The sequence below is a fragment of the Sciurus carolinensis genome, chromosome 14 (assembly GCF_902686445.1).
Source record: "Sciurus carolinensis chromosome 14, mSciCar1.2, whole genome shotgun sequence".
Taxonomy (NCBI): Eukaryota; Metazoa; Chordata; class Mammalia; order Rodentia; family Sciuridae; genus Sciurus; species Sciurus carolinensis.
In genome coordinates, this window is record NC_062226.1 from 36,502,494 (window position 1) to 36,790,851 (window position 288,358).

General features: G+C 39.6%; 8 protein-coding genes, 1 non-coding gene and 3 pseudogenes across 10 annotated transcripts; 8 read left to right on the forward strand and 4 right to left on the reverse strand.

Moving 5' to 3' along the window:
• Nucleotides 1–26,882: 26,882 nt before the first annotated feature.
• LOC124964924 (high mobility group protein B1-like) lies at nucleotides 26,883–27,543 on the forward strand (annotated as a pseudogene).
• A 6,095-nt stretch (nucleotides 27,544–33,638) lies between these two features.
• Ccin (calicin) lies at nucleotides 33,639–35,405 on the reverse strand. Its single transcript, XM_047523647.1, has one exon. The coding sequence runs from the start codon at nucleotides 35,403–35,405 to the stop codon at nucleotides 33,639–33,641; it is 1,767 nt and encodes a 588-aa protein (XP_047379603.1).
• A 3,461-nt stretch (nucleotides 35,406–38,866) lies between these two features.
• On the reverse strand, nucleotides 38,867–59,406 carry Glipr2 (GLI pathogenesis related 2). Of its 2 annotated transcripts, XM_047524775.1 has the most exons (5): nucleotides 59,284–59,406; nucleotides 49,366–49,474; nucleotides 48,934–49,037; nucleotides 47,029–47,106; nucleotides 38,867–40,363 (listed from the first exon to the last, which is right to left on the reverse strand). In XM_047524775.1, exons 1-5 carry the CDS (start codon nucleotides 59,294–59,296, stop codon nucleotides 40,203–40,205), a joined length of 465 nt encoding a protein of 154 aa, XP_047380731.1. In that variant the 5' UTR covers nucleotides 59,297–59,406; the 3' UTR covers nucleotides 38,867–40,202. The 2 variants fall into 2 exon arrangements, with proteins under 2 accessions (XP_047380731.1, XP_047380732.1); XM_047524776.1 differs by lacking the exons at nucleotides 47,029–47,106; nucleotides 48,934–49,037 and having other exon boundaries at nucleotides 40,297–40,363.
• Nucleotides 55,105–55,175, forward strand: Trnav-uac (transfer RNA valine (anticodon UAC)). Its single transcript has one exon. It is a non-coding gene; the product is annotated as a tRNA-Val (tRNA).
• A 31,926-nt stretch (nucleotides 59,407–91,332) lies between the features above and the next one.
• Reck (reversion inducing cysteine rich protein with kazal motifs) lies at nucleotides 91,333–189,368 on the reverse strand. Its single transcript, XM_047523994.1, has 22 exons — nucleotides 189,272–189,368; nucleotides 174,457–174,687; nucleotides 159,841–159,899; nucleotides 153,543–153,617; nucleotides 152,801–152,837; nucleotides 149,965–150,050; nucleotides 148,191–148,238; nucleotides 134,276–134,309; nucleotides 131,861–132,058; nucleotides 129,621–129,888; nucleotides 126,433–126,612; nucleotides 119,730–119,942; nucleotides 118,027–118,163; nucleotides 115,520–115,657; nucleotides 106,214–106,402; nucleotides 103,656–103,778; nucleotides 101,607–101,778; nucleotides 97,266–97,458; nucleotides 95,841–96,051; nucleotides 95,077–95,150; nucleotides 94,126–94,281; nucleotides 91,333–92,942 (listed from the first exon to the last, which is right to left on the reverse strand). The coding sequence occupies exons 1-22, from the start codon at nucleotides 189,366–189,368 to the stop codon at nucleotides 92,715–92,717; spliced, it is 3,147 nt and encodes a 1,048-aa protein (XP_047379950.1). The 3' UTR covers nucleotides 91,333–92,714.
• Nucleotide 189,369: 1 nt separating this feature from the next.
• Nucleotides 189,370–190,464, forward strand: LOC124964076 (plasminogen activator inhibitor 1 RNA-binding protein-like; annotated as a pseudogene).
• Nucleotides 190,465–195,944: 5,480 nt separating this feature from the next.
• LOC124964567 (olfactory receptor 13C7-like) lies at nucleotides 195,945–196,904 on the reverse strand. The gene has a single exon (XM_047525023.1). It carries the CDS (start codon nucleotides 196,902–196,904, stop codon nucleotides 195,945–195,947), a length of 960 nt encoding a protein of 319 aa, XP_047380979.1.
• Nucleotides 196,905–209,093: 12,189 nt separating this feature from the next.
• LOC124964544 (olfactory receptor 13C7-like) lies at nucleotides 209,094–210,050 on the forward strand. The gene has a single exon (XM_047524977.1). The coding sequence runs from the start codon at nucleotides 209,094–209,096 to the stop codon at nucleotides 210,048–210,050; it is 957 nt and encodes a 318-aa protein (XP_047380933.1).
• An 8,499-nt stretch (nucleotides 210,051–218,549) lies between these two features.
• Nucleotides 218,550–219,506, forward strand: LOC124964542 (olfactory receptor 13C7-like). The gene has a single exon (XM_047524972.1). The coding sequence runs from the start codon at nucleotides 218,550–218,552 to the stop codon at nucleotides 219,504–219,506; it is 957 nt and encodes a 318-aa protein (XP_047380928.1).
• Nucleotides 219,507–229,902: 10,396 nt separating this feature from the next.
• LOC124964533 (olfactory receptor 13C7) lies at nucleotides 229,903–230,865 on the forward strand. Its single transcript, XM_047524951.1, has one exon. It carries the CDS (start codon nucleotides 229,903–229,905, stop codon nucleotides 230,863–230,865), a length of 963 nt encoding a protein of 320 aa, XP_047380907.1.
• A 9,276-nt stretch (nucleotides 230,866–240,141) lies between these two features.
• LOC124964620 (olfactory receptor 13C7-like) lies at nucleotides 240,142–241,101 on the forward strand. The gene has a single exon (XM_047525143.1). The coding sequence runs from the start codon at nucleotides 240,142–240,144 to the stop codon at nucleotides 241,099–241,101; it is 960 nt and encodes a 319-aa protein (XP_047381099.1).
• Nucleotides 241,102–244,308: 3,207 nt separating this feature from the next.
• Nucleotides 244,309–245,733, forward strand: LOC124964077 (cleavage stimulation factor subunit 1-like; annotated as a pseudogene).
• The last annotated feature ends 42,625 nt before the right edge of the window (nucleotides 245,734–288,358 follow it).

Here is a 288,358-nt window from a genome sequence, read left to right on the forward strand (position 1 = left end):
GTAGACTCCTTTCCCACCTAAGGACAGCAAGAAATTTCTTTAGATATAAAGTTTCTTCAATATTTTAAATCAGGGGCATATTGCTATCATACTAATAGAACTAGCAAAGGAATCTCACTTAATCATGCTCAAGTTGAAGGAGGGATGCTTAAACAGCGGACAACAGAAGGATCTTTCTCCTTCAAGGCCACTTCCCTAAAAAAGTAAAGAAAACCCTTGGGCATGGTGACTCACATGTAGTACCAGCTACTGGAGAGACTGAGGCAGGAGGATCTCTTGACCCCAGAAGTTTGGAAATCCGGGAAACAGTGAGATCACATCTTAAAAAACAAAAAAGATCAAAGATGCCTTGAGAGATAGCCAGAAAGAGCCATGAAAGTGTTTTGTTTTTTTAACATGTATCTTGATGACAAAAAAAATAAAGGTGGGCTGGGGAGATAGCTCAGTTGGTAGAGTGCTTGCCTCGCAAGCACAAGGCCCTGGGTTCAATCCCCAGCACTGCAAAAAAATATATATATAAATAAAAAAAATTAAGGTGATTATTTACTTAAACATTTTAGTCATTTTAAGTGTGGAACATAGGAAAACTTAGAAGAAAAACATTTTTTTTTTAAGAAAGTTAAGGCTAGGTGTGTGGTATGTGCTTGTAATCCCAGTGACTTGGGAGGCTGAGTCATGAGGATGACAAGTTTGAGGCCAGCCTCAGCAATTTAGTGAGGCCCTAAGCAACTTAGCAAAACCCTGTCTCAAAATTAAAAAATGAAAAGGTCTGGGAATGTTGCTCAATGATAGTGTGTCCCTGGGTTCTATCCTCAATGCCCCCCCCCCAAAAAGAGAGAAAAACAGAATCATAAAAAGCATAGGATGTGAGAATAAGTTTTGTTTTTTTGTTTTTTGTTTTTTTTGTGGTACTGGGGATGGAACTCAGGGCCTTGTGCTTGCGAGGCAAGCACTCTACCAGCTAAGCTATCTCCCCAGCCCGAGAATAAATTTTATATACTCTGCTTCCTAGAAGCAGAGGGGAGAGAAGATGGAACTGAGCAACGTTAAGAGAAAATGGCTAAGAATTCTAAAAATGAATGAAAGAAATTTAGTCACAGATCCAAGAGTCACCATAATCTCCAAGTAAGGTAAAAATAAATTAATGTTAACTGAAGACCCTGAAATAACTAAAAATTTCAATCAAAACTGTTATGCAGATTTTTATATCTTATTCTCCAAGATCTTCAATACTTTTAGAAACAGTCATCCATAGATTACCTCAAATGGAAGGTTCACTGACTTGGTATCACTGGAGAGAAAGAACAACTCAAAGCTCATGATTAAAATGAAGACTAATAATTTTTGCTTTACTTGTTTTTGGGCTCTGAGTAGAAACCATGATCTCCTTGTCATCTGTTATTTTCTCTAAAAAGTTGTGATTTTTCCAAAAAATTAAAAAATGAACTAATGTTTAGAGCTTTTACTAAAACTGCTAAAAAAAAAAAAAAAAGAAAATATTAAAAGTTAAGTAGGGGCTGGGGGTTGTAGCTCAGTGGTAGAGCGCTTGCCTGGCATGCCTGAGGCTCTGGGTTCAATTCTTGGCACCGCATATTAATAAATGAATAAAATAAAGACCTATCGACATCTAAAAAATTTTTTTATAAGTTAAGGGGAGAAATAGATATAACCTTTAAAAGAACAAATGAAATTTAAAAAAATAAAAAATAAAAATAAAAGAACAAATGAGACTGACAGCTGATTTTCTCAACTGAATAGTAGATAAAAAAAGATTGGCTGAACAAAATGATATATATGGTTGTTGTCTGTCGACTAATCGATAAATCTATGGGAGATAAAAACTCTAGAGGAATCTGGCTTTGGTGGCACATGCCTATACTGCTATCTACATGGAAAGCTAAAGCAGGAGAATCTCAAGGATGTCCATCCCGCCCTTCCCAGTACTGGGGATTGAACCCCAGGGGCACTGTATCACTTAGCTACCTCCCCAGATTATTTTTTGTTTTGAGACAGGATCTTGTTAATTGCTTAGGGCCTGGCTAAATTGCTTAGGCCGGCCTCTAACTTGCGATCCTCTTGCCTCAGCTCTCATTTCCTAAAAGGTTTTAAAATTTGCATGCCCCTTGTGTTTTTTTGCGGGGGCAGGAGGGTGCAATACTGGGGACTGAACCTAAGGCCTCATGCTTGCTATGCAAGCACTCTACCACTGAGCTACATCCCCAGCCCTTTTTATGATTTATTTATTGTTGCAGTATTTATTTTGGGGATTGAACCCAAGGGTACTTTACCCCTGAGCTACATCCCCAGCCCTTTTTATTTTGAGACAATCTCACTAAGTTGTGGTGGCCGACTTCAAACTTGGAATCCTCCTACTTTAGCTTCTCAATGGATGGGATTACAGGCATGCACCACTGTACTCTGCTCCCTTGTGCATTTTAATTCACATGTAAATTTCTTTGTAATAACTTAATTTGTTGTCAAGGATATAATTTCTACCACATTGTAAACATTGATATTTTCAAATAAAATTATTGCATTGCTATTTTAAATGTATCCCATGAAATCTAAACACCACAGCAGTTTGATACCCATGATCATCCATTTAAAAAGATATGAAAAAACTTGTCAACATAAGGAAATTCCATATTATCTGTGTTGTGCGCACACATACTGACATTGCACTTGTCCCCTAAATTGTATCTTCTTAGCTTTTTTGTGGGAGTGCTTGACTTTCGTTGATATTTCTTTGTAACAAAAATGTGTACTACAAATATAATAGATTTTTTTTTTATATGTTTTTTCATGACAAGACTTAAAAATTTGGTTCTGGGGGCTGGGGGTGTAGTTGAGTGGTAGAGAACTTATCTAGTGTGTACAAGGCCCTGGATTTGATCCCCAACATAGCAAAACAAATTTTTTGTTGTTGTTCTGAGTTTCATTATACTTATAGTGTACATTTAAACAAAGGGACAAAATATGCCAGAAAATTAATAACAAATAATTAGTAACTATAAAATTTTATAAGAAATTTGTCTTAAAGAGGTGAGTCGGCCTATATAATCTTTTGCTGTGTAATAAATTTTCTTAAAACTTAGCACCTTAAAATAACAAGTACTTATTATTTCACATTATTTCTAAGGGTCAGGAATCTGGAAGGATGTGGCAGGTGGTTCCAAATCAGTACCTCTCCTGATGTTGTAGTCAAGCCTTTGGCTAGAGCTGCAGCTGTTTAAAGCCTGACTGAGGCAGGACAAGCCACTCTCAAAGTCACATGGCTGTTGGCAGGCCTCTCCAGGAGGCTTACAACACAGAATTTGGCATCTCCCAGAGTGCGTAATCCAAGAAAAAATGACCGAGACAGAAACCATGGTGTCTTTTTAACAACTTTATTGAGAGATAATTCACTTAACCTTCCAATCATCATTTAAATATATTCATAGAGTTAAGTATCCATCAATGATCTTCAATCATGATAAATTTTAGAACATTTTTATCATCCGCAGAAGTTCATACCCGTTAGCAGTTACTTCTTCAAACCCCTCAGCCTTAGGAAATCAAGTCTACTTTCTGCCTCTATAGATCTGTCTATTCCAGACATTTCGTATAAATGAAATATGATATGCAGACCTGTGTGACTGGCTTCTTTCATTTAGCACAGTGTTTTCAAGGCTCATCCATGTTGTAGCATGTGTCAGTACTTCATTCTTTTATATGACTAAATATTCTGTTACATGTATGTATCATACTTTATCCATATTTCAGTTGATAGATATTTGGGTTGCTTCCACTTTTTGGCTGTTATGGATAATGCTACTAAAAACAATTTTATATGTCCCCCCACTTTGTGGTGCTGGAAATTGAACTTGGGGCCTTACACATGCTAGGCAAGCACCTTGCTACTGAGCCTCATCCACAACCTGTTTTTCGGTGGACATGTTTTCATTTCATTTGAATTTATATACCTAGTAATGAAATTACTGGGTCATATAGTAATTGTGTGTAACCATTTGAGAAATGGTCATACTATTTTTCAAAGTGATTACATCATTTTACATTCCCACCAACGTTGTATGATGGTTTCCACATTCTCACTAACATTTGTTACTTTAGTATAGCTATTATAATGCCATCTCATGGTTTTGATTTGTATTTCACTGAGGACTAATTATATCAAGTATCCTTTCATGTTCCTGTTAACCATTCATATATTTTTGGGGAAATGTCTACTCAGATCTTTTGCCCATCTTTTAATTGATTTGTTTGACTTTTTACTTTAAGAATTCTTTGTATATGCTTTTCAGGGGTGTGTGTGTGTTTGTGTGTGTTACTGGGAATTGAACCCAGGACCTCACATATACTAAGCAAGCACTCTCCCACTGAGCTACATCCCCAGCTGTGTTTTTATTTTGAGGCAGCATCTCTGAGTTACCCTGTCTGGCCTCAAACTTTCAGTCCTACTACCTGAGCTTTCTGATAGCTGGGATTACAGACATGTGCTACTGCACTCAGCTCTTTTTACTTTCTTGTCTTTTCACTTTTTTGATGCTGTTCTTTCTCTAGTTTCTCTTCCAGTTATTTTTGCTTTTGGAGTCATATCTAAAACACCATTGCCTATCCGAGTTCATGAAAATTTACATCTATGTGAGATTGATAAAGTTTTCTATGAAGTTAAAATTCAAGCATGAAAACGGGAGCATAACTGAATATTTTAAAGGCATTATAGGTCTCTACCTCTGGAGATTGCTCGCATTCTCCCTTGAGTGCGTGTTCCTTACTTTACCCCAAAGGGGGTCTCTTGAGATTGCTGCGTGCCTCCCCGTTTATCCTTGAATGTGTATCTACTTTCTTAAATAAACTTCTGTGCCTTTGGTGTGTGCTGAAATTTTTTTCCATCATGCTTGCCAAGAACACTGCTGGTTCTGATTCATATTCCCCCTTCTTTCTGGGAACTCCTCTGACCCTTCTCTGGAGACATCTCTTCTTCCATGACAACTCTTGGTGGCCCTTATGGGGATCTTCTGTGGCATTGCTTTTGGTGAAACTGGCCTGCTGGAGGTTGAAAACCAAAACTTGGAAACCAAAGCCAAGGAAATAAAAAGCCTAAGGAAAAAGCAGCCAGTGTTTTGGCCCTTGCCTTCTAAGGTCAGCCGAACCTGGAAATGATAGGACCCCTCTAAAAGCTCTACAACTCTGTATCTTCCAAATTACATTTCCGTGTTAAGGGAATGGCAGCGCAAGAATTCCAACCCAACCCCACAACCAAGACCAGTGTCTAGCTCCATTAGAACTGTCAGAATAAGACTTGATCCCTGACTAGGCTACCCGAAGCAGCCATAGAAGATGAACCCTTACCCCTCCCCAACCCTTAAGATCAAGGGATCAAATTCTGGAGAGGAGGAATGAGATAGGAATTTAGGATAAACAGAGAGAGGTACTGAATCTTTTTTTTTGGGGGGGGGGGTACTGGGGATCGAACCCAGGGCCTTGGGCTTACAAGGCTGAGCTATCTCCCCAACCCCGAGATACTGAATCTTAAAGGAAATGCCCACAAGCTACTAAGATGTAGAAAGCAACGGTTTAAATATTGCGCAATATGCCCTTGGTCCATGCCTTGTAAAACAAGGGAAATATGTATGCAAAGGAGAACTGGCGGGCTGGGGAGATAGATCAGTTGGTAAAGTGCTTGCCTTGCAAGCATAGGGCTCTGGGTTCGATCCCCAGTACCACAAAAAGAAAAAAAAAAAAAAAGAACTGGCATGAAATTGTAGCTTGGCCCTGCCTCCACCTCCAGTCCAGCCCCTAGGCCCAGCTGTCTGTAAATATTAACACCCTACAATAATGAATAATTGTCTCTCCCTCTGAAAATAGCCCACATTCTCCCTTGAGTTCATATTCCTTTCTTTACTCCAAAGGCATCTCTCTTGAGATTGCCCACCCAATCTTCCCTGAATGTGTATCTACTTTCCTAAATAAACCTCTATGTCCTAAGAAAAAGAAATAACACAAGGAGATATAGAACTGAATATTCCTATAACTAGTAAAAACAGTTTAATAAAAACCTTCCCACAAAGAATGCCATTTGGCTTTATTAGTAAAAATTCCAGCCCTTACAAATTCTTCAGAGAATTTTTTAAAAGAGCATAAATTTCTCAACTCATTTTAATACAAAACAGAGAAAGAAAAATTACAGACTCAGAATTGTTGGAAAAAACTTGAGAAAGGGGGGGGTAAGATGGCATAAACACACCGTTGGTCTGTTCTGCTGAATGCACCTATAAAACCAACACAGAATGCATGGAGATCTATTTGAGGATTCTGAAAAGTAACAGTGGCAGCAGAATTGGGGAAGAAGACCAAACTATGAAGCACTGAACTGGCAGTGAGTTTACCATTTTTTTAGATCTATTATCCTCCTGCCATTTGACCTGACCTGATCTGGGCATAACTGTGGATGTATATGGCAGGGTGACTTAAGTGAAGCTGTCTAGCTGGAGAACCAAAAAACCCCAGGGAAACAAATAGAGATGAGGGAGGAGGAGGAAATTGAGCGAGTGACCCCATAACTTTCTCTTTGTTTTGTATTGCTTACAAACTACTAGGCTTAATCCTGAGCTGTACCTAGGTGACTTCTAAATGGCGTTTTTAAAAAAAAAAAAAAAAATTGGGAGAGCTGAATTTACCACCATCCAGGTTTCAGACTGACCACTGGGTGGTGCACACATGGAACAGATCTCAAAGCTATTGCAAGGGTTTTGTTTTTGTTTTGTTTTGTTTTGCAGTGCTGGGGATCAAACCCAGGGCCTTGTGCTTGCAAGGCAAGCACTCTACCAAGTGAGCTATCTCCCCAGCCCAATCATAAGGTCTTTGAAATGTAATTTTAACCATAGACCACAAAAGGAAGGTTAGGTCTACCAGCCTGAACCTAACTAGGTCAATTGCATACTAATACAAAAATAACAACATTCATCATAGGATTTATTTTTAACTTTTGGTACAGGGGAATTGAACCCAGAGGCACTTTACCACTGAGCTACATTCACAGCCCTTTTTAATTATTTTTTTGAGGCAGGGTATCTCTAAGTTGCTGAGGCTAGTCTTGAGCTTGCAGTCCACCTGCCTCAGCCTCCTGAGTGACTATGGTTATAGGCATGTCATTACGCTCAGCCCCCCTTCATAGGATTTAAACAAGACCCTAGAGCTTCATAGCATAAACGTCTAAGATAAAATCCACAATTACTTGGTATATGAAGAACCAAGAAAATCTCAGCTCACAAGTATGACATATTACAGCTGAGTTGATTAATATATCATAGTTATCTGGAAAAGATATTAAAGTGACTATTATAAAAATGCACCAACTAATAGTTGCAAACACTTTTAGAACAAATGGAAACTACAAAGAACAAAAATGGCTGGATGTAGTAGTGCACCTCTATAATTCCAGCTACTCGGGAGGCTGAGGCAGCAGGACTGCAAGACCAGCCTGGGCAATTTAGGGAGACCCTGTATCAAAATAAAAGTAAAAGAAGGTTGGGAATGTAGATTAGTGATAAAGGGCTCCTGGGTTCAATCCCTAGTATCAAGGGAAAAAATGGCAGTGTTACAATGGAAATTTAAAAAAGAAAAAAAGGAATTCATGGATACTTAGGCAGAATAAATAGAGTCAACAGTCAATGAACATGAAGATAAATTAATAAATTTGAACAACAGCAAGGAAAATGAGAGAAACTGCGAAGCACCTCAGGGACCTTTGGAATAGGAAGTCCAGCATTTATTTCATTAGGCTTCAAAAGGAGTGGAAAAAGTGCAGAACTGAAAATATTTGAAGTAATAACTTCTGAAAACTTTGAAATCTATCTAAAGACTCAAAAAACTCAGTAGACTCTCCCTCTCTTCCTGCTATCATGAACTGAGCAACTTTCTTCTGCCGTGCCCTTCTGCCATGATGCTCTGCCTCACCTTGGGTCCAGAGTTATGGATTTGTCTGACCATGGACTAAAACTCTGAAACTTTTTATAGAAGATATGTAACTCCAATGCTATTAAAAGACTCTCAGGTATAGAAGACCAGAACTCAGCCCAACAAAGGAATTGAACTTGGAGTGACCACTTCTTGGAAATCTTAATTTTTCATTTGTCAAGTATAAACATTAATACAGTTTTTATGGGAATTACATTGAATGAAATACAGTGAAAAACTCTGGTAATACAGTAGGTCATATGATTCTGATTAGAAAGGGAAAAATGAAACTATAAGCAATAAAGCATGTATTTAGTATGTTCATTTTTTTAAAAAGTTCAATAAGCCACCAAAAGGATAAAAGGCAAAGAAATCTACACTCAGACACACAGTAAAAGTACCAAAAACTACAGAAAAGGAAAAAAAGTCTTCAACCAGAAAAACAAAAGCAATTACATACTACCATAGAAGAATAAGAACAATGACTTTGAGTGAATATTGAATTCTCATCAGGAACCACGAAAGCCAGAGGAGGTGGCACAACATTTTTGGCAACCAAGAATTTTGTATGCAGTGAAATTATCCCTCATCAGTGAAGATGAAGAAAAATGTTCTCTAGGAAGAACAAGAGAATCGATGTTCAGCTGACATGCTTTAAAAGAACTGCCAAAGGAAGCTTTTCAGAAAGGAAATGACACCAAAAGGAAGCATCAGGAATGAAAGAAGAGCAAAAGAAATGGTAAATACTTTGGTAATAGACTACTCTTCTTGAGTTATTTAAAATATGACTGATATCTGCTGAAAGATTTGTAAAATAAAGTTTTCTATATGCATAGCTATAGATATGTATATCTAAGTATTATGGTTTAGATGTGGTGTCCCCCAAAAGCTCATGTGTGAGACAATGCAGGCTTTGGAGGAAAAATTATTGGGTTATAGCCCTAACCTAATCAGTGAATTGATTCCTGATGGGATTAACTGAGTGGTCACTGGAAGCAGGTGGGATGTGGCTGGAGGAAGTGGTTCACTGGGAGTGTGGCTATGGAGTGAATATGGAGAGTGGACCCTCTCTTTCTGCTTTCTGATTACCTTGTGAGCTGCTTCCCTCTGCCACACCCTTCTGCCATGATGTGCTGCCTCACCTTGAGCCCCAAGGAATGGAGCTGGCCTTCTCTGGACTAAGACCTCTGAGACTGTGAGCCCTCAAATAACCTTTCCTCCTCTACAGTTGTTCTGGTTGGGTCCTTTTAGTCACAGCAGTGAAAAAGGTGGCTAAAACACTAAGATACATATATATATATATATATATATAGATAGATAGATAGATAGATAGATAGATAGATATAGATAGATAGATATAGATATATATTTTTTTCATATATTCTGAGGATGTAGATGTAATATATATAACAACTGTAATATAAAAAGGGGAGAGTAAAGTAACCTTATAGCAGTAAGTTTTTTTTATCTTCCATTTGAAGTAGTAAAAAATTAATTCTAAATAGACTGAAAAGTTTGGTATCTACATTATAATCCCTAGAGCAACCACCAAAAACTTTGTACAGAGATACAGTCAAAACAATAAATTTAAATGAAATACTGGGGCTGGGAGTGTGATTCAGTGGCAGAGCACTTGCCTAGCATGGGAGGGGTCCTGGGTTTGATCCCCCACCCTACAGAAGAAAAAAAAAGAATTACTAAAGAATATTTAAATAATCCAAATGAAGGTAGGAAAGAAGAAGAAAGGAAAAGAAGAAAAAAAAAAAAGGAAAACAATAGAATAATACTTAAATGTGAACATATCAATAATTACATTAAATTTAACTTTTAAACATACCAGGGAAAAAAATCAGACTGTTAGAATGCACGAGCCAACTCTATTTTTCTACAAAAACCATACTTAAATATAATTATATATACACATTTACATATGTTAAAAATAAAGGATGAAAAAAGATACAGCAAAGTAAATTCAAAGCAAGGAAAATTATAAGGATAAAGACAGACATTATGTAATAATAAATGGTTGACTGAATAAGAAGGCATTTCAGTCCTAAATGTGTATGGAAGTATCCACAATGAAGGGGGTGAAAGGCATACCAAATTGTCAATACTGGGGATCGAACTTAGGGTCTCACACATGTTAGGCAAGCACTCTATCACTGAGCTACATCCCTAGCTCAAGGTATCTAAGTTGGAAAGGAGAGAGTTAAATTGTCAGTTTTCAGACAACATAATCATACATAGAGAAAACTTTAAAGAATCCACTAAAAACCTGTTGGAATTAATAAATTTAGTAAAGTTGAAGGATACAAAGTCAACATACAGAAAGTTAGTTGCATTTCTATGTGCTAATAGCAAACTCTTAGAAAAAGAAATTTTAAAAAATCCTGTTTACAATAGCTACCAAAAAATCCAAGCAAAAATGTAATCAAACAGGTAAACCATGTCTACAGTGAGAACTATAAAATGGTGTTGCAAGAAACTGAAGAAAACCCAAAGAAATGGAAAGATAAATGAAAGTTTTCTAAAATCCTAAAATTCATATGAAACCACAAAAGACCCTGAAGAGCCAAAGCAATCTTGAGCAAAAAGAATAAAACTCTGCCACCACTATGGTGGTACACACCTGTAATTCCAACTTGGATGCTGAGGCAGGAAGATCACAAGTTCAAGGCCAGTCTCTCTGTCTCAGTGAGATCCTATCTCAAACAATAAAAAGGGCTGGAGATGTAGCTCACTGAAAGAGCACCCCTGGGTTCAATCCCAGGTACCACAAACAAAACAAAGCTGTAACATCACAATATCTAACTTCAAAATACATTTCAAAACTATAGTAACCAGAACAGCATAGTCCTGGGGTTAAAACAGACACAGAGAGACAATGGAACAGAATAGAGTCCAGTGCATGTATTTACAACCTACTGATTTTAAGCAAAGATATCAAGAATACACATTGGGGAAAGGACTGTTTTCAGTAAGTGGTTTTGGGAAAACTGGATAGCTACATGTACAAAAGTAAAATTAGACCCTTATCTCTCACCATATTAAAAAAAAATCAAAATGAATTAAAGACTTAAATGTAAAAAGAAGGAGGGTGCTGGGGATGTAGCTCAGTGGTAGAATCATGAGGCTCTGCACTGCTTAATATCCCAGCACTGCTAAATAAAAGACTTGAATGTCAGGCCTGAAACTATGAAACTGCCAGAAGGAAAAAGAGGAACCTCTTTGTGACATTTATCTGGTCCATGAGTTTTTTTTTTATTTGACCTCAAAAACAAAGGTAACAAAAATAGGCAAATGGAATTACATCAAACTAAAGAGCTTCTGCACAGCAAAGGACATAATAAAATAAAGACACAGGTACAGAATTGGAGAAAATATTTACAAACTATATATCTGATAAAGAGTTAGTATCCAAAACTTAGAAGGAACTCAACTCAAGAAAACAACCCTATTTTAAAAATGGACAAAAGACCTGAAGAGACAGTTCTCAAAAGAAAATGTGAACACTGGGGACAGTGGCACATGCCTACAATCTCAACCCAGGAGACTAAGGGAGGAGGATCACAAGTTCCAGGCCAGCCTACGCAATGTACCCAGACCCTATTTCAAAATAAAATTTAAGGAGTTGGGGATGTAGCTCAGTTGATAGAGTGCTTGCTTACATGTATGAGGCCCTGAGGTCCAATCCCTAGTACCACCATACACATACGAAAAGACATGGCCAATAGTTATGTGAGCAGTGGTTCAACATCACTAATCAAGAACCTGCAGGTTGGATGTGCACACCTATAATCGCAGCAACTCGGGAGGCAGAGAAGGAGTTCAATGTCAGCCTCAGCAACTTAGGCCATGAGCACTCAGCAAGACTCTGTCTCCAAATATTAAAAGGGTTGGGGATGTGGCTCAGTGGTAAGCAATCCTGTACCCCAGGGTTCAATCCCTATTACCAAAACAAACAAACAAACAAAAAGCCAATCCTGCAGATCAAAATCGCAATGAGTTATCACTTCATCCTTCTTTGACTGTTATCAAAAGAATAACAAGGGGGAGATCCAAGATGGCAGACTAGAGGGAGGCTGCATTCCTTGTCACTCCATAACTCAGGTTTCATACAGAGGATATCTGTTTCTTGGTGAGGCAGTTTTTGCTGCTTATTGATGCCCTGCTGTTTATCCCATTTGTCTACTGCAATCACCTGCAGTCAGCCAGCATAGCAACACCTTTTTGAGAGCAGATTGCTCACTGTCAGGCGCTATCATCCGCCATTTGCCTGCCTCTTGCCTGTCCATCAACCGCCTTTCACCTATCCATCATCCACCACCCGAGGTTCACCTCCCGATCGTCCAACAGCAACCAGCAAACTCACCACAGACCGCCCGTGTAGCGCCAGCTGACTGCTGTTGCTTGGAAGTTCATTGTCATAGTACCTGCAGGTTTGGTTACACATGGCTGTGGCCATTTTGAGACAACAGCCAGGCCCCATAGGACCCCTGGCTGGATTGATTGAGTCCTGTCTCCAGAATCCCTCCCTGACCGATCACTCCCTACCTCTGAGGCCCTCACATAGACTGACTGCTCCCCACCACCAGAACCCCCAGACCAACTGACTGCGCCCTACCACCCAGACTCCCCACCTCCAGAACCCCTGCCTGACCAACCACACCCCCTGCCTCCAGGACCTCCAGCCGACCACACCCACACCCTGAGCTGCAACTCCCCATTTGCCAACACATTTGGAAGCCAGAGCAGCCATCTTGGATAATCCTGAAAGCTGTACCTCCCATTTTAGGTGGGGCAAATTCATCCCAAGATGCCTGCTGGAGCCTGGAAGCTCATTGTCAGGCACCTCTCATGCATCAGGCTACTGAAGACTGGGAGATTTGAATACTATTATGACTGTTATTTTCTTTTATCTCCTTAAAATTAAAAAAAAATTGTTTTTATTTCTTTAGTTTTCTTGCTCTCTTTTCCTTTTGTTTACCTGTCCCTCAGAGTCTCTTTCTCCCTTTTTGCACGCTAACAACCAACTTCTTTTGATTACACTCTCACTCTTTCTATTATCTAGAACTTCTATATATTCTTTTCTTATCCCATTAACAGCTATGTTCTATACCCTTCCACATACTCTTTGTCCTCCATTAGAAACTGCAGACCTTATTGCAAATCAGTTTGTTATACTGAAGATAATACTTGAACTCATTCTGTTTATTATGACAATATTGTTAATGTCCTCATGGGGGCTATTTGGTCTAGGGTTGCATACTGTCTGAACTGAACCCTGCTAATATTGATCTCCCACTTAAAAAAAAAAAAAAAAAAAAAGGTTTGGAAACCTATAGGGCCACTATAAGCCTATAGGGGGGAAACTGCAATACCCCAGACCTGCACTGCTAGAGGGAAAGATACATGAACAACATGAAAAAACAAGGGAAGAAAATGATCCAAACAAATCTAGATTCTATATTAATAAAATCCAGTGACAGTATGGTAGAAGAAATGTCAGAAAAGGACTTCAGATGATACATGATTAAGATGATTCTTGAAGCAAAGGATGAGATAAGAGAGCATGCAGGCAATGAATGATAATACCAATAAGCAGTTGAAAGAGCAACTGCAGGAAGCAAAAGATCATTTCAACAAGGAGATAGAGATTCACCAAAAAAAAAAAAGTGGAAATCCTTGAATGAAGGAAACAATTAACCTCAGACAATGATGACAAAATATTTAATCTTGAAAATAAAGTTGTCCAAACAGAGAAGATGGTAAGAATTCATGAACAGAATCTCCAAGAACTATGGGACATCATGAAAAGACCAAATTTAAGAATTATCAGGATTGAGGAAGGCACAGAGATAAAAACCAAAGGAATGAACAACCTATTCAATGAAATAATATCAGAAAATTTCCCAAACCTCAAGAATGAAATGGAAAATCAAACACAAGAGGCTTACAGAACACCAAATGCACAAAATCACAACAGATCCACACCAAGGCACATTATAATGAAAATGCCTAACATACAAAATAAAGAGAGGATTTTGAAGGCTGAGAGAGAAAAGGATCAGATTACATATAGGGGAAAACCAATACAGATATCAGCAGATTTCTCAGTCCAGACTCTAAGAGCTAGAAGGGCCTGGAACAACATATTTCAAGCTCTGAAAGAAAATGGTTGCCTACCAAAAATCCTATACCCAGCAAAACTAACCTTCAGATTTGAAGATGAAATAAAATCCTTCCATGATAAACAAAGTTAGAAGAATTTACAAATAGAAAGCCTGTGCTACAGAAAAATCTCAACAAAATATTCCATGAGGAGGAAATGAAAAAAACAATGTAGGTCAGCAAAGGGAGGAACTACCTTAAAGAAAAATCCATTCAAAGGAGAAACCAAGCCAAGGTAAAAGCCAAAAGTAAGACCAAATGACTGGGAATACAAATCATATCTCAATAATAACCCTTAACATTAATGGCCTAAATTCATCAATCAAAAGACATAGACTGGCAGAATGGATTAAAAAGAAAGACCCAACAAAATGCTGCCTTCATGAGACTCATTTCATAGAAAAAGACATCCACAAACTAAAGGTGAAAGGATGGGAAAAAAAACCTACCACGCACATGAACTCAGTAAAAAAAGCGGGGTTTTCCATCCTTATTTCAGTTAAAGTGGATTTCAAGCCAAAGTTAGTCAGAAGGGATAAAGAAGGACATTTCATACTGCTTAAGGGAACCATAAATCAGGAAGACATAATGATCATAAATATTTATGCCCCAAACAATGGTGCATCCATGTACATCAAACAAAATCCATCTCAATTCCAGGAATCAAATACACCACAATAATTCTGGGTGACTTTAACATACTTTTGATACCACTGGATAGATATTCCAAACAAAAACTAAACAAAGAAAGCATAGAACTCAATAACACAATCAATAACCTAGACTCCTCTTTCACTTTCCCCTTTCCCCCGAGCGGACACGTTTTGTCCGCTTGAATAAAAGTTCCTCATGTGAGACCTGGATCTGCGGAGCGTCTTTTCTGGGAGTTATCGACGAACCAAAACTGCTCCCCTTTACATCTAACTAACATTTGGTGCCAAGAAACCCGGGATGGGTGTTTTTTTCCGCTAACTAAGCAAGCGGAACCCCATCAGATTTCTCCTGCGCCCGCAGATTCAGGCTCACCTTCCATTTACCTGGATGCCCAGTTTTCTGCATACAACACCGGACTCCAAAATTGGTGAGTTCCCCTTAGGCAGGCCCCTGACCATTTAAACACATCTCGGCTACCCTCACCTCCACCTGCAGTCCGCTGCAGCCCCCTCCTTATTATAAAGTGGCCAATCCCCAGCTCCTTCTGCCGGCTCGCAGCCTTTCGCTGCCCGCCCAGCGGCTTCATCTCTCACCGCCCTGCGGCTTCACCCCTCGTGGCTCCTGCCACTCAACCGCCGAGGTGTGGGGGTACCTCCTTGGTCCTCATAATTGGTCTTAGTTGTTGGGTGGAGGTCTGAGTTTTATGGTGCTGTGATTCTTTCTCAGGTTTGAAGTTTACTCACTTCTGCCACTGTTAGTCCCTCTCCCTGCTCTGCGGCTTTTCTCCCCCTCCTCTCGCGGCTCCCTCCCGAAACCCTGGCCAGGTCTTCAAACTCTCTCTCGGCTTTTTGCCCGGTTAAACAGTGATTTCGGGTGACGACCTAATCATTGTTTTTAACCTCTCGTTGCCTGGTACCATGGATTCTGGGACGCCAAATCCACTACCCATGTGGGTCTCAGCTTACCATAAAATTCAAAACATCCAACCCAGCAAACTCGCCCCTGAGATGTTTATTAAACCATCTCAAACCCCTTTACCTGTTCCCTGAATCAGAGCTAAATTGTCCTTTAGATAGTAAGTCAGAATGGTCTATTTATGACACCCTAAATTCTAGCTTTATACTAGGTAAAATTGTATGTCTAATTATGCTAGTTATAATTAAGTACATATATGGGCAACCTGGTGAATGGAAAGGAACTTTTCCCCTTCTTGTTTTTCCTTTCTTTCTTGCTAAACCTCTCTTGGCTTCTCCCCCACCTTTTAACCTTTCTTTCCCTTCCGAGTTCACCTCATTCTGTTCCACTCCTCCATTAAGCCCTCCAAGCTCCCCAACCATGCGGTCTTGTACACATTCTAACTCCTTTACTGGAGGAGGCTGACATGGAGGGAGTAAAACCTGAACACATTCTCTTGGCTAATTCCTTATTCTCAAATCTTTTCTTTCTTATCTTAGCTCTCCCTACAGACTCAAGAAATTAAAAGGTCCTAAGCATCTAGTCTCTGCTAGAACATATTAGACCCTTTCAAATTCAGATCTCAGTCAAGGGTTACATGAAATGTAAATGAAGAAAGGCTCAGTAGGAGACCAGCTTCAAACCCAAGGAAAAAAAGTGTCCATTTTAAATTTCTCCTGGGCTACAACTCAGAATTCTTTTCTCCCTTTTGCCTTTAATTTCCTTCTCATTTTCTCATGCTTTAATTAATAACCATTATCATTTTTCTTCCAGGACTTTGTTTTTCTTAAATGCTGTATTTTTGAGCTCACAATTTTGATCCTACAGACCTAGGTTAATGATTTTTGATCATTTCTTTTTATCCAACTCGAGTTATTCTTGAACATCTGCTACATTGCAATGGAGATAAATATTACAAGGCCTTTACTTTTGTGTTAAATATAAGCACGCATAAAAATTAAATTTTTAAAAATGGATCCAAATATTTTTAATTCACGTGATTTAATGAGGTTCAATTTAAATTGGGTATACTAATAAAGTAAAATGTCCTTAAAATTAACTCACAAGTCTCTAAGTGGTCAAACTAATAAAATATTAATGTTTATAAAATGTCTAACTTCAACTTTTCTAGGAATTTTCTTCAACAGAAAAGAAACAGCAAATACTATTGGTACACTTGTCTAATATCTTGGTTTTTCTACAATAAGATGAGAGAATTGGAGTCAACATGTATGGGATTATTCAAATGTGTTTGTTAGAGACATCTAATTAATTTATAAGGTTATTCCATGGAGTAACATACTTAAAAACATTATTCTTTGTATATTAAATGTGTTCATATTTTCCAGGTATGCAAGCCTTTTTCAAGCTGCTGTTCTCCAAATTAAACTTGTCTGTAATGGTAACCCTATCATTTAATATTCTGTTATAGGACCTGTCATCAATAGGGTATAAGTAAAATGACATTTAAGAAAGAGTGTAATATGCAATAGCAAAAATGGGACTCAGCCAAAATTCAAGATAGCTATTGCACAAACTGAATGTTTTACTGTTGGTAATTCTATTTTGTATTTTCCTTGTAAACTCTAATTGTTGCCTGATCAATATTTTTCAGAAGTACTGCTTCAAGAGTGAACACCGTAAATTAACTTGGAATAGTAAGCCATCACCTATAGAACAGATAATGTAAACTCCAATTAGATAAAAGGGGGTAAATAACTGTAAAGTTATAGACATTAAAGCTAAAGCCCAGTACTCTTACTCTATGACTGGTGAGACTGACTTGCTTGATGGTTAAGATCAAACTTAGAGATAGAAGTTAAATACAGAGGCCAAGAAAAACTCCATATTTGGGTCTTGCCCTCAAAGTCAGCCTGAACCCAGGAAACAAGAGGACTTCTCCAAAAAGCTTTGCAACTCTGGGTCACACAACCTCCTGAGCAAGGAGATTGATGAGACTTGTAGAGAAAAAGCGACTCAGTGCATCTGCTGCAGAGGAGGGTCACAGAAAAAGGGAGACATCCCTGGCACTTTCAAGGAAAGTCACGTCATTGAAAAGACCCTGCCTAACCAATTGCACTATGGAGCTAAGAAACTGCTCTTAAGTTCTCTATGAGTTACCCCTGTGGAAACTTAGCTGACTCTTTAACAGACAGGAACAGGTCACTTTGACCAGTTTGATCTTAAACACCTAGCAAATCAGTTACAACCAAAGTATAGCCATTCTTGGGCATTTAAAAAATAATAGTAACTATCAAGAGAAACTGCTAGAGTCAGAATTTCTGTTTTTAGTCAGTTTAAGGCCTACAGACACAAATAGGCTTAATCTATGTTGCTAGTACTAAATTTTGTGTTCACATTCCTGATGACCTAGACAATGTTAAAACTCCCAATTGAAGGCCTGTCCTCTCCAGGCTTTGCTAGGCCTTGTTATGGGAACAACTTCTCAGTTCTTCCACCCCCTGTCTTTTACTTCCATGTCAATTAATCAACTTGTATTGCAGAAATATCAGGATCTCACAAAAAATATCAGTATCTCACAAAAATTGGAGCCTGGCTGCAGGTGTGCCTCCAGGATTGGAGCCTGACTGCAAATGTGCCTCCAGAGAAACTATCAACTCTCCATTTCTTCCTGTCACAATGATACCAGCTCTACGTCCACACCCCAGCAGGAAGTAATTACAGAAGACTGACCTTCATCCATGTACTCCCCCAAATTTTTTTTTTTATAAAAAAGGAAATGGGGGAATGTTAGGAATTTCCGGCTTATGTCGCTGTAACCTTCCTGCCTCCCACATTACGTTCCAATATGTCATTGGTCCATCAGTCAGTCTGTAATAATTCTCCTCCGTGATTGGTTCCTCCCAGCCCACGAGATTCCAATACAAAGAACCGTGCGCCATCTTCTTCTCTCTTTCCCTTTCCCCTTTCCCCCGAGCAGACACATTTTGTCCGCTTGAATAAAAGTTCCTCGTGTGAGACCTGGAAAAAAAAAAAAAATAACCTAGACTCAACAGACATATATAGAATATTCCATCCATCAATGGACAAATTCACTTTCTTCTCAGCAGCACATGGAACCTTCTTGAAAATAGATCATACGTTATGCCACAAAGCAGCCCTTAGGAAATGCAAAAAAATAAGGATACTGCCTTTTGTTCTATCAGATCATAATGGAATGAAATTAGACATCAATGAAAAAATAAAAAACAGAAATTACTCCAACACCTGGAGACTAAATAATATGCTATTGAATGAAACATGGATAACAGAAAACATCAGGGAGGAGATAAAAAATTCTTAGAGGTAAATGAGAATGACGATACAACATATTAAAATCTCTGGCACACTATGAAAGCAGTACTAAGAGGAAAATTCATTGCATGGAGCACGTTCAAGAAAAGAATAAAAAGTCAACAACTAAATGACTTAACATTACAGCTCAAAGCCCTAGAAAAAGAACAGAATAACAGCAAAAGTAGCAGAAGACAGGAAATAATTAAAATCAGAGCTGAAATCAATTAAATTGAAACAAAAGAAAATTCAAAAATTGACAAAACAAAAAGTTGGTTCTTTGAGAAAGTAAACAAAATAGACAAACCCTTAGCCACACTAACAAGAGAAGGAGAGAGAAAACTCAAATTACTAAAATTTGTGATGAAAAAGGAAATATCACGACAGACACCACTGAGATACATAACATAATTAGAAGCTACTTTGAAAATCTGTATTCCAACAAAATAGAATCTACCAAAGACATTGACAAACTTCTAGGGACATATGCTCCTCCCAAACTGAACCAGGAGGACATACACAATTTAAACAGATCAATATCAAGCAATGAAATAGAAGACGCCATTAAAAAACTTCCATCCAAGAAAAACCCAGGACCAGACGGATTCTCAGCCGAGTTCTAAAAGACCTTCAAAGAAGATCTCATTCCAATACTTCTCAAAGTATTCCAGGAAATAGAAAAAGAGGGTACCCTACCAAACTCATTCTATGAAGCTAATATCACCCTCATAACCAAACCAGGAAAAGACACATCAAGGAAAGAAAATTTTAGACCGATATCCTTGATGAATATAGATGCAAAGATCTTTAACAAAATACTGGCAAACTGTATCCAAAAGCATATTAAGAAAACCGTGAACCACAATCAAGTGGGGTTCATCCCTGGAATGAAAGGATGGTTTAACATCCATAAATCAATAACCGTAATCCATCACGTCAATAGACTTAAGGATTAGAATCATATGGTTATTTCAATTGACGCAGAAAAAGCGTTCGACAAAATACAATACCCCTTCATGCTCAAAACACTAGAAAAAATAGGGATGGTAGGAACATACCTGAACATTGTGAAGGCTATTTATGCTAAGCCCATGGCCAACATCATTCTTAATGGAGAAAAACTGAAACCATTCCTTTTAAAAACGGGAACAAGACAGGGATGTCTCTTTCACCACTTCTATTCAACATGCCCTCGATACTCTAGCCAGAACCAAAGAAATCACCATTGATAATCACCATTCTAATTGGGGTGAGATGGAATCTTAGTGTAGATTATCAGAATTAGGCAGAAGCAAAGAAATTAAAGGGATACCAATAGGAAAAGAGGAACTTAAGCTGTCACTATTTGCTGATGACATGATTCTCTATTTAGAGGATCCAAAAAACTCCTCCAGAAAACTTCTAGACCTCGTCAATGAATTCAGCAAAATAGCAGGCTATAAAATCAACACGCATAAATTGAAAGCATTTTTATACACAAGCAATGAAACATCTGAAAGGGAAATGAGGAAAACAACTCCATTTGCAATAGCCTCAAAAAAAAAAAAAAATTGGGGCATCAATCTAACCAAAGAGGTAAAAGATCTCTACAATGAAAACTACAAAACATTGAAGAAAGAAATTGAGGAAGACCTTAGAAGAAAGAAAGATCTCCCATGTTCTTGGATAGGCAGAATTAATATTGTCAAAATGGCCATACTACCAAAAGTGCTATACAGATTCAATGCAATTCCAATTAAAATCCCAATGACGTACCATACAGAAATAGAGCAAGCAATCATGAAATTCATCTGGAAGAATAAGAAACCCAGAATAGCTAAAACCATCCTTAGCAGGAAGAATGAAGCAGGGGGTATCGCAATACCAGAACTTCAACTATACTACAAAGCAATAGTAACAAAAACAGCATGGTATTGGCACCAAAATAGACAGGAAGGTCAATGGTACAGAATAGAGGACATGGACACAAACCCAAATAAATACAATTTTCTCATACTAGACAAAGGGGCCAACAATATGCAATGGAGAAAAGATAGCCTGTTCAACAAATGGTGCTGGGAAAACTGGAAATCCATATGCAACAGAATGAAACTAAACCCCTATCTCTCACCCTGCTCAAAAATCAACTCACAATGGATCAAGGACCTCAAAATCAGACCAGAGACCCTGCATCTTACAGAAGAAAAAGTAGGTCCAAATCTTCAACTTGATGCCTTAGGATCAGACTTCCTTAACAGGACTCCCATAGCACAAGAAATAAAAGCAAGAATCAAGAACTGGGATAGATTCAAACTAAATAGCTTTCTCTCAGCAAAGGAAACTATCAGCAATGCGAAGAGAGAGCCTACAGAGTGGGAGAATATCTTTGCCACTCATACTTCAGATAGAGCACTAATTTCCAAATTATATAAAGAACTCAAAAAACTCTACACCAAGAATACAAACAACCCAATCAACAAATGGACTAAGGATATGAACAGACACTTCACAGAAGAAGATCTACAAGTAATCAACAAACATATGAAAAAATGTTCACCATCTTTAGTAATAAGAGAAATGCAAATCAAAACTACACTAAGATTCCATCTCACTCCAATTAGAATGGTGATTATCAAGAATACAAGCAACAACAGGTGTGGGTGAGGATGTGGGGAGAAAGGTACACTCATACATTGCTGTTGGGGCTGCAAATTAGTGCAGCCACTCTGGAAAGCAGTGTGGAGATTCCTTAGAAAACTTGGAATGGACCCACCATTTGACCCAGCTATCCCACTCCTTGGCCTATACCCAAAGGACTTAAAATCAGCATACTACAGAGATACAGCCACATCAATGTTCGCAGCTGCTCAATTCACAATAACCAGACTGTGGAACCAACCTAGATGTCCTTCAATTGATGAATGGATAAAGAAACTGTGGATTATATATATAATAGAATATTACTCAGCTATAAAGAATAATAAAATCATGGCATTTGCAGGCAAATGGATGAAATTGGAGAATATCATGCTAAGTGAGATAAGCCGATCTCAAAAATCCAAAAGGCGAATGATCTCACTGATAAGCGGATGATGACACATAATGGTGGGTGAGAGGGGGGCAAGAATGGAGGAAGGAGGGACTGTATAGAGGGAAAAGAGGGGTGGGAGGGGTGAGGGGGAAGGAAAAAATAACAGAATGAATCAAACATCATTACCCTGTGTAAATGTATGATTACACAAATGGTATGCTGTTACTCCATGTACGAACAGAAACAACATGTATCCCATTTGTTTACAATAAAAATAAATTAAAATTTAAAAAAAAGAATAAACTTGAGAATCAATCTAACCAAAGAGGTAAAAGATCTCTACAATGAAAACTACAAAACACTGAAGAAAGAAATTGAGGAAGACCTTAGAAGATGGAAAGATCTCCCATGTGGCCATACTTCCACAGGCGCTATACAGATTTAAGGCAATTCCAATTAAAATCCCTATGACATTTATCATAGAAAATATAAAAAGCAATAATGAAATTCATCCGGAAGAACAAAAGACCCAGAATAGCCAAAGCAATCCTGGGCAGGAAGAGTGATGCAGGAGGTATCATTATACCAGATCTTAAACTCTACAATATGGCAATAGTAACAAAAACTGCATGGTACTGGCACCAAGATAGATAGGTGGATCAATGGTACAGCATAGTAGACACGGAGACATACCCACATAAGTACTGTAACCTCATACTAGACAAGAGTGCCAAAAACTTACAATGGAAAAAAGATAGCCTCTTCAACAAATGGTGCTGGGAAAACTGGAAATCCATATGCAGTAGAATGAAACTAAACCCCCTATCTCTCACCCTGTACAAAACTCAATTCAAAATGGATCAATAATCTAGGAATTAGACCTGAGAACCTTCACCAAATAGAAGAAAAAGTAGGCCCGAGTCTCCATCATGTTGGCTTAGGACCAGACTTCCTTAACAAGACCCCCATAGCACAAGAAATAAAAGCAAGAATCAATAAATGGGATAGATTCAAACTAAAAAGTTTTTTTTCTCAGCACAGGAAACAATCAACAATGTGAAAAGAGAGCCTACAGAGTGGGAGAAAACCTTTTCCACACACACTTCAGATAGAGCAGTCATCTCCAAAGTTTACAAAAACTTAAAAAAACTTTACACCCAAAATACAAAGAATCCAATCAATAAATAGGCTAAGGAAATGGGCAGACACTTCACAGAAGAAGATATACAGGTGATCAACAAATACATGAAAAAGTGTTCATCATCCCTAGTAATTAGAGAAATGCAAATTAAAGCCACCCTAAGATTTCATCTAACTCCAATTAGAATGGCTACTATCAAGAACACAAGGGGCTGGGGAGATAGCTCAGCTGGTAGAGTGCTTGCCTTGCAAGCACAAGGCCCTGAGTTCGATCCCCAGTACCAAAAAAAAAAAAAAAAAAAAAAAAAAGAACACAAGCAATCATAAGTGTTGTCATGGATGCGGGGAAAAAGGCACACTGGTACATTGCTAGTGGAATTGCAAATTGGTACAGCCACTCTGGAAAGCAGTATGGAGCTTTCCATTTGATCCAGCTATCCCACTCCTTGGTTTATACCCAAAGGACTTAAAATCAGCATACTACAGTGATGTAGCCACATCAATGTTCATAGCAGCTCAATTCACAATAGCTAGATGTGGAACCAACCAAGATGCCCTTCAATTGACAAATGGATAAAGAAACTGTGGTATATATACACAATGGAATATTAATCAGCCAAAAAGAAGAATAAAATTATGGCATTTGCTGGTAAATGGATGAAGTTGGAAAATATCATGCTAAGTGAAATAGGCCCAGCCCAAAAAACCAAAGGCTGAATGTTTTCTCTGATAAGTGCATGACGATATATAACCATGTGGGGCGATGAGGGAAAGAGAAGAATGAAGGAACTTTGGATGATGTAGAGGAAAAAGGGGTGGGGATAGAAAAACAGTAGAATGAAACAGACAATATTACCCTATATATATGTATGATTACATGAATGGCGTGAATCTACACCTGTATAACAGGTACACAGATTGGTGTGAATCTACACCTGTATAACAGGTACACAGATTGGAAGGAAGAAATAAAATTGTTCCTATATGCAGATGATGTGTTGTTGTCTACATTGAAAATCTTAAGGAACTTACCAAAAGACTTCTAAAATTAATAGGTGAGTTTGTCAAAGTTGTAAGATATGTGGCCAACATAAATATTAATCACTTCTGTACACTAGTGTGTATTTAGAAACTGAAGTTTTAAAAATACTGTTTACATTAGCTCCAGCAAAAGAAATACTTAGGTAAGTTTAATAAAATGTATAGTATCCGTATGGAGAGAATAAAAATCTGATTTTACAATTCAGATTAAATAAATGAAGAGACATGATATGTTCATGGATTTGAAAATTTTTAGAGTTAAAATGTAACTAATTAACAAATTAATCTAACATTTAATTCAATCTTATCAATCAGAAGGATTTTTTTTAATTGATAACATACAAGCTGATTCTAAAATTTATATGGAAAGACAAAGTAGAATAGCTAACCAATTTTGAAACAGAATAATGAAGGGATTACACTGTCCCATTTTAAAATTTCCTATAATAATCAAGACACTGTGATATTGGTTAGGAACAGACACATAGATCAAAGAAACAGAATTGACAATCTAGAAATAGACCCACACAGATATAGTCAATTGATGCTTTTTTCAATACTGAGGATTGAACCCACGGGTGCTCTATCATTGAGCTACAACTCTACCCACTATTTACTGGTCTCCCTAAATTGCTGAGGCTGGACTTGAGATCCTCCAGCCTCACCCTCTTGAGTAGTTGGGTTACAGGTGTGTGCTACCAAACATTGCCTGGCCATTTTTTTTTTTTTTTTTTTCTTTTTTGGTACTTGGGATTGAACCCAGGGTCATTTTAACCCCTGAGTCAGCCCTTTTATTTTTTGTTTTGAGACAGTGTCTCGCGCTAAGTTGTATAGGGCCCTGCTAAATTGCTGAGGCCGGTTTTTTTATTTTCCTGCCTCAGCCTCCAGAACACCATGCCAGGCAGGCGCTCTACCACTGACCCACAACTCCAGTCCCCTTGTCAGTTAATTTTTTTTCAATATTTTTTAGATGTTGATAGACCTTTCTTTTATTCATTTATTTATATACGGTACTACAAATTGAACCTAGTGCCTCACACATGCTAGGCAAGCACTCTACCACTGAGCCACAACCCCAGCCCTGGCCTATGATTTTTAACCAAGGTGCAAAAGAAATTCTATGAAGAAAGGGTAGTCTCACAAATGTTGAAAAATTGTTTACCTGGGTGTGGTGGCATATGCCTGTAATTTCAGTGACTTGGGAGGCTAGGGCAGGAGGATTGAGATTTCAAGACCAGCCTCAACAAGTAAGTGAGACCCTCAGCAACTTAGCAAGAACCTGTCTCAAAATAAAAAATAAAAGGGTTGGGGATATAGTCCAACCGTAGAGCACCCCTGGGTTCAATCCCCAGTACAGTGTCAAACCAAACAAACAAACCCTCAACTAAATGCTATAAAAATTCAAAAGGATGCTAGGCTAAATTTAAAAACTACAGAATTTTTAGAAGAAAAGTTAGGGAAATATTTTCATGACCTGAGATGAGGAAAAGGGTTTTTAGATATGACACCACTTTAAGAAAACCAATAAATTATACTCCATTAAACTGTAAAGCTTTTTGCTCTGGGAAAGACACTATAGCTCAGTGATAGAACGCTTGCCTATCAAGTGTGAGGCACTGGGTTTGATCCTCAGCATCACATAAAGATAAATAAATAAAGGCATGCTGTCCACCTACAACTACAAAATAAATTAGTAAAAAATCATAGAACTATAAACAATATCAGTTTTACCATATGATTTTACAAATAATAATAATAACCTGAGTGAAAGCATAGCTAAGTGGAATCCAGTAATATACAAAAGAAATTATGTAATTACTAAATTTAGTAATTATATAAATACTGTATATAGTATTACATATGAAAATATATAATATTTCATGACAAAGTTAGGTTTACCATAGGAATGGAAGGATGGTTTTATGTTAGTAAATTAATAATAGTAACATGTCCTATTAAGGAATTAAAAGAAAAATGTATGCTCGTTTCAATAGATGCTGAAACATATTTGATTCAATATCTATTAAATTATAAACATATCATTTTCTCCTAAATGGATCGATAGATTCAACAAAACATAGCCAAAATCACAACGGGATTTTTTGCAGACATAGACAATGTAATTCTAAATTGCTGAGGCCAGCCTGGAACTTGGGATCCTCTTGCTCAGTCTCCTGAGTTTTGGGGATTACAGGCTTGCAACACTATGCCCAGCAACAGCCTAATTCTAAACTATATAGAATATGCTAAAGCTATTCTTAAGGAGATTGTGATGTTGGTATAAACAATTAATTAATTAGCAATCTGAAGAATGCAAATAAAAATCCCATTGAGATACTACTTCATTTCATTTTGGCTATAATTTAAAGTCTGACAATACCAAGTATTGGCAAGCGTGAAAACAACAGGAATTTTCATATACTATTGATAGCAGCACAAATTAGCACAATGCTTTGGAAAATAATTTGGCATTAACAAGAAGATAGTAATTCTACTCCTATGTATGTAACCTAGAAAAACTTGAGTACATTTCACTAAGATGCCTTCTCAAGAATAGCACTGTTGAGTACATTGAGCTCCATAGAGACAGCTCCGGGGCAAGTGAAAGCCGGACGGGCACTGGGCGACTTTGTGCCTCACTGAGGAAAAACAAATAAACATGGGCAAAGGAGATCCTAAGAAGCCGAGAGGCAAATTGTCATCATACGCATTCTTTGTGCAAACTTGCCGGGAGGAGCACAAGAAGAAGCACCCACATGCTTCAGTCAACTTTTCAGAGTTTTCTAAGAAGTGCTCAGAGAGGTGGAAGACCATGTCTGCTAAAGAGAAAGGAAAATTGAAGACATGGCAAAGGCGGACAAGGGACCATTATGAAAGAGAAATGAAAACCTATATCCCTCCTAAAGCGGAAACAAAAAGAAGTTCAAGGATCCCCAATGCACCCAAGAGGCCTCTGTCGGCCTTCTTCTTGTTTCTGTTCTGAATATCGCCCCAAAATCAAAGGAGAACATCCTGGCCTATCCATGGTGAGTTGCAAAGAAAACTGGGAGAGATGTGGAATAACACTGCTGCAGATGATAAGCCACCTTATGAAAAGCAAGGTGCTAAGCTGAAGGAAAAATATGAAAAGGATATTGCTGCCTACTGAGCTAAAGGAAACCTGATGCAGCAAAAAGGGAGGATTGTCAAGGCTGAAAAAAGCAAGAAAAAAAAGAAGGAAGAGGAGGAAGATGAGGAAGATGAAGAGGATGAGGAGGAAGAGGAAGATGAAGAAGATGAAGATGAAGAAGATGATGATGATGACGAATAAGTTGGTTCTAGCACAGTGTTTTCTTCTCGTCTATAAGCATTAACCCCCCTATACACAACTCACTCCTTTTAAAGAAAAAAATGAAATGTAAGCTGTGTAAGATTTGTTTTAAACTGTACAGTGTCTTTTTTTTGTATAGTTAACACACTACCGAATGTGTCTTTAGATAGCCCTGTCCTGGTGGTATTTTCAATAGCCACTAACCTTGCCTGGTACAGTATGGGGGTTGTAAATTGGCATGGAAATTTAAAGCAGGTTCTTGTTGGTGCACAGCACAAATTAGTTATATATGGGGATGGTAGTTTTTTCATCTTCAGTTGCTCTGATGCAGCTTATACGAAATAATTGTTGTTCTGTTAACTGAATACCACTCTGTAATTGCAAAAAAAAAAAAAAATTGCAGCTGTTTTGTTGACATTCTGAATGCTTCTAAGTAAATACAATTTTTTTATTAAAAAAAAAAAAAAGAATAGCACTGTTTGTAATGTCCCAAACTGGAAAAAACCCAACTATCCATTGGCAGGAGAATGAATAAATGAATGATATATTATTATGACAATATGATGTAGAAGTGGAATGGAAGGAACACCACTTACATGTGAGAACATGGATAGATTACTAAAACATAATTTTTGGTGAAAGAAACCAGACACAAAATAATCTTTACTATACAATTCTCTTATATGACCTTCAGAATGAGCCAAACTAAACTATATTGTTAGAAATGCCACTTAGAGGTACAATTGCATAGAAATCCAAGGAGCACATCACAAAGGTCAGATGGGAAATCAGTCGTTTTAATCAGAAAGAGGGGATTGGTGATGCTATATATTTAGAACTGAATAGTGGCTACATGAATATTTACAATAATTGTTAATTTGTACAATTATGTATCATGCACCTTTTCTACGTGTGTATTATATTAATAATTAAAAAGGTTTAGGACTGGGGTTGTAACTCAGTCTTACAGTGCTTGTCTAGCGTATGGGAGACCCTGGATTTGATAGCCAGCCTCCACATATTTATGGGGAAAACAAGGTTTAAATGTTTCTTGCACATCTGAATAAGCATACTGACATGTGAAGTATTTCCTTTTGTTCAAAGATGTAACACTAATCTTTTGCAAGTAATGTAGAATTGTTTTTAAAATATTTATTTAGTTGTCAATGGACTTTATTTATTTATATGCAGTGATTAGAATCAAACCCAGTACCTCACACACGCTAGGCAAGCGCTCTACACCTGATTCACAGCCCCAGCCCAATGTAGAACATTTTATGGCATCTTTTAAAGATGCAGAACATGCAACTAGCCATGAAAGAGTGGAAGCTCTTTCTCATGACTGAGAATGGTGAAAATGCAAAGAAGATATGCATGGTAGCAGATGTTTTCTAATACACTCTTTAAGGAATCTGGAAAATTTTAAGAGCGATCAACAGAAGGGAATGCATGGAGACTAGCCATGCTTCTGTGGTCTGAAATGCTGCACTGTGGCCTTCACTGAGCCTGAGGCATGCTGTCTTTGCTTTATACTTACAGAACTCTTCCCAAGGAGTAATGCTTTCTCTGATGATAGTTGAGCAGTAGAAGAGGCAATGTTATTAAATGACTGTCAACAAATAACCCATGAAAAGATACTCATCATTATTAGTCATCAGGGAAATGCAAATCAAAACCACAATGAGATGCCACTTCACATCGCTAGAGTGACTAGGCTCAGACAATTAAGAGATGGCAAGAATGTGGAGAGATTGGAGCCCTCATACATTGCTGATAGGAAAGTAAATGATGGAACTGCTTTGAAAACAAGACTATCAGTTAAAAAAAAATCATTAAAACCATCCAGAAATTTCACTCTAAGTATATATCCAATAGAAATGACATTCACATAAAAACTTATACATTAACATTTATAGTACGCCACCAGCAAAACTCCACATCATTAGAATGAGATCCTAATTAGAATAAGTCATACTCCATGTATAATATGTCAAAATACACTCTACTGTCATGTATACCTAAAAAGAAAAACTAAAGTCTAGAACAACGTTATTCACAATTGTCAAAAAAGAGGAAGTAACCCAAATGTCTATCAGCTATGGCATGGGTGAACAAACTATGACATATCCTTATAGTAGATGAACCTTAAAAACATGCTCAGTGGAAAAAGCCAGATAAAATGTCAGATTCCATTTCTATGAAATGCCCGAAATAGGCGAATGCATGGTGATGGAAAGTAAATGAGTAGTTGCACAGGACTAAGATGCGGTTAGAGGGTGACAGCCAGAGGGGTGTGGGATTTCTTTTTGGTAATGGCAGTGTTCTAAAATTAATTTTGATAATGACTGCACAGCTCTGTAAATGAATTTACTAAAAGTCATTGAGTTGCGTACTTTAAATGAGTGAATTGTATGGTATGTGAATTATTTCTTCATAAAGCTTTTAAAAATATGTCATCAATCCTTGGCATTATTGCATTTATGGTTGGGGTCTTTTTTTTTCCTTTCTTTTCTTTTTTGGAACTGGGGATCAAACCCAGGGCTTCAGTTCTATGGTGCAAGCACTTTACCACTGAGATACATCCCAGCCCAATTATTAATGCACTTCTGAACAATTCAGTTTGGATTAAAATATCCCAGTTTTTAACACCAGACTTCTCACCTTAACAAAAACGCTGTATAGGTGGTATAGGAAAAGACAGGGGACTCTTCTTTGGGTAACTGGCATCATGATGAAAGGAAGATTCACTGACACATTTCCACCCTTATGTGGCATCCTGGGCAATGTATCTTAGGAATATTTGGAAAGAGTAAAGCTCCCTCACTCACTTTGTGTGTGTGTGTGTGTGTGTGTGTGTGTGTATGTATAAAGTGAGAGAAAGATAATTTTGAAAGGAAAAGAACTAGAATAAACCTCAACTGTCGATGTATTTCAGGTAGATTGATTTTTAGAAAGAAGCTAAGACTCTCAAAACTGATTCCCTTAAAATTATGCATGTCTGACTTTCCTTTGGTTGAAGACCTGAGTTGTAATTCAAAGGTCTTATCCTTCAAAGTCATCCTTTCTGCCATGAATTGCCAAAGTCTTGCTAGCAGCAAAAGCCTAGATGTGATTCTAATTCTACATTCAGCCATGGCAGCTCCTCCAGGCAATAACGTCTGACTGCTTCAGCCTTGTGGGCTAATATTAGTGTGAGAGGGGCTCAGGAAGAAAGGATGGAGGTACCACACTGGTGACCATAGCAAATTATAATACCACCATGCCAAAGAGCTCTAATGATTCTGATGCAGGTGGGAGTGATCAGTGTCACGCAGCTCTTCAAGAAAAAGAAATGTAACCAAGAAAAAGACAAAGAGGTGAATTTTGGGAGCTGGGGTTGCAGCTCAGTGGTAGAGTACTTTCCTTGCACATTTGAGGCACTGGTTTCGATCCTCAGCACCACATAAACATACACATATACACATATATATGATGTCTATCTACAACTAAAATATTTTAAAAGTCATCCTTTAAAAAAAAGTGAATGTTAGGGACAGAAATCAGACTGAGTGAGCAGGGCTAGGGATTGATTTGGAGAAGAGATATGATATTTAGGAAATTCAACTGGGAAAAAGATGGATAGATAGCAAGATAACAAGGTGAACTTCAGAGTTGTGGAAGGTTTGTTTTCAGTGTAGGAGAAATTTGAGAATATTAATGGAACAAAGAGAAGAAGATAGGAAGAAGGTGTAGAGAGAGGGGAACTAAGGAGCCTGAGAAGTTGAGAAGTGACAGAACTGAGACAGGTGGAAGAATAAGCTTTGAATCAAGGAAGCACAGCTTCTTTGAGGTGCGAAGGAGCAGAAGCTCCCTTTTGGTGGGTGTGAGGTTGGTTTTAGAGCTCAGGTCATATGACTTCTGCTTCCCTGGAGAGCTAATGGCAGAGTCAGTGGTAAGTGACTGAAAGTGAGAAAAGGGGAAGAATGGGGATCCAGAACACCAGAGGGGGTTGGAGAATGAGCCGTGAGGAGTGGTACAGGGAATCAGCAAGAGATTCTTTGGACTTCCGTGCTGTTGGTTTAGTAAACCTGGGGAGTAAGGCAACTGAGCCTAGTCCATGAATCTGTAAGACTTCATTCTTCCAGTTGGGCAGTGAGATGAGAGAGGTGGTAACAGCCCAAGGTTTGAAGAAGTGCAAAATATGGGAGAAGTCCCGGGGAGGGGAGAGAAGGTCAGCTACGAAGTCTAGGGTCCTGTCCGGTAGGAGAAAGTAAGCCCTGACAGGGAATAGGATTTGAAGAGAGAGACCACCCAAGAGAGCTCGGTAAGGTAATGCTGAGTAGGTTATGCAAGATGGATTGAAAAAGAAAAATGGAAGTGAGCAGATTTGAACCCTGAGAATGTCTAAAGTGTCCTGCATGATCTAATAGAATAGCCACCAATCTCATAGGGCTATATAAATGTGGTTAGACTGAACTAAGCTGTGCTACAATGTAAAAATTCATGCTGGATTCCAAAGACATACTGTGAAAAAGAAAAAAAAGGTCGTTGAGTATCTCATTAAATTTTTATATTGACTACATCTGTAAATAATACTTTTAATATATTGAGTTAAATAAAATATGTATTAAAATTAATTTCACCAGCTTCTTTTCACCTTTTTAATGTGTCTACTAAGAAAACCTGAGTTACATATGTGGCTCACACTACATTCCTGCTGCATGGCACTGGTGTAGACACTCCCTTCCCTAGCACATGGATTGTCTGTGTCCCCAACATCTGGAACAGGGAGCCAGCGAACAAAGGGACCTCAGTGAATGGTGTGTGCGTGCATTTGAAATAAATGAAAGGATGAGTGAATAAATTCATGAATGAGTGAGTAGATGAGTGAGGATTATATATAGTTTTCAAGAAGTTAGTCAGTTTTCTATATCACTGAGGATTATGTGTGAATATACAAATGAATGAAAGAGAAACAGTTAAAATTGAGGAAAATTCATGAAAGCTTTGAAATAGGGAGTCTCACAGAGAATTTTATGGGAGACTTAATATAAGGGCCTGAGAATTTGAACCCTTGCCTCACCCACCCACCTTTTTATCTTTTAAAAAAGCACTTCTGTAGCACTGTAGTATATGCCAAGGCTTTCTTGGGCATTTGCTTGCATTAACTCTTAAACTTCATATTTACACTATGGGGTAGATATGCTTATTAACTCCCTTTTATAAAGAATGAAACGAAGGCTCAGAAAATGTTAAATAACTTGCCTAGGATCACTGAGGAAGTGATGACATTGGTATTTGAACCAGGCTACCTGGCCCCAGACTCTGTATCCCTATTATACCATCCTGCCTTTTTTTCCCTGTCATTTTGCTTCATTCCCAAACTCCTCTACACTAGAGATATAGGTTTCTTTCTTCTCCCTTTACTAGCTTCTCTTCCATCCTCAATCCCTCAGACCTCATATATTCCAGCAGAAAGTTCTCAATGAACCTTAATTCCTGGAAACAACTAAGTAATCCTCAACTTCCCCATAAATGACACAAAAACTACTGTAGATGCATGGTCAAACACAACAGCCAGTTAACCCTGCCTCTGCCTCCCCTTACTGCTGCCTCCTTTTCCTGTCCTTCCTATGCACATCACTTCCTGCAAGGTTTGAGTGGAGTGTTGGAGGATCCCAAGCTTCATGTCTCTGAGGAAAGGTTTACCTGTCAGTCTAGCAGATGCCTGAGAGGTGATCATGGAGTGCAGAACAGGGGGTTTTCTAGACATCACTTTGGCCAGTGCCTGGGAGGTGCCTCAGTCCCACCCATCAAGGATTCTTTTTTGGCCTCTGTTTGGATACTTGGTGACCAAATAACCCTGAATTTCCACCCAAGATAGCCCAGGAGATGTCTCAGTGCCCCCACCAGAGACTTCATTCCAACCTCTGTTGGAGACCTCCAGTGACACACCAGCCCTGGATTTCCACCCATTGGGAGCAACCTTAGCCCAGGAGCTCCTCCTTCAGGGCCAAGCACAGACTGGAACGCTAAGAAGGAACCAAAAGGCCACCTTCCTCTCTTTCTTTCTCATTAAATTGTGAATAATAATGCATTTACTTATTCTCCCACTTAAAAAGTTGTTTAAATCCTTTGAAGAATCTTGCAAGGTAGCTTGGCTAGACAGCAGGCGGGACAGTCCAGTGCCTCTGGTGGTGAGGCCAGGGTCTTCCACTCGCCTGTCTTTTGATCCAGCAAGTAGGCGTTTGGATTGATGGTGTAGTCCTTTGTCTGGACATCACTGGCTGTGGTGACACCCCCACATACAAACACCTTGCTGTCTCCAATGGAGCATATAGCATGGGACACATCCAAGGGACAGTTGTTGGGCAAGAGAGGCACTGAGGTGGTCGTCTTGTTGGCCTTTATCTTCTGCAGGTTGATTTCTACACTCTGCCGGTGGCTGTGCACACAAAGGATATTATCCTGATGGAAAGAGAGCAGAGGCCGGTGGTTGAACTCAATAGGAAAGGTAATACACTGGACCACATCCCCAGTGGTGGTGTCAAAGCAGTCCACTACCCCAACCCGGGAGATGTAGCCTTTCACCAAGCACCGCCCAGTGACAATGTATAGGTTCCGGTCACCCTTGGTAATCACAGCTGTGCCATCCATAGGGATGCTCATTTTCCCTGCCAGGCACCAACATTCCTTGCGATCATCATAACGATAGATGTTGGAGACATATCGCCTTGGGGCAATGCTCCCACCCACTGAGTATACTGTCCCCCCACAGGTCACCATGGTGTGAAAGACAAGCCCAATGGGCAGATCAGGCAACTTGGTCCAGGAGTTGTCATCCATGTCATACCGCCAGGCTGTCTTCAGCCCTGAAATCTGCTCAGTGGTGCCACCAGAGATGTAGATGTAGCGACCAGCAGAAGTGGCACTTAGTGCTGCTGCCCTGTAAGGCATCTCTGAGAGCTTCAACCACAGGTTCTCCTGGATGATATAGGCAAACACTCCATCGTTGAACTTGCCATGGGCCTTTTGGCCACCAAGGATGACCACAGAGTCAAGCAGGGCCCCTTTCCGCTGGTAGGTCAGCAGGCTGCATGGCCGCTCCTGCTTTCGGTCCATCAGGACACTCTCAATCAGGGTCACATGGGCTGAGCTGTTCTCCATGCCCATCAGCTTGTTGCTGGCAAACATCAGTGTCTTGTTGGAGACTGCATTGAGATTGATATAATTGAAGAACTTCTTGAAATATTTCTCCCGCTCCTCCTTCCGGAAGTAGACCCAATTGACAAGTGCACTGAGAGCCTGGTCCTCATTGAGCACATGAAGGTTTTCATCGCGGAGCAGGCGGCCGAAGATGACAGGTGGGCAGCGCATGAAGTTCATGGAGCCCTCAGGACTGGCCCAGTAGTGGAAGTTGTCACGAATGCCGGAGTAGGCCAAGTCTGATACCTCTTTCAGCTCAAACAACTCAGCTAAGAAGAGGTAGCGCAGACAATTGGCACGGCGGATAGATTTAATAAGGAAGTCATTGCAGTGGATCCGAAGGCGTGGTGTGTTGAAATACTGGGCTCCCCGAAGCAGCTCCTCCACGTTCTGTTCTGAGATCACCACCTTGCCACTGTAGAAGTAGTCCAGCAGCTGGTCCACGGTGCCTGGACTCAGGTAGTTGGGGTCAATGGTGATGAAGAGTTCATCAGTGGTTTTCATGTCGTTGCTGGAGATGAGGCTCTTCACCAGTGGAGAGACAGCTGCCAGCACGTTCCGATGTGCAAAGAAGACATGGTGGTCCACGGTGAGGGCCATGTCCCAGTACTCTTTGCGTTTCCTCTGTTTATTCAGGTTCTGTAGCACAAAGCTGTTGTAGTTTTTCTCTGTGAATTCCAATTTCATGGTGATTCTTGCTGACTGAGGCAGAAGATCAGCAGCAGGTACTGGAGAACAGACTTTCTCAGGCCTTTGGGATTCAGATTGATGGTTGTTTGCAGACCAGTTGAGCAGAGAGGAGTTGGGGGTGAAAGAGAGGATGATGTCACAGAGCAGATGAGGTCATCACAATGCAGGCCCCCTGCGGCCTTTCTCAGAGGCATAGGGCCTTTCTATCCTCTGATGGTTATAACTTGCCAAGGTTAGATAACCTACCGGGACCTAGAACCCAAGCCCAGAGCTCAGGAAGAAGCTCAGGAATGGGCTGCAATGCCTACCTGGGACTTTCAAACCTTAGTCCAAGGCTTCTTCTGGGATGTCAGAGCCAGTTTGAGTATGGCAGTATGTAGGGGAGATGGAGGAAGGGAAAAGATTATCAGATCATTTAGAAGAATTCTCCCATTTCACAGAAGGGAAAGTGAGACCCAGAGAAGAGAAAGTACTTAATTCAGGTAACAGAGTCAGCTGGAAATAGAACATGGCCTGGAACCCAAGCTGCCTGTAACTTAGAACTCTTTCCACCTTTTCAGGAAGTTCCTAACCATTCAGCTTTTCACAGTCTCTGATTCTCAGGATTCAGAGTCCCTTTCTCTGCCAAAGTCCAGAGCATCCGAGAAGAAAAACTCTATCCTTTGGCTTCTGACCTTTATGGCCATGAACACCATTCTTCAAAATGGAGAGGTGAGGACCACTCATTGAAGCAGGTGTGTAGGAGCTAGCCACGCCCCAGGGATGGGAGGTCCCATAGAGCCCTGATTATTTTTGCCACAAACTGGAACGTTCGCTCACATTTCCAAATGTCTAGTAAAATGTTGGGGACGGTAGGGGGTCAGCTCTCTCCATCAGGGGTGGACTTAGACAAGTGACACAGACCTCAGTTTCCTTATCTGTGCGATGGGAGTAACAGTACCTGCTTCAAAGATTAGTTTAGATAAGAAAATGACTAGAGTGGTGAGCGATCGCTCAATGCTAGCTGCCATCCCTTGCTAATATTACAGCAGTTCGCCGTGGTGGTGGTGATGGCTCTGGTTTCGTGATTGTCAGGGAGGCGATGATCCCCATAACGCTTCCTGAAACGACTTCCGGAGCCTTCTGCGGCCGCAAGGTGGGGCTGCAGGGTCACCCCCAGTCACCAGAGCACGCGGCCTCCGCGCCGGGGCGCCACCCAAACTCTAGAGACGGAAACCAGCAAACCGGTGCCTCTGTCCGCGGGGCTTTCACCCTCACGGTGCAGAAGCGACCCTGGAATTCTAACGGCAGGATCAGGGGCTCACGGTCTGGCAGATACACACGCGTCGCCACTTTACGGATAGGGGCACTGAGTCCCAGCGGGGGCCGTCTCGGAGTCACTGCGTCAACTCGGGAGGTGCCTGACCCCGCGGAACCTCCGGGTGGGGTTCCGCAGGGGAGCCGTGGGTCTCGCCGGCACTCTCCACCTCCCGGCCGGAGGGAGGAGAGGCTCTGTTAGTTCCTGGGGTTCGTCTGGGGGGCTATTGCCTGATTTAGGACAGGGTAATGGCCAGCCAAAGCCCCCGCGGTGGGGCAGAAGAGCTCGTTGGCCCCATCCCAACCAGGTTTTAGGGGCTTCTAGGAGGGCCCTCGACATCCAGGCCCTTGCACTTGGCTCTAGCATTGGCAAAAGGGTGTAGAGAGGACCTAACTCAGGTTCTGTCCCTGCTCTTCTCCATTCTGTGCCCCAAGTCCCACTCTGGAGTGTCCCTCTCAGGAAGATTTGGTGTCAGTCTTGAGGAACATGAGCCTCTCCAGCTCTTCCTTCCTGGCTTAGTCAGGGTCTCATTTTTGTTTATTGTCACCCTTCCTCCTTTCATTTCATTCCTTTTCCTTATTTTGGGATTTGGTAATTGAAATTGTTTTTTTCTTAAAACTTACTCTTTAGTACTCTGTTACCTTGACACCTGCATAGGACAGTCTTTTGGAGTAAGGTGACTGTACAAGGCTCAGAACTTCTGTCTGCCCCACTGGAAGAATTTTCTCTAAAGACTTCTCCAGCTCTGATCTGAGAAGCAGCTGCCACTTGGCTGCTGATGCTGACACCTTCAGGCTCCCACTGACCTCACTGCCCGGGGCATCTCTACCCCGAGCAGGTGGGGTGGGCCAGCCCTGTTGCTTAATAGGCTTTAACCCCACAGCCTTTAACCTTGAGGGCATTTCAGCGGAGGAGGAGGTGGCAGTGATCCTTTGCTATTGTTTTACATCCCAGAACACCAGAGCAGAAAGGAGCTCTCTCACAAGATGCTTCTAACCAGAGTGACCCTGGGGCCGTGGGTGTCATGGAGACCAGAGAGACCTCACTCCATGTGTCAGAACTCCTCCAGGTGGACAAACTGAGGCCCAGAGAGAGGAAGGGGCTTGCTCAACTCATGTCACAAGCTAGGGCTTGGACTCGGGGCTCTGTCACCTTCCTTTGCTCTCTGGTTACAGAGAATGGACTCTCTAGCTTGTGCTTGACTTTTGTTGGACTGTGGGGCTTGTCATCTTCAGGAAACCTATTAAGAGCTGTGCATGCAGTTGTGTGCCCGTTGTCCCACCTACTCAGGAGGCTGAGGCAGGTGAATCTCTTGAGTCCAGGACTACTGGGCTGACCTAGTAACATAGCAAGACCCTGTCTCAAAAGCAAAAACAAACAAAAGAGAAGAAAGGAAAAGAAAAAGAAATTCATTAAAGAAGTGACAGTGCCCGCCTCTTCTGCCAACTTTGCTGTCTGACTTTCCTTCAGTTCTGAAAAGCAGGTTTTCCTTAATCTCACCACCTGTGGAAAGAGACCCTGACTTACAGACTGATTGCATTCCAGCTTCTACCACCTGGCCATGTATGTATGTTTGGTGGTGTCCCTAGGAGTCACCAGGAAGTTCATTGACTGGCACTTTGCCAGATGTGACCGGGAAAGAACCTTGGCCAGATCTCTGTCCCACCCACCTTCAGCTTCCTGTCTAGTTCAGCATTTTCTGTTCATGTAGATTTCCTAGGGGAGGGTACCTTAATATTTGAATTTGGGGGGGGTCATCAGATGATATATCTGTTCATTGCAAATCCCTGAAGATAATGAGGGGCATGTTTCAAAGTTATACAAAATTGGCCTGGAACTGGAAAACTTAGGACCAGTATCCCCTCCTCTTATTCTCTTTCCCACTCCTAACTAGGTTGCCTATGGCTTTGGTTTGCCACGTCCTATTTTGAACCTAGCACATCCTTATTTTTTTAAATTCCATTGGTTAAGTCTCTTCATGTGTCTTAGATCAAATCCCTAGTCCACGGTCAGCTTAAGGATTGGTGCCCTTGCATCAGCTCTCTACTCTAGGTCCAACCAGCTATGCTAATGGGTCACATGGTTCAAAACTTGATCAGCTTAAAGCAGAGAGGAGCTCTTTCTCTTTAGAATCAGGCATGAATCATATTGGAAGAAAATATCACACAAAAGAGAAAAAAATTTATTATTAGTCAATATTCCTGGTTGGGACAAAGGGCACAGCATGAGACCATGTTCACAGTGCAACATAGGCCTTTAGGAAGCTGTTTCAAAGACTGGCCTGCTCAGACTTCTGTCTTTAGGCCAGCAACCCCTTCACTGGGCCCCAGCTCTCCTGACAGATGGAGATGACATGGTTTCAAGGACACTCAGCTAGGGCATCTGGGTTGGTCCCTCCATGTGGTCCTTGTAAAACTGCTATTCAGGGGAGCTTTCTATAGTTTGAGGCAAAACACAGCACTAAATTAGCGTTTCTAAGCCCCCTGCCTTGGACACCTCCCTGGAACATTTGGGCTTGTCACATTCCAGGAGGGAGCAGCAACACAGCTGCAGTCACAGCTGCCAGGAATAGGCCTGGGCTCCCACCCTGTCAGGGGCAGGGTACAAGCTGCTGGGCTTCCTCTAGGGGCCCTGAGTGAGCTAACTTTCACCCCCACACACTGACTTCATCCACCCACAGCCACTTGGCAAAGAGCCCAGGCAGTGTGAGAGGGGCTTTCTCCCAGAACAGGCTGGGGCCATCTAGCAGAAGTAGGGCAGGGGTACATTCTAGGCCTAACCTGCCTCCAGAGAAATCAGGGGTAATATATGGAACTCTGAATGCAGAAGAGTTCAAGAAAAAGGGTGGAGGGAGGACATAAGGGTTGGTGGCCGTGGTACTTTGCTATTTAAAGGTAGAAAAATGCAAGGAAGTAAAGCTTTTTCTCCATTTGTTCTTTGGCAATCCCATTAGAGAATCCCAGGAGGCATGCAGGATGACATCATGTCTTCCAACTGAAAAATCTCTGTGAAACAGAGCCCCCGGCTGCTCCATGTTTCCGATGCAAGCTGCTTTGTGTGTTTTGTCACATTTAAAGGAAGGTTTAATACTCAAATATCTGCCAAAGTAGATTACAATGCATGACAATCACATAAAGCGAACTTCACTTCTCAGAATCACAAATATTTGGAATATAAAACATCCAAGGAGGGATATTAGAAGTAAGAAATGTACAAAAGAAATTTGCTTAAAAAATAACAAAGTATTTTTAAAAATTGATGTCCGAATAGTTGTGGTCTGGGTAACCTTCCAGGTAAATGCTTCAGATCCTTATTCCTTTAATAAAATGAGCTCAGACAGAACTGTATATCCAAGTGTGTGTACAGGAGATGCTCACGGGCATCACACACACAAGTACATACATCCACAGGGAGAGACATACAGCTGAGTTCTTGTTGTCCTAGGCACTTCATATCCATGTTCTTAAGTCTCATGCCTTCCCATTACATTTGACAAGTTACTTCTTTGGAGGCAGGACATTTTCTTCAAAGAAGCCCTGGTTGACAACATTCCCCGCTGGGAAGTATCTGGCCACCACAAAGGAAGACCCATCACTTGCAGATGCCTTTCCCACGCCCATCTTCTTTGTATTCTTCCATACCATGGCTGTGAAGTGTCCTGTAGAGAACAGGCAGGGGGAGAGGGCAACAGGTGAGCATAGCCTTGAGGGGGATGTGGCAAGGGATTCTTGAACTCCTGCACTATCATGCTAGGCTTGGATCCCTTGATCTTTGCAGACAGCAATCAAAGGAGGAATGAAACACATCAACTGCCAGATTTTTAAAGCATATCCTTTCAATCAGTCACACAGCAACCTCAACACTTTCCAATGGTCTCCCAAAGATCATGACAATGCCCAGTGGATCCCACAGTTAGGATGCCACCCTACCTGGCACCTGCCTCCAACTCTATCCCCAAACTACACTCTTTGTGCAACAATTTTCATGTTAATCTCTAGGAGTCACGTTTGGTCATCTTACTTGGTATCTCAAGAAGTTTACTATAGCCACTCCCCCTTTGCCAAGCACCCACCCCTTTAGTTTCCGTGATGCCTCAAGCTGTGGGCATTTCTCCTATCTCACTGTCTCACTGTCTCCTCCTCCTCTTCTGTCTCCCTTGTAATGTTGGAGAGCCTGAATTTTCCAGGGCTCAATCCTGAGCTCTCTCTCTCTCTACACTTCATTTTTAATTTTTTTGGCAGGTACCAGATATTAAACCCAGGGTCACTCTACCATTGAGCTATATCTCCATCCCTTTTTACTTATTAATTTTGAGACAGGGTCTCACTAAATTGCCATTTGATGCCACCTTGGCCCCCTTCAAATCATTTTTCACTTAAGTAGCTGGAATTAATATTTTGAGCCATGAATCACATCCATTTAGTTTCCCTGCATAAATTCTTCAATCACTTCCATTACACCTGGAATAAAAACAAATGCTTTGGCCTGGTGGCCTTTCCATTCCTTGAACACACAAGTTATTTCCCACCAGAGATCCTTGCATGTATTGGCCACCATAAAATGCTCTTCTGATGATCAACAGCTTCTTGTCCCTTAGGTCCCAGGCTGTCACTTGTTCAAAGAAGTCTTTCACAATCACCCTTTTATTTACCAAACATCTCCCGAGATATTCTTACCATACCTTTTTTCCCTTCACAGCATTCTGACCATTTGCAGTGATAAATTTGATCATTTGATTATTGCGTGGCTCCTTTACCAGGTTATGAGCCTCACATGGGATGAAGAACAAGTTCTTTTGTTCACCAAAATATATCTAATATCTTGGCATAGCATAGCACTTGAAAAATGTGAAATACACTCTTGCTGAATGAATGAATGAATCAATGAATGAATGATGGAATAAATGAATAAAAGTCATATGGAAAAATCATCCTGGAATTTTGAGGTTCTACTTTCAATGGAAATGTAGGCATTCTATGTTTTGAACTAAGAGTTTGACAAGTTAGAGCCTCATCCAGTTCCTGTTCAGACTACCACTCCACCCTGCAGACACTTCTGGGGCTTGCTGAAGCTTCTTAGCAGCAGTCTCCCAATTCACAGTCTGCCTGCCTTTCACTCACGGAGTCTCTCAAGTTTCTCCCATAGCTTGGTTTTCTACTGTCCTTTGATGTCAAAGAGTTGATGCTGTAATGAATTTTTTCCCCAATGGTCCTACATGCTTCTCATCTTTGGGGGGCAGAGGACAGGTGATTGTCCCTCTCATCTTTAGTGTTTCCCACTCACAAAGATCAAGGGGAGGTTTACTTCCATGTTACAGAATAGCAATCATTTTCTAAAGCAACCCTGAAGAGATTACATTTCCTCCTAAATCTATGGCTTGCATTTCTGCAAGCTGTGTGGGAGGAGGCTGCACATCTGTTTGAGAAACTCCCATCTTCCCAAGGTTTGGCACTGGGCCAGGGATATAGTAGATATTCAATAACTGATGAACAAAGGAAGAGAGAGAGGGAGGGAGGGAAGAAGGAAGAAAAACATGAACAGAGCAGCTCAACTTTCCATGGGTTGTTAAGAAGGAAAGCAAGATGGACACGGTGGTGCACGCCTGTAATCTCAGCAGCTCAGGAGGCTGAGGCAGGAGGATTGCGAGTTCAAAGACAGCCTCAGTAAAAGCAAGGTGCTAAGCAACTCAGTGAGACTCTCTCTTAAAAAAAAAAATACAAAATAGAACTGGGATGTGGCTCAGTGGCTGAGTGCCCTGAGTTCAATCCCTGGTTCCCACCCCCCCCCAAAAAAAAAAGAAAAGAAAGAGGGAAACTACACCCATTAGGATGGTTATTATAAAAAACAAAGTCAGTACAGCAATTCCCTTGAAGTTAAACACAGATTTACCATAGGACTCGGTAATCTCACTTTGAAGTACACATCCCAAAGTACTGAAAGTGCGGATTCAGATATTTATACACTCATGTTCACAGCAAAGAGGTTTAACCATTGGCTCAAAGTCACACACCCAAGAGTTCACAGACAAATGAGTGGATAAATGAAATGTGGTACATTATTCAACTTTTAAAAGGAATTCTGAGTCAGGTGTGGTGGCACATGCCTGTAATCCCGGGAGAATTGCAAGTTCAAGGTCAGTCTCAGCAACTTAGAAAGGCCCTAAACAACTTAGCAAGACTCTGTCTTAAAATTAAAAAAAAAATTTTTTTTAAAGAGCTGGGGATGTGACTCAGTGGTTAAGTGGTCCTGGGTTCAAACCAGAAAACGAATTCTAATACTATAAAGTGGACGAACCCTGAGAACTATGCTAAGCAAAATAAATCAAACACAAAAAAGGGTCAACTATTGTATGATTCCATTTACATGAGCACCAGAGAAGTTAGATTTATAAAGACTGAAAGAATTTAGTGGGTACCAGGGGCAAGGGCTAGGAGGAGGGAAGGATGGAAGGTTATTGTTTAATAGATACAAAGTTTAAGTTTGTGAAAAGGCTCTGGAGATGGATGGTGGAGATGTTTACACAACTATGTGAGTGTACTTAATGTCACTGAACTGTACACTTAAAAATGGTTAAAATGGTAAATTTCATTTTATGATGTTTTGCTACAAAACTGAAAAAGAAGCAAGAGAGAATGAGACTGGTATTCATACTCTTCTAACCCTTCAGCATGAGACAAAGTTGGTGTCTCCCATTTCATCTTGTATATGGTAAGGACTGAAAACAACATTCATTGATTAAATTGTTCCCCCCCCCCCCCCCCGCACACACACACAGTCAAGCTCCATTTTTGTAATTTTTAATTTTAGGTGAGGTGTAATTGTGCCCAATGACTCAGGAAGCAAAGGCAGGAGAATTGCAAGTTCAAGGCCAGCCTCAGCAACTTAGTGAGGCCCTGTCTCAAAATAAAAAATAAAAAAGACTAGGGATGTGGCTCAGTGGTTAAGTGCCCCTGGGTTCAACCCCCAGTACCAAGAAAATAAAAATAAATAAATTTAGTATAATTTATTTTTTGTCTATATCCACAAAGGATTTGAGGTTACTAAATTCTTTTTATTGGAGGGGGGCTATCGGGGATTGAATTCAGGGGCACTTGGCCACTGAGTCACATCCCCAGCCCTCTTTTGTATTTCATTTAGAGACAGGGTCTCACTGAGTTGCTTAGTGCCTCACTTTTGCTGAGGCTGGCTTTGAACTTGGGATCCTCCTACCTCAGCCTCCTGAACCTCTGGGATTACAGGTCACTGCTCCCTGCACTAAATTCTTTATGAAAATAACCAAACATAAATAGTAATCCATATCATCAATATGATACAATTGAAGCAAGAATTAAAAGGAAATAAACCCTAACCACAATTACACATCTTTACTACTTATCCCCGTATTTGGATTGACTTCTGCTTAATAAACTCTGATTTTCCTCTCTGAATAGAGAAGAAACCCTTCTTGCCCATTCATTGTTGGGGCCTTACATTGCTGACCACAGCTCCAGGCATTCAGCAGCTTTGCCAAGAGTTACTGCTTCTATGAGCTGCCTCTGCCAGTGCTCAAGACCTTCCTCACACAAGCCTTCTTGAGAGAAGGTCACATGCTTCGGCCATTGGCCATAGCCTCACTCACCCCCTCTCCCAGAGAAAGAAGACACTGCCATTTATCCTCTGGTCTCCAAGAAAAGGATTAGACACAAAGCTCACATCAGCAGCATGAATGCCAGTGGCAGTTTTTTCCAAACAGATGACACTAAGCAATGTTTCCTCTTACTGAGGAAGTTCCTGTCTGTGCAGAGATAATTAAATTAGGGGCATTTAGAGATCAATTAAAGGACACAACTTCCTTAGCAACCATCAGATACACACTGGTTCCCAACTCTAACAACAGCTCCTTTTTCTTTGTGTCCCCCTCTACCCCTGAGCGAAAAAAGGATCACATCCTCTTCACTGTTGTGAATCAAAATTTCCTAGAATATGCCTTTGAAAAACACATTGAGTAAATTACAGTATGTTCTTGCAAAGGAATAAGGTGCAATGGTAAGAAAGAATGAGGAAGCTCTGTCTGTACTGATATGGAACAATCTCTAACAAGTGCAAAAGAAATCACATACTCCAACACCAGAGAAATAAAAAGGGAAAAAAGAGAATAAATATACACACATGCTGGCCTAAACTTGGAATAATTCCAAAACAATACACAAGAATTGGTATCACTTGATTGCCTCTTGGGAGGAAAGTGCTGAGGGTCAGGACTTATATAGATAATACAGCTTTCAAATTCTGTATCACCTAAAAGTATTACTCATTCAAAATATATAAGCCAATCTCATTTAGACAGAATATAACAAAATAATATAAGAAATGCTTCTCTCTATGCAGCACATAGTGTGGATCAGTGCCTTTCATTACAAGGTGTTGGCTGGGGCTGGGCTAAGGGTGGGGATTGATTATAGGGTATTTTGAAGGTCCTTCACCTATGACATGGACTCAGGTCAGGGAACCCTGAACAGTAAGTAGTGCAGCATTAGTCTGAGGCAGGATGGGCCTGAAGATCTTCGAGGGTCTTAGAAGCCCAGATTATATCACCCAAAGCCTTACTCTTGTCTTAGGCTCAGGCTCCGTCTGCCTCAGGCATTGTCCACTGATACCTGGGATGGCCCAGAGGCCAGTTTATTGGGATTTTCCTCTTTAGGGTGGGAGGTGTGGGGTGAAGGGTGGGCCAGATGGCCAGTGATCATGTGGGTTGGTGATCATGGGAGTTCAGCCCCATTCCCCGTTGTAACTCTTGTGAGATTTCCACCTTGGAACAGGGGCCATGAAAGAGGCATTAGGTCAAAGACAGAAAACATGAAAAAAGCCTCTTGCCCTTTGTAGGCCTCAGTTTCCTTCTCAAAATGGGCAGAATAAAATCCTAGTTTCAAATGGCACTGCAAGGAGTATGGCACAGTGTAGGAGGCACGTCATAACCATCAAGTGGTGTGCACCCACAGGAACAGCGCAAGAACTTGCTCTGACACATGTTTGATTGCTCAAGAATCTTGTTCATGGGAAAAGCAATTCCAGAAGCTATGAAATTGCAGAAGCGTCTCCACATGCTGATTTTTATTGAAAGAAGACAAAGTTTTGCTCACACATCCTTAATCACTGCTCTTTCCTATCACTCTGTGGTGACATCAATTCTCACTCAAGTCTGCAGAGTTAACTGGAAGGAGAAATGCCCCGGAGTACTACCCACACAGTTGCAAGAATGCCTGCCCAGAAAGGGTGAGCAGCAAGCCACAGGAAATGGTGACTGGCTCCAAAACATGTCACTTCCTCTTCTGAAGAAATCTTCCAGAGTGGGGGAAGTCAAAAGTGGTTCTGCCCTTGAGTGGGATTGGGTGGGGGAGGGGAGGACAGAGGGTCCCCTTTTCAGTTTCCCTAGTGCTTCCACCCAGAGAGGATCCTACCCCATCCTGGACCTAGCGAAAGACAAGAAGTCAAATGAGGTCAACAAAGGGGTGAGAGGAACCCCAGAGCAAAAGCAACTGTTCAGAACTTCAATAAGATAAATGTTAACCGCTTGCCCTGGAGGAGGCCTATGAGAAAGAAGATGTGCCCATGGAAGTCTCCTCCTGCATCTGAGTCACCATCTCTCAGTGTCCCTTGAGCCACCACCATCTCCTTTCCCCTTAGACAGGGAAGAAAAAGAACTGACCCAAGCTCACGCAACAAATAGAGCCAGAGCTAAGATAGAAGGAGCTTTCCTGCATCCCAAGGTCACTTGAGCTCACTAGAGCGGCAAGGTGAAGGAAAAGGCCAGGGAGGCCACTAGGCTTAGAGAACATGCAGGAGGGAGGTGGGGTGTGAAGGGAGGAGGAAGTTAAGAGCAGCCAGGCCTTTTTCCTGATGACACTAGGGAGCCACTGCAGTTCGATGAAGAGAACTGGGGCAGAGAGCATCTTAGAAATCTGGCTGCTGGAGAGTAGGATGGATTGGAGGGAGCAGGACTGGAAGCAAGGTGACCAGTTACAAGTGCTGAGGTACCAGCTCAGGAATGGAGCTCTCAGCAGCATCAGTCTCACTGTGACATATGGCAGGAATGTGGAGAACTTTGAGCTGGGAGCAGGAGTCAGCAGCTGGGTGCTCTCAGAAGGAGGGATGGTGTGTGGGATGTGGGGAGATAGTTTGGGGAGGTGTTGGGGAAAGGAGAATTTCAAACTCTGGACAAAGTCAAACCAGAGAATATGAAGGTAACACAGGAGGAAAGAATTGATCTTCTGAAGGTTAGTTCTTCTTCACAGATAGATACCCAACCTGCACCTGCCCAGGCCACTAGTGGGCCCTGCCACTTACCAGTCCCTGAGGTGAAGCCCGGCTGCTGGAAGTTGTAGTTCTTGATTTCACTGTACCATCTATCAGCCACCTCCTTTCCTGTATGCAAAAGGCACTGTTCTGAATTCATCAACAAAATTCACCCACTTCTATTCCCTCCATCTTCTTCCATAAACACTAAACCTCCATCCCATAACCAAACTTCTCATAAAGCAACAGTGAGCTGAAACATCTGGGGTGTTCCTGGAAGACTCCCAGGGACTCTTGCCTGTGGAGTGGGAGGAGCTCTGCCCTGGGACTAAGGGCTTTGGCCTGGGTGGCCTGTACTGATGTCGCTGCCCTGCCAGTGACTAGTTGTGTAATTCTGGGTGAGGCCTTCCCCTCTCTGGCCTCAAGAAAGTTGAACACAGTGCACACCAAGGGCCTTCTAGTGATGCTCTGAGTTTCTGGAAGACTGTCCTCACCCCACCCTGTGTCTGGCTTCTAAAATTACTACAGGAAGAAAGGCATCTAGTCTAGTAGGCCAGGAATCTTACTGTGGACAGGAGGACCCTCACCTGGAGTGTCCCCTGGCCCTACAGGTGGTAACAGGAGGAAGCGTTTCCCTGGGAGCTGATGATCTCAGGACCACAGCTAGAATCCTTGACCTCAGGGCAGTAAGTCTCAAGCTTTAGAGGGGGGTGAATCACCTGGGGAGCTTGTAAAATGCAGACTCTGGTTTCAGTAGGGTAGGGAGGGCCTATGAGTCTGCATTTTTAACAAGCAACCTGAAGCTGCTGCTGCTGATTCCAGGACCACGCATTAGCATTAGCGTCACCTGGGAATCACTTAAAAAAAGAGAGAACAAACAAGGCTTGGGTCCTTCTTCAGAAGATTGTATCAGTCTCTGAGAGATCCAGGCATGGGTATTTTTAAAAAGGTCTGCAAAAGATTCCAATGTGCAGCCAGGATGGGGAACCATTCATTGCTTTAGAGACCACCTACTCAACCCCCTCTCTATAGCTATGGGGAAACTGGGGCCAGAGAGGGTAGCATCTTGGTCAAGATGTCCCAGGGGTCCAGAACAAGGCCTTGAATAAACCACTCTCTTGACTGCCATAGGAGGCTCTTCCATCCTGCATCCTCCTCCCTGACTCACCAAGGTCACAGCCAGGGCCCAGAGGAGCCTGCAGGCTGAGGGTGAGGTCTCAGAGGGGTCCTGCCTTCCTCGTGCACAGCTCTGCTGGAGGGACCCTGGCTCAGGCTTGAGAGGACTCAGGGTGCTCCCCCTGGGAACTCCCAGGAATGTGAGACCAGGGAAGGAATGAGTCATCCTCCTGCTGGAGAAAGCTTCAGGGAGCGAAATCGCTGTGATATTTTCCCTAAAAACCCATTTCAGGGCTATAGGAGCCAGAAAGTTCAAGAATGTTTGGTCAGTGTGGTGGAATCATTCCAGACCTAAACGGATAAAGAAATTGTCTTTTCCATTATTTTTGTTTCCAAAATGGAAAAAGTTCTATTACCTTCCTTTGATTATAAAAGGAATACACTAGCATAATAAAAAGACACAAAATTTAGAAAAATGTGAAGAAAGTGAAACTTTTCAGTAGCTGAGGATGCTTTGGTGCTCATAAAAATCAGACTGAGACTTTGTCCAGAAGCCTCTGCCTCCCCCACTCCTGCTTCTCAGCCTGGGAGCTTCCAAAGGGAGGGCTGGTCAGTCTGACTCATCTCTGTGTCCCTGGCACCCAGCACTGGCTTGGCCCTGAGCCAGCCATCAGAGACCTTGTGGTGAACTGCAGTCAGCTGGAAGCTGTGATTCGGGGAGCTCTGGATTTCCTTTCCCTTTTTGGGCTGAGGGTGCTGGGGCCAGGAGGGGTCTGAAGAGACCCACCCAGTCTAGGCCCAGCTGGGACAGAGGGGAGCGGGGCTGAGAAAACCACCCACCTGTCTGATCGTAGGATGCCCAAGCAAGGTTCTCCCCACACTGGCCACGACTGGACTCTGGGCTGTGCTTGAGGATCCTCGTGCTGGCCAGGGCCTCAGAATACCTGCCGGAGTCCACGGTGCTTCCTCAGGTGGGTGCCACCCTGGGAAGCCCCAGCGTCTGAGCCCCAGGCTGGCGTGGCTGAGCTTCCTTCCCTGCCCAGGCTCTGGGAGGAGACTGGGAGCGTCACACCTGCATTGCTTCTGATCTCCCAATAGTCCCATTTTACAGAGGAAACCAAGGCTCGGCAGAGCAAAGGCATTTGCCTGATTAGTGGCAGAGAGGTATTCAAGCCTGGCTGTATTTGATCCCCAAACCCATGCCTCTCCAACCACCCTGTGACCCAGCAGCCCCATGAAAGACCAGAGCCCCCGCGGTGCTGGGGGACTCACTGTTGAGCCTCCTGGTTGAGCTTCTTGCAGAGCTTCAGCGGGGGGACGCCGTGCTTCTGTCGGTACTCATTGTGGGCCTTCAGGACCTCATTATTAAACTGTTTAGAAGCTGAAATTAGGGCAAAATGAAAGGCTCAATGCATAGCAAAGACTCACCCAAAGTATAAGGTGTACTTCAGGGCAATGCCCAGCTCAAGCCCAAGACCCCATGGACAGACTGCTGTCCCCTTCTGCTACCTGGCTCCCCAGCCAAATGGCCCCATTCGACACTTTTGCTTATCCTGTTTCCATCCCTGATATCACCCTCCACATCTCTGCACATGAACCCCGTGGATTTTGCAGGGTCTTTTGGACTGTGTTTGGATTTTGGTCTTTATTCAAGGAACAGGAAGCCACAGACTGATTTGATTTGTGTTTCTGAAAGATCCTGAGTAGGGGTAGACAGGAGGTCAGAGCAGATGCTGGGGGCTGGACAGTCAACAATAGGACTTCTGGAGGAAAATGTCTGAAGGAGATCGGATCCCTCAGACTGGACTGATGGTGAGTGGCGGGGGTGGGAAGCCTGGAGAGGACTAGAATTGGGAGCCTGGACAGAAATGGCCTGGCTGGGGTGGGGCACCCACTCTAGGCTGGTGAAAACAAGACAGAGGGATAAAGAGAAGAGGATGAGGGGAGATAGCATTGGAGAAGTGGATTAAGGGGAGAGTTGTGGTGGAGCCTGTGCCCAACTGGGTCATGAAGTCACAAGAGGCAAGGTCAAGGGAGTTGAAGTTAGGGAGAGAATTAAGTTGGTGAAGTCAAAGGCAGGCAAAGTCAATGATTGAAAGAAGCTAAGCCAATTTAGATCCGAAATGGAAACTCATATCCATCTAACATCTTCTGTCTACCAACTACCACCACCCAAATCATCCGTCAATCCCTCCATCCCTGCACCACCGACTAAACATCCATCCATCCACCCATCCATCCATCCATCCATCCATCCATCCTCCAGTCAGCATCATCCACTGCGTCATCATTTATTCAGCAGCAGCAGCAGCAGCAGCATCCACCGTCCATTTAACCCCAATCCATTTATCTGTTCTTTTGCTCTCTGAGCACCTACGCGCCAGGTCCCCCATCATGTGCTAGGGTCCAGAGACAGAGCAGCCATGTCCTATCCTCAAACAGCTCATGCACAGAAAGGAGACTGCTGTGTAAACAGACAACAGCGTATGGTAAATGCCACAATGCAAGTGACCACAGGTGTGAGAGGAACTTGGAGAAGAGCAATCTAAAAGGGTCTGGGGGATCAGGAAGGAGGAGACCTCTGATTTGAGGCCCCTAAGAAGTCTGGACAGGAGGTAGCCTGTTCAGACAGGAGGAAGGCACTCAGCACTGGCCCTAGGAACCTAGGGGTCCCTTCTGTGGAAATGGGGGTGAGTGGGGCGGGTGGTGAGTGAGAGCCACAGAGGGCCCTTACACTGGGTTGGTCTCATCTGGCCAGGAACTCTGTTCTTGAGGGCTGGCTGAGGGTGCTGGCAGGAAGGGTGTAAACCAGAGCATGAAGGAAGTGCCACACTCCTTCCCTGCCAGGTCACCTTTACCAGCGCTGCCTTTTCACCCAAGGCTGAGGAGGTGGCCTGGAGTGGGTTCTCCTTCCCTTCCCACAGTCATATCCCCTGTCTCCTGGACTTGGAGGCAAATCCCATGAGCCTCTGAGAGGACCCCAGGGGAAGACCCCAGGGTTTGCCTCAGGGAGATTGGGCTAGCTGGTCTGGTGGTGTCCAAGGGTTTTCTGATTAATTAAGGAGAAAGTGGACCCACTTCAAGAACTTTGGGACTCCCTAGGACACCCAGGGAGGTCCAGCCACACAGGGTTGGGCAGTGTTAGGGGAAGACTCTGAACCCCAGATCTGTGAGGTTTTAGTTGATAGGCAGAGATGGGGAGACACAGGAAGCATGAGGTGGTAAAGGTGAGAAGGCATAAGGTGGGGGCGGAGCTTCAAGCTGATGGCCTCAGGTCTTTGCCAAGGGTCAAGCTATGCCTTTGTTGGCAAAGATTTCAGGTCTTCGGAGGAAAAAGGGTGGGGGTGTTTAACGAGTATAGAGTTTCGGCTTTACAAGATAAAGTCTGGGAATCCAGGCATGGTGGCACCTGCCTGTAATCCCAGCTGCTTGGGAAGCTGAGGCAGAAGGATCACAAGTTCAAAGCCAGCCTCAGCAACTTAGCAAGGCCCTAAGCTGCATAGTGAGACCCAGTCTCTAAATAAAACATAAAAAGGGCTGGGGATGTGGCTCAGGGGTTAAGTGCCCCTGGGTTCAATTCCTGGTACAAAAAAAAAAAAAAAAAAAAGAAAGAAAGAAAGAAAAGAAAAAGTTTTGGAACTATTTCATAGTTATACATCTAAAAATGGTCAAGATTGTCCCTGTTTCAGGTTCGGCATGTTCTTGTGATATTTGGGATAAGGATCGAAAGTTTTCCAAAGACTATCTCATGGGGAAATGACAGGAGCCAGAGCAACTCATGGAAACTGGGTGGGGGTCTTGTTGACCATAGGCTAAGAAAAAGCCAGTAGGGTGGTGTGGTGCCAGCAACCCTGGGCTCTTGGGAGACGGGCTGTCCTCCCTAGCCCAGCGCCCGCCTGGTGCAAGAAGCAGCATCCATCTGAAATGTGTTCAGAGGCTGGAAATGGGTCTTGTGAGGAGCAGCTGCCAGTACTGGGCCGAGTTTGTCCTGGAGATCAGATTTTTGGAGGACTAGTGGGGGCCCCTAGTGAATTCTGAGACCTCAAAGGCAAAGCAAGGACCAGTGGGAGGAAAGGGCAGGATGACAGGTTTCAACTCAGCCAAGAAAACCTTTCTCCCAATCAAAGCTTCTGAAGCCTGCAAGGGCTACCTCCCAGGTGGTGAGCTACCACTGGGGGTGTGCAAACAAAGTGTGCCCCTCTCAGAGGGATTCCGACCCTGAATGGAGGCTCCGTGGGCAAGAGGAGACAAAATAAACAATTGAGTCAAGACTTTGAGGAGTTCCTGAGTATCTGTAAGGAAACAGACAGATCAAAACAAGTATTTGTGTACAGGCAAGAGCATGCCTGAGTGCACAGAGTCAAGGTGATGAAGGGTCCCCATCTGAGTGACAGGCTTGGCCCACCCTAAAACCTCTTCAGGAAGACCACAGTGGGTCTAGCGGGACAGCACGAGAGATGCCTGAGGCTCAGTGGCATGTGCAATGGTGACCACAGATGCATCAGGGAGGGCTCCCTGGAGGAGGTATTCTAGATCAGGAGGCATGAGATGAGAAGGCCAAGGGCACAGAGGGGCCAGGTGGAAGAGACCCAGGCATATCCTGCAGCTCTGGAGAGGAGGGGAGGTGGGGAAGTGGGTGCCGGGCTCAGGGGAAACCGGTTTAAAGCAGCTGAGTGCTGGGGTAGGTTGCACAGAACCCCCTAGTGCTCCTTGGCAGAGAGGGACATATAAGGCTGCTGAAAACTAGGTCACTGCACTCCTCGAATGAGGGAAGTTAAAGAAACAAGAGTGAAAGTTCATGTGCTAAAGCTCAATGCCCTGAAGCCAAAGTTAGACACAGTCCCCAGCTTCCAGGGCCAGGGTTCTCTGCAAAAGATCAGGTCTTTCCTGCAGTCAGTAGGGGAGCCCTCTCTCTCCTCCCCTGGCTGGGAGCATACCTCCCCCATACCACTCCAGAAGTTCCCTCTGACCACAGCCAGTCCTAGCCCAGGTGGCTCCTCTGGGCAGGGTGTGGTCCCAAGTTATCAGTGGCGACCACACCCAGCAAGAGACACACCCCACATTTGCAGAAAAACCTAAGAACAAAGATAAACATAAGGGAAAAAGTGAAAGAGGAAACCCACCCATCCCTGGGTTAGGCAGGGAGAGCGTCCAATGGCCCCACGATGGGGGAAGGGCAAGGATTATATCTTCAGTTTGCAGGAAGGTAAACTGAGGCTTAGAAAGCTCATAGCAGCTTTGGAGCTGTTTCACAGCTTAACACTACTGACTGTAAATCTAAAAATGGCCAAATTGGTACATTGTATGATTCATAGTTCAGGTTTGGCATGTCCACCTGGTGTATGGGATGAAGGGTCACAGAGGTTTCCAAAGACCATCCCATGGGGTAATGGCAGGAGCCAGAGCAACTCGTAGGAACTGAGAGGGGCCTTGTTGACCTTGGGCTAAGAAAACGCCAGTAGGATGGTGTGGTGGCCAGAAACCATGAACTCCTGGGAGATGGGCTGTTCCCTCCTAGCCCCCCAGCCTCTCCCTCCTGGGCCAGCACTCCAGGGGAAAAAGTAAAACAATAAAAAATCAAAACAAAACTCCCACCCATTCCTGGGTGGCCCATCTGTGCTGTACCTGACTTTCTCCTGCTTGCTGGCCTGCTGTTTTCGGGGGTTGGGCCTGAGTGTGACCCTCTTAAATTTCTTACCACCTTTGTGGGAGCTTCCCTTATCTTACTCATTTTTATGACTAGGAAACTGAGGCTTGAGAAGGGACATAATGTGCCCCAATTCCACAAGTCCAGGGGGTAGGGAGAGGTCTACCAGGAAGGAAACAGCATCTCATGCAAGGTCTGTCCTGGCCTCCCACCTCACAGCCGAAGAGTCACCAGACAAAGGGAATGACTGAGGGGTCACCTAGGAGACAGATCAGGCTTAGTGGGGACAGCTGAACGCAGTAGAAAAAAAACAGACCTCAGATTGGCAGCTGCCTTCTGATCCACGAAAGGAAAGAAGAGGAAGGAAAAGAGCTACGGTTTCTCAAGAACCCCCTGTGCCAAGGCCCTCAGAGCAGGACCTGCCCAAGGGGCCCTAGCAAGTCAGGGGCTATGGAGAAACGCCCAGGACTGCTGGAAGCTGCAGTGTCTCCCTGGGACTGAGGAAAGGGCAGGGTGGGTCATTTGCTGGGGTGCAGGGTATAGGCGTCCTAGATGGGGCTGGTTTGGGCCCTTTAAAATCCTTTTTGGGGTTTAGCCTCTGCTGCTGGTTGCCACGAGGTGGACTGTGCCTTAACCACACAGCCGGAAGCTTTCTCTTCACCCCTGAAGCCTCCTGGAGCCCATTGTGGCTCTTTCCTCTGCCCTCTCCAGACACCCCAAGACGGAGGTCATGACAATCAGGAGTCAGGGCAGGAATTGTGAACAGGCCCCTTCTGTCCTCTTGGCAGGAGGCTGGAAAACAATCTGATTCCACCTTTGGGGCAAAGATGGTTTTTCCTGTCTATCAGGAAGAAAGTAAAAAGTGGATTTTTTTAAAAGAAAAAGGTAGTTCCTGCTCTTGAAACCTGGGTACCTGGCAGTTCATGAGGTCAATTCCAGCTCTGCCTTTTCCTAGCTGTGTGACCTGGCCCATGCTGCTGACTCCTTCCGTATAGCATTCCCCACACATAAAATGGGGATGCTAGTAGCTGCCTCGCAAGGTTGTGAGAATAAGTGCATTTAGAACTGTTCTGGAACATAATGAACAGTTACTAAATACCAACTAGACTTGTTACTATTAGGTGAAATCCTTTCTCCTCAGGCCTTGGGAGAACCTGCCTCATTGATTCCCTTCCCTATATTAAAGAGAGCAGGGCTGCTAGTATTTCAATTGACTAAATTGACTTTTAAGTGGGCAAAGTGGTGACTGCTTGAGGTACTTGTGGTCTTAGCTACCAGGAGCCTGAGACCAGGAGTTTGAGACCAGCGTGGGCAACATAGTGAGACCCTAACTCAAAAATTGAAACAAGGGCTGGGGATATGGCTCATGGTTCAGTTGGTAGAGTGTTTGCCTTACAAGCACAAGGTCCTGGGTTCAAGTCCCAGCACTGCAAAAAACAAAAACAAGAAAACACCAGGGAAAAAAAAAAAAAAAAACAGGTGCTTTAGTGAATGTTCATAATCCCAGTGACTGGGGAGGCTGAGTTCAAAGCCAGCTTCAGCAATTTAGCAAGGCCCTAAGCAACTCAGTGAGACCCTGTCTCAAAATAAAAAACAGGGCTGGGGATGTGGCTCAGTGGTTAAGTGCCCCAGGGTTCAATCCTGGAACCAAAACAAACAAAACAAAACAAAAACCTTGTGGGCATCTTTCAGTACCTCCAAGCCCAGGTATTTGCTGAATGAGTGAGTGAATGAACAAATAAATAGGTTCTCACATCAGAATGTGAAGGAACTAGGACAGGATTTCTCTCCTTGTTACAAATGTGGAAATCAGAGTTTATGGCTGGCTGCCTCTTTTCTTAATGCAGGAATAAGTAATGAAGAGTTGCTCAGCTGCTTCTGGGAATAGGGAATCCATTTCCTGGAGCAATAGCCCCCTCCAGGCTACCTCTCTCCAATAGATGGCCAGGAGACACAGTTGTTGAAGGACAGAAGGAACCAGGGCAGAGGACAGCACTTGCTCAGGCTGTTCAAGCTGCAGCCCTGTCTGTACCACGAGGCTTGCCTAGAGCCAAAGTCCCAGTCCCCTGGGTCCTGGCTCCACAACTGTGTGCAAAGGAAGGATGACAGCTGTGGTTTTCAAAAAATGCCTTCAGAGCAGGGAAACCCTTTCTTTGAATGAAACTGACGTCAAACTGCTGGGGTTTACCTGGTCCATATAGCCTTTCCCTGCAAAGGCCTAGGGGCCCCACTCAGTAGAAAATTCCTAGACTAGGTTCCTAAGGACTTTCTGCTCTGATAGCTTCTGGTGCTAGGAGATGTGTGTCCAGGGATACCGAAATTCTTAGAGGGTGTGTGGAAGTCACTACCAGCCAGTCCAGTGGGGGAGGGGGTGGGGTTGGAGCATGTGGTCAGTGCTGTATGGAAGAAAGCTCACAGCTGAGACGTCAAGCTCTGCTTTCAAATCCAAGTGTGCTCACTTACTGGTCAAGGCATGAGCTTGGGCAAGGTACTCAAGCTCTGTAAGTCTGTAAAATGAGCTGATGGTAGCAGCCTTGGGTGCTGTTAAAAAGGTTGACAACACACAAAATACCTAGCTCCCAGTCTGGTATGTAGTAGGAGCTTAATGATTGGTAATTGCTATTGCTAGGGACAAGAGGCTTCCACTGAGCCCAAGGCCACTGCCTTCCTCTGTCCCAGAACACCTGCCATATACCAAGGCCCAGCAGGGAGACCAGGGCTGGGAGCAGGAGCAGGGGGTCTTCCAACAGTGGGCCCTGCAGTTTCTGGACTTGAGCTGGATCAGCCGTGGATGCCCATTACCCCAAGCAGTTCTGGGCTTATCTGAGGTTAAGGATGAAAGAGAGGTTGGGGGCTGGGGTTGTGGCTCAGTGGTAGAGCGTTTGCCTAACATGTGTGAGGCACTGGGTTCAATCCTTGGCACCACATAAAAATAAATAAAATAAAGGTATTGTGTCCATCTACAACTAAAAAAATGTTAAAGAAAAAAAAAGAGAGAGAGAGAGATTGAGGGAACTAGGGTTGGGCTAGGTTCTGGAAGGACCAGGATTCCTGGGTATATGGCAGGGGAGGGATGGCACTTGACTCAGCTGTAACCTGCCTTCTGCCACTGCCCCCCTCCTCTCAATGTGAAGTCATCCTCCTCTGAGACCTGCCTGCCCTTCATCTTCAGTTCTGGTGGCACCACTGCCATCTTGCACCAAACTCATGACTCTGATCCTTCCCAGCCCCCTCCTCCTCTCCAGTCCACTCCTGCCCTAGATGCCTGTGTCATTCTTGTCTGTAACTGCAGCAGTCTCCCCCATCCCCCACCTCCATTCTCCCCTTCTGATCCTCCCTCTGCCACATTCAAGGGCATAGCAGGTCCCATAAGAAAAAGCACAGGTTCCCAAGACCCTCTGGGATTGATTCACCTCCTCCAAAAGCTTTCAGTGAGCCCCATGCAGACAGAACTCCCACTCCCGAACTCCCACTCTCTTTACGTGCATGTCCTGTGGCTTGGATCACTTCCCACTTTTTTCTGGAGCACTGTGGTGCCTGCCTATCTCCCATCCAGCTTTATTGGTTCATTTCACAATTCAGATGAACACTTCTGCGGACAGGGCCCATCGCTAGACAGCACTGGGTCCACAAATTGGTACCCAGCTCACGGATGGTGAGAAGAAGAGAAGGGTGAGAGGAAGAGATTACAAAAAGAATGGGAACATAGCTGATTATCAGCAGTTCTGGAAAGCTGTTTTGGGGAAGAAGCCAGAAACAACTGTATAAAATATGGCTTTAGAGAATTTGTGGATTTTCTCCTAAATCTATAGAGAATTAAATTGATTTCCCAAGTAGAGATCTCAGAAAGCTCTCTCCCATCTGCCATAGTTGGCCCCATCACCACCTGTCATCCTGTTCTTTTAACTACATGACAATCTCTTCACTGTCCCACACATGAAGCACCTTGGGGATCATATTGTACAGCTGGGGAAACTGAAGCACAGGGGCCAAGAGCCTCGCTCAATATCATAGAGCACGTGGTTTTCAGGACCAGGACTGAAAACCAGACCTTCCACTACAGTTGGAGGAAAAGTGGGTTAGGACCAGTGCCAGAGAAAGCCACGTACTCCCCATGATGGCATCTCATGAGGGCAGACCCAAGAAGGGACAAAATCTTATTCATCTGAGGCTGACAACCTCAGTAAAGCAGGACTTCTGAGCTCTATCCATTAGCTGTTACTTAAGAACTTCCGATGGGTCTGTGCGTGGTGAGGCACAACTGTAATCCCAGCAGCTCAGGAGGCCGAGGCAGGAGGATCAAAAATTCAAAACCATCCTTAGCAACTTAGCAAGACCCTGTCTCAGAATAAAACATAAAAGGACTGGGGATGTGGCTCAGTAGTTAAGTCCCTCTGGATTCAATCCCTGGTACCAAAGGGAAAAAAAGAAAAGAAAAAAAAAAAAAAAAAAAAAAAAAAAAAAAGAAAGAAAAAAGAAAAGAAAAGAAAGAAAGAAAAGAAAAGAACTTCCTGTGGGGCAGGAACTGTGGTGAGATAAACAGAGACATCCCAGGCCACCAGAAGTGGGGAGTCAGTAGGAAGCAGGCCTATGGCTAAACACTCCTCCCAGACCCACACAGGAGGAGCTGCAAGGAAGAACACACAGGGTTAGTCTTCCCACTGTGGGGGTTCAGGGATGGGCTCCCAGTTCAGGAGTAGAGCTTAGAAGGATGGGAACAACTGTCAAGCTGAGAGACCAGAGCTGGGTAAGGGTCACCCAGAGTGCCAGGGAAAGGCACCAGTGTGCTAGCTTTAGGATGGCTGCAGTGCAGGGTGCAGGCAAGGGATGGTGGCAAGGCCCAGAGGGCCTGAGGCAGGGCCTGGAGAATGTGCTCTTTTAACCTGCAAAGGCGATGTTTGGGAGGACTGGGGGAGACCTGCATTTCAGAAAGGTCACCATGGCAGTCACAGTGGTGAGGACAGGCAGCAACAGGTCGGAGATAAAAGGGGAGTCAGACAGTGCCTGGCACCTGGCCGGGTACAGAGAGGCACTCAGAAGAAGAGGAGCCACGAAAGAATGAAAAGGATGCTCAGAGCTGTCCTTAGGAGGATTGGACAGAGCAGGGTGCTTTGCAGCGAGAGATGCTGTCAGTTAGTAGCTTTTTCCAACTGTAACTTTGTCCTTCTGAAACAAAGCAAAAGCCACGCCTTGGCCGGACGCAGAGCGCAAATCCCTTCAGCGCCTAGAAACCCTCCCTGACGCAATGTCTGGCAGCCAGGGGGACCCTTCATCGGTCTCGCCTTCCCTCCCTCTCTCCCGGTGGTCTCACCGCCACTTTGACTTTCTGGATGCCCCGGAAACTGTCCATGCCGCGCCTCTGGGCGCTTTGCCCCGCGCGCCCTGCATCCGGCACCCAGGGGTCCTGCATCGCAGCTGGAGCTGCATCTCTAGAACAGAGCCGCGGTTCTACTCCCGGAGACCAGGATGGCGGAGACCAGGCAGGGTGACAGCGAGAGTCCGGGAGCCCAGGACTCCGAAGTTATCCCCGCCCTGCGGCTCACCTGACTTGCCCATGGCCGGCTCTGCGAGCTCCTCGCTCCCGCCGCTGCTGCGCTGGCTGCACTTGGTGGCGGGCCCCAGCAGCTCAACCAGCCCAGGAGGGGGCCGGGCGGCCGCAGCCCCTCCCCCGGAGCCGCCCGGCCCCCGCCTTATAAGGCAATGACAGCTGCAGGCGGAGGCGCCTGGGGCCACCCGCGGGACTCCCCAAGAACTCCTCCAGCGAAGGGAATTCCGCCACTGCCCGGGGCTCTCCGAGTGCGGATCAGAGCTCGGGCCTCCCGGGTCGCGGTCCCTAGAGGTCCCTAATCTGGGCACGGATGAGGGCCGTGTAGGGAGCGCGCGCCTTCCACGTGGTTCCGGGTGGCTCCTCCGAGATTGACTCTGCGAGGACCGCGGTACACACTAGGAAGGCGCGAGGGACGGTTCCGGCCAGCGCCACCAGGGGCCAGTGGCGACCCCTACCTCAGCCTGTCCCAACAGGCCCGGATGTGCCCCTTCCTTCCCAAGTGACAGTGGGCTCCAAACCTCCTCTTCCCTCGACGGTCGGACCGTTGGAATTAGGTACTCCCTGACCCTCCAGAGTGAGCTGCCCCAGGGAGGGTCCTGCAGCCGGGTTCTGGCCTGCCCATTTGACCCTCATTGCCTATCAGATAAGACAAATTCCCCACCGCTGAAGTCTGGCTTCAGACCTATCTCCTCACCTCCCTAGCTTTGCACTATGCGCCCTTCAAACTTGGTTTCTGGATACTTCCCAAATATGTCCCTGGATTTCCCACATCCTTGCTGTTTCCTCAGGCCGTTTCCTCTGTGGAAGGGCTGCTGTCTGTCTCTACCCTTTCCAATTCAACCCATCCTTCAAGGTCTGCCAGTCTTTTCAACTTCCAGAGGCCCCTCACCTTTCCTGGTCTTAGTTGTAGTACACTCCCAGTATTGGGGAGACTTGGTCACTGTTGAGACCCTACCCTCATGTGAGAAGAGCACCCTTGTGAAGGATGCTAACTTGAAGACTTTTTTCAATAAATGGGCAATGATGTGAACTGACTGCTGATTATAAGAGCAGAATTTATAATACCAAGGGCTTACAAACATTCAGTAGGACAACAATAGGGCTGCCCCCTCTGTTTCTTCTATGCCAGGCAAATACCCTTACTGTACTTTCAAACTGTCAGCGAAGGTGAAACGGGTGCCCACTCTGAATCAAAAGTGTGATTCTGGTACTAGATGGGTTTCTAACCCCTCTGTTCAATTCCTTCTTCCATTTTACCAACAAATCCCCATTGAAATCATCAGAATGTCATTGGTCAGGGGCCCAAGGAGGTCCCTCCGAGGAGAATGGGACCTCAATTCAGCTTGGGCGGGTTCTTGACTTTCCTTGCTGAGAAGAATTCCAGAATGTGTCAAAAGCAAGGCACAATCAAAAGTTTATTTCAGGACAACCCAAAGGCAGAATGTGGGCATCCCCTGCCTCTCAGAGAAGAGAAGAGACACACAGGGTTGAACTCTCTGATTATATACATGATTTTTCCAGGAAGAAACACACAGGTTCCAAGGCAAGCTTTTTTGAAAATCAAATCCCATAATAACTGTGTTAGTCAGCTTTTTTGCTGCTGTGACCAAAAGACCTGACAAGAACAGTTAGAGGATGAAAAGTTTATTTGGGAGCTCAAGATTTCAGAGGTCTCAGTCCATAAAAGGCTAGCTCAATTCCTTGGGGCTCAGGATAAGGCAGAACATCATGGTGGAAGAGTGTAGTGGAGGAAAGTAGCCCAGGAAGCAGAGAGAGCTTAAGCTCAGATCACAAAATATATACCCCAAAGGCACACCTCCAATGACCCACCTCCTTCAGCCATACCCCACTTGCCTACAGTCACTACTGTTAATCCCTATCAGGGGATTTATGTACTGAATAGGTTAAACCTCTATAACTCAAACATTTCAGCTCTAAATTTTCTTTCATTGTCTCACACATGAGCTTTTGGGGAACACTGTAGATCTAAACCATAACAATAACCATTTGATATTTGGGGCTCAGAATGTTTCTTTTTGGTTAAGTGCTCTAGCCACAAATCATTTGTGGCAAATTGAGTAAGTCTTTGAAACTGGGTGACATTAAATTGATTGTTTTTGCTGATTATGTTTTTGTTAAATTGATTCTGTGTTACAAGCATAACTAGAGGTTTTGCTTACCTAACTCAGGGTCTCCATCTACTAAGAGTCTCTTTCTCTCTTCCTGAGAAATCACCTATGTCAAAATGAGCTCAGAAAGAATTTCATATGGCCTCTAGAATCTCTAGAAAGCTGTTTTGGTGTAACCCAAACTTCAAGGTTATGGGTAGAGACAGCTGAGACTAGAGGAGTCACGTCCTGCATGCAGAGGGAAGCCCATCTGGGACCAACAGGTCTCACTCATTACTATTCAGAGGTGAGTCCTAGAGGTGGGAGGGCAGGTTCAAATTCCTAACTCAGTGGCATCTCTGGAGTCTGGTGGGGTGGGATGCTGTGGGCTCTTTGAGTTGACCTTAGCAGCAGGCACAGTGCTAAATGAAGGGAGGGCATTGCCTAAGCTGTCTGCTTAGAGAGGGAGTCACTGAACAGGCAAGTAGACAGAGATAAGCAACAAACAATAACAAAGTCAGACACAAAGAGGAGTGAGTCACCCAATTTTTCAGTTTTTGTATTTATGTCTTATTTAAGAACTCCTAGCCCAGCATGGTGGCACAATCCCCAAATCCCAGCTACTCAGGAGGCTGAGGCAGGAGGATTGTTAAATTCAAGGCCAGCCTGGGCAACTTAGTGAGACCCTGTGTCAAATTTTTTAAAAAATTAAAAAGTCTGGGGATATAACCCAGTAGTAGAACACCCCTAGGTTCAATCCCCAGTAGAAACACTAACAGCAAAAGAAAGCAGAAGAAAACTTATGGCTGATACAGCTCAGTAATACAGCATATGTTAAGCCTAGGGAAAACCGTGTTCAATTCCTAGCACCCGAAACAAAAACAAGAAATGAACTCCTTACTTATTCCAAAATCATGAAAATTGGGCTGGGGTTATAGCTCAGTAGTAGAGAGTTTGGGTAGCATGTGAAAGGTCTTGGGTCCCATCTTCAGCACACACATGTGCATGGCGCACGCGCATACACACACACACACACACACACACACACAAATCATAAAAATTTTCCTGTTTTCTTCAAGAAGTTTGACAGTTATAGTTTTTACATTTAATTTGAGCTCTTATATTCTTATTTTATTATAGCGTATAGTGTGAATCTGGGTTGTGATTCTTTCTCCTCTTCTTTTTTTCATCTCATTTTGGCATTGACACTATTCTAGTGTCATTTCTTGAAAAGGTTTTTCTTTTCCAATCGGCTATCTATATGTGGGCTGTCTAATCTGTTCCATTGATCTACATATGTATTTTTATACCAAAACCACACTGTCTAGATTACTGTAGCTTTTTAACAAATTCTGAAATCAGATAGTGTATATCCTCTTACTTTTTTTTCTCCTTGAAGTTGTTTTATCCAATTTAAGTCCTTTGTAGTTCCATATACATTTTAGAGCCAGCTTGTCAATTACATATTTTTTTCTTTTGGAGTGCTGGGACTCAAACTCAAGGCCTTGCGAATGTTTGGCAAGTAAGTGCTCTACCGCTGAGCTACACCCCTAGTCTTCAATTACTGGAAAACAAAACAAAAGAAGGCCGCTGGGATTTTGATTTGGACTGCACTAAATGTGTATTTAAACTTGGGGAGAATTGACCTCAATGATGCTGAATTTTCTGATCTATCAGCATGGTATAATCTTTCTGTTCATTTTTTATCTTTAATTTCTCTTACCTATGTTTTATGGGATGTTGGTCTGTAGTTAGCTTTTTATTCGTTGTTGTTGTTACTGGGGATTGAACTCAGGGGTGCTCTACCACTGAGTCACCTCTCCAGCTCTTTTTACCTATTCATTTTTATTTCTGAGATGGGGTCTTGTCAAGTTGCCAGGGCTCGCCTTGAACTTGCAATCCTCTTGCCTCAGTCTCCTGAATCACTGGAATTACAGCTGCACCCATCACCATGCCTGAGTTTTTTCTTATAATTTTTTTTTTTTTTTTCAGATTTGGTGATCAGAGTGATGCTGGCATTACAAAATAAGTTGGAAAGGGTCTTCTATTTTCTGAAAGAGTTTGTACAGAATTTGTATTATTCTTAAATATTTGCTATAAATCAACCAAGAAGTCATGTATTCAAGGAGGTAATTGTTTTGTTGGGGGGATTTTTTTCATATTTTTTTTTAGTTATCAATGGACCTTAATTTTATTTATTTATATGTGGTGCTGAGGATCGAATCCAGCGCTTCACACATGTTAGGCAAGTGCTCTACCACTGAGCCACAACCACAGACCTAGGGGAGGATTTTGAACTACAAATTTGTTTCTTGTATCCAGGATTGAATTCAGGGGCACTCAACCACCTAGTCACACCCCCAGCCCTGTTTTGTATTTTATTTAGGGACAGGGTCTCACTTTTGCTGAGGCTGGCTTTGAACTTGCAATCCTCCTGCCTCAGTCTTTGGAGCCTCTGGGATTGCAGGTGTGCCTGCTTGAACTATTTAATGTTATGAATAGATATAGAACCATTCAGATTATGTATGTCTTGCATGAGCATTGGTAACTTATATTTTAAGGAATTTGCCCATTCTGCTCATGTAAGTAGTCAAATTTATAGGCATAAAGTTGTTCATAAAAGTTTCTTGAGGGGGCTGGAGAGATAGCTCAGTCGGTAGAGTGCTTGCCTTGTAAGCACAAGGCCCTGGGTTTGATCCCCAGCACCCAAAAAAAAAAAAAAGTTTCTTGAGTTTTTTATTCTTGTCTGTGTGATCTGTGATGTTGTCCTCTTATTATTTCTGATATTAGTAACATCAGAGTTTTACCAGTATTGTTGATCTTCATTATTTGCCAATTCAACTTTATGAATTTTCCCACTCACTAAGACTTATTTGGAACCCCCAAATGAATACATGTGGTGCTTTTGTGATCATTCACATCCCTGGGGGGAAGAGTGGTAAAAAAGTTGAGTTGCACAACATGTAAGTGACCGGCTGAGGTGAACAAGGTGAAGCTCGGCCTTCTTCTTATAGTCCGCTTAGTGTCATTTTTGTTGTTTTTGTTTTTTCTCTTTTTGTGTGTGTGCTCTTTCTTGGTGATTTTGTTGTTTAAAATAGCTCCCAAGCATAGTCTGGAAGTGCAATGTAGTATTTCAAAATGATTATGCCTCAGAGAGAAAATGTTTTAATGAGATAAACTTCATTCATGCATGAGGTATAGTGCTGTTGGCCATGAGTCCAATTTTAATGACTCAACAAGACATATTAAATATGGTGTCTTTTAAATAGAAACACAGAAAACAAAGTTATGTTTAGATTGGTTGAAGGAAAGTCATGACCAGATGCTCACAGGAAACTAGCAATGGTTTAGTACCAACTAATTCAGAGTTCCCAGCAATGTTTGGGAACTTCACTACCATGAACAACGAGAATGGGCTCCACTACTGGTCTTCTCAAAGAACTAGCTTTCTATTTCATTGATTTAGTCTATTTTTTTCTATTTCATTGATATTCTCTATTTTCTCATTTACTATTTCTCTTTTTATCTTTTATTTTCCCCTTCTACTTACCTTTGATTTAATGGGTCTTTTTCTGGTTTCATAAGGTGGAGCTCAGGTTATTGATTTTAGCCTTTCTTATTTTCTATTGTAAGTATTTAGTGCTATTAAATTACCCTGTAAGACCATCTTGAACTTCATGACGCCAAAATTGTTTTTATTTTCAATCCATTCAAAATAATTTCTAGTTTCCCTCATGATTTATTCTTTAAGAGTTATTTGAAAATGTTACTTAATTTCCAAATATTTGGTAAGTTTCCCAAATTTCTGTTGATTCCCACTTTAATCCTATTGAGGACAGAGAATATATGTTGTGTGACTTCAGTTCTTTTCCATTTACTGAGAATTGTTTTATGGTCCAGGATGTGGGTTATCTTGGTAAATATTCTCAGTACATTTGAAAAGATTATGTGCTTTGTTGTTATTGGGTAGAATGATCCATAAATGCCTGTTAGGTAAAGTTTATTCATAGTGTTATTCGATCTTTTATATCCTTAGTGATTTTCTGTCTGCTTGTTCTATCAAAAACAGAGAGATATTGAGATCTTCAGCTATACTTGTAGATCTGTCTACAATTGTATATCAAATTTGCTTCATATATTTTAAACTTTTTTATTTGGAATAAAAATATTTATGATTTTTATATAATCTTGGTAAATTGGCTGTTTTATTATTATGAAAGGATGCTACCTTTAGTAATATTCCTTCCTGTGAAATCTATTTTATCTGACATTAATATAACTATTTCTTCTTCCTTCCAGTTAGTATTTGTAGGTTAACCTAATTTCTATCCCTTAAAACTTTTTTTCATATTTCCACAAATTCAGAAGTCAACTGTTTTACACAGAAAAATAAAATTTTGCTTTTATGTTTTGTAGAATTAGAGCTTTATAGGCATAGAACTTTATTTTGATGTGTTTTGAGTAGGATTCAGTATATGAAAAGAAATTTGTATAATAGGCAAAAAACGTATGCTTTTTGTTTTATTGCAACATTGCTTACACTAAATCCCTTATAACTCAATGCTCTGTAAAATATAAATATTCAAACTCCATGTGACCAATGTATGAACTTGGACAAGTTATTTGACTTAGTTTCCTCCTCTGTAAAGGGGATAGTAAAGTATCTCTCCCATTGGGTGGTTGAGAGAATATGAATGAGCTAATATATGTAAAGTCCTTAGAACAGGAGTCCTAACACATAATTAGCTCTATAGATATGTTTACCCCCATTCCATACTTCAACTATTAACTTTTTTCTTTATCTTAACAATGGCAGCTTGTGTTGACAGGATGTATAGTCAGGCCTTTCTTTTTATCTAGTCTGACAATTTCTGCCTTTTAATTTGTGCTAAGACTGTTAAACTTGATAACTTTATTTTAAAATTTATATGGAACAAATACAGATGTAAAACAAGTATCGGGTCTGAATGTAAACCATAATGAACTCCCGAGTAGAGTAAATTCAGTCAAACTTACTGAATACTATGTAGTAAAAATAGAACTAAAACTTTATAACAAAACATTAACTGAAAAAGTTTAAATCATCTACAAAATTTTAAATACCTCCTAGAACACTGAAAAGCAAAATTAAAACAGATGCTTAGACATGAACAACTTGAATAGTTGGTCATGGTTAAGAGTTAAGGGCTCAAGTCCATTTTGACCAAGTTCAGGTTCTGGATCTGCTGCCCTGTGCCTCTCTAATCCAGGTGCTTGAGCTTCCCCATGTCCATTTCCTCTTTTGTAATATGAATATAGTAATACTCAGAAGATTTCTTAAGATTAAATGAGATGCAGTTGAAATTACTCTCAGCCAGGCACAGTGATGCATGCCTTTAATTCCAGCAATTTGGGAGGCTGAAGCAGGAGAATCACAAGTTTGAGACTAACCTCAGCAAATTAGCAAGGCCCTAAAGACTTAGTGAGACTCTGTTTCAAAACAGAACATAAGAAAAGACTCTTGGCTGGGCGTGGTGGCTAGAGAGGCTGAGGCAGGAGAATTACAAGTTTAATTCTGCTTCTGGTGGAAAACTTAAACTTACACTTTCAAAGAAACTCAGTCACAATACTTTAGTTTCTTTGGGATAAATATTCAAGCAACTTGGAATCTTTCCTTGTTCTTTTCCACAACTTTGATTAAGTTCTACCAGACAGGTTCTTGGGCAGGAGCATCTGTTTGACTGAGTCTTGGTCACTGCCCTCAGGCAAGCTTCCAGAAAGAAAATTGAGGAAATGCCTGTTCCCTGCCCCAGCACAGGATCTTTCATATTCAAATAATCTATGCCAAATGCTGAACAGCCCAAACCCAGCAAATATCTACCATGTCTTCCTTTTCAGAAAGGGACTTTTCTTTCTGTCTTTCATTATTTTCCCACAATATGTTGCAGCCCATTGACTCGGCCCCTTACATCATTATGAATTCTTTTCCAAAGAATTTATAATACAAACTATGCTTTAAGACTCCTCAGGATTTGGCTGTTTATCTACAGAGGTGTCCCCCCCCACCGCCCCCTGCTGTGGTGTGGTCAATAGAAATTCATGGTAATAGCCAATGGGTGGAAGGCAATGTCTACTAGGAAAATGGGGAAAAGAAAAATGTTGACAGAAAAATCTTATCTTATTCTGTTATGTTTTCTTTATTATTGCTGTTAGAAAATACATGGGATGTAGCCAAAGCTATACCTAGGATTGACTAGGATTGAATATATAGTATGATAAATATGAATATATGAGTTATATCTGGGTTCAAAATGTCTTTGCTTTGCTATTAACCACCTGTGTCAGCTTGGTGAACTGTGCTCCTGGAGGAAATATAGGTTTGGTGTTTTAGTCAGCTTTTTTTTTGCTGCTGCAACTAAAAGACCTGACCAGAACAATTGTAGAGGAGGAAAGACTTATTTGAGGGCTCACAATTTCAGAGGTCTCAGTCCATGAGCCGCAGGCTGCATTCCTTAGGGCTTGAGGTGAGGCAGAACACCATGGTGGAAGAGTGTGGCAGAGGGAAGCAGCTCGCATGAGGACTGGAAAGCAGAGAGACTCTATTCACCAAATACAAAATATACACCCCAAAGTCAGGCCCCCAACACCCATCTCCTCCAGCCACACCCTACCCACCTTCAGTTACTATTCAATCCCCATCAGGGGATTAATTCAGTGATTGGGTTAAAACCCTCATAACCCAATCATTTCTCCTCTCAACTTTCTTGCATTGTCTTGCACATGAACTTTTGGGGAATATCTCACATCCAAACCATAACAGTGGACATTCATGATAAAAATATTGAAGAAACTAGGGATAGAAGGAACTAATTTCAGTATCATAAAGACTATGTATGAAAAATCCAAAGCCAACCTTATAGTAAATGGAGAAAAACTGAAAGCATTTCCTTTAAATTATGGAACAAGACAAGGATGGTACACTCTTATCACTCCTATTTAATATTGTGCTAGAAATTCTAGCCAAAGCAATTGGGAAAGAGAAGGAAATAAATGGGATAAAAATGGGAAAGGAAGAAGTCAAATTATCACTGTTTGTAGATGACATAATGCTATACCTGGAAGTTTTTAAAAACTCAACCAAAAGACTGTTAGAGCTAATAAACAAATTTGGCAAAATATCAAGTTACAAAATCAACATACAAAAATCAATAACTTTCCTATATATCAAAAATGAATGTGCTGAGAAGGTAATCAGGAAAACAATTCCATTCACAATACCAAAAAAACAAAAAACAAAAAACTATAGGAATAAATCTAACCAAGGAGGCAAAAGGGCTTTACAATGAAAACTATAGAACACAGAAGAAAGAAAAACCTCCAAAGATGAAAAGACTTCCCATGTTCATGGATAGGCAGAATTAATATTGTTAAAATGGCCATATTACCAAAAGCAATATATAGATTTAATGCAATTACCCACCAAAATACCAGTGACATTCTTTACAGAACTAGAAAATACAGTCCTAAAATTCATTTGGAAAAATCAAAGACCCAGGATAGCCAAAGCAATTTTAAGCCAAAAAAAAAGATAAACATATCGTAATATCTGACTTCAAATTATACTACAGATCTATAGTAACAAAAACTGCATGGTACTACCATAAAAACAGACACATACATCAATGGAAAAGAATAGAAGACACAGAGATAAACCCACATACCTATAGTCATCTGATCCTTGACAAAAGTGGCAAAAATATACATTGGAAAAAAGACAACCTCTTTAACAAAAGGTGCTGGGAAAACTGATTAACCATATGTAGAAGATTGAAGCTAGATCCTTTTCCATCTCCCTGCACAAAAATCAGCTTACAACAGATCAAAGACCTAGGAATTAGAATAGAAACTATTCAAGTCCTAGATGTAGGGTCAACACTGCAGCATATAGACACAGCAATGACTTTCTCAGTAGGACCCCTACAGCTCAGGAAATGATGCCAAGAATTAATAAATGGGATGGCATCAAATTTAAAAGTTTCTACACAGCAAAAGAAACAAGAATGTGAAGAAAACCTACAGAATGGAAGAAAATCTTTGCTATCTATTCTTCTGATGGAGGAAACACAGGGTTGGGTTCCTCTGAACCCAACCTGAACTTTTCATCTAATTAGTACAGCAAAGGTTGAGCATCAATTGTAAATGGTGTTGATGATACCACTTGCTTCATAGAGAGGTTGTGAGAATTCCATAAGATAATTCATTTAAAGCACTTGGGACTATGCTTATATGACAAGTATCCCTGGACAATCTTGAGGAAGTGGACCAGGAACCTTTCTTGGTTATATTTGGTCACTTGTCATATGAAATTCTTGTAGTGGAAATTGTCAAAAGGAGCATGATGCATAAGGTTCAAGTTGTTTTAGTCTCAGGAGATAATATGTGAAAGGTCCAACAGAGCATAGAATATTTGCTAGATTTCACATTTTGCTGATGATTTATAATATAATGTTCCTGTAAATGCATAGATCAAATTCATTTCTATTGTTCCAAATGAGGAAGAAAAACTGCAGTTAGATGATTTTTCTGGCAATCTTGGATAAACAAGAGGAAAGTAGGAAGGTAGGAAAAAGAAATATAATAATGTAGAAAAACCTCTTATTCTGCCTTCTTCCTGAGACTCTTATCTGACTCTTCCCAGAGGATTAAAACCAGTAAGGAGAAAAGATTCACCATCAAGGGCTGAGAAAAAAAGTACAGAAAATGACTTATTATTATTGAATACTTCATTTGAAAATGAAGAAACATAATGAAAAATCCCTTTTTACTGATAGCTGTATTTTAGAATTCTGAACCCTATATTGATTTGTAACCTATTCTGTAATTTAGGGTTTGGAGGGAGAAGATTCTCTGAATTTTGGCAAAAATTCCTCTAACATGGCCTGAAACATGATAGATGATCAGTAAATTTTAAACACTACCATATTACTTGTTTAAAAAGAGAAAAATAAACAAATTAAGTGTTGAACTAAAGGAGCTAGACAAGTAATGAAAAAAATGAATGAAAGAACAGAAACAGACAAACATTAAATGAATGCTGAGGTGTTTAGGGGTAAAAATGTATTGATGTTTGCGACTTATTTGAAATGTATAAAAATAAAATCAATTATACTTACTATGAAATATAAAAAAATAAGCTTATATTGAAGGATAGGTGGGTCAATAAAAACAAATATTTGAAATTTTATTTGTAGAATCTAGGTGGATTTTCATTTTCAAATTTTTCATAGGTTTGAAAATTTCCATAATACATTTAAAAGATGACTAACTAAAAAATTGATAGAGATAAAAACAGAAAATTATACATTAGACAAGAGAAAAAGGGCAGAATTGTAACATATATCCTAGAATTGAAAGACATATCCAATAGATAAATCTCTACAAAATCAAATCAATAATTGGTAGCTCAGCATGGTAGCCTGAGCCTGTAATCCCAGCCACTCAAGAATCTGAGGCTGGGTGCCGTGGTGCACACCTATAATCCCAGGGTGCCCATGGGTTCAATTCCTAATACCCAAATCAATCAATCAATCAATAAAAACTGAGAGAAAACTCAGGTGTACCACTTTAGTAATAAGAAAGAGGATGCATCCAGGTATGGTAGCCTATGCCTATAATCCCAGCTACTTGGAAGGGAGAGGCAGAAGAATCACAAGTTTGCAATCTGCCACAGCAACTTAGTGAAACCCTGTCTCAAGATAAAAAATTAAAAGGTCTGGGGATGTAGCTCAGTGCACAAGGATTTAGGTTCGATCCCTAGTAGAGTAAAAGGAATACAAGGGGTGAGGTGATCTCTTTTAAGTGTTTAGAAAGATAATACTGACCACTGGAGATCCAAGATGGTGGACTAGAGGGAGGCTGTATTCCTTGTCGCTCCGTAACTCAGGTTTCATGCAGAGGATATCTGTTTCTTGGTGAGGCAGTTTTTGCTGCTTATTGATGCCCTGATGTTTACCCCATTTGTCTACTGCAATCACCTGCAGTCAGCAAGCGTATCGACACCTTTTTGAGTGCAGATTGCTCACTGTCAGGTGCCTATCATCCACCACTTGCCTGTCTCTTGCCTGTCCATCGCCTGCCTTTCACCTACCCACCGCCCGAGGTTCACCTCCCGATAGTCTGACAGCAGTCAGCAAACTGACTGCAGACCGCCAGTGGAGCGCCAGCTGACTGCTGTTGCCTGGAAGTTCACTGTCACAGTACCTGCAGGTTTGGTTACACGTGGCTGCTGCTATTTTGAGACAATAGCCAGGCCCCATAGATACCTGGCTGGACTGACTGAGCCCTGTCTCCAGAATCCCTCAGCCTGAATGATCACTCCCTGCCTCCAGGGCCCTCACATAGATGCTCCCTGCCACCAGGACCCCCAGACCAACTGACTGTGCACTATCACCAGGACCCCCAGACTGATTGATTGCACCCCACTTCCAGGACCCCTGCCTCACCAAACACACCCCGCCTCTAGGATCTGTAGCCCACCATGCCCACACTCCGAGCTGCAGCTCCCCATTTGTCAACACATTTGGAAGCCAGAGCAGCCATCTTGGATAATCCTGGAAGTTGTATCTCCCATCTTTAGTGGGGAAAATTCCATCCTGAGATGCCTGCTGGAGACTGGAAGCTCATTGTCAGGTACCTCTCATGCATCAGGCTACTGAAGACTGCGAGGTTTGAATACTATATGACTGTTAGAGTGTAGATTTTCTTTTTTCTCCATATTAAACAATTTAAAATTTTTATTTCTTTACTTTTCTTGCTCTCTTTTCCTTTTGTTTACCTGTTATCCCAGAGTCTCTTTCTCCCTTTTCGCATGCTAACAACCAACTTCTTTTGATTACACTCTCACATTTTCTCTTATCTAGAACTTCTACAATTCTTTTCTTATCCCATTAACAGCTACATCCTACCCCTCCACATCCTCTTTGTCCTCCATTAGAAACTGCAGACCTTATTGCAAATCTATTTGTTATGCTGAAGATAATACTTGAACTCATTCTGTTTATTATGACAAAATTGTTAATGTCCTCATAGGGGCTATTTGGTCTAGGATTGCATACTGTCTGAACTGGACACTGCTAATATTGACCCCCCCCCCCCTTAAAGAAAAAGTTTTGGAAACCTATAGGACCACTATAAGCCTATAGGGGGGAAACTGCAATACCCCAGATCTGCACTGCTAGAGGGAAAGATACATGAACAACATGAAAAAACAAGGGAAGAAAATGATCCAAACAAATATAGATTCTATATTAATAGAATCCAGTGACAGTATGGTAGAAGAAATGTCAGAAAAGGACTTTAGATTATACATGATTAAGATGATTCTTGCCACTCTGGAAAGCAGTATGGAGATTCCTCAGAAAGCTTGGAATGGAACCACCATTTGACCCAGCTATCCCACTCCTTGGCCTATACCCAAAGGACTTAAAATCAGCATACTACAGAGATACAGCCACATCAATGTTCATTGCTGCTCAATTCACCATAGCCAGATTGTGGAACCAACCTAGATGCCCTTCAGTTGATGAATGGATAAAGAAACTGTGGCATATATATACAATGGAATATTACTCCACTATGAAGAATGATAAAATTATGGCATTTGCAGGCAAATGGATGAAATTGGAGAATATCATGCTAAGTGAGAGAAGCCAATCTCAAAAAACTAAAGGACGAATGATCTCGCTGATAAGCAGATGAGGACATATAATGGGGGGTGGGAGGGGTTAGCGTTAGGGTTAGGGTTAGGTTTAGGGTTAGGGATAAGGAGGGTGGTAAGAATGGAGGAAGGAAGGACTGTATAGAGGGAAAAGAGGGGTGGGAGGGGTGAGGGAGAAGGGAAAAAAATAACAGAATGAATCAAACATCATTGCCCTATGTAAATTTATGATTACACAAATGGTATGCCTTGACTCCATGTACAAACAGAGAAACAACATGTATCCCATTTGTAAAAAAAAGAAATGTAAAAAAAAAAAAAAAAGAAAAAGATGATTCTTGAAGCAAAGGATGAGATAAGAGAGCAAATGCAGGCAATGACTGATAATTCCAATAAGCAGTTGAAAGAGAAACTTCAGGAAGCAAAAGATCATTTCAACAAAGAGATAGAGATTCTCAAAAAAGTCAAACAGAAATCCTTGAAATGAAGGAAACAATAAACCAAATAAAAAACTCAATGGAAAGCATCACCAAAAGACTAGACCACTTGGAATACAGAACCTCAGACAATGAAGACAAAATATTTAATTTGAAAAAAAACGTTGCCCAAACAGAGAATATGGTAAGAAATCATAAACAGAATCTCCAAGAACTATGGGATATCATGAAAAGACCAAATTTAAGAATTATCAGGATTGAGGAAGGCACAGAGATAAAAACCAAAGGAATGAACAACCTATTCAATGAAATAATATCAGAAAATTTCCCAAACCTCAAGAATGAAATGTAAAATCAAATTCAAGAGGCTTACAGAACACCAAATGCACAAAATCACAACAGATCCACACCAAGGCACATTATAATGAAAATGGCTAACATACAAAATAAAGACAGGATTTTGAAGGCTGAGAGAGAAAAGCATCAGATTACATATAAGGGAAAACCAACACAGATATCAGCAGATTTCTCAGCCCAGACTCTAAGAGCTAGAAGGGCCTGGAACAACATATTTCAAGCTCTGAAAGAAAATGGTTGCCAACCAAAAATTCTATACCCAGCAAAACTAACCTTCAGATTTGAAGATGAAATAAAATCCTCCCATGATAAACAAAAGTTAAAAGAATTTACAAATAGAAAGCCTGCACTACAGAACGTTCTCAACAAAATATTCCATGAGGAGGAAATGAAAAACAACAATATAGGTCAGCAAAGGGAGGAACTACCTTAAAGAAAAATCCATTCAAAGGAGAAACCAAGCCAAGGTAAAAGCCAAAAATAAGCCCAAATGACTGGGAATACAAATCATATCTCAATAATAACCCTTAACATTAATGGCCTAAACTCATCAATCAAAAGACATAGACTGGCAGAATGCATTAAAAAGAAAGACCCAACAATATGCTGCCTTCAAGAGACTCATCTCATAGAAAAATGTATCCACAGATTGAAGGTGAAAGGATGGGAAAAAACCTACCATGCACACGGACTCAGTAAAAAAGCGGGCTTTTCCATCCTTATTTCAGATAAAGTGGACTTCAAGTCAAAGTTAGTCAGAAGAGATAAAGAAGGACATTTCATACTGCTTAAGGGATCCATAAATCAGGAAGACATAACGATCATAATATTTAAGCCCCAAACAATGGTGCATCCATGTACATCAAACAAATCCTTCTCAATTCCAGGAATCAAATAGACCACAGTGCAATAATTCTGGGTGACTTTAACACACCGCTGACACCACTGGATAGATATTCCAAACAAAAACTAAACAAAGAAACCATAGAACTCAATAACACAATCAATAACCTAGACTTAACAGACATATAGAGAATATTCCATCCATCAATGAGCGAATTTACTTTCTCAACAGCACATGGAACCTTCTCAAAAATAGACCATATAGGGGCTGGGGAGATAGCTCAGTCAGTAGAGTGCTTGCCTTATAAGCACAAGGCCGTGGGTTTGATCCTCAGCCCCCAAAAAAACCAAAAAACAAAAAACATAGACCATATGTTATGCCACAAAGCAGCCCTTAGGAAATGTAAAAAAATAGAGATACTGCCTTGTGTTCTATCAGATCATAATGGAATGAAATTAGAAATCAATGAAAAAATAAAAAACAGAAAAACTCCAACACCTGGAGACTAAATAATATGCTATTGAATGAAACATGAATAACAGAAAACATCAGGGAGGAGATAAAAAAAATTCTTAGAGGTAAATGAGAACGACAATACAACATATTAAAATCTCTGGCACACTATGAAAGCAGTACTAAGATGAAAATTCATTGCATGGAGCACATTCAAGAAAAGAATAAAAAGTCAACATCTAAATGACCTAACATTACAGCTCAAAACCCTAGAAAAAGAAGAACAGAATAACAGCAAAAGTAGTAGAAGACAGGAAATCATTAAAATCAGAGCTGAAACCAATGAAATTGAAATAAAAGAAACAATTCAAAAAATTGACAAAACAAAAAGATGGTTCTTTGGAAAAATAAACAAAATAGACAAACCCTTAGCCACACTAACAAAGAGGAGAGAGAAAACTCAAATTACTAAAATTCATGATGAAAAAGGAAATATCACAACAGACACCATTGAAATACATAACATAATGAGAAGCTACTTTGAAAATCTATATTCCAACAAAATAGAAATGTACTGAAGACATTGACAAATTTCTAGAGACATTGCTCCTCCTAAATTGAACCAGCAGGACACACACAATTTAACCAGATCAATATCAAGCAATGAAATAGAAGAAGCCATCAAAAGCCTACCATCCAAGAAAAGCCCAGGACCAGATGGATTCTCAGCCAAGTTCTAAAAGACCTTCAAAGAAGAACTCATTCCAATACTTCTCAAAGTATTCCAGGAAATAGAAAAGGAGGGAACCCTACCAAGCTCATTCTATGAAGCTAATATCACCCTCATACCTGAGCCAGGCAAAGACACTCAAGGAAAGAAAATTTTAGACCAATATCCTTGATGAATATAGATGCAAAGATCCTTAACAAAATACTGGCAAACCATATCCAAAACATATTAAGAAAATCGTGCACCACGATCAAGTGGGGTTCATCCCTGGAATGCAAGGATGGTTTAACATCCATAAATCAATAAATGTGATCCATCATGTCAATAGACTTAAGGATAAGAATCATATGGTTATTTAAATTGATGCAGAAAAAATGTTTGACACAATACTGCACCCCTACATGCTCAAAACACTAGAAAAAATAAGAATAGTAGGAACATACCTGAACATTGTAAAGGCTATTTATGCTAAGCCCATGGCCAACAACATTCTTCATGGAGAAAAACTGAAAGCATTCCCTTTAAAAATGGGAACAAGACAGGGATGCCTTCTTTCACTACTTCTATTCAACATTGTCCTTGAAATACTTGCCAGAGCAATTAGACAGACTAAAGAAATTAAAGGGATACGAATAGGAAAAGAGGAACTCAAGCCATCACTATTTGCTGATGACATGATTCTCTATTTAGAGGATCCAAAAAACTCCTCCAGAAAACTTCTAGACCTCATAAATGAATTCAGCAAAATAGCAGGCTATAAAATCAACACGCATAAATTGAAAGCATTTTTATATGCAAGTGATGAAACATCTGAAAGGGAAATGAGGAAAACAACTCCATTCACCATAGCCTCAAAAAAAGTACTTGGGAATCAATCTAACCAAAGAGGTAAAAGATCTCTACAATGAAAACTACAAAACACTGAAGAAAGAAATTGAGGAAGACCTTAGAAGATGGAAAGATCTCCCATGTTCTTGGATAGGTAGAATTAATATTATCAAAATGGCCATATTTCCAAAAGCGCTATACAGATTTAATGCAATTCCAATTAAAATCCCTATGACATTTCTCATAGGAATCACAAAAAGCAATCATGAAATTCATCTGGAAGAATGAAAGACCCAGAATAGCCAAAGTAATCCTGGGCAGGAAGAGTGATGCAGGAGTTATCCCTATACCAGACCTTAAACTCTCACTACAGAGCAATAGTAACAAAAACGGCATGGTACTGGGACCAAAATAGACAGATAGAGCAATGGTACAGGATAGAAGACACAGAGACATACCACCTAAGTACAGTAATCTCATACTAGACAAGGGTGCCAAAAACTTACAATGGGGAAAAGATAGCCTCTTCAACAAATGGTACTGGCAAAACTGGAAATCCACATGCAGTAGAATGAAACTAAACCCCTATCTCTCACCCTGTACAAAACTCAATTCAAAATGGATCAATAATCTAGGAATTAGACCTGAGAACCTTCACCAAATAGAAGAAAAAGTAGGCCCAAATCTCCATCACGTTGGCTTAGGACCAGACTTCCTTAACAAGACCCCCATAGTGCAAGAAATAAAAGCAAGAATCAATAAATGGGATAGATTCAAACTAAAAAGTTTTTTCTCAGCACAGGAAATAATCAACAATGTGAAAAGAGAGCCTACAGAGTGGGAGAAAATCTTTTCCACACACACTTCAGATAGACCACTCATCTCCAAAGTTTATAAAGAACTTAAAAAACTTTACACCCAAAATACAAAGAACCCAATCAATAAATGGGCTAAGGAAATGGGCAGACATTTCACAGAAGATATACAGGTGATCAACAAATATATGAAGAAGTGTTCATCATCCCTAGTAATTAGAGAAAAGCAAATTAAAACCACTCTGTGAGTTCATCTAACTCTAATTAAAAAGGCTATTACCAAGAACACAAGCAATAAGTGTTGGTGTGGATGTGGGGGAAAAGGCACACTCGTACATTGCTGGTGGAGTTGCAAATTGGTACAGCCACTCTGGAAAGCAGTATGGAGACTTCTAATGGACCCACCATTTGACCCAGCTATATCCCACTCCTTGGTTTATACCCAAAGGACTTAAAATCAGCATACTACAGTGATGCAGCCACATCAATGTTCATAGCAGCTCAATTCACAATTGCTAGATTATGGAACCACCAAGATGCCCTTCAATTGACAAGTGGATAAAGAAACTGTGGTATATATACACAATGGAATATTGGCCAGTCATAAAGTAGAATAAAATTATGGCATTTGCTGGTAAATGGATGAAGTTGGAAAATAACATGCTAAGTGAAATAGGCCAAGCCCAAAAAACCAAAGGCGAATGTTTTCTCTGATAAGTGCATGACAATATATAACGATGGGGGGTGATGAGGGGAAGAGAAGAATGAAGGAACTTTGGATGGTGTAGAGGAAAAAGGGGTGGGGATGGAAAAACAGTAGAATGAAACAGACAGTATTACCCTATATATATATATGATTACATGAATGGCGTGAATATACATTGTGTACAACCATAGAAATGAAAAGTTGTAACCCATCTGTGTACAATGAACCAAAATGTATCTGTAAAAATAAAAAATATTTCAATAAAATAAAAAAATTTAAAAAACGATAATACCACTTTCCACTAGTAGTTTTTTTTTTTTAATTTATTTAGATTCATTGTAAACAAATGGGGTACAAACTTGTTTCTCTGGTGTACATGAAGTAGAGTCATACCACTTGTGTAATCATACATTTACATAGGGTAATGATGTTTGTCTCCTTCTGTTATTTTTCCTTCCCTGCAAGTAGTTTTTCTTTATTGGGTTCTTTTCTAGGAAAATAAAAATGACTAGTATTTAAGGGGAGAGAGACAAGAGAGCAAGAGGAACCTAAATGAATCAATACAGTATGGAGAAAAAAAGAAAAAGAAAAATATTATCACTTGCTCAGATATAGAGCTGGGGCCCAGAGGGTGGCAGACCGGTTCCATCAGACCTTTGAAAGTTTCTGGTGCTATAGTTTTCCCTACGTATCTGCAGGGTGTTGTTTCCTGGACACTTAATACCAAATCTGCAGATGCTCAAGTGCCTTATATAAAATGGCATAGTATTTGCATATAATCTAGGTCCATGCTCCTGTATACTTTAAATCATCTCTAGGTACTTATAAGACCTTATATAATGTAAGAGCTATGTAAATACTTGTTATACTGTATTGTTTAGGGAATAATGACAAGGAAAAATCTGTACATGTTGTTTGGATGCAGTTTTTTTTTTCTCAAATATTTTTGATCCAGTGTTGATTGAATCTGTGGATGGGGAACGTATGAAGACAGAGGGTCAACGGTATTAACATGTCCTAAAGCATGGAAACTCTACCTCATTCACTTAATGAAACTAGAATGATTCTGGCTGCAAAACCTGAACAATACAGCAAATTAAAAAATACTATCAACACCATTTATGAATGTCAACATCAAAATTCTAAATAAATATCAGCAAATTTGAATCATAGCAGTACATTGATAGAATAATGCAGTATGCCCAAATGAAACTTATTTCAAGGATATAAGGATGGTTTGATGTCAAGAAACACATCCAGGCTGGGCATGATGGTGTGCACCTGTAATCCCAGTGGCTTGGGAGGCTGAGGCAGGAGGATGAAGAGTTCAAAGTCAGCTTCAGCAACTTAGCAAGGCCTTAAGCAACTCAGTGAGACCCTGTCTCTAAAGAAAATATTAAAAAGGGTTGGGGATGTGGCTCAGTGGTTAAGTGCCCCTGCGTTCAATCTCTTCCGCTCCCTGCAAAAAAAAGAAGAGAAATATTAGCAAGCCAAAGGAAAATATAATGTAAATGGGTGCTGAAAATATACTTGACAAAATTCAGTATCTCTTACTAATTTAAGGAGAAACCTCTCGGGTCGGGGATGTTGCTCAGTGGTGCAGTGCTTGCCTAGCATGCTTGAGGCACTGAATTCAATCCCCAGTACAGAAAATAAATAAATAAATAAAACTCTTGAAACTGAGGATAAATAAAGATACTAATGGGTGACACATACTGCTTAAATCAACCGTGCCATGCGTAACAGCAAAACAGCAAAGGCATTCCCATCAAAATCCAGAACACAAAGTTTCTGGCTCTCCTCACTGTTATTCTACTGTTCTGGGACCTCTAATCAATACTAGGACAGCAAAGAGAGATAAGAGGTTTCTAATCTCTTTGGAAAAGGAAGAGCAACTTTTTTCTTAATGGTTTCTCCCTGGAAAAGTAGAAGAAAATCCATGAAACAAATGGAAAACAATTCAAATGACATCCGGGTCCATGAAAATTATTTTTAAACATCCAGAGTTTTTTTGCACCCCATCAGTAACCAGTTGGAGTGGACCATCGGGGAAACATGACCATAGCAACAACCAACTTTAAAACCACCCAGTATAGATCTCCTCCTTTACACACATGACCACATTCATTTTCTTACCAGGACTGTTCCTTCTTCACATGCCACCAGGCTGGGCTGTTGGAGGAAGGAGATGCCTACTCACTGTGACGGTGGCACTTGCTCTTGGCAGCTCCTTGCTGATGCAGAAGGCGAGCTGGATCTGAATCCAGAGCAACTACTTTCCCCCCACTCCTGTGGTCAAAGGCCAGACCTTCACTTTAAAACCAGTCAGAACTGGGCACAAGGAACTTTCTAGAACTGTCAGAGGGAGCATGATTCATCTTCCATCCTAAACTCACATGCCCTGGCTTTGGGAGCCAGTATTTGTGTGGCTCCGCAGGAGAGAGCCCGGACTCCTTTTTAGGTCGCAGAGGGCTGGGGAAGTCTGCAGACCTGAGCTGGGTGGAGCGATTGTTGGAACGTGTGGGCTGAAAGAAGGGCTCGGAGAGGAACCGAGTGCTCGGCCAGTCGGGAAGGAAGTAGTGTTCAGTGGCCGCTCCCCTCGAAGGTGGTGCCAGGAATGAGTAGCTGGACCAGGTCGCACCTCCTGGTCACCTCCTTGGCACTGCCCTCACTGGCTGTGTGGTGTATCTTCTTTTTGCTCCACTTCCTTCCCTAAATCAACTCAGCCCTCTTCTCTGTCCCCAAGCTGACCTGCGTAGCAACCCCATCAAGCCCCCTCGTCCTGGGTCACCTTCTCCACACAGCTCTGCTCTCTTTGGATTCTGCTAGCCTCCTGGCCCCCTGGGTGGGGCTCAGGGGAGTTCACAGCCCCACCGTCACAGCTCATGTGCTGCTCACCCCTGTGGTTTCTCCACACCTACCAGCCCACTCCTCTGTGAATCGTCCCTTTACCAAATCTTCCTCAAGTTAATCCCAACTTGGTTGGGCTTCCTGTTTTCCCGTGGGACCCTGACATACATAAATGCCTACCTGCTTATTTGTAAAGCAACTGCTCATGCCGGCCACAGAGTTCAGTGGGAGATTGGTTTGGGGGCGGGGGTGGGGGGGGTCCTCAGGATAAAAGAATGTCACCTGATTACCTGATGAGGTTCTGGTCAAGGTGGGGCTTCCATCTGTGAACCGTCGGGCAGGGAAGGACCCATCAGCAGACAACATCCCAAATATGAAACTAAGCTTCCCTGAATGTCCCTGAACTTCCCCTCTTAGGGCAGTGAGGTAGCCACCTCCTCATTGTGGACAGAGGAGGGACTCTCTCCTGATTACAGAAAGACCCCTGTACAGAGGTGGCTGAATGTTTGGTAGAGGCAGAGAGAGGAAGGCAGGTGTGAGTCTTTTTCCTTTGTTTATGTTTCCGGGTGTTTGGGGTGTTTTTGTGTATGTGCCATTACTGTAGAAAAATGATACAGTGAACTTTGGTTTGGAAAAATGGAAAGATGGGGAACACACGGGGAGCGCCTTCCTTCCACTCACCCTCAACAGCTTAACTGCCACAGCTCAGCTCCAGAATGTGACTCAACCTTGGGTCTGGCGTTTGCCATCTGTGTACATCAGGCACTGTGTAAACGGTCCTAGAAAACTGCTGGAAGGTTGTGGCAGGGCAGTTGCTTTTATGATTCCTGTTGCTCCTTGGGCATCTCTCCTAGACCCATCTCACCTGGGTGACCTGAGTTGACCTGCCTCCATTGCCACCTGGCACTGCCCTCTTGGCCTTGTCTTGTATGACTCCACCCCCAAGAAGGCCCAGGGAAGGCCCAGACCTGGCCTCCAGCTGTGACTTTGCCCTGCCTTGGCGTGTGACTTATGCTCCTGATCAGGGCCTATTTCTGTGTATATAGTGGAAATCCAGCCTCAGCCCTGATTTGGGGAAAGACTGTCCCTAGGAACTATTCCTCTGATCCCTCTGCCTTCCCTTCCTCTCAGCTGGCAAAGTACACAACAAGGGCCTCTTTGCAGCTGGGAGAGCGCAAGGGGAAGCCTCCTGGAGAAGGGTCTCCTGTCTCTTTGAGAAACAGAGCACTCTCCAGGAGATTGTGTGGAATTCACTCCACCAGCCCAGGGCTGGAGGAGAAAACTTAAATCAAATGAAGGAAAATAATACTGGATTTTGTGTCAAGACCATAGTGTCCTGGTGGGTTTAATTTTCTTCCCACGGTAGAGCTGAAACAGAGCAGGTTGAACCTTACAGGTAGGGACTGGCCCAGGGGGAAGCCTGGCCCCTGCCCTGGCTCAGTTAGTGTTTCCTTAACAGAACCCAGGATGCTCATGGGACAGAGGGAAAAGGTGTTAACTAACTAATACACAGACCAGGAGGTGAAGCTGATGTGCACAATCCTGTGCACAGGGTTATCCAGCTGGTCAGGGTAGCTGGAAGGGCAAGGGCATAGGCTTTGGGTGCTACTCTGATGTGGCATTTGAGCCCAGCACAGCTGGTCTGCCTTATACCTCCCTTCCCAACATGTCAGCTCTGCTGTCCTACTGGGACAAAACAGGACTCTCCAGTTTCCATACTTTTGCTCAAGCTCTTCCTCCTGCTTCCTGCCTTTGCTCACAGTCAGCTGGCTGAGCCTCCTGATCTCTACCAGGCCAAGCTCAAATCAAACTTTCTGTTAGAAGCCTGTCTTCTTGCTTGTTAGAGTCTCTCTTCACTTCCTCATATTTCCCATGGCATGTCGTGTGTACAGTTAGATCACCTACTCTAAGGTAAACCGTAACTAAGGAAACTTTCTTGGTTGACAATGTTCTTTCTAGAAACAAATGCCCCACAACTTATATTGAAAATGTCCTCATGAGGATTGTGGATATGCCTCAGTGGTAGGGTGCTCTCCTAGCATGTGCGAGAGGTCCTGGGTTCCATCCTAAGCACCACAAAACAAACAAAAACCCCAAAAGGCTTCATGACTGTCTATGACCAATGCCAACAGTGACATCATGCAAAGCTCACTGATTCATTGAGAGGTGAGGCTTGCCTCTGTTTGGGGCATGGAGGCCAAACCTCCCACCCTCTCCACCCTGAGCAATCACTCATCTAGCCTAGGCAAGGGGAGGCAGAAAGGGCTTTCACATTGAATATGGGATTGAAATTTTAAAATAACCTGGAGGGATATCTGAGAAATGAAGTGAGGTCACTTAATAACTGAAGGTAAGGAATAAAGTTATGAAATCCAAGAGAGGGTGTTGTTCTACTACCTGCTGAAAAATGGGCCCACATAGCATAGCCAGGGGTCAGTTACTAAAAAAAAAAGGAGTTGTTTTCATATTTATGCTCTAGCAAGTAAAGACTGCAGGAAGACTCACGTTGATGCAAAAGCTGTTGGTGACCAGTGCAACGGTTTTGCCTTACGAACTTATCCTTCTGAACCCTGCCTTGGTTTGGGCAGCATTGTATGCAGTCCTTGGACTAAGCCAGGCTGGCCATCCTATTCTCCTTGGCCAGTGACTGTTCTAGAGGTGGGAGTACACCTCAGTCCTGGCCACAGGGATACAAGGAATAAATGTGGATGAATTTCTGAGAATTATTTTTCTTACACATAAGATATACAAGTGGCAAAGAGAAGTCACTGTGGCTCTTGTTACCTTTCTTCTTGCTCAGAACACTGTGCTTGGAATTCTGTGGTCATAGTTTCATTACCCCTGTCTGTAGAAGACTGAATCACTAGAATTCACTTTTGTGCAGTGACCTCACCCTCTAAATTGTCTTCCTTCTGCAGAATTACTCTCCTGGACTCCTAGGCCTTCCCTTCTGCTAGTCCCTGTGACACTTACAGGGTACAGGTGTCCCATTTATTATCCCTGTAATTCCAGTCTCTCCCCTGGATCTCAAATCCTTTGGGGGACAGTCATCCAGTAGGGGCTCCACTTGATCTGGTGCTGGGAAGCCATTCATAGTCTTTCCCTGAGGCAGCCTGGTATCCATGGAAGCCAGCACTTGAAAAGCATTATCCCCTGACATGACCTGGGCTTCTTTCTCCTGTCACCATTTTTGGAGTTCTTATGATTGTGCTACCAGAGCAGGACCAACCTTTAGATCTTTCTCCTTCTTTAGATACCCCCTCCCACAAAACCCAAGGTCAAATCCCTTCTCAACTCCCATATTTCCTTTTAAGACCATGGAACTTCTATTGCTTTTCTAACAAAAAAATATCATCAGGTCTGGCTGTTGTCCCACCTGATAAAGACCTCTGTGGTAGACTGTATTACCCAAATACTTACTGCTCTTGCCCACAACACACACACTTTTCTTTTTTTTTTTTTTTTTTTTTGACCAGAAAAATTGTATTTTTTTTTTTTTTTTTTACGTTTACATAGGGTAATGATGTTTATTATATTTTTCCCCTCCCCCCCACCCCTCCCACCCCTCCCACCCCTCCCACCCCTCTTTTCCCTCTACACAGTCCTTCTTTCCTTCATTCTTACTGCTCTCCTTAGCCTAACTCTAAACCTAACCCTAAACCTAATGCTAGCCCGTCCCACCCCCCATTATATGTCCTCATCCGCTTATCAGCGAGATCATTCGTCCTTTAGTTTTTTGAGATTGGCTTATCTCACTTAGCATGATATTCTCCAATTTCGACCATTTGCCTACAAATGCCATAATTTTATCATTCTTCATTGCGGAGTAATATTCCATTGTATAAATATGCCACAGTTTCTTTATCCATTCATCAACCGAAGGACATCTAGGTTGGTTCCACAATCTGGCTATGGTGAATTGAGCAGCAATGAACATTGATGTGGCTGTATCTCTGTAGTATGCTGCTTTTAAGTCCTTTGGGTATAGGCCAAGGAGTGGGATAGCTGGGTCAAATGGTGTTTCCATTCCAAGCTTTCTGAGGAATCTCCACACTGCTTTCCAGAGTGGTTGCACTAATTTGCAACCCCACCAGCAATGTATGAGTGTTCCTTTTTCACCACATCCTCGCCAACACCTATTGTTGCTTGTATTCTTGATAATCGCCATTCTAATTGGGGTGAGATGAAATCTTAGGGTAGTTTTGATTTGCATTTCTCTTATTACTAGGGATGTTGAACATTTTTTCATATATCTGGTGATTACTTGTACATCTTCTTCTTTGAAGTGTCTGTTCATTTCCTTAGCCCATTTGTTGATTGGATTATTTGTATTCTTTGTGTAGAGTTTTTTGAGTTCTTTATAGATTCTGGAAATTAGCGCTCTATCTGAGGTATGGTTGGCAAAGATATTCTCCCACTCTGTAGGCTCTCTCTTCACATTTCTGATAGTTTCCTTTGCTGACAGAAAGCTTTTTAGTTTGAATCTATCCCAGTTGTTTATTCTTGCTTTTATTTCTTGTGCTATGGGAGTCCTGTTAATGAAATCTGATCCTGAGCCAACAAGTTGAAGATTTGGACCTACTTTTTCTTCTATAAGATGCAGGGTCTCTGGTCTGATTCCGAGGTCCTTGATCCATTTTGAGTTGAGTTTTGTGTAGGGTGAGAGATAGGGGTTTAGTTTCATTCTATTGCATATAGTTTTCCAGTTTTCCCAGCACCATTTGTTGAAGAGGCTATCTTTTCTCCATTGCATATTGTTGGAACCTTTGTCTAGTATGAGAAAATTGTATTTATTTGGGTTTGTGTCCATGTCCTCTATTCTGTACCATTGATCTACCTGTCTATTTTGGTACCAATACCATGCCGTTTTTGTTACTATTGCTTTGTAGTAGAGTTGAAGATCTGGTATTGCAATACCCCCTGCTTCGCTCTTGCTGAGGATTGCTTTAGCTATTCTAGGTTTTTTATTCTTCCAGATGAATTTCATAATTGCTTGCTCTATTTCTGCGAGGTACATCATTGGGATTTTAATTGGAATTGCATTGAATCTGTATAGAACTTTAGGTAGTATAGCCATTTTGACGATATTAATTCTGCCTATCCAGGAACATGGGAGATCTTTCCATCTTCTAAGGTTTTCTTGAATTTCTTTCTTTAGTGTTCTGTAGTTCTCATTGTAGAGGTCTTTCACCTCTTTTGTGAGATTGATTCCCAAGTATTTTATTTTCTTCGATGCTATTGTGAATGGGGTAGTTTTCCTAATTTCTCTTTCTGAAGATTCATCACTTATGTATAAAAATGCATTGGATTTATGAGCATTGATCTTGTAACCTGCTACTTTACTGAATTCACTTATGAGTTCTAAAAGTTTTCTGGTGGAATTTCCAGGTTCCTCTAAATATATAATCATGTCATCAGCGAACAGGGATAGTTTGAGTTCTTCTTTTCCTATTCGTATCCCTTTAATTTCTTTGGTTTGTCTGATTGCTCTGGCTAGAGTCTCAAGGACGATGTTGAATAGAAGCGGTGAAAGAGGGCATCCCTGCCTTGTTCCAGTTTTTAGGGGGAACGCTTTCAGTTTTTCACCATTTAGAATGATATTAGCCATGGGCTTAGCGTAGATGGCCTTTATAATGTTTAGGAATGTTCCCATTACCCCAATTTTTTCTAGTGTTTTGAGCATGAAGGGATGCTGTATTTTATCAAATGCTTTTTCTGCATCTATTGAAATAATCATGTGATTCTTAACTTTAAGTCTGTTGATATGGTGAATGACATTTATTGATTTCCGAATGTTGAACCAACCTTGCATCCCTGGGATAAAACCCACTTGATCGTGGTGCACTATCTTTTTAATATATATTTGTATGCGATTTGCTAAAATTTTGTTGAGAATTTTTGCATCGATGTTCATTAAGGATATTGGTCTGAAATTTTCTTTCCTTGATGTGTCTCTGTCTGGTTTAGGTATCAGGGTGATATTGGCTTCATAGAACGAGTTTGGGAGGGTTCCCTCCTCTTCTATTTCATGGAATAGTTTGAGGAGTATTGGAATGAGCTCTTCTTTAAAGGTTTTGTAGAACTCGGCTGAGAACCCATCTGGTCCTGGACTTTTCTTTGTTGGTAGGCTTTTGATGACCTCTTCTATTTCATTGCTTGAAATTGGTTTATTTAAGTTGTGTATGTCCTCCTCGTTCAGTTTAGGTAGTTCATATGTCTCTAGAAATTTGTTGATGTCTTCAAGGTTTTCTGTTTTGTTGGAGTATAGATTTTCGAAATAGCTTCTAATTATGTTTTGTATTTCACTCGTGTCTGTTGTGATGTTTCCTTGTTCATTCCGAATTTTAGTAATTTGAGTTTTCTCCCTCTTTCTCTTTGTTAGTGTGGCTAAGGGTTTATCAATTTTATTTATTTTTTCAAAGAACCAACTATTTATTTTATTAATTTTTCCGATTGTTTCTTTTGTTTCGATTTCGTTGATTTCGGCTCTGATTTTAACTATTTCCTGTCTTCTACTACTTTTGGTATTGGTCTGCTCTTCTTTTTCTAGTGCTTTGAGCTGTAGTGTTAACTCGTTTATTTGTTGATTTCTACTTCTTTTTTTGAATGCACCCCATGAAATAAATCTTCCTCTAAGTACTGCTTTCATAGTGTCCCAGAGATTTTGATATGATGTGTCTTTGTTCTCGTTTACTTCTAAGAATTTTTTATTTCCCTCCTGATGTCTTCTGTTATCCATTCATCATATAATAGTGTATTATTTAGTCTCCAGGTATTGGAGAAGTTTCTGTTTTTTATTCTGTCATTTATTTCTAATTTCAATCCATTATGATCTGATAGAGTACAAGGTAGTATCTCTATCTTCTTGTATTTACTAACAGTAGCTTTGTGGCATAAAATATGGTCTATTTTAGAGAAGGATCCATGTGCTGCTGAGAAGAAAGTGTATTCATTCTGTGTTGGATGGTATATTCTATATATGTCCGTTAAGTCTAAATTGCTGATTGTGTTATTGAGATCTATAGTTTCTTTATTCAATTTTTGTTTGGACGATCTATCCAGTGGTGAGAGAGGTGTGTTAAAATCGCCTAGTATTATTGTGTTGTGGTCTATTTGGTTTCTGGAATTGAGAAGGATTTGTTTGACGTACGTGGATGAGCCAATGTTCGGGGCATAGATATTTATGATTGTTATGTCTTGCTGATTTATGCTTCCCTTAAGCAGCATGTAATGTCCTTCTTTATCCCTTCTGACTAGTTTTGGTTTGAAGTCCACATTATCTGAGATGAGGATGGATACTCCAGCTTTTTTGCTGTGTCCGTGTGCATGGTATGTTTTTCCCCATCCTTTCACCTTTAGTCTATGGGTGTCTCTTTCTATGAGATGAGTCTCTTGCAGGCAGCATATTGTTGGATTTTTCTTTTTAATCCAATCTGCCAGTCTGTGTCTTTTGATTGATGAATTCAGGCCATTAACATTCAGGGTTATTATTGTGATATGATTTGTATTCCCAGTCAATTGACTCATATTTGTTTTTGACACGATTTGGTTTCTCCTTTATTTGGCTATTCCTTTAGGCTAGCGCCTCCTGTTGCTGATTTGCATCGTTGTTTTTCATCTCTTCCTCATGGAATATTTTGCTGAGAATGTTCTGTAATGCTGGCTTTCTTTTTGTAAATTCCTTTAGCTTTTGTTTATCATGGAAGGATCTTATTTCATCGTCAAATTTGAAGGTAAGTTTTGCTGGGTATAAGATTCTTGGTTGGCATCCATTTTCTTTCAGGGCTTGGTATATGTTGTTCCAGGCCCTTCTAGCTTTTAGGGTCTGGATTGAAAAATCTGCTGATATTCTTATTGGTTTCCCTCTGAATGTAATTTGATTCTTTTCTCTCGCGGCCTTTAAAATTCTGTCTTTATTTTGTATGTTAGGTATTTTCATAATAATGTGCCTTGGTGTGGGTCTGTTGTAATTTTGTATGTTTGGAGTTCTATAAGCCTCTTGTACTTGGTTTTCCATTTCGTTCTTCAGATTTGGGAAATTTTCTGTTATTATTTCATTGAATAGATTGTTCATTCCTTTGGTTTGTTTCTCTAAGCCTTCCTCAATCCCAATAATTCTCAAATTTGGCCTTTTCATGATATCCCATAGTTCTTGGAGATTCTGTTCATGATTTCTTACCATCTTCTCTGTTTGTTCCACTTTGTTTTCAAGGTTAAATATTTTGTCTTCAATGTCTGAGGTTCTGTCTTCCAGGTGTTCTATCCTATTGGTTATGCTTTCTATGGAGTTTTTAACTTGGTTTATTGTTTCCTTCATTTCAAGGATTTCAGTTTGGTTTTTTTTCAGTATCTCTAACTCTTTATTGAAATGATCTCTTGCTTCCCGTATTTGGTCTTTTAACTGTTGATTGGTGCGATCATTTAATGCCTGCATTTGCTCTTTCATCTCCTCCTTCAATGCCTGCATTTGCTCTTTCATCTCCTCATTAGCTTCCCTGATCGTTTTAATTACGTACATTCTGAACTCCCTTTCTGACATTTCTTCTGCTGTGCTGTCATTGGGTTTTATTGATGTAGTATCTAGGTTTGTTTGGGACATTTTCTTCCCTTGTTTTCTCATAATGGTCAGTTGTCAGTGGGACCCTGAGATATTGCAGTTTTCCACTATTGGCTTATAGTGTCCCAGTAGATTTCCAGTGTATCACCTCCCAGCCTTCAGTAGCCTGATGTCTTGGAGGAATCTGATAAAGCAGCTCATTCGAAGAATACTGCCCCTAGCCCCCTACTGGTTCCACTTTTTGGAACTGGCTCTGTGCGGAAATGCTCTCACTGTGGGCCTGCACCGTGCAGCTGGCCGTGTGGGAAGAGCCCACTGCCGGAGTGTGGAAGACTACCTTGGGAAGACTCAAGCTGCCCTGCCCGGCTCTGCTAAGCCACCTCTATCTGGGCCTGCCACCCGGGCTGAGCTTTACCCAGTGGGCAGACTCACCCGTGGCTCCACTTCAGTCCGAGTCTCTCAATGCCTCCCCTTCTTAACTCCTGGGTTGTGGAGCGACCGGGGGTGCAGTCTCCCTCTAGGCCGCCATCTTGGATCGCCCCGTGAAGAGAGCCCGCAGCCGGAGTGGGCAGAGCCGCCTGAAGAGGTCTCCGGCTGCCCTGCCCTTATCCCTGAGGCTGATTGCAGATCGAGGCTCTCCGCTGGTTCTTTGCAGGAGTACACTGCACTGCAGCGGCTCCGGGACTCGGAGCCTGCTCTGTTCAGACAGGCTCTCACTAGCGGGCCAGTTCCGTTCCGAGAACCTGGAGAAGCTGGCTGTGTGGGCGGGGCCCACCGCCGGAGTGCGCAGGACTGCCTGTGGATGACTCTAGCTGCCCTGCCCGGCTCCGATAAGCCACCTCTATCTGGGCCTGCCACCCGGGCTGAGCTTTACCCAGTGGGCAGACTCACCCGTGGCTCCACTTCAGTCCGAGTCTCTCAATGCCTCCCCTTCTTAACTCCTGGGTTCTGGAGCGACTGGGGGTGCAGTCTCCCTCTAGGCCGCCATCTTGGATCGCCCACACACACTTTTCTATGGGAAGATTTTACATTGCCATCCTTGGAGTTCAGAAGCAGCCCTGTGCCTTGCTTTAACCAGCAAAAGGTAGGCAGAAATGAAGGTGTCACTTCTGAGCAGACTTCAGAGTCAGCTTGTGTTCTGTGTCTCTTTTCCCCTTTTGTGAGAACACTGGAACAGGTGGGTCCTGGAGTGAAGGGCGTGTTGAGAAGAGCTGCAGCTGACCCAAAGTGGACAAGTGCTAGGAACAGCACAGAAGCCTCTGTGGTTGTAAGCTATTGAAGTTTTGGGGGACTTAGCCTCAGCTGATTGGTACCACCTCTCAGGTCCTTATCAGTGGCCCTCCATTTCCATATTACAGAGTCTTCTGCATCTCAGGATGTGCCCTGGAGCTGAACCATCAGGCCCAGGGAAGTTGGAAGTAGAACTGCCGCCTCCCTTCCAAGGTCTCAGAAGGTCTCAGGTCTCCATCCTGAGGCACCTGGCTCTGCTGCTGTCTGTCCTTGGGCCATGCCTGGGTCCATTTGTTCTAGCTGCTCTGCTCTCCCAGGGCCCTTGGATTAGGATAACATGCCATGGCTTCTTATTCCAGAGTAAAGACATAACTCATTCAAGGGTGATCAATAGTCTCATTTTGAATGGCCACATTACTTGGAAGTACACATAATCATATAAAATTATTTTTATTAAAATAGAAAGGCTTTCTAATATATTGCATTGGAGACATTTATACAGAAATAAGCAATTGCAACAAACATGCTACATCAGCATTGAGATATTCTGAAAGCTTTAAGTGCCCGCTTTTCAACAACATTTTGGTATAATAAGCATGTCCCTATATGTTTCAGAGGGTACATATAATACTGAAAAAATACTTCATGTAAAACCTAAGCTCAGGTGCATACAAACAAGAAGTATTACATTGAATAGCTTATTTCAAACTGTGAAACACATTCAAAGTATCCAATCTGAGACAACATGCAAACATTTTAATACTCAGCTTGACATTTTTAAATATATAAACCACAACTCTTTATACTTCTATATATCAAAAAAGGAAGTCAGACAGAATATTTATCTACATTGTGCACATCACAAAAAGCAAATGTGTCTTCCTGAACAGGAAGTACTGGGTTAACACACATGATTGTCATTTTACAAATATGGCTATTCACCTTCTTCATAATAAAATAGAAAAATCATGTATTATTTACAAGAATTACTAATTATTTCACTTTTTGGCAATCATATAAGTAGCAGCAATTGGTTTAAAGATTTATGCTTAAAAACTCTAAGTTTAATTCCATGAATATAGAAGAATATATATCTGGTTAATGTAAAAATTGTATGATGTGAGATGCTCTGATGTGATGTAACTTGTCTCTTTCACAAAAGTCAGGGGCACAAATCAGTGACTACTAAGACTGTCACTTATAACACCTAATTATACGAGTGTCATTTGGTTAACTTGCTTTTGCTTAGAACAATAGATAGGGTCCTGAATTAAATTTCTATAAATTAGCTTAAATATGCCCAATGATTTACATGATAATTTCGAAGCTCTGTATTTCATACTAATAACAGTGGTTCTTCACTGGGTTTCCTAGCTTTTAGAGTAGGTATTTGTAAACAATAACAAACACATTGGCAACCTTCATACTTAAAGGAACTCTGAAACGAAGTCTCTGAGATATGAACCTGACAGTGAAGTGAGTTCTCTTTCTAAAAACTGAGCATCTTATTTACCAGTGATGTTGAGTTTGCTTTGGAGTGGGGCCCATCTATTGAGCAAAATGTAAATCATGAGGCAGTGATCCACCAGAAAGAGCTTTCTCTTTCATTAGTATTTGGAAGAATGTATTTTAACATTTGCGAAAACAATACAAAAATCCTACTAATATTGGTAGATTAAAAAAAAATACTGTGTGGTGAAAAGAGGTGACATGTGCTTTTACTTGGCCACTATTCAACTACCGACCAGCAGTCCTGAATGTCTTTCACAAGGTAGGAAAGTTGGGTCAAGGAACCCTTTGCACCTTTTGTGGGCAGTCAGTGATGTGTCCAGAGCAAGTGCGAGGCAAGGCCCAGGCTGAGGAGGAGGAGGACGATGAAGGAGTGGCAGGGAGGCCTGGCCCTGATGCCAGCTGAGGGCAGGCTGCTGGAGACCTGCACCTGGGAGATGATGAGGGCAGAAAGAGGGACGTGGGATGCCAGAGTGGGGCTGTCAGAGTTGATAAGGGATTCGATCTTCTCTGCTTCCTTATTGCAGGCTTCAATCTGGGAGGGGAAAATAAAATCCTTTTAATATCAAACCACAGAACCTGTGCAAAAGTTGTCAGACAAATTCCACATAGTCCCCAAAGAAGTATGACCTCCAAGGGTGTCTGCTTTCTTTCTGCCCTTCTTTTCTTAGTCCAGGCAACATTTTATTGACTTATTATTTATTTATTTTTTTGGTGCAGTGGGGGGGTACTGGGGATTGAACTCAGGGGCACTCGACCACTGAGCCATATCTCCAGTTCTATTTGTATTTTATTTAGAGGCAGGGTCTCACTGAGTTACTTAGCACTTTGCTTTTGCTGAGGCTGGCTTTGAACTCATGATCCTCCTGCCTCAGCCTCCCAAGCTGCTGGGGTTACAGGCATGTGCCACCGTGCCTGGCTCAGGCAACATTTTATTTTAATCTTAATTTAGTACATAAATATAAGAGTATGAATGGAAATCAGAAAAGAAATGATCCATAATGCCACTGCCCTACTTAATGGTCTGTTTTGATTTTTCCACAATGATTGTCACTGATTTTACACATTGAGATCAGTTTAAATTGTTCATGTAGTCAAGGAAATGCACTTTTAACTCCTCTTTAAACATGAAACAATTCAACTCAATGACATTTCCAATGATGACGGTTCATAATCTGTGGCTCCCATCACTGCAGCCTTCATTACTTTGATGCTAAAACTTGAGCCTACACTAGTGAGGTTCCACATGCTTCTAGATTGTGTGGAAGAAAAACCAGGGTCCATAAGACCAAATCTACATGGATTGTCAACAGTGGAAGCACATCCCTCAGGAGACTGGAGTCCATTTTGGCTTTGTCACTTATGACCTGTACCAGCCCCTTCCTCCCTGGGCTGCAGTTGCCTTGGTGCAATGGGTGCATTGGAACTTATGACTTCACAGACTCCTACCATCTTTGCACACTCTGAGTCATGGTACCTTGACACCCGCCTCCCCACTTCCTTTGCTTTGCACTATCAAATGTGTGCTAGGCCTCAGTCACCTGGAAAACGTTCAGTGCTTCAGACGGTCTTGTTTTTCTCCTTCCTGCCCTTTTAAACTTCTCAAATGCCTCCATTTCCTCACCCCCAGTCGTTCCCTGATCCTGGTTTGTGTCCCCCTCTCAAGTCCACCAAATGTGGAAGTATGAGATGGCTGCACAACATGTGCGGAGCCCCACCTGCAAAGCTTTAGGATGATGATCAACAGGAATGATGAGGACCACAATCTCAGACTCGATGCTAAAGTATCCAAATACATCACACTGTGGGACAGACACATGCATGCGGATTTTCTGAAGTATTTCCAGAACCGTTATTGGCTTTTTGTTTGTTACCTAGAAAGATAAAACATTTCCATCACCTGAAAATAAGAATTCCCTAACACTGCCTGTGTTACTTGCTTTAGCTGCCAGCTGAGGAGGCTCTTTGACCAAGGAACCCCCAGGTATCAGGCCCTATAAGACTGCTGAACAAAATCTTAAATCTTCAGAGTCCATTACAATGGGGTTTTTGTGGCCAAGATAAACACTCACCAGAAGTGTTTCTTAAAAAAGTGACTGTTCTGAGTTAGAGCCTGCAGGAACATAAAATCTTCTTGTAAAGACATTATAACCAAAATGGGAAGAATTCTCTAGGTGGCAAGTGTTGGCTACTACATTCCCGGAGCTGTCTCCACAAAAGAGAACAAAAAAGGGATGGTGCGCCAAACAGAAAGGGCAGAAGTACCCATGGAAGGTGGTAGGTTTTGGAAGGTCCCCAAGGAGGAATGGTGGCTGGTGTGAGGGGAGGTGACCTTAAAAACCATCTGGTATCTGCCAGTCTTGGGCATCAGGCCTTGCCTGCAGTCCCTGACCATGCTCACTGTGCCAGCAGGGGACCTTTTCTAAGAAAGGCTCGGTTAACAAATGTGCACGGCTGGGGTGTGGTGGGATGGGGCGCAGGTCAGGAGGCAGCCAGAATGGGCATGAACCTGCTTTGTTCCAGTAATCATGAGCTGAACAGCCCTGGGCAAGTCTCTTTTTTGAGGATAGTTTCTTCATCTATAAATGGCACAATAATTTCCATTTTTCCAGGATTCTTGAGGTTTAGCAATAAGTTTGCAATAGTACCTGTTATCTAAAGCAATTTACCTTAGCAATAGTGTCCAGTTTTTCTTTGTCAAATAAAACTCTTAACATTCCAGCACATAATGGGCAACAAGCACCTGTAACAGAAACCATTTTGCATGTATTCAGAATTAAAATTTAAAATTAAAAAAAAAAATGGTTGGTGAAGTGACCAGCCCTTCATTCTGGGTTACAACTATCCTTCCTGATGACTGCTGTGTTCTCCAACCAACTTGGGGGTCTTTTAACCTATTTAAAAAATTTACTGCTTACAACAGTCGTATGAAACAAGACCTTTCTGATTATATGCAAGTAAACCAATTACATCAGATGCTAAGGTCCATCTAAGATAATAACTTTCTTCTGATTTCTCAATTTCAAATGTCTGATTTCTCAATTTCAAAACTGCTTAGATTATTCCTCCCTTACTTAAGAATTCCTTGTTCACTAACTTGATAAGTAAACACTATGCATTTAAACTAGTAACCTTAATTTTATAATGAAATACTACTCTGTTTATATTTTGGTTTTTGGCATAAGATTTCACTTGAGAAAGTTGCCTATTATTTTAAAATCACTGGACCAGATGATCTCTAAGGTAACCGTAACTTTTAAGGTTAACCCAGTGTGATATGTCTAATCAGCCTAAGAGTTTCTTCATAAATAAAAATTTTTTTGGGAAAAATTTAAATAAACAGTCAAATATCTTCTCAGTGGCTGAATCTCTCGAGGCAGATCAGTAAGTTTTCTCAATTGCACCCTGCCCACCCCAAACGTTGCCAGCCTACCGGGTGGGATGATGGGTTTGCACCCAGTCGCAGAGAGCGAAGGACACTTCACCGCAGCACACTCAGCGACAGAACTGTACTCTGAGAGGACCCCAACAGCCTGGCAGGGCCCATAGTAATCGACTGCCACACGATCTGAGTAGGCAGCACACATGCTACTATAGGTCTCACCGTTGTGCCCACAGATGGGCTCTGTGGCTCTGCAGAAGGGCTGAGGGCAAAGGAATCACATTTAGCCTGGAAACTTATGGTGCACTTCTCCTAACCAAGAGTACTGACCCTATTTTCAGGAAGAGACACAGGTATAAATTGTGGGGGCTCTCTTAAGCTCTTAAGTTGGGCTAAGTGGGGACTGGGAAGCAATAAGGTTGCCTCAAGATGTACTGAAAAGATCGTTTTTCTTAGCCTCTCTGGAACTTGTGTACTCATTCCACATGAACTAAGAGAAGATAAAAATTCACCTCTGTGACCTCTTTCCCTATACCCAGACTTTCTTAGTATCCAGGAAGATCTGTTTGAAGAAAACAAGATCAATCCTCATGCAAATGCACAGGCTTTATCATTCATGCTCACTACGAAGAAGAGAAGGAAGAGTGGAAGAGATCAGTGGGGCAGACAAAATCTGGACCCATCAGTTAGGTTTAGGAATGTATCAGAAAAATAAATCATAGTCAGGAGGAGTGGGCAAGTAGGAAGAGAAGACTGGGGATTAAGAGTAGATGCTTTTGATGCAAATGGAACACAAGCTTTGAGAGAAAACCAACCTAGTAGACAAGGTGAAGGGACTTTTTTAACCATGAGGACCAGGGACTGAGAAGCACTCATGTTGGGTGTTACTGGGTAGTGGGCAGGGCATGCTGGTCCCAAGATGGGAATCTCCAGGAGAGGAGCCAGCATAAAAACAGTGGTGCATGTAGGAAGCCTCAAAGGGCTTGTCCTAGGGGTTATTTATCTAACATGAGTGTAGACTCCACGGTCCTTACAGATTGAGAGATAAGCTAACATAAAATGTCTTAGTGAATTTTTCAATAACTTTTCAGTACCACAGGAGGTAGGACTGTGGTAGGAATAGTGAGAAAGCTCTTGTTAGTTGTTTCAACTCAACACTCCTCCCAATCTGTTTTCTAGTGGGAGACCCACAGAACCATGGAAGTGAAAATGATGTCAACCATGCCAGGGAATGAAACCTGAAGCTCTTTTCCTAGAAGCAGGCTGCAAGAAGCCATGCTCTACATTTGCTTATACACTAGTCAGTCTTCCAGAGTTAGAAGAAAGAGCTGGTCCTTTTTTAGTGGAGGACTGGGTTTTCTAGCTTCGACAGGATTTGCAGAAGACCCTCAGGTGGTCTTACTGTGGCTCATCTGTCAAAGATCATAAACCAATTCCACACCCAGTGCACTTTGGTTTGTCAGTCAAACAATGTACCTGGCACGGGCCTCTGTAAGAGAGGCTTTTTCCTCTTTGGTATAAAGTGCAAAGATTATTGTGTTCCATGTGGTCTGTGTCACAAACAGGATCACGGACTTGGTCACAGGCGAGCTGTCTTGGCACACATTCATACTGGCTACATCCAAATTTATCAAAAGTTGTCAGGCAGACTTGTGGTCTGGATACACATCTGAAAAACAAGAATGCAGCACCATGAGCCAGATGGAGGGAGGGATTGTGGTGGGGCCAGAAAAGCCCTGAACAAGGCACAGGGAGTTGAGGAGAAAGCTAGAGATAAATCAAAACAGTCCTGTCCCCAAAGGAGCTTATGCAGAGTGGGAGAGTCAAGCAAGCAGCAAGCAGAGAAAGTAGGCTATGAAGTGGAAAATGACACTAGTCAGGCACTGTGGCACGCACCTGTAATCCCAGTGACTTGGGAGGCTGAGGCAGCCTCAAAGCTAGCCTCAGCAGCTTAGTGAGGCTCTAAGCAACTTAGCAAGACCCAAACAGGGCTGGGGATATGGCTTAGTGGTTAAGCACTCCTGAGTTCAATGCCGAGTACCAATGGTACCAAAAACAAAGAAAAGAGAAAAAAAAAAAAAAAAAAAGAAAAGAAAAAGAAAAAGATACATGAACTTCTCATAGGAATGAGACACTGAGTGGAGAGCACGGGGAAAGCATCAGAGAGGGGGTGTTCTAGATGGAGCCAGGCAGGTAAGGAGGGCCACACAGTAAGCCAGGCAGAGAGAGCAGCCATGAGCACTGGGGAGACGCTTGAGGATGGAGTGCTAGAGAAGCAACAGATGACCCTAAGGTCAGGAGCCACAGATGTAAGCATGGGATAGAAGTGCTGTGATACGAGGTCAGCAGGTGGCTTGGAGTCTGATGCTGGAGGCCTCAGAGTCAGTTACAAATAACAGGTGCTTTGTCAGCTTGGCTAACGTAAAGTGAGTCTATCTTACAGAAAGGCTTCCCTCTGTCCTAAAAAATGTCAGGTTTCTGTGCCTACAAGACTGAGTAGTTGATACTGGTTAGTTGCAACCAGTGAGAGAATGTCACCAAAGCTGGTCCTTCCTGGTCATGTCTGGGTCTTCTTCATTCTCATTCCTGATTCCTCTAAAGGGGTTAGGATGACAGCTTATTCTTCTCTAGACTTGTTCTGCTTTCCTAATTTATGTAAGGGGTATGCATAATTTCTATAAGAAAAGATCCATGAACATGCTTACCTTTCACTAGATATTTGAAATAAAAAAATATGCAAATATTAGTAAAATAAAAGGAGAGGAACATAGTAGCAAGTGTTGTTTTAATCTCAAAGGAAATTTTTTACAGAAATCAGCAGCACCACCACATATGGTTGTCTTTTGAAATCAGAATGCACTTAGTTATGGTTTTATGGAAATTTAAGATTAAAAAAATTTTTTTTTGGTACTAGGGAATTAGCCCAGGGGTGCCTTACCACTGAGATATGTCACCAGTCCTTCTTATTTTTATTTTTTATTGTTTGGTGCCAGAGATTGAATCCAGGAGTGCTTAATCATGATAACATATTTCCAACCTTTCTTATATTTTATTTTGAGACAGGGTCTCACTGAGTTGCTTGCTAAATTGCTGAGGTGGACTTTGAACTTGTAATCCTCCTGCCTCAGCCTCCCCAGTCACTGGGATTTCAGGCATGCACCACTGTGCCTATGCCTTTTTATTTTTTATTTGGAAACATGTTCTCACTAAGTTGTTGAGGGCCTCACTAAATTGCTGAGGCTGCCCTCAAATGTGTGATCCTCCTGTCTCAGCCTCTAAATTTCTGGGATTACAGGTGTGCATCACCGTGCCTGGCTAAGATGTTTGAAAAGGAATAATGGAAGAGAATATTTGGAACTTCACTATCCATTAACAGGGAAGGTATGAGAACCAAGAGTATCAGGAGAAATTTGGTAATGTGGGTAAGAGAAACTTGAATAATATGGAAATAAGGATCACAGGAAAAGACTGGGGATCTGGGGAGCAATTGAAAGTAAAATGAACAGGGTGGGGATGGTCTATCTTGGTTGTTGTTTTGTCCTAATGTTTAAAAAAATAATGCCTGGTGCCTAAGTAGATGCTTTATGAGTGAATATAGTCTTTTGTTTTCTATTAAAATTTTTTTGAACAAAAAATACAAGTCCACAGTGAAATTAAAAAATACAAAATGATGCATAGTGAAAAATTAGTCTCCCTCTTATTCTTGTGACCCAGCCACCTAGATTCCATTCCCCGAGGCAACTCCTCTGACCCATTTCTTATGTATTCTTTGAGAGACAGTTTATGGAAGTATGAGCATTTACATTTGCTGATCCAAAGAATATGTGCATTTAAAACCAGGATTGGGCCAAATTGCTCTCCAGAGAAGATGTGGCAGTCCTCTCCCAATCCCCTCTTGTGTGAGAGGACTTGTTTCTATACATTATTATTGACCTTTTTGTCTTTGCCAACCTAATAAAAGGAAAATGGTACACATTTGTAGTTTAAATTTGTTTACATTTTTCTTAATATGAGGAAGGCTATGAAGCATTAATACACAGGCTAGATGTTCTTCAAATTCATTTAATTTTGGGGGGGCATAAATCTAGATTACATTTTCCAGTTGTCCCCTAGAAGTTGGTTGTGTTCAAGTGAGAGTTCTAGATAATGGAGTGTGGCTGGAAGTAGTGATAAGGTCACCTTTAGACCTGGTTCATAAAAGCTTCAAGAGCAACATCCACCATTTCCCTTCTCATATCTGCTGGCCAGATGCAGAGGATACAGAGGAGGACTATGGGGCTGTAGGAAACGGCAGAGTCACGGCATGGAAGGACCCTAAGTCTCTACAGGAATTACCAAATAAGCTACCTGCTGAACACAAGAATGGACTTTGAACTTCTACTATGTGAAAGTACTGATATTTGGGGATTTGTAAGAAATAACTAGAGTTACTTGCCCTAAAAACATTTTTTAAATTATTTAAGAATTACTTGTACTTTCTTTGTGTTTATGTCCTTGGCCATTTTCTATTAGGTTACCAATCTTTGCCTGTTTTTACATCAGGTTGATATTTTTCATATTGGTTTGTGGGGGCTCTTTACAAGGATGGCAGACCTTTCTTTGTGAGAGTCTTCTAGTTTGTCATTTGTCTGTTACCATGAAGAAAATTATGATTTTCATGTAGTTGAATTTTTCAGCCTTTTATATTGTTTTTTAAAATTATACCCAGCAAAGCCTTTCTACTTTAAGATTTTCTTTTTATTATTTTATTATAAAAGCAGGACAATCTTATTCCAAATGTTTAGCCAGCAGAGAAAAACAAACACACAACCAAACAACCCTTCATTCTACTTTCCAACACAACAAATATCCTTTTGGCTTATTTTTTAATCCCATCTTCTTTCAATAGAAATTTTCTTGGTTTTATTTTCACTATAAAAACTTTGGTAGATGGATGACCAATTCTTTGCCATTTCATTTAATGCATGTAAAAATCCTCCCTCTTTTCATACTACACAAGGTTTCTAGGATAAAAAAAAAAAAAATTGCTTATTTTCCACAAAATCTCTCATGAGAAAAGGACGTGGCACAGTATATGGACTATTCAGGTCTCAGAAAGAAGCAATTTACAAGTGAGCCAAACACTTGCCCTGGTGGCCACCACATGGAGAAGTCAATCAAGGCCAGGTTAACTGTCCTCTGGGCTCAGTGAAGAGACTGTAGAGAAGGGAGCCCCAAACCAAATAATTTCAAATAATACTTAAGTTACTGAGATTTATATGTCCAAACCCTAAAAGGAGGCATGTAAATAGAAGAAAGTTTCCCTTGATGATCAGGCATAAACAGCTGGCAACAAAGGTACACCTATTTCTCTTGTCTCCTCAGCTACTTTCCTCACTTTGCTCTTTCTGCATCAGTCTTCGAACTGCTAAAGCTCCCAGCAGACACCAAACTACCTCCTGGTCTCCAATAGCTACAACTTCTGCTCCTGTTGCTATCTGCCTTCACCCACACCAGCTTTCCTCTCCTGTAAACTGGCCTGCATTTTTCTGTTCACTTTCCCAGATTTGGCTGAGCAGCACATACTCCAGAGGCTTTCCCAGGCCCTTCCCTCCCAGATGCATTAACTTTCCACTTCTGGGCTCTAATCACACTGCCAACTAGCTTTACTCTCTTTGCTTCCACACTCCAAGCTCTGAGTCAGAGATCTCTTCTTAATTCACTTTTTGTATTTCAGTGTCTTGGTATTTTGTATTTCAGTACTTGGTAGATGCATTGTAAGTGCTGGTCTTTGGTTGGGAAAAAAAAAAAAAAAAAAAAAAAGGTCATTTGACTTACCTTTGGTTTTTTGGGCAGGGGTTAGAATTACATGGATTCTTTGAGATGCATGATCCAAACTCAAACTGATGGTCCTGGAGACCCACACAGCGAGCAATGCAGGCACTGGGATAAGTGCGTCCATTCTGCCCACACACAGGGACAAACTGATCTGCACAGTTACAGGGCAGACCTGAAGGAAGGAAACAGTCTCAGAAATGTGTTTTTTTTCCTCCTTCCCCTCATCTGTCCTTGTGAAGGCAAGCCATTAACAATCATGTGGAGGTCTCACGTTAAAACAGAATTGTAAATTAAATCAGGAACAAAACAAAACAAAAAAGCCAAAACTTCCCTGCAATTGCTGACAGGGTTTTAAAGGCAGCAAGGCTCTGAAAAAGTACAGGTAGGAAAGTAAAGTATGTTTCTCCTGATCTGGCATATAAAATTTGGAATTAGGATGTTTACTTAAAGTCTGGCTTGGGGGATTTCTTGAATGTTAAAGGGTAATTCCAAAAAATAAGACAGAGAGGGCTGTCAGCTTTGCCTGTAGGTTCCTTCCATTCATCTCCTTAGGAAGGAGGAAAAACAAGAAGGTAACTATGGAAATTATTGTAATTTTGAGGCAAATTGTTATGAATGTCTCTCTCTGAGTCATGTTTGGATTGGGTAACAGAGTCATAAGAAATGTGATATTTGGGGTCAACAAAATTCCTTTAGAATCTGCTAACTAAAGAGTCATTGGCGGGTTGGGGAGAAAGTTCAGTTGGTAGAGTGCTTGCCTCGCAAGCACAAGGCCCTGAGTTTGATCCCCAGTACCGCAAAAAAAAAAAAAAAAAAAAAAAAAGGAGTCATTGACTTGGGCTGGGGATGTGGCTCAGCGATACAGAGCTTGTCTGGCATGTGTAAGGCCCTGGGTTTGATTCCCAGTATTACATTAAAAAAAAAAAAAAGGGGTCATTAGCTTAATTTATCCCAGGACCATAAATATAAGAGAATAAAGATCTAATTAACTGTAAAATTAATTTAAGAAAGAAATTTAGATGTTAAAAATAAATGTGTGTATGGATGAATGAATAAAAAGTCATCCTTGGAAATATTTAGTTCATTTTTTATCTCTATCCCTCTATGGTTTCTCTAGACAGAATGAATTACCTCATCAGAGCATAGCAGACAGAGGATAACAGTAAAAGGTAATGAAAATAATAATAAAGCAGTGAAGGCTGGTACTTGTCAAGGTGAACAGAGAACGGGGTGGAGTCAGTTCTGCTTCTAATTCCCCATCAGTCTGCTGTTGACTTCTTAGCTGTGGTCTTCTTTTTATTTCTGATGGGCTGGAGGCACAGGTTGTAGATACTAATTCTGTTTTCCATTCACCCAAACCCACTTATCTCCAGGGAAAGAAGAATCATGTTGCCACTGCAGTGGCATAAAATGGGGATAAGGGCCACTAACTAGTACCTCTGTGCTCAGAACCGAAGGTATTTCAGATCTGGGAGAAAGGAGATCCCAAGAGATAACAGCAAATTGTGCTGCTGCTGTTGGCGAAGCAGCTTAACAGGAGAAAAGGATTCCACCTTTCCAGGTCCTGCAACTGCTGGAGCTGGCGTGAGCATAGTACCATGGCATAAAGCATGGTAAAATCAAGAAAGTAATATTCTGGGATGCTATTGTTGTTGGGAACCTAAATAAACCAGTAAACTAAGGCAGGTTACAAATAAATGTGGTGAGAAACAAACAGAAAATACATGGACATTTTAGACAAATGTGTAGGAGTAAATGGAATATTTTACCAGGTAGAAAAGTTCCATTTAACTGAAACCACCTTATTCATTGGCCCTGTTCTTTTTGACTCCTGGAATCCCGGAATTTTAGTGGACCCTAAGAAACCATTTAGTTTAATGCTTTCAATTCATTCAGGATGAAACTGAGACCCAGAGGGAAAGTATCTTACCTTCAGATTCTAGATTGATTTTACTCTTTTGCAGTTGAAGCAAGGCCAGAGAGGCTGCCTTGAAAATGGGTGTAAAGCAATGATGGTTTCCTGAATGTGCCATCTAGGTGACCAGTTACCTGTGAAGGTGCGACGGTCATCTTCTGAACTGTGCTCACTGAGGCAAAGGCGGGTGGAACACACCAAATTACCAGCAAAACAAGAACAGACATTGCAGTCAATACTAAAGGTAGTTCCATGACCTGAAAGAGAATGAAAACATCAAACTATATTACATGTTAAGAACTAGGGCGTAATTAAAATTTTAAAGTTAAAAAAATTTTAAATGGGAATTCTTGAAAGTTGATTTCCAAATATAAAAACTAGGGACTTAAGTCTGAGATGTTTGTATTTTCATGTTTATCTCCTACCATATTCCTTCAAGTCCCACCTGGCTCCTCCCTATTTTCTGAGAATGCTTTTGGCTGCCCCTCTGACTCATTGCTCTTCTGCTTTAGAACTTCATTCATCTCTCCAAAGTCAGACCTGATGCTGTCTTTAGATTGAAGACCCTCCTGATGCCCTGAAAGGACTGATTAACTCCTGGAAGAGCAATGCAACTTTCTGTTACTCAAATTCCCTTCCATCTTACCATGTAAAATAAAGCAAGATCTCTCCCCCGAGACCAGTTTTAGCTCCACATGGCACTAGTATGTTTTTTTGTACAGAACAGGTATTTAATCAATGAATGTTTACAGAAGGAATAAACTTGTCTCCAGATATTTCTTGTGATACAAGGTACCTACCTTCACATTTTAGTCAAGTAGAATATGGACTAAAAAGCAAATAACTGACTTGTTCCAGAACAGAAATTTTTAAGCTCTTTTTAGCCAAGAGCATTCGTCTTTCCAATAATATTTCCCACAGAAAAGTAAACCAAAAAACATATAAAAGCTGAACTACTCTGAAGGATAGGAGTAGGGGTGGGATAGCAAAGCGAGCAGGTAGGAAGGGAACGTATTTTCAAAAGTGGCATTTTTAAATTTTTTAATTTTTTTTGCAGTACCATGGATTAAACCCAGGGTGTTGAGCACACTAGGTAAGCACTCTACCACTGAGCTACACTCTCTGACCATTTTTCTATGGTTTTTCAAGTCATATATTGACATGAAACAGTTGTTAAGGCTATAAGTAAAAGGTAGTTAAGGAAGCAGTGGGAAAATAAGATCCTAAGATTTTTAGGGAAGGTGATCAAAAGGTGGCATTTTTTTTTGCTTGGTTATTTGGTACTGGGTTTAACCCAGGGGCGTTTAACCACTGAGCCATATCCCCAGTCCTTTTTTATTTATTATTTTAGAGATGAGGTCTTGATAAGTTGCTCAGGGCCTTGCTAAGTTGCTGAGGCTGGCCTGAACTTGCAATCCTTCTGTCTCAGCCTCCCAAGTAGCTGGGGTGACAGGCATGTGCCTCTAAGCCTGGCAAAATGGCACACTTTAATGTGTTTTGTTCTAAACCCCTAATCAACATTGATGTTGCTTCCCCATTTGCTTTCCATGATGTCAAAATGAGAATGTTACTTATGGTGAAGTGAGGATGAAGTGGGGGAATAGATAAGAAGGAGGAGGAAGGGTACCTGAGTCCTGGCCTGTGAGGGGCAATTCCTTTGTAGTCAAATAAGCCTGAAGTTGAATTCTGCTTTGTTCACTTACTAGCTCAGAGTCTTTGAGCATTGTTTTCCTTATCTATAAAGTAGCGATAACAAAAATAATTCCCACAGGAGAATTAAGTCAGATAGTGTAGGGCAAGACTTAGCATTAAGACTTAGCATCAGCCAGGCACAATGGTGCATGCCTGTATCCCAGAGGCTCAGGAGGCTGAGGCAGGAGGATCATGAGTTCAAAGACAGCCTCAGCAATATAGCAAGGCCCTAAGCAATTTGGCAAGACCCTGTCTCTAAATAAAATATTAAAAGGGGCTGGGATGTGGCTAAGTGGTTAAGCACCCCTGGATTCAATCCCTGGTACCAAAAAATAAAAAAAGAGACTTAGCATCAAGCTTTTAACATGATTAATCAAGCTTGTAACATGATTATAATTCACTTAAGTATTAATTATTATTAGCCATCAGCTCTGTGTGCATGTGTGTGCGTGTGTGTGTGTGTGCGCGCACACACGTGCACGCATGGTGCTGGGGATTGAACCCAGGACCTCATGCACACTAGGCAAGTACTCTGCCATTGAGTTACATTAGCCCTTTCCTGAAGGGCCTTCTAAGAGGCTTCCTTAGAAGTGTTAGGGCTCCATATTATTTTAAAAAATACTGCCCTGGAGTATCAGATGTGTAGACTTGACTCTGGTGAGAATCCATTCAACATTCTTCCTACAAAGATAAACTAAATCTAAAAATTATATCTAAAGATAACTAATCTCATATTAAAAACAACAAATATCTCTTGGGCACAGTGGCACACACCTGTAATTCCAGAGGCTTGGGAGGTTGAGGCAGGAGGATCACAAGTTCAAAGTCAGTCTCAGCAATTTAGTGAGACACTTAGCAACTCTGTGAGACCCTGTTTCTAATAAAATATTTAAAAAGGACTGGGGACATAGCTCAGTAGTTAAACACCCCTGGGTTCAATCCCCAGTACCAAAAAACAAAAAAAAAAACCCAAAAACAACAAATATCATTCAAGACTCACTTTTTCTTTTTCCTCCAACAATACAAGACTTCTGCAGGTCAATACAATGCATCTCCATACAGTTTTCTAAGAGTCCACTCTGTCCACATGAACAGATTTTATAACAACCAACCTCCCCTGCAGATGATGGCACCTGAATTAGTGTCCCTTGACGGACGATAAAATCAGAAGCTTCTCCCAATTTGCAACCTGTACCAAAAAAAAAAAAAAAAAAGGTAAAGGTAATGTTCTATTATGTTGCTTTATGACATTTATGACATTAGATATACTTGGCAGAAATCTTAAAGGTTCTGTGTAGCTATTAAAGATTATGTAGGCCTGGGGATGTAACTAAGGGATACAGTGTGTGTGTCTCCACCAAGTGTGGGGTTCTCCAGCACAGGAAATAAAAAAAAAAAAAGGAAAAGATTATGTAACAGAACTTTCACCTCATTAAGAAACTGTGCCCTCTCTACTTCATGGTTTCCATATCTTGGGCTGTTTTCCTCCACCATACTCTTCTGCCATGATGTTTTGCCTCACCTTGAGCACAGATCTATGGAGTCAGTCAACTATGAACTAAACCTCTGAAACTTCAGAACAGATGGCAAGGGAGATTCAAGATGATGGATTAGAGGAATGCTGCATTGCCAGTTGCTCCAGGGCTCAGGGCTCAGGGTTCAAGCAGCAGGAGTACTGCTTTTCAGTGAGTTGTTGCTATTTTTGTTTCTCCCTTTTCTGTAAGGTGCTGGGAATCAGTGGGGGCACTGCAAGTTCAAAGGGTAGAGATCACTTTGCTGAGCTAAACCCAGCCAAGAGACAGTGCACATTGCTCTACACAAATGAACCATACTCAAAACTTCAGCTATACTTTAATACAAAGAATAGAAGAGACAAAACCCCCAAAATAATGACCAGACCCTGAGTAGAATGACTGGGGCCTGGGGGCTCAAGCCCCACTTATGACATCCACTCCTACAGTAAAAACTGAGAGAATGAACACAAAGACTGTGGATATCACCTAGGAGTCTCAATCTAGATTACTCTAGGACATCTTGGCAAGAGAATGCTGTGCCCTAAAAAGACTCACACATAAGAGTGGTAGAGAAATCCACTCCAAAAGATGCATAAAAACCAACATAGAAATACAAAAAATGCGAAGTAGCACAACACCTCCTAAAGTTAATGACTCACTAGCAACAGACTCCAAAGATATTGAAGTGGATGAAATACCACATTAAGATTCAAAAATTCTAAAATTTTCAAAAAAGTATAAAAATTATCAATGAATTCCAAGAGAATACAGAAAAAAAATTAAATGAATTAAGGAGTCAGTACAGAGTATGAATGAGAAATTTAATAAGGAGATTGAGATACTGAAAAGGACCCCCCCAAAAAAATCTTGTAAATGAAAGACACAATAAAATGTTCAGTTGAAAGTGAAAGTCTCTCTAATAGAGTAGACTATGTTGAAGACAGAATCTCAGAGCTGGAAGACCAAGTGGTTGGCCTTGGACATTCAGACAGTATTAAAGAAAAAGGAAGTAACCGTGACCAGAATATATAAGAACTCTGGGACATTAAATGACAAGGTTAAGAATTATTGGAATTGAAGAAGCTTGTGAGATGAAGGCTAATGGAATGGATAACCTTCAGGGAAATAATTACAGAAAATATTCCAAACCTTGAGAATGAGATGGACATCCAGATACATAAGGCATTCAGAACCCCAAATAGACAAGATCAAAAAAGAACTTTGCCACAAAACACCATGATTAAAATGCTTAACATACAGAACAATGACAGAAATTTAAAAGCCTCAAAAGAAAAACATCAAGTCACGTTTAGAGATAAGCCAATGACAATTACTTAATTACAAACTTTAACATCCAGGAGGGCTTGAATGATGTGCTATAAGCTCTGAAAAAAAATAGCTGTCAACCAAGAGGCTATAGCCAGTAAAGCTATCCTTCAGAATTGAAAAGTAAAAACATTTCAATATAAGCAGAAAGTAAAAGAATTCATGATTATGAAGTGGGCACTACAGAAAATACTTAAAGAAATACTACATATAGAATAAATCAAAAACTCCAGAGTTTTCACATGGACATATGTCACTGAAGAGTAGCTAAGCAAATGAGAAACAGGACCAAATTAAACAACAGAAATAAATCAAAATGGCAGGAATCAATAAATATCTATAACAAGTGGTCTCAACTCTCTAATTTAAAAACACAGGCTGGCAGATGGATTTAAAAAAAAAAAAGATCCAACTATATGTTGTTTGCAAGAGACTCACCTTACAGAGACAGCCACAAGCTGAAAAATGAAAGAATGAATATTGATATACTACAAAATTAGAGCCCTCCCAAACAAGCAAGAGTAGTTACTCTCAATCTGGCAAAGCAGACTTCAAGTCAAAATTAAAAGAAGAGACAGAGAAGTTCACTTTATACTGGTAAATAGAAACAATCCAACAAGAAGATATGACAATAATAAATACTTACGCCCCAAATGTTGGCACACCTAATTATATAAAATCAAAACTACTCGAATTAAAGACTCAGATGGAAACCAGTATAATAATACTGAGTGATTTCAACACACCTCTCTCACCAATAGGTAGGTTATCCTATTGGTAGATATCAACTCAGACTCTTCAGACCTAAAAAATATTATAAATCAAACAGACTTAACAGACATCTATAGATTATTTCACCCAACAGTAGCCAAATATATTTTCTTCTCAGTGGCTCATTGGAACCCTCTCTTCAAAACAGATGATATGTTAGGCCATAAAACAACTCTTAACAAATTTTAAAAAATGATATAATTTCTTGCATCTTACCAGATCACAATGGAATAAAATTAGAAATCAACATCAAAACACCCCAAAAAATATATAAACAAATGTAGATTTAACAAAACACTTTCTTTTTAAAAACTATTTTTAGTTGTTGATGGATACAATATCTTTATTTTTTTATTTATTAATTTTTATGTGGTGCTGAGGATTGAACCCAGTGCTTCACACATCCTAGGCAAGTGGTCTACCACTGAGCTACAATCCCAGCAAAAAACAATACTTTCAAATGATGAATGGGTAATAGGCGAAATCATGGGAGAAATTAAAAAATTCTTAAGAATCAAATGAAAATAGTGTTAAACATACCAGAACCATTGGTACACTATGAAGGTAGTTCTATGAGGAAAGTTTATAGCTATGAGTGCCTATTTAAGACAATCAGAAAGAAACAAAATAACCTAATGGTACATCTCAAGGTCCTTGAAAACCAAGAACAAATCAATCCTAAAACCAGTAGAAGGAGAACTGGGTACCACAGTTGTGCACACCTATAATCCCAGCAGCTGAGGCAGGAGGATCATGAGTTCAAAGCCAGCCTCAGAAACAGTGAGGTGCTAAGCAACTCAGTGAGACCCTATCTCTCTATAAAATACAAAATAAGACTGGGGATGTGGCTCAGTGTTCAAGAACCCTTAAGTTGAATCCCCAGTACCAAAACCAAAACAAAAACAAAAACAAAAACAAACCAGTAGAAGGAAGGAAATAATTAAAATCAGAGACAAAATCAAAGAAATAGAGACTTAAAATAATACAAAGGATCAATGAAACAAAAAGTTGACTCTATAAAATGATAAACAGGATTGAAAAACCCTTAGCAAAACTTACCAAAAGAAAAAGAGAAGACCCAAATTGATAAAATTGGAGATAAAAAAGGAGGAATCACCACAGATATCACAGAAATCCAGAGGACCATTAGGGACTATTTTGAAAACTTGTACTCCAATAAACTACAAAACCTAAAAGAAATGGATACATTCCTAGACATATGACCTGTTAATATTAAATGAAGAGGACATAGAAAACCTAAATAGACCAATAACCACCAATGAGATATAAGCAGAAATAAAGTCTTTCAACAAAGAAAATCCCAGGACCAGATGGATTCTCAGCTGAATGCCACCAGACCTTTAAAGAACTACTGTCAATCCTTCTCAAATTATTCCATGTAATAGAAAGGGATGGAACACTTCTAAATTCATTCTATGAAGCCAGTATCACCCTTATATCAAAACCATATAAGGCTACATCAAGGAAATAAAACTACAGATCAATATTCCTGATGAACTTGGATGCAAAAATCCTTAAATAAAATATTAGCAAATTTTATTCAATAACATGTTAAGAAGATTGTACATTATTACCAAGTTGTTATTATCACAGGGTTGCAAAGATGATTTAACATATGCAAATCAATAAAATTCACTACATTGGGGTTGGGCCTGTGAGGCATGTGAGGCACTGGGTTCGATTCTCAGCACCACATAAAAATAAAGATACTGTGTCCATTAATAAAGATATTTAAAAAAATTCACTACATAAATAGAATCAAGGACAAAAAATGACATAGTCATCTCAATAGATGCAGAGAAAGCCTTTGACAAAATTCAGCACCCATTCATGATGAAAACATTGAAGAAACTAGGGAGAGAAGGAACTCACCTCTACACCATAAAGGTTATACACTACAAACCCTGAAGCCCACATCATAGTGAATGGTGAAAAACTGAAAACACTTCCTTTAAATCCAGAACAAGACAAGGATGTCCACTCTCACCACTCCTATTCAATACAGAACTAGAAATTTTAGCCAGAGCAATTAGATAAGAGAAGGAAAAAAAGGGGGTGGGGTAAAAATGGGAAAGGAAGAAGTCAGATTATTATTGTTTGTAGATGATAAGATCCTATACTCAGAAGATTCAAAAAGCTCCATCAGAAGATTGCTAGAGCTAATGAACCAATTCAGCAAACTAGCTGAAAGCTTTCTTATACACCAATAATGAATCTGCTGAGAAAGAAATCAGGAAAACAATCCCATTCACAATAGCCTCAACAAACAAACAGACAAAAGCAAAAACAAACAAACAAAAAAAAAAACCCTAGGAATAAATCTAAACAAGGAGGTAAAATATCTCTATAATGAAAACTATAGAATATTAAAGAAAGAAATTGAAGAGAATACAAGATGAAAAGATCTATTATGTTCATGTATAGTCAGAATTACCACCAAAAGCAATGTACACATTCAATCCATTCCCTCATCAAAATACCAATGACATTCTTCACAGAACTAAAAAACAAAACAAGACAAAACAAAAAACCAACAGTCCTAAATTCATTTGGAAGAAAAAAAGACCCAGAATAACCAAAGCAATTCTAAGTCAAAAAACCAATGCCAGAGGTATCATGATATTTGACTTCAAATTATACTACAGAGCTATAGTAACAAAATCTGGGGCTCAATACCTGGAGATTTTAAGCTCCCTACTTTGAGACACTGTACCAATATTCAGTCAAACTTTCTAGTCTCACAGTAAGGGGTCCAAATTTCCTAGTCCTAAGGTAAAATGTTTCTGTTGCAGGTCTTTCTTGTTGAAAAAAAAAAAAAAAAAAAAAAAAAAGGGAGGGGAACTCTAGAACATCAGCCACGGCCCCCTTCTCCCTCCTGGGAGAAGTCTGTATTATTACCTTTAAATAAAACCTGCTTCATATGCTTGCCTTGGCGTGCTTCTCTATAATGTTCAAACTTCAACATTTGAGGAAGCAGACCTCATCACTGGTAATTGGTATCAGTTTTGGAGGTCCCACCGAGATCTACACTGAGGTATAGGAGTCTTTAAGGCAGAAAATTTATCAAGGTGCTGTTCTCCAAATTAAACTTTGTCTGTAACAAGGCACCCATGCCCAGATGACTTTATGACCTGCTCTTCCCCAACCAGACTTCTACTGTGGATCCCTCAGTTGACCCGATTTCTAAAAGGGAACGCCAAACTGTTTGCCCCAGGCTACCGGCTTCCAGCTCCAAGAAGCCAGAGTGGTTCTTGTCCCTTTTCCTTACAGCAGTAAGGAGTTCCTGAAACTAAAGTGGGGAATGAAGCCAGAATTGAGGATAAGCAGTTAGTGTAGAATAGGGAATCTGGTCAAATAGAGGAATGGAGGCCATCAGAGTCTGGGAAGTTGGAGCCCGACCCTGGGAGATTGGAATGTCAATGTCTCCAGAGCACTTTTGATCACCAAGGTTACCTGCCTAACTGCCCTTCCCAAAATGCTGCAGGCAGGGAATTGCTAATTAATGTTCCCAGGGTCCCTACCTGAATCTCCATTTGGCCCTTCCCCCTGCCATCTGCTGCTCACCTTTTTGCTGTCACTGGCAACTCCTGGGCCTAGTCACACAGGCAGGGAGGAGAGATAAAGGGGGAGAGAACAGAACAAAGAAGACCCTAATCTATAAAAGATGTAGGGTGTGCTCACTTCTCAGGACTCTAGGTAACTGCCTAGTTACCTCTGAGGAAAATGCCAATAGTTCTAAAAGGGCTCAGAAAAGTCACAGAAGTAATATATAAATATAATGGATTATCATCATTTTGTGCTCAAAACCCATGAAAAACAAGATTAGGAGAATCTATAGCCCTAAAGTACATGCATATAAAATAAAAAAAGAAATCAGTTCCAATGAAGAAAACATGGAGGAATAAAGTCCAAATTAGTACACATGCATTTTTTTTTTTTTTCTTGACAGCAGGGGGAAACCTTTTATAGATAAGTTACAAAAAAAAAAAAAAAAAGACAAATGAACAATTTTGTATGCTAAATGTAACACATTCTGTACAATGTCTCCACTTGCTGTCACCATACAAATTCTTTCTAGTTCACTTGACCATTACCATCAATATCTATTTCCCTGATCATTTCATCAACCTCTTCAATTTGTTAACTGCTCTCCACAGTTTGTCATCACACAGCAAAGGTCTGCTGCTGAAGGGTTATGGAAAATAATATTCCTGCAACATAGGCCTTAAGGAAAAATGGAGAGAGGTGTGGCTCAGCAGGTGGGAGGGGAAACTAGCCAAGGAACAATGAGCTCCGGTACTGAAAGCTGTGCCCTAAACCATGACCTTCCCCCAAGGCTAATTAGTCCTAAGGAGAAGCACAACAAATACCAAGGGGCAAGATTTGAGTACTCATCCCTGGGATCTGGATCTCCCCAGATAACTGTGAGTTTCAACCTTTTTACAACTACCTTCCTAAAGTAAAGTTTTAATCTGTTCAACTAGTCCCTGACTGTCAAAACTGCACATAGACAGCTCCCAGTGATTACATCATTCTATCCTATAAAACCAAAATACCCTCTGTAACTGATGGCCATTTTCCCCATCTGGAAAATGTGCCCAATGGCACCCAAGTCCTCAAAGTAATCAAGGTTTCTCTGAATCCTTCGAGGTCTGCTTCCCATACTTTTATGCTTACATTTACACTAATATAGCCACTGCTATCCTTCACAAACACACAAAATGCTTCTTTAATTTTTTTTTCACTGCCTGTGTTTTTCATTTTCTTGCCATCATTGTCAGAAATTCAGGGAAGTCAACTGTGCCATTATCATCAGCATCTACTTCATTAATCTTGTCTTATAACTCTGTTTCTGTAGGATTCTGCCCAAGAGACTTCATTATAGTTCCCAAATCCTTTACTGTTATAATTCCATCACTATCCTTGTTAATTAGTGAAAAAGTTTCTTTTAATTCTTCAAACTGCTCTTCAGTCAGTTGGTCAAACATGCTGCAATTGCTACAGGTTTCTGAGACATGTACACAACCACTTGGCTCACTCGCTCTACTCAGACTTATCAAAAGGAAAACTTGTACACTTTTGATGGGCTTGTAAATTAGCACAGTCACTATGGAAATCAGTACAGAGATTCCTCAAAAGTCTAGGAATGGAACCACCATATGACTCAGCTATACCACTTCTCAGTATTTATACTTAAGAATTAAAGTCATCATACTATAGTGATGTAGGCACAACCATGTTTATAGCAGTACAATTCACAATAGCCAGACTATGGAACCAGCCTAGGTGTCTTATAAATGGATGAATAGATAAGGAGAATGTGGTATATAAACACAATGGAGTTTTATTCCGTTATAAAGAAGAATGAAATCACATAATCTGCAGGAAAATGAATAGAACTTGAGAACATTATGTTAAGCGAAATAAGTCAAATTCAGAAAGTCAAGGGTCTTGTTTTCTTTCACATGTGAAAGCTAGAGAGAGAGGGAAAAAAAAGGTGTGATGGGGAGCTCATGAAAATCAAAGGGAGATCAATAGAATACAGAGAAGGAACCAGTGGGAGGAAGGAGAGGAGAGGGATGGAAAAAAAATGGTTTTGGCCAAATTACATTGTGATACTGTGTACATATATATGAATATGTAACAATAATCCCACAATTATGTGTAACCAATAAAAAAAGGGACCAAAAAGAAATATTAACCAAATTACAATGTAAAGATAAATGGGTAGATAAATGTTATCTTAAAATTTAAAACAGCCCAACATTTCCAGTTTTAACAAGATTTATGTGACTCTATAGCTGATATATTATGGTATTATGTAAATATTATAGATGATATTTTGTGATCATGTTTATTTAATCTTTTGTTCCTTTTTTACTTTAAAGATATTTTAAAATGTTGATCTAATATGATAAATATTTTCAATCGGGAAATACATAAAAAGAAGCAAAAGGTTTCCACCATTATATTCTAGAGACTAGCAGAGATAGAGACTATCAAAATTTTCTGAAATAAAAATATTCAGTCATAAAATCATATGCATTTCAACACAAGGTTAATCTTTAATCTTTTTTTCTTTTCTTTTTTTTTTTTTGTACTGAGTAGATTTAACCCAGTAGTGTTTTACCTATGAGCTAGATTCCTAGCCCTTTTTATTTTGAGACAGGGTCTCACTAAATTGCTGAGGCTGGCCTCAAACTTGTAATCCTTCTGCCTCAGTCTCCTGATAAGGTTAATCTTTATGATAATAATTATTACATCCTATGGAATATGACATTTTCCCACAAACTAAAGGAAAGAGACAAACAAAAACAATGTAGAGTACATTTGTCAAACATTATAACATGGAAGAGAAAGTACAAAGAGGTAGCCCAAACTTTTTTTCTCTGTTGTAGTCAAGAACCTTATAACTCATTATGAGACTGAAGTTTTCAATTGATACTATATAAATGATAACCAAAAGTTTACATGTGTTGCCTTTTTTTTGCTTACACAGAAAATACACGTTTACTGGGAAAACTAAACATTATAGAAAAACATAATGTAGAAAATAAAAGTGTCCCTTGTAACCTTACTCCAAAGACAACCCCTATAAATACCAGAAAACACTTAGAGAAACACTAGAGTACCTATCAATGCTCATCCCACATCCACACCTACCTACCTCTTACCTTGAACACAAGAGTAAGGAAGGCAGGGATCTCCAGATGCACACCCTTTTCTGTTCACTTCACAGAGCTCATTGGCTGGACAAGGATTTGGGTTACAGGGATGAGTCACTTCTACAATGTTACCCAAAGTACTTGGCCCTGAAAAACACACCCCAAAGCCCCCAAAACAGATCAGTTTAACCAACCTGAAAGAATAACAGAAGTCTGTAAATTTAAATTATCTCAATTAATTATGGCTAAGATAAATGAAGAGCTCATGAACACAAAGCAAGGCCTGATTCTAATAAGCTATGAAGATAGATTTTTCTCATCATTTATGAATATAGCATAAAGATAACATATTCACTTATGTGTTTGTTTATTGGGTACCTACAACATACTAGGCAAGATTCTGGGCACTAAAGATTCAGTGATGAACAAATAGACAAATCTCTGACATATAGTTTTTATCTGGTAGAAAAAAATATACTTTATTTATTTATTTTTGTGGTACTTAGGATACAATTTGTGCTAGGTAAGCACTCTACCCCAGTTACATCCCTAGCCAGACAATAATCATATTGTGTGTATAAATAAAAGATAAACTCAGAAAATTATAAGTAGTAATATTAGGGACTACAAAGTGACAAGCACAGTTTTGTATAAGGTGGTCAAATAGGTGCTTAGGTTTATTTATTTTGGTACTAGTGATTGAACCCAGAGGAACTTTACCACTAAGCTACATCCCCAGCTCTTTTTAATTTTTAGTTTGAGACAGGGTCCAGACTGGCTTCAAACTTGTGATTCTCCAGCCTCAGCCTCTTGAAGTGTTTATGTATAAGAGGAATAATTTAGCATGTTTTATCATAAATGGCCATCTACTATGATAATATGAACCATGATTATATTTAACTTCTGAAATAATCAGCAAGGAAGAGTCTCACAAAAGATAAACTGTGTATGATGTCTGAAATTTAAATAAAAGCATTTCTTTAATTTTTCTCCCACTGAAATAGTTTCCTATTGGACTGCTGCTGTAATAGAGTCTAGGATTATGAATATATTAGTTTTGCTTACTTAATTTTAGATCAGATTCATACTCCAAGACTAATAGAGGTAGAACGGCTCTTGGAATTCATCTGATCCAGTCCAATCATTCTATTCTATATACATAAGGAATCAGGCTTGAAGAAATGATCTGCTCAAATTAACAGAGGCCTACATTCTTGTCTTTTTTTTTTTTTTTTTTTTTTTTTTTGGGTGCTGGGGATCGAACCCAGGGCCTTGTGCTTACAAGGCAAGCACTCTACCGACTGAGCTATCTCCCCAGCCCCTACATTCTTGTCTAATGCGTTTCTTCCCTTGGCTATACTGGTCATAAAGGTTAAGGGACACTTGTCTTAACAGAATGTGACAATTACTGCCAACTACAATTTCAGCATCCATTCTTCTCTCCCTCTTTACTAACAGATCTCCAATTTTACTTAGGGTAGAAATAGGCCTGTAGCTAAAAAAGATAATCTTTCGCTGTTTTCCATACAACTAAGGGTGGCCAACGAGTTGTTTGTTCTCCCTCTTCCCTTTCACATTCGGAACTAGAACGTGGTGGTCAGGACTCCAATAGCCATGTTGTGATAATAAAGTATATGAAATAACCTTAATGACTGAAGCCAAGTACTAAGGTTAGTATAGAAAGATAAAAAGAGCCTGAATTCTTAATGATGGAACCACCCGAAAAGTCCTGGAATATCTGTGTTTGAGCTTTCTTTTACTTTTATGTATGCTGTTATTTGCAGTTGAATTTAATTCTATCTGATACTGGGAAAGAAAGCAAGTTGGAGGTAACTTCACTGTTTTCCAGCCAGCTCACAGCACTAATGCCCCCTAGTGGCAGCCTAAACACCTCTCTTTTCCTAACTACTGAGTGTGTAGGAGTTGTGTTCTACTGGTTACTACCTGGCCTCCAACACATCTTCATACTGCTGCCAACAAGCTCAACTCCAGAATTCCTCAATGAGATACCAACTTACTTGTGTAGCTCTTGGCAGGAGTATTTGGCAGAGAGAAGCTGAAGCAGTGAGATAAGTGCCATTTTCCTATACTAATCAGACTATCATTCTTCACTCTGTTGGGTGGGTAAGTCCAGGCCAGGATGGCTCACATACACTGATATTTCTGATGACAAAAAGCTGAAAGCTCTCTGGGGGAAATTCTACTTTCTGCACACTACAGTGGCAAGGTGATAATAATGATATTGGAGAAGACTGGCCCCTGATTCACAGCTTAGAATTCCTGATTAATAACAATTCATACCTGTTCAGATTGATACCATATCACCTCTTACAAAATTTAAGATGATAACGCTGTCCTGAGCCAAAAAGGTCAAGCAGCTAAGATAAGAGTCTGTAACTGAGATGGTATCATTGAAACATATGTTCTCAATAGATAAATGTTAATCTAAAAATAGCAAGGACAGAGATCATGAGAGAAGTATTTGAAATTTAAAAACAAACAAAAACAGTGCTTACTGAGGTATGTATCTAAAGGTATACAATTCTCCAGGTCATCTGTAGGTGATAGAAGCTCACAAATACTTTCAGCTGTGTGGTCTTCAGGGAATTTGTTCTGGTCTCCACATTTTTTTAGAATCTCCACACAATCAGATCTTGAAAAGAAAATGTACCCAAATTTAGGAATCTGAGACCCCAAGAACTCACAGAAGTTTATATTTTAGAGTAATGTGTGGGTTTTTTGTTTTTTTGTTTTTTTTGTTTTTGTTTTGTTTTTGTTTTTTTGCTAAACTTTTCACAAAGTTTAAGGGATATAGTTTGTTGGCTTGAGAGAATGACAATTACTATCAACAAGGACCCTCAAGTTGTCTGGTCAAAATTACTTCCTTTTCTAAAATTTTCCAGAAAGTGAGATTTTATTACTTAACAGTGTTTCAGAATTGGTTGGGGGTGAGTATGAGGAAAGAGGAATCATGGTGAACTTCCAGTTGAATAGAATTCAAAGCATCCCTTATTGTCTAATCTAAAATCAAAAGCCTTGTTCAAATTGTCAAACTTTTTGTTTCTACTATCAATGTGGCTTTTCATCATCTTTGAAAGGAAATTAAATTAGGCTAGTCTCATCTGACCTCTGTAAAATCATATATCCTTACTATCAGGACATTATGCTTGCTTGTTTGATTGTTTCCTTTTTCCATATCTTCCACCTTTTCTCTTTTATTAAAATAACTTTTTAATTATCGACATTGAGGTGTTTAGCTTACAACAACTACAAAGTCCATTATGTTAAAATTTTCTTAGTTTTGAACAAGGATTTGACTTCTATTAAGTTTTCTTTGCTGAGATACATATTTCCCACTTGTTGCTTTTTTCTTATCTATACCTCAGTACCTCCTCTACTCAGGCCATCCCCAAGTCATATCAGAAAATAGTTCTAGATTCTGTTTAAGACTGAAACAATCTGAAGTGAGTCATCAATTACCCAGTAGCATTGGGTCACACACCAATAACTTAGGGGCTAAATATTAATTTGGCTTTGGAAAAGCTTTTGGGAAAAGACTCTTGAAGAGTAGCTGGCATGGATTACTATGTAGTTAGATACTTTATCCATGATCAAGACTCCCATCTTTATCTTAGATTTCCTAAACAAACCATTCAAAAATATTTCCTTCGCACAGGTCCTAATGACTGTATTCACTAGCCCTTTTATTCATCAAACCTTTATGGATACCTATTGTTTGTTAGGATTATGCTAATACCTAAAGAGGAGAAAAGGAGGAAAGAGGATAAAAGAAAATGGCACAAAGAAAAATAAGCTCCTTAAGGAGAGCAAAATCTAGCAGAATATAAGATGAGCATACAAATGAAAATGTGAAAATAGAATTGTGCATTGAAAAGGATTTAGTAAATGTTTCTTGAACTAAGTTCTATAAGAAAGTACACTTACAGGCCTATAGGGATTTGTAATGAGGATGAATTACTATCAGCTGGGGAAATCTGGGAAGACTCCACAGGAATGTCTGGTATTTGAGAGAAAGCAGGAAGAGCAGGCAGGAGGCAAGTGCAGATAGGGGTGGGGCAGGAACAGTATTTCAAGCAGAGGGGGAAAATGTAGGAAAAGCATCTGATGTGTGGGGGGCAACAGGCAAAGGGAAGGGTGGTAAATTATTATGGAGGTTCTGAATCCAAACTGGAGAGTCATTATGATGAAAGAAACTTACTTGCAAATAATACTTCCCCGAGATTTACTATGACAAGGTTTAATTTGCAGTGAACAAGCTATTGCTTTCCACATTTCTGGCTGGCACTTTTTAATATCAAGAACAGGTATGTTGATAAATGGCATTTTTATGCTTCCTTTTTCCCACAGCTTCATGTCATTCATGGCTCCTTGATCTGACTGGGCATTACAACTCCTGAAAAGTTCTGTTGGCCTAAAAAACAAAACCAAACACAAAAATTGCCAGAAGGAATCAAGAGTCAATGAGTAAAATCATAGCATACTAATTAATCAGGAAAGCCTGACTTTTTTTTTTTTTTTGCAGAGCTGAGGATGGAACCTGGGGTCTTGCGTATCCTAGGGCTCTACCACTGAGCAACATAAAACTCAAAAAGAGATATAAGCCTGGCATGTATGAAGATTCAATGTTGACACTAGCATTGAGAAAGTGATTGCATGTTTTCTTTTTAACATATTTTTATGAGGTGGTTTTAAAACTTAAATGCTCTGGATATCCGGAGACCATCTCATTGCTTTCATTTCATAAAATAAATGAGTCCAAGTTTTAAAAATTGAGGTATAATTTACAAAGTAAAATGCATACATCTTATGGGTTTGATCTTTTTACAAATGCAAACACCCATATAGGTACTCCCACACCAATAAAGGAACATTTCCTTGGTGTTAGATAGTTCCCTCATGCCTGTCAGTTCATCACAGAGGCTACACTTTTCAGACCTTTATCACCATAGATTAATTTTGCCTGTTCTAGAATTTCATATAAATGAAATCATATTGTCTGTTTTCTTTTGGGTCTGGGGTCTTCAGTCAAATGCAATCTTTTTTGAGATTGATCCATGTTGTTGCATATATAGATATTTCATTTCTTCTTATTGTTGAATAGTATTCCATTGATAAATGTATATCATTTTGCTTATCCTAGTTCTCAAACTTTGATCTCAGGACCCATTTACCTTTTTAAAATTATTGGGTTCTCAAAAAGTTTTTTTTAATATGGGTTGAAACCATCAATATTTTATAACATTAGAAATGAAAAAGATTTAAAAGTGATTATTAATTAAGTTAAATTATAATAAACCTATTACATGGTAATATAAACATTATTTTTATGAGAAATAACTACATTTTCTAAAACTAAACAAAAATCATGAGAAGAATAGGATTATTCTATAGGTTTGCACTCATGTATGGATTGATGGGAACACCTGGATTTTCATATCTGATTCTGTTTTCAGTCTGTTGCTCATATATCACGTCTCATCCTCTGGAAAATTCTACTGTTCACTCCTGTGAGAATATAAGAAAAAGAGGCAGATAACAACCAGTGTTGTTATAAAAACACTTTGGATCTCATGGACTTCCCTGAAGGAGTTTTGGAGACCACAGACCACACTTTGAGACCATTCTATCACTTCCTTATGGACATTAAGGTTAATTCTAGTTTTCATGTGTAGGAATATCATTTTTGAATCACAGGCTAAGTGTAACTTCTTAAGAAACTGCCACACTGTTTTCCAAAGTGGCAATACCATTTTACACATTCACCAGCAATGTATGAAAGGCTGAACTGTTCTACACTCCTTTCAGCTATGACCAATCTGTAAGTGTGTTGGGGTATTTATTGGTTTTTATTTGTATTTTCATATAATTGCTGGACATCTTTTGTGATGTCTAGCCCTTTGCTTTTGTAAAAAAAAAAATGAGTTGAAAAGTTCTTTATATATTATAGATACAATCAGTACAAATGTTTTCTGCCAGGTTGTGTTTTACCCTTTCATTTTTTCCCTTTTCCTCCTACCCTTCCTTCCTTTCTTATCTGAGGGATACTGTACCACTGAGCTACATCCCCAATACTTTTTTGTATTTTATTTTGAGACAGGAGCTCACTAAGTTGCTAAGGCAGTCCTCGAACTTGTGATCCTCCTACCTCAACCTCTGGAGTAGCTGGGATTAAAGGCATGTGCCACTGCGCCTGGCCACCCTCTCATTTTCTTAATGGTGTTTCTTGATGAGTAAAAGAATTTAATTTAAAAATTTTATTTAGAATGATATTTTATTGAGGTATAATTTACATGCAAATAATGCATAGATTTTGAGGATTTAGTTCAATAATATTTGAAATCTACTCATATAATTAAAACCCCAAAAAAGAAGTAGAACATTTCCATCAACCTATGAAGTACCCTTATACCCTCCTCTAGTCAATTCCCACTTCCACCAAAGGTGATTTTCTGATCTTTATACCTATAGATTACTTTTGCTTATTCTTGGAGCTCATGTTTATGGAATCATCAAGAATCTATTTTGAGTCAGGTGCACATGCCTGTAATCCCAGAGGCTAGGGAGGTTGAAACAGGTTCACAAGTTCAAGGATAGCCGTAACAACTTACTGAGATCCTGTTTAAAAATAAAATATAAAGGGTTTGTAAATGTAACTCAGTGGTAGAATGCCACTGGGTTTCCATTTCCACTAATGCAGGGAGGTCAAAACAGAATGTATTTTATGTCTGGCTTCTTTTGCTCAACCTAAGTGTCATTCATGCTTTTGGGTATACTGGTAGTTTGGCTTTTTTCTTGCTGTATACCATTCCATTGTTTGAAACACACAGTTATGTTGTTTTCTCATTCCTGGATGTTCTAGGTCTCCCTCCCAATTTTGGGCTATTATGAATAAGCCTACTAGATACGTCTTTTTTTGGACACACATTTTCATGTCTCTTGAGTAAATTCTTCAGAATAGAATTGTTGGATCACAGATTAACTTTTTAGGAGACTAAAAGAAAGTTTCCCAAAATGTTTAACCACACACTTGCTTCACATGTTTGCCAGTGTTTTAATTGTGGCCACTATATTGGGTTGACAAGGCATCTCAGTTAAGTTTTAATAGTTTGCCAGGATGAATAATAATAAACCTTTCATGTACTTGAATGTCCATTTCTTCTTTTGTTGTCGTGCTAGGTATTGAACCCAGGTCCTTGCACATGCTAGCCAAACATATTCCAGTACTAAAAACTCTTACGGCAAAAACTCCATGGTGTTCAAAATGATGTATTTAAAATTTTTTTTTATTTGTTCTTTTTAGTTATACAACACAGAAGAATCCATTTTAATATCATTATACAAGCATGGAATATATCTTATTCTAATTAGGACCCCATTCTTGTGGATGTCCATGACAGTGGGATTCACTGTGGTATATTCATATAAGTACACAGGAAAATTGTCAGATTCATTATACTGTCTTTCCTTTTCCTATCCTCCCTCCCTTCCCTTCGTTTCCCTTTGTCTAATCTACTGAATTTCTATTCTTCTCCCCTCTCCCCTACTGTGGGTTAGCTTCCACATATCAGCGAAAACATTTGACCTGTAGCTTTTTGGGATTGGCTTGTTTCATTTAGACCCCAGATCCATCCATTTACTGGCAAATGTCATAAAGTCACAAAATGATGTTTTTGAAATATGTATACATTGTGGAATAGCTAAACAAGCTAATTAACATATGTATTACCTCACATGCTTAATTTGTGTGTATGGTAAGAATACTTAAAATCTACCCTCTTAGCAATTTTCAAGCATACAATACACTATTTCTAACTCCAGACAGCCATGTTGTACAACAGGTCTCTTAAACTTATTCCTCCTGAGATTCTGTATCCTTTGAGCACGTCTCCCCAATCTTCCCCTCCCCGTCCCTCTATATTTTGGTAAACACTATCCTACTCTCTGCTTTTATGAGTTTAATACTTTTAGATTCAGCATATTAGCAAGATCATGCAGAGTTTATCTTTCTGTGTCTGGTTTATTTCCTTAATGTCCTCCTGGTTCATTCACATTGTGGCAAATGACAGAATTTCCTTCTTTTTAAGGCTTAATAGTATTCCGTCGTGTATATAAATCATATTTTCCTTATCCATTCATCTACTGATGGACATCTTGGCTGATTTCATATCTTTGCTATTAATAATGCTGCAACAAACATAGGAGTGAAATATCTCTTGGGCAGACTGATTCCAGACTTAGGATACAAACCCAATGGAGGAATTGCTAGATTATGTGGTGGTTCTATTCTTTAACTTTTGAGAAATCTCCATATTGCTTTCTATAATGGCTATAATAATTTACATTTTCCATTGACAGTATATAGGTCTTGCTATGTTACCCCAGCTGTCCCCAAACTCCTTGGCTCAAGTGATCCTTCTGCCTTAGCCTCCCAAGTAGCTAAAATTACAGGTGAGTGCCACTATACCTGCCTAGCTTTTATGTTGAATTCTATGATCCATCTTGAAATAATTTGTGTATGGTGTGACACAGAGGTTGAAATTCTTCTATTTTTTAATATAGATATTCAATTATTCCACCATCACTTGCTATAAAGATATCTCAATTGTCTTATTCAAAGTAATAATTGGAATACTTTTAAAAGGATACAATGTGTGTTAGATTGAGGTAAACATCATCTGACAAAAAAATATCTACAGGGCTAGAGTTGTGGCTCAGTGGTAGAGCACTTGCCTGGCATGTGTGAGGCACTGGGTTCTATTCTCAGCACCACATATAAATAAATGAATAAAATAAAGGTCCATAAACAACTAAAAAATGTTTTTAAAAAATGTATTTAGTAGATCAATGGTACAGAAGAGAGGGCACGGACACAAACCCAAATAAATACAATTTTCTCATACTAGACAAAGGTGCCAAAAATATGCAATGGAGAAAAGATAGCCTCTTCAACAAATGGTGCTGGGAAAACTAGAAATTCATATGCAACAGAATGAAACTAAACCCCTATCTCTCACCCTGCACAAAACTCAACTCACAATGGATCAAGGACCTTGAAATCAGACCAGAGACCCTGCATCTTACAGAAGAAAAAGTAGGTCCAATTCTTCACCTTGTTGGCTTAGGATCAGACTTCCTTAACAGGACTCCCATAGCACAAGAAATAAAAGCAAGAATCAACAACTGGGATAGATTCAAACTAAATAGCTTTCTCTCAGCAAAGGAAACTATCAGCAATGCGAAGAGAGAGCCTACAGAGTGGGAGAAAATCTTTGCCACTCATACTTCAGATAGAGCACTAATTTCCAGAATATATAAAGAACTCAAAAAACTCTACACCAAGAATACAAATAACCCAATCAACAAATGGGCTAAGGATATGAACAGATACTTCACAGATCTACAAGCAATCAACAGATATATGAAAAAATGTTCAACATCTCTAGTAATAAGAGAAATGCAAATCAAAACTACCCTAAGATTCCATCTCACCCCAATTAGAATGGCGATTATCAAGAACACAAGAAATAATAGGTGTTGGCAAGGATGTAGGGAAAAAGGTACACTCACACATTGCTGGTGGGGTTGCAAATTAGTGCAGCCACTCTGGAAAGCAGTGTGGAGATTCCTTAGAAAGCTTGGAATGGAACCACCATTTGACCCAGCTATCCCACTCCTTGGCCTATACCCAAAGGACTTAAAATCAGCATACTACAGCGATGCAGCCACATCAATGTTCACAGCTGCTCAATTCACAATAGCCAGATTGTGGAACCAACCTAGATGTCCTTCAATGGATGAATGGATAAAGAAACTGTGGTATATATATACAATGGAATATTACTCAGCCATAAAGAATAATAAAATTATGGCACTTGTAGGCGAATGGATGAAATTGGAGGATATCATGCTAAGTGAGATAAGCCAATCTCAAAAAACCAAAGGACGAATGATCTCGCTGATAAGCAGATGATGATACATAATGGGGGGTAGAAGGGAGGCAAGAATGGAGGAAGGAGGGACTGGATAGAGGGAAAAGGGGGGGGAGGAAAAAATAACAGAATGAATCAAACATCATTACCCTATGTAAATGTACGATTACACAAATGGTATGCCTCTACTTCATGTACAGAGAAACAAGATGTACCCCATTTGTTTACAATAAAAAATAAAAAAAATAATTTTATAGCAAAAAAAATGTTATCTACAACTTCCTTCTGGATCAATTGAATTATTTCTTCTTTTCTGCCCTCTGGGTCTCTGGGTTGCAGTTCACAAAACAGTCACCTCTGCTTTAGAAATGTTCCTTCTCTGGTTTCTCTGAGGTGAAGTGCTCCCATTCTGTGTTCTGGATATCCTTTTTCTGTTTCCTTCACTATTTCTTCAGCCCTGGGGATATGCTCCAAGGTCTAGTTGTTGGCTCTTATTTTTCTTACTATACTTGATACCTGAGGAAAACACCTATTCAAATTGCTTCTGTAAAGAAATATTTTTGTATGAAATGGGAGACTCACTGAGCAGTAAACTCAACCAGTCTGAAGGCCCAGCAAAGTAACCAGTCCAAAAGTGCACATATGAATGATCCAATAGTGAAAAATGACTTATTCTTCAATGAATTACTTCTACTGGTGGTGTAGCAGAAGGAAGAAGGGACTGAGAGCAGAAGAAATTCTCTGAATTCCAGAAGCTTGAGGTATCTCTAGATTAGAAGGAACTCCCTAAGAGTGTTTTCTTTCCCAGAAGTAACTTAGATGGAACACAGCATTTAAAGATGAAACCATAAAGAAATAAAGCTTTCCTTTAACCCAGAAAGAACAAAATCAGAGTAAAGTGGTATTCCATTTATCTAAAAAGCAGGTAATTAATGATAAAATATTTCCATTCCATGTATAACTTGTTCCTACCTGTTGTTGAAATTAGTACAGTAAGTAAGGTTTCTACAACCCAACTGACAAGGTTCCCGGACATCTGCTAGACATGTCAACATGGACACTTCCACTGGATTATATTCACAAAAGCGGTCAAATTCTTGCCAACTCTGCGTATTGCCCCAGCTCATGCTATAAAGTTTAGTGCACAGTTCCCTGAAACAAAAGCACAAGTGCAGACACACAGAGAGAAGCCATAATGAATAAATACCTGATTTGTGTAAAACTTGAACTCTATGAACTATATACTTTGGAACATAAATAAGATAAAAAATAAAGAGCTGAAGGACTATTTCCTAGGATTTGGAGCTAGAAAAAGTGACTTTTCCCCCGCATGAAAAATAGGCTTTTTAAGTCATCTATGTCTTCCCTTCCCCTTTTTCTTTCTTTTTAGTGGTACTAGGGACTGAATTTAGGACCTTGCACGTACTAGGAGAGCACTCTACCACTGAGCTATATCCCCAGACCTTTATTTTATTTTTATTTTTTTGCCAGGGGTTGGGAGTTACCAGGGATTGAACTCAGGAGGCACTCAACCACTGAGCCACACCCCCAGCCCTATTTTGTATTTTATTTAGAGACAGGGTCTCACTGAGTAGATTAGCACCTCGTTTTTGCTGAGGTTGGCTTTGAACTCAAGATTCTCTTGTTTCAGCTTTCCAAGCCACTGGAATTACAGGTGTGGGTCACTGTGCCCAGCTTGTCTCTCTCTCTTTCCTTTTTTTTTTTTTTTTTTTGGAGACAGGTTCCAAGTTGTCCAGACTGGCCTCAAACTTTTGATCCTCCTGCTTCAGCTTCTCAGGTAGAGGGGATTACAGGTGTGCGCCTGGCTATCTCTTCTCTTTGCCATGATCGCTAGGAAGCTCAGTGCTAAATTTAATATTCAGTTACAGTATTTGTACATCCTTAGTACTTGGCACAATTATTTCTCCCTGTATTTTTCTGATCTCACTTTGATCTTTCCTCCACAAAGGCAATCACAGGAGGCAAACCGTGACAGTCCTGACTTGTTTTAAGAAGCAATATATGGGCTGGGGAGATAGCTCAGTTGGTAAAGTACTTGCCTTACAAGCACAGGGCCCTGGGTTTGATCCCCAGCACCGCAAAAAAAAAAAAAAAAAAAAAAAAAAAAGCATTATAGACATAGGGTTTGCTAGTTTCTCCTGTAAAACTACCCCAAGTCACTTATGTTCCTTAAGCTATCCCAAAGCCTCTATATACTAATGTAGTTGATATATGATATTCTTATTTTCAGTATTTGATGATTACAAAGCAAATTAAGTATATGTTTATAGCTAAAACTATCTGTACCATTTCCGACATGCACGTACACATTATATTCATTCAATTATTTAACTTAGAACTAATACATGTTCACTATGCAAAATTTTAATATTATTGAAACATACAAAGTCACAAGTAAAAATTCTCCACTCTTCTCACATTTTATTTGACTCTGATAATCACCCCTATGAAGAGGGTATCTTAGGGTATATTTAACTTTGTTCATTCACTCTAGTGTTTTCTGAGTGCCGATTTTGTGTGAATGCTGGTTCAAGACACCGGAAGTGTAGTGGTGAATAAGACAGACAAGGTTCCTACTCTCAATAAAGCATATATACATTATGAGGATGAGGAAGTTGAAATAAAGTTATTATCAGCTACCTTGAACTGGAAACCAGTGCTTTCTCTAGTCCTTAACTTCCTTACTATTTTTGCTTGCTTTCTTTCCTTCTTTTTTTTAGGAGGGGGCTTACATATCAAGCTAGTCAAGCACTCTTCCACTGAATATCCTCAGCCCTAGTCCTTAACTTTCTATACTTACCTTGAACAGATTGTTAACACTTCAGAGTTTTCTTCTTATATGCAAACCAAAATTACACAAGAAATGGGCTGGGGATTAGCTCAGTTGGTAGAGTGCCATAAGGTTTAATGAAGATCAAATCTGATGGAAGTGAAAGCATTCAGCAAACCATAAAATCTATTTCAAGATTCGAGAGGAAACTGTTTCTTACTAAAGCTCCTCTGGGACTACACAGCTACTACAACCTCTAGCAACACTAGGTCAGCATAAAGCTCTTTTGCAGAGGTTTCTCTTTCTAAGAATTACTCAGCATCTCTCTCATCAATATATTTATTAACTTCTTTCAATAAGCAACCCAATTTTCTTAATCCCAGAGCCAACTTAATTTTCCTTTAAATACTTCCCTTAATTTCCTTTGACTATTTCTCAGATTTTTAATGTCTTTGGTAAAGTGTGATAAGTTCTTCTAGGTACTTTTTTTTTTGCTAAAAGTCCATCCAACTTAGAAATCAAATGAAATCATATTCATTTCAGGATATCCTAGAAAAGTGTGGATGTTTTTACCCAAAATATCTCTAATAAAGCAAATTTCTATTTCATCTATGTGTGGGTTGTTTGTTTGTTTGTTTTGGTACTGGGGACTGAACTCAGGGGCTTTACCACTGAGCTATACCCCCAGCCTTTTCTATTTTTTATTTTGAGACAGGGTCCCAAGAAGTTGCCCAGGCTGACCTCAAACTTGTGATCCTCCTGCCTCAGTCTCCAGAGTAGCTGGGATTACATGTGTGTGCCATTGTGCCTGTCCTATAATCTGTGTTCTGCCATGACCTTAGTTATCTCCATTTATTCTTATTTCTAGATTATATTTCTCTGATCCTATATTTGTATTGTTAATTTTTATCCCTAAGTGTAACACTCAAATGAATGTCAATGTACTGCTATCTAACTCTGGGTGTTAGTGCCAACCCAGGTTATTCACCAATATTACCAAAGGCTTATGGTTAAGTTTAAAGTTTCATAATTTAATAAAGAGAATATCCTTAGATGTCAGATCAAAACATCTAAATTTGAAATTTACTAATGATTTCCTCGAAGGCAAAATTCACATTGCATCATCTTCAAATATCTATTGCTCTCTTCAGGCTAATCCTCCACATCCCAAAAGCATGTGATGTATGAAACCATGTTTTAGATACCCAATGATCAGTAAATATTGCTGAGTGACAGAATGAAAGATTTTATATCTTCTAAATGCTCAGCCTACATAATGCAAAAATATAACATGCATTTGCTATGCCTAAAATAATTAATTAAAATATTATTTTCTACTTATTTTAATAAAAGAAAATGAGATACTAACCTACATGTTGAAGTGTTTGCTTTAGAACAACAATGCAATTTAGCACCATCCAGGCCTGTAGAGGGAGGAGGGTGTATAGTGACTCCAGGGTGAACAGATTGTGAGCTTTCGAGAAAACACTGCCAAAGAGGATCTTGAGGCAAAGGCTGGGTCTTACAACCCTCGATGAGACCATCAACAATCTCCATTTCTGTTTTCTTAGACATCAGAATTCTCTTGCAGGCATTTTGGCAAGCATGATCTTCAGCTCTGTCACAGCAATACAAACCTACATTTTCAGAATATAAGTGATTTTAATTAGCTGGTTTTATTGCATTTATTGCTCAGAAGAGAGGAAGAATGTGACTGTATAGTGGAAACCATTACTACTCTATGTCAGTGTCTACTTTATACAGGGCCTATTAAATTCTCTCCATTACTTTGCAGTGTAGCAAAAGGTGGACAAGGTATCTAGTACTAATCATGAGCTTTTTAGTATCATCCTAATAAAAATGAAATCATCCTACACTGAAGAAGCCCTCATGTAAAAGGTATTTTATGTTCTTGGAAAATATATTATAGATCAAAGTGGACTTCTAGTAGTGAATGTCTAAAAGGGATTATGTTCTTGACATGAGAGATGACTAATTTTTATAACAACAAACACAAACACTACATTTCATCGTATTCTAAGCATAAAGGTTTTATATGTCTGTGCAAGTTAGTTAAGTTGTAATTTAAATAATACAGTAGGAAACTCTGACAAGGTATCAGTTTGCTTCTGCCTTTAATTTTCTTTTTTTTTTTTGATGCTAGGAACTGAACCAGTGGTAAGCATGTGCTCTCCCACTGAGCTATGTTCCCAGTTTCCAGTCTCTAATTTTCTACAAAGAATCAGAAAATTAAAGAACACTGTAAACGAGGGTATGGAATTCATAATGGCCTCCTGAATTGCTTTTCTCAGGTGTCTTTGACTTTTGAAGAAGCCTGTTTTGTTTGTAGCCTTTTCCAGAGCCCTCTGTGTTAACACATATTAGAGATGACTGCTCTTCTACCCTTAAAACCTCTCCTACCTTTTCTTTTTTTTTTTTTTTAAGCTGCAATCTTATTAGCTCCAGTAGCACCTCTGGGTAGCCTAAATATCAGGGAATACAGATCTGCCTTTAAAACCAGTGGAAGTTACTTGTGGCAAATGCTTTATCCTATGATTTTCACCACACAGTCATATCACAGAATGTCAAAAGCCTTAGAGTAATTTTTTATTTTGATTGTGGCCAAATAAGGCACATTGCTTTTGAGTTTATAAAGATAAGTCTTTCAATGTCCACATATAAAAAAAGTTGACATATGGCTTATAAATCAATCTTCTCTCAGTTTGGTTAATCAGTCAGTTCTTTAAAATCTGATTATCTCCAGAGGAGAAATATGGATTCTTGGATGCACGAAGCTGAGATCTTGAAAACCCCTATAAGGGGCAGGTTCATTAGAAAGCCCTGATTTTTAAAAAAAATCAGACTCTTTTCTTATTTTTATAATCACTGCTCACTAATAAAAAAATTCAAATTACAGAAATATACAATGTAAAATAATTAGGTATATAACTGAAAATGTATCACACTATACTTTTAGTTTTGTAGCTTGCTTTTTTTGTTTCTATATAAATGTATTCCTTTCTTTTTGCTGTTTGCAAAGTTTTGTTGATATATATATATATATATGTATATATATATATATATGTTTTAAATTTATTTAATCAATATCCTACAGATAGATGTTTGGGTTATTTATTTTTCTCTACTATGTCAATGTTATATACCTTTTTTTTGGGGGGGCGGGTGCTGTGCTGGGGATTGAACCCAGGGCCTTATGCTTGCAATATTTAAGCATATTTACAACATTTTTTTGCAAATTTGTATAAGTTTTCTTGCTGGATAAATTCTTAAAGTGGACTTGCTAGATCAAAACGTAAAATAATCTGAAATTCTAATGGTCATTATCCAACTTCCCTCCGAAATATCCATACCAAAGAACCCTCCCACCCTCAGACTAAAATTCCCTTTTCCTCATACTCTCTATAGTCCCATCTTTCATGGCACCTTCTAACTGTGGCAGTAATATCCAATCTGTCAAATCTAAACACCAAAGGAAGCTGGTGTTTCCCAAGAGACCAAGACTGCAACTACCTACAAGAATGTATCACTTTCTTTTTATAAACTTTTAATCAAAGGTTGAAATGAAAAAAATATATCCATTTTACTTACTATCTGTTGGGTTCCTCATTGGATAAGACTGGGTATAATTGTTCACACAATGTATTAATTGTGGACTAATAGAGGCACAATAATTTTCTACTGCTTTGATCTGAGATGGACCAGGAGAAGAGTCTGTTCGAAAAATGGCTTGACAATATTCTCGGCAGTTTGTGTGATGTCCTGCATAACTGCAACACACTGAGCCCACTATACAGAGGAAAAAAAAGAGAAAACACTGAAGCAAACAGTTTTTTGTTAACATTAAATCACCATACTGATGAAACAGTATACCTTTCTCAATTTGAGAAATAAAACCATGCCATAAGAGATTAACACTTGAAATCAGCACTAATGTAGGCACAGTTATGGGGACATTCAAGTGCTCACTGGTATAAGAAAGTCAATATTCATGAACTTATAGTCTATAGTCCAGTGGTTCTCCACAGGAACAGTATTACCCCCGGAAGGGGAACATATGGAAGTATTTCTGGTTGTCACAACAACTTGGGGACTAGAGCTGGCATTTAATGCATGGGTTAGGGCTGGTAAACATCCTACAAACGCACAAGACAGTCTCATATAGCTAAATCTGTCTCCCCCAAATGCCAAGAGAACCACTGAAACAACTTCATTCCATGTTAGATTTGTGGAGGTTTATAAACAAAGCAAAACAAAATAAAACCCCAAATATCTCACACTTACAAAATAGGACTAGTTAAAACTAAGAGACATCAGGATTATTTAATACATTTGACAATTAAATAACTGTATATCTCAAAACAAAATTGGAAAACGTCTACAGTTTGAACATCTGCAAGAATATGCCTAGATAGGGATAATCTTCATAACTGATATGATCTGTCCCAATGCTGAAGAGTAAAATTCATCTGAAATAAATATGACTTTGTATTAAAAAAATAAAAAATCAATAGGCTGCCATTTAAAAGTGTCTGGGGAGAGGGAGATGACAGACCAGTTGGCAGAGGGGTAGATGTGGTAATTATAATGAAGACTAAGAGACACTTACAGGAATCTAAGGGGATCTGTGGGAGGCAAACGGGAGCCACGACTGATGTGTGTCAGGAAGAGGTTTAGAGAAACTGAGGTAAGAATTCTCAGATAATTATTAGAGATGGATATGGAAGAATCAGAACCAGGTTTTTGGTGAATTTCACAGACCAATGAGCAGGGAATTTAGGTGACTTTTAGAAACAATGATAATGGTAAAATCACACACAGATTAACAATGAAATAACTTGGGACAGAAATAAGGATAGTTTCCTAGATTAGGAAACTGTACTATATCTACTATGCCACCTGTTTTCAGTTTGGGATGACTACCAAAATTACTGTGCCCCCTGCCAAAGAGTTCATTTTCACCATAAATAAAATTCATTTTGATTTATTTTTTGATGTATATGGTGCTGGGGATCAAATCCAAGGCTTTGCACATGCTAAGCAGACACTCTACCACTGATTTACCTCCCCAGTTCCACAAAGAAAAGTTATTTATGGCCTAATTTTATAAATGTGACCTCAATGAGGATACACTGGGAGTGGTATGTTGAGGACAAAGGAGACAAGTAGAATAGGACAAGATGTCCACCTTCTCATTTCCTCCTTGGGCTGGCTTCCTTGCCAGTGTGGAAGGATACAAGATTATGTGGCAGAGACTATCTGGGAAATCTTGAATAATGCCCCAGTGTGAAAGCGTAGAAAATAAAGTATTGACAGCTAATGCTTCTTAATGTCCTGCCAAGTTGATCTAAACAACTGTCTGTTGCGTAGGTGTCTCTTCCCATCTCTAACTGCTCTCCCACTTCTTTTCACCTATAATGCCCTTCCTCCAATCTCCACTGTTTACATCTTGTCCACCCTTGAAGACCCAGCTCAGCTACCAACTCCATGAAGTCACCTCTGAGTCCATTAAAGGCTGATCCCTCCTTCCTCTGAACTGCAACATATTAGTGCTCTCTCTCATATCTTATCCTGCCCTACAGTTCTTTGTGTATGGGTCACATCCTCCACAGATGGGTCTGCCCATAGCAAGCAAGTACTCAGAAAATTCTGCTAAATTAACTGAGAGGCAGCTCTCGGCAAGTGCTACATTATATAATGTGAATGTGTATGACCTCTGAAAGTGACCCTATTATTGTGTTATTGTCCTCTAGCACATCTAACTCTAGTGTCTGCTTTGTAAACCTGCAATTAGGACATGAGAATTGTTTTACTACACAAATAACTTGAACACCCCAGAGGAAAACAGCCTAGCAGAATTCTGCTATGCATTTTTTTCAGATGGCTTATTAACGGCCTAACTTAAAATACCAGGATCTTGGCAAAATTTATAACAGCTAATCATGTTCTATAAACTGTTGTTTTGTTCTTTGGACTGCTTGCTATGACCATTGACAATATACTTACTTTCATTTCTGCTAATGCAACTGAAAAGAGCATTCTGTAAATTAAAGAAAAACAAATAAACAGAAATTAACAACCAGAAAGAATTTCTAATTTTATCCCATTTTATGGTTTTATAGAAATTAGGATATCAAACTATTTAATTCCTCTCTAAATTGAAGGTTGAAAATATTGAAGCTATAAAATAACCTGCTGGAAAAAAGGGAAAACACCTACAGGATATCAAGGTGATCACCCCAAGCTGTAAATTGGTCATATTATAGCAAATCAAGTTTATGTAAACTGTATCAAAGTGTAATTGTGTGTGTGTGTGGAGTGGTGGGGTGGCTACAATGTATTAATTGCATTATTTTTTTGTAGGATATAAAACACTTTCTAGGAAGTAATCTAATAAAAAACATTTAAAGAAATAAATATTTCATACAACTGCTGTATTTTAGAGTTTAAAGGATCTTAGAGATCATCTCTAATGGTTTTCAAACACGGCTGTGCACTGAAATCACCTGAGCTTCCCAGGTTTTAAATTACAGAATCAGTATCCAGGGATGGGGCGCAGATATCCAAATTTTAAACAAGACTTCGAAGATGATTTTTTTTTTTTAATTCTTCCTTCCTGACACCAGAGTTTAAGAATCTTTCTACCATTTTTCAGATGAAAAAAAAAATCATTCCTTCAGCAAAAGAAAAAGACCTGTCCCAGATCATAAAACAAGACAAAAGCAGAACCAGAGACTAGAATTAGAGTTCTGAGAGGTCTCAGATTACTGTTTGGAAAATGTATCAAAGTTACCATAGTGAAAATACAAGAAAATAAGAAGGAAAACAAAAATGAGAAACTCCTTGTCCAAAGTCATTTGGATATTCAGGGTTTGTCAGCTATGATTAACATCATTCATAAATGGAAGAGAATAAATTCTTAAAATAAATAACATGAGCACAAATAAAAAGTAGATGGAAATCATTCTGGTGAATCATTTAGCTAAGAGAGAGGTACTAAAGGAAACACAACCTGAGAAATGTCAGAGATCATTTAATCTTGCTTCCTTATATTACAGAAGTCAGGAGGCCTAGAAAGGGGAAATAGCTATGTAAACCAGCTTTCAATGATAAATAGGGGTTGGTAAATTATGGTGCATAAACCAAATCTTGCCTATCACCTGTTTTGTAAATAAAGTTTATTCAAACAGTCACACCCCTTCATTTATGTATTTTACTTGGCTACTTCACAGGACATATGCTCCTGAGGACAGAGTTGAGTAGACAGAGACTATATGTTCTGCAAGCCTAAAATATTTCATATATGGCCTTTGCCCAAAGTTTGCCACCTGTTGAAGAAAAAGGAAAAGGCACAGTTGCTTCCTTTGATGTCACATTCAGTTTAGAGATGTTCCTCAACTATTTCTCACTTCTCATAATATTCACCAATAGATCTTTCATGTGTAGATTAACCTGCATTTATTGAAGTAAAAACTTTCATAATTTTATAAGGCAGTACCTTTAGTATCAATGAATACTATTTTTACATCTTTAATTTTGAGGTTTAAAAGAATGTTCCTTCACTGTAGCATACTAGAGTACATAATATTGATCTTGTATATTGAGGAATTTATCAGTTCTCTGTTACACCCATCATGATCGGACATGTCTTTATTTTATAGATTCAACATATATTCAACTTTAACAAAGATTCCTAAATTTATTACAGGTAACTCTGTCTTTTCACTGCTTAAGCTATTGATTTGTTGACAGGACTAATATACACATAATAAATACCAGCATTAACTTATAGTTTCTTAAATCGCCAATCCTGTAGTTAGCAATTCTCAAGTCTTTCAGATGTCTGATTGCCATCTGGTGGCAAAAGTGGGAAGTAACTGAGGGTTTATATTCACCTTGGAGCCTCTCCTAAAACCTTCTGCTTACTGATATCACAGCCAATATGCCTCCCTCAACCCACTCACCTTACTTGAGAATAAACCAAGATGGGGCACCAAGATAAGGATAAGCCAAAGAACATGTCAGCATACAGGAGTTGGCAGGATCTCAAGAGAACTTAAAATCCCAAGGTGTTCACTATCCAGTTAGAGAGCCAGATGTACACAGTAAGCAGAATCTGGCTATCCTCCAGACTGCTCTACCAGTGTTCTTCCATAGCACTGTATTGTGAGAATAGTCTGGATTATTTTTCTAAATGCAACTGATAAAAGGTTTAATTATGTCCATGGAATAATCAATTTGACGAGTCTCCTGTTTTTACATTGGGACCTTAAATTGTGGGTGAAAAAAAAAAAATCCTTTTCTTGGTTTTAGAGAAGTACAACAAACTCTTTTGTTCTAGGGCCAGGACCAGGCAACCTTTGGGCAAATTTGGCAGACAAATGGAGAAGAATGAAAGATGAGGGAGCTTATCAGACTGACCTTCCTTCTGGGGTCATGGGAAGAGTCTTTGGGTGCACTGGGAAGTAGACCCTTGATGGTCTAACCCCTAATCCACAGTTGGCTCTGAAGGTATACTTTCTGCCCTAGTCACCCACTCTTCCACTTCAGTGACTGATGTCTTTCTAACATTTCTCCATTTGTCCATTTGTTTCAATCCTTTTCCTGTCTACGGCCCATCTATGATAAGCTACTCCAGCACCCTCTCCCATTCTCATTGAAGATAAGGATGATGAAAACTAAACAAATATTGAGGATATGAATCTTATAAAAAAAATACAGGTTTGCATTTTGGATGTTTTATTCTTTGGACAAAGAACAAAAATAATATATTTTATGAATTGTTGTTTAATGCTTTTTATTCCCAATACCATTCAACTAGACTACTAATTAAAAGTAAGTGGTCTGCTATTTATAGGCCTTAGTAAATAAAAATCTGTTTGCTTTTCACAGATTAACTGAAATTTCTCCCAGTTTGAAATCTGCATTTATTTAAGGAGTCCAGCCCATCAAATGCTAGGTTCAAAAGGTTAAGTGCTTGTGGTAAATTGAATGCAGTTGTGGCCCCAATTTTTTACTTCTTTTATCTATTTCTCGCATACTGACTCTGGACTTGGCCATGTGACTTGCTTTGGCCTACAGTATATTAGTAAGCTTAAAGCAAGCAGAGGCCTGAACACACATTTGCATGTTTCTACTTCCTTTTTTGGGGGAGGGAGGGGTACTGGGGATTGAACTCAGGGGCACTTGACAATTGAGTCACACCCCCAGCCCTATTTTGTATTTTATTTAGAGATGGGGTTTCACTGAGTTGCTTAGCACCTCGTTTTTGCTGAGGCTGGCTTTGAACTCTCGATCCTCCTGCCTCAGCCTCCTGAGCTGCTGGAATTACAGGCATGTGTCACCGGGCATGGCTTCTACTTCCTTTGATGGACCCCTACTACCTCCACAGGAAAATGTCTGAGCTAACCTGCTGGAGAGATGAGAGAGACAGATAGAAGACAATAAATTGCCTTAGCCAAGGGCATCTTAAACCAGTCAACTTCAGATTGACCTGTCAGTTGATTGTAAATAAGTGAGCCCAGCTAGAATTAGCTAAACCTGGCTAGATCAGAACTGTCAAGATGTTAGATTCAAAAGAAATAATAAATTGTTACTGTTTTAGTCTGCAGAGTATTGGAATGATTTAATATAGAACATTACTATGATAATAGTACTCAGTGCTTCCTCTACTCATTCAAAGTCAGTTTAATTCATTAGACATTCATATAGACTTGTACCTAAAAATTAACCCTGTATAATTCAGTTTTCTAGAATGGAAAAAAGTCCTATAAATAAAATTCTGTCTTCATAAGTACTGACTGTGGCAGCTACTTATAGGCAACAACATTTTACTCATCCTTTAAGTCTTACCTGCTCTGTGAAGATTTCCCCATTGCTCTGGGTAGGGTTTTTTCCTCCAGGTCTCAATGTGTCTTGTAAAGACTTCTAGAATTGTATTCGTGTCACCATATTTTAATGGTCTATCTGACTTTTTCTCTTTCTACAGACTAGATTATGAGTTTCTTGAAGACAGTAGCTAAACTTTTTCATCTTTGTACCCTGAGAATTGTGACTGACACATATTGTGTATCAGTTCAGTGTGTATCAGTTTAATGAATGTTGAATAAATGGAAGTCAAATACAAAGACAACTATATGGACTCTGATCCAGGAACTCAGAATTTTATATTAAAAAGAGAAAAACTAAGGATTGAGATGAAGCAATCAATTTTATGTGGGTGGAGAGAAGAGGGATGAGCAGTAAAGGTTTGAAAGAGGTATCACCTAAGCTAGAATTTGAAGCAAAGGGTTCCAGTGGATAGGGATAATGGTGTTTTGGGACCAGTTTTCTTGTGGGGAATTAATTGGTTGGGGGAGAAAGTCCTAATTTATATAGTACTTGCTGATGTTCTTGGTGAAAATACCCTCACTGATAGCTGATTTCGAGTTATAAACTGGCTTGCAAAATTCTGGATATTTAACAATCCATTCATCCTAATTGACAGGGGTCAGTTCCAGTATACTATTGGACAGGAATATATGAGAATGGATTTGGAAGAGGGAATTCCAGGTAGAACAAACAAGTTGTACAATTACAACTAACAAAACATGGTCAATCTGTTAAATTACAAGTAATGTGCTGTTGAAGTGTAAAGGAGAGAAGAAACAGGGACTAGATTGAGAAAAGCTTGGTATAACAGAATGAGAAGCATGAACTACATCTTATAGGGGAGCCACTGAAAAGTTTTAAGGAAGGAAGCGACACAATCAAATTAGTCCTTAAAGGGATCAGTAGAGATAGTAGGTAAGAGGAGAAACTGGACTTAGAAAAGCTAGTTTGGCAGTTATGATAGTAGTCTGGCAAAGTGACATAAAGGCATGAACTAAGGCAGTAACTGAGGATCTGGAAAGCAGATTGATGTAACATATATTTAGGAGAAAAAAATATATATATTTTTTGTACTGGGATTGAAATCAGGGCACTCAGCCACTGAACCATATCCCTAGCTCTATTTTGTATTTTATTTAGAGAGAGGGTCTCACTGAGTTATTTAGTGCCTTGCTTTTGCTAATGCTGGCTTTGAACTGGAGATCCCCTGCCTCAGCCTCCTGAGTCACTGTGCCACCATGCCTGGCTAGAAGAAAAATATTTTGGGCTTGATAGCCAGGGATTTGTAGGAACAGTTGAGGAAGAGCAAAGAGTAGATAATACTTGAGTATAAGAAAAGGAAGTTGTTTTTGTTTTGGAGTGTGTGCACATGCATGCATGTGTATGTGTGTGTATGTATGTGCATGTGTGTGCAATCATACATACATGTACATATGTGTGTGGTGGTATACATGGGGAGCAGAAGCAAAAGAGAAGTACATAATGCATGGAAAATAATAATTTGGTTGATTTGAAATCAATCAAATTTGGTTGACATGGTTGTTGGTCCAATAGAACATCAAAAGTAAACCTATCCAGGAGCTCAGAAAAAGATTTTGGAGGTATCATTCTACGGAGGCGAGATATGGGAGTTGTACTGGAAATACAGCTCAGTGGCACAGCACTTACCTAGCATGCATGAGGCCCTGGGTTTTAACCCCAGCACCACAAAAACAAAATAAAACAAAAAACCTATGGGAATAGGTGAGATTGCCTAGTAGAAAAAAACACTGGATATTTAAAATTAGACCAGATAACAATCTATTCTGACTTGATCAGATTTCCTTTGGGGGATGATCTCATTCAGGTGACTTCAGAGAGGAATTAGAAAGAAAATATACTAGGGCACAGAGACTAAATAGGAGTTACTCCTTTCCCCAAACAATAATACAAATATGACAAAGCAAAATAACCTACAAGTAGCACATAATCAAGGTTTTATACCATCTTAAGCCAGTACTGCAGGACCTTACAGGTTTCGCTCTTTTTGGAGCTCATCAGCTGCAGGTAACGGCTATACTCCACTCTGACATAGTATGCCTGCATAGCATCTTACTGTTTACAAAGTCTCCCATTCACAGTCTTCTATTTACTATATCCCTACATTTTTTTTTTTTTTTTTTTTTTTTTGACACCAGGGATTGAATCCAGGAGCACTTAACCACTGACCCAGCCCTTTTTGTTTTTTACTTTGAGACAGGGTCTTGCTAAGTTGCTTAGAGCCTTGCTAAGTTGCTGAGGCTGGTTTTGAACTTGGTACTTCTGCCTCAGCCTCCCAAGCTGCTGGAATTACAGGCATGAGCCACTGTGCTCAGCCCAACAATTCTTAAGGTTTCCTCAGCATTAATCAAACACACTTTATTATATTTAGGTCCTGAAGGTAAAGTACCACATGATTATTTTTGTTTTGGTGCTGGGGATTGAACCCAAGGGTCTCTGAACTCAAGGATGACAGTGTTTTCGGTTCTAAGAGTTTTGTGGTTCCAAGAGTCTCCTTTAAATATTTTCAGTCTTAATTTTATCTTGGCATTGTCACAGAAGCAGAGCCCAAAGGCAGAACAGTATTTGTTGTTTTAGCAACTACTTAGCTTCAAACTTAACTGCCTTGAGATTAAAAGTCCCCCAAAGCACCTCCTACTGACTTTCTTTCCTTTCCTTTTTCACCTTTCTTAATGAAATAACATCAAATAACTGAGATGAAGAAAGCCAGGAATTAAAGGAGAGAAATGACAATGACGTTCCTGAAAAGAATATAAAGGAAATCCTAGAGAAGAATCTGTGAAAGAAGAAATAAGTAAAAATGTAAAAATTTGATGGCAAATTTGTAGCAAGGTACTTCGGTAGATCATGTAGCAAATGAAAAAGTATTCATATTTAAGGTCATTGTATTAAGAAAGTGGCAGGTAAGGTCTGACATTAGAGGTATGGAATAGTTTATGAATCCAAAACTAAAATTTATCTCATCACTTTATAGCCATTGCCAGGTCTCTAGAAATACATCAGCCTCACATAATCTTAATGATGTTTCTTTTTTTTTTTTTTTTTTGCGGTGCTGGGGATTGAACCCAGGGCCTTGTGCTTGCGAGACAAGCACTCTACCAACTGAGCTATATCCCCAGCCCTTAATGATGTTTATTCTGATACGCAAGGAAGAAAACAGCTATCGATGGTCAAAAAAAATTTTTTTTAAATCATTGCATTTGGTAGTCAAAGGAAAAGGTTTACAGCTGTTTTGGACAAAGACTATGTAAACCAAAACCAAACAAAAAGAAAAAACAACAACAACAACAAAAAACAACTACCCCTCCTCCCATATATATAGGCATATATTTTTTAAAAGAATCTCTATTTTGCCTCACACTTCATGGAAAACATCAAGTTCATGTTTACGTTAGCTCTAGTATGGCTGTACCTATACGGCTAGCATCTATTCTGATTGTTTGTGCCTGTTATTCCAACTGTCGAATATTTTGAATATGATCTCAGTTTCTAGTATTGCATATCTGTGAATCTCATATGGCCTAAGCCCCTTAGGTGGGCTAAGGACTACACTTATGAAAATATAAGGAGAATCTAGAACTGAGCATTCATTCCCATGACACTTGAACATGTTGATGCAGTCATCAAGTTAATGACTGATTTTGGCAGTTCTGACAGATCAAAGTTTGGTGACCTTAATCAAACAGGTAATTCTCAAAGAAGTACTCTTAAATACTGAAGGAAGTACTCTCTCAAGTGTTGTTCAAAACAAGAGAATGGAAGACCCGGAAGATCATTATTTGAATCTCTTGTCCATTGCTGAAATTCCCTCTGCAATATGCGAATCCAATAAGACTTTGAACGTTTCCAATGATAGAAAGTTATCTTTTTTGGGAACATCTCATTTCATTTTGAACAGTAATCTGAAATGCTATTATCCATATCTGTTCCTTCTCTTCCAGTTCCCTAATGAAGCAATCTTCAAAATCCAGCTCTCTTTCATGCACACCATCAATTTTCAAGCACACCCTTAATGTTCCAGGGTTACTTTAAGGTTGACTGTGGGCATGACATCTCTCCTTTTATTTAGTCACGTATTTCTAGCAACTTTGGAAATATGGGTCTTTACATTAAAAGTACCTACTTACTCAAAGTGCTTCAATTCCTTTAATCTCCTTCCTAATGAATCTGCTATTGTTAATGTGCATTTTAATTCTATATTTGAAATCCAATAGTTCATTACCATTGTTTTATAAAATGTGTTTTAATTTACCTAGTTTCTACTTTCACATTCCCTTTTGCATCTCAAATAATTTTCTGCTGTACTAGATCTTTCAGAACCTCCTTTGGAGAAGCACTTCTAGCAAGAATCTAGAAATATTTTAATGTTGCCATCTTTCTTGAAAAATATTTTTGGTGGATAGAGAATCTAGGTTGATGTTTAGTTTCTTTCAGAATCATTTAAGTATCATTTCACTGATCTCTGGCTTCCTCTGTTGCTACTGGGAAATCAACTGTTGGTCTCCTTTGAAGGCAATGTCATTTTTTCTGACTGCTTTTAAGATGTCATGTGTATCAAGAAAAAGAAATCTGGCTGGGGATTTGTTGGGCTTCTTTAAACATTGCCTATGCCATACTATTTTTCTTCTAGTTCTTCAGTTAGAAGATGAGTCTTGCTCTGTTCTGTCTCTTGAACTATCTTTTAGCTTCATGTCCCTCTGTGCTGCTTCTTCACATAACTTTAGTTCTACCTTCTAATTCACTAACTTTCTTTATTGTATTTAATCTGCTACAACATCCATCCATTGTGTTTTTATTTTAGTTATGCTTTTCTGGAAATTCTTTTTCAATTATGCTTGCTTTTTATATTTTCAAGACTTTTATTTCTTAAATACATAAAACGTTTTATGGTCTGCATCTGTTAATTTCTATATCTGAAGTATTTTCAGGACTGATTCTGTTCACCATTAATCCTGCTAGCTCATTTGATGAATCTTGTTTTCTGGTGAATTTGGGGTTTTATTTACACGTGAGTTGTTTATTTTTCTTAGAACTTTATCTATGAAAATCCAGGGAGTCTGGAATAAAGAAATGTTTCTCTAAGAAGGATTTATGTTAGCTTATCTCAGATACTTAAGAGCCACTAGAACACTGTAAACAAACTGTAGCATCACTTTAAATAAATTCTCAGCTTGATGTTGTATTGATACCAGTATAATGTGGGCTGCAAACTCAAGTGAAGGCTAGCTTATATTGTTAAAGTTTGAGAGAAGCAATTTTCCTTGTAGCTCCCTAGGAGGGGAAGAAATGAACATATTTCCTTTAAAAATTTATTTTATTTAATTTATTTATTTTGTATTTGTTGAACATTTCTTGATCATCCTAATACTGATAGTCCCTTTAGGATTTCAAGTTTATTGGTGGGAAGGGGAAGGTACTACATTTAGGTTTTCCATCTTTGATCAGAACCGAAGATATATCTCTTGACTTCTGAAGCTACGGCACTATGGAAGTTATTCATCAAATGTCCTCAGTGCTAATGTTATTTTTAGTGTTCTTACTTCTCTGGATTCCTGTCTTTGCCTAGGTTTTGGTCTGGGCAGTCCATATTTTCTTTCCAGCAAATTAAAATAGTATTTTAAATTGCTTTCATCTGGAGGAATAGTCTAGGTACCAAGTCTGCCCCATTGCCAGAAAGAGTGACTTCAAGCACAGGAAAATAGTAAACGTAAGTCAGGAAACTAGGCTGAAAAGATTAGAAGTGTTTATTCTATCTCCTTGAACATCATCTTTCATATTCAAAACATTGTAACAAATCCAGTTAAATTCTGTCTTCAAATCCCTGACTTACTCTTGAATACCTGATTCTACTGCTATCATAATAGTGCTGGCTCGAACTTATCTTTTTAAAAAAATTTTTAAAATTTGCTTTAATTAGTTATACCTGACAGTAGAATGCACTTTGATACATCATATATAGTGGAGTATAATTTCTCATTCTTCTGGTTATACATGATGTAGAATCCCACTGGTCGTATAGTTACATTACGTACACAGGGTAATAATGTCTAATTCATTCTATCCTTCCTATCCCGATACCCCCTCCCCTCCCTTCAATCTCCTCTGCCTAATCTAAAGTAACTCTATTCTTCCCCAATGCCCCCACCCCCACCCCAAATTGTGCATTAGCATCCATATAAGAGAAAACATTTGGCTTTTGGTTTTTTGGGATTGGCTTATTTCACTTAGCATGATATTCTCCAGCTCCATCTACTTACCAGCAAATGCCATCACTTCATTCTTTTTTAAGGCTGAGTAATGTTCCATCACATATATACACCACATTTTTTTTGTCCATTCATAGTTGAAGGGCACCTAGGTTGTTGGTTCCATAGTTTAGTTATTGTGAATTGAACTGCTATAAACATTGATGTGACTGTATCACTGTAATATGCTAATTTTAAGTCCTTGGGGTATAAATCAAGAAGTGGGATAGCTGTTCAAATGATGGTTCCATTCCAAAGTTTTCTGAAGAATCTCCATACCTCTTTCCATAATGGTTGCACCAATTTGCATCCCCCGCCAGCAATGTATAAGTGTACCTTCTTCCCTCACATCCTCGCCAACATTTATTGTTGTTTACATTCTTAATAATTGCCAGTCTGACTGGGGTGAGATGAAATCATAGTTTTGATTTGCATTTCTCTAATTTCTAAAGATGTTGAACATTTTTTCTTTGTTCGATTGTATTTCTTCTTCTGTGAAGTGTCTGCTCATTTCCTTAGCCTTTTTATTGATTGGGTTATTTATATTTTTGGCAAAGTTTTTTGAGTTTGCTTTTTTGAGTTCTTATAAATTCTGGAGATTAGTGCTCTATCTGAAGCGCATGTGGTAAAGATTTTCTCCCACTCTGTAGGCTCTCTCTTCACATTATTGATTGTTTCCTTTGCTGAGAAGAAGCTTTTTAGTTTGAATCCATCCCATTTATTGATTCTTGATTTTACTTCTTGTGCTTTGGGAGTCTTGTTAAGGAGGTCAGATCCTAAGGTGAAAATCTGGGTCTACTTTTTCTTCTATTAGGTGCAGGGTCTCTAGTGCTTAAGTCTTTGATCCACTTTGAGTTTCATGCAGGGTGAGAGACAGGGATTTAATTTAATTTTGTTACATGTGAATTTCCAATTTTCCCAGCACCATTTGTTGAATAGGTTCTTTTCTCCAGTGAATGTTTTTGGTGCCTTTATCTAGTATGAGATAACTGTATTTATGTGGGTTTATCTCTGTGTTTTCTATTTTGTATCACTGTCAACCTTATATCCTTTTAGCTAAGTTACAGGGGTTTAGAGGACTTAAAACTTAGTCTGCACAAAACTGAGTTTAAGCTTTCTAAAATATTGGCTTTGTTATTCATCATATTTGCCTTTTTCTATTGAATCATCATCATCCTTTATTTAATAATGAGTGGAGCCTCCAAATGTCAATTTTCCAGGATCTTTTCAAGTACAGATTCTCAGCCCCAAAGAGGTGTGTCTTCTCTTTGCTCCCGGCATAAGCCATGTGCATTTTTTTTTGCTAACATGCCTTTGATCCATGGTCTTATTAATAGCCAAATTATATCAATCCTTACAGGTCTTTCTCTTTTGCAAACTTTTCCCCACTAACTCCCAACATGATTTTTCTGCTTTGGATTTCCCTGAGTCCTTGTGTATGTAGCATATATTTTAATTAATTTCACTCAATTAACAATAACTATCTAGTATTTAAAGTTAAGCTATCAGGAGTTTAATCAGAATTTTAACAAGTCTGATTCCAGTTTGTGCTTTCTAATAAATAAATAAGCCTCTCAGTACACTCTGTAAAAATCAGATATAACAATGCTTTACATTTAACTGGTTTATCTTAGGTTGGTGAGAATAAACAGAATCTTAAATAGCATTACAATTTTTTTCCTTTTTTTTTGTTGTTGTTGTTGTAGTAATGTGGGAAATTTAGTCCAGAACTGCACATCTACACATGCTAGGACAGTGCTCTACCACTGGGCTATACCTCTAGTCCTTTTTTTTCCTTTTTTAATTTTGAGATAAGATCTTGCTATGTTGCTGAGGTTGGCCTCAAACTTGCGATCCTCTTGCCTCAGCCTCCTAAGTAACTGAGATTAAGGGCATGTGCCACCATGCTTGGCTATAGCATTATCATTTTTTAAACTTTATTCACTTAAGTAAATTTCTAGGAAATCTCCTCAAAAGGAATTCTGTAGCATCTTTCCAATAAAGATAATAAGCTCCTTCAAAAGTAAATACCCACTCTCTGAATCTTGAATCAAACTACTCAAAACCATTCTTTAGGGTAAATGCTACCCCTGAAAATGTAAGCCTAAAAAGGCTTGAATATCTAGGAGTTTACCCCTGTACCACTCGGGAAAAGATACTAAAAGTTCAGTTTCGGATACTGATTAAAAAAAACAATGAGAAAACAGGCTATATTACACAAAATTTACTTTACAACAAATAGGCATTATCACCAGTAGACTTGAACAGGTACTGTTATTTAGGATTTATAATGCAGGACCCTTCTCCTGCATTAAAATGCTCTTGCTTCTCTTTGTTTCTAAATAACATATTAAAAAAACAAACTGAGTCTATATTATCTTGAATAATTTGGGACATCAGCGTTCAGTATCAAAATAAAGAACCCTCTTGTCATGTAGACTTTTGGAGAATGGTTACTTAACTCTAGTTCAAGTAAGGGAAGATAGACTGAAAACCAAACTGTTCTTATTTCTATCATAGGACAGTGTCTCTCTTACCTTTCCTGTCCCGTCCTTCACCAACACATACTGGTAGACCTCCTAGGGCAATGCAGAAATCCAGACAAGAGAAGGAAGCACACTAAAATTATGGAGGACAGGCTACAGGAGATGGACAGTGTCAGACATCATGTGGGAGAAAAGAAGGAATTATCATAGTTAGCCACTTTGTTCAAGAGAAACCCAAACTGGTAACATCAAAGGTAGAGAGATAAGGCGGGGGGAAGGACCTTTTACTTCTTGGTAGTAAGGTTTCTTTAATAAGAACAGGGAAGAGCTATAGCTAATTTGGAAATTTCTTCAAAGGAACAGATATAACTCAGCAAACAATACAATGGGACAAAAGATAAATAAGGCTTTCCAGTTTAAAAATGTTAAGAGATATAATTATAGGCTTTGAGAAAAGAAAAAAAACAAACCAGAAGTATATAGAAGTAGTTACGAGTTATTCTATCTTCTCCAAGAGAACAGACTATTAAAAGTAATGAGAATCTCAATGTTTAGATATAAAAATGATGAATGAGGGGCATGGGAACTTAAGTCTCCTTAATTACATGACCTTATACTATGAAAAACAATAAAATTGTCTCATTTAACAATGGGGTTCTAGAAAATGAACATTTTCGCATTAGAGAAAATCTCCTGCACAAATTTGCTTGATAGAAAACACCTCCTCTACTTCTGCTTTAGTGTCTTCCCTGTCCAGATAGCACAGTGCTTGAAATTCCACCAGTGGGAGATGAGAGTTTCAAATTTAGTACAGCCTTTGTAACTTAGTGTTTTCCCCCAAATGCAAGATGTTAGAAAAGTCTGAAGTTACTCATACTAGCAGTGTGATTTTATTTCTTTGTTTATACTTATGATAGAGATTTTAAAAAATGCCTAGATAGGTCAAGAGATAAGAAAAGGGGCAAAAAGAGGATACAGAACTTAGGAAAAATGATTTCAGAATCTTAGGCAAAACCAGCTGCTTTGTTATAAAAATATTTAGGTTAAATTCATTGTATGTTAGATTAAGTCATTTCTTTAAAATTAATACTTAATTTCAACAAAATTAATTAAAGTCATACATTTCTAAACAAAGCAATGACATCTTTGTAAAAGTTAAATTTTCTGTAAAGTAGAAGGCAGTTGGTGTAAAAATGAACTCACTTTTAAAATTTAAGTGATTTTTGTCAATTCTGGTAACATCTGAATAGGCTACCCATATTTGCTAAATAAAATGCATACCTCATATTCTTTTCTGCAAACTTTGGAAATATCGTTCTTTGAAGATGCCTAAAAGCCAACACATTTCTCCATTAATTTATTATACATGCTATTTAACAAAGACAAAAAGGAGCACAAGTTAGTATATGTCAATGGCTGGTGTAGTATTTTTTATTTTATTGGAAAATCTTATACTCAAATAGTTTAAAAGTTTCTAAAATACAGCAAATTTCATGCAATGACTTTAAAACAAACATCACCCTAGGATCTATTCAAGATGCTAGAACTTCACTCTAACTTTTATGGTTTTAATCACACATAATAACATGGCTCTTTTGTTATTTCAGAAACTAGATGACTTTGAAGGAAATGTAAATCAGAGAACTTTTTTTTTTTAAGCTGAATTCCATTCTGGCAAATATTCTTGTGAAGCTCTGCCACAGCAAATTTTCTTGTGAAGCTCTGCCAGGGCACTTATATTTTGCTTTTACTTTAACCCTTCATACACAAAGATTTTATACTGAACTTACGGAGTCAATTTTTTCAATGGTAGAGAGGCCAACCAAAGAAAGAAGGGTACTATGTCAGGCAATTAACAAAAGTTCCTTTTATGTAATTTTCTTACAAGCTTAAGAAGATATTATCACCTCTATAGATGAGGAAACTGATATTCAGAGAAACAGCAAGTTATTAATCACATTTAAGTATGTACTTCTATGTAAAACAAGGCAAAACAAATCTGCTGAGAAGAGTTAATTTTCTACGTGACATTAGTCTCCATTTAAAGACATAATTTCAGAGCCATGGACTCTGGTCCCTTATTTCATTTCCTCCTATTCTTTCACCTAGGCCCATGCAATTTAGAATAAGCCAGCTGATAAGGATGGAAAAGGAAAGCAGAATAGGCTGACAACTGCTTTAAGTCTCATTAGATCCTTACAGTACAATCTTGGACAACTCAGCTGCATCCCAATGCTTAAAGGAGAGCAGTGTATAGCTAGGCCATGTGCTGCCCAAAGAGTGTTGCCTAGGTTATGGTACACAGTGGTCTGTGTAAAAGTGAAGGTGATACCATGTCTCATGTAGTTCTGTTCAGAGATCAGTCCCTACAAGAAGAAAATGAGAAGTCTTTCCAGTTGTGGTCTATTCCCACCATTTGGAGTGACGAAGACAGGGGTGGTGGAAGTGGGGGTGGTGGTGGTGGTGATTTTCCCATTCATGGAGGCACCACGAAAATATGCAGTGAGGAAGGACTCAAGGACCTAGCCTGAAATGGACCGAGATATATCAAATCAAAGAGAAGTCATAACTCATTATAGGAATCACATTCCACTTAGGTTAAGAGAAGTGATATGAGAACATGCTCAGGGCAAACCATGATAAAAGAAAAAAGATGAAAATGAAATAGGCAACTGTGTCAACTTCTTTTGTCCAAGCATACGTAAATGTTACATGACCATTTGGAGACATTCAGCATTGACTCAGCATTGACTCAGGATGATCACAGGCAAAGCATGAAAGGCCCTGATTCCAATAAAATTCTTTCTTTGCATGGCAGAGAGAAGGAAAGATGAGAAGGCTGAGGATCGTAGATGTAGCAGCCATAACTGAAAAAGGAACAGATCTAAAAGGAAATGTCCCATGTAAGAAATGCTAAACTTGCAGTTTCTGTGGGTTACCTCTCCAATGCTATAAAGTAGGCAAGGCTTAAACATATGCACAGCTAACTGTATAACATGCACAGTAACCCAAACTATACTTCATGATGCAGAAAAACCTGATTGCCAAGTGTTACCTGCTTGCATGCCTGTCGACATTCCAAGGCAATAGCCAGTTCACAGCAACCTAAGCCAACCCAGCCATCAGACTTCTTAAAAACACCTTAAAAACAAAATGTTCACATGTTTTTCATAAGTAATAACAAAGACAAACAGTACAACAAAATGTTTTATGGAAACCACTACAAATCAAAGAGGGTGACCACAGGAAAAGTAGCCCAGATAGCAGGGCCTCAAAATTATTAAGCCTTTCCCTTCATCCTTACTCCCAGTGCTCATGAGTCTCCTTAGGGTCTCACACAGCATAATTACCAGGTCCTCTGCTTCTTCACTTTTCTATGTTCAACCTAAACTTTACTTAAGTCATTCTCACTCTATCAGAGGATATATAGGGAGAAGAAAGCAATGGAGAAGCCTCTTCTTATTTTTATAGACTAAGGCAAAGATTCTAATTTAACTGAAGCAAACGAATAGGAGTACAAGTACTATTGTGTTCAAAATATTATATATGTGGAATAGTAAAAATGCATGATCCTATTTAAAGATTGATTCTTAGAAAACATGCAAGAGTAATTTCTGTCAAGTAGTCTTGACTTTGATGGGCACAATTAATCATGAGTCAAAATGACTATGTACTATTTTGGTTCAATTTATGCACAGCAGGTATTTCTCCAATTAAAGTACTTTGAAATCAAAAGATGATAAAATAAAAATCCTTTTAATAAGTTCTTAGACCCCTTTCGTGATCATAAATGTCAAAGACTGACTTCTCCTATAAAATTAGGAACATAAGAAGTAAATATAGAACCTGGCACAATGGTGTATATGCCTATAATCCCAGCAACTCGGGAGGCTGAGAAAGAGGACTGCAAATTCAAGGCCAGTTTGGCAACTTAGCAAGACCCTGTCTCAAAATAAAAAATTAAAAAGTTCTCACAATGTAGATCAGTGGTAGAGTGCAGGTTCAATTCCTGGTATCATAAAAACAAAAACAAAAACAAAAACAAACAACAACAACAACAAAAAACAAGAAAGGAACAGAAAAGAAAAAACAAGTGAACAATGAAAGGAGAAAAGACTTATGTTTGTAGGAATGCTGCAAATTCTTTCTTTATTTGCTTTAAAAAATGCTCTATGCTCTTTCCATGTAATACACAGATCTACAGATCAAAATCCGGATTACATTAGATTATTATTCACATTTGGAAAAAATGTGGTGAATTCAAGGCAATAGGTAACACAAAACTAGGACTTAATAAAACAAACAGTAGTATTCTACTGAAAAACATTAAGAAAACAAACAAAAGCAAACAAATAGTTTACAGATAGACAAAGCTCTCAAAATATAATTATAAACTGCCTCAAAGTTGATCATTATAAATCACATGTATTATAAAAACTAAAACTATTGCATATGATACATTTCTTTATCTCCATGTGCTTTAAGGATATAAGGGGCACAGACTTCCATCTAGACCCAGTGCCCTGTATAATTTCCTCTAAATCTTAGCTGTTTGCTATTCAGAATTTCTTGCATATTAGAAAGAATTATGAATAGAATCCTTGTAGGTCATAAACTCTATGGGCTGTTAATAATAGAGTACATTGCTGTTTCTATGTATACAGTGACCTTAGAAAATATTATTCAACAAGCTTTTAAATTTATTCAGCCCTTACTATAGACAAGGTACTCTATTAGGTGCTATGAGGGCTATGAAAGTATGAAATAGATAAAATATATGACTTATTCCATTATGGGAGATTACAGTTTGGTAGGAATGCATATGTATGTGTATAAATTCCAGGATATTAGGTAAAGAGATAACTAGAACAGGGAAGGAGGTGGGCAATTCCAGGAAGACACACAGATCAATTTGTTTGAAATACAAACTTTAAAGAATGTGGCAGCCTTTAGAACTCAGAAATATATAAGCTACACTACCCCCTCTGCCCCCACCCCCAAGAGATTGGTTTTAACAAGGGCTAGAAAATTAGCCTTAATTTTAGAAGACCTTGAATGCCAGGATAGGGAGTTTGGGCTTTACTCCAAGGGAAGTGGATCTTGCTTGAGGGATTCTGAAGAGGATAGGAAAGATGTATACAATGTATAGAAACATCAATCATAAGGTTATTAAAATATTCTATCCCAAGAGCAAAATAATAAAGACTTGAACTAGAAATAGAGAAGACAGTTGCAAGATTTTGCAAGGGGAGAATCAATGGAACTAGAAAGAAAAAGGGTTTTTCTAGTCTAGTGTCATTCAGAAAAAGAGTTAGTTATGACTCTAATTTTAGATTAGCACTTTAGATGCCACCTGGATGAAGAATCTAGGAAGAGATGTTTACAAGTCACAAATTAGATTTGACACTTCCCTTTCCATGGCTGATTAGTTAACAGTTCTGGGAAGGAATGTCACCACAGTGAGTGTAGAGAGAGAAGGGGAAAGCACTGAACACAGGAACCACAGTTCTTATGGTAGGTAAGAGGAGAAAGATATCAGAAAATACGGTTCTAAGGCCAAGATGGAGTCATAAGGAGTTAGTAGTCAATGATACCAAGTATTTAGGAAAATCAGAGCATAAACACTGAGAAGAAGCAAAAGATATACAAATCAAGAAGTCCTGGTGATCTTTCAAAGAATAGTTTCAGAAGAATGGTGAAGTGGAGACAAGAATATAAAAGGTTTGAATGGATGAGAATAAATTATACATTTGAAAATTTGGGTGTGGAAGGGAAGACAAGGATAAAACCTCCAGAGTACAAATTCTATTTTTGAACTATGACAGATTTTATATTCACAAAATAAATTTTTAAAATTAAAAATGCTAAATGTTATACTTTCTACTGCTTACCTGGCAAAGATGAATTCATACAACTCCAAATTTCAACCTGAAATTGTAATCACCAAGAGTTTTTATAAAAAAGACAATTTTTATTGCTGTTTCCAAGCACAGAGACAAAAGTGTCTGCTGAGTAACTTAAGGAAAATGTCAATCAAACTGACCATCATTTTTCCCCCTTCCAAATAATATAGGTACCATATATAAAAAAGGTTCTTCCATGCAAGCTCAGGCTTTGTTGGTCTAATTCATAAGCATCCCAAATACTGAGAAGAGCCCAAGCAATGGAAATATTTTAGGCTACCTGATTTAGACAGGCAAGCAACAGATCTACAGTATGTCAGAAAACAGAAATATAGGAATAATATTCCATGTATGTTCCCTTATTCCCAATTCAATTTTTAAAAATCAAAATAAATAAGATTTAGTTATTATAGCTTTCATAAAATTAATCAAAATAAAATAATAAATGAAATCCCAAACCCAAATAAAATATTACAATAAAATTTAAAGGCTGGAATACATTTATATTTAAACTTGTTTTTATACCTACATCCTAAAGTACAAAATAAAAAATGAAAGACCATATTCTATCTAACAGTTTGTGTAAAGATTTTTAAAAAACACTTTCTAAATCTAATATTTTAACTAAATCTAATATTTTACCACAATCACATTGAATATTATGCTAAAACTAAAAGTAATTCATTAGTTTCATATAGACAAAAACCTTCATAGTTTAAGTAGAACTTACCATTGTTTCAGGGCAATAATCTGGGGCTCGTTGTAATAAATGTTTTAGTCGGGATTCACTTTTTGAGGAGAAAATCTGTTTGACAAAAAAAAAAAAAAAAAAAGGAAAAAAAGGAAAAAGGTTTTGTAGCATTTTTTTCCCCATAAAAAATAAGGAGTAAAATTTATTATCCTCTAGACTTATCAGAGCCAGAATATTTTCCTACTTCTTTTCATAGATGGAAAACCTTTGGAAGCATCCAAATTAAGCTGAGGTAACATTTCTTAAAAGGTTGGTTAATTTGGCAAATAACCAAGAAAGTCCAAAATAGTAAGTCCAGAGCCTTTTCTATTGACCCAAAGTGGAGAAAACCTGTTGGGGGTGGGGTTGAAAAAAATTAAGAGAGAAGAAAAGGGAAAAGGAAGTAAAAAAGAAAAATTTATTCTAAACTGTTCTATAAATGCTTTTAGTCAACAGATGACAATTAAAAGCTAAACTGTGTCATATTCTTGACACTGATGAAGATGAAATTTGTGAATAGCATATGGTTCATAAATTCTCCATAAAATAAAGATAAAGCCATCTTTCACTAAATATCCTGAAGAGCTGACAAGGTTCACTCACCAGGCCAAATGACTCACAGTCTTACAGGAATTAAATTAATAAAGTTACAATCTGATATCTCAGTAAATTAGAAATCATTACACATATCAGACAGACCTTCATGTTTACCTGTAAACAGTCAAGACTATCCATGAGTGTGAAGGGCAATGAAAAAGCATTTAGTTCCAGTTATTCCTCCAATACCAAGTATAGTTAAGAAGTAAAAAGAAATAAGATAGCACCATTTTGTAATATCTAGTGAATTAATGCATTTTAATTAAAAACAATGACTGTTAACATCATGAAAAGCAACAACTAGATACAAAATACCATTCATGGGAAGAACTGTCAAACAAACAAAACAAAAATAAAAACTTACTTCAATCTGATCAAGCCTCTAGATACTTCTCATAAGATAGCTGTAGTCATGTGTGGCTATTTAATTAAACTTAAATCAATTAAAATGAAATAACATTAAAACCAGTTCCTTAGTCTCTTTAATCATACTTCAAGTATTCACTTGGCACATGTGGCTAGAGGCTAACATATGGTTATGGAAAATTTTTATCACTGTAGAAAGTACTACTGGATAGCTCTGCTCTAAATCTAACAACTAATTACTAAGACATATAGAGGAAAGAGGAATACATTAAATGATACCATGGATGTGAACAGTAAAGTTCAAACTGTAGGAAACTCTATAGGATAAATTCAAATTTATTCAAGTAAGTTACTAGAAGAAATCTATAGATCAAAAGATATTTAAGAGAGGGGAGGCAAAAGAAGTAATAGAAGGTAGTAGTGAGAGTAGATACAATTAAAGTATGTTATTAGCATGTATGGAAATGTCACAGTTGAATCCATTAATTTGTACAATTAATATAAGTTAATACTTAAAAATTTTTAAAAGAAAAATATTTAGTATAAGTCATTCTAAAAGTATTGTTGGGTTGGGGATGGGGATGTAGCTCAGTTGGTAGAGTGCTTACCTAGTATGCACAGGCCCTGGGTTCAATCCCCAGTACTGCAAACACACAGACACACACACACACACACACACACACACACACAAAGTATTGTTGGTAAAAAGACCTTAAAAGACATAAAATCAATTGCAATGTATACATTTCACTTGGATCTTGATAAAAAGTTTCATTAAATAATTAAGAAATCTGAATAACTAGATATTATTAGAATATTACATTTTCAAAGAAGTGATAATGGTATTTTGGTTATTTATTTTTGTGGTGCTAGGGATCTAACCCAGGGCCTCATGAATACTAGGCACACTCTGTCACTAAGCAAACCCCCTAGCTTGGTTATTTTTTTTAAAAATGAATTTTTATAATTTATAAACTGAAAATTCATGGATCAAATGATAGAACAATTGGGATGTGCTTCAATATAAATTTGCCTCAATATAATGGAGGAAGAGGAATGGAAAGAGTATGGTGGGGGGGATTAAATGAAAGGTAATTGGTTCTGACTTAATAATGCTGAAGATGAATTCAAAGCTCTTTATATTTTCTATCTTTGTATATATTTGCAATTTTCCATTATAAAAAGATAAGGAAGAGTGAAAGAAAAAAACGGGTAAAAAAAGGGACAACGACATACAAAAAAGAATGAAAGAGAGAAAGCAAGCATGTAACATGGAATGGGAAGAAGCACAGAGAAGGAAAACTATGCCTTGTCCCTCAACAACATTTCTTCTCAAAAACAAACAAAAAAGCAAAAAAACCTCCAAGCACTTGAAACAGGTTAGGACAATACAAAGAACATGGAACTGAGAATGTAAAAAATATACTTTGAATAAATGGGCATCCTACTTTGTATTATAGGAGATGGTTATATCCTGATGGCTGCAAGTATGGACTATGTAACTAGACACACTTGGTTCTGAGTCCTGTTCTTCAAATCACTGGCTTGGTTTGTTATTTAACTTTGCTATATCTCTATTTCCTTACCTATAAAATGCAGCTATTACCTCTTCAAGTACTTGGTGTAAGAATTAAATGAAATAATTCATGTTAAAGAAGTATAGTACAGGGTTTGGCACATAGGGAAATTTTTTTTTTTTAAATAATAACTCCCAATTAGAATTCCCTGTATCTTAAGTGCTGTCTTTTCCTTATGGAAAGGCATTTTAGTGTGATTTATGTATAATATTAAATAAAGAATATTTAACACTTCTCACACACACAAAAAATTAACTCCCAGGTTAAAGTTATCTGAATAGTTAACAAACAAAATTTCGAAGTCAGATAATCCATCAGGTCCCTTCTCTCTCTAAAATTATGATTCTATAAAGTAGAATGAATTAAACTAAGAAATATATACTAATTATTAGGAATACATTTAGTTTAAAGAAGCCAGCATGAATACACTTTCAGATAATAAATAGACTTAAATATAAACAGTTACTTTTCTTACTGAACTGGTAATCACATCTTAAAAGAAAGATGAATACATACCTAGAATAGATACTTTGTATAAATCACACACAAAAAAATTATAACCAAACTCATACTCCATTCAAGGCAGAAATAATCAGATCACAGGGCTTATAATCTTAAATTCTAAGAGACTTCTTTTTACCTCAACTTATCATAATTGATTTCCCCTTATCTTCAAACAAGCAAAGCCCTCTCATCTAAACAAATCTTCACTTTCTGCATTGACTTATTGACATATTCAACTTTTTTCTTTTCAGTTCTTTTTTTGTGGGGGGCAGTTATGAGTATTGAACCCAGTGGTGCTCTACCACTGAGCTACATCCCCAGTCCTTAATTTTTTGAGACTGGGTTTCACTAAATTTCCAAGGCAGGCCTTGAACTTATGATCCTCCTGCTTCAGTCTCCCAAGTCACTGGAATTATAGGTTGTGTGCCACTGTGCCTGGCTGACTTCTCCAACTTTTTTCTTTCATTTCATTCATTTCTTCACCAATCAACCTGCAAACACTCACTGATCAGCTTCCATGAATAAGGACCTAAGTACAATAGTTAAGTAAGACATAATCCTTATATTTGGAGAATTTTTATAATATAGTTGTATATAAAAACTGAATACAATTTTGTAAATTTGAAAAAAGTACATAATACATTTAAACTTTTTAATTAAATTAAAATAAAATCCCTGTAGTATGACTTGTAACCCCATCATCCCAATCAATCTAGAAATATTTGTTGAAAATGTTCAGTACTGGGCACTGTTCTAAGCATTGGGGGATTCAGCAAAAACAAAGCAAACCAAAGTCCCTACTCTAGACACTGCTAACAGTTTTCTCTTGTTAAAACAAACTAAGGGCCTTTTCTCAGATTTCAAATTCCTTAACTTTAGTCTCTGACAATATTGACAGATTTACATAGTAAATCATCACACTTATTATTTTGACAGTTATAAACCACCAGTCCTTTTATCTAAATTCTAATTCCAAAGGTTTTAACTCCAAATTTTCAACTATCTTCAACTATGTACTGACAATTCAGCAATTTACCAGGAAGGCGAACCTACCCCGCACCCCAACCAAAACCTTTTCCCAACTTCCACAGCCATCAAAGGTATATAAGACTATTCACTCCAGCACAAAATCTAAATTATCAGGACTCCATTCTCCCTTTATTCCAGACTGGTTGCAGAAATGATAATTCCTCACTCCTGGTATTTTCTTCCATTTGTAGTGAGCTCTACTAGTTTTAATCGTCCAGGCCTGTTTTATACTCCTCATTCCTACCATGATCTGACAGACTGACTTAGCTGACTGCTGAATTTGGTAGGAGAAAATGAACATACCCTACCAGACCTTACCTGTCTTCCTCTGGGAGTAAGTCTAATTCTGTCACTTAGTGTGTGCCTAGAGATAAAGCCACATTCGACATCTGTGTAACTAGTTATAAAGTTTTATTTTGGGACTTATCTGTCTTATTTCTCAATTGGTTAAGAACTTGGTTAGAGAATAATGTTCTTTATTAGGGTGACTGTAGTATTCAATAGATTTGCTAAGTCATGGAATTTCTAACATTCCAGATTTTAAGAAACTAGACCTTGCCTGCTACAGGTATTTCATTACAAGATACCTCTTCACATTTTTTAATCCTATGGAACCTCAGTAGGAAAAGCAAGAAGAAACAAAGTGAAAAGTCAGAAAAGCAATGCCTCCAAAAGTAGCCAAGAATTACTTTTAAAGCTTCCTTCTAGTGACACTACCAACAGGTCATTTTTGTTTTAAAAAGCTATCCTGGGGGGCTTGGGATAGAGCTCAGTTGGTAGAGTGCTTGCCTTGAATGCACAAGGCCCTGGGTTTAAGCACTAGCACCACCACAAAAAAACAAGCTATCCTGGGGCTGGGAATGTAGCTCAGAGGTAGAGTGCTTGCCTAGTATGTACAAGGCCCTGGATTTGATCCAAATAAAATAAAAAGCTATTGTTCTGGCAGCAAATTTGATTTGGCACATCACTGCATTCTCTATTAACTACTCAGATGAGCTGAGACACTCTCATGTACTATAATCAAAAGTATCTTGCAAAATCTAAGTCCATAGCCAGGTACAGTGGCTCACACCTGTAATTCCTTACACTCGGGAGGTTGAGGCAGGAGGATCAAATTCCAGGCTAGCCCCAGCAACTTGGCAAGACCTTCAGTGACTCAGAGACGTTGTATCAAGATAAAAAAATAAAATGGATTAGGGATGGAGCTCAGTGGTGATCCCTGGGTTCAATCCTCAAAACAAACAACAAAACAAAACAAAGTCCATAGTATTGTTTGAGAGAACTAGAGTCCCAGTTAGGTAGCTTGCCTAGTTTTAGAAAGTGATAAAATCCAGATTATTACTAGAAAACTTCAAAGATGACTGAGACCATAATATATCAGGTGCTAAGGCTAGATGATGAAAGAAAAGTTGGACTTTATGAATAGATATTGTTTCAGTGGAACTTGGATAAAAAGTTTTAACCAGAAAAATTCAAACCTAGAAAAAATTTTAGGAGTAATATGATAAATAACCACAGAGTATTCACCAAGATTCACCCATTATTAACATTTTACATTTGCTATAACTCTCTATATACACATATGGTTATTACTACTATTTGATGAACTATTTTAGAATTTATTATAGACATTATGATCATTCATTTCTAAATCCTAGCATGTATCTCTTTAGAATAAGGACACTGTCATACCTAACCACAATATAATGACCAAATTCAGGATCAAAATGCTGATATGATACTAGCTAATATTTAGTCCATATTCAAATTTCACCAATTTATCTAATAATGTCCTTTATGATAATTTTTTTTTGTTCCAGTATCCAATCCGGTATCATGCATTGCATTTAGCTGTCATATCTCTTTAGTTTCCTTTAATCTGGAACAGTTTTTCAGCCTGCCTTTGTTTTGATAATAACTGATATTTTTAATATAAGTGATAATTTTGAGGAGTATAGACTGTTGTTTTGAAGAATACCCCTCAATCTGCATTTACCTGATTGTTTTTTCATGATTCAGGATAAGCATTTTTGGCAGGAATGCTTTATAAGATGCTGTGCTTCTTCTCACTGCATTGTATCAGCAGACACATGTCAATTTGTCCCAGTATTGGTGATGTGAACTCTGATCATATGGTTAAGGTGCTGTACAGCAGATTTCTCCAGTTATTAAATGTAATAAGTAGTTACATAACTGACAGCCTCTACAATTTTGATCAAGCTTACCTGTTCACACACATCACGGCACATTTGATTATCCTTTGAATGATTACAACATAATGCACCTAGGGAGAAAAACAAAAACAAAAACAAAACCCAACATATAAAGTTGTCTCACTATTAAATAAGCAAGATGACTAAGCTATAAAAAGATTATACAAACTGTTTATCCCACAGATTATTATTATTAATTTTAACTCAATGCTAATGAGCATCTATTACAAGTCAAGGATGGTATGAAGTTTAAGGATATGGTCCTTGCCCTCAAGAAGCTTGCAGTCTAATAGGGGAGACTGTAATGTGATAATAGTAACTATTATTTATTGTATGCTTTTTGTGTGCCAGACTTTTATATTAAGCTTGTTTTATGTGTTGTCTTATTCAATTCTTACAATTACCCTATGGATTAGATTCTATTATTATACCCAAAATACAAGGTCAAATGGTTTTTAAAAAAGTGAATTTTGTTTAGGAGATGAATTTGTGTTTCCTATAGAACATTCAAATGGAAATTCCAGTAAAGTCAGAAATTGAAGTCTGGAGTGCAAGAAAAGCCAAACCTCAAGATTCAAATTTGGAAGTCATCATCATAAAGGAGGTATATGGAAATGATACTGCCTAGGGAGTTTATACTGAGAAGTATATGTAGCACCAAATTCTAAAAAATTGGCAACATCTGAGACATGGGAAGAGACAAAGAAAGAGATGGAGATGGAATAGTCTAGTTGGGATAGGTCAACTACAGAGAGTGGTATTACAGGGGAGGGTAGAGTGTTATGTGCCCAAGAATCAAGTTGAATTGAAAACTGAAAAAGAAAATGGATTTACTAGTCAGAAGGCCACCTGATCATTTCTGTACAGTCAGTAGAAATGAAAGCTATTAAGAAGTAAATCAGAGGTGAGGAAGCATAAATAGTAAATGTAGATTCACAAGAAGTCTGGCAGTAACAGGAAGAGAAGAGAATGGTAGTTACAGGAAGATGCAGGGCCACAGGAAGATTTCCTGTCCCTTTTAAGAGTAGGAAAGACTTGAGCTTCTTTACAGACTGAAAGAAACAGTTGAGAATCAATGCTTTTCTGAGAGAACAATGTCTCAAGAGGAGTCCAGAGTGAGTGAAATTGTTTTTTTTTTTTTTTTTTTTTTAATAAGAAGGCATTATGCTTAGCAAGAAGGAGTGCATATCTTTTCCTCTAAGGAAGCATTTATTAAGTACCAGGAATCAATTCATTCACTCAACAATCATGAGCCTTTGTCCCCATGGAGATTACGTTCCCTGGAAGGAAAAATAAACTACACACACACAGACACACACACAGAGAAAGAAGGGAAGATATGAATATGAATGTGTGATAATAAAGCAGTACAAAGGTATTTTGTAGGGCAGGTTAGGAAAGCTTCATTGAAAAAAATGACATTTGAGCAGAAACCTTAAAGAAAGTGAGAGAACAAGTCTATTGAATTTTCAAACAAGTGCAAAGTTTCTTGTGTGTTCATAGAGCAGCAAGGAGTGTAGCTGGAAAAGAATGAAAGGGAAAGTAGATGATAATGTATAATATCAGAGAAGTAACAGGGCTAGATCATACAGGTCTCTATAGGCCATTACAAGGACTTGTGCCTTTACTCTAAGAAGGGAAAACCATTGGAGGATTTTCAGCATGCCATAATCTGAATTTAAAAGGATCACGCTAACTTCTGTGTTAAAAATATACTGCAGAAGCCAGGTGAGGTGGTGCATGCCTATAATCCCAGTGACTCTGGAGGCTGAGGCAGGAGGACTACAAGTTCAAAGTCAGCCTCAGCAACTTAGCAAGGCCCTAAGCAACTCAGTGACACTCTTACTCTAAATAAAATACAAAAAGGGCTAAGGGTTTGGTTCAGTGATTAAGTGCCCCTGGGTCCAATCCCTGGTACCAAATACACACACACACACACACACACTGCAGAGGAACAAGTTGCTTCTCAGTAAGCTGCTGCAATTGTACTGATAGAACATCATAGTGTCTTGACTAGAGGGCAGCAGTGGAGGTGGTATTAAGTAATCAGAATCTGGATATATATTATGAATACAAAGCTGATAGAATATGCTATTGGATTAGATGTGTGATATGGGAGAAAAAGAATCAAAGATGATTATAAAATTTTTGGTGTGAGGAAGTGGAAAGATGGAAATACCTGGAAATACCATTAACTGAAATGGAAAAAGTCTGAAAAAGGGAATTTCGGAGGGTAAGAAAGAATCAGAAATCCAGTTTTTAAATAATTTTGATATAATTTTGAGACATCCCTTAGGTGTGAATGCAGAAGAGTAGCTAATGTATGGGGGGAAAAACTAAGAGAAAGAACAGTGACCAAGAAGACAACTAAATAAAATGTTTCAAGAAGGAGGCATTAACTGTGCTAGATGATGTCAAGAAAGGAGGATTTCAAAATGATCACAGTATATAGCAATGTGAAGGATACTGATGAATTCAAATAAGTGTCATCAATTTGACATGGTGAGGGCAAAAGCCTGAGTTCAAGAAAGAATTAAGAATGTAGAGATAACTCTTTTGAGTATCAGCAATTTTTGAGTAATGTATAGTGAAGAATTTGGCCATTGTCCATAACCTAGGAGACTCTAAATCCTTGGAATTTCCTGAGTAATATGAGTGTCTTTGTTATGAAAATGAGATGACTCATTGTCTTACCCAGATATGTTCAGGATGGGGTCTGGCCACACCAGAAAGACTAGAAGATTGGGACTTTTGAATCATCTCTCAACCTGACATCTCAATCTTTGATGGAGTGGGGTTAGAGACTGAATTCCATCAAGTGATCAATCAATCAATCATGCTTATGTAATGAAATTTTGATAAAAACTCCTGACAGAAGCTCACTGGGCTGGTGAATACACTGATGTGTTGTGAAGATGATGCATCCTGATTCCATGAGAACAGGACAGAAGCTCTGCATTTCCTCCCAGACCTTGTCCTCTGAGTCTCTTTATTTGGTTGGTGCTCCAGACTTGAATTCTTTATAATAAAACTGATTTTATTTTGTTTTTTTATACTTTGGTACTGGGAATTGAAACCAGAGCCTCCTACATACTAAGTGTGCACTCTACCATTGAGCTATGCCCCCAGCTCCAAAGAGCAATTTTAAGTATATTGCCTTCTGTAAGCTCTGTGGGTGGTTCAAGTGAATTATTGAAGCTAAAAGGGTCATGGAGACCACAGATTTATACCCGGTCAAAAGTGTGAGTGGCCTGAGGACTCTGGAAGTGAGGTTGGTGTCTGGAGTAAGTGAAGTCTTCTTAGGGGCCATGCCCTTTAAAGCTTGTGGAGGTTATGTTAACTATTGAGTGGTTGGTGGTAGAACTGAACTGCAGTACACCCAGTCGGAGATCAAACAGATTAAAGAGAAATGAAATGAGATGGTTCCTGGAAAGGGATGTGGATTCAAGAAGAGACAGTGTATTCGGAGACAAGGACACAATAATGAACAAAAAATATGCTCTCTTACTTCATCAATTTACAGCCTGTGGTGATATATAACAAGGATTTAGCAAGGCTGTCTTTGTTAAAAGTATTGTCTGTTTACTTAGGCCTGCAGATGCAGATGCCCAATGAGTTACTAAAAGCAGGATAAAGCTTGGCATTTCTGCCTTAATTTTGTATCCATCTCCTTTATTACCTTAAACTTTATGACCTGCTCAGTTCTGCACGTAGGCATGTTAATCATTTAAGGGGTGTTCATCTGAAAACTTGTAAGGCAAGGTTTATTAGCCCTAAATTTACTTAACTATCTTGTCCCCCTTCAAGACTAAAGCAAGATTTGCAGGGACATTTACAGCATTTTGTTTCAGACCCTAGGAGTAGTGCCTAGAAAGTCTCCCGTCATTTCTCTACTTCTTCCATGAATAGTAGAGCCTTGTAGGCACATCATCCTACCATTAACCCCTAAACAGGAGCAATCATCCCTTCCAGGATCACAGGTCTGACAGATAAACATCCTGCATCCTGTGAAGCAAATGGAGATGGCCCTCTCAATGATAAGAACTTCTCTGGAGCCACCTTGAAGAACTAGAACTAAGATGATGACCAACCAGGCCACAGTCTGACTAGGACTGTTTAATTATGCATTACCTCTTATACCCTGCCTCAATTCTTCCTTATTCAAACTTAAAATCTATGTCAACACCCCAAAGACAAGGCTAAGATGCTAGATCTCACTCTGCCTTCCCAATGTGACTATATTGAGAAAAGCTCCCTTCCTGCTAAACACCATTATCTTTTCTGTTTAGTTTTTCGGACAAGTGGCCAAACCTCATTTTTTGGAACCCCAAGAGTAAGGTCTCTGGCCTAGGACTCCAGTAACAGTAGGACCACTCTAGACAAGAGGAAAGGACTTAAGGATATTGATATATGAAGAATGAAGCTGACAGTTATCTACTTTCTCAGTGAAATAGAGATTGGGTCAGAAAATAGAGTTGCACTAGATATGGTGGTGTATACCTATAATAATCTTGGAAAGCTAAGATGGGAGGATCCTGATTTCAAGGTCAGCCTGGGTAATATAACAAGACAGTCTCAAAACAAAAAATCCAAAACAAAGAATAAAAATAAGGTTGAAATAAATAGGGTTGGGGGGCTTGAGCTGAAAATGTCAAGGTCTGAAACAACTAATTTGGAGAACTGAGAAAGAAAACAACTAAAGATGTGTTTCTGTATAAAAGAACATTGTTTCATGCCATGTTAATACATATGCCTCAAGAGAAAATGCTTCATGTTGCAAATAAACTGGGAAATGAAGGATTAAAAAAGTTGAACAGCCAGGCTTGGTGGTAGTGCATGCCTATAATTACAGCAGCTCAGGATGCTGAGGCAGTAGGATTACAAGTTCAAAGCCAACCTCAGCAACTTAGTGAGGCTGTGAGCAACTTAGCAAGACCCTATCTCAAAATAAAAAATAAAAATAAAAAATAAAAAAGGGCTGGAGATGTGGCTCAGTGGTTTAACACCCTTGGGTTCAAATTCCAGCGCCACCCACCCCCCCCCCCCCCCCCCCCGCCAAAAAAAAACCCAAATTGAACTGATTCAGTATAGGACAATGTAAAGCCTTTTATTTGTTAATGTAACAATTAATATACATTAATTTGCTAAATAGGGATCTATTACACAAATTTCTCAAAGCACAGAACACTTTCCATGCCACTTACTAACATCTCAGAATGCCATTTGAGAAACATCAAATTAGAGAAAAGGAAGAAAGGTTGCCAAGCAACATTATAGGCCCAGAAGAATTCATAAATTAGCTATATAAATAATCTGAAGGAGCATGTAACTGTTTTAGAGTGTAAAATATTGGGAAAAAATACAATTGATCAGCAGTTGTGTAGGACTGGCAAGTCAAAGGAGACATGGAAGTGAAAACATTATTTTTAGGCAACTGGATCTGATACTACAGCTTTAAAAATGCATACTCGGGGCTAGGTATGTATCTTAGTGGTAAAGCACTTGCCTAATATGCATAAGGCCCTGGATTCAATCTCCAGTATCCCGCCCCCCCCATATGTATAACACACACAAACACATCTTTAATATATTATGCAAACCTGTATATGTGTGTACACATACTAATACATGTAACATAATCCTCTATTCAAGTAAAAATCTAAACCATTTCAGTATACAAATGAGATAAAAACAACTTTTTTGATTGAAAGCAGGATTGGTATTGGGAAGAAGAGAATGAATAAACAAAAGATAAAAGAAGTCCTCTTTAAATCTTACAAATGAGGCTTCTAAGTTCAAAACTGGAAACTTTTTCTTCATCAAAACAATGACAGGGTCTATGATACCACTGGCATATTACTATAGTTTGGTTTCATAAAAGAGTATTGTGGAGCTATTAACTCTATGGGAAAAGGTTTCTTGAAGTTTTAAACATCTGACTTATAATATTCTGAAAAACACACAAAAAATTTTATTATGTTTCAGAAGAAAAATGGGCTTTGATTGAAAGTGTCAAAAGTGTCTTGTACTGTTCTCACTTTCTAGGAAGCTCTAAATCTAGGAAGGGCCCAAGAACTCATGAGACTTCCTCCCAGCAGCCCTGCCTTCTCTGCAATGCCAGACCAAGCAACCCCCATCTCCTAAGACGGCTGGTGTGTCCCAGACTCATTAGAATGGGAGGGCAGGCAAGGATAAAAGGCTCCCCTGCATGATATTGACGTGCTCTTTTGAAGTATTCTAAAAATTGGCACTTTCTACTATCCTCTAACACAAAGGTCATATGAGGGCAGAAAATCCAGCTGATCTTGAGCAAAGATAACTCAGAATAACATATGGTCCCAATAAACACAGGCTTAGCAAAAAGTAAACAATCAGGCAGACAGGAGTCTGATTTGGGCCTTGGGATTTTTGAAAAAGTTTCTTGGAGCAAAGGTTTATTTAAAACAGAAACACAAAATGTGTTATAATTAAAACTCCAATAACAACCAACAGTTTTATTTAAAATACAAAAGCCTTTTTTTCCTTATTTAATGGTGAAGGTCAAATTTATAGTGGAATGACCTACAAAGTTAAATTTTTTAAATAATTCCTCCCCTTCATTAAAAACCCCAATTTGGAAAATAAAGAGGGGGGAAAAAAGATCTATACTCCCACTGTACTGCCACAACCTCTGTTGACATTCTGGCATATTTCCTTCTAGTCTTCCAAAAGCCTTCTCTTGTATTTCTGACAGAATGGGATGAAAGAGGGCAGCCTGAAATCTTCTGGTAATAATCTCTTTCCTCTTCTCAACCAAACATTCCTCTGTAATAGTACATTTCCTCCTTTTAGAAGACTGCCACCCTCCATGAACAGGCTAGGGAGCTCCATCACATTTTCCAAACTGTACTCTTAACTTTAGCCATTACTGTATTAGTATACGTTTTTCTTCCTTTTAAACAATAAAAGATTATTAGAATCTTTTACATTGCATATTTTTCAAGAAACAAATGTCCATGAAAAGACATCAATTCATATGCCTTCATTAAGGATGGGAAGATTCAAATGTAATTAATGTGGCAATTAAAGGTCTTTATCTTTTTTAGAGCAATTAAAATGGATTAACTGGGTCATTCAACTAGTACAAAAGAGGGAAAAAAATCTTTCCAAGACCTAATGCTTTTATAAGGCAATGAATTCTACAGATGCTTTAATTTTATAATTTGATTCTAATTTTTTCTTCAAGAAAAAAATTTTAAGCTGTTTATTCTCATAGAATAAAGTTGACTAAAGGTAAAATGGTTTGAAATATAACTCTGTATCAACATGATGAAAATAAAAAGCACAGGTATTATCCTTATTAAAGACATACAGATATCCTCCATCCTTATTCCAAGTGTCTGTGATTATAAAATTAATAAAAACCAAAAATTGATTACTAAAAGCCATGTTTGTTGGCTTTAAGAAGGAATTAGAGCCAAGCACGGTGGTGCATGCCTGTAATTCCAGTGGCTCGGGAGGTTGAGGCAGGAGGATTTCAGGTTCAAAGCCAGACTCAGCAAAAGTGAGGCACTAAGCAACTCAGTGAGACCCTGTCTATAAATAAAATACAAAATAGGGCTGGGGATGTGACTCAGTGGTTGAGTGCCCATGAGTTCAATTCCTGGTACTCCCCACCTCTAAAAAAGAGAAGGAATTAGAGCCATCTAGATATATGCAAGCAGAATATCCAATAATTTGAAACATCAAGGTTTGGCTGCTGATTTAGGCAACATGTGTACCAAAGTTAGGCAAATAAGCAGGAAACACATGCTCTAGCCACATACAGAAAAATACAACTTCTAAACCCAACTGGCATTTAAAAAAACAAAATACACCCCAATCTAAAAATAAGGAATATCCGTAGAATTATAGGATTTTTTAAGTTAAAAGGGATTTTGCCACAAGGAAGTCTCCCAAAAGCTATAATTCAATCTGGTTAATGCAAAGTCATTTTTGTTTTCTTTTCTAAGGAAAATAATGATTTCCTCTAATTAATGTTTTCCTAAAGAATTACTAAAACAGAATACATATTTTTAAGAAAATATAAATATCCTTCCCACACTATTAAGGGGAAAAAAATCTGAGCTAATACTGGAAGGTCATTTTAAATAAAAAAGATACATTAATTTAAAAATTCTTATTTTTATTACTTACGTATATATATTATATATATATATATATATTTTTTTTTTTTGGATGTACTAGGCATTGTACTCAGGGTTTCATGCTTGCTAGGCAAGCATTTTACCACTTAGCTACATTCCCAGTTCTTCAGTTCTTTTAAAATTTTATTTTGAGACAAGGTCTCAAAAAAGATGGTCCCAGTTGGCTTTGAACTCACAATCCTCCTGCCTTAGCCTCTTGAGCAGCTGGGGTTATAAGTATGCACCACCGTGCCCAGTGAAATCTTATTTGTGATCAAATTTTTATTTTTAAAACAACTTGGAAAATGAAAATCACTCTAAAAATGTTTAAATGACAACTTCAACTTTAATTAATAAATAACTTCATGCAAATGTCACATTTTTTCCTTAATATATAGGTATATATATCTATATAAAATATATTGTCAGCTAAGGAAGAGCCAAATAATAAAATGATTATCCATATAATCCATCACTCATTCAACATTGCTGTTATACTATTTTATCATCTGACTATACATATGTATAAACATGTTTTGCTTTTTTTTTTTCCCTGAATCATTTGCAAGTTAGCGATATCTTCCATTGTTGGTCTCACACTGTACTGCTGTAATACCAATTATATTCATTCTATTGTAGTACCAATATGACTGCCAGGTTAATTTTTTTAATGGACCTTTCACAATGTCACTCTTAATTAAGGGTCTACAATGGCTTCCTACTATTCCAACTAAAAATTTCCAAGTCTTTTTTTCTAGCCTTCCCTTCCCTAAACTTCATTTACTTTCAATAAGGAAAATCTACAATTATCTGGAACAGTCTTCTGCCTAAAGTGCTTCATGTCCCTTTCCTGATGATCTAAATTCCAAACATCTTTCAATGTTTCTTTTCCAACAACTTCAGGCCATATTGACTTGGGGGTTGATTAAGAGCCAACATTTTTTTTTTTTGGTAGTATTGGAAGATTGACAGGGGTGCTCTATCACTGAACTACATCCCCAGATCTTTTTATTTTTTTATTTTGAGACTGGGTCTGGCTAAGTTGCCTTGAATTTATGATCAGCCTCCAGTTACTGGGATTATAGGCATGTACTACAGCAAGACCCTACTATTCTAGGTAGAATTGGAATCTTTAATTTTTTTCTAGTCATTTCATATGAGTTATTTTGGAATCCCCAGATTGATTGATCTTGGTACACCAAGCACAGTACCCCAAACTGTTTGGGGTACTAGGGATTGAACTCAGGACCTTGCACATGCTACCCAAGTGCTCTACCACTGAGCTACATCTACAGGCCACAAAATGGATCTTTTATTCAAGGATTAACAATATTAATAATGTTGTTATACAATACTTTTTTAACAGAAAAAAAAAGTACAAGTTTTTTTCCTCACTGTATTCTCTCACTACCACATATCATATAGTGACCCGCTCATAATTTAGTAAATATGATTGTTTTGGCCTAGGTCAAAACATATATTGGAGACAATCAAGTACTCAGGCAAGAGAGAAACAGTCAGTTGGTAGTAGGTATAGAAGGTCAAGAAGAATTGTAACTGGGGAAGCTGAAGTTTTATTGGAAGTACAGAAAACATGAGTAAAAAGAGGAAATTAAAGAGAAGCAGTAAAAGAGAGAGAAGCTAGCTATTTGTAAAAACAGTCTTGTTCCTGACAACTTTCCAGTTTCCCCAGCAATCCCTGAGGTAGAGGTGTGCTGAATTTCCCACTCATGGTTTTCTATGAGATTTCCTGTTAAAGGTCACATAGCCAGTCCCCTAATCAGAGCTACCATTGGTTCTGTTTGTTGGGGTCAAAACCTTAAACCTTAACCCTAACATTCATCATTATGTAACAACTAAAGCAAAAGGCGCTTCTGAAATTCTCTTATATATGCTAATAGCCAGCATTCTTGGATAATTTTCTCCCCCACTCAGTGCTACAAGGCTCCCATTCATAAACAAGGGATCTAAAAGTATGAAATCTGGCTCTCAGTGGTATAACCCTTGGTCAGAATGAATCTCTTAATACTCCACTTTTCTTGTAGTCTTCATGTTATCTATGTTCTTAATAGCATCCAGCACATTATACACTACAATACTTCATGAATATCATATGATTTTTCCTGAAATATATTCCTTAGATGTACTTGAATTATATATAACTACAAATACAAAATAGCAATGTAGATAGTATACATTTGGAGGTAATATTTAATGTCTGAATTTCCCACAATACTGTAAGTCCCATGAAAGTAGAAATCATGTCTGTTTTTGCTTTTATTTTATACCTATGTTTATTATGGTATCTGGTACTATTAACAGATTATATTTGTTAAATAGGTAACTGACAGGTATAAAATTTAGCTTAAAAAGCAATGGACACAGGCAATTTTTCCTAACACCCATCTTAAACATTTTTTTTAAATGTAAAAAAACTGTTTGGGGTACTAGGGATTGAACTCAGGACCTTGCACATGCTACCCAAGTGCTCTACCACTGAGCTACATCTACAGGCCACAAAATGGATCTTGGTTCTACTTCCATCTTACCTGTCAATTCTCAAACCTGCTCCTTCCTGTGTTTCCTACCTTGGTAAATGGCATCAACTTTTAGTAAACTGCTCAAAATTCAAAAACAAAGCAACAAAAACCTACCAGTAACTTTAATTCTTCCTTCTCTCAATTCCCATATCCAACTTATCAACAATATCTTGAATCTCTCCTCTTCTACTTCCACCACGACTCTCCTCTAAGTCACCATTCTCTCTTGCTTGGACTACCACAATGCCTTCTAGACACCTGGCATTTACTCTTGCCCATTATAATAATTTCCCACCCATTTAGCAGCAAGGGTGATCTAAAATATAAATTAAATCATGTCTCTCTCATTTAAAACTCTGTTGGTTTCTATCTGTACACAGAATACAATCCTCACATGACTTCTTGCAAAGGTTAGCACCTAGTGATATGGTACTCTCTTGCCCACTAAGCTCCAACCACACAGACCTTCTGGTCTTTATGCCTTAAGGTCTCTGCTCTTCCTGGACCCCACCTCTGTCTTTCAGAAGGATAGTGCCTTCCTGGCCTTCAGATCTTAACTTTAAACTTCACCTTTCAAAGAGACTGCTCTTGTCAGCTCTAAGTAACCATTCAGCCTCCACACACACAATTCTCTCACCATTTGCTTTAGTTTTTTCATAGTATACTTATCACACCCAGAGAAGATTTTATTATCTATTTTCCCTCCTTTAGAATGTAAAGCTCCTTGAGAGCAGCAGCTCTGCACTTAGAACAGTGCCTGACATACAGCAACCATCAGTATTTAAAAAAAATTTTTTTTAGTTGTTTATTTATTTATATGCAGTGCTGAGAATTGAATCCAGTGTCTCACACACTAGGCAAGCATGCTACCACTGAGCTACACCCCCAGCCTTTTGATAAACAAAAAAGAGTATATTTTGCTCTTTTAAAAGCCACATTTATGGCAGCAGTGCACATCTGAAATCCCAGGAGCTTGGGAGGCTGAGACAGGAAGATTTCGAATTTAAAGCCAGCCTCAACAACTTAGTGAGGCCCTAAGCAACTCAGCGAGACCCTGTCTCTAAACAAAATATAAAAAAGGACTGGGGATGTGGCTCAGTGGGTAAGCGCCCCTGGGTTCAATCCTAGGTATCTGCCCCCCCCAATAAAAGGGGTACATTTTTAATATATAAAACCCATGTCCTTGACATCTTCCCCCTTTCTTCTTTGAATGGTATATAGTTAAAAGTATGATTAATGAAAGATTGCTTAAGTCTATGGATACAAGATAGGAACTTTTAGTAATATACCATAATAAACTATCTTATCGTTAGGTCCATGATTAGTCCTAGCTCTTTCCATTGTGAGCCAAGACACTGCATTGGGAAGAGAATCTGCTTTTTATTACTTTTATTCAGATAGGCGTTTTCTTTTTCTTATTTAAAATTCATTACATTCTTTTTCAGGATTCTAGACTATTATGTAATTCCTTAAATGTCAACTTGTTGCAACTTGGCCCTTAAAGTTACATCTTTTTCTTACAAAATATCTTAAATAGAAACAGAGCTACTACCAGGTGCCACAAGACTGCACCTTAAGGTCCCATCCTACCCTCCAAAGAGAAAATCAGCTAATAAGTAGTATCACTCCATTACCTACATCCCATGAGTATAGGAATAATCAGGGCAATATAAAAGAGGGGGTAGTGACCTGTAAAGTTTTATGCTGGAGGAGACAGAAGGACCCAATCTTTGACAGACAGAAGACTGTCTGTGCAGGCATATAAGCCAGGCCTTCATTGAAAGACAATTTAATAATTGTGTTCTCAATTTCTGTTTAGAATTGAAGAACATTTTCTGCACTTTCTACAATGCACAGTAGAAGCCTTTGTCTACTATATTACTCAATGTTCTTTATGTAAAGAACCAGGCAATATAAGCTTCCTAGAATTTAGTACAAGGATTTTAAGATTAAATCTGTTTTGTTTTGTTTTTTTGGGTGCTGGGAATCAAACCCAGGGCCTTGTGCTTGCAAGGCAAGCACTCTACTGACTGAGCTATCTCCCCAGCCCCAAGATTAAATCTGGAATTTTTCTCTTTATCAAACAACACAAATTGTATCAGGTCATGAACTTTTAGAGTTAGAAGGGCTGTTAAAAATCAACTAGCCCAGCATTTTCTAAAGTGCACTTTAGGTATTATGAAGAAAAAAGTTTTATGACCCAATGATTATTTTTTCTGTAATAATTTTGAGATAATTCCCATACCATGCAATTCACCCTTTTAAGATGTATAATTCAGGTTTTTTTTTTTAGTATATTCAGAGTTGTGCAACCATCACCACTGTTTATTTTAGAATATTTTCAGTCCTCCAAAAAGAAACTCTACACTCCTGAACAGTCATTCTCTATTCCCCCAGCAAACCAGTGTTTTTACCAAAGGAATCCTTGGACCCTTTATTGTGAATCTAATGTATTTTGTGAATTTATAAGACGAGGTCCAATGTGCAGTGTTTCCCAAACATATTCAGTAGCTAACATTTCAGTGTTTACTATGCTAAATACGATGTATTACTTCAATTAATTCTTATAATAAAATCCAGGAGGTGCTATATATAATAAATGTGGGTATCAGACAAAAAATTAAGGCTAAGTAACTTTCTCCATTACTCTTAATCACTTCACTCTACAACTTTCCATTGAACTGAGTAGCTGTGGATGAGAATGGACAACTAGCACGCTATGGACCAAATATTTGTAAGTGCTTTAGTTCAATCTCTTTTAACTTAGTGAGAAATGGGGTTCACAAAGGTAAGTTGAGTTAGCCAAGAATACATACTATTCTTTCTCTTTTTTCTTTGGTTTCTGAGCTAATTTACAGGTAAATTTAGAACCCAATTACAGTTAACTAATCCAAGGTTCTTGACACAATTTTCTCCCCCTTTAAATGCCTTCCTTTTTTTTTTTTTTTTTTTTAAATCTTTATTTTTAACATTGCAGATTACCTTAAAACCTGTAGAGTTTGACTTTGCCTTTTCTAGGGGGTCTCTCTCTGAAAGCAATGCACTCCTCCATCACTGTTGTTAATAGGAACCCTGCCATCTTTCGATGGTTAGTATAATTAGGAGGCCATCACTCAATTTTGCCCCCATCCCAGGTGGATGTCATCTCCCTCTGTGCACAAACAGTTCTGTATCTCCTCTGGACACTTCTGCCTTGAATTCAAGCAACTCCTGTTGTATCCTACTTCCTAACCTGTGCTCTGCTGGAGAGCAGGAGTTAGCAACAAATCTGAATGACCAGCAAGCAGGAGACAACTATAAGCATTGCAGTTTCCTATTCAGCCTTAGTTTAACTCCTTTAGAGCAAGGACCAACTCTCCTCCAGCCCGCCAGCACCAGAGAGCAGGGTTTACTGATTTTTAATGTCTCCCGCTCAACCCTGTCCGACACAGCACGGTGGGGCCCACCAGAGCTCTCCGACACCGAGGACGGTCTTTCGGAACCAAGTAAGGGTCAAGTAACAAGTGACAATAACTGGCCTGGGCAGCGGTAAGGAGGCTGCACATCTGAAATCCCGCCCAACCCTCGCGACGATCCTGAGGGAAGGCATTTTACCGTTTTCTGACAAGGACCAGAGCCTGGCGAGGGGTATCAGGACAGGGCAGGGGGCCCACGTCTGGTAGGTGACAGAGCAAGGCCTCGAACCCAGGTCACCGGCCCCAGTTCAGAAGATCTTCGGGGCGCAGAGGGCGAGAGTGGGGAGGGGCCTTGATGCGCCCCGAGTCGGCAACAGGTCCTGACTGCCGCGACCTCCGGACCCTGGGTCACCGGACGTGGGCCGGGTCTGGGGTCGCGCTCACCCCCGCCCCCTGCCCCGCGCCATCTTGGAGTGCTGAGGCGGCCGCTCCGGATCGCCCCGCACCGCTGCTCCGGTAGTTACTCACCCGCGCTGCCCGGGGCCAGGCCCCCCGCCACCTCCGCGACCCCGAGCCACGGCCAGCAGAAGCAGCAGCGTGCCTCGGAGGGAGGCCCGGACGTTCGCCATGTCCGGGCCGGGCGGGTCCGGAGCGGCGGGATGCTCGGACCCAGCCTGGCCGCCGCCGCCGCTCGCTTCAGGACCCGCCCCCGGCGCCCTGACCCTTCGCTGATTGGCTGTGGCGCGCTCAAGCCCCGCCCTCGGTCTCACAGAGTTTCCAAACCCTCCTGGGGGCGGCAACGCGCCCGGGACCCCGGCCCTTTGTTAGAGCCCAGCTGTGTATCGGTATTATCTGCAGCCTTCCAAGCAGCGTTCTCCAAGAGCAGAGTCAGAGGCCGTCAGAAGTGGACAGGCCCTTGGAACGCCTCTGCCACTCCCAAGGTTTACAGATGGCGCCACTGAAGCTCAGAGAGACTGACGGTGAAGACCACACTGCACGTTCGCCTGAGAACCAGGGAAGGGCTAAGTCAATGCTGAACCGCAGGGGCTTCTCCCTGTCTAGTACTCTCAGTGACAACTCTCAATATCCTTTCTACGGAAGTGCTACCTCAAACCGAAGAAGGCGTGTCACCTGATCTCCCCAAATGCTGAAGGGCTCTGCCACCGACACGGTCCCCAGACAAGGGCCAGAGGCACGGATTCACCACCAAAGCCGTTGGCACATATACGTTCACAGTGCCTTTAGTGTACTCTTAATACCTATTTCCTTCAGGAAAAGAGTGGGTGAGTGGGTGAGGCTCGTGGGACTACACGTGGAGCCTGAATGTCGGACTGTGGAGTTCAGACGTTGTTCAAGAGACAATTTGATTGGACTGGGGGTGTAGCTCAGTGGTAGAGCGCTTGCCTGTCATCTGTGAGGTCCTGGATTCTGTCTCCAACACTGGGGGTGGGGTGGGGGGGAAGACAATTTGAAGGTGCCCCACCCCTAATGATGACAGCCGCTGTGGAGAATGTTTGAAAGTGTCTGCTAGCTATTAAAGCCAATTAATTGTGTAGATCTCTCCTGCCCCCCTGAACAAATAGTACATCCATTTTTGAATCATCTTGCTGTTCAGGGATAAAACTAATAGCTTTTCCCCCATTATTTCCAGTTTCCCTCTATTAAGACCACTAGAAGCAGTTAGTTTTCCCATGGGACAGAGAATTGCAGCATAATGTAATAGAAAGAGCAAGGGTTTAACACATTCCCGAGTCCTTAATTGCATTCTACCTAACTAGTTCCTGTGACCACGGGCAAAGTCATTTAACTTCTTAGTTCTTTATTTTTTCTTAGCCTTCTTGGGAAGAGTAAAGAACATACTGTATTTCAAATGTTTAACACAGTATTTAACAAAGTGAATAACGTTAACACTTTTGAAATGTAATGAGAGATCTACCACTTAGGTCAAAGGACCAACAAACTAGACTCCTTTCCCACCTTGCTCCCTACTCCTCAAGAGATATGAATCAGAAAGTCTAGACAGTCCAATATGGTAACTAGGAGTGATGTGTGGCTAGTCCAATCTGAAATGTGCTGAAACCAATCTTTAAAGGTTTAGTAAGAAAACAAGAATGTAAAATATATGAAAATCAATTCACCTGTTTCTTTTACTTTTTAAAAAGACTTTATTTTTTAGAACAGTTTTGTGTTCAGGGCAAAATTGAGTGAAAGGTAGGGAAGGCATATGTTCCCTACCTCTCTTGTGCACAGCCTCCCCATTAATCATCCAACACCAAAGAGGTTCATCTGTGACCATCAATGAACCCACACTGACATATCAACCAAAGTCTATAGCTTACACAAGAATTCACTTAGTGTTGTACATTCTGTGGGCTTTGACAAATGTATAATGATGTGTATCCACTGTTTTTCAAAATGTCGCTGTTAGAAAAAGAATACATGTGTGGTTCATCTTGGGATTCACATTATACTTCTATTGGACAGTGCTGGAATAACCATTTTTAATTTTTAAAAAGATTAATGCTTAGAGATTAGTGTGGCACTTTTAAAATTTTATTCACCAATGATTTTGTCCTATCTATTTTAGATTTAAAAACTCATCAAATATATCATCAAATCTTTAGATTAGTGGTTATGTGATATATTTTCTCTATGGATTTACTATTAACCTCTCTGTGTCCTTATATTTAAAGTCGGATAGTAAAAACCCTGTAGGTGGGTCTTACTTATTTTTCTTTTTAATCTAATCTGACGATATCAGTCTTTTAAATGGAGTATTTAGAACATTGGGATTTAATATAATTATTGATATGGTTGTGTTAGAGTTTACTATTTTGCTATGTTTTGTATTTGCTGTATTTGTTCCTTTTTCTATTTTTTTTTCACTTTTTCTCTTCTACCTTCTTTTGGAATAATAGAATGTTTGTTGTTTTTATGATTCATTTTATCCCCACTATTGGCTTATTAGCTCTACCTTGTTTTTTTTTTTAGTAGTTGCTCTAGGGGTGCTTATTTTATTATATCATAGTGTGCCTTCAAATAATAAATGTCACTTCATGTAAAATGTAAAAATACTGCAACACTATACTTCCATTTCCCCTTCCCATCTTAGTGCTAATGTCATAATTTTGCTGCCACATATAATTATTTTGCTTTAAGCAGTCAACTACTTTTAAAAGAGATTATAAAATGAGAAATAATTTCTTTTGTATTTGCCAACATATTAACCATTTCTAATGTTTTCATTCATTTGTATAGATCCAATTTTTCTCTGATATTGCTTTTCTGCTGCCTGAGTACTACCTTTGACCTTTATTATAATTCAGGTATACTTGCAATAAATTATCTCAGCTTTCATTTGTCTGGAAAAGTCTTTGTCTTCACTTAAAAATTTTTTTAAATAGAATTCAAGTTTGACATATTTTTTCCTTTATCACTTTAAAGATATCATTCAATTGTCTTCTGGCTTGCATAATTTCAGTTAAAAAGTTTTGTCATTCTTATCTTCAATCTTCTGTATACTACACCTGTTCTCTCTCTTGTCTGCTTTAAAAGTTTATTGTTTTTAGGAGATATACTGGGGAATGATATTGACCAAACTGTATTGTTATGTTGGGTGCATGTACAAATACGTAGCAATAAACCCCAGTATTATGTATAATTGTAATAAACCAATAAAAAGTATGAAAAATAAAATTTGTTGTTTCTAAACCACTAGTGTTCAGCAATTTGATTACAATGTACTTTGGTGTGATTCTCTTTTTGTTCACCCTATTTCAATTATGTCAAGATACTGGGACTTGTGGGTTTGTATTCCCAGTGAGTTTGAAAACTTTTAGTTATTAATTCCATTAATTTTTTTGTTTTGTTTTGTTTTGCCTCTCCTGATCGCTTCTAAACATAGTTACATTGGTAACTGAGTCTCTCTCTCTCTCTCTCTCTCTCTCTCTCTCTCTTCCCCCTCTCTCCCTCTCTCTCTCTCTCTCTCTCTCTCTCTCTCTCTCTCTCTCTCTCTCTCTCTCTCCCCGCCCTCTCTCTCATGCTAGGAATTGAACCCAGTGTTGCTTTACCACTAAGGCCACATCCCCAGTTCTTCTTATTTTTTATTTTGAGACAGGGTCTCACTAAGTTGCTGAGGCTGGTCTCAAACTTGTGATCCTCCTGCTCTATTTAGCCTCCTGAATCACTGGGATTATAGACATTTTCCAACATGCCTGACTCGTTCATATTTTTCCCCCAGCCTTTTTTCCTCTTATCTTTCAGGGTGAATAGTTTTTGTTGATATGTCTTCAAGTTCACTGTTCTTTTCTCTGCAGTATATCATATGTTATTAATTTTATACAATACATTTTATTTTCAGGTACTACATTTTTCATCTATAGAAGTTCCCTTTATATCTTTTTATATCTTCATTCCCTTCCTGATTATGTTCATGCTTTCCTTTACATCCTTCAACATATTTATAATATTTATGATAGCTATTTTCATGTCCTTGTCAGATAATTCTATCATTTCCATATCCATTTATACTAATAGACTTTGCTCCTAGTTATGAATATTTTCCTGCTTCTTTACATGCTAAATAAATTTTTTTTTCCATGCTGGGGATTGAACCCAGGGCCTTGTGCTTGCAAGGCAAGTAGTCTACCAACTGAACTATATCTCTAGTCCCTAAACAAATTTTGATTGCATTGCATACAGGGTAAATTTTATAGTTTGAGTGCTAAATTTCTATTCATGTCTATTCCTTTAAAGAATGTTACTTTTTTTTTGGCATGTAGTTAAGTTACTTGTGGATCTGCTGAGATCACTCATTTGTTTCTTCAGTGTGACTGTATTTCCCTTTACATGAGTAAATATGTGTATGACAGTGCTTTAAACTACTTCCAACATCTGGGTAGTCTTGGCAATGATTTCTAATGACTTTTAGAATTTTTTAATCTTGATAATTGTTTATATTTTACAATTTATTCACATGACTAATAAAGTTTTACTTTTTGCTGGGCCTTGGATATGCTTCTTACCTTTTGATATAGCCCTCTTCACTCTGAGGCCTATTTTCTTTTTTAATTCTTTTGTTGTAGGTGGACACAATATCTTTATATTTTTTATTTTTTATGTGGTGCTTGTCAGATAATTCTATCATTTTATATCCATTTATACTAATAGACTTTTCTCCTGGTTATGAATATTTTCCTGCTTCTTTACATGCTAAATAAAACTTTTTTTCCATGCTGGGGATCAAACCCAGGGCCTCACGCATGCTAGGCAAGCGCTCTACCACTGAGCTACAACCCCAGCCCCAGGACATGCTTCTTATATAAGAGCTTGGTTCCAACCATTAAGGCAAGGCCGTCACTGCAGCAGAAAAAAATGGACACTATAGAAATAAAACCAAATGGAAATTCTAATTTTATGAGTAAAGTACAATAAATTAACTAAATATTCAGCATATTGGGAATGGCAAAATAAAGGATAATTTAACTTGAGGCTAAACTAGCAAAAATTAGAGAAGGGGGGAAGATTGAAAGAAAAATCTTTCATGACTGTGGGACAATATTAAGAGGTTTTAAATATTTCATAATTGGTGTCCCAGAGGGAGAGGAGAATGAATAGGGTAGAAAAAAATTGAAAGACTAATAGCTGAAAATTTTTCCAAGTTTGGTGAAAACATCAATTTTCAGACCCCAAAAGCTTATTGTACCCAAAGTACAAGTTCAAAGAAAGCTTCAGTCTAGACACATCATAGTCAAACTGCTGGAAGCTGGAAACCAGAGAAAAAATCTTATACTTAGCCCAAGAAATGTGACTTTTTTTCATATTAAAAATAATAATACAGATGAGGAAATAATGGAGGTCACTTTCAGTCACCTCCATTGCTAGCATTGTAGTCCTTCATGTCTTACCTGGAATGTTGCAATAGCTTCCTGATGGATCTCCTTTCATCCTTTCCCACAAACCTCTATTTTCAATATAGTGATTATTTAAAGGAACTTAGTTTATGTTATTCTTCTCTTCAGAACTCTCCAAAGCCTTCCTATTTCACTCAAGGAAAAGTCAAATTCATTACAATAGTCCTCAAGATCTTTTCTTTAAAATTTTTTTTAGATGTTTGATAGACAATTTATTTATTTATTTATGTGCGGTGCTGAGGACCAAACCCTGTGCCTCGCATATGCTAGGCAAGTGCTCTACCACTGAGCCACAACCCCACCCTGGTCCTCAAGATCTTGCACTCTAGCCTCTTTCTCTAATCTCTCTGACCTCACTGCCTACCATCCCTGACTCAATCATTCATCAGCTCCAACCAGTCTGCTCTGCGCCCTTGTTCAATTGCTCCATGTATCTTGTGCCTCAGGACACTTAGACTTGGAGTCTCTTCTGCCTAGAAACCATTTCTCCCAGATAGTTACATGATTCTTCCTCTTTTTTAAGTCTTAAATGGCCTTTCTTCATTGTTCTCCTTAAAATTATGACTCAACCCTACCCCCGCACTCCTTTTCCCCTTTTTACACTTTATCTTTTAAAAAGCCATTAAAAGAGTCATTTTTACCTCTTAACATACTCGATAGGTTTTTAATATATGCATATAAAATATATACATATTCTTACATATATTATAATAGTATATATTATAAAATATTTACTTTTCCTGATGTTTTGGTTGTTATTGTCTGTCTCACTACTTATGGGCACAAAGTACTCATTTCTTTAGGTATGATCATTAGAATTAAAAAGTAGACAGAGAGAACAACTCTTAGCTTTTTGGTTTGAAAAGCTAAGACATATGAAATTCCAGGCATTGTGGTTTTAAGAGAAAATTGTTTAAAAATATCAGAACTCAGCCTGAAAGATTGAGATCATTTTATATATATAGACATGGAAGAATACTGTGATCAGTCAGATAGAGTCCCTCCCATCCTCAGCAGTCCCCAAAAATGTAATTCCCTCTGGTGCACTAGAGGAGAAGAAGGGGTTACTTGTGAGGAACACAGTGGGGTAGAACCTTCAGGAAGGCTTGAGAATATGAAATAAGGGATCTGAGACTCACTTCCCATATGGAGTTCAGGGAAGTAACAGATCTTATAAAGTTCCCTGCACTCAACATGATGTGGGAGTAGAATATGTGTCTCCTGTTCCCCACTGAAGAACAGCTGAATGTTTTCTATGCCCTACAAGAGGGTGGAGGTACAAGTAGAGAGAGCTGAGATCCTGAAAAGACCTCGAGATCAGAATGAGGAGCCTATAGCTTTTATTTGCATGTCCTGTGCAACTGGATACCACATGAAAATGCAGGTGTCATCAGAGATTGATGATGACAACTGAGGACCAGATGTCCTGTCTTCTTTCCAGTCACAATGACTGGCTTTGACTCTATATATTCCTCGCAAAGCAAGGGATAGTGTTTGGGAGCAACATTTACCAAACTCAGATGTCACTGACCTGAGATGAAATCTTAGTCAATCTAAACAAATACCCCAAAACCCAAACAAAAAATCCAGCAAAATAGCAACAACACCACCAAAAATGTTTTAGTTAATCAACATGAAGGGGATGTCAGTTGACTATTCATTGAAGATCTGGGTACTAGAAGTTGTTACTTGGGAGCAACTGCCCAGACACACACAATATTTTCCAGTTCTAAGTATGTCATGTTTACTATTAGTGTAATAACTGGGAATGTTGCCTTGGAAAACAAAGTGTCCTCGTGCCTTGGGGCAGAATTGGCCTATCTGACATCCCATTGACTCCTATAATTAGCTCTCAGAAGAGGAAGAAAAGTTCTACCCAAGACATCCAACAATAACATGTTATAAAATCTAGCACGCTATAAAATCCTGGAGCCTCTAATGAGCCCTCTAAAAACATGAGCCTATGAGTATGAAATTACTCCTGTTCTCTACTCTATTTGCTTATTTGTTTCAACAATTTTCAAACTTAAAAAGTTATTTTTTTTTTTTAGCAATGGGATCCTTTTTCCACATTAAAAAAAAAAATTATACTTGAGATTGAACTCAGGAGTGTTTAACTACTGAACCATATCCCCAGTGGCCCCTGCCCCCTTTTAAAATTTTTTTTTCCCGACAGGGTCTCACTAAGTTGCTCAGGGCCTCAATAAGTTGCTGAGGCTGGCTTTGAACTTGTGATCCTCTTGCCTCAGCCTCCCAAGCCACTGGGATTACAGGTATGAGCCACCATGCTCAGCTTCACAAAACCCTACAAAGTCCGGCTATATAAAACAGGAAAAGGGTTGGGGATATAGCTCAGTTGGTGGAGTGCTTGCCTTGTAAGCACAAGGCCCTGGGTTCAAATCCCCACCACTGGGGGAAAAAAAAAAAAAACAGGAAAAATGATGTGCTTTATTGTTATATTTACTTTACAAATTTATATTTTTTAACAATTACTTGGTTCAAAGGTCACAAAGATGAATTAAAAAATAATGAGGTTTTGATGAACACAAATACTTGAAATCTGAAATTATGAATGACAATCAGTGTTTTAGCTTCCAGTTTGTTTCTGTGTTTTTGTTTTTGTTACCTACTGTAGAGAAAATCCTGATTTATACAGATGAATATTTTGTAATAGCTCACTTTGCAATCTTAGAAAACTCCAAGTTCCTTGAAAAAGAAGTCGAAATTTTTGTTTTGAGAATGATTCGTGAAAGCTTGTGTCCACTTGAAAAACCTGTACACACAGAGAGGTTGACAGCAGCTTTATTCATAACTGACAAAATTTGAAACTACCATGATGTCTTTCTGTAGGTAAGTGGATAAGTTAACTGTACACCAGACTATGGAATATTATTCTGTGCTGAAAAGAAATAAGCTATCAAGTTATGAAAAGACATGGAGGAAACTTAAATGCACATTTCTAAGTATAAGAAGCCAGTCTGAAAAGGTGACATATTGCAAAATTCTAACTATATGATATTTATAGAAAAGGAAAACTCCGGATTTAGTTAAAAGATTAGTGGTTGCCAGGGATTGGGAAAGGAAGGGGTAAATAGGCACAGTGCAGAGGATTTTCAGAATAGTGAAACTTCTGTAGGATTCTACAACGATGGGTACATGTTATTGTATTTTTGTCAAACCCCATGAATGTACAACACAAAGAGTGAACCCTACTGTAAACTATGAACTTTGGGTGTTAATGATGTGTCAATGTAATTCACCAGTTGTAACAAAAGTACCACTCAGATGTAAGACTCTGATGTGGGGGGAAGTTATGCATATGTGTGATGGGGGATTTATGGGAGGTCTCCATAATTTCTGCTCAGTTTTGCTGTGAACCTAAAACTGCTCTAAAATTTTTTGTTCATTTAAATAATGCAGTTAATCATTAAAAATCAGAAAAATAGAGCTTCACTAATAAGATTTATAAGGGATGTAAATTCTTTATCATAGATATAAACTCAGAGAAGTAACAATCAAAACTTATGATTCATCCTGATTCTATTTATAATGTGACATTATTTCTGTACAACCAGTTACATGTTCACTTGTTATTGTGAAATTGGCTCTGATACCATGCTGGAGATATGCATGGAGCACATGATTCCAAGCCTTACCCAACACTTAATTGGGAACAGTACACATGTGTACTCTGTTGCAGAATTTTATGTGAGTGATGTGCATGGGCTTGGATATTCTAATCAAGGACACATCTAAGATAAAAATGCCCAGGGGTGAAAAGATTTATTCCAAGGTCCCTTCAAAAGTGAATCAATTTGACAGCCTACCTGTACATGTGATAGTGACGTCTAATATATAAAAAGTTGCAACGTGACAAGTTTACAAGTGTCTGTTGTCTTAACACATCATACATATGTATATATGTGTGCATATATATGTATATGATATATTTATAAATAAAGTCAAGTACTAATGGAATCTAACACACCTCCACTGGGGAGAAATTTGATTCTTGTTATTGAAATCAGACTGTGCTATTTAAGAGTTTCACACAATGTATGATTGAGCGTATATCTGTTTTAATTCTGATATCCTCTTTCTTTTCCAAAACAGTGAATCATTCTGTATTGCACAGCTGGCATAAATATGTCATTTTTTTAAGCCTTCGTAATCATAATGGTGTTTCATGTTTAGCTTTAATCCATCTGAAGTTTATGCCAGCATATGGTGTTACGTAGGGATCAAAGACAAACCTTAATTCAACTGAATGTTGTTGCTGTTCCACCATTTATTAAAAAGTGATTCCTCTTCATGCTATTAATTTTGATGTGCCACATACATAATTCATACAGTTTGAGTTCATTTTCTGGTATCACTGATACAATTGATTTTACAAAACTTTGAAACACCAATGACTCAGTAATTGCTAATTTGCCAATAAATTCAAATTCTGTAGGAAGAATCTGATAGTTACCTTCAAAGATTGGGTTTTCAACAAAATTTGACATGTATTTCTTTTTAAAAATTCTTTAATTTTTTTATTTGTTCTAATTAGTTATACATGGCAGTAGAATGCATTTTAACATATCATACATAAATGGAGTATGACTTCTCATTCTTCTGGTTGTACATGATGTGGAATTAGACTGGTCATGACATGTATTTCTTTGCTGTATTTATGATTCTTATTTTGCAACTGATTATGTTTTTAGTATTTATTTGCACTTGGTTGCATTTTAGAACTATTCTAGATGAGAATTAAGGTGGGAGAAGGGTAGAAGGTAGTTTTTTGGTGTGTGTACCCCTGTCTTCTGTCATATTGGAGCTGTAATACTGAGCTGCATCCCAGTCCTTTTTATTTTGAGAGAGGGTTGCCCAGACTGGCTTCAAACTTGTGATACTCCTTCCTTTTCCTCCCTGGTAGCTGGGATTATAGGCATTCACGATCATGCTAGCTTTTAAAGAATTACCTAGTTCCATTAGATTTTTAAAAATATGCATAACAATTCAGATAACAAATGAGGCTGGGTGTGGTGGTATACACTTGTAGTCCCAGCTCCTTAGGAGGCTGAGGGAGGAGGATCACTTGAGCCCCAAAGTTTGTGACCAACCTGGGAAACCATAGATATGCTTCCAATATTAATTTTGACTTTTCTAGAATTCCAGTCATATGGCATGTACTCTTTTGTGTCTGACATTTTTCTCTTCTTATGTTTTTGAAATAATCTCATGTTGCAGCATTTTTCGGTAGTTTGTTGTAGTGCTGGGTAGTGTTCCATTGTATGTATACATCACAATGCATTTATTTTGACTTATTGATGAACATTTGAGCTATTTTCAGGAATAGAGTCTATGAATATTTGTACACAAGTCTTTGTGAGGATATGTATTTTCATTTCCATTGGGAAAACACATCTCAAAATACCCGAGCTATTTTAATTTGTGGAGGTAACTGGGTGACAACACGCAGAAACCAATGCCACTGAATGAAAATATTTATTACATTCTCAAAAGAAGCGGGGCACCATGCTGCACAAGGCTATGCAGGGAAGCACCAAGATTTGGTCAGGAGGCAGAGGCTGGAGTGAGGGGGAAGCTAAGCTAGAGTTTTTATTAGGGTTTTAGTGGAAAGGCAAGGCTTAGAAGAATAATGGCTTAGGATGACTTGTCTGAATTTTGGTGGGCTTTGGGTTACAGGGGTGGTCTCTTTCCTGGTCCTGGATGATTTAGGGGAGGGAAATCTTGGCTTGCTATGTGAGAGTTAAATGAAGAGGTGGTTCAGAGTTTGGGCTCTGGACTTTGGGGGAGATGTGAGCATCTTTGCTATTAGTTTGGCCCTATAAATAACGGATGCCAAACAGACAAATATAAATTCTAAGAAAACAGAATAATTCAGGAATGGAATCACTGAGCCATAACACATAACACATAACACATAAACACATAAAGCATGTGTTTAACTTTATAAGAAATTAGTAACTGTTTTCCAAGGGTTTGTATCAATTTACATTCCCATCAACCATGTAGGAGAGTTCTAGTTGCTGCACATCTTCCCTAACACTTAGTATTTTCAGTCTTAAATTTTAGACATTGTCATGAGTATGTAGTGGAATGTCATTGTGATTTTAATTTGAATTTCCATAAAAACTAATGGTGAACATTTTCATGTTGCTATTCGTCATTCATAAATCTTTTGGGAAACTCTTGTGAAGCATCTGTTCAAATATTTTCTCCATTTTGTGAATTTGTCTTCTCATTGTATTGCAAGAGCACTTTTTGTATTACAAATACAAGTCCTTTATCAGTTATGTACATTACTATTGTCTCCCAACCTGCTACTGCTTGCCCACTCATCTTCTTAATGGCATTTTCTGGAGAGATGAATTTTTAAATGTTGGTGAAGTCCAATTTAACAATTTTGGGGGTTCTTTTTTTTAAATTGTGGTGGTAAGGCAGGAAGATAGATCTCTTATAGGCAGCCAGGATAAGGACCTTGGAGAAGGAAAGTAGGAGGGGGACATCATGCCAACCTGAAAGGAGACATCGGTTCTGGAGGATGTCCCGTGACTTGCTACTTCCTGTCAGCTTTAATCACAATGACTTCTGCTTCTCACACCTTCAACCACAGCAGCTCTTCTCTAGTGACCCTTTCCCTTACCTCTAGTAGCAGCCAAGGGCAAAGACCCCTACCTGAAGCACTTCCTTTCCCCAACCAACGTGTCAAACCACAAAGTTGAACCTGTCCTATTAATTATGTAAATAAGGGGTTGAAAATATGCACTTCTGATTGACTTATTAAACTCAGAGCTTAAAGAGCTTGATTGTTCTATGCCAGTATCCCTCATCCCGCCAATCACCTGCACTGGGCCTCACCTGCCAAGGGGCTCCCAGAGAGGGATGCAAATGGGTGTCTGTTGTCCAGTGGTTTTTAAAGGCGTATCATGAATTCTCCCTTAACCTGTCTGGAATTTATATCAGAAGTTATCTCAATCCCATCACAACCTCTAGTTTGGGGCTGTAGATCAGGAAGGTAAGGGTGCTAGGCTCCTTCCAACTAAGGGGAGCCCTACTCTGGCTCTATCTTCTCTGATTTTCCCTTTTACTCTGAACAACTCTCTAGTCAGAAAAACTCTTCATTTCTCCTGAGGAGGTGGGAGACCTTTTCACCATATCCTGAATTCTCTCTCCAATGGCTTTTAGTGAAGCTCTCTGCTGATACAGCCAAACTTTGCTCTTAATCTATAAAAGGAAAACTCTGGCTCTTTAAAAACACTTTTTTTTTTTAAATCTCAGAAAACTTAGAATGTAAGATTTTTGTCTATTTTGATACTCTAAGAGGAGAACATGTGGTGTATTCTAAGGAGGTCTGTCCATCCCCATGAATTAATGAAATTTATAGATTAAACAGGGGGAGATACTGGGCAACATGATTTTGGGAATATACAAACCATGCTAGTCAAGGATTTCTCTTCTGGCAGTATGGACAATAAGATTCCTTGAGCAACCTCCTGGCAAGTGCAGAAAACAACTACGTGTGCTGAATAAAATGCAAAACAACATCTTTAAAGAATGTGTTGATGGAACTTTCCAGAAAGCAATGGATATTCACAGGCCAAAAACTGAAATTTGGAGTCTAGAAACTTAAAGTCATTCAAGTTTTAGGATTTTGGTTTGAGGGCACTTGCCAGACTGAGTGAACACTTCGGCAGGCTTGCCCATGCTTGGGGATTTGACATGTAGCAGGAGACCTGCACACTGGAGTTTCTTCCCTGTTTCTCTGTCACGGTTCTCTGCAGAGCAACACTGGCATCAACTGGGTACTTGTCAGAAATATAGAATCTTGGACTCCACAGACTGATTGAATTCAAACTGCACTTTTACTAGATCCTAAAAGGTCAGGAAGCGAGCAGAATTTCCAACTGACAGCTTGAAAAATGTCCACCAGATGGCAGACGCGCAGCAGGCAACAGGTAGCTAGAGCCTCTTAAAGCCTCCCTGTGAAGTCATCCGTCCTATCAGTGGCATTAGAAGTTTGGGGTGGTTTGTTGCTCATGAACTTGGGAGAGAAGGCCCACAGGAGACCCCTAATGCAAGTGCAGCAGGTAGTGGATACAAGCCATGAATTCCTCCTATCTGGGCATTCCCCATTTGTTTCCCCAGGTTTGTATGGTAAGTGAACTGGCTACACACTCTTATTTTATAGTCAAAGAAATTATGGCCCAGAGAGGGAAAGAGAGATTAGCGCAGTGCTTAGCAATTGAAAATAGTGTTGGCTCCACAACTAGAGGGCAGGTGAATGGCTGCCCGTCCTGGACCAAGAGTTCCTCTGTAAGGGCAGCGCAGCCAGGGTCAGCCAGCTACCTGAGTACCCTCCCTCCTCTCTTCTCCAGGTTGCTCTTTGAACGGTTCTCTTGTTTCCCCCACCCCCCGGGGAGTTTGAAGCAGCTATTGTGATAATTCGATTTGGATTGTCAATGGGCTTTCCAGGATACTCAGGATCCCAGACTGAACCCCTAAAGGGACAAAGCATTAGTCTTAATGAGAAATGAGCAGGACCAGCTCTGGTCCCCAGGTGTCCCCTGAGAATCCTGATGGTCTGAAGTCTACATAGCCAGCACTAACTGAGAGCCACGATTCTTTTTTCTTTTTTTATTAGAGTCTTATAATTATACACAGTATTTAGGTTCATCTTGACAAAATCATACATGCAAGGAATTTGATTTCAATCTTCACTACCCCCACCTTTTCCTTCCATCCTTCATTCCCCTATTCTCCCTTCTCTACTCTACTAACCTCCCTTTCTTCTATATATGCGTACTGATGAAATTCCCTTTGGTACCTTTGAATATGAATATAATATGATTTTGTTAAGTCCATTCCATTTTCCCATCCGTCCTCCCTTACTCTTGCTCCCCTTCTTCTACTCCACTCATCTTCCCTCTATCTTTATGATATCTGATCCCCTCCCCCACTGCCTTCTTTCCTTATTTTGTTCTAGTTTCCACCTATGAGATAAAACATTTGACCCTTGATTTTCTGAGTCTGGTTTATTTCACTTAACATGATTTTCTCCATTTCCATCTATTTACTGGCCAATGGCATTGTTTAATTCTTCTTTATAGATGAGTAAAATGTCATTGTGTATATATGCCACATTTTCTTGATCCATTCATCTATTCACAAGCACCTGGGTTGATTCCATAATTTGACTATTGTGAATTGTGCTGCTGTGAACACAGAAGTGACTACATTGTTATGGTATGCTGATTTTAGATATTTTGGATAAATACCAAGGAGTGGGATTGCTGGGTCTTATGATGGTTCCATTCCTAGTTTTTTTTTTTTTTTTTTTTTTTTGTTGAGGATTCTCCATTGTTCTTGCCCAGGTGGTTGTACTGATTTGCAGTCCCAACAACAATGTAAGAGTGTACCTTGGTCTGGTGTCCTGTGGGAAGGGCTGAAGGAGACGCTCTGGGCTGAGTTTGGCACATGGCAATCCGTGGAGGAACATGCTGCCTCGGCCACCATCATGCCTGGGCACCTCCAGGAAGGCTTGGTCACCAACCCATTCGACCACTTATTTGACAATGAATTGGACCCCATTCCAGGTGCTGAAGGCAGCAGAAAACAAGAATAAAAGAAACCTACTGGGGTGACCTTAGGGGACCTGGGGCCAAGCTCAGGCCATGGCCCAGTCCAACGAGCAAACAACTGCATAGAGTCTCAGAAAGACCCCAAGAACCCGCTGCCCCCAGGTGTTGATGTGGCTGACAAGAAAGAGGACATGCAGCCACCATGGCACTTAAGAAAGAAGGAATAAAGGTTGGAAGAAGACCTGATCAACAACTTCAGGATGAAGGGAAAGTAATTGATAGAAGACCAGAGGGGCGACAACCTCATGAAAGATTTGAAAAGCCACTTTTAGAAAAGGGTGAAGGAGGCGAATTTTCAGTTGATAGATTATTGACCAACCCATTCGAGGTCATGGTGTTCTTGGAGGGGGCTGAGGAGGCTGTGGACATGGACTGGGTCAAGGAGATGGATTTGATTTTCATGGCAAATGTGAATTTGATAGGCATAGTGGAAGTGACAGATCTTCTTTTTCACATAACAGTGGTCTGAAGCTTGAGGATAAATATGGAGTAGTCTCTCACAACTGGGAAACTGTCCAAGATGAATTAACTGACTTGGATCCATCAAATGTGACTGAGGGAACACCTGAAGGTGAAGAACATTCAGTGGCAGACACTGAAAATAAGAAAAATGAAGTTGAAGAGGTTAAGGCAGAGGGTCCAAAAAAGGTGACTTTGGATGAATGGAAGGTTATTCAAAATAAAGACTGTGCAAAAGTAGAATATAAGTTCCGAAAATCAAATGAAGGTGCTGGTGGACAATGGAAGAAGGGATTTGTTCTTCATAAATCAAAGTGTCAAGAGGCTCACTGGGTTATGGAGCATCATTTCCAGAAGCCCGCAAGTGATATGTCTCAGTTGGAGATCAATTTTGGAAACCTACCCAACCAGGTCACGGTGGCAGGGGAGGATGAGGTAGACTTGGGTGTGGTGGACTCCCAAACAGTGGCAGCAGATCTGACAAGTCAAGTACTTCTGCCCCTGATGTGTGACTGACCCAGAACTGGAATGATCCAACTCTGGCTTAACTGGATGCCATAAGACAACCCTGGTTCTTCAAACAGACCCTTCTGTTCAAAGCTTTTGCATGTTTAAGGATCCCAAAGGACTAAGAAATAAAAAATAAATACATTTTTAAAAAGACTGTCATTCATACCATTCACACCTAAAGACTGAATTTTATCTGTCTTGAAAGTGAACTTCTCGCTATACAGAAGTAATAAACACGGTAGTCAGTTTTGTATTTAGAAATGTATTGGTAGCAAGGATGTTTTCATAATTTTCAGAGATTATGAATTTTTCATGAAAACTTTAGTATTGCTGCTTGCAAATATGTATTTCCAAACCTGAAATATAAGTGTGAACGGTGTATACCAGTTTAAAACTTTCACTTCATTTGTGTTTTTTAATTAAGTATTTAGATGTTTCCCCAATTACAAACTCGTTTTAAATATTGGGGGTGGGAGGAAAAGAGTGTACCTTTTCCCCCAGATCCTCACTAGCTTTTATTATTATTTGTGTTCTTGATAATTGCCATTCTGACTGGAGTGAGATGAAATCTTAGTGTAGTTTTGATTTGCATTTTCTTGATTGCTAGAGATGTTGAACAATTTTTTCCATATATTTCTTGACCATTTGTGTTTCTTTGTTTGAGAAATTTTTGCTTAGCTCTTTTTCCCATTTATTGATTGGGCTATTTGTTTTTGCACTGAGGTTTTCTTAAAAATATATATTCTGGATATTAATCTTCTACCAGAGGAATAGTTGGCAAAGATTTTTCTCCCATTCTGTTGCCTCTTTCTTTACTCTCTTAGTCAATTCCTTTGCTGTGCAGGTTTGTAATTTGATGACATCTCACTTACTGATCTTGGTTTTATTTCTTGAGTTCAGGGATCTTGTTGAGGAAGTTGGTGCCTGTCCCTATGTGAAGAGTGTTAGCAGTTATATGGTTTCTGGTCTAATTCTTAAGTCTTTGGCCCATTTTGACTTGACTTTTGTGTAGGGTGAAAGATAGGGATCCAAATTCATTCTTCTATGTAAGGCTATACAATTTGCACAGCACCATTTATTTTAAAGACTGTTTTTTCTCCAACATATTCATTTGGCACCTTTGTGAAATACCAGATGACTGTAAGTATGTGGGTTTGTCTCTGTGTCTTCTATTATATTCCATTGGTCTTCATGTCTATTTTGATACCAGTTTCATGGACAGCCACTGATTCTTGAAGGAACTTTCCTCCCAACCTGTTTAGTTTTGTTCTTTCAGCTATAAGAACAAAGAGTTGCTCAAGCAAGATCAAGTAAATTTTTTCTCTTACTTTTTTCCTAAGAATATGCTTGGATTGATTAGGAGGATCACACAGAATTCAAAACCAGAGGTATTAATAGAGTTGAGGCTATTTGAACTTAAACAATGTGTGCCCGGACTAAAAGAAAATTTTAAAAAATGTTTTGGAGGAAGAGAAAGGTAAGAATAATACTGATTTATATCCTATTGTTAACTATTAGTAGGTATGTTAAATTAGAGCAACCATTATGGAAAACAATATGGATGTACCTCAAATAAATTTAGACGAGAGCTACTGTATGCTCCATCAATCCCACTATTGGGTATATATATCCAAAGGAAAAGCAATCAGTATGTCAAAGAGACATCTGCACTACTGTCAAGATATGGAATCAACCCAAAGGTCTATCAACAGATCAATGCAAAAAGAAAATGCAATAAATGTACACAATGAAATACTATTTAGCCTTAAAAGGGGGGAAATTCTGTCATTTTTGACAACATGGATAAATCTAGAAGACATTGTGCTAAGTGAAATAAGCCAGACACATAAAGAAAAATACTGAATGATCTCATTCATTCTGGAAATTTATAAAGCTGATCTTATATAAGCAGAGATTAGAATGAATGTTCAAGCAAGAAAGAAGATTTGGGAGATGGAGATCAAAGTATAAAGCTTCAACTAAGAAGAACAAAAACGTTCTGTAGGTCTAATATATAGCATGATGACTATAGTCAATAATATTGAATTGTATGCTCTAAATTTGCTAAGAGATGACATCTTAAGTGTACTCATCACATGCACAAATGGTAACTCTGGCAAGATGATGGATATGTTAGCTTGATTATGGTACTCATTTCACCATTCGTATGTGTGCAACATTATGTTTTAGACCTAAAATATATACAATCTTTATTTGTCAATTATACCTCAATAAAGTTGGAAAAATAACCATTAATAAGACTTGTTCTTAACTATAATGTTAACATGGAGAATCAGAAGAAGGTAAAAGCAGAGAAATGACAAAGAAACAACAAAGAGCCCAGACCTGTTTCTCCTTGCTCACCTGGGTTACAACCTCTTTCCTCTTCTTGGCAGATCTCCCACCCCATCTTTCAGTGGTGAGGAAGCTAGGATTAGTGTCAGTTTAATGAATTCTAAGAGCAAGATTCTCACTTAAAGATTTCTATGGAAGGAAATTCTAGAAGATACCCTCTCACTATTCCCATGCACAAAGAGAAGTTAGGTAGAGCTTGACTTTCTCTTTCCCCTCTTCTTCTAGAAAATTCACAGAATATTTTATCAGAAATTCTACATGAAAGGAATCTCTGCCACCATATAGAAATAGGGCATGAACAGATTCTTCAAAGTCCAATTGCTAAGCAATACAAACATATCTTTGAGATTATCTATGACGCAGGACCTAAAATCTGCCCATAGAGCAACAACAAATACATATGTGCAAGTGATTTATGATCACTGTCTCCTATACCTGTCACATAACACATGTAATAAATCCATGAGACCTGGAGTTATGTAAGTAACAGAGGGCAAGGATGCCCTAGGAATTATGATACTGGAAGGCAACTTTTTCAAAGCCCCATTTCTTCATCCCAGTTTCCTACCAGTTGTTCTAGTTCATTTGCCATTGCTATCATAAAAAACTTGAGGTTGGGTACTTTATAAAGGAAAGAGATATATCAATATCACAGTTTTGGAGTGTGAAATTCCAAGATTGGGCAACTTTATCTGTTCGGCTTCTGGTGAGGGCCTCATGGTAGAAGGCATTGCAATAGTCAAAGCGTGTGTGGAAAAGATCACAGGGTAAGATAGGAAGCCAAAGAAATTCAGGGGCCAGACTTCCTCTTTTTATAACAACCCACTCTAGTTAGGGTCCCTAGAGAATGACTCTCATCCAAGGGTGAAATCTCCAATGACCTAATTAACTCTTGCTAGGTCCCAACTCTTAAAAGTTCCATCACCCCTCAACATGGCCACATGGGGTCCAAGCTTCAAACACAGACTTTGGGGGTCACACTTAAACCATATCCCAATGGTAGCTCTATGTATGGGATTAGAGTGAGAATCCCTGCCTTGGAAAAATAGCCCTGCAAGGACCTCAGGTCATCCAATCTAAACTAACTTATAGCTGAAGAGAAGGATAGTTGAGGGTCAGAGAAAGGAGATTCAACTTCTAACCCACTGCCATATTTTCTCATTAGTTCATGTGTGTGTGTGTGTGTGTGTGTGTATGTATGTTTTATTTGCTTGTTTGTTGCTTTGTTTGTTTGTTTCATTGTATGCCTAGCATCATCCCACAAAGGATTTAAGATAACTCCCAGGTGCATTAGAGGTCCCCATATTAAAAATAGATAACTGAGGAAATGGGGTTAAGGAAAATTAAAAGTAGCAAGAATTATAAAATTACAAAGCCAGGAAGGGGTAAGCTGTCCCTCAAAATGCAGACCGTAAAGAGGTCAGTCTCAGTTGCAGAGTTCAGATGTGATATCACACTTGGAGCAGTTTGAACCTCAAGACAAAAATTCAATTGTACAGGGTATGTCCTTTTGTCTTTTCTTTAATCAAATTAAGTGTGACACAAGCCCCTAATGGCCAGACTGATGGGAATTATCAGTTCCCATTAGCAAGGAACATTCTAACTTCCCAGAGATTTTCCCCAAATCAGGAAGCCTTATCCGAGGCCCAGAAAATGATAGACATTTGTGGGTTGCCCACCCAGGATCCATTGTCCTCTACCTTGTTCTAAACAACTCCACATTTTCCTTTGTATAATAGCAATAAGGTTTAGGTGAGATGGATCCTATCTTCAGATTCAGAGGAGGGCCTTGTGTCTAAGTCAGTCTTCATAATCTTATCCCACCTGCCACTGTGCTTGGTTTGTGGTTTACATTAGTCCAATAACAGCAAACCTCAGGACACTTGTTCTCTAACTGGGAACCAATGGTTTCTATCCCATAAGTGAATCAGGATACTGTAGCCCCACAGCTTGCAGAATCATCCAATAATGCAGAGAAGAGTCATCCTGAGAACAAAGTTGATACATGAAAGAAGTGAAGAGTAAAGGGAATTTCAGAGCAAAGGAACTGGAGCCTGATTACACCGAAGACTGGCCCTACTTTTAAATAAATCTACATTATTTTTAAACAGATTTGAGTAGAGTATCTCTTTTGTGCTACTGAAGATCTCCTGCTTGTTGCAGCATCCAGTCTCTTATGCTGTCAAGGCCACTGCTGACCACCCAAGGGTCCAAATCCACAGACTCACAGCCTTTCATATTGTCCCAGAGTCAGTTGGGAACAAGTCTGACTAATCACCAATGTTACTTGTGGAATGGTGGCTGAAGATTATTATAATCCTTTACTTTCTCCAAAATATTTTTCTATTTCTTTCTAGTCTCAGCTTGCCTATGGGAATGTTGGCAGTCCTTATGCTGTGTGTGATGTGGGTAGAAAAGATCGAGAACTGCTTCCTCCCACACATGGGGGTCTGTACCACTGCATTATTGGAGCTGGTGTGGGGAGAGAAGGGTGCAAACATTTCTTTGTGTTTCCTCACAGATAAGTCCCACGTTTCAAGGCAAGACCCCCCTTTTCTTGGCGCTAATACTCAAGAATTCCTGTCATGGTGTTATTATTGGCCGGTAGCACACATTGTGATGGTATGGGTGATGTTTTTCATGTTTTTCTTACCAAACACAGACATCTAGGATAATGCAAAATCATGTACTGTAATAAGCAGTTCTACCCAGGGTACAAATAGTGCACAGCAAGAACCCAATGTCACTAAAACTAGGTTTTATATCTGTCTCTTAATTTTGCACACATCAACAAGTTTTCACAGATATGCACCAGCTTCTGGTGGCAGACAACATAAGATTTTGCAAACATGAAATAGTTACAGTATGATATCACTGAAGTTGTACAAGAAGCCAATAAGTAGCCAGTATCTCCAGAAATGTGAAAGCTCTTTCTTCTATGTTCTTAGAAGCTCCCATTGTTTATGGAACCATTGGAGAAAAAAAGTTTATTTAATTTTAGTCCTGATCCCAAGATCTATAACATAGTCCTTGGAAAAGTCCTTCTTTACTCTGGGTTATCATTTTTTGTAAGCACAATGAGGAGTTTGGAGGTTGTATGTTCTGTCAGTGTTAGATTTGATGACAGTCACTCAGTTAGGTGTTTCTGAGCCACCATATTTTTCACAGCAGCCTTTACATCCTTGTTCCTCAGGCTGTAGATGATGGGGTTCAGCATGGGAGTCACTACCCCATAGAAGAGGGAGATGAGCTTGTCAGCCAGGTCCTGCTTGTCAGCTCCCAGGGGGTCCTTGGACTTGGGCTTCCCATACATGAAGAGGATGGTCCCGTAGAAGACAACCACAACTGTGAGGTGGGCAGAGCAGGTGGAGAAGGCCTTTTTCCTCCCCTCAGCAGAGGGGATCCTCAGGATGGTGGCAAGGATGAACACATAGGAGATGAAAATGAATAGAACTGGCATTGCCAGGAAGATCACATTGGCCACCACCATGCTGATCACATTGATGGAGATGTCAGCACAGGCCAACTTCAGGACAGCCAGGATCTCACAGGTGAAGTGGTTGATGACATTGTCCCCACAGAAAGGCAGGCGCATTGCTAAGGATGTCTGTACTATTGAATTGGTGATACCAGCTGCCCAGGAGCCTGCAGCCATGGGCACATAGACAGCCTTGCTCATGACCACAGGGTACCTAAGGGGGTTGCAGATGGCCACATAGCGATCAAAGGCCATCATGCTCAGGAGCACACACTCTGTGGCTCCCATGGCAAAGGAGAGAAACATCTGCACAGCACATGCGGAGAAAGAGATGGTCTTCCTGGGGGTGAGGAAGCTGTCAAGAATGAGGGGGACTGAGGAGGTCGTGTAGCAGATGTCCAGGAAGGAGAGGTTCCCCAGGAAGAAGTACATGGGTGTGTGCAGGTGGGAGTCAAGGATGGTCACCAAGATGAGGATGCCATTGCCCAGCAGGATCATCAGGTACATCAGCAGGATGAGCACAAAGAATGTTTTCTCCAGTTTGGGGTGGGCTGACAGGCCCAGGAGAATGAAGCCCATCACTGGTGAGGTCTCATTGGATATGTCCATGGTGTATCTGTTCTGAAACCTACAGGAACCCAGAAGGTCAATATCAGTATTCTCTTACTCTACAGTACCTAGGTAGACAGGCAAAAAACTTTATCCTCCCAAGCAACTGGAGAATAGCTTTGAATGGGTCCATCCCAATGGAGTTCTAAGAATAATACAGTGGCCATTACTATTTCTCTTCAGCTTCCAGTAAGAACCAACAAAGTAATTTGGACTAACCTTCCTGCAAAAGAAAATTAGAAGAGAGATAGTAAGACAATGAGAAATCATAGGGCCATGATTCTGGAAAAAGCAGGGACTCAGAGAAGTCAGCCTGACCCTTAAAGCTGTGTTTCATTTGGGGCATTTGCAGCTTTTGGACAAGGCCACTGTGACAACATTAAGCTCTACTGACAGCCTTGTGGAGATGGGGAGCGGTTTTTAAAGTGCAAGTCACATATTTCAGGGCCATTACCAAAGTTCCCTCTCTTTGAGGGAACCATATAATAAGGGTGGCATCATAAAAATAAAGCAAATCAGAAGGAAAGAAGATTTGTAAGTGCTGTAGTTTAACCTCAAATCTTTTGCAGCCCTGATATTTGATTGAGGTGGTTGCAGATTTTGTGCTCCCAAATACCTAACAGAAGCAAACAAATCCACTCAGAAGAAAGATACCATCACCCCAGTCTTGAAAACATTTCCACAAATAATTTCGCAAATGCAACTGCTGGCACACATTAAAAAAGAATAAGTCATACAAGGAGACAAGACAACATAAGTGAAAACCAACAGAAATGAACAAAAACCTCAGAAAATAAAGCAGCCCTTTCCTTGGGGCACATGGGAGTCACGAGGACATTTCTGGTGACACCAGCTTTGAGAATCACCCCAGATCACCTTGATGTCACAGTGCAAAGGTCTTAACATTCTATTGATCCTTTTGTACATTTGAGACTGTGAGGGGGGCCCCTTGTACACTGTGCCCAAGTTGAATCAAAGTTATTGCAGAATCTTCTCTCTTGCCTTCATTCTTGATCTGCCTGACCAGAGGCAATCAATGCCTTGTTTCTGAGACTGTCTGCAGAGGCCTGGTCCTGTTCCGGTAACTCTTCTTTTTTGGGACCAGGGTAACTCTGGTAACTCTCCTTTGAATTTTAAGTGCTCCTAAAATGAGGATTTGTTCTAGACTAGTAAAAAACTTGTTTGTTTGCAACTTTGAGGGTTTGGGGTTTTGCTTTTATTTGCTCTGTATCTAAAATATGCATGAACTTCCTGTAAGAGTTGTGATCCAGCACCTTCCTCAATTATTGCAGCAGCACTTCATGCCTAGGAAGTTCTAAGACACTATTTGGTTTATTGTCTCCTTCATTTCAAGGATTTCCGGTTTTTTTTTTTGAGAATCTCTATCTCTTTGTTGAAATGATCTTTTGCTTCCTGCAGGTGCTTTTTCAGCTTATTGGTATTATCATTCATTGCCTGCATTTGCTCTCTTATCTCATCCTTTGCTTCGCGAATCATCTTAATCATGTATAATCTGAAGTCCTTTTCTGACATTTCTTCTAACATACTGTCATCGGATTCTATTACTATAGAATCTAGATTTGTTTGGATCAGTTTTTTCATGTTGTTCTTGTGTCTTCCCCTCTAGCAGTGCAGATCTGGGGTATTGCAGATTTCCCCCTATAGGCTTATAGCGGCCCTATAGGTTTCCAAAACCCTTTCTTTAAGAGGAGATCAATACTAGCAGTGCCCAAATCAGACACTATGCCATCCTAGACCAAATAGCCCCTATGGGGACAATAACAAAATTGTCATAATAAACAAAATGACTTCAAATATTATCTTCGGTAAAACAAACAGGTTTGCAATAAGGTCTGCAGTTTCTAATGGAGGACAAAGAGGATGCAGAGGGATGTAGAATGTGGCTGTTAATGGAATAAGAAAAGAATTTATAGAAGTTCTAGAAAATAGAAAGGGTGAGAGTGTAATCAAAAGAAATCGGATGTTAGCATGCAAAAAAGGGAGAAAGAGACTCTGAGGGAACAGGTAAACAAAAGGAAAAGAAAGCAAGAAAAGTAAAGAAATAAAAACTTAAATTTTTTTAAAAAGGAGAAAAAAGAAAATCTACTGTATAACAGTCATATAGTAATGAAACCTCCCAGTGTTCAGTAGCCTGATGCATGAGAGGTACCTGACAATGAGCTTCAAGCCTCCAGCAGGCGTCGCAGGATGGGATTTGCCCCACCCAAAGATCGGAGCTATGGCTTCCAGGATTATCCAAGATGGCCGCTCTGGCTTTGAAATGTGTTGGCAAATGGGGAGCTGCGGCTCAGGGTGTGGACATGGTCAGCTGGAGGTCCTGGAGACGGGATGCAGTTGGTCCGGCAGGGGTCCTGGAGGTCCGGTGTATTTGATGTGGTTGTGGGATCCTGGATGCTGGGTGCAATCAGTCGGTCTGGGGTCCCGGTGATAGGGCGCAGTCAGTTGGTCTGGGGGTCCTGGCAGCAGGGAGCAGTCAGTCGATGTGAGGGCCCCAGAGGCAGGGAGTGATCGGTTGGGCCGAGGGATCCTGGAGACAGGGCTCAGTCAGTCCGGCCAGGGGTCCTACGGGGCCTGGCTGTTGTCTCAAAATGGCAGCAGCCACGTGTAATCAAACCTGCAGGTACTGTGACAGTGAACTTCCAGGCAGCAGCAGGCAGCTGGTGCTCCATTGGCGGTTGGCGATCAGTTTGCTGACTGTTGTAGGACGATCAGGAGGTGAACCTCGAGCGTTGGGTGATGGATAGGAGTAAGGCAGGCGATGGACAGGTGAGAGGCAGGCAAATGGCGGATGATAGACGCCTGAAAGTGAGCAATCTGCTCTCAAAAAAGGCGTCGATATGCTGGCAGACTGCAGGTCATCACAGCAGACAAATGGGTAAACACCAGGGGATCGATAAGCAGCAAAAACTGCCTCACCGAGAAACAGATATCCTCTGCTTGAAGCCGGCGTTACGGAGCGACAAGGAACACAGCCTCCCTCTAGTCCGCCATCTTGGATCTCCCCTAAGACACTTTCATGTTGGTACTTCGCACATAGTAGCTATGACCATGTCAGTGCCATAATAATTCAATCCAGGTTAACAGACATTTATTGGACATCTACCATGGGCTGCTCTTAATTCTAGATACTGGGAACACTACCATGAAAAACACAGCCCCTGACCTTAAAGAGCTCAAAATCTAGTAGGGAAATAGCCATGGAAACAAATAATTACTGAAGCACCATCATCATTTCAATGATAATTGTCACCCTAAGGCTCACAATGAACATTGGGTCTATTTAGCAATTTGCTCCTTTGCCAACGTAGAAAGTTCCTTATGGCATTTTCTGATAGATCTGGAACCTATCTGAGTGATATAGGGCTCTTCACCTCTCTGCAAGGCTCAATTCATTTTGTAGTGGTTGCTCTTTGTTATCTAGTTGAAATTCATCTTCTTGCAACTTCTACTGGTTCTGTCATCTGAAGCCCCCATAGATAGTTAATCCCTCTGCTACAAGGCAGCTTTCCAAGTATCCAGGCATAGTTTAGCTTCAGCATAAACAAGAAGCAATCTCCCCTTTTTGTTCTAAGACTTTAAAAAGTAGCTATACCTCTTCAAGGCAAATGTGTCATTCTGCAAATGACCAAAAAGGCTGATATTGAGAATGGTCCCCAAGCTTGAAGAGAGCCCAGGTGCCTGGAACACATTCCTCTGTAATATTTGGACTGGAGCAGGAACCTGGGTCATGTGAAGAAAATATTTCCTCTATGTTATTATCTTCAGATCCAGAGATGCAGCTGATAAGTAATGTCAGACTTTGGACTTTACAAAATGAGAAAGAGCCCAACAGTTTTCATCAGGAAGGGACAACTGTAGGGTCCCTGGCAAGCCCTTTTCCTTCGTTCAATGATGGGGTGAGACCAGGTGATCTTAGAGACTCTTGTGGCTTGATGGATCTTCTTGATTCCATGAGAATAATGTCACGCCAGTGAAAGTGCTACATCTCTCCCCTCCTCAAGTCCCCATTCCATTACAGTTAAGATTGACAAAATAAATGTAGCTGTACTCTTGAACATTTTGGTATTGCTCTTATTAAAACTTGTACTTACCTTTATTGGAAACATGGTGAACAAGAGTGATCTTTTCCCTAAAGATTGGAAAAAGGCTGCATGTCAGGAAAAGCAGCCCTGGGTCTGAAGTACCAGGGTGAGGGGTTGAAACCTGTGACAGGTGAAGGGTCTGACCAGTCCTCTCCCCTTCACCTACTTCCTGTTCTCAGGGCACAATCTCCAAAGGACTGGCCATTGCTCTTAGAAGTCAATTTAAATTCCAGTTTGTTCTTTGGGACTGTTTTAGTCCCTGAAGTCATTTAAAGTTTGGAAAGTGAGTTGTGCTCAGTTTAGAAACTTTGTATCCTTCTGGGATAACATCCCAAGATCCAATTATGCTGAAGGCCCTGGTGGAAGTTTGCTGCCTTTTCTTCCTTTTCTCCCTTCCTCTCTTCATCCTTCTCTTCTACCTTCCTCCCTTCTTCCCTTGTCTCCATTCTTTCCCTCTGAACAGTATAATCCCATCAAAGGAGTCCAGAAGCCTGCTGGTCAGTGATTGTGTGCTTCTTTCAGACACCTCAACATTTTCCCTCTGTACTGCAGATAAGTGCTACGTTGGCCAGACTGTGCTTATGTAGTGGTTTGGAGAGAGGGGGATCTGAGTGAAAGACTTATTATCTTGAAATTTTCATCTTATTGGATTAGCACTTACTGTGTTCTCTTCAATCCTCACTGGCCATCCAACTAAGCGACTGTCCTTTCAACTTCCTATCTGTGCGTGTGCTCCTCATCCTTGTGGGGTGTCACTGACAAGAGTGTGACCCAGGACAGGGGTGGGTCCAGAGAATGGGCACATTTCTTTATTCAGCAAATGCTAATTAGTATACTCCAGAGAAGGCAGAGCAGTGCAGACACCTAGGCCTCTGCCTTCAGGGAGTGCACTCTCTAGTGGAGAGAGGGAGAGAGAAGAAGGAGGTGAAAGATGAGTACCCAACCAGGAAAGCAGAGAGTTTTGGGAGAATGCTTGGCTGTGGTGGAAGCCCATGGAGGCAAGGACCAGACCTTCCAGAGAAAATCTGAGGTGTGACTGGCTCACCAATGGAGCACATCAACCAACTCCACTCCCTGCTCAGGGAAGCCTGATGACAGAACAGACGGGGGATAGCTGGGTTTCGATTGGTCAAAGCCCCACGTGTATAAATACTATTTGCCAAGGATTAGCAGAACTCACCAAGGGAGTAGTCCCAACCCCAGCGACCCCAGCATTTCCTGGGGAGACAGTTGTGTCTATTGTGTCTTCCTGAGGACACATGTGAACATGACACCACTCTTCCACAATAAATCTCTGGTCTGAAGATTTCAACCCCACTCAGAGGATTTAGAGATTCTGTCATGAGTCATGAGAAGCAGCACATCCTCTGAGAAGGGGGAAAGAACCACCACCATTTTGAGACAAAACAAGAACCATAATCGGGTACTATAAGGTAGAAAAACAGAAAAGCAGAAAAAGGAGAGGAGGGAGCAGCAGTTGCCTCCAGGTAAAGCGAGCGTGCCAAAGCTTTGCCTTTTCATGGAGAGAGACTCCTCACGCAGGCAGGCACCAAGCGGAGGAGTCGGGGGGTGGGGGGTAATTCCTGATGTTTGAATGCCGGTTATCCAAACAACATTGTTTGCAGCTCCATTCTAGGAAGCCCCACTTACCTGATGCACACACATCTCTTTCTGAGAATGTTCCTTTCATTGCTTCTGTGCTCTGTACCACAAGGTACCCTGACTGTGAAGTGCAGGTGACTAGGTAGGCCACACAGATAACTGACCTGGAGGCAGTCAGCATGCAGGCTGTCCAGTAACCAAAGGGTGACCTGTTGACTAACCAAACCCTTTAGATCTGTCTTGCAGGGAGGTTGAACTCAAAACACAAGGACAACTGATGAAAGGCAAGGAAGGAGAAAACAGGGTAACACCAAGACAGAAAACAGGGAGCTGAAGCTGGATCTGTGGTAGCTGAAGTCTGAGTATAGGAAGGAGACTGGAGGGTCCTTAGTTCCAGCTGGAGCAAGAAGCACAAGCCAGAGTGGTTGAATCTCCAAAATGGCAGGCCCTAGAGCTGGGGTATATACAGCCCTGCCACCAAGGCCCAACAGGAGCCACTTGGATAGTAGCACTTGCCCAAGTGTGAGTCCTGAGTACCACTGTTCTCCTGTGGGTCCCACAACATCCCTCAACCTTTGAGGAAACCAAGTGTGATGGAGGGGAAGTTTCTGGCATTCAGAGGGCAGAGGTCAAAGACGGTAGACATCATAGATGCAAGGTGCTAGGGCCCAGCGTAGGATGCTCCCTCCACCTGCTCACAATCCAAGTATCCTACCACTAGGCTCTATTTTGTCACAACACTTCAGACACCAAATGTGTATGTTTTTAATTTTCCCCCCAGTTCTTCAGCTCTCTGAACACTGAGTGTACTGATTTAATTCTGATGCTCAGTACCTGGAATTGACACAGATCCCACAGATGGAGGGCTCAGTTCCTTAAAACTGCCACCACTTCAGATACCAGTCACAGGTGCAGGCCACCCATACTTCTGACCAGCCAGCTATAAAGGCAGGGCTGTTCCCACAATTCCCTCATTGCATTCAAAAATTTTTAAGTCTGGCTCATAAAATTCAGAGAAATGCTTTACTTTCATTTACCAGTTTATGAAGAAGACAACTCAGGAATTGTCAAATGAAAGAGTTGCATAGGACAAGGTATGGAGGAAGGGGCAGGGAACATCTATGCCCTCTCTGGGGGCACCACCCCTCCAGCACCTTCATGTGTTCACCAACCTGGAAGCTCTCTCAAAACCTTTGGTTTGCGACTTTTTGCAGCAGTTCCTGTATGTGAGCACATCAATTAAATCATTGATCATTGGTGACAGAACTTGTTCCCCAGGCAGCTCCCTTCTCTTCAGTCAATGGGGCTGAATATTTTGACACTCCAATCACAAGATTTCTTCCTCTGGCACAAGCCCTCATACAGAGGCTACAAAGTCTTCCTCGTTAGCATAAACTCAGGCATAGTGAAAAGAGGCTTATAATGAATAAGACATTTCCCCTATCAGGAAATTACAAGGGTTTTAGAAACTCTCTGGCAGGAACTGGGGAGGAAGAGCAAATACATGTGTTTTTATTATATCCACAGTATTAAGGATACTTAATAGAGTTATTGGGAACATAAAGTAAGATAAGATTTGGAAAACAGTCGTACATTTCCCAAACTCTTATTAAAAAATGCAACTCTTATTAATAAATGTCTCACCAGTATCTCAAATACAATAAACCCAATTGACTATAAACTCCTCAGTTGTAAAACTATTTCTTAGTTATATCTTTATTTCCAGAAAAGAGCTGTACATAGTAAATGTACAGAAATTACATAACGAAATGTCAAAACAACTTGGCAGCTACCCCTGACCCCCACACCAGGCCAGACAGGCTCACCTCCCATCTCCACAGCTTTCTTCCAGTTCTCAAGACTTGGTGTGCACCCACCCATCTTTGGTTCATAAGGGAAAAGCATACAAATTTATCCATTATAACGCAGGAGACTTCATTTAAAAAATGAAGACCCTAAGAAGTAGTTAAACCTGAGTACGTGTGTGTGTGTGTGTGTGTGTGTGTGTGTGTGTGTGTAACTGGGAGTTGAACTCAGTGGCACTCTGCCACTGAACTACAACCCTGGCCTTATTTATTTTTTATTTTGTGACAGGGTCTCACTAAGTTGCCCAGACTAGCCTCAAATTTGCTATCCTCCTGCATCAGCCTCCCAAGTTGCAGGGATCACAGGCGTGTACCATTGTGTCTGCCTGAGTATTACTTATGGTAGGTTTCTTGAAGAATGGAAGGTAGTGGAGAAATAGGATAGGGCAAAAAAGAAGGAGCTAAGTGTATAAGCTGGGAAAATGACCAGGACTATTTGCTTAGATTCCTCTTGATGTCCCTACATCTTTGGAGATAAGCATGTCCTCTTACTCCAAGTATACAAAGGGCAGCTCTCAGGAGAGTCTTATGATCTGCTTCAGGGGAGATCAGAAAATCCTTCCTAGGTTTTATGAATTGTACCTGGGGAGAGGAAAAGGGGAATGTCATAGAAACTGTTTTAGTCACCTTTTTCATTGCCATGACAAAAAGACCTTATGAAAACAATATAGAGGAGGAAAAGTTTATTGGGGGCTTATGGTTTCAGAAATCTCAGTCCATAGATGACTGATTCCATTGTTCTTGACACAAGGTGAGACAGAACATCATGGCAGAAGGGTGTGGAGGAGGAAAGCAACTCAAGATATGGCAATCAGGAAGGAGATAGAAAGAGAAAGGGAGAGGTCGGGGGGAGAGCGAGAGCAAGAGAGAGAGAGAGAGAGAGAGAGAGAGAGAGAGAGAGAGAGAGAGAGAGAGAGAGGAGGAGAGAGAGTACTCCACTCATCAGGGACAAAATATAAACCCAAAGGTATGTCCTCCAGCCACATCCTACTTGCCTTCAGTTTTTGCCCAGTTAATCCCTATTGATGGATTAATCCACCCGTTAGGTTACAATTCTCATCATCTAATCATTTCACTTCTGAAATTTCTTGTATTGTCTCATGTGAGCTTTAGGGGAATACTTCATTCATATCTAAGCCATAACCAAAAACTTCTTGCACATGTTGTTTTTGTTAGTCAGCTTTCTATTACTGTGAAAAAAATATCTGGGACAATCAACTTACAAAGAGGTTTATTTTGACTTACAGTTTTGGAGGTTTCAGTCCATGGTCAGTTGACACTGTATGTTTTAGAATATTTTTTTAGTTTTAGATTGACACGATGTCTTTATTTATTTATTTATTTTTTTTGTGGTGCTGAGGTTTGAACCCAGTGCCTCAATCATGCAAGGCAAGCGCTTTACCACTGAGCTACAGCTCCAGCCCTGACCTATTGTTTTGGGGGCTGTGGCAGAGCCCAGGTGTTAACTTCATGGCCAGGATGTGAATGATAGAAAGAGAAAATGATGGGGCTCCACTATCCTCTTCAAGGGTATGCCACAGTGGCCAGGAGAGAAACCACTAGACCCTACATTTTAAAGTTGCTAGCACTTCATAATAGTGTTGAGTTGGGGACCAAGACTTTAATGCATGGGCCTTTATTTAGGAGACATTTTGGATCCAAACTGTTTCTCAAATTTCTTCAGCTTAAAATATTCCATATGCCAAGAATCATAGTCATTGTTGATTCTTTTCTCTCTTGTGTCTCCTGTCCCAGATCTCTTTCTAAATCCTATAATTTCTTAATTCTAAATGGGTCTAGGGTCACTATCACCTGAACCTCTGTGATTTTCATCCTGGGCTGGTTCTATACACTCCTGCTACACCCATCCTTCTGTACAGCTTTGTGACACTCTCAGTCCTGCCTTGGTCTACAGATAGTTTCACTCTGCTGGGTGTTTTCTGGAGACAAAGATCCATTTCCGATCATCATGTCCCCCATCTACACTAACTCCCTGGTGCCAGGTACATATGAAATGTTTATAGTATAGAGATTGTTTGGAGTGATGGGGAGGCTGCTAGCACTGAGAGACAGAGACAGCAATGGAATGCTGGGTCACTCCGTGGAGGGGAGAAGATACTTGGGTGGCTGAGGAATGGGTCTGGCCCACAGATCCTGGGAATGTTTGGATCATGAGAGGCCCAGTTCTTCTTTCCTTCTAGACTCTTTGAGAGTCAGTGACAGAGCCACTTTGAATCCATCGTTGTGACCAAAGCCCAGGAGAACTCTGAGTACCTTGTACTAGAAAACTTTGTGAGTTGAGAGGGGAACTTTGGTAGATTTACATTGCCTAATTGGGTCTATCGGGTAATGTCTAATCTCTGAGTCACTCACCAAACTTTAAATTGCTTCTGGGATAGTTTCCAGCCCCAAAGCAACCTGGCCTTAAGTTCCTGAGAGAGTCTTCATGGGATCTCATGGAGAGCAGCATGGGGCACAGAGAAGAGAGGGTGCCAAGCCCAGCTTGCCCTGGGTATGTCCTCCTCCAGGCTGGGGCTCCTAACTGAGTCCCAAGGTCGGGCAAGGTTTCTGCAGCTGTGGCTGCACCTTGGATCTCTCTATACTCAGGGTCATTTTGAGACATCAGGAAGTGAGACAATAGTTAAAGGGTAAATACTATGTCATCAGTATGTATCCTCGTATTCCCAGGGCAGCTCTGATAGATATGCTCTGTATGGCATGCTAGGTTATGGTTAGGTGGCATCCAGATGGGCAGGTGACAGTAGAGCCAGCCACTTGTCCTGGCAGTAGTAAACCAGCAACCTTCCTGCTCCACTGGCCTGCCTGCCTTCAAGCAATAGATGCAGCCTACACTGGTCCCAAGCTGGGTGAGTGCTGGATGACCTCTATGGCCAGCTTTTCACCATTTAGGGTGATGGGAAGGAGAGGTCTTATGCCAAGGGTGCTGGGAGGGGGTTGGGAATAGGGACGGGTTAGGCAACAAGGCAACTATTTCCAAAACTTTGAAGGCTGCACCTGTGACAAGGGAACAGGTATGTTTTGCACAAGCCCAGTAGACCCAGTGGATAAAGGGAGAAGTAGGAAAAAGGCAAATTTCAGATTTCCGAAGAACTCTGACAGCCCAGTTTCCTAACAAACTTGCCCAGAGCCCTCACTGTTCAAACTGAGAACTCACCTATGGAGCAGGGATCCCTAGTGCTGTGGGTAGGGACTGGACTGGTTTAATATTTAAAGATTCTATCAAGCCTCAGATTCTGCCTCATCTCTTAATCCCTGATATTCTGAGATAACTTTTTCTGAACATTGTACCAATTAGGAAAAAATCTCCCTTTCTTCAGGGCCATGTGCAATACACAAACCCTTCACCTGACCTCAGTTTCTCTACCTTGAAAATGAGTGGGGTTGAAATAGGTTAGTGATTTCCAAGACTGGTTTACATCTGAAGTACATGGGAACTTTTATTTTAAAAATAAATAAAACCAAACCAATGAGCAAACAAAATTAAAACAGATTGCCAAGGCAATCTGCAAAGAAAGGACCCAGAAATCAGTGTTTTTCAACCAGCATTTGGAGAGCTATCAGGGAGCCAGCTCCATGTCATTTAGGACACCCTATGGCAGGGCCTGATGACACTTGGTTTTCTGAATCTCTTTAGTCACAGAATTTTTATAATCTCTAGTGCATATTTTTGTTCTGGGAAGTTGAGTAGATTTGCAGGTGAACATGTCTACAAAACCACCAAATGGCATTGGATGACATTTCTTTCCAAACTTGATGTGGTTGTGGCTCAAGTCCCCACCTAACCCAAGCTGGGACTGTGAATTTTGAGTGGGCTCCAACAATTAGGTAAGATTCTATTTCTCTGGCCAAGACCCAGAATAGCAAAGATGCAGGCAGTCTATTGTGTTTACAGGAGGAAATCTTCTCTCCAGATTAGATTTCTGAAGACTTTGGTGGGAACTCCATGTTATAGGTTCCAGACATTTAATTTGATCAGCTTTCATAGAGAAGAGAGTAAGATCAAATGAACTGATTTACACTAACTAAACTCACAAGAGTGCAGTATAAACCAGTCATTGAGTAAGACATAAAGTGGTTAGGGAGATAAGCAATTTTATGTTTTCAATCTAGTATATTCTCTCCATATAAGATGGTGTAGGAAGCCAAACTATAACAGAAACTTGCGGAGTGAGAAGGAACCAGATCCAGAGGAATGAGCCTTTGACCTCAATGGACAAGGCCATTAAGCTGTGAGAGCCCAAGGTCTCCAATTTTACAGCAGACACAAGAGTTACTCAGAGGTCCCTGCTTCCCTACAAAGTACTTGAGGTAGCATATGTAGACATATGACATTTCTTTAGTTATATTAATATCATATATTACACAAAATTCCCTTCATTTTATTAAATTTCATTAGATTTCCAAGGTCTGCTCTTCCAAGTCTACTACATAACCTGACTTGCAGCTAACTTGGTTTTTTAGTTGAATCTCAGAGAGTAGGTTTATCTACAATTGTAAAGACATTATGCTGTAATCCCCATGTATTGACTCAAGAGAGCCAAACAGAAAACATGTATTTTTCTGCCTTCCATATTCCTAGGGATGAAAGAATGTTTGAAATGGAAGCATCTAACCAGTCTACTGTAACAGAATTTATCTTGCTTGGCCTCTCTGCCCACCCAAAACTAGAGAAAACATTCTTTGTGCTCATCCTGCTGATGTACCTGGTGATCCTGCTGGGCAATGGCATCCTCATCCTGGTGACCATCCTTGACTCCCACCTGCACACGCCCATGTACTTCTTCCTGGGGAACCTCTCCTTCCTGGACATCTGCTACACAACCTCCTCAGTTCCTCTGGTCCTGGATGGTTTCCTAACTCCCAGGAAAACCATTTCTTTCTCAGGCTGTGCTGTGCAGATGTTTCTCTCCTTTGCCATGGGGGCCACAGAGTGTGTGCTCCTGGGCATGATGGCCTTTGATCGCTATGTGGCCATCTGCAACCCTCTTAGATACCCCGTGGTCATGAGTAAGGCTGCCTATGTGCCCATGGCCATCAGCTCCTGGGTGGCTGGTGGAGTCAATTCCTTGGTGCAGATCTCTCTTGCAGTACAGTTGCCATTCTGTGGGGACAATGTCATCAACCACTTCATCTGTGAGATCCTGGCAGTTCTAAAGTTGGCCTGTGCTGACATCTCGATCAATGTGATCAGCATGGGGGTGGCCAATGTGATCTTTCTGGGTGTTCCAGTTCTGTTCATCTTTGTCTCCTACATATTTATACTCACCAGTATCTTAAAGATCCCCTCAGCTGAGGGGAGAAAAAAAGCCTTCTCCACCTGCTCTGCCCACCTCACTGTGGTGATCATCTTCTATGGAACAATCCTCTTCATGTATGGGAAGCCCAAGTCCAAGGACCCACTGGGGGCTGACAAGCAGGACTTGGCAGACAAGCTCATCTCTCTTTTCTATGGACTTCTGACCCCCATGCTGAACCCCATCATTTATAGTCTGAGGAACAAGGATGTGAAAACTGCTGTGAAGGATCTGGTATCTCAGAAATGCCTCTCCCAGTGATGGTAGAGTGTATTCCATGATTCGTGCAGTTGGATGACTCTCATTTGAGAATCTCGATGCAAAGCAAATCTAGGTAAGTGGAAAGCTGCTTTTAGAGCCATGCCACTCACAGTGTGGTCCACGGACCAGCAATGTCAGCATCATGTGGGAATTTATTTGACATACAGAATCTTGGGGCCCATTGCAGAACTGAGTTGGAATCTTCATTTTTTTAAAATATATGTTTTTAGATGTTGATAGACCTTTGTTTTATTCTTTTATTTGTATATGGTGCTAAGAATCAAACCCAGTGCCTCAAACATGCTAGTCAAGCACCCCCAGAGTCTTCATTTTAATAAGATCCCTCAGATGATTTTCATGCATGTTAAACTTTGAGCAGTATTAGATAGTAAGAGTGTGCAGTGAATGTTGTGGTGTACCCCCCAAAGCCCCATTCCCACCTCATTACCTTACCTGCTGGGCATGTGAGTGAGAGACAGCATTCAGCTCAATCTCCAGGGCTTCCCTGGGCTAAACAGAACTACCTCACCCAGTCATCCTGCCTCTGCAGGGGCAGAGCAAATCCCTTGATGAGTCAATGTCAGTATAAAGGCTCAGTCTTCCTTTCCTTGAATGGGGATATCTCTAAAGAGCCATCTGAGGTCAGGAGCTTCACCATGGCAGCTCATGTTCTCCCTCTGCCTCGCCCTGCTTTCTTCACCCATCCCTACAGGTGTTGATCTGAAGAGCACTTCCAGTAGACATTCTGCATGAAAATCTCCCCATCAGAGCTCAACCTTTGACAGTGAACAATGTTCTCAGCACAGATGAGTGAACAGCATGTTTTCATGCATATCATTGGTGTGTGTCCTTCTCTGATGTGGCCCATACCCTGACTCCCAAGGAAAGAAGCTCACTGAATTTCTTTTGTTCAAAGAAAAAATTGTGCCCTCAAAAGTAGTTAATAAATTAAATTCCTTTAATGTTCACTTCCATAAATGGATCTCAATTCATACTTATAAGTGTTTCAACTCCTACCCAGAGAATAAGCAGGGAGAAAGGGTTCAGCAGTCAGCTCTATGGCATTTTCTTCAAGGGAAGGATGTTTGCAATGTAGAAAACATGTTGGCACCTAACTACAAAAAACAAAATCCTAAGAAAAACTTATGATTATCTATATGTCTACTAAATGGCACATTGTCTCAGCCTCAATAAGGGATTAATTTTATATTCATGCCTTATTATTTTAAAACAGTCTGTAAATTAGGTTAATTTCACTTTGTAAGAATTCCTGTGTTTTCATAATACTTGTTGAGAAAGCATAGAATTGCAAATTCAATCACTTGTAAGCCAAACAATTTTAATAACAAATAGAAAAAAAATTTCAAATTTACCATGAAATTGAAAGTGACATATAAGTACATTTTGGCATGATGTGGGCTAGGACCTTCAAAAGCAAAAGTGCCCAGGTTTGGGACAGTCTTAGGAGGGACCTGATAGTTCCAGGCAATGTTTTTCTGTGTCTTCTAGAAAAGTAATTTGCAGATAGGCACTCAGTAAAGTACCTTTCTTCAATTACCTTTTAGCTTTCTCTTGCCTCCACTTGGTGCTCAGAGGGGTGGGATGTGTATGTGACTGACAAACTTCTACAGGGGGGTTAAGTGAGGGCTCGGATGGGTGAAACCTTTCCCTAAGAGACCATGGCAGTCTCTAGCTTGAGGCCTGAGGTAGTCTGTAGGTCACAGATGTCCCCAACTAGGTGTCTTCAGGGACTGTTTCCAGTCTTCATGGAAAGGACATGAGTCCACACACTGTAGAAAGATCTCTGTGCATTTCCCCTGGACTAATGTAGGCAATGGTGTCGTAAGGATTACAAAGATACACAAAGAACTTTGATCCCAGCTTCCATCTCCTCACAAAGGAAAAATTAGTACACAAGGTCTTTTTATTAGCAGAGCATCCTACCTCCTTTTAAGACCAGTCCTTAACAGTTGCTTTTGATAGACATCAGACTCCAATTCAAAGCTTACCACCTGCTCCCTGCATCCCCTTCATCCACTTAGAAGAGAAACTTCCCATCCCCTGACATGCTCAGCAGGTATGCCATATTCCATACTAACTGGGACTCACCTCCTGGCCCTGGTTAAGGATTACTTGAAAAATTCTCTGTTCTGTGTCATCAAAGATCCCTGACTGGGCTGGTCTCAGCAAAATGCTACTTACCTGCCTGGTGTCTGATGCCAGTGCTGCTTCTGTCTAAGGCTTGATCTTGTTGCTCCCTCACCAACTCCAGAGTGTTTTTCTACCCTCACATCCTCTTCAATGTGTAATCCTTGTTCTATGCTACACTGAATCAATGGGAAGGATAGTGTCCAATACTTATGACAGGAAGTGTCCCTTCCTTATTGGGATCCACGCTGCAAATGGATGCCCCATTGGTGCCATACCAAGTACTGTGCTAACATTTAATGTTCTCTCTGGCCATAGTGCCCCGGAGACTGATCATGTTTAATCAATTCAATTCATTAATCATTTTTAGCTGTAAGCAGTAGAAACCCAAAGCTGATCCAGCTTGGACAAAGGATTGAATGTATTGATTTATGTGAATAAACCTGGGAGGTGGTGACATAGCTGGCCTCGTGCAGGACAACCAGGGGTTTCAGTGCTGCTCGGATGTTTTCTAGAGCTCATCTTGTTTGTTTTTTTTTTTTGTTTGTTTGTTTTTTTAGAAGAAATGATTCATCTTGACACTAAAAAAGAGACATTACAAGAAACAATCTTTTTACTCTGTTTTTATTTATTTATTTATTTGCAGTGCTAGAGATCAAACCCAGGACCTCAATTAAGAGTGGTAGGCAAGTGCTCTACCACTGAATTACAACCTCAGCCCCAAGTAATCTTTTTAAAAAATCACTTTAATTGACAAGTAAATAGTGTGTGTGTGTGTGTGTGTGTGTGTGTGTGTGATGTTTTTATGTATGGACACATTGTAGACTAAATAAACTTTCTGAACTTTTTTCCTGGTTTCTGTAATGTAAATTAAAATATCTACTTCATTGGGTTCTTGCAAGCATTAATTTAAAATGAGAGAATGCACATCTGCATAATGCCCAACACATAGTAGACAACCAACAAACAACATTCATCATTCTTACTGTTATTGTTATTTTTATTACTGATGTATAGAAAGCATATGGCCTGTAAGGACACATAATTCCTAATGTTTGCATAGTGGACATTACTTGAGATTCCCTAGCTATTCATCCCTTTGACTTTGACTCTACCCCTGAGCACATGATTTTTGTTCTAATTTTGGGTTTCTCATAGCATCTTTTTTATTTCTATTTCACTAGAGACCCAACTCCAGCCAGTTATAAATATTCTGTTCTTGAGTGATGCGGGAGGACTGAGAGGCACTTGTGAAGATCAGAGCCTAGGGACACAGGCTTCCTGAAAGACTAAGACCTGTTTTTAGGATTGTGAAACATTGCCCCTCCCTGGGCACCTTACCACCACATCACTAAGACCTATTTACTATGTGTCAGGCCTGTTTAAGCATATATTATAAATACACATTAAAGGTATACAATACATGCCAAAAAGGCAGAAGATGTAGTTTGAAGACAGACCATATATCAGAACCAGACACAGAGATGGCAGGGTTGTTGGAATTATCAGACAGATATAATTGATATGATAAGAGTGCTAATGGAAAAAGTTGAAAAAAAGGTAGGGGGAAGATGGGTAATCTAAGCAGAGAAATGGAAATCCTAAGAAAAACTCAAAAGGAAATGCTAGATATCCAAAACACTGTAACAGAGGTGGAGAATACCTCAGTGGGGTCATTAGTAGACAGAACATGGTTAAGGAAAGCATCTCCAAACTTAAGGATATGTCAATAGAAAATTTCAAACCTAAAAATCAAAGGAAGAAAAGACTGAAACAAAACAAAAAAAGAAAGTATAGCCAAGAACTATGAGACAACTGCAAAAGGTATAATTTATGCATAATAGGAATAGCAGAAGGAGAAGGAAAAGAGAAAACAAAAGAAATATTTGAAGAATATGAAGGGATTCTGGGATTAAAAAGTTTGAGAACCACTGCCTTGAACATTTTATTTTAAACTAAAACATAACTGGACTTATTTGCCTATCTTTTATGCAAGGAGGGCTTTTTCTTGCTATTTATAAGTTCACTAGTTGGATTCTTAAGAACTACAACATAACATGTTGTCTGTAGTTTTAATTTTACTTTTCTTAAAGTGGAGTTGGAATTTAGCATTTTTCAAAAGAATCAGTGTGCAGAATCTGTCCAGATTTTAACAATTGTATTCCTGACATCTGGTATGACAGCATTTTATTTTAATAACTTGCCTTTAGTAAATTTACACAAAGCATTCGACCTTAGTTTCCATAAAAATAACTCGTTCCACCCTCTTTTTAGTTCAGTTTGTGGAAATTAAATTAAGTTGATGTAACTATAATATTAACAATTGGCTCAAGAAGTCTGGGAACAAACAAAAGTACCTCTTAATCAGTATTATTCCCAGCTAGGAGGAGCAGATGTGTTGGGAAGCCTGCTACCTGATTTGGGTGTTGGTCTGTGCATCTTGCATAGGGAATGGTATTAGTTAATCTGGGGAGCCAGTTAAAGAGAGACTGGTTAAAACCAATTCTACCCCTCTCAAAACATGGAGCCACTACTGATATCATTGTCCCATGTTAAATTCAAATCCTCCATGTCCACTAATCTACACTCCTCAATTACAGGAAAGACTTCTGTTTATCTCATCCTCAGTAACTACCCCAGTGCCTGGCACAGAATAAAGTGATAGTTGGGGGATGTCTTCACAAAACATCCTTTTAGTCTCCAGTCTCCAATTCCATCTTAAATTCGACCCTCCCATTTCCATCTTCTTTATGTATTTGTTTTGTTCTTTTTGGGATCAAGCCCAGAAGTACTCTACCTTTGAGCTACATCCCCAGCCCTTTTTAAAAATTTCTTTTGAGACAGGGTCTCCACTAAGTTATCCAGGCTGGTCAGGAACTTCTGATCCTTCCACCTTAGCCCCATGATGTAGTTGCGATTACAGGGGAGCACCACCACACCCAGCTTGTTCTTGTTTTGATTTGGTTTGTTTCTCTTTCTTAGTTTTAAAACTTTACCCTTGATTCAGCCTTCTCTTTTTCCCTGATCTGGCTCTAAGCCCCATAATATCTTCCTCTGACAGTTCTCACATTGGTTTCCATGATGCCATTGTGTCCGAGCTTCCTCCTCTGACTCTTCCCTGCTCCTGGACTCCCATAAAAGTTTAGGGCACTAGGCAATCATCTCACAGAGTGTAGCTGACACCAGGATAATTTGGGGGTGAGAGGCCCTGAACCTGTCATTTCTCCTGTCCTAGTGACTGGTGCTAGCCCAAGGTGCATGCCTCCTTCCTCCTGTTTTCAAGGATAGGGCCAGGTTTGGTCAGCTCTGGAAATGTGCTGAGGAACATCAGGGAAAACCAGCAACATAGGAAGTATTTGGATGACCAATGTATCTCTCTCAGTCTTGGCAAACCTTCTCTCTCTTGTTTTGATACTTATCTTTGTAAAGACAAGGACAGAGCCCCCTCAGAAAGATATAATATTGTGATCAGGCACAGTCAGACCTGAGTTATTGCATCTATTTCCAGGAAGGCCCGCAAGCATGGGCGGGAAGTGGGGTTAATTTCTCTTCTAAGGAGACTTTATCTATAGTTAGAGTTAAGATTTATATAAAGTTGTCTTCAACCTCCATAATTGGGTTTATGGGACACAGGCCCTAAACTCCAGTGAGGCCTTTCACCAAACTTTAAATTGCTTCTGGGATTAAAATTGGCCCCCAAACAACTAGAACTCTAAATGGTTCCATGGCACCTTGGTAGAACCTCTGGAGAGCAGGGTAAGGGACAAAGAACAGAAAGTACCTGACTATGCAGGTCAGGTATGACTGCCAGGAGCAACTGGGAAGCAGCTCCTTGAGTTGTCCTTCTTCTTATTATCTCCTTGGGCATGAAGAAGTCCAGGATGTGAGGAGCTAGAGCTCCTCTAGCTATTGCCAACTCTAAATTTCCTTTACCTTAAGGTGCAATTTGAAGGGAATACTCAGTTCTAAGACAGCTAGACAGAAGTTACTGTATACTTCTATCTCCCAAAGATGGGGCAGGCCCAGGGAGGTGGGCAGTTGAAACAACCACTTCGCAGTCCCAGAGTCCTTAGCATCCTCCTTGCCATGAGACCTTCTGTCTGGGTGAACTCCCTTTCCCATCATGAATTTATCTCCACAATGGACATAGACCAGTTCTCTCTGTCACCAAAGTTTCTTCAGGTAGGTTAGAAGAGCAAAGGTGGAATCCAAGGACAAGTGGAATCCAAGGTAAGTACTTGGTTCAGTTTCCATTTATCTGAAGGTCTTTTTTAGGGGATAGGGAGAAGGCATGTACTGGGAGTCAAGTGCGGGGATAGGATAGAGTGAGGGGACACATGGGGAATGACGTTAGAAGAAGGAAGTTTCTGTTCAGTGTGAGGATAAGTTTTCTAATATTCAAAGCTGCCTGAAAAAAGAATGGCAGACATGAATTCCACCCAAGTCAAGGTATTCAGAGCAAAAGTGTTTCATGGAGGGTAGTCACACAAAGGAGGAGAGGGAGGCTTGCCTTCTTAAGACAAGTTATTTTGCAACATTCCAGTCAAGTCTTAGATTTTCCAGTCAGTACTCCGAAAACAGAGCCCTTTTCTCTCAATGTGCCTGGTGCCTACAGTTAATTGCTGATAAATGCATGAGGATAACTTCAAACTGTGTCTGGTTTCACTTACCCAGTCTTCCCCTACCAGCAATAGCACGATAGTCACAGATGCAATGTGTGCAGTTGCCATGAGGCAGATAACTTGGAGAAAGGTGGGATACCTCTATTTTTCATGAGTGTCTTAGGGAAAGCAAGGATGACAAAGACTTCATAATTCATACTTTAGTCACTCTAGCACAAAAATGGAAGAACAAGAATCAGAGTGGTGATGGAAGGATCCCTAGGGAGAAGATAAAGAACCACCTGCCCTGTCCTGGTTGCTTGTGGTTTTATCCGAACTTCAGTTTCTTCATCTTTAACATGAGAAGCCAATGCTTGAGTTTTTTCTAATGCACTCTGTCTTTGCTTCTGTAGTGACATCTTCTACATGTGCCACCTTCTACGTGTGGCACCTCCTTCAAGTAAGCTGTCTGTGAGGATGGGTAGAAATATCTGCTTTGCTGTGGAAAAAACTTTACAATGGCATTGCAGTGGCTGATTTAGAAGTTGTAACTTAGAAAACATCTCCAAAAACACAGAATTCAGTCAAAAAGCCACAAAAGTCACCTGGGAGGCATGAGGGACATTTGCCCTTGGATTCTATTTCTGCTCCTTCAGAGGTCTGGAGCAGACTCGGGAAATTGCAGTACTATGGACAAAGTAACAAATATAGATTCTAAGTAGACCCTAATCTTCCTGACCTCTGCTCGTTATGTTCTCTCCATGTAAGACTCCCAGTGAAGCTGAATCAGAAAATTATTAAACATGCATAGACTTAGATCAAGAGGAGTGAGTGAGATGATGTCAGAGGCACAACATTACTGAGTGTGACAGCTTAAAGCCCTCAAGGGTACTGAAGGGACAATTCAGGGACAGGCAGGGCTAGCTGGGGGAGCCCACTTTCCTGGTAATTTTGGGAACCATAAAAGTTCCTCTTTTATGATTTTCACATAGACCCAAATAAAGAACTGCTCATATTTCTTCCTTCAAGTGTGTTAACTATATTGAGCTGACTACAATTCTTTCATAGATCATTGTTGATTAGACTCCCAAGGGATGTTTTTCCTGCTTTGACTGATATATTCTGATACACACATACACACACACACACACACACACACACACACACACGGGATTGAACTTAAGGGTGTTTTTTACCATTGAGCTACATCCCCAGCTCTTTTATTTATTTATTTATTTATTTATTGTTGTTGTTGTTTAATTTTGAGACAGGGTCTTGCTAAGTTGTCCAGAACAGCCTTGAACTTGAGATCCTCCTGCTTCAGCACCCAAGTTGCTGGAATTATAGATGTGCTCTACCACACCTACCTGATATAGCCTAACTTTGAAGGTAACTTCAATGGATAGTGGATTTTATCCCTTGAGTGCTGATCTAAATTGGCATCACAAAGTGTCAATGTAATTATAAGTTCTAGGAGAATTTCATTGGAATAGATTTTCTCTAATGCACTGGTTCCATGGTTCTACAGTGACTAAAGTACATTTTACATGTGGTGAATCCTTTAAGCAATCCCTCTGTAAGTCTGGGTAGAATTGTCTGCTTTACTCTGGAGAAAGCATTACTAATGGAATTACAGTGACTTTACTAGTCATCTCATCTATAAAAGGGCCTGATCTCAATAAACGTATAATCCTAATAAACATGTGTGTGCTATCACTGGTTTTCCTGAGAGTGGGAGAGAGCATTTAAAATGGAAGAGGCAAACCAGTCCATTGTGACCGAATTTGTCTTGCTGGGGCTGTCAGATCAGCCAAGAATGGAGAAAACATTCTTTGTGCTCATCCTGCTGATGTACCTGGTGATCCTGCTGGGCAATGGCATCCTCATCCTGGTGACCTTCCTTGACTCCAACCTGCACACGCCCATGTACTTCTTCCTGGGGAACCTCTCCTTCTTGGACATCTGCTATACAACGTCTTCCATTCCTCTGGTCCTGGATGGTTTTCTCACTCCCAGGAAAACCATTTCTTTCTCAGGCTGTGCTGTGCAGATGTTTCTCTCCTTTGCCATGGGGGCCACAGAGTGTGTGCTCCTGGGCATGATGGCCTTTGATCGCTATGTGGCCATCTGCAACCCTCTTAGATACCCCGTGGTCATGAGTAAGGCTGCCTATGTGCCCATGGCCATCAGCTCCTGGGTGGCTGGTGGAGTCAATTCCTTGGTGCAGATCTCTCTTGCAGTACAATTGCCCTTCTGTGGGGACAACATCATTAATCATTTCACCTGTGAGATCCTGGCAGTTCTAAAGTTGGCCTGTGCTGACATCTCGATCAATGTGATCAGCATGGGGGTGGCCAATGTGATCTTCCTGGGGGTCCCGGTTCTGTTCATCTTTGTCTCCTACATCTTCATACTCACCACCATCCTGAGGATCCCCTCAGCTGAGGGACGGCGAAAGGCCTTCTCCACCTGCTCTGCTCATCTTACTGTGGTGGTCATTTTTTATGGGACTATTCTTTTCATGTATGCAAAACCCAAATCAAAGGACCCATTGCGGGCAGACAAGCAGGATGTTTCAGACAAACTCATCTCCCTATTTTATGGAGTGTTGACCCCCATGCTGAATCCCATCATCTACAGCCTCAGAAACAAGGATGTAAAAGTTGCTGTGAAGAAACTGGTGAGTCAGGAATGCTTCACTCAGTGAAGGTGAGAGGAAGCAATGTATCATGTGGCTCTGTGCACACATGAGGCTCCCTGAGAAATGGCTTCTGCTAAGCATAGACTTGTTCAATGTTCCCACACAACAGTTTCCAAACTGTCGTGTGCTGGGGTGACTGAGGGCTGAATATCAACTCATGAAAAGGGTGATTGCACTTAGAATGAAGGATAAGTGACTATTGAAATTTATTTTTATAAATAAGCAATAAAAAACTTTGTGAAAAATGTACTTCTCTTTTATTCTTGTACAGGCTAGTTGGCATGTGTATGCACCATTTATGTTGTTTGCTGTTCATTCTGTTTGACAATATGGCACACAACAATGTGAGGAGTCACTAAATTAGTGTCCAAACTGAAAACCAAGTGACTATTTTGGAAAATTATGGACAGCAAGACACATCCTGAATCACATCATTTAATACCTTTGATAATAGGAACTCAGATTGTTCTCTCTTTAATTATTTCCTGCTTTATACCTTAAAGCCAATTTTGGGTAGCTTTCTTCTCTTACTATACACAGAGCACATCTGTTCCTACCCAAATTCTCCAAGGAATTTGTCAATACCAGTTAAACTTAAGATAATATGGACCAAGAAGATAACCTCTAGTTTTCTTCATTTAGACAAATCATTACTACAATGCAAAATTTATACTCAGAATCTCTTTATTTCCCTCCAGTTTTTGTTTGCTGCCGTCCAGACCCCAGTGATCAAACTGTTTTCTCTCTCTCTCTTCAGGATCTGAGATTGGATGATGGCAATATGCTCACATCTACTTATAATTATCCTTTTGGTTGAGACCATGAACTGTGGAGCCAGATAAACATGGAGTAATGCCTGTGTAACTTTAGGCATGTAGAGGAATTATTTAATCTTGTAGATCCTTGGGTTTCTGATTTGTGAAATGGAAATAATTAAACCCACACCATGGAGTCGTTGTCAGGATTAGTATGTATACATGTAAAAAAAATCACAGTGCCTGGCAAAGTGTAACCACCCAATGAAGAAAGGGACATTTTTATTATTAATGAAATAAGTTAAATAAGTTCTCCAAGGACACCTGATGACACATGAAGATAGAGTTCCATACTACACTTAATGGAATCAGCACAGATTTATTATGGTAGCACCTTTGGGGGGTACTTTCTATCCTATGAACCACTAATCCTGTTTTTCTGGGCATTTTTTTCCAGCCTTTCCTCTTCCTTATCCCCAGGGCAAGTCACTCATGTTCATGCTGGGTTACAATGACACTATCTAGACCAATCTGATTTTTTTCTGCCAGGTTTTGGGAATTATCATTGGTCTCCATGGAGTGAGTCACTGGATCCATAGCATGAAAACTTGGGGTCATGTTTGACATGTGGACTATAAGAGAGAAGAAAGAAGAGGGAGTAGAGGGAGGGAGACAGTAGCAAAAATAAGTGATGATGGGGCATTCTGGTTGGTCCCAGTTCTTCATTTTTATTTTTTTTCTTAAGGCATGGCCACATTCACATTCCTGAACTTCAGCTTCTAAAGTATATTCCAATATCTTTATACTAAATTCTTTTTTTTTTTTACTAAACTAGATTAAGTTGATTTCTTGGGGGTGGGCAACAAAAGTCCCATCTAATATCTTTACTAAGTTAGAGAAATCAGTTCTGAAACAATTTTTCTGAACTCAATATGCAGTGCTCTTGTAATCAATGACTCCTTTCCTGCTTCAGTGGTTTTATCCTCTGCAAATTTTATCACTTGTAAATTTAGACATGTCCAGGAAGTCTACATCCAAATCCTTACCTTCCCAGCTTAAAACTGCATGACTCCATGTGTCTTTTATGGTAGCACCTTTTGGGGCAACTTTCTATCCTATGAACCACTAATCCTGTTTTTCTGGGCATTTTTTCCTAGCCTTTCCTCTTCCTTATCCCCAGGGCAAGTCACTCATGTTCATGCTGGGTTACAATGAGACTATCTAGACCAATCTGATTTTTTTCTGCCAGGTTTTAGGAATTATCATTGGTCTCTAGGGAAAAGTCTCAGGCATGGTCTTCCTGAGGAAGAAGTAGATATTGGGTTGCTCCCACCTGTGCATTTCCCTAGCTCTGTTCCTCTCTCGCAGGGGATAGACCCACGAGGGGAACAGAGCAATGCTCTGTCTTAGAGCAGTACGTGAACTCTGGTTTCTCCCACCTCCTTAGCTGTCAGCTGTATTAGGGCACCTTCAGGGCCTCTATCTTCCCCGCTTGGCTAAACAACAAAATAGTTGATGTCATCCAACATCTATCATTGGTACAATGACCAGAGTAGCCAAGGTTGCAGGAAACCATGGGATAAACAGCAGGGGCTCTCACTCATGAAAGTCAATATAGCTACTTCAGCAGCTAAATGTCTAAACTTCCAGCAACAAAGACCAATCCTCATTTGAAGAGACTAATTAGTTGCTTGGCGGTAAGTTGATTGCCTTACACCATTTCCATTCTGAAAGGGGCAGTAATTCACCTGGACTGAAATCACAGTCTTTGGAATATGGGTTGTCTGTCCTCTCTGCAGGGATTTAAGCCAACACAACCATCCGGAAGCTCACAGAAGGTTTGATCTAATGGCATGGGGTCCTACATAGCATCTCATCAGATCAAAGAACTCATTTAACAAAGTAGGCATGGCAGGAGTTGATCATGGCTCAGTGGTAAAGCGTTTGTTATGCATGTGTGAGGCTCTGGGTTCAATCCCCAGCACCATATAAAAAAAAAAAATTGAATAAAATAAAATAAAGGTTTTGTGTTCATCTACAACTAAAAAAACAAATTTAAAAATAAATAGGCACGTCAGTGAGCTCAGGATGATGGAATCCACTGATTCTTCCATATACTGCCCCATCCAGCAATTGCTGGCCCAACAGAGGCATAAAAGACTTTTGAAGGCACAGCTGAGGTACCAGTTAAGATAATACCCTGTGAGAATGGGGCACTTTCTTCCAGAAGGCAGTATGAACCCTAAATCTATGGCTATTTTATGCTGTTGTGTTCCCAATAGGTAAGATATGTAGCTTCAGGGCAATAACAAAAGTAGGGGCTGGGGTTGTGACTCAGTGGTAGAACACTCTAACCTTACAAGTGTGAGGCCCTGGGTTCGATCCTCAGCGCCACATAAAAATGGTGGAATGAGGCAGACATAATTACCCTATGTACACAAACGATTACACAAATGGTATGAATGTACATTGTGCACAACCATAGAAATGAAATGATGTACCCCATTTGTGTATAATGGATCAAAATGCAGTCTGTAAAAATTAAAAAAAATAAAAATAAAATAAAGGTATTGTGTCCACCTACAATGAAAAAATATATATATTATTTGTATATATATAATATAATATTTGTGTAATATATATTATATTATTGATATACATATATATATTAACAAAAGTAACATGGATTACCATCAGTGCTAGTGACATATTTAGGGTATTTGTGCGTCTCATCCCAGCAACTTTAGGCTTTGCAGATCTAAGGATCTGTGTTTCCAGAGGTGAATTGACTCCAGCAAGGGACACAGAAAGAGTTCCATTATACTTTCTCAAGATCTGACTTAAGTACCCTAAAATTTACCCATTGTAAAAATCATTGGAAGTTCAATGATTTTTAGTAAATCTACACAGTTGTACAACTATCACCAACCACCAATTTAGAACATTTACATCACTTCAAAAAATTCCCTCATGCCCGTTTGCAGTCAATACTTACCTCTTACGCCAGGCAACTACTAACCTACTTATTTATAGAAAGATTTGTTTTTCTAGAAGTGTCAGGTAAATAAAATCATATATATGTAGTCTTTTGTGTCTTTTTTTTTTCTCACTTGGCATAATGTTTGTGAGGTTTATCCAGTGGTAACATGTACCAGTAATTTGCCTCTTGGATTGTGGAGTACAATTTCATTGTATGGAGATATCCTTGTGTTTATCTATTTTTCCCATGGGATAAATATTTGGATTGTTCCTAGTCTGAGGCTATTATGAATAATGTTCCTGTGAACGTTTATGTACACAATCTTTTATGAAATTGGTGAGTCAAATGGTAAAAAATGTGTTTAACTCCAAGAAACCCCTGAACTGGTTTTCAAAGTGGTTGTATCATTTTAAATTCCCACAAACAATGTATAACAGTTTCTCCATATCTCCCCCAGAGCTTCCTGTTATAGCCTTTTGATGTAGCTCTTCTATTTAATGTACTAGTATCTCATTGTAGTTTTAATTTGCATCTCCATGATAGTAGCTGATATTGAGCATCTCTCCACGTGCTTATTAGCCATTCATGCATCTATCTTTTTTGATGATGATATTTCATCTGGGTTGTTTGTCTTTTTATTTTTGAACTACATGTAAGAGTTCTTTATATATCCTGGATACAAGTCCTTCATCACATACATAATTGACTTTTTTCATTTTATTTATAAATATTCCAGTCTTCTTTTCATTTTATTATGGTGTCATTTGAAGAACAAAAAAATGTTTTTTCAAATTTTATAATCTAATTTAACATCTTCTTCCATGAATTCTGCTTTTGGTATCTGACCTGAGAAATCCTTACCTAACCAAGGTCACAAAGACTTTGCCAAATGTTTTCTTCTAGATGTTGTATGGATTAAGGTTTTACATTTAGGTCTATGATTGATTTTGAGTTATTATTTGTGTGTTGTGAGTTAAGGATCTAATCCGTTTTCAACATAGGAATAACCAATTGTTTCACCACTATTCGTTGAAAAGTCTGCCTTTTCTTCATTGGAGTGCCTTCGTATTTTTGTTGACCATGAATGTAAGGGATAATTTTTTGACTTTCTATTATTTTTATGCCTATTAAACTTTACACCATGGTTATCTTCCAGTCATTTTGTCACAGGAGAGTTGGGAGCTGAAGCTCCAATCTCAGTTCTTGCGTTCTGATAAAAGAAAATGTAAAGCCAGACACCAGAAGTCATGCAAGAGAATTTTATTATAAGTGAAAGTAAAGTGGAAGCCAAGTGAGGGTAGGGTGAAAGAGAAAGGCTCAAGCAAACAGCACTATATGTTGTCTAAAAGAAGCATTTTAAATATAAAGACATACATAGGTTGAAAGTAAAAGGATGAAAATATATCAAGCAAATAGGTAAGGGTTACCTTAATATCAGAATAAGTAGCCTAAAAGACAGTATTATGATAGATAAAGAGGGACATTTCATAATGACAAAGTGTCAACTAATCAGGAAGACATAAAAGTCATGAATGTATATTTACCTAATAACTAAAAATCAAAATACATGAAGCAAAAGTTGAAATAACTACTATAAAAACAAATAAAATGTTTAAAAATTGAAATAATTAAAAGAAGAAATTGTTCCACAGTTAAAATTCATTTTTTTTCATATACTTCTCTCAGAAATTGATAAAACAGACAAAAAAATCAGTGAGGACATGAAAAAGCTGAAGAACACCATCAGCCACTTCAACTAAAAGGTATTTATAAAACATGACATATACAACTACAGAAAAAAAATTCTACTCAAGTGCATATGGCAAAATCATAAGGGTAAAATATTGCTGGTCCACAGATATCTCAATACACTTTGAAAAAGATTGAAATCCGACAGAGTATATTCTCTAATTATAATATAATCATTTAAGAGATTACTAACAGTATGCTATCTAGAAAAAATTCCACAATTTTTTAGACATTAAAAATACTTCTTAATAACTCTTACTTCGTAGAAGAGATTAGAAATATTTTGAACTAAATGATAAGAAAAAAATAAACATATCAAAACTTGTGTGATACATCTAAAGCAGTGCTTAGAGTAAATGTTAAAACTTTAAATACATGCCCCAAATCTAAGATCTAAGTTTTCCCCTTAAGAAAGAAAAACAGCTAGGCGTGATGGCTCATGCCTGTAATCCCAGTGGCTCAGGAGGCTGAGGCAGGAGGATCAACAGTTCAAAGCCAGCCTCGGCAAAAGCAAGGCACTAAATAACTCAGTGAGACCCTCTCTCTAAATAAAATACAAAATAGAGCTGGGGCGGAAGAGCACCCCTGGGTTCAATCCCCAGTACCAAAAAAAACAAAAAACAAAAAAACCAAGAAGTTAGAAAAACAAAGTAAAGCTAATGTAGAAAAAGGAAATGACAATAACAACAAAAATAATGAAATAGAAAAGAGACAATAGAAAATATTATCAAATCCAAATGTGTGTTATAAAAAGGCAATGAAGTTGGTAAATTCCTAGTAAAAATAACTGAAGAGAGAGAACATAGTTATCAAAATCAGGAATGAAAAGAAGTCAATATAGATTCTATGAATATTAAAATAATAATTTAAAAATATTATTATTTTTAAGACAATAAATCGTATAATTAGATAAAAATGCCAAAATCCCCTAAAAATACAATTTACTAAAACTATCAAAAGATGAAATAAGAAATATGAATAGCCGTTTATCTACTAAAGAAATCAAATTTATTATTAAACCCAAAATCATAAAGAAAGCTTCAGGCCTATATGGTTTTTCTGGTGAATTATATCAAGCAATTAATAAAGAAATCACACAAATCCTTCACCTTCTTTTCAACAAATGGTTCAGAGACAACTTAATATCCGTATAGGAAAAAATGAACTTCAATTTCTAACCCAAACCATACATTAAAATTAATTCACTGTGGACGATGGATCTAAACAAATTCTAAAATTATAAAGCTTTTAAAATAAAACATAAGGAAAATATTTGTAACTGGGAGATAGGCAGAATTTTCTTAGGATATGAAAAATAATAACCAAAAAAAGAAGACAATTGATAGTGTTGATAAAAATTTAAAACATCTGTTCAGCAGAAGACACAATTAAGAAAGTGAATATGAAACCATGGACAGGAAAAATATTTATAATACATATATCCAACAAAGGTCTTGAATGAAAAATACTTAAAGAGCTCCTATAAAACGATATTTTAAAAACCAACAACAAAATCATAATACATAAAAGATTTCAGTAGATAATTCACAAAGATATATAAATGGCCAATAGGGACATGGAAAAGTGCTTGATAAATATCATTAGTGTCAATAAATGCAAATTAAACACAAAGAGTTACCACTAACATATCAACCAAGGTGGTTAAAATTTAAAAGACAGAAAATACCAAATATTGGCAAGTATGTGATACAACTAGAACTCTCCTACTGGTAGCAGTATAAACTAGTACAACACATTGGCAAAAGAACTGTTTGTTTCTTTTAAAAGGAAGCATATGGGTCCTATGGTAGGACCCAGCAATTCCATTCTCAGGTATTTAGCCAAAAGAAATTGAAATATATGTCCACAAAAATACAAATATGAGAATGTTTATAAGAGCTTCACTCACAATAGTCAAAACCAGAAATGTTGAGATAGCCATCATCAAAGAGAATGGACAAACTGCTTCTGTGTTCATACCAGGAAGTGCGAGTCAGTAATTAAAAGGGATTCCAGCCAGGTGTGGTGCACACACTGTAAACCTAGTGACTTGGGAGGTTGAGGCAAGAAGATCACAAGTTTGAGGCCAGTCTTGGCAAATAGTGGGACCCCGTCTCAAAATAAAATTAAAAGGTGGGGTTGAGGGTGCAGGGGATATAGCACAGTGGTAAAGAACCCCTGGGTTTTATCCCCTGTACTGAAAAAAAATTCTAGTACATTTTTTATGCTTTCATGCTTCCTTGGCATGCATTTTGAATACAAATGTGATTTTCTTATACCAGAAGCAGGGCTTAGTACCTCTTAACAAAGTTCCAGTTCTCTGCCTCCTTCCAATTCCTTAATATGGGGTCAATTCAGATATCTGCCCTATACAACTGCCTTCTCATGATGACCTCCCTATAGGACATACATAAACTGTGAACTCATGCCACTGATCCCCACACCCTACAGGGACTATCCAGATATGCCACAGTAATCACCTGTCAGTCACAGCTTGACTTCATAGAACTCGTGTCTGTTTGCTCTATATCTATCAGTTAGAACTCTCTGTATGAAATGTGCTTGGGATTGATCAGGACCCAATAAAGGCTTTGGTTGACAGGTCCCTCCCTCTCTCTCTCTCTTGCTCCCTACCCATGGTAGAACATGCATGTCTAGGAGGCTCTTTCTTTTTCTGTTGACGCAGTGAGGCTTGCTGCCCTCTTCCCTCTGGAATCTGTAACACACTGCTGCTGTGATTTCATGTGTTTTGTTGTGCTGCCTCCTCTGCGTGACACTTGACCACTGCACCAAAATCTAACTTCTTTCCAGGTGGGGTCTCTTTCCTAGAGAGTAGCTCTTTAGTTTTTTTTTTCAAGAGTTGCCATTTTGAAGTTTGTAGTACTTCAAGCAGGTCATGGAAATGCTTACTCTTATGTCCTTCAGTGGCCTAAATATGACAAGTTCCAACAGAAAAACAAAGAAAGAAGAAAAAGAAATCTTCCTGGAGTGCTTCAGCATAATTGGATCTTAGGGACATTGTCCCAGAAGAATGAAAAGTTTCCTGACTGTATGATTCTGTTTCCAAACTTTTAATCACTTCAGGGAGCACAGTGGTCCCAATCACAGCCCTGATTCCAAATTACCTTCTACTTGTGCTGGTTGTTTGTTTGGAGATTTTGCCTAAAACAGAACCAAGATCAAGTGGGCAGATCTAACTTTCACTCTTTTCTTCAAATCAAAGGTATCATTTCAGTCTTTCAAGTTAGTGTTTCTATTTCTCACCCAGGTACTCTTCCCAGTCATAGGGACACTTTATCAGTAAGTTCCTGATTAAGGTAAGTGTTCTTATCAAAGCATTGCTCAACCTTTTATTAGCACTTCTGATTTGATTTTCCAAACGGATTGGGGCTTGAGAAAGGAATAAATGAAGCAATTTCAGTAGTATTACAAGGATTGAGGGCCATGCAGAACCCTTCTTGGGCCAGAAAAATCTAGAAGGCAAGAAGTCTAAGAAACTTTGCAGTTTCGGTTCATGAACTCACCTGACTTCAGAGACTCCCCCAGAAGGGAGATGGTCCTATGGTTTCAGAACCTCTCCTAATGGCTTTCTACAAACTCAGGCAATTCCAGAAGGAGGCTGAACCACCATCAAAATTATGAAAGAAACTCAGAAAGTTGTTGGCTAACTTCAGTATGAAGAATTTTCTGATATTCCAGAGCTCTGCAAGTATGGAGCAGGCAGTTTGGAAATATAGTAAACTCTTCATTACCACAAGCGATCAAACTGAAACTGAAAAGTCGTACAACGATGTTGTGCAGAAAAGGATCTAGAAAGGGAGAGAAGGTTGGACCAGATTATCTGGGGAGCGTAACCAGCATCAGAGTCTCAGTCTGGGTGATATACTTAGCTGCTGAACCAAAAGACTCAAGGACAGTTTGTCCATTAATTCCTGTGTGGATACCCATCCAGAGGGAAAGAAACTTAATAGAGCAACAACAAAAAATTGTTTTAAGTACTATTTCATTTGCCCAAGAGAACTAGATTTCTGGGACTGTGAACCACTGTGGGTTTCTGAGGTTATCTCTCTATGTCTTCATGAAATAACAGATTCACATTATTAGGAATATATAAGAATTTCCAGAACACAAAATCACCTTGGAAACCTCTCCCTTTTGCTTTGTGTCTATGTCTAATCTTCCCTTTTCCTTTAAGACCTATTTGGATTCTACATCACCAAGAGAGCCTTCTGTGACCTCTGTTCCCACCAATACCCAGGTTGCCCTTTAGGATACTCTGATCTCTACTGAATCCTATGATTTTCCTCTCTTTCAGGTTCTGAACCCATTTAATCCCAGGCCATGGGTTACCTCTGATCTTCATAGATATTGCCATATCCAGATACACTGGCTGATCAAGAAGTATTTTGGTGGATGGATATTGAGAAACAATGAAAAAAATAATGGATGGATGCATAGATGGAAAGTACTGAGGTTGGTGTTTGCCCATGAGAAAGAAGTTCTTGGGAAAAACAGGAGCATTTTCTGTAATAATAATATGGAGAGAAGACCTAAACCTAAAGTGAGGATTCACAGCTAATGTCAGTAATATCTGGAAGAAAATGGGGGGAATGGAATAAATTTAAAGTCATTTGATCAAAGAGATGAATTGTCATACTAATCAAATGCATTAAATTATCAGAATCATCATTGTAAACTTTTTAAATTTGGTGTCTTATGGCCCCAAAACTATTTCTGATTTTGTTGCTCTTTTTTCTTGGAAAGATGTAAATACTGTGGGCTTTCAGAACTGGTTTTTTTTTTTTTTTTCACTTAGCCAGACTGGAATTCGAGAACAGATGCCCTGGCCCTTTGCAAGGCAAAGAATATTGAGTTTGGACCTCTAGGTATGTTCTTCAGTTGACAGAGAACACACACTATGGAAAGTGCCAACCAGACAGGGTCTGTGTCAGAGTTTGTTCTCCTGGGCCTGTCAGCCCACCCCAAACTGGAGAAAACATTCTTTGTGCTCATCCTGCTGATGTACCTGGTGATCCTGCTGGGCAATGGCATCCTCATCTTGGTGACCATCCTTGACTCCCACCTGCACACACCCATGTACTTCTTCCTGGGGAACCTCTCCTTCCTGGACATCTGCTACACGACCTCCTCAGTCCCCCTCATTCTTGACAGCTTCCTTACCCCCAGGAAGACCATCTCCTTCTCTGCATGTGCTGTGCAGATGTTTCTCTCCTTTGCCATGGGAGCCACAGAGTGTGTGCTCCTGAGCATGATGGCCTTTGATCGCTATGTGGCCATCTGCAACCCCCTTAGGTACCCTGTGGTCATGAGCAAGGCTGTCTATGTGCCCATGGCTGTCATATCCTGGGCAGCAGGGAGTGCTGCCTCCATGGTTCAAACATCCCTTGCAATGAGGTTGCCTTTCTGTGGGGACAATGTCATCAACCACTTCACCTGTGAGATCCTGGCTGTCCTGAAGTTGGCCTGTGCTGACATCTCCATCAATGTGATCAGCATGGGGGTGACTAATGTGATCTTCCTGGGGGTCCCAGTCCTGTTCATCTCTTTCTCCTATGTGTTCATCCTTGCCACCATCCTGAGGATCCCCTCTGCTGAGGGGAGGAAAAAGACCTTCTCCACCTGCTCTGCCCACCTCACAGTTGTGGTTGTCTTCTATGGGACCATCCTCTTCATGTATGGGAAGCCCAAGTCCAAGGACCCCCTGGGAGCTGACAAACAGGACCTGGCCGACAAGCTCATCTCCCTGTTCTATGGAGTGGTGACCCCCATGCTGAACCCCATCATCTACAGCCTGAGGAACAAGGATGTGAAGGTTGCTGTGAGGAACCTGGTAATATTTCAGAAGCATTTCACCCAGTGATGTTTGGAGGACAGATGTTCCCACAGTTCTGTGCTTCTTGGCTGCTTCCTCTGTGAACCTCAGAAGAATGTGTTCCCCAGAGAAGACACATGTGAAGAACGATTATCAGAAAATCCAAGTGTATACGTACTGAAGAACTTTAGCTCTTGCTGGACATGATGAAAATGATGAAACCTAAAATCTGGTGGGAGTGTGCCTTCAGGGATGGAAAGGGGTGCTGATGAATGACTAGTGATTTTTTTGATTTCTCTACTGCGCAAGTCTGAATCCACTTATGTAGTAGATTGCTTCTCTGTTCCTAAGCTTGTAGCCCTCAAATTGGCCCGTGCTGACATCTCCATCAACATGATCAGCTTGGGGGTGACTAAGAGTATCTTTGTGTTGTAGAAAGTAAAACCAATATCCTACTCTTGAAAAGAGGTACTGAAGACAGTCTGAGGCAAACAGTTATGACCTTGTTTTGAGTCATATTCTACACTCAACATAGTAAAAAGAATTGTCTTCATATAAGATATGATTACATATCTTCACATTGTATTTTTTCTTGGAGAAGGGGCTGAGCTTGGTGATGAGAATGAAGTTGGTCTTTTTCCTTTCCCTGGGACTCTGAGGAGTTGGGACCAGTTAGAATCCAAGTAGGGCATTTCCTTTGAAAGCAAGTAAGTTCAATACTGTAATACCAATGTAGGGAAACCCAGCCTGGGAGAGTCACCGCTGGCATTCAGTGTCAAGCTTGGTTTTCCTGCCTTCAGGAAGTCTCATTTATGTTCATAGTCTGACTCTGTAGTCTGGAGAGTTGAGGGATGGACCACTGGGGAAAGAACAGAGTAGGAAAGCCCCACGGTCTGAGGGAAGCTGACATGCAGATGGTGAGCAGATGATGGAACCTTGGCCTGGAGCAAGGTGGCTCACAGAGAGATGGGAAAACTGACAGTCTGAACCACGCAGCTGAGAAGAGGTCCAGAGGAAAGTGTGAGAGGATCTCATCCAGCAGAGATACACAAAAGGGCTAAGAGGTTATGAGGGAAAGAGCTTTTTCCTGAGAACCAAAATTTTTTAAGCATCTATTCTCTGCCTGCCTTGCTTGGGTGCCCCATGCTTGGGTGTAGAGGTGGGCAGACACTCTCTTCAGCCCCACAGAGCTCTCCTACCCATATGGACAGAACAGGGACACTGAGTCACTGCCTATGTGACCCCTGAAATTGTCTCTGGGCTGCGGGAGCTCAGGGGCATGCTCCTGCTTAGCTATGTCAAACCTAGTGTGATCTCTCTCACCCTCACGTGAATTTGCCTTTCCCTTTGAACACAGAGCGCATTCACAGCCTTCATAGTCCACTGTAGAGAGAATGGCATCAACTCTGGAAAAACTTCAACTTTGTAAACTAAGAATTGACTTTAAAATGAAACATCCTTGCAGAATCAAATTTCTTCTGAACATACTTCATTTTACAAATTTTGACCTAGAAAACTGCCTTATTCTCCACCCAGAGCCTTCTACAGGATTGAAGGACATGTTCCTCCTGCTGCTGGAGGCACTTCCTTTGGACACTCTTCAACTGTCAGTCATCTTTGGAAATTAGCTAAGGAATTAGTTGAGCTGACTCGTCCCAGGGCATGTTGCCTTCCCTTCCACATGTGTTGATCCCTCTAGACCCTGATTTGCCTCAGATCTGCTTCCTTGGGAACCTGTACTGTGGCACCAGGAAAACTTCAACACTCAACCAGCATATTACGTTCTCTTTTCAGAATCTATGGACACTGGCAATAGTTAACAAAAACTGTGCAGAATAGTTGGAAGAAGCAGCATAGTGCTGTGTTAGCATCAGAAGCTTTGGAACACACCTTGGTTAGTTTCTAGCTTGCTGATTTACCATGGTTATAATCTTGAAATTTGTTTTATATTATAGATAATTTCTCTGAAATCTGATTTCTAGATACACCCTGCCCTCTTCCTTAGTTCCATGCATTCCAATCTTTTTCTTACCTTGAAACACATAAAAAATAATGGAATGTATATGGCTTTCTAAGATATGTGGATGAGTCTACTCTTGACTGAAGGAAATTCTCCTGGGGGTTAGGTCACTCACTTGGTGACCCCAGGGAGATTCCAAGCTTGGCACATCTGCAGCCTGCAGTACACTAGCTAGAAAGCTCTTCCTGAGGCAGGATGTCTTCTCCCATAGCATCAGCTGAAAGACAGTCCTGCTCATTCCCCTGGCCACAGATGCATGCCTGTAATCCCAGCCACTCAGGAGGATTGCAAGTTTGAGGCCAGTGTGGGCAACCTAACGAGATTCTGTCTCAAAATAAAAATAGAAAATTTTAAAAAATAAAAACTAAAAGGACTGTGACTTAGCTCAGTGGTAGAGTGACCCTTGTTTCAATCCCTAGTACCAAAATAATAATAGTAGTAGTAGTAATAACAATAACAATAATAACAACAAAATTTGATCCAAACTGGAATAATCCAAAGAATTTGAAATTTGGATATAGATACATCTTTTAGCTGGCATAGGGCTCTTGAACAGAGATATCACATAAAGGATTAATGTGGCCATGTGCCTAATGAAGAAAAGAAAGCTAGTCTGCAGAGAGAGATGCTAAAGCAAATGCATGAAAAGATCCATATCCACATGAAAACAGAAATAGAGGCTTTAGTAAGATGAGCTAAGTTTTGGGGAAATCTTATTTTCTTTTATTTAATGGTAAGATTTAATCCTATAGAAAAGTAGAGAGAATAATCCTTAGGTATTTATTGTATCCATACCCCTGTGGATTACTTTTCCCTTTCCTGGATTATTTTGAAGCAAATCCCAGGTAATTATATATTCCATATTTAAATATTTCAGAATTTATCTCTAAAAATAACTGGTATTCCTTTTTAAATTTTCTTTTTAGTTGTAGATGGACACAATGCCTTTATTTTATCTATTTATTTTATGTAGTACTGAGGATCAGACCCAGTGCCTCACAAGTGCTAGGCAAGCACTCCACCACTGAGCCACAACCCCAGTCCTAAAAACAACTGGCATTCTTATAAAAATATAAATAAATTACCATTATCTCATCTAAAACCTGATGATGGTTCCTTGATATCATCAATTATCCGGCATTTGTATGTCCAAAAAATGTCTTATAAATGTTTTAGTTCAATTTATTTAATTAAATCAGGATCCAAGTAAAATCACACATTCTGATTAGTCTCTTTACCTCTTCTTTTGTTCTTTCCCTTTCTCTGTTTCTTCCACCACTAACATCTCTTTTAAATTAAATTTTTGGGGAAGAATTAGTTTCCCAAGGTCTGCATTTTGCTGACTGCAGTTCTGTGGTGTCTGTGTCTATGTCTGTGTTTTTCATAAATCAGTATTAGATCTGGAGACTTGGGAGTTTTCCATGTAAATGCAGTCATGGTCTCATGGTTCCTGAGACCTTGTGCATGACTGTGATGTCTTTGATGACTTGCCTGATCTTTGGTATGTCATACTTCCTCTGCAGACCTGGGAATAAGTCATTTTCTCTAAGAACTCTTGCTTCCTTTAGTGGGGAACCATATTTAGAAGCCATAATCTGGGTGCTAGGGGTGCTATTGAATTTGGCATGGTTTCTAGGACTTCTCAGTGAAAAGAGCTAGTGGAGAAAAAGAAATTTTATACATATACATATATATATGCATATGTATATTTATATAAATATCTAAATATATATCCATGTGTCATATAATGTTTCATTCAACAATGTATCACACATGATTAGTCCCATAGGATTATAATGGAGCTGAAAAATTCCTATTGCCTAGTGACATCGTAGCAGTTGTAGCACAACAGTGCAACGCACTACTCACATGCCTATGGTGATGCTGGTATGAACTATTGCACTGCCAGTCATATAAAACTATAGCACATACAATTATGTATACTACATACTTCTTGAAAATGACCATGTTCATGTACTTACTATATTATACTTTCTATACTTATGTACTTACTATACTATACTCTCTATTGTTATTTTAGAGCATACTCTGCTTATCAACTTTTACTATAAAATTGCATGCCATATTACAATGGCAGCAGGTCATACATTTTGTGTTTCCTGTGTCTCTTAATTGCATCATTTTCTCCTGTGTTTGATTTGATCTCATGTTGTTTATTCATCATGGCCCCAATCTTACAAAAATCATGGCCAAAATTTCCAGTAGGAGGCCATGTCAAATGATTGGCCTGTAAATAAAATGAAAAGTGATTAAGGACTATGAGGGTGAAAAATCAGCGATGGTTCTTGCTCACCAGTCAGGCACATCTCATTCCACCAAAACTATGATCTTGAATAATAAAACAAAGTGACGGAAGCTGTTAAAGTTTCTATCTCATGGAAGGCAATGAGATTAACAATAAGGTATGAAGGGTCTAGATCATAAAAGGGGAAGCTGCTAATGACCTGAATTGAAAACCAGACACAAAAGTATATCCCTCTCAGCACCATGACCATCATGGCCAAAGAAAAAAACAAAAAACTTTCGATGCTGAAAGAAAAGACTGGACCCAATTGTGATTGAATTCACTGCTAGCTCTGGGTGGTCTAAACAATTCTAGAATCATGATTCATTACATACTGTGAGAGCACCCAGTCTGTAGGCAAGTTTGATAAGCAGGCAACTGAAGAATTTTGGAAACTCTACATAAACTACTTGTGGAGGAAAATTACTTGCCAGAGCAATTCTGGCAGAGCAATAGGCTACGTATGTAGTGGGCTCTGCCATCTGTTTGTGAAAATACACTCTGATGTTTGCCTAACAATGCATTTCCTGGAATGTATCCCTTTTGTTAAGTGAGCCATGACTAAATATATATTTAGATCAAATACATCATTCATACATCAAATACATCATACATACAATTCAAAGTAAGAGCTACAGAATTTTTACCTAGCCTCACTGATTTCATACCCAAATCTCTTTCTTCCATGTACTACCTCCTCATTCCAGAAGTTTGGAGACAGCTTAGAGTCACGCAAACAATAAGATGTTAAGAGCTTACATGAGGCACAGCTGTCTGGAGTGAATTCCCCACTAGTGCCCAGATACCCCATTAGTGGTGAGTGCCACACCAAGAGTGGCTGGGAGTCTTGGGGTCCAGGCGATGGTGTGGGTCATTCTCTTCCCCTTGTTCCTGAGCTTCATAGTAGACCTAAGTCCTGGAGTGGAGCACTGGGTGGTGGTGGGTTAGGGAAGAGTTGAAAGAGCGAAACATTTAACAGGATGTGTCTGTGAGGGTGTTTCTGGATGAGATTAACATTTGAATCCTAGAACTACTCCCCAACGTGGGTGGGCTTCACCCAATCAGTTGAAGGCCTGAATAGAAAATAAAAATGAGCAAAAGGGAACTTCTTTTGCCCTTGAGTTGGGACATTTTTTTTTCCTCCAGCATTCAGATTAGAACTTCTCCACTGACTCTCTTGGGTCTCTTAACCTCCTGATTGACTACACATGTAAGGACTTGTCAGCCTCCATAATCAACATGAGCCAGTTCCTTACTTTATATATACATAGATGTACGCACATGTATATATAAAGTAAGGAACTGCTCACATTAGTTATTATATATGTATATACGTGTGTGTGTGTGTGTGTGTATCCTATTTGGTTCTATTTTTTCTGGAGAATCCTACTATATCAGTCATTTATGAGGATTGAATAGAAATAGGTTCAGAACAAAAGATCTAAAAAAAAATGTGTGTACAATTCTACTGTCTCAAGAAGCTATTCAAGAATGTGCTCCACCAGAACAAGAGAGTAAACATAGAAATAGGAAGAAATGACTAAAAGAAACAGGAATTCCAACCTATAATAGATGTGTAAAGAATCCCCAGGACAGTGAAGGGAGATCCAGCATGTCAGTCATCCTTTCCCAGAGAAGGCAGCCAGCCCACAGGAAACCCTGGGACTCAGAGACAGGCCTGTGAAGGTCTGTCTTCCAGAGACTCATCCTGCTGCTGCTGCTGAGCTTGAGGATATAAGGGCTCAGACACCCATGCCCACATTCTTTCCTGTATTTGCCTTATCTTAACCACACACTGATAAAATTCCCTCTTCTCTCTCTAAGTCTTGTTGTTGGAGCTAACTTAGGGCACTCATTCCACCCCACACAGTATTCTGCTTTGATCTGTTCTTAAAAGTATGAAGGGGACCAAAGTGAGAGGTTAGAAGCAGAAAACATAAAAACAACCCACTCCTGATGATATTTGGCACCAGAGGGAGAAAAGAGGCCAGGTGGGGCCATACTGCAGTCCTCCCTGACTTATCCAGAAGGGCTATTAAAACCTTGAGCTTATACCCTCAGATGAGTCCTCCCTCAAATAGTGGCAAATTTTCCCATTTTTTCCAAATTTTTTTCTTAAAAAGCTAGGTTTACAATTGTTATTCCATTTTTCTAAATGGGATGATTCAGTGATGCATTTGTAGGTGGTAAAACCATGAAACAAATCAAAATGAGGCATATTAGTTTTCTATTGCTACATAACAAACTACCCAAAATTAGCAGTTTTAAGCAATACCCAATTATTATCTCACATTTCTGTAAGTGAGGTGTCTGGGAGAGCTAGGCTGGGTACTGAGGGAAAATTAAAATTAAAATAAAACCTTTCCCAGCTCATTCAAATTGTTGATGGAATACAGTTCCTTGGGGTTGGTGGGCTGGGATCTTAGTTTCCTTGCTGGCTGTTGCAAGAGGTCATTCTTAGCTCACTGGAGCAGCTCTTTAGTCTTTGTTTGTGATCCCCTCCAACTTTAATTTTATAAATGGCATGTGGAATCTTCCCCATACTTTGAATATGACTTCTCACCTGATTGGATCAGACCCACCTGGTTAATCTTCTAATATTAAAGTCAACAGACTTGGGACTTTAATTATGTTGACAAAAGCCCTTTCCTGTAGTACCAGGTGGTATTTGATCATGAGAGATAGAAATCATAGGGTGAGATGGGGATCATTAAGAGTCAGTTAGCATAAAATAATATTTACAAAATTGTAATATTGATCACCTCTGGAAGAAAGAAAAGAATATAATTTGACCAGGGAGGAAGAGGGGCTCCTAAGGAACTGGAATGAGGAGAAAGCAAAATGGCAGCTGAGTAAGGTACTAGAACATGAATTCTTAGTCTGAGTAAGGAATACATGATGTGTATTTTGTAATTTTCCCTTAAACAGTACACATATGCTTTTGACATTCTTCTGTATGTATAGTATATTTCATGGGAAAAATTCAACACAAAGCATAATTAATGATTTGCCACTATTCATGTGGCATATATTTGATTCTAATATTTTTCAAAGCCAATACACAAGACAGGTGTGTTTCATTTATGGAAAAGGCAGAAGGAATTGGCCAAGTCTTTTTATTTGTTCCTGATGCTAAACAGGCTTCTCTTGTACTAAAGACATCTGTGAACTGAGAGCTCAACATATGTCCCATTCACAATCTGAAGGGGAAAACTAGAATTTGGTTAAGAGACTAAAACGTATCAGAAAACGATGGTCCAAGTTGAAGATGCTTCTGACAGTAGTCACAGATCTTAGCTTTTGGTCTTAGAAGTGGAAGTTACCAGATCTTGGTGGCAATTCAGCCATACTCTGACCAAAGCACAGATACAGGATGCTCTTGGCGCGCACACACACACGCAAAGATCTCAAACCACAGATTATCACCTCAGTAATCAGTTGGTATTTTTCAAGCCCACAGGTAGGCATGTGAAAATCTCATGGCAGGAGCCATGACCAGATTAGTTTATGACCCTTCTAATGCCTTTTAGAGGCCTGGACTATGATAGAAGCTTAGAATCTATTGGATAAAAGCCAGATAAGGGGAGGTGTTTTAAGGTCGATTGCTTCTTTCTAGTCCTGAGATTTTGAATTTGGAAATGGTCAATGATACTGGGTTACAAGGATTAATCCTGTACAGTCAGTTTCACATTCTCCCAGATTGATCAAGACTCTGTTGAGAGTTTTTATTTATTGGGGGTTTATTTCAACAGGGCCAAGTTGACCTTTTCTCTCTTATGCCTTCCAACATTTCAGAAGAATGGGTAGGAAGGAAGGGAAGGAGAGAAGAAAGTATTTCTGGAGGGACTTCAGAATAATTGGATCTTGGGGACATAATCCCAGATGTATAGAAAGTTTCTTAACTTTGTCACTTCAATTTTAAAACTTTAAATCACTTCAGGGACTAGACTAATCCCAACAGTAGAGTGTGATTTAAATGACTTTGTACATGCAAGCAAATGATCTTTTGTGGATTTTACCCAAACACAGAGCAAAGACAAGAAAACTTAACTTCTACTCATTTCAGGAGCTGATTCCTTTGGTTGCTGCTTTCCAACCAGATTGGCTATATTTTTTACTTCTGGGCTATTCCCAGGCCTCAGAGAGGTGATTTTATTTATCAACATAATTATTTTAAAAAGGTAAGAGCGCACTTTAAAAAGAATATAGACATTCTTATGCACCGATCTCATTTCTGGCTTCATACCTGGGAACTAAGTGACATGGGGGGATCTTGAAGGAAAGAGGAAAGGACACGTCAATGGTGCAAAAAGAAAGTCCAAGAATGAGAAATTCATGCAATCATTTAGTCTGACGGATGGAATATTGCTCATAATAATTATCCCAAAGTAAGCAATACAGAAAAAGGAGACCCAGTGGAGAAAGGGGATTTAACAATTTCCATGAGTTGGCAAGTGCCAGTTCTTTTTAATAAGTGTCCCAGAAAAGTCTGGCAAGTGACCAAGTGAATGAATGAATGAATGGTTCAGAGTCCTGTACATTGTGAGAAAGAACTAGAAAAGCACTTTTAGATGGGAAAGTTTAGGAATTGAGGAAAAAGAGCAATAGATTTTTCTACCAGTCCTAGGCAATAAGATCTTGGTAAGAAATATAATATTTATAATATAATATTTCTTATCAAAGTTAAATAAAATGAATTGTCCACGTGGTATAACTTGAACAAAATTTTGATGCCTCTCTTGAATGTGGCTAGGAAAATTAAATCTAATCATGACATTTCAAACTTATCTCTGGAGTGGTCAGATTTGATCAAAGATATTGATCAAATTCTCTGCATTTTATTTAGAACAACAGAGAAAACTTGCTCCTGCAAATTGTCAGAGCTGTTCTTTAATTGCTTGGCAAGGAGGGGTTTCCTCACTACCTCCTTGGACACTTTAAGCATCAGAGAATCATGAAGTTGATCTTCTGAGTTCCTTCAAATAACATAGGAGACACAATGGTCAGATTCAATGAGAGTTCCCCCATGAAGGGGTTCATTCTCCTGGGCCTGTCAGCCCACCCCAAACTGGAGAAAACATTCTTTGTGCTCATCCTGCTGATGTACCTGGTGATCCTGCTGGGCAATGGCATCCTCATCTTGGTGACCATCCTTGACTCCCACCTGCACACACCCATGTACTTCTTCCTGGGGAACCTCTCCTTCCTGGACATCTGCTACACGACCTCCTCAGTCCCCCTCATTCTTGACAGCTTCCTCACCCCCAGGAAGACCATCTCCTTCTCCGCATGTGCTGTGCAGATGTTTCTCTCCTTTGCCATGGGAGCCACAGAGTGTGTGCTCCTGAGCATGATGGCCTTTGATCGCTATGTGGCCATCTGCAATCCCCTTAGGTACCCTGTGGTCATGAGCAAGGCTGTCTATGTGCCCATGGCTGCAGGCTCCTGGGCAGCTGGAAGCATCACTGCCACAGTGCAGACATCCTTAGCAATGCGCCTGCCTTTCTGTGGGGACAATGTCATCAACCACTTCACCTGTGAGATCCTGGCTGTCCTGAAGTTGGCCTGTGCTGACATCTCCATCAATGTGATCAGCATGGTGGTGGCCAATGTGATCTTCCTGGGGGTCCCAGTCCTGTTCATCTCTTTCTCCTATGTGTTCATCCTTGCCACCATCCTGAGGATCCCCTCTGCTGAGGGGAGGAAAAAGACCTTCTCCACCTGCTCTGCCCACCTCACAGTTGTGGTTGTCTTCTACGGGACCATCCTCTTCATGTATGGGAAGCCCAAGTCCAAGGACTCCCTGGGAGCTGACAAGCAGGACCTGGCCGACAAGCTCATCTCCCTGTTCTATGGAGTGGTGACCCCCATGCTGAACCCCATCATCTACAGCCTGAGGAACAAGGATGTGAAGGCTGCTGTGAGGAACCTGGTAAGTCAGAAACACTTCAGTCAGTGATGGTGGGATCTCAATTCTGTGCTCCCTGACTGCTCCCACATGAGGACCCCAGATAATGAGATCACTACATGAGATCCAGCTTCACCAAAGATCACATAAGTAAATCCCATTACACGGGAAGGCTCCGTGGGCAGGAGTTTTTAATGGAACTTCTCCCACCTCATTCTAGAAGCAGTTCCACAAAAGTATGTACTCTTTCAAACATTGTCCTGGTTCTCACTCTTTGTCATGGATACTAGCCAAATTGAGATCAAGGAAAGCTGACTATTCAAAATATTTTTAGGAAACAAATAAAAATCAAATAAATAAAATCTCTAGTCTTCATTTCCTTTGTTCATCTGCACCTTGATTTCTTTTTTTGATCATATTTGAACATATTTGAATGGGTCTTACTTTTGTTATGACCGTGTCCTTCATATTAAGTATTTGTTGAGAGTAAATACCATATGGATTAGTACAAGGTAGTATTTATTTTTCTCCTTATCCATTTGCTGTAAAACAAATACTTAATAAATGTTTCCTAATTTGCTCTCTCCTTATGTCTTCATACTTAATCTCTTTTTCTTGTCTTCAATCAAGGTCCATACCAGAAAATCATTCATTCCCTATATGCTGATAGGGGAGTGACAATGGGTAACAAGACTGATACAAGTGTCAAAAGTTCAAATCTTTTTTATTTCTCCTCTTGAAGATTTAATTCATGCCTCGGTTTGTCCTTAGATGGCAGTGGCCTCCCGTGGGTCAACAGAGTAATGCAGAAACTGAGATCATCAGGAAATCACTGACATCAACCCCAAAGAGAAGAACAAAACTAATGACCAAGCAAATGATCTTTGCTGAAAAAGAGTTAATGCACATAGATGGAGAGAATGTTTCCTGATTTTAGTTCCCTGGTAATATTTTCAGTGGAATTGAGAGGCTATTGGCTCAAGAGCAGTCTATGAAAAGAGTTTAGGAGAAAATATAAAGGGAAGATAAGAATATTTTATAAGAAAAAAAGAAAACACTATTCATCAAGTGAAAGTCAATAGCAACCAGTAGAAAAATAAAGACAATACTAAAAACATGTTTTTAATTCAAAAGCAACTTATACTGTTCATCTAGACTTCAGAGAGAGAAAAAAAACCCTCAAGTAGATTAAAATTATTTCAGAAAAGATGACAGGCATGAAAGATTGGCCAGGGGACTGTAGTCTATGAGGGATTCATCACAGAATTTCACAAAATGAGAACAGATCAGATGGAAGACACATGTTAGTAAAAGAGAAGAGCGAAGTTGTGTAGAACAGAAATACTTTTAGGTCTTTGGTCAAAAGAGCTAACTAATTGTTAGGTAAGAATTGTGGGAAAAGATACATTGTACTGGATTCAAGGATAAGTTTTGATGTTCTATAGACTCTTCTGCCACAGAAAAAGTTAATATTTATTTTAAAATTTTTTTAAGTTGTCAATGGACATTTATTTATTTATTTATATGCGGTGCTGAGGATCGAACCCAGGGCCTCACACATGACAGGCAAGTGCTCTACCACTGAGCCACAACCCTAGCCCAGTTAATACGTATTAACTTAATAAAGTTAATAATTAATAGGTATTATTTAACAAGGAATAAGAGTCAGTCTGCCATTGGCCAATCTGCTCTCCAGTTCAGATGTCAGGGGAACGATGCTTGCAGGGTTCTGAGGGAAATGAGTTTTGAGTTTAATAGTCTACACACAGTCAACCTTGAACAGATATGAAGGTTAAAATGACATTTACTACATGAGAAAGCATAGAAAACACACATCTCTATGTTCTCCTTCTGAAATAAAAACTGATAAACTGAAAAAATGACAACAGACCTGATACATAAAAGAGTAGAGCCAGCTGTGGGGAGGCAACTCAGGAGGCTGAGGCAGGAGGATCATAAATTTGAGGACAGCCTCAGCAACTTAGTGAGGGCTTCAGCGAGGGCCTTAGTGAGACACTGTCTGAAAAGAAAAAATAAAAAGAGCTGGGGATGTAGCTCAGTGGTAGAGTGTCCCTGAATTCAATCTCCAGTACCTCTCCTCTAAAAGGCAGTAAAGAATTATAAAATGCATGCAAATGATGACAAGAACAACAAATTTTAATTGACTATTGATACTGAATTTTCAAAGATTAGTATGGAAAGGGATTTTTTTAAAAATACATTGTTTTGAATGAAAATTTTTCAGTTTTTTCTATTATCTTAGAGGACCAGACAGCAGGACACCATCAGGGGATCCTCCTGTCTGGGCCCCTTCAGGGCAGTCTCCCTGTCAGGGATCAGACTGCAGTTCTGACTCCAATGACACAATCATAATGTGAAAGTTGAAGAGTTTCTATTACAAATCCTCAGACTAGACAGGTGACCAAATAGGGGCAGTCTTCTGTCCTATAGGCATCCAATAGCAACTGTGTGTTGCATGCAGAAAAGGGTTTCCCCTAACTAGGGGTCATCTAGCTAGGGTGTCCTAATTTGGCAGGTTACTTTCTATTGGGTATTTTAAACAATTCTGGCAGTTTGATGCAAAGCTGGGGTTAGACAGGATTCTGTGGAAGAACTTCTTACCTGTCTTGGTCAGCCTTTGCTTCTGCATCACTACTAAGAGACAAGCAAGGGTAAATAATGGTGACAAAGCAGTTCTGAAACTCCAGCTACAGTTCTGGATGCCTTCATTGAAATGGGAGGCGAGAGAGAAAAGGAAGGTTACAACCCTCTGGCAGCCTCATTTTATGAAGGATGTGGTGGGAAGGCAGTTCTGATAAATATTATTCAGTGCATTGATACTAAAATACAAAAGTCTTAATATGCTGGTCTAAATGTTAAGAGTAAGTACAGGCAACCTAGTATTAGGATGAAGTCTTTTCAAATTGGAGGATTATGAAAGAATAAAGAAAACTGATCAGGTGAAAAAAGGCATTTGTTAAATTTGAGCAGATTAAAATCAGTGTACATAAAACAAATAATGCACATCACTCAGTGGCATTTCTTTTCTTTTCAGAACTTTTTGTGTGTGTGTATGTGGTACTGGGAATGGGACCCAGAAGCATTTTACCACTAAGTTATATCCTCAGCCCTTTTTATTGTGAGACAAGATCTGTCTAGGCTGGGCTCCAACTTGCCATTCTCCCACCTCAGCTTCTCGAACCACTGGGATTACAGCCACGTGCCACCGCACCTGGTGGGAAATTCAACATTCTAAACATGAGGAACATTAGCAGGTTTGTTACTGCAATTCATTTTATGAATAGATTATAAAGGAAAAACTGATCACATCAGCAAGTGTTGAAACGTCATTTTATAAAATTTAATGTCAAAAATTTTTAAATAAAATAAAATTCAAGAGATGGATCCCTTGGGCAGGGTTTGTGCCTCCATCTTTCTGGGAGGGAACAGGAAACTGAGAGAGTCATATCGGCAGCTGAACAACTGTTCTCTTCTCCAACATGGACAGAACCAAAGTGGACTTGAAGGAAGGACCACCAGCAGCTCTACAAGCTGATGATTAGCCAGCGACGGCTACATCAGCATTGCTAATGGCATCATAAATGACATCAAGCCTCAGTCTGTCTGTGCACCCTCAGAGCAGCTCCTGCATCTCATCAAACTAGGAAGAGAAAACAGTGACACTGTGATTCAATATGCGATTTTTTGATCTTATACAGTTGCCCCTGGCACTAGAACTGGCCAAGAATTCAATGCAAATGTTCAGACAATGTCCAGAGACTTCCAAATATGAAACATGCTATGTCACATCCCATAAAGGACCATGCTGCATAGCTACCTATAGTAGAGATGGGCAGTCCATAGCTACTGGATCTGCTGATGCTTCCATAAAGATACTGGACACAGAAAGAACGTTGGCCAAAAGTGCCATGCCAATAGAGGTCATGATGAATGAGACTTCACAGCACAACATAGAAAACCATCCAATCATTCGAACACTCTACAATCACATGGATGAAGTCACATGTCTTGCTTTCCAACCAACAGAACAGATCCTGCCATCTGGTTCGTGGGATCATTCCCTTAAATTATTTAATTATTCCAAGCTATCTGCAAAAAGAGCCTTCAAATACTTTCAGGAAGTGTTCTGTGTCTTGCAATCCTCAAGCTCAACACACCAATGCTCTGTGCTCTGTTAACTACAATCCCAGTGCCAATATGTATGTAACTGGTAGCAAGGACAGCTGCATCAAATTATGAGATGGTGTTTAAAATCGATGCATCACAACTTTTGAAAAAGCACATGAAGGAGCTAATGTCTGTTCTGCCATTTTTCCCCAAAATTCTAAATACAATCTCTCAAGTGGAAAAGACTCTGTAAAGTTTTGGAAATATCAACAGGACCAACACTGGTCAGATACACAGGCACAGGCCTGAGTGGACAGCAGGTCCACTGGACACAGGACGTCTTTACGTGGAAGACTGTGTGTTGCTGACTGACAAAAGGTCGATTGGCCTCTACTGCTGGGACTCAAGGGTGGCCAAGCGGAGGAACCTGCTCTCTTTGGGTCACAACAACATTGTACGCTGCATAGTGCACTCACTTACCAACCCTGGATTGCAGTGACATGCAGTGATAACTTCTGAGCATGGTTTTGGTCCCGAAGATCGATCACCAACTGAGCCACCTTCACTACTAGGGTTCTTATCTCAAGGACTCTGCCCTTCTCCCCTGTGTCCTGTCACCAGCTTCTGCAGTAAGTCATTGCACCATCTTTGACAGTTGGACTGCCACCTCTGTCTGCATCATTCTTGAATTTGTACAAAAGAATCATTTTTTACCTTGATGGAGAATCATGGTGGAAAAAGTTGGAAACACAGATCTGTACAGTTGCTCTATGTTCACTGATTATTACAGCGTGACTTTCATCAATTTTGTAAATACAGGACTTGCCATTTCTTTGGAATCTCTTGATTGTTTGGAGGAGGATAAAATATTCAAGTGCTTTTTAGATCTCAAAAATAAAAATAAAAAAATAAAATTTAATGTCTATTTATGACTTTTTTAAAGCAGTGGACATGAATGAAGAAAAACATCCTCAACATGAAAGATGGTCAGGACAATAACAAGCAGCCTCTCGATGGTGAATCGTAACAGCAGCCCCTTCTGGGAGTTGTCCTTAGCAGGATTGCTTTCACCTTCCCTTCCTAATCCTTTGACATTCCCTCCCTTTTACCTGGTATTCTAAACTCTCAGAAGAGGCCTCACCTGAAAACTTTCTTTAACTTCACAGAACTCAGATGACCTTTGTAGCACCTTTCCTAAGTGACTAGCTGCAAGAGGTAGAAGTCCACTGCGCTAAGTTCCAGGGCCCTTCCCAATGAAGACCTGCCAGGTCTGCAGCCTCACTGCCTCCTCAGTCCCTGTGAAAACCCAGAAGTCCTGCTTACATAAATAATGATAATGCACTAACTAAAATAACAATAACAATAATAATAATTACATTGATAGAAGGGAGATCAGTTGAGTAGAACAAGAGAATCAGGGGGAGGAAGAGAAGAAAAGTGAAGTTATTGGGGAATGAGACTGATCAAACTATGTAATTATGTAATGTGCATGTATATATCTGGCATAATGACTCTCACTATTATGTATAATTATAATGCACCAATAATTTTTTTTTAAATGAAAGACCAGGCCAAAGAACAAAAACAAAAACAAAGCAAAACAAACAAGCAAGCAAACCCCAAGAGAACCAAACCCCCTCTATCTTCTTCAGGACTGGCCTTGAATAAACCTGATTCCTTCCTACAAACATTGTCTCTCAAATATTAGTACTGAGCATACACAGCCCAGAAATTTGAATCCAATAGCAAAAACACCAACAGCATCCTAAGACATCGGCTATCAATGTCCATATTATTCTGCAGTTTACCTCAGGAATAGAAATAAGGAATAAAAATATTGAAAAGAAAGAAAATACAAGTATTCATAGGTGACATTGTTTATCAAAAATTAAATCAGGTACAAAACTTCTGGAAATGAATAAGAAAATACAGTAAGGTGATTGTGTATCATTTGCAGCAGTCACAAAAGTTTTTGAATTCCTAGAGGAAAATGCATCCGGAAATATGTGAGACCTATATGAATATTATGTATTTGTAATGATCACACTTGAACAGGAGAATTAAAAGATATTTTCGTTTTGGAGAAGGGAAGAGCCCTGAATGCCAGCCTCCTGGCAGCCTTAGTGAGCAGACCCAGAGAAGTAATCCTCTTTAAATTTAAGCCTTTAGTTAGGCTTCTTTCTTTGAGGATGTGGATTAACACTTTGACACACATTCTTCCCACATGTAACTAAAGTTTAAAGAAGCTTGAACTTCTTAGTTCTAAGAATTGGATATGGTTAGGGATTTTCCTCCCTGAGAATCTAAGAAAGCCAGATTTAATTAAATGTGTGTAAATTTATATTAAGAAGAAATAATCATAGCATTTTCCAGTTGTTAATCATAATCCAGAGGAAAAGTACTCCTTGGGCCAGGAATTAGCTCTGCTGGATTGAAGTCCTGCCTCTGTCACCAACCTGCTCAGAAGACTCAGAGGGGCAATTCCCCTCTCCAGTCTTCAGTCACCTCTATGGACACTCAGAGAGGACAGCATCATCAGGAGAAATTCATGCACGGCTGGAACATTTGAGGCCCTTACCAACATAGGTCTAGCTCTAACCTCTCACCCCCTGCCACACAGTCTCTTTCAGCCATGTCATTGCTCTCACACATGAATGGGTTTTGTTTTTGTATTTTTCTTCTTTGGTACTGGGATTGGACCAAGTATGCTCTACCACTGAGCTACATCACCAGCCCTTTTTTTACTTTTTTATTTTGAGACAGGGTCTTGCTAAGTTGCCCAGGTTGGTCTTGAACTTGTGATCCTCCTGCCCCATTTACCTGAGTTGCTAGATTTATACACCTGGCCACAAGTATGTTCTATTACGCAGCAGGGACTTGACTACATATGGGTTGCCTAGGACTCTTCCTTAGAAAGCCTGATGGGCGGTTTGTACTTTGCTGATGACAGGCAATATCACATAGAAAAAGTCAATGGAACTTCCTCCATGATGTTTTAATTTCTTAGGACTCCTAGGACCACCCTAAACTGAAGAAAATGTTCCTCGTGCTCATCCTACTGATGTACCTGTGGCCTTGCTGAGCAACGAAGTCCTCATCCTAGTGATCCTCCTTGACTCCTGCCTGTATACACCCAAGCACTTCTTCTGGGAACCTTTCCCTTCTGGCCATCTGCTTCATCACCTCCTAGTCCCACTGGCCCTGGATAGCTTCCTGTCTCCCAGGAAAGCTCTTTCTCAGTCTGTGCTGTGCAGATAGTGCTTTCCTTTGCCATGGCAGGAATAGTATGTGCTCTTGAGCATGAGGGCATCATATCACTACCTGCAAACCCTACAGATACCCTTGAACATCCAAGAGGGTGTTCCCTGAGTCTCCATAGTTCAGCACAATAGAAATTGAGAAGCACTTTCCTACCTATGACCATAAGCAAATTTCTAATCTCCTTTAGAGATTAAATTTGTTAATCTCTTTTTTCTTCATATATAATAATACCTAACCACTTGAATTTACATGTATTAGATAACAATAAATAAATGCTTTGTAAGGGGTAAGTACAATAAAAATGTAAGCTATGGTTAGTGGTGTTATTTTGAGTCTTCACTATGTGCCATGCAAACAAGGGCAAAACATTGTTCCTGCATCTAACAACAGACATAAAAAAGAGATGAGAGGTTCAATGATGTCTGTGGGTGGGTAGAAGCAGTTTTATGGCAAGTTATATTAAATTCTGAGAATATCAGAAGGCATATTAAAAGAAAATTTGGAAAGTCAGTTTTGAGAAGACATTTTGGAAAATTTTGCTTCAAGGGACACTTAGTTTTTTATATGAATTAATAAATTTCACATGATAATGATGCATATTTTTGAAATGAGATTTCACCTTCTTAAGTTTGCCATTAAGTTCCTGAGTTCTATTTGTGGTAGAAACAATATTGCTACTGCAAATACACAAGAGTGACATCTAGCGGTCTTTCAGACCAACTTCAAGCACTTACAGAGTCAAGCATTGTGGTTGAAGAGCTTTCCTAGATCCCCTCACTCAACCCCATCTACATAATGCATAGAGTTCTTCAATATTCCTGACCTGCTTGCCTAGCATCTACTTGAACTCGTCCAGTGGTCAAAAATTCTAGCTGTTTCATAATTCTTCCTGTAATTATGCTAGCATATACTCTATCTTGTAGCTTCTACCCTCCAGTTCTAATTCAGCTTTGTACCTGAAAATGTCCATGAAATGTACCTAATCTCTTTCCTTCTGATAGATGAAGATAAATCTCCTGGTTCCCCAAGTTTTTACCCTCCATCTCTAACACCACTAGCATTTCCGTGTGTGCCAAAAACCATTCAGCTTACCTGACTGACAGGTACCAAACTCTATCTCCAATATTATTTGTTTTATTAAAGCAATGGAAAGAATGTAATATTCCTGAAAATATCTTGGGAATAATAATGGTGAGGCTCAACTAACCTTTTCTCTCCAGGGCAGTCCAGATCTGTCTGGTGTAGAGGGATCTTTTGAGCAAGCCTGCCTTCTTGGGAGACTGTCCTCTGCTTGCTCTCTTTCCTTGACTAATGGCAGTCATATCCTTTTATATTACAAATTACATTACTATAATGTAATTTTGAATCATAAATTACATTATTGTTTTCTCTAAGAATAAAGGCTCCCTCTATTCCCACTTTCTTTTGTTGGTAGAGGAAGTGGGCGAAACTACTCTCATACTTAATCACACATACTGGATCAGTGATTTTTCAGGCTTTTATTCTAATGGCCAAATCTCCAATGGAATCTTTAAACCAAAACTCCAACTATAACGTACATCTGCTTTGGTTGAAGCAAGACAAACATGCTGGGAGGGGGTATAATGCAGGTTTGGAGGCAGGAAGGGGAGTGGGGTTCCACCTGCTCAGCCATCCCTTCCTCTTCATCCTCCAGGGTCCCCAGTTCACAGACACCACCAACCTCTAATCTGTCCCAAACCACTATTGCTAAGAAAATTAGAAATGTTATAAGAACATTTTGTTCCATGCTCAGAAATAAATTTAAAAATCTTAGAAAAACATTTATATTCTAAAAAGAAATAAATGGTCATTTAACAATTAAAAGGGATAGACTACCTTAAAACAAATTAACTGGGAAGAAATTGAGAAATTGCCAGTTATCGTCTTATGACATGCCAAGTGCAAATGGCTTCACAGATGAATAGTATTTAACATTCAGAGGGGGAAATGTTTAATAGTGTTGAAATTATTTTAGAGCATAGAAGGAGAAGAGAATTTACCAAAAATTTTAAAACAAGTCAGCACAGCATTGGCACTTAAATATGAAACACATGACAAAGATGGTACAAGGGGAAAATGTAGAGATCCATCTCTTTTATATATGTTTATATGTTTTATAAATATGTATAAATGTATATGTGAATATAAATATGATATGTGTAATAGAATTCGGTCACACATCAAAGGAATGATAAACCATATCCAAGTGGATTAAATTTTTAAATATAAAGATGAAACAATTTAAGGACATCTATGAATATAATTCATTTACATTCAAGAGGGAAAAAGTGATCCTGTTGATAAATTCCTCAATGTTATCTGAAAAAGTAAAAAATCAACTTCTGAGTTTTAAATCACTCTAAGAAAATGAGAATTGGTAGTTTTTTAATGAAATTAATGTCTCTAACAAAAAGTGTGTATCATGCCTAATGTTCAAAAAGTAAAGTACATTCAATTTAACATTGTTCTCAAAATGCCAACCCTTGGATTATAGAACAGAAAGAAAACAAGATGAAAATAAAAGAAAGTAAGGAACATTTTATTGGGACTGATTACTGATATACTAGTATATTTATAGCCAGTTGAAATAGGAAAATTAATCAAAAAGCAACTTTAAAAAACAATGAGAACTCAATTTCCTAGTTACCTCTTAGATGCTTACAAAATTAATATGCAAAACAAGTTTTTCATACTAATAGTGACTAGGAGAAAATATAATCAGGAAAAAATAATTAGCAATGAAATGGGGCAGGGATACCTAAGAATAAAGTTAAGGATCCAGAGTACCTGCATGAATAAAGTCACAATCCTCTATTGAGATAACTCAAAGGAATGTTTTAATAAATCAAAAGATACAGTTTGGATAAGAACGATAATGTAAATTTCTCAATCCCTCTGAATTAATATAAAAATTCAATGCCATCTCAATCACTGGAAAACTCATTCTTTCATGCAGAAATATAGTCATATATAATATATAATACAACAGCAAACGTGTTAAAAGACCAGAAATTTTTTAGAAAAGACCAAGAAGAGGAAGCTAGTCTGACCAAATATCAAAATATACAAAAGGTAGAGTAATTAAAAAAAAATATTTAATACTGGTGGAGAAATAGATTAATAGATCACTGAAGCAGAATAAAGTTCAAAAATAGACCCAAATACATACAATTAATTAATTTGGGATGAAGTTTATGTGCTAAATCTCAAGCTATTTTCTCTCAGCTTCAAAGCTACCCTTCTATGGGCTGCTGTGTGATGCTGGGCTAGACACCCGGTTTTTAGTTTTCTAGTGTCACCCTATAGACGCCGCCTACAGGGGGCGCTAGAGGGAGAAAGGGTCCTGGAAGAGGGAGAAAGGGTCCTGGAAGAGGGAAGGGTCTTTCCCGTTTGCTTCCTGTTCTGGTCGGATTTGCCCCAGCAATGCTTTCCATCCCAGCAGCGTGGGTTAGTATCCACATCCTTCCCTGCATCGGTTTGGTTCCAGTGACCTCTCTATTCAGAACTAGACTTAGTGTTCTGGGTCCCCGTTCCATAATGACGTTCCCAAACAGCAGTTTAGATTCCACAGAGATCAAACACTAAAATACAAAAATATTAAAATCTTAAAAGTTCTAGATGACAGGAAGGAATGAAAGAGGATTCTGGAAAAAAATAGCCACTCGTTCTGCAACATTCACGATGCTTCACACCCAAACCCGCACAGTTACTCTGTTTTCTGAAGCCAGGCAGCTGCTGAAGCTCAAAGGGTGCGGGCAGGTCTGTGGCTCAGCCAGGGGCCCCATGGCGACACTGGTGCAGCAATTTTTCTCCTCTTTGCCAGAGGAGATAATGGCGAGACCTAGCAAGCAGGCCCAGGTGAATTAGCACATTCTTCCTCCCACGGAGGCGTCTACTGCCCAACATGACTTGGTTTTCTCCTTTAACAAAACAAACCCTTAGGTGGACTCTGGCCGGCAGAAGCATTCCTCAGACCTGTTTCTTTAAAAGCCACCAAGTTTCGGAAATTCCTACAGCAACTTCGCGGAAGCACTAAAACTTTCAGGCCACACACACGCAGTGTCCCTCAAGTCTGGCTGAAAGAAAACAGGAGAGACTTGAGGTGTGAGGGCCCTGGCAAAAAAGAGGCTGCGTGTGGCAGAGGTTCGCGGGCAGCCTCCCTGGCGTTCACCACACCTTATGAGGACTCAGCTGGCTGTCCTCAGCGCAAAATCCTGTAAAGAGAATTTGAGTTGCTGTCTCTTCCCGACGTGTCGCCTAAGCTACATACCCCACATACTGACAGTTCAGTCAACACTTGTTGCCATTTTGGCTTTGAAAACATCTGCTTTTCACACAAGGACTCCTTTTTGTTTTGCTTTGTTTTTTGTTTTCCCCTTCAGTATAACAATGACATGAGCTACAAGAAGTAATATTTTGAGTTTATGATTTTAGGTAAAGAAATATTCATGAGCTTATTTTTGGTTTCTAGTCAGAAAATAGCATATGGAACAAATGTGAACTGTTTGCCACATAGGGATGAATCCAAAACACCTTACCAAAGCAGAGGGATGCAGAGATCAACTGTGCCTTTTGGGAAACCTCAGTGGCTTTGCACACATAGTATCTTTTTACCTGTTTTGACACACTCATGTATTATATATAGTTCATGTTTTCCCTTAAAAATATTTTCTGTGATTTGATTTTTATTAGTAGTACATGTTGAGTGCAAGATGATCTTGATGGCCCCAAAGGTTGACACATTATTGAACAGTGCAGAAAGAAGACTGTGCCTTCAAAGAATGAATCCCTCAGAACCCTTTTCCACCAACCGGCTCACTATCAAGTCCTTCCTCTTTGCTAAGTAAACTTTATTACATTACCTTTTACGTACAAATTCAATTTACTTTCTGATGATTGTTTCTTACAGAAACTTGTTTTCATTGTTCAGTCTGTATATTTTTCTAAATGTATTTGCTAGAGTACTGTGGATCGGAATGACATATATCATAAATTTTCAAAATAAATGTGATTTTTAAAAATCTAATGATTTTTCCCCCTGAGCAGTAAGGTTTTTGGGGAAAGAATGAACATCTTTACACAAAGGATAGGTGTTTTTGTTTTTGTTTTTTTTTGTTTTTATTTTTGTTTTTTTTGGATTAGCAGTGCTGCTAATAAAAATTAGGTTACATTGCTCCCCAGGAGGCTCAGGGCAACTATTTAGGGAACCAACTGTAGCAGTTAGAGAATTTTAAGTCCTTGGGATTCACTGGACCCATCCCTGTTCCTTGCTGCAGACAGGAAGACAACATTCTCAACATGTTGTATTTGTGACTGGAGGGACCAACATTTGACCTTCACCAGTCAGGGGAAATGACCTAGAGACCTATATGAAGAGTGAAGTTCACATAAAGGAAAGGGTGTGTGTCAGCAAGGATTAGGTCTAACTGAAAATAACAGCCTCACAGTAACACTTTAAATAAGGTAGCAACTTATTTCTGTCTTATGTACAATTCTGGAGGGGACACAGTGCAGTATTGCCATAGGAGTTCTATTCCTTGAAGTCCTCAGGATCTCACACTGTTTTATACTCAGAGCTTCTTCACGCCTCTGGTACAGCCTTTACCTCATAGTACAATAAGGCAGCCAGAGTTCCAGCTCCCATATCACAAACCTTTAATAGAATGGAAAGAATGACAAAGAGGAAGGGAGCAAATGCCGTATGCCAACTGTCCTTGGAGAAAGGTTCCTAGAAGTTACCATGCTTTAGTTCTGCTTGTAACTGATTTGTCTTAGCTTATTCAAATGGCCACAAGAGATGTAGCTAACTGCAGGAGATGCTGGGAAATACAGTTTTCATTCTGGTTGACCCTTTTTTTTTTTTTTTTTTTGGTCAGATTGAACTGCTATAACAAAATACCGTAGGCTTAAACAACAGTTTTTTCTCACAGTTCTGGAGGCTGGGAAGTCCAGGATCAATGTGCCAGCTTTCCATTCCTGGCAAGAGCTGCCTTCCTGACCTTCTTGCTGTGTGCTTCCATTGGTCTTTCCTGGGTGGCTAAGTTGTGTGTTGGGGATGGGGAGATCTTCTACTACCCCTTCTTATAAGGGCACCAATCTTGTCATTTGGGTGCCACCCTTAGTACCTAACCTTAACCTAACCACCTCTCAAAGGCCCCACTTCCAGAAACCATCACATTGGGGGTGAGGACCTCAAAATATGAATCTAGGAGGAGCATAAACATTCAGCTTCCATAACCCCCTCTGACCTTGTTAAAGATGAGGGTTGTTAGACTGTTGGAGAAGGTTAGACCCAATATTGGGAGCTAACCACAAAGTTCTCCTAATTCTAAAGCTTCATCATATTGTTTTGATGTAAGAACTGCCACCTGTGGAAAGCCCCATTGCCTGTGGAAACTTACCCAGCTACATAAGGAGAAAATGAAAGTCAAGAAAATAGATATTTAAATCTTTTATCTCCATATGCATCTGTTTCCTAGCTTATTTCACAATATTCAGAACAACTTCTCAAACAACTGCTAGCTCATGATAAAATAACTCATGATAAAATTTTGAATTAAAGGCAGTAAACATCAAGTTCAGAAAATGTGACATTGTGCATTTTTATTTCTTGTTTTGTTTTGCATTGCTTTGCTTTTGAGTAGTACATATTAATTATACAGAATGGTGGGTTTCATTGTGGCATCTTTGAACATACATTAAAAATATAATTTGATCAATTTCACTCCCCAATACTTCCCTCCCCCTTCCTCTACCCTAATAATCTCCCTTCTACTTTCATGGTGTCTTTTTTCCCTGTTTGTCCCCTCTAGCTTCCACATATGAGAGAAAACTTACAATACTTTTCTCTCTGGGTCTGATTTATTTCACTGAACATTATGATCTCCAGTTCATCCACTTCCTGCAAATGACATAAACTCATTTTTCATGACTGAGTAAATGTGATGTAAATATATATAGATATATAGATATAGATATAAGTCTCACATTTTCTTTAGCCATTCATCTGATGATGGACTCCTAGGCTGATTCTATAACTTGGTTGTTGTGAGTTGTGCTTTAATAAACATAATTACGAAGTTATCTGTAAAGTACACTGACTTTAATCCTTTTGGATAAATACCAAGGTGTGGTATAGCTGGATCATATGATAGATCTATTTTTAGCTTTTTGAGGAACCTCCAAACTAATTTCCATAGTTACTGTACCAATTTACAGTCCCACCAACAGAGTACAGAGTTCCTTTTCCCCTGCATAATTATCAGCATTTATAATTTATATTCTGGATGATTGCCATTCTAACTGGAGTGAGATGGAATCTCAGTGTAACTTTGACTTGCATCTCCCTGATGGCTAAAGATGTTGAACATTTTTTCATATATTGTTTTCTTGGTATTATTTCCTGAGCATATTGAGGAAGTCATTGCCTGGGCCTTTATGCTGGAATGTTTACCCTCTTTTCTTCCAGAAAAGTTTCTGGTTTAATTTCTAGGTCTTTGATCCTTTTTGAGTTGACTTTGTGCAGGGTGAGAGATAGGGATCTAGTTTTACTTTTCTACATATGGATGTCTGGTTTTCTGAGTACCCATTGTTAAAGAGGCTGTCTTTTCTCCAATGCATGTTTTGGAGCCTTTGTTAAGAATCAGATAACTGCAGTTGAATGGGTTTGTCTCTGTGTCACCTCTTCTGTTCCTTGGTTTATGGGTATTGACATGCCTCTGGCATTGCTCTCTTTGCTCAGGACTACTTTGGTTATTCTAGGTCTTTTGTTTTTCCATATGAATTTTAGGATTGTATTGTTTAGTTCTGTGAAGAAGATCATTGGCATTTTGATGGGAATTGCGCTGAATCTGTAGATCACTTTTTAGTAATATGGTCATTTTAACATTATTAATTCTGCCTATCCATGAACATGGGAAGTCTTTCTATCTTCTCAGTGTCTTCTTTAATTTCTTTCTTCAGGGTTCTATAATTTCCACTGTAGAGATCTTTTACCTCTTTGGCTAGGCATTATGAAGTTCTTCATAAAGTGACCAACATTCCTTGCCCCTATTTCCACTGAATACTAGTTTATTGTGCACATCTAAAATTAAAAAAAAAAAAACAATACATTTAAATGTGGAATTGGATTTTTGGCTATTTCCAGAAAACAGAAATTATCTTTCATTGTCTGAGAACTGCACCCAAAACATATGGTAGTAAAGTCTTTATTTATGTCACTGAGAGACGGTAAACTGTTTTTATAATAGTTACTGTAATATTAGGTCATCACAATACTCTAATACCAGCCCATAGGCTTTCTAAGATCTCAGTGTGCCTTGCACCACATCAAACATGCTGCCAGATGATCTGTGGCCTTAAGACAAAGGCAGCAAGTTGGCTCCATCCCCTCGTGCAAGCTGAGGGTCAATAGCTATAACATACATATGTATGTTCATGTTTTCATTTGAGTCCAAAAGCAACCTAGCAGAGTTCACACGTTAATTCCCCAAAGTCTAAACATGTAATAAATTCCAGTGAGAGAAATACTGCAAATGGAAGGACACTGGTTACCATGACACATGCAAGGACATTTGACCAACACTCCATACCCACATCCAACTAAGAATTGCCTTTCTTCATAACTCTCAGTCCTTTCAAGTTTGCCTCCTGCAACCAATCAGCATACCCAAGGGAAGAAAGACTGTCTACAGGTTTTGTTTTCATATTGCCTGACTTTTCCTTTGCCCAAGGAGACAATCTAAGCAAATGTTCTCTTCTCCATACACAGAGACAGCATCTAATGTGTTCTAATGAAATGTGTCTGAGTTATTCTCTGACTTTCTCATAATATTCCTGTGGTAATAGCTTAAAAACTACTTTAGAGCCAAATCAAACCGCCTACATCCACAATTACATCCCCTCAAATCCACAATTCTCACAGATATTCCTCAAAGTACACATTATTACTCAACTGAAACTTCTGGTAGAAGATCTCAAGTTATAAGAGACAGCTGGGCCTGATGTTTGAAGTAACCCCACTTCACTAAATTCAACAGGCAAAGACACTGCAGGAAGAAAATGGTGGCTTTTTTTCCTCATGCTATAATCTTACATGAATGACTTCCATGTTTTTTAATACTACTCCATCCACCTGGAACTGTGCTACATTGGGCTAGACAGTCACAAATCTATGCAATGTATGTGGTGGTATAAATCAACAACATTCATTTGACAATATGGAGGACTGATAACATTTTGACTTACTCCACAGGTGTTGAATGTCTACAGTCCTGGCCCACAAGCTTTCCTTCTATCCAGATTTACAATCCAGATTTAGTTTTAGAAGAATCTCACTGTTCTCTTCCAAACCCTCACTTCTAAGAGAACACAAAGTTCTCACCAAAAATTTCAGGTGGTTTCACTTTCCTGGACTGTAACAGGGATTCTTGAGGGCCCACCTCTGTTTCAGCAGGATGATCACAGACTTTAATGTCCAGGTGCCAGGCCCTGGAAAGTGGTGGGCTGTCCAAAACTCTTCTGGTTTTGGCCACAACTTGGGATCTGACCTGTGTTACCAAAGTGGGTAGAAGACGACAACCCTGGCCTGCTTGCATTGGGCTAGATAACCCCATGACTCCACAGACATTTATAGCATCCTTGCTGCTGGTTTTGGGTTCTTTTAAAAACCACCCTGTATTGAGTAGAATTTTTCAGGTTTTTAATAACCACAATCATTTTTGTTTAAATTAGTTTAGGGAAGTAGCTTTATGGTTTGATAGGGTTTTTAATTTTAATTGCGAGGAGGTCATGTCCCTGATTAGTGTTTTGTTGGTTTTTGTTTTCTTTAAGAAGATGACTACCAGATACTTTATGGGAAAGTTGCTTTATTTTCTGGCTAATATTTTTAGACAGGTTAAAGGAAAATCTTTCATTTTGTGAATTATTTACCCTGAAAACTGAAGCTGAAAAGGTTAATTAGGTCTCCAAGTTGTCTCATTTGTTAGTTTGTTATAGTATTGAGATTTTCAACCCAAGTTTTAATTTTTTTAAACTGTTTTTCTTCTTCTGGTTAAAATTTTCAAATTCATTAAAAGAACTTTTTTAAAAATTTATTTTATGTGGTGTTGGGGATTGAACCCTATGCCTCACATGTGCTAGGCAGACATTCTTACCCTGAGCTACAACCCCAGCCCCTAAAAGAACTTTTACTTGATAGTCTCTACCTTGAAATTGAAGGCCAAAGTTGACGGTCCAGAGCATGGAGGCTGCCCTGCTCCACAGGGTAATCCCGGGACCCAGTCCTTCGTTTTTGCTCCACCCCCACTCAGGTGTTATCCTAATTCCAATGATCAAAGCTGTTTTGCCACTTCATTTCAAATATTCCAATCCAAAGAAAGGGGAACGAAGAGTATATAGTTTTTTTCTTGAAGGACTTGAACTGGAAGTTGAACACATTTCCACAAATATCACATGGGCCAGAACTGGCTGCAAAGGTTTGTGGGAAACATTGTGTCTTATTAGGAATCTGCATGCTCAGCTAAAATTGATCAGTTTCTATTAGAGAAGGGAGAAAATGAAAATGGGTATAAAAAGATTAGTGGCCTCTGCCACAATAATATTTGTCTCATGGATGATTGCTATATAGTGCCTAATGGTTAACTGGGGGATGGAGAGTTCTTGGGAGAAGGGATAGTTTGAGGGGAATTGATTATTTTGGAGGATGTGTGGGGTTCTCCAGAGTTAATCTGCTTTAGGGCTGTTTACTCTTTTTTTTTTTTTTTCCTTTTTTTGGGCTGTTTATTCTTGGGGAAGGGAACACTTTTGAGCCTGGATTGAAGGTGATTATATTAGGTGAAGTTGATTGCATCATTTGATTACATTAGAATTTTGAAGATAGGTAATTCTGCTTTAATATCAAAATACAACAAAAAGTGTTCACCTGTAAGTTTGGTTACTTTGAGAAGTGGTCTTTTCTGGTTTGCCGAATAACAAATCTTCTAAGTAGAAATTGTTTATACTTTTAGGTTTTTTTTTTTTTAAGTATTCAATTCTCTCCACTACCTTTTTTTTGTACATTATACTTCAGTGTCAATATTCATTCCATTTGAGTTCCATTTGGTCACCTCCTGAAAATCTAGCCACAAATAGCTTTCAATAGCACCTCTGGGCACACACCAAAGAAGTAAATCTAACTCTAGGTAAAATCTAGTAGCTTGCCAATATTTTCACCAGTTAGGAATTATAGGAATTTAGCCATAGAATTTGAAAATAAATTGAAGTCTCTTTTTAGCCATTTTTTGTTTTTAGTAGAGACCAAGATCACATTCATTGCAAAACATTTTCATAGGCATGAATGCCTGTATTTGATCCAGGAATAATAAATGATTGACTGTTACCCAGCAGCAGGGTGGGGTGGGATTCCTGGCACCTTTTTTTTTTTTTTTTTTTTTTTTTAAGTAAAGGAAAAAACAACTGAGCAGGAATTTGCCTTTCAACAGTCTTTTATGGAAAAGTAGATTGAGAGTAGGTTGTTGTGTGTTTTTTTTTTAATCCCTTATTGCAATAATTACCAATATGATTGTGCAAAGCCAAGGGAAATGCTGTTTTAAGTCAACATAAGTTAGCAGACTTAGATGCTGCCTTGTTATCAACTAACAAGGCATCTTTAGTTTGTTAACATTTTTATCTTCAAGGAGTCTGAATTTGAATGTTTTCTTTTTAAATATAAATATTTACTTTTGCTAAAGCTAAGTTGAAATTCTTGAGCGTTGACTTGAATATATGCTGAAAAGATCAGTTTTGTTGGAGGTAGCTACAAAATCCACTGTGGGGATTTACAAACAGCAAATGTATTATAAATCATTACATTTCATTGTGCAAGCTTTTGCTACATAGAATTAAATTTAAGATTGTTTTTAAGCAACATCTTAATGCTAGGTAGTATGAAAGAAATTTGCCTCATTTAAATGTTCCCTAAACTAAGTTTTCAAACTTTTTGTTCTGTAGATTAGCAAAAATTAAGACTAATAATATCTAATATTGCTGAGTGTAGAGGGAAATAAATTCTATTTGGTTCTATATAAACCAGGCTGTGTTTTGTTGTGAATTTTTTTGTTTTGTTTTGTTTTACAGCATTGAACCCAGAGTCTTGTACACGCTAGGAAAGCTCTCTACTGCTGATCTATATCCCCAGCCCTTTTTATTTTTTTGAGATAGAGTCTCACAAAGTCACCCATGCTGGCCACAGACTTGTGATACTCCTGTCTCAGTTTCCCAAGTAGCAGATCATTTTCTTAAAAATAAAATGCTATAATATTAGGTATACATATGGAGCAAACAAACCAAATAAAGAAAAGAAAATTCAACTGTCTTCCACAAAAGAAAACTAAGGGGCCCAAGAGCCAAAGACTTCAGTTTCACAAATGGAATCACCCTGTATTTAACGTAGGGTGGTCAGATTCAATAAATAGGACAGGATGCCCAATTAAATTTGAATTTCAGATAAATGAATACTTAAAATCTTGGGCATCCTGTGTTTGACCTGACAGCCCTCATTTAATATAAAACAATAGTAACAAGAAAGGACAGTTTTACCCTAGACTGTTGCCTAAACTCCTGCCTAAATCTCTTCTTTGATGTTACCCTAACCCAAGATATGGGTTTCTAACCTTTTGTCACAGGACTTCACCAGCTAATCTCTTTATTTTATCATTATCCTTGAATCTGTCTTACAGTGTCTGCAATATTTCTCATTTGCTTTCTTTTTCATTCTTAAGTCTTTTCATTTTCAAGTTGCAGTTATCAGCTCCAATTAATAAACACAGTCAAGAAAATTTTCTTATCATCTCAAAACTAGGGATTACTAGATTGTCCTGGGGGTAAGAAGTCAAATCCAGAACAGAAAGCTAAATCTTTGCAGGCGCTCAACCACAAAGGAACGATTATTTCATTATTCTTATTGCTTTTACAGGTTAGCAAACAGCCTGGAACAGTAAGGCAAAGAAAAGATTCTTTTAAATCCAGGATGTTTTTATTGGAGCCCAATTAGTTCACATTCTATTTTTCTTGGTTTAGAATCACCCACCTCTACCACCATCAGATCTCTGAAAGTTTAAAATGGTTACAAATATAAGAAATACAACCAAATAAAAAGTTACTTGGAAATTGGGACAGTGCCTTGGTAGTTGATTATTCTAAGAAATCATTATTAAGTGTTTTGGGGAATAATAATGATATTGTGGTTATGCTTTTTATAAGAGCTTTTATCAGGGTTTGGGCTGTAGCTAAGTGGTCAAATACTTGCCTAGCATGTGTGAGACCCTGGGTTTGATACCCAGCACTGGAAAAAAAAAAAGCTCTTATTTTTTAGATGCATCCTGAAATACGTGTTGAAGGTGAATATTGGGTACCCATGAGAACATTATCTTTCAAATTTGCCATAATAAGAATAAAATAGAAATTATTATATACATACAATGGAATGTTGTTCAGTCTTAAAAAGGAAGAAAATTCTGACACTTGCTGCAACATGAAAAAGCCTTGCAGATGTTCTGCTAAGTGAAATAAGCCAGTTACAAAAGGACAAATGCTATATGACTCCATTTATATGAGCTACAGAGGGTATTCAAATTCAGAGACAGAAAAGGAGAGTGGTGGTTGCCAGGGGCCAGGGAGGGAGGAATGAGGAATCAGTGTTTAATTGGTACAGAGTTTCAGCTGGGAAGATGAGAAAAGTTCTAGAGATGGTGGTGCTGATGGTCGCACAACGATGTGAAAGTATCCCTACTGCTGAACTGTACACTTAAAAATACTTAAAACTGCAGCCAAGGGATGTGGCTCAGTGGTAGAGCGCTTGCCTAGCATGTGAAAATCCTGGGTTCAATTCCCAGCACTGCAAAAAGTGAAAATCCTGGGTTCAATTCCCAGCACTGCAAAAAGATAAGAAAATTAAAATGGCAATGTTGTGTTATGTATACCTAGTTTTATAAACAAAACATTCCACTGTCAAATGGATAGAATAAATAAAAAAGAAAAATAGCAATCAAATTTGAATACGGGGGATTAGAAACTAAATTGAAAAATAAATACATACTCTTTTGAAGATAAAAACTATTTTTCCTCTTAGTCTTTTCCCTTATGGCAAATTTAAGTTTCCTTTTAAATGTGTTTTATCTTTGAATTTACAGGACAAGATGAAAATATAAATAAATAAGTAAGTAATGTGATCATAGAAAACACAGTAAACATTCTCATCAGACAACTTTTACCTGAGCCAAGCTACTGTGATAATTTCTGTAAGTCTCTGTGTCCTCACTGTCCCTAAGGATCAGATCACAAAAATCAACTATGATTTCAAATGGAGCTGAAATCCCTGCCCAGAGCCCTGAGCACTTCCACAGCACATCCTGACTGCTTTTCCACCTTCATCCTGCATTCTGGGGAGCAGTACACACGCACCTGGTCCTCCATGTCTACAGGTTTCACATCTGCAGATTGAACCACAAAACATGTTCCCACAAAACATGTCTGTTCTGAACACATACCGGCTTTTAAAAAAATATTTTTAGTTGTCAGTGGACCTTTATTTTATTTATTTATTTATTTATTTACATACGGTGCTGAGAATCGAACTCAGTGCCTCACACGAGCTAGGCAAGCGCTCCACCACTGAGCCACAACCTCAGCCCCCCACACAGACTTTACATGTCATTATTCCCCAAACAGCACAGTATAATGACTATTTACATAGCGTTTGCTTTGTGTTAGGTATTATATGTCATCTAGAGATGGTTTAAAGTACATGAAAGGATGTTCATAGCTTATATGCAGATACTACCCAGTTTATAGAAGGAACTTGAGCATTTGCCAACTTCTGTGTCCTCAGGGGTCCTGGGACCAATTCCCTGTGTATACCAAGGGACAGCTGGAATTCTAGCCCCTCCAGAAAAATTCTGTTTTCCCAGGGGGGCTAAAATTGAGAAAAGATAAAATGATAAATCAGCCACTCTTTAGCAAGAAAGTCCCATTGTAATTCAGGCTCAGAGTGTTAAGGGTGTTCACAAAGATTAAACACCGTATGTTTGCATTCTGTTTTTAATTCCCTGTTGCCTTGAAAGATAACTGACAATACTCAGTTATTTCTAAAATGTCAAACCCCACGGAAATAATCGGATTCTTGCCATGTTCCCTGTATACCCAGTTACCGTGTGTTTCTCAAAGTCAGCACCATGGGTTAAGTCCTCTGCCCTGAGCCTCCCTCAGAGAACCCATCCTCCTAGCGTTACGTGGCCAAACTGAGGGGTCAGCCCTCGTTGTATTCGCATAGCTAAGGCAAAACAGTCTGGAGTCTGAGCAACACACAGCAGTAAATGTCCTGACTCCAGGGAGTTATAGAGAAGAGGAAAAGGTGAACATTGAAGAAATAACTCTAAGAGCCATGAGTGCCATCAAGGCGAAATGCAGAATGTTTAGAAACTTGGGATAGGCTGCATAACCCAGCCTGGGACATTGGTGGTCAGGGAAGGCTCTTCCGACAAGAAACAGGCTGAGGGAACCAGAGTTACAGCTCATCCTGGAAAATAACCTTCCAATGGACCACCCTGACTCAGGAGGTATATCCACAGGACAGAGATTTCAGGGGGATGGTAGGAAGACCATCCCCTGCACTGGGTGGGCTGAGAAGAGGCCAAGCCGCATAGTCTTAGACACTAGTGATAAAATTTTACACATAGTATTATGCAGTATGTTAAAAGAAGTCATTATCTTTTACAGAAACATTTTGTGGGTGTAATATAATATAGATGGGACAGTGATACAGTGTCTGGGACTTAAGAGATTTCAGGCTTTGGGGATAAACAGGTCAAACACCTATGAGACATTAGGACTTAACACAGGTGATTGCCTCTGAACATGTCATGTCTTATTATGCCGCAAGAGTCTCTTCCTCTTTCTTTGTTTCAAATTGTGTTAAGAAGATGAACTTCCCTTCCCAAAGGGAAGTTGGTGTGTGTCAGGCCCTACAAAAGATTGAGTTGTGGGGAAATCCTGCCATATAAAAATGGACTTAATAACCTCAACTACCCAGGTAGGACGCATAGTAGGTGCACAATAAATATTCATTGAATAGAACCCAGGAACAAAAAAAAGTCATTGATCCTGATACAAGTACTTATAAAAAGTACTTATAAAAATAAGTACTTTTATCAGATGATCACTGAGGTCTCCTCTGTCTAACTACCAAGCTCTGAGGCAAGGAGTTGGGCTTGGGTTCACATCCAGTGGATACTGAAAGACTCACTTCCTTAGGGCCAGGACAAGATGTCCAAAGGAACTACTGGACCTGTGAACTTTGCTCCTCATGCAACTCCTGTCCCCACTAACTGCACTCACTGGGATGTAGGACATTGTCCCTGCAGGCTTAAAGTAGACACTTCACACTCCACAGTTTGAATTGCTTCTGCCATCTGCCCTTTTTTGCTGGCATAATTGCTCAGCCTCCTCAACAACCCCTAGAGGGAATCAGACTGGGTTTTCTATCCACTTTCTGCAGATGAAAAACCCAAGACTCAGAAAGAATGGCGTTCCCTATGCTCAGAGAGTAAGGGAAGTACGCAGGACCCTGGATCCAAATTCTGTCCACTTGATTCCCAGGTCAAAGCTAATTCTTCCCATTTCATTTTCATCACTTCCATCCAAATGATGACCTGTATCCTGTCCACCTCTTTAACTTCATCAACCCACACTCGCCCCTCCTCCCTCCCCTTCAGCCACAAGTGATATCCTTCAGCCACAATGACATCCTTACTGGTTCTGAAACACCCAAGCCCCTTCCTGCCTGCCACAAGACCTGGAATGTGCTTCCTCCAGATTTGTACTACTCTGCTGTCCTTCCCTTCACTCAGGTCTCTGCATGAAAAGCACTTTCTCCCATACCTGAGATGACCCTCGCACTGCTTTGCCTCCCCTTACCTCTTCAAGCTCCCCCCACCCGAACACTCATTACCACCTGATAAATAATGTCTTTACTTGTTGGTTGTTGACTGTCTCCATTAGAACGTCCACTCACTGAAGGAAGAGGCTTCATCTGTCATGTTTCATTGCTAACACAGTGCCTGGCAGAGAGCACAGTACAGAGCTTAGCACATAGAAGAGCTCAACATTTTTGAATGAATGAATGACGTGTAGAAAGCCTTCACTAGAGTGATGTGCATTAGATTCTCTTTGGCTTATAATAGAGTACAGCCAAAAAGAAGTCATTCTCTGTAACTTAAACTATCATTGAGAGAAAGTAAATTCTATAGGCTTTATAAAGCTAATGCCTCTAGACAAAAGGAAATTATTATACCAATGGGACACCAGGCTAGATGCTGTGTGCTCTTTAAAAATAGAACATAGTCCCTGATCACACAGATAAAGACATCAGTGATGGAGAAGCTCACAGAGGCTTGGGTCAAGACAAGTAATTGTAAGTACATAAATTTTTGAGATTATTGGAGGCTTTAAGAGAGCATTTAGGCAGGTAATCATTGCAATATTAAAAATGGAACTTTGAAAAATAGTTTTATTTTAAAATGTTAGTGAAATTTTTATCAAAAAAGTAAATACATATGGGTAAAATCAATAGTTTATCAACAAGGTTTAATTTACTATAAGCAAGCGGACCATATTTCTGGTTTCTGTAATTTGCATTGTGAAATTGCCAGCTGCTATAAGTACACAAGAATGGCATCTAGTGGACACCTGAATAAACTACAAATCCTTAAAAGGTCAATTCAGAGAGACAACCAAAGTGTCATTTGTTCATATTTTCTGTGGTGATCAGATTTCCAGATTTCACAGCCAATATAACTTTTTTAAAAAATGGAGATGTACATAGAGTTGTCAAGATTTATTTTTTATCATTAAAGCATTAAACAATAACCAATACCACCTGCTATCTAACAAAAAATAATGTTCTAATATTCCCTAAAATAGAAAGAACAAAATCTCAGATTAAAAGGAAAAGTACTTCAAATTGCAAATGTTTAGCTTTATAAAAAGAAATGTACCATGTTGCCTTTTTATTCCTCATTTGAAAAATGAGATCTGAAAACTTTATGGGCAGGTACTAATATTTAGACTGGTATTTGGGATCTGCTGCTCAATTGAAGAGTTCCTTTTATAACACACCCTGCATAAAAACCCCCAGCAATGGAGAGGTGCTATCAAAATGTTTCTGTAGTTGGGCATGGTGGCACATGCCTGTGGACCCAGAACTCCAGAGGATCCCTCAAGTTCAGAAGTTTGAGACCAAAGCCAGTGTGGACAACATAGGAAGACCCTGCTAGAAAAAAGAAAGAAAAAAAAGTAGCTATAACTTCTAGCCCTGATGGTAGGAGATTCCTGTTTAATTTAGGGTAAAATTGGCAGACTCCACCACTTCTTGGTCCTGATTTTGGGTTAGGGACTAAGCTCTTTTTTATTTGTTTGTGTGAAAGCAGCTTTCGGAACCGAACTCCACTTCCTGTAGTCTCTTCCCTAGACTGAATTCCTCCCCCCCTTTATTCAGCTCTACTGGATACATGCTCTGGCTTCCAGAGATCTGATGCTTCAAAGTAAAAATCAACATTTATGAAAAGACATTGTGAAGGGTAAATCTGAACTTCTTTCCTAGGCTAACCAACTCATAGTCACATGGAAGCTAACTTATTTACCAACCTTTTTGGCAGACAGGAAGGCAGGCACCCTCAGAGCCCCAGTCTCATGTTACAGATGACAGGTGACATCCTTACCTCCAGACACAGTTCCCTCTCCCACACCTCCTGAAACTCTGGGCCTAGAGTTACCAAGGTCTTCCATTGGTCACACTCTGAATTTTCAGATTTTTGTTGGCTGGGGATGAAGCCCAGTTGCAAAGCTCAGGCCCTAGGTTCAATTCCCAGCACCAAAACAAAAGAAAGCAAAGATTCTTGCTAGTGGTATTTGCTTTGGATATGATCTGTTGAAAGACAAAATTAAAACAAATTTTGCTAAAGTTCTAATAACTTAGTTCTAATAGCTGGTAACATCTCATTCTATAGAACAGAGTAATTGTTACAATGAACTGAGCAGAGGAGGTTGGCTGTATAAACAGATAGGGCTGAGGAAAGAAGAAACGGGACAAAAGGCAGACTGGTGGTTTTAAAGTTACTTTCCGGGTAGGGTTAAAACAGAGGGGAACCATTCTTTATTATGCTGATTTGGGTTGACTGGAATCTCCTAGTTAGTTTTTTTTGTAGTTGTTGTTGCTTTAACTGACTAGTTTGAAAGTTCAGTTTGATCACTTAGCACCAGTGACTCCATTCTGGTTTATCTGTTCTATTGAGGCCTATTGCAGGAAGTTAGTCTAAAACAATGGCCTCCCCTATACGTTAGCAGAACAAAATGCGTTAATATACTGTTTAATTGAATTTAGCTGTGAGTGATAGAAAACTTCATCTCCACAGTGGTTTAAATAAGATAATTTACTTTTTAGGCAGTCTAGGGTCACTGCTGTCAGGAACCCAGGCTCCTCCTATCTTATTGATGCCCCAAGCGTAGTTTCCATTTCCAAGGTCACTTTGTGGTCCACTGAGACTTCTATACCTCCAACCTCTGCATCTACAATCTTGACAGATGGAAGAAGGAAAGGCACAGAACAGTGCTCCCCCTCTATTTAGGACATTTCCCAGAAGCTACACTTCACTTCTGTTGGCCATTCCTAGCTCCAAGGGAGGCTGTTACATCATCTTCATCATTATTGTTGTTTTCAATAAGGGGAAGAAGAATTGAGGCTGAGAGACAACTAGCTACATGTGCCACCTGTGAAATGAGGTGAGACAAGATCACACGCTCACTGCTGACCCTGGTGATGAGGTGATCAGTCTCTCTGAAAAATCACTAAACTTAACATCAAAGTGTATAGGCTCCAAGCTTAAAATTCCCCAAAACTAAATTCATGAAAATGACCCATGGGCAATATTGGGATTCATGAAAATGATTTGGTAGGATCGTGTTCATTCTATAAATGGGTTTAATTTGGTCTCTGGATTTGATTTCTGTGTAGGAGTTCCTTCCCAGCACTTCTCATGTTTTTCCAGATCTCAAATCTTGAGAAAAATAGCACAACCTGGGAAGAGAGTTCTATAAGAACTAAAACTTCACAATCAACACAGATGTTATGAGTTCAAAGAAATCCACTGATACCAAATCGAAAATAGAAAATGTTGAGGAACCCATGGAAAGGCAAGTGATGGTCCCAAAGGGAACAGGTGGGTGAAGGAGAAAAGAGGTCATCCTAGAATCAACCCGTGCCCCTGAATCAGCCAGGGTGCTGGGGTTGCCTCGCACAGGCTCAAGACACGGGCCGGCTAGGCAACCTCTTCCCAACTCCCAGTGACATCACATTGGTGGCTTGCAGTTGACCCTAGAGGGAAGATTGATACCTTCCCTTGAATTTAAGAAAAACTACAAATCAGAGGATTTTTTTTTTTTTTTTTCCCAGAAGAGTGGGTTTACCAGTGCACACTGGTTATAAGAGTGGGCCTGTGGCCTGGTCTGCTTCTAACAGTAAGTCATTCTTGCAAGTAAAATTAATGTTAGTAAGTTTATATACATAGAATATTTACACAAATGCTACGAGTGGTATCAGAAAAAATAACAAATTTTAGAAGCAAAATAAGTTCTTAAATTGATGATTTCAACAGTGATTCTGCTAACCTATCTAGGGGATCTGAACATCAACAATATTTGAAAACTTGCTAATAATGATCACTGGCATTTTCAAGAGTTTGAATATTCACTATAGGCTAGTTCTTAACAGAAGAGATGCTAAAAGAAAATGTGACTGTCATTATAGGACACTCAAACATGAAGCGGAAACTGCTCCAAAATTTGAATTAGTAAGAGCAATATTGATTTCAACAGCATAATTAAGACTAGGGTAAGCAGGCAGAAAAATGTTCATCATTAAAAAAGAAAATAAGCTTCTATGAAATAAAATGTGCCCTAAGGCCTAATTCAAAGATGCCTGGGACATATCTTTAATAATTCATTCAACCAATGAAAAATGAGTTTTCTATGTCTGGAATATTTGTCACAAAGAATAAGACTTTAATGGTGCAATCTAATTAATTAATTAATTAATTAAGCATTTTTTAAATTTTTTAAGTTTTTTTTTTTTTTCTACAGCATTGGGAATTGAACTCAGTGTCACTTTACCACTGAGCTACATCCCCAGTTCTTTTCATTTTTTATTTTGAGACAGGGTCTCCCTAAAATGCTTTAGCTGGCCTTAAACTTGTGATCCTCCTGCCTCAGCCTCCCAAGTTGCTAAGATTACTGAGCATGTACCACTGTGCCTGGTTTAACATGTTTTTATTTTATTTTATTTTACTTTATTTTATACCAAGGGTGCTAAGTCAATGAACCATATCCACAATTCTTTATTTACTTATTTATTGGTATCAGGGATTGAACCCAAAAACACTGAAATGCTGAGCCACATCCCTAACCTTTTTTACTTTTTATTTTGAGACAAGGTCTTGCTAAGTTGCTTAAGGCCTCACTAAACTGCTGAGTCTGGTTTTGAACTTGCCATCCTTCTGCCTCAGCCTACTGGGTTGTTGGGATTACACATGTGTATCACCATGCCCAGCTTAAAATGTTGTCTTTTAAATATTAAATGCCTGTGCTATTTTTTAATGTTTAAGTGATTTTTAATTTGGCATTTATTTCATGATAAGTTCCCTTCTTTCTAACACTGTCTATTTCTAGTATGTATCTCAGGTTGATATATTTTTTAGATATTGTTAAAATAATTGTTATACTATTTTGGTTCATCATAATAATAAGCCATAAAACCATATTTTTTACAGAAAATTTCTGAAACTTTTAGCATCATTTTATCCCAGAAAATTAGTTCACTGTTTATTATTGTGGTCATTCATTCTTATTTAAAAGCAGTTAAATAGAGTATTATGATAAATATGGGACATAACCTGGTCCTAGTGACTCTGGAGGCTAAGGCAGGAAGATCACAAGTTCAAGGCCAGCTTCAGCAACGCAGTGAGACCCTGTCTCAAAATAAAACCTAAAAAGAGCTGGGAATGTGCCCAGTGCTCAGTGGTAGAGTGCCCTTGGGCTCAATTCCTAGTACCATAAAAAAAAGAGAGAAAGAAAAATATGGGCCAAATTTTGATTTCAGAAATGCCTGGGAATTCCTGCAAATTTCAATGTCTCATTCTCAAATAATGAATTTGATATCATTTAGAAATTCAGAGACATTCTTCTAGGTCATTGACCTTCAAACTTTTTAAAAACAGACTGTCCCTTTTTATTAAAAAAAAACAAAACAAAACAAAACTACTTTGGAAACAAGGACTTTTGAGTGACTTGGGATGGGGGAACCTTCAAGTTTTGGTTTCCTCATCTGTAAACTGTGATCAATACAGTCTGCTTGACCAGGTTTGTTGTGGGGGGGAGAGACTTGCAGGAGAATTCTTCAAACTGGGGACACCTGAAAGGCCACCACATGCCAGGCAGATGTCAGTGTCACTATTCCAAGGGTCTGTGCTGACCTCCAGAGGTATAGACAGGTCCTGCCCTCAGGGGGCTTGCAGTCCTGTTGGAAAGAGAGGACATCTACTGGAAGCAACTCTTGCACTATGGTGTGAATCTGCAGTGTCCTCTAAAGACTAGTGTGGCCAGCCTGTGGTGCTATTGGGAGGTGGTAGAAACTTTAGGAGGTAGGACCCAGTAGAAGGGCACATTGGGGTGTGCCCTTGAAGGGGATGTTGGGACTACAATCCCTTTCTCTCTCTTTTTTGCTCTCTGGCCACCATGATGTGAGCTGCTCCTTTGCCATGGGCTCCTACCATGGTATACTATGCTCCCACAGGCCCAAAGCAACAGGGATAAGTGACCATGGACTGAAGCCTCTGAAACTGTGAACCAAAATCAACCTTATTCCTTTTAAGTTGTTTATCTCAGATATGTTGTCACATCAATGGAAAGCTGACTAAAACACCTTGTAATGTGAACCAGATGAGCAGAGCTGAAACTAGAAGCCTGGACTACAACAGCACGTTCTGGCTGTTCTCCTACCAGGACCGACACTCCACCAGTACCTATCTGTTTTAAGGGACAGGGTTTCCAAATGCAAACAAGATCTTGGTTTAGAGTGAAGTGTTTTTTTAACTAGTCAGCATCAGGCAGTAAATCTGAAAATTTTATCCCCTCCTGTGAGAGTTACAGCTTACAAAAATGGGAGTATAAATTATGAGAAGATTCAAAGTTCACTGAAATAGGGACCAGAAAGTTATACTTTCATCTGGAAATGCCATAAAATACAGAGGAACATGCTCATTCCCCTCTCAGTATGTGAGTGATTGCATCTGTAAAACACCACGAGGCCTTGAACAATTCCACTTTTCTGCTCCGAGGATTCATAGCGCCTCATGTCCCAGATAAGCCCACAAGGAAAAGAACTCCAATTTGTCTACCTGTGTCCTGAGTGCCCTTGCTAGGTGAGGCTCTGGTATCCCTCAGTCAAGGAAGTCCTTTGTGCAAATAATGACTGTCTGGGAGTGGTAATAGTCAAGCTTGCATTCTTAACCTTTGTACCATCATTTAAAAAATATTATTGCATGTGATAAAAAAAGACACATCCTTGTTCCAATAAAATCAAACAGTACAGAAGGATATAAAGTTCAAGTATGTCTCCTCCTCCCTCCAGAGCTATCTGCCCTGAGGTCATCACTTCCTTCTGGACATCAGTGTCCATATAAACACACACACACACACACACACACACACACACATACACACACACATATATATGTTTAGTGTACGAGTTATTTTTTCTTACTTTTGTTCTGTTAGAGAGAAGCAGTGTTAATTTGCTTTTTTTTTTTTTCATTTACAAAACCATTCTATAACTTGCTTTTTCCCCTATTTTTCTACTGAGATTGGGCAGTTCACCAAATCAGCACATTTTTTAAATGGCCACCTATTGTCTCATATTGTACATGTGCTATAACTTGTACATATATTTCCCTATTGATGGGTACTTGGGTCCTCATAATGTTTTGCTGTGATAAATAATTCTATAGGGGGAGATCCAAGATGGTGGACTAGAGGGAGGCTGCATTCCTTGTCACTCCATAACTCAGGATTCAAGCAGAGGAAATACTATTTCTCCATGAGGCAGCCGTCACTGCCCACTGATCGATCCCCTGTTGTTTACTCCCATTCATCCAGTTCGATCCACTGCCCGCGATCTGCCAGCATATCGCCTGCCTTTTGAATGCAGATCGCTCACTTACTGCCACCTATCATCCACCATTTGCCCTTTTGCCTGCATCTTGCCTGCCCATTGCCAGCCTTTTGCCTACTCATCACCCATCACCTGACGCCCACCCACCAATCCTCTGCCATTAGCCTACAGACTGCCTACAGACCGCCAGTGGATCACCTGATGCCTACTGTCGCCAGAAGTCCATTGTCACAGTACCTGCAGGTGAGGTACTGGAAGCCTTCAGGGACACTATAAGACTATAGGATAGAATCTGTACTGCCTCAGCTCCATAATGCTAGATGAGAGACACACAAACAACATGAAAAAACAAGGGAACAAAGCAACTCAAACAAACCAAGAATGTTCCAACATTAAATTCACAAACAACACAGTAAAAGAAATGTCAGAGAAGGAGTTTAGAAAATTCATGGTTAGATTGATCTTCAATATAAAGGATGGTATTTCAGAGAAAATAAAAGAAGTGAAAGATTACTTCAATAAAGAGGCAGAGATTATAAAAAGGAATCAAGCAGAAATCCTCAAAATGAAGGAAACAATAAACCAAGTTAAAAATTCAATGGAAAAAAAAAATTCAATGAAAAGTATCACCAACAGAGGAGACCACTTGGAAGACAGGACCTTAGACAATGAAGACAAAATATATACTCTTAAAAATAAAGTCGGTGGTTTTTCAAGATGTCGGACTAGAGGGCGGCTGCATTTCACGTTGCTCCAGGACGCAAGATTCAAAAGAGGAGATAGTGAGAGACTTGGGACCAACTCAAAGCCGCCGGGTGAGTCTCTCCCGTTGGGGAGGCGTCCGGATGGGGCGGTAGCCCCGGAACGCAGGGAACTTTGTGAAGTAGAGTTGCTCGGCGAGACGCCCTCCCCCTGCTGGAGCAGTAAACACGGACAACTGGGATCATCGTAGAGGAGGCGGCTCAGCACAGCGCTTGGACTCAGAGCAACCACTGGGGCTCCGGGCGGCTGCCTGAGGAGGAGCTGCGTGGCGAGCTGTTTGAGCTCAGAACGACTGCTCCAGGACACCGGTGGCCTGCCTGGAGGAGGAGAGCGGTGGGTCGCTTGGTCTTGGAGCCACCGCTCCTGAACACCCGGGGGGGCTACCCCGAGGAGGAGGAGGAGGAACAGGGCGGGTCACTTGGACTCGGAGTGACTGCCTAGGGCTATGGGCGGTTGGCGGGAGGAGGAGACGCAAAGTGAGTTGCTTGGACTCCTAGTGACTGTGTCAGAAACCGGGCCGCTGTCCAGAGGAGGAGGTGTGTGGCGGGTCTCTGGGTATCGGAGCTATTGTACGGGGCTCCAGGTGGCAGCTCAGAGGAGGGGCCGCATAGCCAGGCGATTAGGTGCAGAGCAGGGTCCCAGGAGCTAGGTGGCTTCTTGCTGGAAGAGCCGCACAGAGACACGCTTAGGGGCGGAGCGAAGTTTCCAGGGCTGCGGGCAGATTCTCTGGGAGAGGCAGCCTGAGGAGACTCGCCTGCTAAGGGTGAGGCTCCCAGGCCCAGGAGGTAGGTCCGGGCCCCTGGGAACGTTGCAGAGGAAGACAGCCCAGCCCAGGCGGTAGTTGTAGATTGAGGGGAACCTCTAGGACGGCAACTGACCAGCGAGACGTCCCCACCGAGTGAGTCTTCCCTGCCGGGGGAGGTTTTCCCACAGGGACGGTAAAACCAGAGACACTGGCACAAACAGGCCTTGCCTCAGCCCGCAGCCTAGTTCCCCATTGGATGACCATTGGTCAACAAGTGGAGGCACCTCTGCTCACTAGCAGGGAATATACGCCACCTGAGGATCACCACCCCTAGAGAGGCAGCTTCTTCGTGGAGCTCCACATTCTCAACTTCCTCCGAGACTTCAGGCTACTGAAGGATAAGAGAGGATATACTAGCAATCTTCAGGGACATTATAAGTCGATAGAGGAAATCTGCAATATCTTAATGACCCACTGATTCCTAAACAATATGAGAAAACAAGGGAAGAAAATGCCCCAAACAAATCTAGATGTTACATCAATAAAATCCAACGACAGCATGGCAGAAGAAATGACAGAAAGGGAGTTCAGAATGTACATAATTAAAATGATTAGGGAAGCAAACGATGAGATGAAAGAGCAAATGCAGGCATTGAATGATCGCACCAATCGACAGTTAACAGAGCAAATTCAGGAAGCAAAAGATCATTTCAATAAAGAGTTAGAGATATTGAAAAAAAACAAACAGAAATCCTTGAAATGAAGGAAACAATAAACCAAATTAAGAACTCCATAGAAAGCATAACCAATAGGATAGAACACCTGGAAGACAGAACTTCAGATATTGAAGACAAAATATTTAACCTCGAAAACAAAGTTGAACAAACAGAGAAGATAGTAAGAAATCATGAACAGAATCTCCAAGAACTATGGGATATCATGAAAAGGCCAAATTTGAGAATTATTGGGATTGAGGAAGGCTTAGAGAAACAAACCAAAGGAATGAACAATCTATTCGATGAAATAATATCAGAAAATTTCCCAAATCTGAAGAATGAAATGGAAAATCAAGTCCACGAGGCTTATAGGACTCCAAATACACAAAATTACAACAGACCCACACCAAGGCACATTATAATGAAAATACCGAACATACAAAATAAAGACAGAATTTTAAAGGCTGTGAGAGAAAAGAACCAAATTACATTCAGGGGGAAACCAATACGGATATCAGCAGATTTTTCAATCCAGACCCTAAAAGCTAGAAGGGCCTAGAACAACATTTTTCAAGCTCTGAAAGAAAATGGATGCCAACCAAGAATCTTATACCCAGCAAAATTTACCTTCAAATTTGACGATGAAATAAAATCATTCCATGATAAACAAAAGCTAAAAGAATTTACAAAAAGAAAGCCAGCATTACAGAACATTCTCAGCAAAATATTTCATGAGGAAGAGATAAAAAACAAAGAAGCAAATCAGCAAAGGGAGGAATTATCCTAAAGGAACTGTCAAATAAAGGAGGACCAAGATGTGTCAAAAATTTTAAATATGAACCAAATGACCGGGAATACAAATCATATCTCAATAATAACCCTGAATGTTAATGGCCTGAATTCATCAATCAAAAGACATAGACTGGCAGATTGGATTAAAATGAAAGATCCAACAATATGTTGCCTGCAAGAGACCACCTCATAGAAAGAGATACCCATAGACTAAAGGTGAAAGGATGGGGAAAAACATACCATGCACATGGGCTCAGCAAAAAAGCTGGAGTATCCATCCTCATTTCAGATAATGTGGACTTCAAGCCAATGTTAGTCAGAAGGGATAAAGAAGGACATTTCATACTGCTTAAGGGAAGCATAAATCAGCAAGATATAACAATCATAAACATCTATGCCCCAAACAGTGGCTCATCCATGTATGTTAAACAAATCCTTCTCAATTTTAGAAACCAAATAGACCATAACACAATAATACTAGGTGATTTTAACACGCCTCTCTCACCACTGGACAGATCTTCCAAACAAAAATTGAACAAAGAAACCATAGATCTCAATAACACAATCAATAATTTAGACTTAACAGACATTTATAGAATATACCATCCAACCAAGAGCGAATACACTTTCTTCTCAGCAGCACATGGATCCTTCTCTAAAATAGACCATATATTATGCCACAAAGCTAATGTCAGCAAATACAAGAAGATAGAGACACTACCTTGTATTCTATCAGATCATCATGGATTGAAGTTAGAAGTAAATGAAAGAGTAAAAAACAGAAACTACTCCAACACCTGGAGATTAAACAATATGCTATTATATGATGAATGGATAACAGAAGATATTAGGAAGGAAATTAAAAAATTCTTAGAGGTAAACGAGAACAAAGAAACATCATATCAAAATCTCTGGGACACTATGAAAGCAGTACTTAGAGGAAGATTTATTTCATGGAGTGCATTTAATAAAAGAAGTAAAACTCAAAAAATAAATGACCTAACACTACAGCTCAAAACCCTAGAAAAAGAAGGACAGACCAACACCAAAATAGTAGAAGACAGGAAATAGTTAAACTTCGAGCTGAAATCAACGAAATTGAAACAAAAGAAACAATACAAAAAATTGACAAAATAAATAGTTGGTTCTTCGAAAAAATAAACAAAATTGATAAACCTTTAGCCACATTAACAAAGAGAAGACGAGAGAAAACCCAAATCACTAAAATTCGGAATGAACAAGGAGATATCACAACAGACACGACTGAAATACAAAACATAATTAGAAGCTATTTTGAAAACCTATACTCCAACAAAATAGAAAATTTTGAAGACATCAACAGGTTTCTAGAGACATATGACTTGCCTAAACTGAACGAGGAGGACATACACAATTTAAATAGACCAATTTCAAGTAATGAAATAGAAGAAGTCATCAAAAGCCTACCAACAAAGAAAAGTCCAGGACCAGATGGGTTCTCAGCCGAGTTCTACAAAACCTTTAAAGAAGAGCTCATTCCAATACTTCTCAAAGTATTCCAGAAAATAGAAGAGGAGAGAACCCTCCCAAACTCATTCTAGGAAGCCAATATTACCCTGATACCTAAACCAGACAGAGACACATCCAGGAAAGAAAATTTCAGACCAATATCCTTAATGAACATCGACGCAAAAATTCTCAACAAAATTTTAGCAAATAGCATACAAAAACATATTAAAAAGATAGTGCACCATGATCAAGTGGGTTTCATCCCAGGGATGCAAGGTTGGTTCAACATCAGGAAATCAATAAATGTAATTCACCATATCAATAGACTTAAAGTCAAGAATCACATGATTATTTCAATAGATGCAGAAAATGCATTTGATAAAATACAGTACCCCTTCGTGCTCAAAACACTAGAAAAAATAGGGATAGTGGGAACGTTCCTTAACATTGTAAAGGCCATCTACGCTAAGCCCATGGCTAATATCATTCTAAATGGTGAAAAACTGAAAGCATTCCCCCTTAAAACTGGAACAAGGCAGGGATGCCCTCTTTCACCACTTCTTTTCAATATCGTCCTTGAAACTCTAGCCAGAGCAATTAGATAGTCCAAAGAAATTAAAGGGATATGAATTGGAAAAGAAGAACTCAAACTATCCCTGTTTGCTGATGATATGATTATATACTTAGAGGAACCAGGAAATTCCACCAGAAAACTTTTAGATCTCATAAGTGAATTCAGTAAAGTAGCGGGATATAAGATCAATGCACATAAATCTAAGGCACTTTTATACATAAGCGATGAATCTTCAGAAAGAGAAATTAGGAAAACTACCCCATTCACAATAGTATCAAAAAAAATAAAATACTTGGGAATCAATCTCACAAAAGAGGTGAAAGACCTCTACAGTGAGAACTATAGAACACTAAAGAAAGAAATTAAAGAACACCTCAGAAGATGGAAAGATCTCCCATGTTCTTGGATAGGAAGAATTAATATTGTCAAAATGGCCATACTACCAAAAGTGCTATACAGATTCAATGCAATTCCAATTAAAATCCCAATGATGTACCTTACAGAAATAGAGCAAGAAATTATGAAATTCATCTGGCAGAATAAAAAACCCAGAATAGCTAAAGCAATCCTTGGCAGAAAGAGTGAAGCAGGGGGTATCGCAATACCAGATCTTCAACTCTACTACAAAGCAATAGTAACAAAAACGGCATGGTATTGGTACCAAAATAGAAAGGTGGATCAATGGTACAGAATAGAGGACACAGACACAAACCCAAATAAATACAATTTTCTCATACTAGACAAAGGGGTCAAAAATATGCAATGGAGAAAAGATAGCCTCTTCAACAAATGGTGCTGGGAGAATTGGAAATCCATATGCAACAGAATGAAACTAAACCCATATCTCTCACCATGTACGAAACTAAACTCAAAATGGATTAAGTATCTCGGAATCAGACCAGAGACCTTGCATCTTATAGAAGAAAAAGTAGGTCCAGAGCTTCAACATGTCAGCTTAGGACCAGACTTCCTCAACAGGACTCCCATAGCACAAGAAATAAAAGCAAGAATTAATAACTGGGATAGATTCAAACTAAAAAGTTTTCTCTCAGCAAAGGAAACTATCAGCAATGCGAAGAAAGAGCCTACAGAGTGGGAGAAAATCTTTGCCAATCATACTTCAGATAGAGCACTAATCTCCAGAATCTATAAAGAACTCAAAAAACTCTACACCAAGAATGCAAATAATCCAATCAACAAATGGGCTAAGGAAATGAATAGACACTTCACAGAAGAAGATCTACAAGCAATCAACAAACATATGGAAAAATGTTCAACATCTCTAGTAATAAGAGAAATGCAAATCAAAACTACCCTAAGATTCCATCTCACCCCAATTAGAATGGCGATTATCAAGAATACAAGCAATAACAGGTGTTGGAGAGGATGTGGGGAGAAAGGTACACTCATACATTGCTGGTGGGGCTGCAAATTAGTGCAGCCACTCTGGAAAGCAGTATGGAGACTCCTTAGAAAACTTGGAATGGAACCACCATTTGACCCAGCTATCCCACTCCTTGGCCTATACCCAAAGGACTTAAAATCAGCATATTACAGAGATACAGCCACATCAATGTTCATAGCTGCTCAGTTCACAATAGCCAGATTGTGGAACCAACCTAGATGTCCTTCAATTGATGAATGGATAAAGAAACTGTGGTATATATATACAATGGAATATTACTCAGCCATAAAGAATGATAAAATTATGGCATTTGCAGGCAAATGGATGAAACTGGAGAATATCATGCTAAGTGAGATAAGCCAATCTCAAAAAACCAAAGGAAGAATGATATCGCTAATAAGCGGATGACGACACATAATGGGGGGTGGGAGGGGTTAGTGTTGGGGTTGGAGTTGGGTTTAGGGAGGGGGGCAGGAATGGAGGAAGGAAGGACTGTATAGAGGGAGGGGAGGGGTGGGAGGGGTGGGGGGGAAGGGAAAAAATGGCAGAATGAATCAAACAACATTACCCTATGTAAATGTATGATTACACAAATGGTATGCCTTTACGCCATGTACAGACAGAGAAACAACATGTATCCCATTTGTTTACAATAATTAAAAAAAAATAAAAATAAAAAAAATAAAATAAAGTCAACCACACAGAGAAGATAGTAAGAAAACATGAACAGAACTTCCAAGAAATATGGGATCACATGAAAAGATCAAATTTAAGATTTATCAGAGTAGAAGAAGGCATGGAGATACAAACCAAAGGAATGCACAATTTTTTCAATGATATCATATCAGAAAACTTCCCAAATCTAAAGAATGAAATGGAAGATCAACTACAAGAGGCTTATAGGACCCCAAATGTACAAAATTACAGCAGACCCACACCAAGTCACATTATAATGAGAATGACTAACATACAAAATAGAATAGAATTTTAAAGACTGCGAGAGACAAAAATCAAATTACATATAGGGGGAAACCAATTCAGATCTCAACTAATTTCTCAATGCAGATCCTTAATACCAGGAGGTCCTAGAATAACATATATCAAGCTCTGAAAGAAAATGGATGCCAACCAAGAATTTTACATCCAGCAAAATTAAGTCTCATATTTGAAGATGAAATAAAAACCTTCCATGATAAACAAAAACTAAAACAATTTACAACTAGACAACTAGAAAGTCTGCACTACAGAACATTCTCATTCATTCCATGAGAATGAAGTGAAAAAAAAAAAATGAAAACCAGCAAAGGGAGAAACTATGGTAAAGGAAAGGTCAATCAAAGGAGTAACTAAGTTAAAAACCAAAAATAAACAAAATGACCAGGAATACAAGTCATATCTCAATAATAACCCTGAATGTTAATGGCCTAAACTCATCAATTAAAAGACATAGACTGGCATATTGGATTTAAAAAGAAAAAGACCCCACAATATGCTGTGTTCAAGAGACTCACCTCCCAGGAAAAGACATTCACAGACTGAAGATGAAAGGTTGGGGAAAACATATCACTCACACGGACTGCGAAAACAAGCAGTGGTTTCCATCCTCACATCAGAAAAAGTGGACTTCAAACCAAAGTTAGTTAGAAGGGATAAAGAAGGACATTTCGTACTGTTTAAGGGAGTCATACACCAAGATAACAATCGTAAATATATATGCCCCAAACAATGGAACATCTACATACATCAAACGAATCTTTCTCAATTTCAAGAATCAAATAGACCACAACACAATAATACTGGGTGACTTTAATACATCTCTCTCACCACTGGATAGATCTTCCAAACAAAAACTAAACAAAGAAACTGTAGAATTAAATAATAGAATCAATGATTTACACTTAACAGACATATATAGAGTATTTCATCCATCATCAAGCAAATACATTTTCTTCTCAGCAGTACATGGACCCTTCTCTAAAATAGAACATATGTTATGCCACAAAGCAACTCTCAGCAAATACAAAAAAAAAAAAATAGAAATACTACCCTGCATTCTATCAGACCATAATGGAATGAAACTAGAAATAAAAAATAAAATAAAAAATAGAACCTACTCCAACACCTGGAGACTAAGTAGCATGCTATTGAATGATGAATGGATAGCAGAAGAAATCAGGGAGGAAATAAAAAAAAATACTTCGAGGTAAATGGGAACACTGATAAAACGTATCAAAATCTTAGCACTCTGAAGGCAGTACTAAGAGGAAAGTTCATTGCATTGAGCTCATACATTAAAAGAATAAAAAGTCAACAAATAAATGACCTAACATTACATCTCAAAGCCCTAGAAAAAGAAGAAAAAACCAACACCAAAAGCAACAGACAACAGGAAATAATTAAAATCAGAGCTGAAATCAATGAAATTGAAATAAAAGAAACAATTCAAAAAATTGACAAAACAAAAAGTTGGTTCTTTGAAAAAAATAAATGAAATTGATAAATCCTTAGCCACACTAATAAACAGAAAGAGAGAGAAAACTCAAATTACTAAAATTCATGATGAAAAAGGAAACATCATGAGGGATACTACTGAAATATAGAGGATAATTAGAAACTATTTTGAAAATTTGTACTCAAATAAAATAGAAAAATTTGAAGACATCAACAAATTTCTAGAGCTATATGATCTACCCAAACTGATGAGGAGGACATACACAATTAAACAGATCAATTTCAAGCAATGAAATAAAAGATGCCATCAAAAGTCACCAACCAAGAAAAGCCCAGGACTAGATGGATTCTTAGCCAAGTTCTAGAAGACCTTCAAATAAGAATTAATACCAATACTCCTCAAATTATTCCATGAAATACAAAGGAGGGAACCCTTCCCCCATTCTATGAGGCTAGTATCACCCTGATACCAAAACCGATAAAGACACATCAAGGAAAGAAAACTTCAAACCAATATCCCTAATAAACATAAATGCAAAAATTCTTAATAAAATTCTGGCAAATCTCATGCAAAAACATATTAAAAAGAGTGCACCATGATCAAGTGGAGTTCATCCCAGGGAGGCAAAGTTGGTTCAACATATGGAAATCAATAAATATAACACATCACATCAATAGACTTAAAGACAAGAATCACATGATTATCTCAATAGACACAGAAAAAGCATTTGATAAAATACAGCACCTCTTCATATTCAAAACACTAGAAAAACTAGGGATAGTAGGAACTTACCTCAACACTGTAAAAGTTATCTATGCTAAGCCCAAGACCAACATTATTCTAAATGGAGAAAAGGGCTGGGGATGTAACTCAGTTGGTAGAATGCTTGCCTTGCAAGCCATAAGGCCCTGGGTTCAAATCCCCAGCACTGAAAAAAAAAAAAAAATCTAAATGGAGAAAAATTGAAAGCATTCCCTCTAAAAACTGGAACAAGACAGGGATGCCCTCTTTCACCATTTCTATTAAATATCATCCTTGAAACTCTAGTCAGAGCAATCAGACAGATGAAAGAAATTAAAGCGATACAAATAGGAAAAGAAGAACTCAAACTATCACTATTTGGTGACAACATGATTCTATATTTGGAAGATCCAAAATAATTCCACCAGAAAACTTCTAGAATTCATAAATGAATTCAGCAAAGTAGCAGGATATAAAATCAATACCCATAAATCAAATGCATTTCTGTATGTAAGCAATGAATCCATTGCAAGAGAAATTGGGAAAACTACTCCATTCACATTAACCCCAGAAAAATAAAATACCTGGTACTCAATCTAACAATAGAGGTGAAAACCTCTACAATGAAAACTACAGAAAGAAATTAAGAAGACCTTAGAAAGTGGAAACATCTCCCATGCTCTTGGATAGGCAGAATTAATATTGTCAAAATGGCCATACTACCAAAAATATTATACAGATTCAATGCAATTCCTAATAAAATTCCAATGACATTCTTCATGGAAGTAGAAAAAGCAATGATGAAATTTATTTGGAAAAATAAGAGACTCATAATAGCCAAGGCAATCCTTAACAAGAAAAGTGAAGCAAGAGGCATTACAATACCAGACCTTAAACTATATTACAGAGCAATAGTAACAAAAATAGCACGGTATTGGCCCCAAAATAGACATGTAGACCAAGGGTACATAATAGAAGACACAGAGATAAACCCACATAAATATGGTTATGTCATACTAGACAAAGGCACCAAAAATATACATTGGAGAAAAGATAGCCTCTTCAACAAACGGTGCTGGGAAAACTGGAAATCCATATGTAACAGAATGAAATTAAACCTCTATCTCTCACCCTGCACAAAAATCAACTCAAAGTGGATCAAAAACTTAGGCACTAGAACAGAGACCTTGCACCTAATAGAAGAAAAAATAGGCCCAAATCACGTTGGCTTTGGACCTGACTTCCGTAACAAGATTCCTACAGCACAAGAAGTAAAATTAAGAATCAATAAATAGGATAGATTCAAACTAAAAAGCTTCTTCTCAGCAAAGGAGACAATCAATAATGTGCAGAGAGAGCCTACAGAATGGGAGAAAATCTTTACCACACGCACCTCAGATAGACCACTAATCTCCAAGATATATAAAGAACTCAAAAAACTTAACACCAAAAAACAAATAACCCAATTAATAAATAGGCTAAGGAACTGAACAGACACTTCCTAGAAGAAGAAATACAATCGATCAACAAACATGAAAAAATGTTCATCATCTCTTGCAATTACAGAAATGCAAATCAAAACTGCTCTAAGATTCCATCTCACTCCAGTCAGAATGGCAATTATCAAAAATACAAGTAATAATAAGGGTTGGTGAGGAAAAGGTACACTCAGACATTGTTGATGTGACTGCAGATTGGTGCAACCACTTTGGAAAGCAGTATGGAGATTCCTCAGAAAACTTGGAATGGAACCACCAATTTGACCCAGCTCACATCAGTGTTTTAGCAGCTCAATTCACAATAGCAAAACTATCAACAGATGAATGGATAAAGAAAACGTGGTACATATACACAGTGGAATATTACTCAGACTTAAGAAAAATGAAATTATGGCATTTGAATGTAAATGAACAGAACTGGAGAATATCATGTTAAGTGAAATAAGTCAATCTCCAAAAAACAAAAGGTCAAATGTTTTCTCTGATAAGCAGATGCTGATCCATAGTTGGGGATGGGTAGGGAAGAATGAAGGAACTTTGAATTATGCAGAGGGAAGTTGGGGGGGGGCAGTGAGAATGAGAAGAATGGTAGACAGACATCATCACCCCATATACATGTATGAAAAAAAAATTTTAATAAATAAATAATACTATAGAAATATCATGGACTCTAGTGTGGATGTTTCCATAGGATAAGACTGGGTTGCTGGTCATGTGCATTATCCAACACTGTGCCCAGACCTGACATTTATCACATTATTATCCATCCTACTCATTGACCAGTGTAATTCCTACTTCCCCATCCTCACCTCTAAGGTGGTCTAGCCCACCCATCCTCCAGGACCACAACCTCCTAAAGTTCTTAGACCTGGGACCCTTGCCTGTTTCTTGGCAGTCAGAAAATGGGATAACTAGAGTTGATTGAAGTCTGTCTTGGTTTGCTCTAATGGTTGAACTAAGGACACTTTGCTGCTGTAACATATTACCACAAATTTAGTGGCTTTAGACAACACAAATGTATCACCTTACATTCTGGAAACCAGAGTCCAAGTGGGAAGATGTCAACAAGCTGTGTCCCTTGCTGGAGGCTCCAGGGGAGATGTGTTTACTTGTCTTTTCCTTTCGAGTTTTGGAGACTGCCCCCACTCCTTGGCTGGCAGCTCATCTATCTATCTCACACCACATGACTGACCTAACTCATCTGCCTCCCTCTTCCACATTTAGGGATCTTCTCTATTGCACTGGGCCCAGCCACGGCATTAAGGATAATTCTCTTATAGAAGGCCACCTGAGTAGCAAACTGGCACCTGCCACCTTAATTCCCCTGTGAGAATATAATATATTCACAACTTCTAGGGATTAGGGCCTGGACGTTTTGGGGACCACTATTTGCCTACACCAACACTTAAGAGTGGGAAGGTGGGGACAGAGGCCCTGACAGATGCCTTCTAAAGAGTCTGTGTCTGAGAAAAAAAATCCTCTGACCAGGTGGTGGGTGGTGAGGAAGTAAGGCCAGGATATGGTCAGAGGAGTGCAATGGTCACTGCAAGGCAGTGACCAATGGGGCTGGGCACAGGGAAGGTTGGTTGACTGATACCAGAAAGAGAAGGCAGCCACCCCTGGCCTAGGGCCAGCCCACACACAAGGGCTTCCAGCTGCCATGGTGCCTGCATCTCAAAAGGATAAGGAGAAGGCCTCTGAGCCACCACAGTCCTGGCTTCCTAAGTGGGGTCTGTGGGCAGCCGAAAAAGCCTTGGTGTGGAAGTCAAAAGTGGTTGCGAGGAAGCCCCTCCCCAGCTGTGAGCCCTGCTAGCTCCCTCTGAAGCTAGGATGAAGGGAATGCCTTAGTGGGTTCCTCAGCTTTGCTGGGCTAAGGACCTGAGATTAGAATCCAAACCCAGTCTCCGCAGGCTCCTGAGTCCCAGAATACTGTACTCTCCCAACCCTCTTAAACATACCCCCTGAGGTCCTGAAGTTCTAACAGTCACCCTCAACACCCAGGGTCCAGAGTTATATGGGAATTTGGCAACCATCCCCGCTTGCCAACCTCATCAGTGTGAATTAGGCAGAAAGAAAGAGAGAGAGAGGGAGAGAGAGAGAAAATATGTCAACCCCTTCGTGTCTGTCCCAGAAATTTGTCTGTCCCCATTTGTTTCTGTGGCTGCATTGTTGTATCTCTATTTCAGATTGGAGTTGGTCTGTTTTATAATTTCACAAATAACTTTTGTTCTTTTTTCTCTGTTAGTTTCTTGCTTTTAAAAATTCAAACTGAAACCATTCATTATAGAAAATAGAGATAAAGAGTGTAAATCAGTTTTGGGTCATTGTAACAAATGCCTGAGATAATCAAGCTCTACAGAGGAGTGGTCCATTTTGGCTCACAGTTTTGGAGGTTGGTAAATTGGCCCTGTTGCTTTGAGGCCTGTGGTGAAGCAACACATCATGGTGGGAGCTCACTGGGGAAGAAAACTGTTCACCTCATGGCCAGGAAGTGAAAGAGAGGAAGAGAAAGGGGTGTGTGTGGGGGGTCCCACTGTCCCCCTTAAGAGCAGACTCCTAATGATCTAAGAACCTGCCACTAGACCCCGCCTCTTAAAGGTTCCGCGACCTCCCAATAGCGCCATCCCAAGAAGAAAGGCTTTGACACAGAGCCTTTGGGGGACACTTACGACCCAAGACCTAAATTTTAGCAAAGAGCAGGCTGGGATTGTGGCTCAGTGGTAGAGCACTTGCCTAGCATGTGTGAGGCACTGGATTCCATCCTCAGCACCACATAAAAATAAATAAATAAAATAAAGGTATTGTGTCCATCTGCAACTAAATTTTTTTTTTTTTAATTTAGCAAAGGGGACACATTCAAAACACACAGACAATACCATTCTCCCAGAGACAGCTGGTTATCAACACCTTGGCCTATAGTTCTCTTTTTTGTGGAGAAGTATATAATAACAAGTCAAATTTCATCACACAGCTGTGTATATGCTTCTCTGATTCACTCTGCTTTTTACTCACTTATGTATGATAAATGCCCTTTTGTGTGAGTGAGTTTAAATTTACCTCATTGATCTGAAGCCTGCCTAGTGTTCCCTTTTATGACAGCTAGGATCGGCCAGATAGCCCTCTCCTGTGAGTGTTTAGGCTGTTCTAACTTCATCTCACAGATGCACTGGGTCAGTGCACCTGGGTGGGGGTGTGGAATGGGGCTGAAGGTCTCTGCCTCTCCAACTGTGTCTGCCTTTTCAAGTGTCATGCCCTTGAAATGGGGACCTGGCAGAGCACAATGACCCTTTTCTACTCCTTGGAACAAGTGGTTTCCTTTAAGGAAGGAACTTTTCCGGAAAACATGTTATTTCCAAGGCTTCCTGATTCCAGAATCCAGCATGTCCCAGAGAGAAATACCACCCTGGTTTCAGAGTCAGGGAACAAGGAGAAAGAGCAAGGTGGGGGTGCCTCTTCCTCCACCCCTCCGACAGTTGAGTTTCAAGGATCTTCATGCTCAGACATTTTCTCCAGACACTTGCAAAACTGGATTCCTGTCTCCTCTGTACAACCCAAAAATGGAGGCCCAGCAAGTCAGTGGTAGAGGCAGGGTGAGGACTAGCCCTTACCCCCGTGCACATGGGGGCTGGGATGGAACCCAGCACTTCTCCCTTTCCTTCACCCGAAGGTGGAACTGAGAGGGAAACCCAAAGGAGAAGGGAAGCAAGACTTGTCTGGGGAGAAGGACAGTGAGACCTCCACAGGGGCAAAGCCTCAGGGAGGCCTCCACGCGGCTGGCCCCAGTCTGATCACCCTCGACATGTGTTCCATCTTTAGGGGAGGCCTCTTGGGCCGCCCAGGAGAACCACAGGTGGCAAAGACCCTTTTCTTCTTCAAAGTCAGAAACGTGGATGGCAGTAGGTGTCGGGGGTTTTGCTCAGGTAAACCTGGGGCAACCAGAGCTCCCCTCTTCCGGAAGAGACGCAGTGCTAAGCATTTGCTTGGTGCAGACACCACGTGCAGAGGAAAGCAGTGTGGCGGTCCAGTTACCTCGCAGGTAAGATGGAGATTATGGGGTTGCTGCGAGCACCGACAGGGTGCTATACACAGCAAGCCAGCAGAGCCTGCTGTGCAGAATTCCAACAGAAGCGGCGGTAGCAGTGGACTGACGGGAGAGAACGCGAGATTCGGAAACAGGGACGCCTGGGTTCGAGAATGGCTCTGCCCCAGATTTCCAGCTTGGCCTTGAGCAGCTGCTTCCCCCGCTGCCACCAGTTAAATATCTCTGTCTTGGCTGGTATTTTGGTGACAGCCTGTCTTATCCTTGCCCAGCTGCCTCCCTGGGGATGGTGGAGAGAGGCCTCTTTCCCAGAAGGGGGCTTCCTGCTGGCCTGTCGCCGGGCCCCTCTCTCTCCTTGCACAGTGGGCTGCACGGGGGCGGGGCGGGGGCAGACACTCCACATGCTCCATACACATGCCACACACTACACAT

Bases quoted from the DNA above. Each gene is read 5' to 3' on its own strand.
- Ccin (XM_047523647.1), bottom strand. From the start codon at position 35,405: ATGAAATTGGAATTCACAGAGAAAAACTACAACAGCTTTGTGCTACAG.
- Glipr2 (XM_047524775.1), bottom strand. The intron at 49,038-49,365 runs GTGAGTCCCCCA...GGACTCCGGCAG, and splicing joins CTCAACCAGGAGGCTCAACA to GTATTCTGAGGCCCTGGCCA. The intron at 47,107-48,933 runs GTGGGTGGTTTT...TTTTGCATACAG, and splicing joins GGCATCCTACGATCAGACAG to GAAAGGAGGTGGCTGATAGA.
- Reck (XM_047523994.1), bottom strand. From the start codon at position 189,368: ATGGTGGCCGAGGCAGCATGTTCCTCCACGGATTGCCATGTGCCAAAC. The intron at 153,618-159,840 runs GTAAGCTTGATC...TTTGTCAAACAG, and splicing joins GCCGTGATGTGTGTGAACAG to ATTTTCTCCTCAAAAAGTGA. The intron at 126,613-129,620 runs GTTAGTATCTCA...CTTTTGTTTCAG, and splicing joins GCAAACACTTCAACATGTAG to GGAACTGTGCACTAAACTTT.
- LOC124964567 (XM_047525023.1), bottom strand. From the start codon at position 196,904: ATGGACATATCCAATGAGACCTCACCAGTGATGGGCTTCATTCTCCTG.
- LOC124964544 (XM_047524977.1), top strand. From the start codon at position 209,094: ATGGAAGCATCTAACCAGTCTACTGTAACAGAATTTATCTTGCTTGGC.
- LOC124964542 (XM_047524972.1), top strand. From the start codon at position 218,550: ATGGAAGAGGCAAACCAGTCCATTGTGACCGAATTTGTCTTGCTGGGG.
- LOC124964533 (XM_047524951.1), top strand. From the start codon at position 229,903: ATGGAAAGTGCCAACCAGACAGGGTCTGTGTCAGAGTTTGTTCTCCTG.
- LOC124964620 (XM_047525143.1), top strand. From the start codon at position 240,142: ATGGTCAGATTCAATGAGAGTTCCCCCATGAAGGGGTTCATTCTCCTG.